Genomic DNA, 220,337 nt, shown 5'->3' with positions numbered 1-220,337 from the left:
GGCAAAAATGAAGAGTGTAAGGAGGATTACTTTTTTTTATGGAAAACTCAATGCTTTTGATATTTATTTTAGCAAGAATAATCAGATGCTAGAAATAATTTCAGAGGGGGAAAATATTTCAGATAATCTTTTCTTATTTCTTCTCCCCCAAAACCTTACACACATGTAAGATGTTTTTATAATATTGAGATTTTGAAGGTGTTGTCTTTTTCTGGTATTCTACTATTACATATAGAAATTGAAGGAGAAGGTATTATTGAAAACTGAAGTAATTGCAGGGACATATTAAACCAAAGGGGTGAACAAAAGAAGTTTAAGGTTTGTATGTTGAAATGAAAAATAAGGATAATGGTAAGACTTTATAGTGGGCATTTTTCTTAAAATACATACCTCTACCCCAAACATTAATTTGGAAGCATGAGATAGGCAGGTCAGCCACCAATTCTATAGTTAAAGGAAATGTGATACTGTGTCCAATAAACTGGTGTTAGGGCCCTAGTGGTGTGTGTGTGTTCAGTGTGTGTGTTTTTGTGTATAGGGGTGTGCTTGTGATGAAAGGCTGTTTTGAGTTGTTGCATAAAGGAATTTGATTTTGTGATTTTTAAAATGAATATTTATTTGGAGACCTCTTAAGGTAATGTAAAAGATGTATAATTTCCTGTGTTTAATGAAATCTATTGTCAATGTACTAAGAAACATTGGTTTACAACATCTTGAATACTTGATCATTGCAAATTCAGAAAAAAAGTTTTAAAAAAAAGAATAAAATGTGTGTTGGATTGAAATTTGTTTGTCTCTTAAGATTTTGGGGGTTTGAAGAGATGAAGTAATGATGTCAATGTTTTCTCCCACTGTAAAGACACAGGGGCCTTCCCTGATCGTCTAGTGGCTGGGACTCCATGCTCCCAATGCAGGGGACCCTAGTTCGATCCCTGGTTGGGGAACTAGATCCTGTGTGCCACAATTAAGACCTGGTGCAGCCAGGAAAAAAAAAAAAAAGACACAGGCATTAGATGAGATGAAATGGGCTTCTGCTTCCTCTGGAAAATGGCATAAATGAACCCCTTACCTAACTGGTAACTTTTCCTTGAAGCCGAATGTCCAATGTGTGAACTATTAGGACTATAGTTTTTAGGAACCTGTGGTAGGGTATTTTCTACTAAGTCACTAAAGAGAATAATTTTAATCTTTTATCTGTTTAGATTCAAACAAAATTTGGGGTTAACAGAACTGTGTGCCTTGAATATGGTTGGTGTTGGTCAGGATAGACTGCTGCTGCTGCTAAGTCGCTTCAGTCGTGTCCGACTCTGTTTGACCCCACAGACGGCAGCCCACCAGGCTCCTCCGTCCATGGGATTTTCCAAGCAAGAATACTGGAGTGGGGTGCCATTGCCTTCTCCGCAGGATAGGCTGTGTTATGCTTAAATAACGTACCAATCCCCAAATCTCAGTGGCTTCATAGCACAAAATTAATTTCTCATTTATAAGACACATCTATGTGGGTCTGTTCTAGAGTCCTATAGGGACCAGCCTGACAGAGGCTCCCTTGTCTTGAAGTTGCACAATTTGGAACTTTCAGAGATGGTTTTTGTCGTAGAGGCAAAGAAAGACGCATAGAGAAAGGCAAAGGGGCTTTTCTCTGTCTCAGACTGGAAGTGACACATTGTGTTAGTCTGAAATAGTGCTGTGTCCCTGCCTAACTGCTGGGATCCTGAAAGTGTTGGGGAGCAGATAGCAGGCATTTGATAGATGTTATTCTTTGCCATGAAGTTGACCATGATAGGTTTAAGGGTCATGAGTCTATTGTTATTTAGTTGCTCAATTGTGTCTAACTGTTTTGTGACCCCAAGAACTGTAGCCTGCCAGGCTCCTCTGTCTGTGGTGTTTTCTAGGCATGAATGCTGGAGTGGGTGGCCATTTACTTCTCCAGGGGATTTTCGAACCCAGCAGTCAAACCTAATGTCTCCTGCATTGCATGTGAATTCTTTACCACTGAGCCACCCAGGAAGCAACTCATGAGTCTAAGAAACTAATAAACCAAAGGAAAGTCTCAAGCATAAAAAAAGAATGATTTCCAAAGGAGTAAATATCAAAACTTGATCACCAAGGCAGTTAAAAGCTCGATTTCCCTAGTCTCTACTGAATAACAAGCTAATCATTGCTTAGGGGGACCAAGAGCTGGCCTGAGCCTAGAGGAAGAATTTGTGGTCAGACTCCAACCCCCATGGGTAAAAAGCACTAGATTTTGAGGCCTTATCTGAAGACCAACAGCATTTTCTAAGTGTACTGGCATCTCAAACTTTTGGGTGAGAGGCAGAAGGAGCTAAATGAGCCTTGGAAATAACAGCGTGACTCATGGACTGAGATGCAAAGTGGCTATATTTAGAACCTAGCTCCGGAGCACTCAGTAGGTGGAAAGCAGGACAATTGATTTCTATTTACCACTCCCTTGCACACCTAAACTAAAAGGTCACAGCGGCCCAAGATACATGGATAGTTGGAGAGAGTCTGTGCTTCTGTACTGATTTCTGGGCAAAACTTTCTTTTCCTCCATGGCTTCATGCATTTAACAAAGGAGCCATTTATGCAAAAACCAAATAGTAACCCATACCCAAGTGTACCGTCTTCTCTTCAGTTATGTGTGTAATTTTTTTTTTATTTTTTTAATTTTTTTTATTAGTTGGAGGCTAATTACTTCACAACATTTCAGTGGGTTTTGTCATACATTGATATGAATCAGCCACAGAGTTACACGTATTCCCCATCCCGATCCCCCCCTCCCACCTCCCTCTCCACCCGATTCCTCTGGGTCTTCCCAGTGCACCAGGCCCGAGCACTTGTCTCATGCATCCCACCTGGGCTGGTGATCTGTTTCACCATAGATAGTATACATGCTGTTCTTTCGAAACATCCCACCCTCACCTTCTCCCACAGAGTTCAAAAGTCTTTAAGCAAAAGGATTTCCCTTGAATCTCTTCAATAGCCCACACCTTCAAGGGAGAAGCAGAGCCATTCTAGATATTGCACCATTTAAAATAAACACAGGAGGAAAACAGTTTCTTTTTAAGGAATGAAGACAGCAGAGATGTTCTGAATGGGACCACTCATCTTCCATGCTTCAGCCCCAGACTTGGTAAAACCACAGCATTTTCAGAGCAGTTAAAAAGCATCCGGTTCCTTTTGGTCTTTTAAAAATTGCCCACTGGGCAGAGATGGCCTCCATAGCTTTGGTTTATGGGAGCCAAAAAACATTTTAAACTGCACAGAGTCATGGGGAAGCAAGGAGATCGATATTCAGGGCTCACTCTTGAATTTAAACATCAAAGTTTGATGCAATCCCTGCTCATATTACCAATATAAATCGGTAGAAAGCTAAACTGTTCTTTGGCCTGCTGGAATGGCTAAGATCCTAGGCACTGAAGAAAGAGCAAGCCTGCCACGAATCAAGTTGTTCTAGATGTTTTCTTAGAGAAATGGTAGAGCTGTTACTTTGGAAATCAATATAAAGGGCAGCTTTGCCAAGGGTCCAGGCCCTGGGACCCAGCAGTCTTTAGTTGCAATAGAGTGACACCTAATGGTTATTATGGAAAACACAAACTATAATCTCAACCCTTTGGATTCCCTGGTTGGACTTGGGTGGCTCTGTTGTTCCGGTGTTGTGTCCAACTTTTTATGACCCCATGGACTGCAGCACGCCAGCCTTCCCTGTCCTTCACTATCTCCCAGAGTTTGCTCAAACTCATGTCCATTGAGTCAGTGATGCTATCTAACCATCTTCATCTTCTGCTGTGCCCTTCTCCTCCTGCCCTCAATCCTTCCCAGCATCAGGGTCTTTTCCAATGAGTCAACTCTTCACGTCAGTTGGTCAAAGTATTTGAGCTTTAGCTTCAGCTTCAGCATCAGTCCTTCCAATCACTATTCAGGGTTGATTTCCTTTAGCATTGACTGGCTTGATTTTCTTGCAGCCCAAGAGACTCTCAAGAGTCTTCTCCAGCACAGAATCTGCCTGCAGTAGGAGACCTGGGTTCAACCCCTGAGTCAGGAAGTTCCCCTTGAGGAGGAAATGGCAACCCATTCCAGTATTCTTGCCTGGGAAATCCCATGGATACACTGAGGATTGTAAGGACACAAATGCTCTGCCTTACTGGAGAACAGAGGAACCAGAAATCAAACTGCCAACATCTGCTGGATCATCAAAACACCAAGAGAGTTTCAGAAAAACATCTGCTTTATTGACTATGCCAAAGCCTTTGACTGTGTGGATCACAACAAACTGTGGAAAATTTTTCAAGAGATGGGAATACCAGACCAGCTGATCTGCCTCCTGAGAAATCTATATGCAGGTCAAGATGCAATAGTTAGAACTGGACATGGAACAACAGATGGGTTATAAATCAGGAAAGGAGTACGTCAAGGCTGTATGTTATCACCCTGCTTATTTAACTTTATGCAGAGTACATCATGAGAAACACTGGGCTGGATGAAGCACAAGCTGGAATCAAGATTGCTAGGAGAAATATCAATAACCTCAGATATGCAGATGACACCACTGTTATGGAAGAAAGCAAAGAAGAACTGAAGAGCCTCTTGACGAAAATGAAAGAGGAGAGTGAAAAAATTGGCTTAAAACTCAAAATTCAGAAAACTAAGATCATGGCATCTGGTCCCATCACTTCATGGCAAATAGATGGGGAAACAGTGGAAACAGTGACAGACTTTATTTTTTTGGGCTCCAAAATCACTGAAGATGGTGACTGTAGCCACGAAATTAAGACAATTGTTCCTTGGAAGAAAAGCTATGACCAACCTAGACAGCATATTAAAAAGAAGAGACATTACTTTGCCAATAAAAGTCTGTCTAGTCAAAGCTATGGTTTTTCCAGTAGTTATGTATAGATGTGAGAGTTGGACTATGAAGAAAGCTGAGCGCCAAAGAATTGATGCTTTTGAACTGTGGTGTTGGAGAAGACTCTTGAGAGTCCCTTGGACTGCAAGGAGATCAATCAAGTCAATCCTAAAGGAAATCAATCCTGACTATTCATTGGAAGGACTGATGCTGAAGCTGAAACTCCAATACTTGGACCACCTGATGTGAAGAACTAACTCATTGAAAAATACCCTGATGCTGGGAAAGATTGAAGGCAGGAGTAGGAGTGGATGACAGAGGAGAGATGGTTGGATGGCACCACCAATGCTATGGACATGAGTTTGAGTAAGCTCTGGGAATTGGTGATGGATGGGGAAGCCTGGCATGCTGCTGTCCATGGGGTCGCAAAGAGGCAGACATGACTGAGGGACTAAACTGACTGGAGAACAGTTTGAGCAAATTCTGGGAGATAGTGAAGGACAGAGAGGCCTGGCATGTCGCAGTCCACGGGGTCACGAAAGAGTTGGACACAACTTAGCACCTGAACAACAGGAACAAGAACAGAGCTACCTGAGTCCAACCCAGGAACCAGAAGGGCCGAGATGTTGGAGAACTGTCCCAGGGAATTAGCACTGTCTTTCTTGGGCATGTTTTGGAAAAGCAGCCTGTCTGCTAAGTGTCTGCCATCCTTGACTCAAACCTATTTTATAGTCAAAGAAGCTGTGTTAGAGTGTTTGTGTGACTTTTCCAAGCTCATGCAGAAAGTAAAAATTAGAGTTTGTGGTGAAGTTGGTCTTCTCTAATTTCATGTCCATCATTCTTTCCACTACTGACCAGATGGGGTCCCCACTGTGGCCTCTCTTTTCACTGATGTGGTGTGTGTGCCCCCATGTGTGTTGAAATGGGGAAAGTGGACAGGGTTGGCCCTCACCTCTCCTAAATCTCTTCCTCTTCTAAATCCGTGGAGGGCACGCAGATGACCATCAGCACACTCATGTGGGCATCAGCTTTGTCACAGATCATAGGAGACCCACCTGCCAGCAAATTTCCAGGGGCCTTTCGAGATCTGAGTAGTTTCCGTCAAGCCCTTTACGCAGAGTAGCTACTTAAACAGAAGTAGAAAGAGTTATTGAACTACAGTGGAATTTCCTCCAGGATAGCAACATTTGGTTTATTCACATCTTACAAGGCAGGAAAGAGGAAGAAGGCACAAGGGTGCGTCTTTGGACAGCACTTATTACCTTGGATTCTTCCCTCTTGAAGTCATGGTGTTAGGGACTGGACAGTGTCCCCTCAAAATTCACATATTGAAGCCCAGATCTCCTGTGTGAAGGTATCTGGAAAGAGGACTTTAAAGAGGTGAAGTTAAATGAGGTCCTAACAGTGGAGCCCTGATCCAGTATGACTAGTGTTTTCATAAGAAAAAGAGCCCCCACCACCGGGAAATAGACACACAGAGAAAAGGACATGAGGATACAGAAGAAAGTGGTCCTCTGCCAGCCGAGGAGAGATGTCTCTGGGGAAACCATACCTTCTGATAGCTTGGTCTTGGACTTCTAGCCTCCGGAAGTGACAAAATAAATTTCTGTTGTGTAAGCCACAGCAGTCTGGTACTCTGTTACAGTAAATAGATAAAGATGGTTTTAGGCTTCCCTGGTGGTTCAGCGGTCAAGAATCCACCTGCCAATGCAGGAGACTTGGGTTCAATCCCTGGAGGAGGGCATGGCATCCCACTCCAGTATTCTTGCCTGAAGAATTCCATGGACAGAGGAGCCTGGTGGGCCACAGTCCATGGGGTCATAAAGAGTTGGACACAACTGAGTGACTGAGCCCTCATGTACAGATGGTTTCCTTCATTATCCAGGGGTTGAACTGGCAGGTCCCACAGTTCTTTGCTTTTTTTTTTCCCCTTTACTATTAACGTTCTGAGCTCTGGACATTTCATAGATTGTTAGCCTCTCTATCTGAAGGGGAGAAAGCTCCTCAGGAGATCTAGAGCAGAAGGAGGTATATGGAACTTGTCAATCAGAAAACTTGAGGTCTTGGAAGGTGGTGAGGAATTCACCAAATTTCATGATCACCAAAGAATTCAAACTTCCTTCTGGGTGGGGGGAGTGGGCTGTCCTCTTGCTTTTGAAAAACTCCATTTCTGATGCCTAAGACTGGCTACATAATTTGCAGGTTCAGTGAAAAATGGGAACATGGGGTCCCTTGTTCAAAGACTATTGAGAATTTCAAGATGGCAACAGTAGAGAATTCAGCCCAGCACTGGCCACTTTGTAGCTGCCCAGGTTGCCTGCCCAGGGAAGCCGCCTTTGACTGCCTCTGCAATACCCCTCTGGACATCAGTGAGGCAAATCCATGTTGAAATCATCAACTGGAGAATGTTCTATAACATACAGTGACTTTGGATCAATTTTCCAAATAAGGATAATGTTCAATCATATTCATTGAGGGACTTCCCTGGTGGCCCAGTGGTTAAGATTCTGTGCTCCCAATGCAGGGGGCACAGGTTCGATCCCTAGTCGGGGAACTAAGATCCCACAGGCCACAACGTGTGGTCAAAAAAAAGTGAAAAAAGAAATTATGTACATTTAGATCAGGACTCCATTTTACTTGCAAGGGATGAGTGTACAACAGAAACTTGGTTAAGTTCATTTCTCTGAAACAGGTAAAGTTTAAACTCCTTTTATTTCAAGAAATAGTGCTTCTAGACTTTCCTGAAGCCAGAATTGTTCTATAAAAGTATCACAGAATATTACACAAGATTTTAAAAAACACAATACGCTTCCTAATAACTTGAAACCTTTTTTACAAAGCATGTCATTCATGACCATAAATATGTTTCATCTGTCATTCAGCCGGTGACACACACATCTGATAAAGAGTTAATTTTAACATATGTACAGAGTCTATGATAAAGACAAAGTTATCAAAGATTCAACTCTAACATATTAGGTTTTCTTTAAAAGAGTTTACCTTAAACACGTAAAGGTAACATAACTTACCTATGCATTTGATTATCTAAAAATAAAATGAAAATTACTGTTAAGCTAAAAAATACCTTCTTGGGAAGTTGGCTAGGATACTGCAAACTCTCAGTGAGGTAATAATCCTTTTGCTGGTACTGAAACATCTAAATAGGACAAATATTTTCAAGAACACAGAATTTCAAAAGCAGTTTTCACTTATGCCTTTAAAAAAATCAGAACCTGGTGAAGGCCTTAAAAGTAACCATACAACACATATGGTGCATTTAAATTATGAAACATTCATGAGTTTGTTTTACTGAAGAAAAATTCCTTATATAAATTCAAAACTAGATATATTTTCTCAACACTTAAGCTTATTAGCCAGGTCAAGAAAACAAAACCAAGATAAAAAAAAGTCTTCAGTCCTTTTATCCTGTTAAGCAAATAATAAAATTTTAGCAGTTTTAAGCAGATGATGAACACTTTGAGGCTAGGCACAGAGAAAGCAGGCAATCTTTGTTTTGTTTATTTGTTTATTTTTACCGCCAACATCCTTAGCCATGCCTTTCTGCTAATCGATTTTAGCAAGTCGAGGTAAAACACATGCATTATTTTCTGGCAAAAGCGTATGCTGAACAATATGTGATGATACTGTCTGTCATCCTTGGGGTCCATTTTCCTTTGTCACACTGAGAGCAAGCAGTGAGACTGTGACAAGCCTGGGGAAAAAAATAAGACTAACCAAATAGACATGGCATTCCCATCTCAAAGTGCAAAAATCACTGCGTGAAAAATGAGGGCATTGAAAAATTCCAGTGGTTAAAAATGAATCGAAACCACATAACGCACGCAGTGGAAAACAGATTGAAATTTCACTGAGGATGTCAAGTTTCAGAAACTCAGAAAGGCACAATTCTAGCCATCTTGACTGGATAACATTTGTATACGCACATCTCTAGAACTTTCAAAGGTTAATACTGTTTTAGTGCCCCCCCCCAAACAAACAAAACCCTACAAATGCACCTTTCTTTCTATTCTTGGCAAATATTCGTGACTTAGAAGACCAAGTCCCTAGGTGCATGCCACTTGTGTCCGCACTGACTTCCACTGCACAGGTGTACCTGGGGCAGTTTGGAATGCTGGTTGTCATGATCGCCTTTATTAGTTTACTAAGAACAATTAAAAAAAAAAATACTGTGTTTAGGGTAAGGTCACATAGCATCTAATCGGAGGAGAGTGGGAAGGAGGCACTGCCTTCTAGACTCTGTAGGCCCACTGTCCTGTGGTTCTTCTCCACTTGGTTTGATGTCCTCTCTGTGATGCTGGAGGAAATAGGCGGCCCCCTGGCAGACTCTCTGATCACCAGGTCAGTGGAGTTAACATCAGGACATGCAGGAAGACGCAGCTGATCTTCGGAAACATCTTCCTTTGGACGATCATCCTGGGGACGGCCCTTCGGCTGCCTGGGTCTAGGCTGCAGCAGCTCTGTCATGCCATCGCCGCTGAAATCAGTTTCAAGGTGATTGATCCCTTCATGCTCCATCCATTTGTCAGTTTTATGATTTCTCCAGTGTTCAGAATCCAAACGATGAACTTCGGGAATGTCGTTGTTCCATTCAAGTTGACTGTCTGGACTGAATGTTGGTCGGCTGGAATGCAGGGTAGGAAGGTCAGCCAGCAAGGTCAAAGGAGGCGCTGCCCTACCCCCACCCCTGGGGTCTTCATCCATCTCTGCTGGGGCCAAGAGGTCAGCAGACACAGCCAGGAACCCATCACTTGGAGCACTTTTAGTCTCATTGGCTTGGTTTTGCTCATGGTGACTGTTCAGCAGTGCAAATACTCTATCTACATCCTTCAAGTAATTAGTCCAGTCAGCCAGACTAAGTCTATAGTTTTGTCTGTCCTTGTAGGCGCTTCCATTCACGCTGTACACATCCTCCGGGCCTTGCCAGTTGCCGTCTGCAGTGAGACTGGGCAGATTAACCTTCCCATCCATCCCATAACTGTCCTCTGTGAAGAGAGATGAAGGTGGATCATTAGTGAGAAAAGATGTTCAACCTATTGAATAAGAAACTTGCATTGTTTTTGTGGCACAAAGCAATTTGAAATAAAACATGGAAAAGTATGTGTCTCTAGTAATTTGTTATCAAGGACTGGCCTTAGGTTACAGGAGTGACTTAATGAGAATGAACTTTGGAAAGAAGGCTGAACGAGTGAGGAATTCTATGACAGGCTTGGTTGGTACCGGGAATACACTGGTATTACCTGTCAGAGGGCTTATGATTTACTCCTGGCTCTACTCAAGTCACCTATATAACCAGGAATTCAAGTTTGTTAGTCCCTCTGAGTCTTGGGCCCTCATCTGCCAAATATAGCTATGTGTTAAAACCTTTATTACATACAGAACCACTAGATGAATGATGTTGCAGAGTAATTTAATGTCATTGACAACACTTTGTAAGATATTTTTATTTTATTATTTTATACTCCCTGACAGTATAAAAGCACATTTGAATGCAATTAAATATTTGCATCTATTTAACTTCAAATTAGATCTGTTTCTTTGATTGTTTTTGTTTTTGTTTTTTTTTCTCTAAAAATTCTATCCTTGAAAGAAACCAACCACTGAGTGGTTTTGCACAGCATTCAGTGAACCCACCGGCTTTCTCGCTCTGATTTTTCTACATCATCAAGATGACTATAGTTCTGCAGAAAACAATGTCTTTTCCCTAGGTGTGCCCAAGTACCACTTAAGAAGAGGTGGCCTAGATGAAGGCAATGAACTACCTAGAAAGCAGTACAGAGAATCCTAGAATCTTCAAATCACCTGTAAGTTAAAAAAAAAAATTAAACCGAATCCCAGTAGAGCTGTGTGTCACACTTTGGGCACCAGCCCTGGGAAGACTGTATAGAAGAGAAAAGAAGGAAGTGAGAATGGGATCAAAGACGGATTTGAAACCCTTGCTGGAAAGAATGTCAACCTGTCGTATAAAACTCTGTCGAGTCTCGGTAAACTGTGGTTGCGACAATGAAGAAAAGACTGAAGGGAGCATGAATGGAGATGACAGTCTTGAAAGGCATCACTTTGGGGGGAAAAAGGATACAAAGGAAGAGAGAAATGGCCTTCAAAAACTGGGTGATAAAGGAAAAAAGAAGCCAAGAGGGTGAGCTTTCAGTCCTGTAATAAAAAAAGAGAAATAGACAAATCGGACGACACACAACCTCTTACAACCCCATCCCCAAAAAATAATACAATAAAAAGTTAAAAAAAAAAAAAGTATGCTTGGTTACACTGACAGAAAAGGATCTTCTTAAACTAGGCATCTTGGAAATACTTGAAGTCCCTGAAATTAATAAAAGCAGTCTAAATATAAACACAACTGTTACAAAAGAAAATAAAAAATAAGTATAAAAAGTCTACCATCTTATGAAAGTGTTCCTGCCAAAATAAACCAGAAAGTGAAGAAAACCACTATATAATGCTGTTAAGTAAATGAAATCTTCTCAATCAAGTATCCGAGGATGTGAAAGCCACCTTAGATCAAACATGAAAGTATGAACCAAGGATTGTATACCCAGCCAAGCTCTCCTTTAAGTATCAAGGCTACAGGAAAACAGTTTCAAACATGGAAGAATGCAAAGAACATGGGACACATCAGCTCATCTTGAACAGTCTCCCAGTGGATGAGTTTCACTCAATCACGAAATCACTGGGGAAACTTCAGCAAAAGGATGAGTGGTGAGCATTTAACACATTTATCAGATCCAGGAGTGAAACAAAATTAGTAAGGCAAAGAACAGAAAAATGACATATCTAATTAATAAATATTGATAATAAATCAAAACCCTGGTTCTTAAAAAAAAAAAAGGATCCAAACAGTAACTAGCTCACCTAATTATGAAAAAAGGGACCAATTTAAAATAGACAAAATAGATAATGACAAGGGAGAAATAACGATTGAAATATACAAAATTTAAAAAGTAAACAAGTACTCTGGAGACATCAACGCAAATCAATGGAAAAAACCTAGATGAAACATAATTGTCTAGGAAAATATGTTTTATTGAAATTGATCCAATAAAGGTAGAAAGTTTAAACAGAACAAGTCCCAAAGAAGGAAAATAAAGGTTTATTAGCTTTATATAATTATATGTTTATAAAAACTACTTAAGAACTTTCTATCAGTGTTATAAGAACTATGCGACAAAGAAGCTTCCCTGGGCTCAGCAATCCAGCTGCCAATGCAGGAGACATGGGTTCAATCCCTGGGTTGGGAAGATCCCCTGGAGGCAGACATGGCAACCCACTCCAGTATTCTTGCCTGGAGAATTCTATGGACAGAGGAGCCTGGTGGGCTACAGTCCACCGGGTTGCAGAGAGTTGGACATGACTTAGCGACTAAAATAACAAACAACAAAGAAGGACAGGTCACTATAGTTTCACAGGAGGATTTTACCAAGCCTTCAAGGAAAAGAACATCTCAATGCTATACTAACTGTTCCAGAGCATAGAAGGTCACAGCAAACTGTGAAGCTCTTTCTACGAAGCAAGTCTAACCTTGTTCGCTGTGGCAGGCAGAAGAGTGTACTCATCTTCCAAAGATGTCCACATCCTAATCCCCAGAAACTAGGTATTGTTGCCTTACCTGCAAAAGGGACTATACAAATTTGAACTAAGTTATGGATTCTGAGGTGGGGAGGTTATCCTAGAGTAGCCAGGTGGGGCCAATGTCATCTCAAAGGTCCTTTTTAGGAAAAGGAGGGCAAGTGAGTCAGAGAAAATGTGACCTTGGAAGCAAAAGGGTGTGTATGTTGGCAGGGGAACAGGTAGGTATTGAGACTTGAAGATGCTGAATTTTCAACTTTGAAGATAGAGGAAAGGGCCGTGAACAAGGAATGCAGGCAGCTTCTAGAAGCTGGAAAAGGCAAGGAAATGGACTCTTCTCTAGAGGCCCTAGAAGGAACACAGGGATTTTAGTCCAGTAAACCATTTCAGACTTCTAACTTCTAGAAATGTCAGAGAATAAGTTTGTGTTGCTTTAAGGCATGGGGTAGGGATCACTTGATGGTATGATGGTAAAGAATCTGCCTGCAGAGCGGAGACCCTGGTTTGATTCCTGGGTCAGGAAGATCCCCTGGAGAAGGGAATGGCAACCCACTCCAGTATTCTTGCCTGGGAAATCCCGTGGACAGAGGAGCCTGGCAGGCAAAGAATCTGACACAACTTGGCAACTAAACAACAACAACAGGCATGGGGGTAATCATTAGTTATGACAGTAATACGAAACCAATACCTAAAAAGATAACATCGCATAAACACAAAGACAGTTTCAGACTGAGTCATTTATAAGATGACACAAAAATCCTAAATAAAATATTAGTGAAGAGAATTCAATATTATATTAAGAAAATAACATATGATGGTCTAGCAAAATTTATTCCAGAAATGTAAGGTTAGTTGGTCCACTCTTAGCAAATGTATTAATATAACATATCGTATTAGTAGATCTAAAGAGAAAAATTATCTGAGTATCTCCATAAATGCTGAAAAGGTTTTTGACAACCTCAACATTCATTAAATACCAAAACCACTAAAAATTACTAAAAAAGAATTGATGGCTATTTCCCTAACATAACAAAAACATATATATCTTAGTCCTAAAGCCTGCTTCTCACTTCACTTCATGGAAAAATCCTGAAATTACTTTCACTAAGAACAGGGACAAGATAACATTGTACTGAAAATATTAGCTTATTCAATCAGATAAATCAATGAGACACATAAATGGGAAAACAAGCAAAACTATCTCTGCAAATGCTTGACAGTATACCTGGGAAATCCAAGAGAATACGTGACAAAGCTGACTGAAAAGAAATTTAAAAGGTAGCAGGTAGTAAAATTAATGTACAGAAACCAACAGCCCTCATATACATAAACAATTATCAAGTAGACGTTTTAATAATGGGTGAAAACTTTGTTTATGTAGTAACAAAAACAATAAGGTGTTTATAAATACACTTAACAAGAAATGTGCAAAACCTTTAAGAAAATACTTTTTTAAAAGCTCCTGAAAGACCCATAAATATAAAGACCCATAAATATACTTGGCCAAATGGAAAAATGTCCTTTGTTTGACAGAGCATCACAAAGATATAAATTCTTTTCAATAATTAATATTTTATAATAACTATAAATATAGTTATAATTTCTAAAAATTGTGAATCACTATAAAGTACACCTGTAACTTATGTAATATTGTACATCAAATATATTTCAATAAAAAAAACCAACTCTTCCTGACAATTCTTTCAGAAACCAGGTGGAAAAATGGTCAAAGGCAAAGCCAGATGATCTACAAAATATGCCAAATTTGCAGTTGGTGTGAGTTAACAATTCTCCAATTCCTCTCTGTGTGCGGCAGCATTGAGAAAAGGACCGAGTCCGCCGAGGATAACAGGAACTGGATCCCAGGGCCCGCCTGTTCCCCCGGGCACTCTTCTGCGCTGGGTGCAGACCGCACAGCGCCACCCAGTGGCCCTGGTCCCGACTCACACTAGCAGCCCTAACGCAGGTCCCCTTCATTGTCTTAGGAAGCCAACCTCACCTCCGACCCTCTAACTTCAAACCCTGGTCTTGACTCGTCTCTTGGTTGAGTGCCTTAAAGAGAAAAGGCCAACCGTACTAGCAAGGCAGCTTGAAAAGAAAATGGAGCCCTGGGATGTGACCGAGAGAAGAGAGCTTTCTCAGGGCAACACAGAAACAGTTGCTCAGTTGTGTCTGACTCCTTGAGAACCCATGGACTGTAGCCCGCCAGGCTCCTCTTTCCATGGGATTCTCCAGGCAAGAATACTGAAGTGGGTCGCCATTTCCTTCTCCAGGGGATCTTCCCAAGTTAGGGATCGAACCCAGGTCTCCTGCATTGACAGGAAGATTCTTTACTGTCTGAGCCACCAGGGGCGCTCAGGACAATATAGAGCAGGGCAGACAAGGCTGCATTTTCTCCTTTTGATCTCAAGAGATTCCGGTGGTTCAGAGAATGCATTTGTGTGCTGAACTCTGGGTTGCCAATGAGTGATGATGGAGATGGTGCTGGCTCTGATAAGATCTCTTTTTGGGTTTCTTATAAAATATAGTAGCATTCTTTTATCATTTACTATCCCCTTTCGCATACCACTTTTCTTCATGTGAATTTTTTGCACCCCATATTATTATACCTGACTAGTAATACCCATCATTCCTGGGGCTTGCTATATGTCAGGCTCTGTTCTCAGTTTCTGACTAGCAAGACTGGGATTTGAACCCAAGGCAGGCTGGCTTCAGCATCCGTGCTCTCACCACAATACTGCACAGCCTGTAACACACAAGTATGTCACCCTTAACTGTCTGCGAGGCATGCGCTGTTGCCACAGGGACAAGTGAATCAAAATGAGCAAAAGGGGGTCCTTAAAAAACTGAAAGTAGAACTACCATATAATCTAGCAATCCCACTCTTGGGCATTTATCCAGAGAAAACTCTAATTTGAAAAAATAAATGCACCCCAATGTTCATAGCAATAATACTCACAATAACCAAGACATGGAATCGATGGAAGTGTATATAGAGGAATGGATAAAGAAGATGTACATATATACAATAGAATAGCACTCAGGCATAAAAAAGAATGAAATAATGTTATTTGCAGCAACATGGATGGACCTAGAGATGATCATACTAAGTGAAATAAATCAGAGAAAGTCAAATATCATATGATATCACTTATATGTGGAATCTAAAAAAGATACCAATAAACTTATTTACAAAAGAGAAACAGACTCACAGACATAGAAGACAAAGTTATGGTTACCAAAGAGGACAGAGAAAGGGGAGGGTAAATTAGGAGTATGGGATGAACAGATGTCTGTATAATATAACATGGATAAACACAGTCTCACTGTATAGCACAGGGAACTATATTCAATATCTTATAATAACCTATATAGGAAATAATCTGAAAAAGAACGGATAAGACATGAAGCATAGCATATAGCATAGCGTGTGTGCTCAGTTGGGTCCAACTCTTTGTGACCCCATGGACTGTAGCCTGTCAGGCTCCTCTGTCCGTGGGATTCTCCTGGAGTGGGTACCATCTCCTTCTCCAAGATATATGTGTAAAACTGAATTGCTCTGGTGTACACCAGAAATGAATACAACATTGTAAACCAACTATACTTCAAGAAAATGAAAAAGTCGACTTTACACGTAAAAAAAAAAGCAAAAGCAATGTGAACAGGAGGTATGGTCACTGAGGGTGGGCCCCGGGTGGCCTGCTGGCGGGCAGGGCTCGGACAGAAGGGTCAGGAAGCAGCCGTGCCAGCATCAGGCTGCCAAGAACTGACCGTCTGGCCCACACAGCCACGGGCACACACCATGACTGCCAGAGAAGCTCAAAGGTCAGCAGCGTCAGTTCTCACAGGCAACGAGAAAAATAAACACCCCATTAACCTGTGGATCCTATTCTATTTTGCAACACAGAAATTATTACTTTCAACTCAAGCCAACAATTATTTCCTGAGTCATGGTGGCCACGTTACTGAACTGTATCCTTACTGTGAGCTTGTCCTAACTGGAAAATGAATAAGCAAAGCATCTCAGCTGCCCCTGCCTTATGCACCTACCATGCCAAAAAGAACAACAGCAACAAAAAAAGAAATTGAACTAGGGAGCAGACTTTTTAAAGACCTTCTAAATATGTCTAAGGATTAACCCACAAAATTGAAGGCGGTATAAAAAATCTTCTGTAGTCAGTCTTGTACAAGATACATCTTCTAAAATATTCTGCTGAATTTTCAAGTTCCAAATTCTTCAGGTGTGTTCATTATCATTTTTATCAAAGGTTTTTGTAATCAAGTTTCACGATTGAAAATGCACTTTAATTAGTTTTCTTCTTTTTTCTTTCTTTCCAGTTTTTGGTGGCACTGCTTGGAATGTGGGATCTTAGTTCCCTGACCAGGGACGGAACCCATGCCCACTGCATTGGAAGTTCAGTGTCTTAACCACTGGACTGCCAGAGAAGTCACCTAATTAATTTTCTTAAAAAAAAAAATCTTAAAGGATCGAAGCTTCCAAAATCCTGGGAGGACTCAGCATGGGTAAACTGGGACAGTAGTTTTTCCGACCTTTCTACATCTGCTGCCTGTCAATCTAACAGAATACAATGAACAGGGGAGGTTACATCAAACACTGCCTTTGAGTGTCCAGTGAGAACACAGGTGTGACAGGTTGATATTTTCCCGTTTCATCATCTCCTGCCTATGGTGAGGATAGCGGCTGAAAGGTAGTTTGCATCATGGATTATGAAGTGGTAGAGTCTGAAAAGCCAGTCATTTTGAGTTAAAGAGGATCCTTAAATTTGTCCATTTGTAAGGAATTTAGAAGGAAAAAAAAAGCAACAAGGTCACCGTGCACAGAGTTTCGTGCCGCGTTACCAGGGAAGGGGTGACATCAACAACTAAAGTCACCAAGGGCATGCCAAAATGACCCCAGAAACGACGGCTTTGGCCCCATTTAGTGCTGGTGGTGATGGTGATCAGGGCAGGGGGAGTCCCGGATGTGCGTGCTGAGTTGCTTCAGTTGCATCTGACTCTTCGTGACCCTATGGGCTGCAGCCTGCCAGGCTCATTTGTCCATGGGTTTCTCCAGGTAAGAATACTGGAGTGGATTGTCGTGCCCTCCTCTAGGGGATCTTCCTGACTCAGGAATCGAACCTTGAGTCTCCTGCGTCTCCTGCACTGCAGTCCTGGAAAGCCCAAATCCCTTTTTTTTTTTTTTTGGTTTCTATAGCTTTATTCTCCCCGCCCCCCCATTTATTTTTATTAGTTGGAGGCTAATTACTTTACAATATTGTAGAGGTTTCTGCCATACATTGACATGAATCAGCCATGGATTTACATGTATTCCCCATCCTGATCCCCCCTCCCACCTCCCTCTCCACCCGATCCCTCTGGGTCTTCCCAGTGCACCAGGCCCGAGCACTTGTCTCATGCATCCAACCTGGGCTGGTGATCTGTTTCACCCTAGATAATATACATGTTTCGATGCTGTTCTCTCGAAACATCCCACCCTCGCCTTCTCCCACAGAGTCCAAAAGTCTGTTCTGTACATCTGTGTCTCTTTTTCTGTTTTGTATATAAGGTTATCATTACCATCTTTCTAAATTCCATATATATGTGTTAGTATACTGTAATGGTCTTTATCTTTCTGGCTTACTTCACTCTGTATAATGGACTCCAGTTTCATCCATCTCATTAGAACTGATTCAAATGAATTCTTTTTAATGGCTGAGTAATATTCCATTGTGTATATGTACCACAGCTTCCTTATCCATTCGTCTTATAGCTTTATTCTTAAAGTCTCAAATAGATGCTAGGTGAAAAATATTACATAGTGACTTTTACAGGCATTATTTTCAAAAATCATTCCTAAGAAAGATAAATTGTATTCAATTAAATTGATTTCAAAAATCCATTACATATTGTTTCTAGCTGGTTCTTCAATAATTACTTAATAGTTTCATTGTCTTCCATGTATGACTTAGATTCATGATCAAAAGTAGTAAATCTCTGCTTTGGTACCATTGTAGTTTTCATTTTTCCAAAAGTTTTTACTTTTGGTGAAGTCCAATTTGTCCAAATATTGAAAAATTTCTCTTTTAGAATTTGTGTTTTTATGTCATATTAAAAAATCCCTTTAATCACGACTGGAATGGAGAGAACATTCTTCATCTCAGAGCTATCGGAGGATGGCTTGTGAAGAAGAACTCTTCCTCAGCTCCAACCAGATTTATGTCTATATCTTTTACTTCTGTCATGAGAGAAATAAAAGAGGGCCAGATGGAACATCCCTTGGCTGTAGAATTGAGTGCCTCATAAAATAACTGTAAAGTCAATGTCTAGTGTGGGGTCTGCTTAAAATGCCCTGTTTGAGAAATGTCTTAAAGGGACCCCCAGGAGGCAGACAGATGAGTCCCAGTGTGTGAGATAGTATTACCTCATTAGCACATGGCCCCGGCGAGAGACCAGCTTAGGAGGGGGTTTTCTGTTCTGTTTTATGCATGCTGGGGGAGGGGACCCAGGGTGGGTGTGGGGGCAGAGTGAGGAAAGGGAAGAAAAAAGACAAGAGGGAAGAGAAAAAGACGACAGAGAGAGATGTTATCACGGATCCTCAAAAGTCCAAGCTCCTTTGTCTTGTTTGATGCTTACACCTTCCCCACCACCACCCAGCTTCTCCCGGCACCAATAAACTGCCCTTAAAAGAAGGCATGTGACAGCTTCCCTAGTGGCTCAGATGGTAAAGAATCCGCCTGCAAAGCGGGAGGCCTGGGTTCGATCCCTGGGTCAGGAAGAGGCCCTGGAGAAGGGGATGGCAACCCACCCAGTATTCTTGCCTGGAGAATCCCATGGAAAGAGAAGCCTGGCGGGCTACAGTCCACAGGGCTGCAAAGAGTCGGACACGACTGAATACAAGCACAAGCAAGCAAATACATATGCAGCTTGCCTGTGCTTAAAAAAAAAAAAGGAATCTGAGACCACAGCTCAGCAGGCTTGAGGGAGGGCAGGGCCACCAGCACATCCTGGAAGGGCAATATTCTTCAGTTTCTCCAAGACAATATCAAAACGTGTAACACCAACGAAGTCCATATTCCTTTGATGGAATCATTTCTCCCAAGAGGATTCAGGAATTAAGCCGTGCCTCAGTTTCCCCGCAGTAAGGTGGTAAGGACAGGTCCCTCCCGCCCCACACAGCATGCTTCTGACAGACCTGCCTGAGGTCTCAGCAGGGAGTAGAAGGTTATGAGCAAGGGCTGACCCAGTCACCGGGAGTTTGGGGTCCTCCTCCCCGACCCCAGAGCACAGGGAGGCAGGAGGGCTACTCGGGTGGGGGCGGCTAGAGGGAAAGAAGAAGACTGGGCCCAGGGCTGGTCTTCAAGCTTTTGTGTGTCAGGCACTATTGTCTCCATGATGTGCTGAGACCTTCCTGCGAGTCTCGACTCTAGGTACATGGACCCCCACTTTCCCCCTTCACACACCACCACTCTACAGAGCTTCTGAGCCCCAGCGTGGCTGCTTTGATCACCACAGCTAATTAAGGACCGCGAACAAGGACGCGCCTTGTCTTTCCTCCAGCGTCAAGCTCTACCATGCCCTTTACATTCCCATGATCCCTTTTGTGATACTGACGTCACGTTTCATGAAATCGCTAACTCGTTGCCATGACGCCTCCCCAGCAAATCGACGTGTAAGAACCACCAGGAAAATAATGCCCTCTGCTTTTTCCCAAGGCTCCCAAAGGTCATTCTGTTTTCTCCCCCTTCCCGCCATTCCATGCTGCCAAGCACCATCCAACAAGCATACAAGCACGAGTGAGGAAAGGCTCTGAGACACATCTGGTGTGACAGTGAGCTGATTTCAAAGCGGAAATGACAGATCTGTTCCCAACGACACAAGACGGTGGAGAGAGCTGTTAGAACATGCATGCACCCCAAGCTATGCTCTGAGCGACAAGGTGAGGGGCGGAAATGAGTTAAAATGGCTCGATCATGCAATTATTGGGAAAGCAGCTGCCAGGGAGAATAAAAAAGTCTGAATACCTGTGCAGGTCATAGCTTCCTCCATCTTTATTTCCTGATATAGGAAAATATAAGAGTAATTTATGTTAGCTTTAGAACTCATAAAACCACCCCCTCTGTCCTGTTTCATGCACAACCTCTAAATCCTAGAAAGAAACATATCGTGTGAAATATAGACAGCGCCGGAGTCCAACAGAGCTTTTCTGTTAGATTCAAAATGAGGATGGAAAGCTATAAATAAAAAAAGGGTTTAAGATAAAACATATTGGAGTTTACATGAAAAACAGGTGGGGGTGAGATAGGAGAGTCCATTTCAAAGTAATAAGACGAGTACTTCCCAAAGTCCAAGTAAGTCTCAGGAATAGTTAACTTTTGGTGACTTTAGACCAAACACTTGGAAAAAAGGGCCAACAATCATCTCTCTTAGGAATCGTCTAGAAGTGGACAGGACGGCTTGACGTGTAACAGCAAAAACAGGCTCCACCTGGCATGTCACTCACCATTCAGAGGCTTGATCAGGTTTCACTAAGCAGAGCTGCCATGTCATCACCAATAAGAGTGCTATGTGCTTCGGGGAAGAGATATCTGGGGGTCATATTTCTAGTGCCTCTAATGGCTGTTCCAGTTTCCAGGCTTTTTTTTTTTTCTTTAGGATTTGAGGAAAAGGTCAACAGATAAACCAGATATCTGAAAAGGTTTAAGTTGAGTGGAGCTACTGACCGAAAGATCTGGACTCTCCTGGCTGGTGATTAATTCCACTAAGGTGTGAATGGAGGGGTGGTGACTGACAGCTGTGAGGGGACCGCCCACAGGATTTAGAATTCTCAGGCTGCGACTTGCAGCTTGAAAGCCTCCGGGACACAACACTGGTGGGGGTGACTGGTGACGATGCTGCCATTTCAGGGTGCACCCGGGCTCCTCATCCCCGTCAGTCACATGGCCCAGGGAGCCGCCTGCTTTTATTGCTAGTGGTGCTGCTGATGCCGGCTTACAGGGGACCCACAGACACAGGCCCCTAAGGGCACTGAGAAAACCCAGCTGCCAACAGAGGGTTCTTGCAAATCGCTCCCCACTGCCTATGGGTCCGGGCTTCCCGGGTGCCACTAATGGTAAAGAACTCCCCTGCCAATGCAGGGCATGTTAAGAGACACAGGTTCCATCCCTGGGTCAGGAAGATCCCCTGGAGAAGGGCACGGTAACCCACTCCAGTATTCTTGCCTGGAGAATCCCATGGACAGAGGAGCCTGGTGGGCTACAGTCCATGGGGTCGCAAAGAGTTGGACACAACTGAGGTGACTTCGCACATAGCACATGCCTATGGGTCAAACTTCTGGCCCCTTTGGGGTTGACATGTTATGCCCTTGGCCAGCTCCAGCGCTTTCTCTTTCCTTCTATGGACAGCTGATGTTTACATTTCTATAGGAATTATGAGAAAATCAGTCTTCTCATTAACTAGGAAAGAGCTGGGGCAGACACTGAAAAGAACTGCTCTCCAGGAGCCAGAGGAGAAATGAGTGAGTTTAGCACTGCAGACCAGGGAGGGAATTTCAGGCTGATTCCATGTCAGCCCTCTTAAACTTTCAGGTCTCAAAACAACATCCTGCTCAAACATCTCTAGTTCCAGACGGGAAATACTGGCAAAAGAAATCTAATTCAGCATGTCATGGGCAGGTATCCAGTTGGGTAAGTTTCAAACTCTGAAAGGCAGAAATAGGGCATTGTGTGTTTCCATCCCAATTCTCTTTAAAAAAAAAAAAAAAAAGAATTTCCCAGCCGACCTAGAGTATCTCTTATGACTGTTGACAGCAATAATAAATAAACTCCCGCCGCTTTCATCCCATCTTCCAATGGATGCTTTCATCAGATATTAAGGTTTACTAAGAGAATGCATCTTTGGGAGAGATGGAATGAAACGCCCACCAAATCTTTGGGGGTATTAAATTTTTCATTAGTCCACCCAGAGCTAAATTTATTGAACAAAGTATGTTTGGTATTGCCTGGAAAGTTTCCTGTAAGGGTCCCAAACGATACGCTTTCACATCTTCTCTCCCCAGCTATATGTTTCCAAGGCAGAAAACTTGACCACAAAAAGAATTTTCCAGGTACTACTATAGGAAGAAAAAATTCTTTTTTTTTTCCTTACCAACTTCAAGGCCCTTGGGTCTTGGGTTGCACTGCTTATACCCTTGACAGCTCCTGAGTTCCATCAGCTGCAGATGTAGCTGATTCAAAACGCCCCGTTCAACTGTGTGCACAGTGTTTGTGAGCTGTGGATGAAGAGGCCAGGACAACAGCTTTAAGCTCGTGTTCTCCTCATTCCATTTTCAATAGCTTCACAGAATGAGAACATATTGACTTACCTGATAAGGATCTGTATTCATGTCAAAGTACTCCAAAAAGCCAGTGGCAAACTCACAGAAGAGAAAATTATGCGTCTCGTTAACTGTCCGCAAACACCAGTAGGTGTTATTGTTAGAGCTCGTGCAAGCACAGAAGGACCCCACTGTTGGTGAGACAGAAAACAAAGGGAAGAGGGTGAGACGAGGTGGCCGCCGAGCTATCTCAACATTTTCTTGTCTTCACATTTTAAAGTTCGTACTTTCTCTCTTGCAAATACTGTGTGGGTGGACATTAAAAGTACTCTATTTCCCCCCCTTCTCTACACAAATTTGCTGTGAGATTAGGTGAAGATGGAAAAAACAGTGGCGACTCATGAAGATGAAGTTTCAAGCCTGTTCGTCTGCTGTCCCCTAAGTTCTGCTGGGTATTGATCTCTAAAACCAAGTGATGAGTGGAGAGAAGGAAGGAAAGTATCAGAACTCCTCTTTATGGTTGTTGTAATTTTTTATAAAAATGAAAAAAAAAAGTTACTTAATAGAAAGATGGACCCAGGGCCTTAGCTTGTTTTGAATGTCAGATGGTTGAGTGTTACAAATGGGCCCTGGAAACAGGGGATTCTGCAGTGTAGACGGGCTTGGAGAAGGCTTGAATTTTGCTCAGAGGATTTAAGGATGTCGAAATTTGTGATGTGATAGACTCTCCACATCACTTGAACATGAGATGGACAGTTACCATGAACATCTTTTGTACCATACAGAGGTTCAGTGGTTAATTGGTAGAACGCATGTGAAAGAGCTGTCAAATTAAAGCTGCTACTGTGTATACACGTCCATCCCAAACTCCCTAACTCCCCCATCCTTCCCCCCCCCCCCCCCCCCCCCCCACCCGGCAACTGTAAGTTCATTCTTTACGTTCTGTGAGTCTGCTTTTGTTTTGTAAGTTGTGCATGCATGCTCAGTCATGACTGACTCTTTACGACCCTGGACTGTAGCCCAGCAAACCCTTATGTCCTTGGATTTCCTGGGCAAGAATACTGGAGTGGGTTGCCATTTCCTACTCCAGCGGATCTTCCTGACCCAGGGATTGAACCCAAGTCTACTGCATCTCCTGTATTGCAGGTGGATTCTTTACCACTAAGCCACCTGGTAAGCCCACCTAAACATAAGTGCAAACACAGACACTGAAATGAAGACACATGTAAAAAGAAAGATAAAACAAAAATGGTCATAAGATAGGCCCTAGGTCTCCCTAAGAGTGGTCTCTGGGTTCCTTCAAGTCTCCAAATTCAGTTTGAGAAGCACTGGCCTGGGAGGCCTATTTGCGATCCTTTCAACTAGATTTGGTGTTTTAGCTACTCTGTGGGCTGGCTGGCCTTCATGCGAAAAGTTGGTACTGAAGGGGACTGAGAATAAATCCGACAGAGTCCCTGCATTCAAGGAGTTTTACTTCCTTTCATGATATGCAGAACGTGTTCTTGAAGAAAGCAGAAATGAAGTATATTTGGGGTAAAAGTGTTCATCCATTTATTCAATTACTTAGTGACGGAGCAGTCTTGCTGGGCCAGAAGTCAGTCAAGGACTGGGGACCGTGTGAAATATCACTGGGAGAAAAACCCATGGAGAGCTTGGCATTTTCAAACAAAAGACCAAAATAAAAATTTCTAAAGAAAACAAGTAATTTAGGGGCAAAAATGATCCTAGTTGTCGGTAGAGAAAAATGATACAATACTTTAATCTAGAATCTTTCTAGATGCCTGGATTCAAGCTGCTGAATTCCTTAGTCTAAGTAACTGGGTGAGCTGCTAGCTGTCCACACAATGGCAGGAAGTGGCATTTTCTTTTCTTTTCTTTTTTTTTTGTCAGCACTGTGCAGCCTGTGGGCTACCCAGGCGGCACTAGTCGTGAAGAACCCGGCTGCCAATGCAGGAGACGTAAGAGACGCAGGTTCGATCCCTGGATTGAGAAGATCCCCTGGAGGAGGGCATGGCCACCCACTCCAGTATTCTTGTCTGGAGAATCCCATGGACAGAGGAGCCTGGAGGGCTACAGTCCATGGGGTCACAAGGAGTCAGACGTGACTGAAGTGACTTAGCAGGCATGCGTGCATGCTCAGCGTGTGGGATCTTAGTTTCCTGACTAGGGATCGAACCCTGGGGCCCTGCATTGGAAGGGCAGAGTCTCAACCACTGGCCCACCAGGGAAGTCCAGGAAGTAGCACTCAGATGGAGCGACTCACGGTTCCAGAACGGGGCCGTCTGCCAGTGGCTGTTGTCGTGTGTGAAGCAGGTGAGGCCGGGGAGGCTGCACTCCTCGCCCTTGCGCTGCCTCTTCTTCTCCTTCCTGGCTTTCTTCCTCCTGCGGTTCTCCTTGTAAAGCTGCAGTTTGCTGTCTACTTCTTGAGCAGCTTCTCTATTTCAACAGAAGGGACATTTAAATGATCAGAAAGCACTTTCTCAAGTAAAAACAGGATTGTTGCTGTGAGTCTCACACACACATTCAGGCACAAGATAACAGACACACAATAATAGATGGCCTTAAGTTTTCAGGGCTTCTCTGGTGGCTCAGACGGTAAAGAATCCTCTTGCGATGTGGGAGACCTGGGTTTGATCCCTGGGTCAGGAAGATCCCCTGGAGAAGGGAATGGCAACCCACTCCAGGATTCTTGCCTGGAGAATTCCGTGGATAGAGGAGCCTGGTGGACTACAGTCCATGAGGTCGCAGAGTCAGACACGACTGAGCGACTTCCATTTTAAGTTTTCAGAGAGCCTCAAAGCACGGAATGTAATCAGTGATACTGAAGACAAACTCATTAAGTGACAGCACCCTTAGAATTTTACTATCTCAACAGGATCAACATTCTCTTCCTTATTGAATGCAAACGTTGATGGAAATAAATGTCAATGTGAATCAGAAGATTCCGCAAGCCATTCCCTTTGGACAAGTTGGCTCAACCTCCTGGCAGCTCAGTGTCTATCAGCTACGAAATGAGTGATTGGTTGGATTAGATAACTTGAATTAGGTTTCTAGAATTCTATTGACAAATCCTACAAATCAGGCTTGGAAAGAATTTTTAAAAAAGTGTTTTCACTTTTTCGATTTTTCCATGAAGGGCTCAAATTTTGTTGAGGCTCAAATATTAAATTCCTCTTATATGCTAATTTTACTATTATTTTAAAAAGATATTGATTTCTTCCAGCTTTCAGAATTCAACATAATTGCAGGCTGCTCTGCAGGACACAGGGACCTAATTCAGTGAGTCCACGTGTCCTGATCACTGCCCACAGAAAGCTGTGCATGGAGGAGAAGCCAGTTAGCAGCCGGTGTATCGTCAGAGGGAACACGTGGAATTAGACTAGAGCCCCATGTGATGCCCCCTCATGGGATTCCAAAAGCAAGGATTGCCTCGGTCCCTTGGCAAGATGTGGGCTTGCTTTCAACTTCTTAATACCCTCCCAGCTGCATCCACTTTTCTCAAGCCGCATCACTCAGAATAGAGTTCCAGTCACCTTTCAGAAATGCCCAGCAAACAGTCCTCCACTCCCAGCAAATGTAGCAAATGGTTACTTACTTGAATGGGTGAAGGTGGCTCTTTAATTTCTCCTGCTTTTTCACACCTTTCTCTTTGTTGTAATAGCTGCAGGCAAGAAGGTTACAAAGTGAGTTTTGATAATCATGCATTTCACCAAATAATTCATTTGTAAAATGGAAGCAAAATGGAAAGTAGGCAGTTATTTTGTTATATGTAACAGTTTTAAGGGGACTTTTTTTTTTTAACCTTCCACTTGGGTTTATGACATATTTAATTTGACTGAAATGGTTTAGATCATTATAATACACATTAGGGAATTCAATTTATTAAACTTTTTATTGGTGAAACAGAGGTGAGCCTCATGTGCTTCACTGTAGCTTGTGTTTTGAAGATGATTCTGTGGTGGGACACGCACACACACCTCTGTTTACTGCAGCCACACTCCTCAGGTTTCCTTCTCTTCAGATGCCCTCTCACTTCTCTCAAATTCTTAATTTTATCTTGCAAAGCTTCAATCTGGAAAACACACACACCAACAGTGACATCGTGAGGTCAAGATTTTCTATATGAGGTAACTTTCCACTCTGTTTTCCATGATCCATAATCATAGCTATTCATCTGAGATAATAGTTTGGAAACAAGCTGAGCACAGACTAGGTCTACCTCTATATATCATCCAATGTGTTATAATAAGTATTAACAGCTGACTCTTTTATAATCGAATCATTTTGCTCACAGAGATTTCAAGAGGTCAGGCTTTTCTCGCTGTCTATTTTGCTTTCTGTCAGGACTATCACTGTATCATTGGAGAAAGACAAGCACCTTGTTCTGTTTTTCACCTAATTATAAAAAAGGATGAGCGTACACAGCAGGGCTGGTGAGCAGAGTTTGCAACTGGAATACACCTGCCAATCACGTGGCTACCTCTCACCTCTTTATCAATGAAGGCCTTGTGGTCCTTCCAGGCTCTGGCTGATTGATAAAGTTCTCTCTCACAATGGATTGTATCATTTGGGAGAATAAAGCACCTGCAAAAACAAGCTACATTAGAAATAGGTTTCTATTGTAGTATCAGAAAACATTAGAGGGACTTCCCTGGTGGTCCAGTGGTTAAGACTCTGCACTCCCAATGCAGGGGGCAGAGGTCTGATCCCTGGTCAGGGAACTAAGATTCCATATGCCACGTGGCCAAAAAGTAAAAAACAAATAAATTTTTAAAAGGCACCTAATGCTGGTTCCGAGGCTCTTTGGAAAACACTTAAAAAAAGGCAAGTAGTTAAAAAAAACATTAGGAATAGCAGAGGGAACTTCATTATCTAAATGTTTAACTTGTATGCTAGCATTAATTTGGAGCTGAGCCATAAACAAGGATAAGTGGGACTATTTCCTGGCAACTGGCAAGGACAGAGGATGATGTCAGAGAGACATCATCACAAAGTCAGAGGCAATATTCAAGCATCACCCCAAACTCCATTCCTGAAAGCCCCACCAAATACTGTAGGAAAAGAATGAGGTTCTCACAGCCGTAATGGAAGTGACTGACTTGAAGAAAAACAGAGTTAGAAGGGGTTTATTCATCCAGCTCATTTTGTTATAAAGAGCCTGACTGAGGGGCCTCTTTCAATGTGAAGGAAGAAGCAGCCCCAGGGATGGAGAGCAGGTGAGATGGGGTCAACCCTGAAAGAGAAACCAAGCTGGGTCTAAATCTTTCAGTTTCCAACCATAACCATCACAGGTGTCTGGAGACCCTTGTCCCAAAGATAAAAGTCCTGCAGGCCTCATGGCACCCTGCCTCCCTAAAGATGAAATGAAAAAAAAACAAAGATATTGCTAATACACTTGGAAAGAAAAGACTTCTCTATCAAGAGCGCACACAGATTTTGGAAAGCACTGAAGAACAGGGCAGTCGGTCAAAGCCGAGAAGGAGTCATCTCCCCAACCCTACCTTGTCTCTGTGATTCTCTGGGATCTGGACAAGTCAGGTGTTTCTGATCTCACATCCATCCCCAAGCTACACCATCTTTCTGGAAGCTTCTCTAGGACCCAGAGTCCTCCCTTGGGCTATATTTCATCTCTGAAGTCCTGAGGGTAAAGCGGTCTGAGCCACGGTGACCAGGCAGCATGGGGCACCTCTGCAGTCTGGGTTTTCTAGACCCCACAAAGGTAACTGCTTCAGAGCAGAACTCCATGCCTGCTAAGTCAAGACGTGACAGCATCACTCTATCTCAGAGCCCAGCTGATCAGTCTTCATGTGATGCTGACCCAAAACAAAAAGTGTCCAACTCGAGACAGTCTGGACTCCTGTTGCTTCTCACTCAGTCGTGCCAGACTCTTTGCAACCCCCAGGGACTATAGCCCACCAGGCTCCTCTGTCCATGAGATTTTCCAGGCAAGACTATTGGAATGGGTTGCCATTTCCTCTTCCAGAGGATCTTCCCAACCCAGGGATCGAACTCTCGTCTCCTTCATCTTCTGCACTGTAGGCGAATTCTTTACCACTGGGTCTCCTGGGAAGCCCCCTTCTTGATTCTTAACCCTCAGTTATCACCTGGGCCAGCACTTGGACACTGCCCTGCTGAGCGATATTACTTTTTGCAATGGGAAAAAATCGTGACGATATGGAGGGATGGCTTTGAACTCAACCCCCGTGACCACAAAGCCTTCTTACTTGTGCGTCACACGGACGGTGGTGGGCAGGACCACAACATTGCCACTGTCCGCCAGCATTGTGTCCCCATCACCACCGCTGGTTGCCTGGCGGCCTTCATCATGACGCTTGGCAATGCTTCTTGGCCGCAAGACCTGCAATTCTTCTTCTTCCAGGTTTATGTCATATATTTCGCCTTCGAATTCGACGGACAAGGAACGTGTCTGCCGGGTATGGACAAATCTGGGCTTGTACTCTGGAAAGAAGGAAAGACAAGTTAACACGGATGTCCGGGTGTAGTTTAGGAGGGATGAAAATGATCGCCAGGCTTGGGGAACATTTTGAGCGAGGTGAGCAACATACACGGCCTTGCCAGCTGGCCCGAGGGAATTCACCAGGGAAGAGGCAGGCTCTGGTCCAGGCTTGAACAGCGCAGGGTGGTGAGCTGGATGGTGTTTTTCTGGAACTTAGGCCCTTCATCCCTCAAGTGAGGGAGTAGGTCAAGGTGATCTCTAGGACTTTCTGCTTATGGTAGGCTGTGAACTTCTATTGTGTTAGTTGCTCAGCTGTGTCTGACTCTTTACGACCCCATGGATCTGCCTGCAACGTGGGAGACTTGGGTTGGATCCCTAGGTTGGAAAGATCACCTGGAGAAGGGAATGGCAACCCATTCCATTATTCTTGCCTGGGAAATTTCATGGACAGAGGAGCCTGGCGGGCTCCATGGGGTCGCAAAGAATTGGACGCGACTGATTGACTAATACTTTCACTTTCAAACGTTCCAGACACCTTCTATTTGCACAAATAATAAAAGACTGCTCTAAGAAAAATGGAACTTTGCAAATGCTTTCATCAGCCAATGGACTAAATACCTGGGAGATGGAGAATAATGCCAGGGGGAGGCCAGTATGCTTTCTGGTCCACATAGACCACTTTCAAAACTCACGGTGGGCTAGGTAAGAGTTTTAACGTGCGAACATGGGCTCCTGCTGATCAGATAGATGCACGCAGGCTCTGTGGGGCGCGCTCAGTGCTCTGATTGGTCAACCCTGCTGCTAACGCAGGAAGAAAGGGCGCACATAGGCTGCAGAATGAGAACCATCTAGCAGGATGATGATCTGAGAGGAAATGCCTCTTTGAGATGGCTCACTGAGAGTGCTCACGAATTCCACCGTGACGGAAAAGAGGAGCATCCAACCCCTGTTCCCCACACAGCTCAAAACAATGGCCCTAGACTTCTCCAGCTTGTGTGCAACACGGAAAAATCAGCGTGCTTTATGGTCAGTGCCTGGGGAGTGACACTGAAGTTCTTGGGAGAGGAGAGGCTGCCTCCACCTTCAAGCTGGACATTGGGGGTGGTTTCTGTTAAGGGTGAGGGTCTGGGTCCTCTCCTTTGTCATTTTCCCATTCGAAATCTTGGTGTGAATTATTAAACCTGGCATTTTCTTTCACTCTCCCAAGTCAATGATTTTCAGCCTTTGGGGTTATCAATTCCTTTAAAGTTTTGCATCCAGAAACGTGCATATATACACAAAGAATATACTCAAAAATTTTGGATAAAATTTTAGAGGGCTCATGATCCTGTAAAGTTCACCTGTGGAGTCTGGGTTTAAAAAGTCTGTTCTAAGGGCTCCCGTTATTCTAGTCAATGATTTGATTTCTTGGTTCAGAATTTAATCTATTTTGCTTTTCAAAATCAGTACATAAAAGGCATTATCACGGAAATGTCACTTTTCATACTAAGCCACTAGATGGCACTAGACTCTCATTCTTTTAGGGAAGGTGCCGCTTCATAGGAATCTGATAGCTGCCTGATAAGAGTTTTTATAAAAATGCTAGGCAGTGCTTTTCATACTGAATTCGACTTGTTAGACCCTACAAGTCAATGAGAGGAATTAGAAAAATATATTGTCCTAAAACAGACAAGCCTTTTAAAAAAAGCATGCATGTTTGTCTTATTAGTTAAATGCATAAGCCCTGAAAGTTTTTAATAATGACTCTAACGAATTTTTTCTTCCAGTATACAAAGAAAGCCAGATAACATTATCATTCCCAGAAAAAGATGTATACAAGTCTGAGAAACTCCTAGTAGTATAGAATCTATGTTTTCTTTCTTACTATTCAGTTGTTCTGATCTGCTGTAGATGTAAAACAGAAGAATGCAATGAATATCTAGGTCCTCATCACTCAGGAAAACAAATTATTAAAATAACTATGCCTCCCATTGTATCATGTTAAATTTAATGTTTTATAGTGAAAGTGAAAGTTGCTCAGTCATGTCTGACTCTTTGCAACCCCATAGACTATAGTCCATGGAATTCTCCAGGCCAGAATACTGGAGTGGGTAACCCTTCCCTTCTCCAGGGGGTCTTCCTAACCCAGGGATCGAACCCAGGTCTCCTACATTGCAGGCAGATTCTTTACCAGTTGAGCCACAAGGGAAGCCCAAGAAAACTGCAGTGGGTGGCCTATCCCTTCTCCAGAGGATCTTCCTGACCCAGGAATCGAACTGGGGGGGTCTTCTGCATTGCAGGTGGATTCTTTACCAACTGAGTTATCAGGGACATGCACATATACATAAATAATCTCATGACATATATTCTTTAGCGACTTATAATATTACTCATCTTCTAGCTAAAACTTTGAATTTTCATTTTCTTTTTTAAGTGTGCATATGTTTTGTGTCTGCCGCTTTTACAGAGTATATTTTCATTCTAAGTTTAATATTCACAAAGCAAAATTTCAAATGACCTCAGCCTTCATATTTTAAACAGAACAACTATTTGCTTTTAGCCCCAAACCTATGCATTGATGATATTTAATATGTAGATGGATCAAGGCTTGTTTGCCTTCCTAACGGCCATGCCTGAAAGCCTAAGCCTGCCACCGAGAGGGTCACAGGCGATGGCTTACTTGGGGTCCCCTGGTTCCGCAGGAACTGCCTCTGATTCTTTCTCTGGCTCCTGCTGGCCCGATACCCGGAATCGCCACAACTGCACTCTTTGTCCTTGTCGTGGAAGCCACGAAAGAGGGGCCGTGTGCTCTGTCGGACGGCGAGCAGGTCACCAGAGCCCTTGCACTTGTGAATCCGAAGCTTGCCAGACGTGTCCTCGACGCACTGCCACTTCTGCAAGAGCCAACGTGAGAGCGAGTTAATGCACCCACATCAGGTGTTTCTGATTAAGGACTGCTGCTTTTGTTTTTAGAACCCTGGCAACACCGTTAAAAAGAGCACATGAAAAAAGGCCAGCTTTCAAGTGACCCTGGAATAAGTTGACTCCTGTTCTGTTAGTTATTTCCTTCACTGCAGGCGAATACAGATGACCACGAAATCACAGGAAATCAGAACTACCTCAATGACACCAGAGCCAAGAATTGATACATAAATCCTCAGCATCCAGACTAAACAAGAGTCTTGAATGAAACATGGAAAAGCCCTTACTTAACTCACCAAGCCACAGCACACAGCTGTCGGGGCTGTTTTCACCAGCCCCGTCTTTTTTCTGGAAAAACAAACTTGGCTGCTTTGTTCTCTGCCCTTGAATTTCTAATTTGAGGCCAGTAAGAGTGGCATATGAGGAAGACAGAAATGAATTTAACCTGAGTCCATCACGGGGGTGAGCCAAATTTCATACACGCCAGACAAGAACATTTGCTTCTCTGGTAGCTCAGGCAGTAAAGAATCTGCCTGCAATGCAGGAGACTTGGGTTCGATCCCTGCATCAGGAAGATCCCCTGGAGAAGGGAATGGCAACCCACTCCAGTATTTTTGCCTGGGAAATCCCATGGACAGAGGAGCCTGGCGGGCTACAGACCATGAGGTGGCAAAGAGTCAGACACGACTGAGCTACTAACATGCACACACACATAGACATAAGCAGATGAACCGGGCTTCCTCTGTGACTTCTTATCCTTCTACAAACAGTGCACACTTGGCTGAACAAGCTGCTCGCTAAAGAGGCAGGGTTCACTTCCTCAAGAGACATGCATGGGGAGCTGCTACTGGGTTTTTTTAAAAAATTAATTTATTTTAATTGGAGGCTAATTACTTTACAATATTGTGGTGATTTTTGCCATACATTCACATGAATCAGCCACGGGTGCACAGGTGTCCCCCATCCTGAACTCCTCTCCTTCCTCCCCCGCCACCCTATCCTCTGGGTTGTCTCAGAGCACCAGTTTTGAATGCCCTGCTTCATGCATTGAACTTGCACTGGTCATCTATTTTACATACGGTAATATACATGTTACCATGCTATTCTCTCAAATCATCCCACCCTTGCCTCTCTCACATAGCCCAAAAGTCTGTTCTTTACGTCTGTGTCTCTTTTGCTGTTTTGCCTACAGGGTCATCGTTACCGTGTTTCTAAATTCTATATATATGCGTTAATATACTGTATTGGTGTATCTCTTTCTGACTTACTTCACTCTGTATAATAGGCTCCAGCTTTATCCACCTCACTAGAACTGACTCAAAATGCATTCTTTTTTAATATCTGAGTAATATTCCATTGTGTATATGTATCACAACTTCCTTATTCATTCGTTTGCTGACGGACATCTAGGTTGCTTCCATGTCCTAGCTATTACTGTAAATAGTGCTGCAATGAACATTGGGGTACATGTGTCTCAGTTCTGGTTTCCTTGATGTGTATGCCTAGCATTGGGATGGCTGGGTTGTATGGCAGTTCTACTTCCAGTTTTTTCAGGAATCTAAACACTGTTCTCCATAGTGGCTGTACCAGTTTGCATTCCCACCAACAGTGTAAGAGGGTTCCCTTGGCACTGGGTTTTCTAGTTTGAGCTTTCTATTAAGACAGCTACAGAGGTGGGACCTCCCTGGTGGTCTAGGGGTTAAGACTCTGTGCTTCCAATGCAGGGGACATGGGTTTGATATCCAGTGGGGGAACTAAGATTCTGCAAGCTGCACAGAGAGGCCAAATATATATATATATAGCTACAGAAATTTCTGGCTTAACTCTGGATGAATATGACACAGCATCACGTCTCAATGCCCCCCGCCCCCATTTTATGGGTATCAAACCTGGCTGAAATAATAGCACTTTGCCTGGGGGTTATTTCATGGGATCCTCTATAACTGACTTAAACATCTGATAATCTTCCTCTTTATTTTCCCTTTTCTCTCCCTAAAACATTAATCTGGCAAATGGGAAGAATAATGACATTCATTTTAAGTTGATCATGGTTGTTACACATGGAACAATATAGAGTTATCAAACTTTTGTGTTTTTTTCCCCATATCCATATATGAGTATCACCTGTGTACAATTTTTTATTGATACTTTTTTTCTTCAAGTGAAGAGTTAGTTGCTCAGTCACATCTGACTCTTTGCTACCCTATGGACCGTAGCCCACCAGGCTCCTCTGTCTATGGAATTCTCTAAGCAAGAACACTAGAGTGGGTAGCCATTCCCTTCTCCAGGGGAATCTTCCCGGCCCAGGGATTCAACCTGGGACTAAAGAGTCAGACATGACTAAAGCGACTGCGCATGCACTCCTGTACTGTAGGCGGCTTCTTCACCATCTGAGCCACCAAGGACGCCCCTTTTCTGTAAATGGGTATATTTCTAAACTGTGGCCAAAGCCATAATACTTGTAAAATTATGTGTTTGTTGCACCAGTTTTATATTTTCAAATATACATGAAAATAAATGAAAAGTGATTAGATAAAAGATGTTTTTTCAGGCCTTCTGTGAAATGATCTCACATATCCCCTTGCTATACCTGTATCTTTGAGGACTATTTTGATGCAAGGTAAAGTTTGGCACTGACACTAGTGTACAAAACGGTGTGCAACCCTTCACAATGGACCATGATGCTGAGCCACAGTTTATTTTCTCTTAACGGAAGTCTCATGCTTTCCCAGATGGCACTAGCAATAAAGAATTCGCCAGTCAATGCAGGAGACAGAAGAGATGCAGGTTTGATCCCTGGGTCAGGAAGATCCCCCTGGAGAAGGGAATGGCAACCCACTCCAGTATTCTCACCTGTAAAATCCCATGGACAGTGGAGCCTGGCGGGCTACAGTCCAGAGGGCCGCAAAGAGTCAGACACAGCTGAGCGACAGAGCACATACATGCCTTCAGCTGTTGAATTATCATAGCAGCCTTTGTGCTTCTACCTGTGCGTGCTAAATCCTTCAGTTGTGTTTGACTGTTTGTAGCCCACCAAGCTCCTCTGTCCATGGGATTCTCCAGGCAAGAACAGTAGAGTGAGTTGCCATGTCCTCCTCCAGGGGATCTTCCCAACCCAGGCGTGGAACCCGAGTTTTTTGTCTCCCGCATTGGCAGGCAAGTTCTTTATCACTAGTGCTACCTGGGAAGCCCTATAATAGAGCTCCCAAATCCCTGTTATCTAGAAAGTGTTCTATAATTTCACTTTAGCCCCTATATACTCTGTGCTGTTGAATTAAACTATTTTAAGACACACCAGCTAACAACCTTCTTTAGTGGTTTGGCCAGAATGTTTTGAATGTAAATCTCTGTCCAGAGAAGCAGAAGCTAAAGAGACAAGGCAAGTAACTACCTATTTACAAAACCAAGAAAAGGCAAGAAGTCAAGGGTAATCTAAGGACTAACTAAATTAGAGACGATTTAACTCGAATCAAACAAAAAAACCCAAATATGAATTCAAATTGATAAGGCACATGGGAGTTATGAATACATCTGATCAGTGGCTCTCACCTTGGCTGGACATTGGGATTTTTCCAAAGCTTCCCTGGTGATTGTAATGTGTAGCTGGGTTAAGGACCACTGCTTTCGATTCACAACTGGTTACTGGACCTCTTTGCAGTGGGATCCCACAGGAGGGCAGAAGGTATACTTTTAGGTATAAGGGGCTCAGATGGATGGTCTTTGAGAGGGATGTGCATATTTTTGAGTGTGAACATAAAAAGAAATTTGTGTGTAGAAATGTACTCATGTGACCTGGTTAGAAAATGGCTCCAGTTTTATAGATGGACACTCCCAGCTCATCTACAATGGCAGAACTATGTGCTTTATGAGTAACCAGTTCTCCTCACTCTCCCCTAACCCTAAGCTTTTGTTGTTGTTCAGTCACTAAGTCGTGTCTGACTCGTTGCGACCCCATGGGCTGTAGCCTGCCAGGCTCCTCTGTCCATGGGATTTCCCAGGCAAGAAGACTGGAGTGGGTTGCCATTTCCTTCTCCAGGGGATCTTCCCACTCCAGGGATTGAACACAAGTCTTCTGCATTGGCAGGTGGATTCTTTACCACTGAGTCACCAGGGAAGCCAACCCTAACCCTTACCCTAACCCTAACCAGAACAGTTAGTTGATAAACGACAATCTTCACACATTCTTAGCTGAAAACCGCATGGAGCTGGTGCTATGCAGTTGTTTTTTTTTTTTTTCCAACATGGAGATCGGTGCTTTCTAGGCGTGGGTTTGCTGCACTGCACTCCTAGATATGTCCAATTGGCTTGAGGAGGTGCCAGGAAACTCTCAGAAGAGTTCTCTGAGGGCTGCTCTGGTGGTCTAGGGGTTAAGAATCCCCCTGCCAATGCCCTGGTGTGGGAAGATTCCACATGCCCAGGAGCAACTAAGCCCTTCAACCGCAATTACTGAGCCCACGTTCCTGGGGCCTGGGCTCCACAGCAAGCGAAGCCACCATAACGAGAAGCCTGTGCACCACAATGAAAAGCAGCCCCCGCGCTCTTCAACTGGAGAAAGCCCATACGCAGCAGCAAAGCCCTAGTGCAGTCAAAAATAAAAAAATAAAATTCTTGCTCATGAAAACTGTCTACGATAAATAATATTTCATAGCTCTAAAATGTTTGGGAATCAGTGGTGCTTGAGTATTTATGTCTTAAATCCAAGTGGTTTAACACACATCCACCCACCTGAAATGCTACCTCATGCATTCAAAAACCAAGTGTTGATTACTTAATGTTTGTAGTAGCAAAAGAAGACATCAGTGGATTCAACTCACAGCCAAGCAGAAACTTAATTTAAGAAATGCTCTATTTTTTTATCAGACAGAAAAATGTGGCTCTCTTTATTCTTGAAAAAATGATGGCTTTATGTCTTTCTGTGTTCCAATTTATATCAACTTCAGTGCAAACACTAATTTGTAAAACACACAACTGTACTGAAAACCTTCCTTAGTTTTATAACCACAATGCATTAAAAAATTTTCTTTTTTTGCCCTGGAAAAGCTGAGGGGACAAGTAGATTCCTGTAGAACGCAAAAATACAGGCAGAACTTTTAGTGACTTATCCTATTTGGATTACAACCTGCATTTTGCCATTATCCAAATTCCTTGTTGATTTCTTATGGGACAAAAATGAAAAAAAAGTGTGTTTCTTTCCTGAAGAGTTGAATTTAACCCCATCTAAGGTCTGGCATGGTCGTTGGCACAGATGACATATCATATAAAATCAAACATACATACATACATGCATGCACATATATATACATATGCATACACATATACCCCCAAACACTACATATATATACATTCTTGCATAATACAGGAGTCACTGACAAAAATGCCAATTATTTCCTGTACCATGGACTCTCTGAACAAGTCATAGACCCTATTAGATAGAGTAATTAGCTAAAGGCTTTGAAAATCTCCTTAGTGGCAAGCATACTAGGAATTTTAATGAAATGTAATTACCACACATGGGCCACAGTCATTTTAGTGTTCTATATCATGACAGCTTTTATGGCTGAGCAATAAAACCTGGAAATAGCAGCAACTCAAATGGTCATCTTACTTGGAGAGTTTATAGACAGAGGTGAAGAAAGAGAATTTTTAAAGGAATAGCTCTGAAACCTGCTGCAGGTCATTTACATGCTCCCAGTAATGAGATGGTTTTCCATTGCAGAACAGTTGTTGGAATCAGATTACAGCCTGAGCTCAGGTAAGGCTAATGGGACCCGAAGTAAGAGCCCCTCCCGAAATACAGATGTCACACTGCCTCGCTTTTATCTACGCTCTTGGACTTTTTCGGCAAATCGGTTAATGGCCAAATCCAGTTTTCTGCGTCTTCTCCAATCACTTACTCCTGCAAATTCCTTTCCTGCTTTCTGGGACAACATCAATTCAACCCTCCTCCTCCCTCTCTGACGTCTTAGTCTGTGTTGATAATTTAGCACATTCATTTCACAAATAGTTCTGCACATCTACTATGTGCAAGGTGCTCGATAAAACTATTTCAATAATTCCAAAGTTATTATTATTTTATGTGAGCCTTTCCAACTATGCTGAAACTTGGGATGAAGGGCAAGGACTAAGTCTCATGCATGAATCATTCCCTGAGTTTAACTCAGCATTGAATCACTTTGTTTAGTAATTGTGTCTAAGTGTTTTGGATAGATTATATTGGGTTGACCAAACATCTTATGGGAAAAAAGGAATTAACTTTTTGCTGAGCCAATATATAACAGAAGAAAAGTCACACCTGAGGAAGAAGAGAAGGTTGGCTCTTTTAGTTCAAGGAGCCATGTATGCAGCTGTTTGGGTGGAATCCAATCTAAGGCGAGATGTCACATTATCATCACCTATTAAACTCTTACTTGATACCAGTACTGGTCTAGGGTGTTTTATATAAAAATTTATTCATTTAATTTCTACAATAACCTAAAGTGCTATACTGTACTTAGTCTCATCCAACTTTTTGTGACCCCATGGACTATAGCCCACCAGGCTCCTCTGTCCATGGGGAGTCTCCAGGCTAGAATACTGGAGTGGTTTGCCATACCAGGGGGTCTTCCAGGGGATCTTCCAGACTCAGGGATCAAACCCAGGTCTTCCACATTGCAGGTGAATTCTTTATCCTCTGAGTCACCAGGGAAGCCCAAGAATACTGGAGTGGGTAGCCTATTCCTTCTCCAGGGGAACTTCCCAACCCAGGAATTGAACCGGGGTCTCCTGCATTGCAAGCAGATTTGTTACCAGCTGAGCTACCTGGGAAGCCCAACCTAAAGTACTACCATAATTCATTTATTAGAGTAGAACTTTGTAGCACTGAATATCACCTATCTTCTGCCCGGGACCTGGGAATGGCATTTCATACTCATATTGATGTGGCTTAGTGGAAAAATCTGGACTTTCAAGCTAGAAAAGCCTGATTTGAATATATTAAATTTATCACATTACTATAGGATGGGCAGCAAGTCAGTTACACCATCTCAATTTTTATAGGGTCATGAGCAGTAGAGGTAACACAGGAAGAACTCAGCACATGGTAGGTACTCAACAAAGGTATCTGCTATTATTATTATTATTTTTGCACACACACACACACACACACTTTTTTATTTACAGAAATTTACCTAATGAAAGCTTCATGAGAGGTAGCCATTTTTAATGGGGATAAGTACTGGGTTAGGGATCTGAGGACCTCAATTTTAATTTTTTTTTTTTGCTGCTAACTCTATGGCCTTGAGCAAACTGCAGCATCTCTTTGTTCTTCCAGATTCCACATCTGGTAAAATAACACTTATTCCTCCTGGCTTCAAGGATCTGTCGTGAGAATAAATTGTTGACCATTTTCAGAGTTCTGAAGAAAAGATGCACTACAGGAATCTGAAGCAGAACTATTATAACTGACATTTAACAATGCCTACCCAGTCCTTGGGCAAGTCACTGTTCCCTGGTTGTAAGCTGTCTTAAATATAGTAATTAGTATTTAGTGGGAAGGTTGCAAACTTCAAATCACACAGATCTTGTTTTGAACACAGACTTGTCACCCTTCTAACTGCAACTTTGGTCAAGTAACTTTCCCAACTGAACCTCATATTTACAATGGGCATAATATCTATTTTTAGAAGAGTTTTCAGGTGAAAAAACGTCCCATGTAAAATGCTTAGGACAGTGACTTCCCTGGCAGCTCAGTGGCTGAGTCTTGCACTTCCAATGCAAGAGGTGTGAGTTCAATCCCTGGTGGGAGAACTATTAATAAGATGCCATACGCCATGAGTTGTGACCAAAAAAAATGTTTAGCATAGTATTAGATGATGATAGAACTCTGGTTACTTCCCTTTCCTGAAGTAACCGCTTGAGGATCATTATAGTTTCTATGTTTTGAATTGTATATATTTCTCAGATTGATTAAGAATGCCCTATAAACTTATTCAGTAAGTGTTGTCTTCCTAAGTATTTAGTAAGACACTTGGTCACGTCTGACTCTTTGCAATGCCATGGACTGTAGCCTCTGTCCATGGAATTCTCCAGGCAAGAGTACTGGGGTGGATTGCCATTCCCTTCTCTAGGGGATCTTCCTGATCCAGGAAATGAACCTGGGTCTCCCGAATTGCAAGCAGATTCTTTACCATCTGAGCCACCAGGGATGAGTATAAATAATCTTATTTATACCACTTATACCCATTTTCATGAGTAAGAAAAAAAATTGGTGACAACTTTTTCAAAGGTACACTGCAATGAAAGCTTAATTTTATACACATATATGCACATGCATTCGTCCTCTGTTATTATACTTCTTATTACATGGATTTGGCTCTAATGCAGGTCAGATTATATTCTCTGAGATGTAACAACAATATAGTAATTTTCTAATAACCTGGTTATCTGTTAGCCCAGTGCCAACATCATGGGAAGCAGTTACCTGCATGAGGACATGTGTTTAGAATTTTCACCTGGGGTTGTTGTTGTTCACTTGCTAAGTTGTGTCTGACTCTTTGTGATCCCATGAACTGCAGGACACCAGGCTTCCCTGTTCTTCACTATCTTCTTGAGTTTGCTCAAACTCATGTAGGGTGATGGTAGGCAAATGGGTAAAGGTGATCAAAATATACAAATTTATAGTTATAAAATAACTCCCTGAGGGTGTAATGTATAGCATGGTAACTACAGTTAATAACAGCCTGGTACATTTTTGAAAGTTGCTAAGAGAGTACATTTAACAAGTTCTCAGTACAAGAAAAACAAATTTTAACTGTGGGGTGATGGATGGTAACTAGACTAATTGTGGTGATCACTTTACAATATATACAAATATTGAATCATTAAATTGTACACCTGATACTAATACAATGTTATATATCAATTATACTTCAGTTAAAAAAAGAATTTTCATCTCAACACTGAGGAATATGGCCATATAAACATCCTTGTTCAAATTGCTACTAGCTCAAGTTATTTTCAGACTTTCTCACTAACATGAAATAGAGTTATTTGTGCTGAAGATATTTTATCTCCTGCTTTCTCTGAGATGGGATGAAACAGGATGGGGCAGGGGTTGGAGGGGGCAGGGAAAACCAAAAGAAAGAGAAAATGTTTTCTCCTTTAGATTTTAATGTGAATAACCATTTGTAAAAGTCAGTGTTGGAATGTTGGAAGAAGTATAGTTCTTGCAAATGAGGGAAAATAAAATTGGTGAACCGACCTTGGTTAACAACCAAGAGCTAGTATTTGTTGGGTGCTTGCTATGTGCTGGGGACTCCTGCGGATACATTTAACTCCTACAGTCTTTTACAGCAGCCCCTGGAGGCAGGTACTATTATTATGCCCATGTCACAGATGAAGAAACAGAGGCAGAGTTAGGTTAAGTAACGTGCATGCAGTCAGATACTAAGCAAACAGCTTGGATGCAATCCTGGTTGGTGAGGACAGGGATACAAAAGAGGAGTGGTTTGGGGCAGAGTGTGAGGCTGCCGATAGGTTGAGGGAACGACACTTGGGAAGGCAGAGGTGACAACTAACATGCAGGAGAGAATGTTATGCTTGAGACATGCAAACACTATTATGCATGAAATAGATAACTAAGGAGAATCTGAAAAGACCCTGATGCTGGAAAAGATTGAAGGCAGGAGGAGAAGGGAACAGAGGATGAGATGGTTGGATGGCATCACTGACTCGGTGGACATGAGTTTGAGCAAGCTCCGGGAGATGGTGAAGGACAGGGAAGCCTGGAGTGCTGCAGTCCATGGAGTCACAAAGAGTTGGACACGACTCAGCAACGGAACAACAACATAGCTGATTCACTTTGCTGTACAGCAGAGACTAACATAACATTGTAAAGCAACTATATTCCAATAAAAATTAGTAAGAAAAAAAAGAGAAACAGAGAGACAGAGGGAAGAGGGGAACCTGACCAGGGTGGGCACAGTGGGAAATGAGAGAGTATGAATTAAATAAGCTGGGACCACATTATGCAATTGATGGAAAAAGCGTCTGTCCTCAACGTTTGTTTCTGAGTTGTTTGGAGCATTACTAAAGAGGGTTTAATGTTTAACCCTGCGATTTGTGTTCTGAAAAATGCAAAGAAGCCAAGCTCCTAGGGAGATGCCCAGCCATTCAGCCTCATCCTTCAGTGCAGGCTGAAGTGAGGAGGAGACTAACCTTCTGTACTGAGGCTAGTTGAGACTCTCCCTGGTGAGACAAGAGTTGAGCCAGAGGATGGCATCTGGAGGCTCCATATTTCTGGCCAATTCCTCTGGAGCCCAGAGAGCCAGGGCAAGGGGAGGTGGGGAGGGGATGGCCACAAGCCATGCTGTGATCTTCACCAGGGCTCAGCGGGTTTCTGGAAACAGGAGGTCCATTTCTGGCACACTAACAATTCTAGCCAGACCTTCCTGGCAAATGCCTTTTTATTCCTGCTCTGCAGCTGGTCACAAAGGGTCAGAGGGACCTCTGCTCAGAGGGATAATTTTTGGATGACAGCATAAATCCTGGCGCTAAACCAGTTTACACTCAACAGGCTACATTTTAATTTTCTTTGCCTGATGCTGAGGTCTTTTCAGAATTTTAACAGATCTTTGATTTTGTATTGATACAACAGTAGAAAGGCAAACTAAATTACAAAGATGCTGGAATTCAATGACTTAACAAAAGGACATGCCATTTGCTCTATAAAAAGAAAACAAGTTGCTTTTTTCCTGTTAAAGAACAGAGAATATATGTATAAAATGTACTTCAAAATGGAATGCCCAGGGAATTTTTCCTTTATGTAATGCCTATTTAAGAAATCAATATCTATACCTAGAAGGGGAACAAAAAATGACCACCCTCCCCCAGCATGAATAGTTTTTAATCTTGGCTGGTCAAAGGAATCACCCAGGAGTTTGAAAAAACAAAACAAAACAAAACACTGCCACCTGGGCCCCATCCTCAGGGATTCTGATTTAATGTGTCTGGGTTGAGATTCGAACATGAGCATTTCCAAAGCTGCTTAAGTGATTCTAATCTGAGGCCATGGTTGAGAGTTGCTACCCTAGATGCTGTGAGGGATTCATGGAGGCAAATGCCATTGACAATTTCAAGCAGAAAATCTACTGTCTTACACTTTTGCAGAGGGAGGATGCTCTGGGGAAGAAAAGATTTGAACATGAAGTGAAGAGATGCAGGTTTTGACATGGGCTTGGTGGCTTAAGTTTTCTGGATCTAAATTTCCTTATTAGGAAAAGGATGCCACTTGATCAGAAGATTTCTAAGCCTCCTTCCAACTTTGACATTCTCAGATTCCAGGTCTGAGAATGGTTTATAATGCTGTTAAAAAACACACATGCTTTGACCATCCTTGCAGACAAGTTCATCTGATTGGTCTGAGGCAAGGCTGGACATCAGTACTTGCAAAAGCTCCTCTTGCAAAAGTGATACTGATGTGCAGAAAAACTGAGCATCACTGATCTATGTTCTCCATTGAACCAATTTCAGACAAAGTTGAGTTTGTACATGATTGTATGCGTGCATGCATGTGTGCGTGTGTGTGTGTGTGTGTATAGTGTGTACATAAATATGCTTGGGGGTGTCACACCAGCTGATGGAGTGATGGGAATTCACACTCAGCCTTGTATTAATTCAGAAACATGGAAGTAATGCGAACACATATGTCCATGCTGTCTTAATTAGTCCCTGCTGGTTGTTTAGTTCACATGATGGAGAAATGATGCCAGATGTCTGGGATTCTGGCCCATTTTAATTCCCTATTGGCTTCATAGGAATGAAAACAACAGGTAAGATGGCCTGCAACAATAATAATGCCCAGCATCCAACAGTCACACACTACTTTAAAGCCCACCTAGAACTTTACATACATGATGGCACTTTATCCTCCCAAGACACAGATCAATTTTCTTTCCAGAGACAGAACATCCAAGGCACAGGAGAAACCGTCTTCTGAAAGAACATACAACTGAAAGGTGGTGGATGCCAATATTCTAGCCCAAACTTCTGAACTTCACATTGCTCTTTCCTTTATTTACTCCACTTCCCGAATCCACATTGACTGTACCAAACCATTCATAGGAGGCCAGACATGGGGTCTGTTGGAGGAGTGGGGGGAAGGCTCTATCTTTTTGGGGATTAGGAGTGAAGAGAATCAGGCTAATGGTGCTGATTTTTCCTCTGCACTCCATGGAGAGTCAAACCAAGGGTGTTCTCTTTGAAGGAAGGCAGCTAACCTTGGTGAGAGGAAGAAAAGCAGGGCGCAGGCCAGGTGTAAAACCCATGTCAAGGAAAGAGAACCCAAGCAAGTCAGTTCAAGACTTAGCTGTCATCTTGATCTTGAACAGTCTCATTATTCTGGACTTTTTCTTCCCTTCTAAAAGTCAATGATATAGTAAATAAAAAGATAATCTTCGGGGACTTCTCTGGTGGTTCACTGGTTAAGAATCCACCTTCCAATGCAGGGGACATGGGTTTGATCCCTGGTCAGGGAGCTAAGATCCTACAACCTCAGAGCGACAATGCCTGCATGCCACAACTACTAAACCCTCGCACCACAACTGCAGAGTCTGTGGCCACAATGAAAGATCCTGCATGGCGCAATGGAGATCTCATATGACGAAACTAAGAGCCAAAGCAGCCAAGCAAATAAATAAAAGATAAGTTTATTTAAATTGTTATCATAAATAAATGAAATAAATGATAATAAATGAAAATTTATCATTTTTTTAAAAAAGGTAATCTTCAAAGTAGAGTCAAAAAGAAAGAGCAAAAAACCGACATACAAAGATTCTATAGAATATAACCAAGTTATGTCAGGTTGGACTTATAGGTTTAATAACTGCCTTGAAGAGGCTCAAAATTTTCTCAAAGTTCTCGGCTTCTAAAGGCATGGTTTGCCACCACCTATAGAAAGAAATCACCATTGTGCTGAGTCTAATTCTTTGCCCATTAATTCAGGCACTTCTCAAAGAGATCACCACTGATGTTCTCATATACTTATGTGAAAGTGAAAGTATTAGTGACTCAGTTGTGTCCAACTCTTTGAGAGCCCATGGAACCTGCCAGGCTCCTCTGTCCATGGGATTCTCCAGGCAAGAATACTGGAGATGATTGCCATTCCCTTCTCCAGGGGATCTTCTCAACTCAGGGACTGAACCCAGGTCTCCTGCAGTGCAGGCAGATTCTTTACCATTGGAGCCATGTGACAGAAACCAAATTCAGACTGATTAACAAAATAAAGCAACAGAGGAAAATTCCAGGGAGCCACACATGAAAGCACTTCATGGGGGCAAAACACGTTTAGAAAACTATAAAAAAAAAGCAAAGTGAAGTTTTTAACATAGTTGGCATTCAGCGTATGAGCGAAGAGCCGGTGTCAGTATTCTAGTTTAGGCTGTGTTTGCCCTTGAGGACATAAATTAAAATTTCAGCATAAGCCATATAGAGAGGTTTGCAAAAGCGTATACTGAGAGGTAGGCCATGTACCTTATCTTCAAAGGGTTATAAGTCTCTCCACTTAGCTGAAATAGCAACAAGATCACTAATGTGCATGAGATATATTTAACACTGAACATTTCCAACTCCTGAACAGAAGTAAAATTAGTCTATTGAGGCTGCCTCATAAAAATCGTTTTAGAGCTACAAAACAATTCTGAGGTTTTAGTCATAATACTACTTGGAGCTTCCACAAGAAGGATTTGGAGACTTCAAATTAAAATATAATGAATAGGTCTAAGCTTCTCCACTAAACACTTGAAAATTAAGGCTTAGCAGAGTGCTATGAAGGCTTGGTTTTATCCCTTAATTCAATAGCCCTCCCTCCTCACCTTTTTCCACTTCAAAGGGATTCCTGTGTACGAAAAGGCACAAGGAAATACAGAGCGGATGAGGGTCAAGTAGTTTATTATGAACATCTATTCAATATGGTTAGATGCCATATAAAAAGCGTATAAGAAACAAGGCCATTTTAATAATAACTGGGCTACCCATTTTATGCGCCTGATACCTTGAACTGGTGTTGGCTAGTTGTGTGACTATCCAGAGGTCAGATTAAAAAAAAAAAGAAAGAAAAGACAGAAAGAAAAGACAGAATTGAATTTCTCTTCTTCTTGTTAAAAATTTACCCTGGAAGGCACAAAGTGGCCTGAGTTTTGGAATTAGACAATTTATGGATTTGCAGATTGTAAAATGAAAATGACTACACCTCTCTCGACAGAGGTGAGGATTAAATTGAGCTAATGTGTATAAAACACTGCATACAGTGCCTTACAGATTGGGAGTTTGGGATTGACATGCACACACTGCTATATATAAAATGTCTTTCCATAAAAAAATAAAGGATGTGTTAGGCTCAGAATATTAAAAAAAAAGACAAAAGCTCAGTAAATGTTATTTTTTCCCTTTCCTCCAATTCTGTTCTAAGTTGTAATGACAGAGGCATAAATTTAGTCCCTATTATCACGATATAGTGTATTTCTCCCAGCTAGCATAGATTTCAAGCAAGAGTGCTTAAATTAGTTTGTGTTCCGATGTTCTCCATTTCCTTAAAAACAGGTCTGTGTTAATTCACCACATGGTAATTCTTCAGTTTTTATTGGTAACAGTTGGTGTTCTGGGTAGCCCTGAGTTCTCTACTTAATATTCTACAAATGAAGAGGATTGATTCTAATGAAATATTTGATGTCAGTAACTCTGTGAGCACAGGTAGAAACAATAAACAAACAGAATATGGTTTCCCTTTTCATCCCTCAACCTTGGTCACAGACTCTGTTCTCCTCTCTGTGTTAGATGACATCTGATCTTGCTCCAGGGTGGGGAAACCCAATCATGGCTCTTGAGGTGGTTTGCTGTCCAGAGGCTCAGTATCTGCCCCAGATCTTGATTAAGCTATCTCTCGACATTTCCTGATGACCATTTAAGAGGGGTGGGCGTTTCTCCTTAAATGCAAACTGTCTCTGAACTTTCTAACACAGGACTATCCATTTCCTAAGTCTGATATCTTGAACTGCTGTTGGCTAACTAGGTGGATATCTAGAAATTTCACTAGAAGCACCATCTTTTTTTTAAATGGAGAAAGCCCAAGCAGTGATGAGGAGACCCAGCTGGGCCCAGCCAGACATTGCTCAGTCAGTGGAAAGGGGCTGCAGTGAGCACTCCATGACTGCTATGAAAAGCTTACTTCAACAGAAACGTACATTATCTGACATGTTGCAAGTCTTTTGCATTAGAGATGGAGAAGCAAACGAGTGGTGCTGTAGAAACGCTGAGTCTCTCACCTGCCCGGGCTGTTCACAGGCTGTTTGGTACCTGGCCTGCTGGCACAGTTCTTTGACCCTCTCATATTTAGGCAAGTGATTGGACTGTTGGATATTCTTGTTTGATTCCTCCTTCTTACGTAGAAATTTCCTTTGACAGAAAGAGAAAAGCTTGTGTGAGAAGTGATCTGAAATGACTTTCACAGTGACCTGCCTGGTTTTTTTTTCTTCCCTGTCACATGACTCCACACTCTCCAAAAAGCAATAAATAGTTATCAAGTCTCTACCCACAGGAACCCAACATTTCATGAGTCCTTTGGGAAAATTACAAGCTGGGAATTACGAAGACGAGAGATCAGGGAAGGAAGAATCACTTCCTTCAAAATCTTCATTTCAAAACTTTGGACATAAACATTTAGCTTTATAGGCTCAAAGTTCATTTTTGTTAAAAAGCAATGATAGTAATGTTTTTCTCTTGCCTAGGGTAAGTATGGAGAAAAACAAAGACAATGGACATTACAAACAGAAAGGAGAAACCCAGAAATGACTCTGGAACAGTTATTAATACAATCTCATCTATTTGTCAATTCAAAACTAGGAAAGGCACATAAGGGAAAGGAGTGGAAGGACATCAGGCAGAACCTGGGAGGGATAATTGAGAAAGTCAATTAACCGGTCCAGTTAGGAACTGAGGTGGAGATAAGCCATGGGAATCCACAGCCTCATAAAGACTGTGGTCCCATCTTTGCAATTCTGACTCAGCTATCATTACTCTGCTAGCCAGAGGAGGATGAGTCTTATGACTAGGTTTATGAAATCCACACGCTTAGTAAACCAAAATAAGGGGAAAAAACATTCCCAGCAGGGAGAGCTGCCCACAAAGACTCGTTCCCAGAAGCACCCCAGGAACCAATAATTACCCTCTTTCCACAAGGAATGTATCACGCCAAATTTTGACCTTCTTGTTTGTTCGAAACCTGGAAGCAAAGTAATAATATTTACTGTTGGCATTGGGACACTTTTCCAAACGGATCTGTGCTAACAGTTTATTTAAAGCAACACCCCTCGCTACCCGCAGACCGGGACAGCATCTCCAACACGCCATTCACAAACAGCTGAGGAGGTGCTCAGCTCAAGGTGATCCCTGGGGGTGGAGGGTATTTTGCCTCCACTTCTGCTGGCTGCTGGCTGGCTCTGGGAGCTGGTGTGCTTGGGGCTGGCTGAGGGGAAGGAAACTGACGCACCTGTTACCTGGCTTTTCCTGGTCCAGAAGTTTGAGTACAGACTTGCCGTCTATGTCAGGAGGCGCGTCGAGCCCCGCGATGTCCAAGATGGTAGGGGCCAGGTCAATGTTTAGAACGATCTGTGGGACTCTGTGAAGGGACAAGATGGTCACGCCTGGGACCCAGCACCAGTGGAGGGCCCCACCAGGGCTGTTTTTTCCCATCCCAGTACTCCCTGGTCTTCACTGCTTCTCAGCCTCTCATCTGGTTGCCTAGGAGTGGTGGTTGATTCTGGGAGGTGCCTGAGTGCTCAGCCACTGGGACCAAGAGAAAGACTGACTGTCACAGGGGTCAGGTTGGAGAGAGGCCTGTCCCCCTGAGCTCTGGCCACACCTTGGACAAATTGTGGCCTAATGTTTGGCTTTTGTAGGCTGTATATTTTCTTCTGAAACCTGAGAGTCTATCCCTCCTCTGTTGAATAAGGGCTTTGAAATCAATCATCTTCAAAAGGCCACAAGGTTTTTATACTTGAATTCAAAGCATGCTGCCTAGCCTTTCAAACATAAAGCCTCCCAACTCTAGATCCAACGCTTCCCCAGGAGTTTCCAGTGACCTGGAGAGAGACAACGCATGTGAGCATGTGTCCCCTCTGCATGTGTCACCCAGTCGTGTCCAGCTCTTTGTGACCCCGTGGCCTGTAGCTCCCCAGGCTCCTCTGTCCATGGGATTTTTTTCAGACAAGAATACTGGAGTGGGTTGCCATTCCCTCTTCCAGGGGATCTTCCCGAACCAGGGATCGAACCCGCATTTCCTGTGTCTCCTGCATTGCAGGTGGATTCTTCACCTGCTGAGCCATCCGGGAAGCCCGGAAAGACACAATAACATTACGCAAAAAGGCCCTTCTTATTGCCATCACTTCCTCCCCAGCAGGCACTGGAATGAGGCAGCAGATAAGCCACGGAGATGAGACTCAGATGATCTGGCATCTGGGCCCCACTGCTGTCACATCCAGGACGGGGGAACTCAGAGAGGCGTGCGCACCCTGTCTGTGCGGCTTCTTCATTGTGAAATCGGGGGTCCAGACTGGGTGCTCTTGAAGGGTCATCCCAGGCTTTCAATTCTACTTGTGCTCTTTTTTTTCACTCTTTCTGTAACTGTTTCATGTACAGGATCTCATTTTATACCGCACATTCTGATGTGCTTGGCGGGGCATACGAAACCCATCTATGATGGGACTACTGACATGCAAAGGGATGCAGTGACTTAAGATGACAGAAATGGTATTCCAGTCCTTCAGGCTTCTTTTCTTAAAATTCATTTAAAGTTCATTGAAATACATTTTAATTAAATAAAATGTATCTAAAGTTATTTAAAGTTCTGAAAATTTAATTTCCTTTAAAAATTCTTCAGTAATAATTTTTTAAAAAAACAACTAAGAGGATGGTACTGGTTATCGTTTTTAAAAAAGATTCAAAGACAGTAAGGATGATATACCTAAAATCACATTCTATGTCTGTGTTCATAGTCTCATGGATTCTGGTCGGTTTGAGAGAGTTAATCACTGATACAGTTATTTTTCCTTTCTCTTGAAAGAGTAGACATTAGTTAATTTAGCATGTGGCGGGGCTGGGGGAGGGGTGGGGCAGGCGAGAGGTTTCGTCTTCTAAATAATGAACCTACACTCACCCTTTTTTGTTTGGACTAAAGGAAACCAGACCCTGAGATTGGTAATTGAATTATCTCAGACGTACACGAGTTATGACAGTTGAATGTTGGAAATAGAGAAATACGTACATGGATCCTGGTTCTACACTTGGCCCACGAATAAAGAAAGGCACGCGGATGTCAAAGTCATATGGCATGGATTTCCCCTTAACCAGTCCAAATTGCCCGATATGGTAACCGTGGTCAGCGGTATAGATGATGTAGGTGTTCTCCAGCTCACCCGTTTCCACAAGCATATTATACAGCTGAAACACAGCACAGACCTCAGTCAGAAACAACTGTGATGGCATAAGATGGCAACAGTGCCACCATGATTCCCCTCAAATCTTTTTTCCATTATTTTTAGAAGGCAAGAGTTGCTTTAATAGGGCTGACAAACATGTATGTTTATACACATTTTTCAAGTAGCCTGCAATCCTGGAGGGAAAAAGTCCAGGAATACAGTTGATTCTTATATAATATATAACTTTTCTTAATCTGGCTTATTTTTGCCTATTTGAAAAAAAAAAACACAAAACAACCTCTACCATCAAACTTTAAGGTTTTACTTTGAAAAATCCATTTTAAAGCAAATTTTACTATCATCCCTCATATTTAGTTACCAAAGATTAAAAACGGGCTACCTCTGAGCCTGATCCAGTTACATCCAGCTTTTAGGTACGTCTTGTTTGGTTTATGTTATCTTTTAAAATTCAGGAAATTTCAAATACATTTTTTGTATTTCTGGCTTCTTTAAAAGTCAGAAGACTTAATACTGGATCCATATTTTCACATGACCAGAATCAGTTGAAGCTGAATAGTTGCTCCTTGCTTTAGATGAGGTAGTTTAGATTTGAGTTCACCATTATCCTCACCATGCCCTATCGCCTTATACTCGATCTGCTTTAGCTATCTACACTATTTGCTTAATCCCTGAAGGTATTTGTGGTGATAACCTTTGAATTATGATGTCATGATTTGTATAATATCTCCTTTTTGCTACTGGCTCCACAAGAACCAACCCTAGAAAGAGAACAAGATGGGGGCGGGGGGATGATGAGTTCACAGAATACCCAGCCCCCCCCACTCTCTTAAAATGAAAAACAACTACTACTATAAAAACAGGGTTGGCAAGAATGCATCTACACAAGGGAAGCTGGACCAAAACCCATCCTTGGGGCAGGTTCATGGGCTTACCCTTTCCACAGAATCATCCACTGACATCAAAGTTTGAAGCCGTTTGCGATGTAGAACGTTTGTGAATTCCATGTGGATGGGCAGCATGGGTCCCGTGTACTGCATAATCCAGTGTTTGTCCATATTGGGCGCATAGTTATAACTAGGAGTTCTGCAAATATCCAGAAAGGAGTCTTACTATATATGCTTTTTAGTCACTTAGAGAAATATCTCATGCTAAAAGTTGTAAAATAACCATTTAGGAAAGAATTTAGACACAGCTAAAGAATTTTTCTCTCCAGTACATCTCTGTGTTTGTAAAGAGATTTCAAGTCTGCACCACCCCAGACCACATGAGTTCTCTGAAGGTGTATGGGTTCAAACTTATAAAACCAAGACTGGCAGTGAAAATCTAATTAGTGCAAGTTCACTGGGGTTCATTGAATAAAATGTAAAAATACCTCGAGACGATTGTGGTCATGTTACAAATTTACAGATAAAACCCAGTAATGTAGAAGGGAATGTTCTCATAGTGATGTTAACTCGTAAAATTTTACTGCTAATTAGGCTATTAAATATAGTCACTAATATGTTACGTGCAATGATGAAGAATCATAATTTCAACACATTTTATCTTAGAATTTACTAGGGTATTATATTGATTACTTACATATCTAGTCTGTGCAAATTTTTCTCATTCCTAACCTCACATATAGATACCATCAATTTATTGGATTTGCTGGAATTACAAGCAAGTCTACTACAATATACATGCTTGTCAGTAAAGCTGTTCATTATAGACAAATCAATATAGGTGCAGGCATAATTTTTGCTAACTATAGGGAACTGAGTCCTATTGTTCTGAGACAGGTGGTTCAAGCCCATATTTGATCTATGGAGATCTAAGTGGTGCCCATACTTCCCTTTGGGGACCCATAAAGTACATCACCTTCTCTTTGAAGTCCTCCCCAACTCCCTGGATCATAAGATGCTGCCACTTCACACTCCCAAAGAACATATCTATGCTAGAATATATCTATGCTTTTCACACTGAGAATTGTTTGTTTTTCATTTGACCTCTCCATCAGACTATAATGTGCTTGAACTTTCTCCTCAGCTGATAAGCCTATGAAAGTCAGTCACTCAGTCATATCTGACTCTTTGAGACCCTATGGACTGTAGCCCACCAGACTCCTCTGTCCATGGAATTCTCCAGGCAAGAATACTGGAGTGGGTTGCCATTTCCTTTTCCAGGGGATCTTCCCAATTCAGGGATTGAATCTGGGTCTCCTGCATTGCAAACAGATTCTTTACCGTCTGAGCCACCAGGGAAGCCTATAAACATTGTTTAATAGTGAAAACTCAGTATTTACCACGGGTCAGGGATTGTGCTAACTGTTTTGTTCACATCTACTCATTTAATTAGCTCAGCTCTTGTCGGAAATAGGTTTATCATTCCCATTTTACAGGTGAGAAAACTGAGGCTTAGCAAAGTTAATTTTCTCAGGTTAACAAAACTAGCAGGGAATTGAACCAGGACTTGGTTCCAAAGCTCATTTGCTTTAACAAAATGAAGGGAAAGTAAAATGACGGGGGCTTCCTGCACCCGAGGTTGCTCTTCGTGTGAACCACAACTGTGCAAATGGCCAGTCTCTCAGAACAAGAGATCGTCTAGGCTGATCGAGGAATCTGATTACCGCTCTCTGTTCTGGGGAGGAGCCTATCAGTGAAAGACGGTGGATAATGATGACTGCAGGAGACCCCATGACATTGTTTACATTATAAAACTAGAGAAACAGTCAGTCACTGTGAGCTGGTGAGTCCAGGAGCCTTAACCATGTTCCACTCGTTCCGTCATGGAGCGAATTTGCTATCGAGGAAACCTGGAGTTTCTGAGCTGCGTGACCGAACACAAGAACATGGGGCTCTCTATATGCCTCCTGTTACCATACATTTTCTTCCACCAGCGGATTTGCAGCGCTTCTCTTTTGTAGTTGAAAATGCTGTTTTGGTACCATTGGCCTTCCTGTGCAGAAAGTTACCCTGATGATCTGTATGGATGCTGGCTGGTTAATGAATGCCAATATAACACCTCCAAACCTGTCTGTCTATCTATCTATCTATCATCTATCTCTTTAAAGTGCCCAGAACAAAGAAGTACCTGAGTTTCCTACATGAGCCAATAAACAAAAGTATTCTATGTAAGGATCTGGGTTGAAAAAAAATCTGTGATATTAAATAAACAAATTTTCAGATATCACTTGCCATTCTGTATCAGAGAAACTGTCAGCATGAACTTTCCTCTGCTCACCAAGCAGACAACTCATGAAACGAATGGTCCCATTTTTGGTCTGAAAGGGTTCTTCGTATCTCAGATTGCACCACAGACCAAATGAGACCCTTGTATTTCAGAAGCCTGGGCAGTAGGAAAGGACTTAAGCCCGGGTTTCTTATTCTTAACGCAGCGTGTAACCTTACAAACAGGATTAGAGGAAGAGACCGAAGAGGAGGAGGAGAGAAGGGGGAGCTTCTAAATCCCAGAGGAAAGAGATTTTCACCGTTGGGGGGAGTTTGAGGTCAGAGAAATAGAGCAAGCTGGTCACGAAAGGTCCTTTACCACTTACTGATACGTGCCCTGAAAAAGAATACGGCTATAAAAGATTACACGGGCTTTCTACATAATACCTCACCAGCCTCCTCTTGCTGCCTTTGATGTTGGCGTGCCTTAATTTTAAAATAAATCTAGTTGACTTTTTTTTTTTAAACCACAAAACCTCAAACACAAATAAAAATTACAATAGGGAACCGAGAGGCAGGCTCATAGTGGGTAAATCGTATCTGCCACCAGTTACCTTCCAGTGTTGGGCATGGCTCCATCCACCTCGCCCTGAGGAACAGGGAAGCTCGAAGCAAATTATAAGCCTCAAATTGGACTCCCGGATTTACAGAATGACATATGTTCAGTTTGGCTTTTATTAAAAGGGAGAGTTTGGGTCTATTGTCAAAGTTGTCCTTCCCCCATCCCATTTTTTTTCTTTTCTCTTGATTTCTGAATGTGGGCGATGACCACCCCCCCTCCAGCTCTGGGGACAAGATCCCAGGTGGGGTCTCAGCAGGATGGGGGGATAACCATTTGCCTTTTAGGGGAAGACAGGTTGCCACTGCTTCCCACAGAACAGCAGCTGTTCAGGGGGCCTGCAGGTGGAAGGTCGGGAGTTGCTGGAATTGACAGTTGTTGAAAATTGATCTTTTGCCAAAGACCTGTGGGTGCCTCCCGCTGGTGTCTGCCAAATTCCTGGAAGATGCATTCTTCTGTCCCTCCACCCTGTGATAATTCATTAGGGCTTGCTACCCTAACTAAGAATCAACTTACAGTGATTCAGACGGAGCTGGGAGCTGCTGGCTGAAAACGCAAGACAGAGAGAAGCAGGTGACTGTTTTAGGGAACGGTGGAAAACCACGTATCTGATTGCTCCAGAATATTCTGGAATCAGACCTGAATTCTCAGCCCAGGACTGTTGCTTACTAGTGTGTGATCTGAAGCAACTGTTTTCTTTTCTTTAAGCCTCTGTTCCCACATATCTGTAATGGGAGCAAGAACTTCAAAGAGTGCTTGTGAGGCTTCACAGAGGCTTCAAGGGACAAAACCTGGGACCACTCATATCCATACTTATAGGAAGCTGGGAGACAGCTTATCACGTCACAGCTCACTGATGCCTGAGGCAGCCCAGAGAGGCCAGGGCCTCTTACTGTAGTTCGTTATTCTGACTTTTTGCGATCTCATGGACTGCAGCACTTCAGGCTTCCCTGTCCTTCACCATCTCCTGGAGTTTGCTCAAACTCATGTCCACTGAGTCGATAATGCCATCCAACCATCTTATCCTCTGTTGCTCCCTTCTCCTCCTGCCTTCAATCTTTCCCAGCATCAGGGTCCTTTCCAATGAGTTGGCTCTTCGCATTAGGTGGACAAAGGATTGGAGCGTCAGCTTTAGCATCAGTACTTCCAATGAACATTCAGGGTTGATTTCCTTTAAGAGTGACTGGTTTGATCTTTCTGCTGTCCAAGAGACTCTCAAGAGTCTTTACCAGCACCACAATTCAGAAGCAACAATATTCAGCAGTCAGCCTTCTTTATGGTCCAACTCTCACATCCATATACAACTACTGGAAAAACCACAGCTTTGACTAGATGGACTTTTGTCAGCAATGTGATGTCTCTTCTTAATATACTATCTAGGTTTGTCATAGCTTTCTTTCCAAGGAGCAAGTGTCTTCTAATTTCATGGCTGCAGTCACCGTCCAGAGTGATTTTGAAGCCCAAGAAAATAAAATACTCCCATTTTACAACCGAGACAGTAAAGCATATGGAGGTGGCTCAGATAGAACAGGCTGGGAACCCTGCTCCTTTCATGATGTCACACTGAACTGTCCTCTCCAAGTATCTCAAACTCCCATCATTAAAAGGAGAAGTGATCCATACATTTCTTCTATCAACAGTAAGTCCTGGGACTTCCCTGGTGGTCCAGTGGTTAAGAAGCCACTTTGCAATGCAGGGGACGACTCAGGTTTGATCCCTGGTAGGGGAACTAAGGTCGCACATGCTGCTGAGCAACTAATCCCACATGCCACAACTAGAGTCTGTGCACCGCAACCAAAGATCCCTTGTGAAGCAACAAAGATCCCATGTGCCACAACTAAAATCTGACACAGCCAAATAAATAAATATTTATAAAGTAAGTCCTAAAGTTCTTAGCTTTTATCCTGATTATCCTGATTTAAAATATTAGCTGCTTCTGTTTCCCATTCAGATGCCTCCCACCAGCTGCTGTGTTCCTATGTTTGTTGCAAACACAGAATCAAGTCTGACCCTCCACGACACCCTGGAGACATATTCAAGAAGGTAGAGAATGCTGACTCTTTGCTTGAAAAGGGAGAGGACAAAGGATCAAATTGTCATAAAAAAGAAAAACAAATCTCAAAAATTCATGTCAGAGTGTCAGCCATGTGTATCTGTTCTGGTGAGGCTTTCTGTGTCTATTCAGATACGTGTTTGGCTCAGAACTGTGCTCTCCAGACCTTATACTCTCAGGGATGCACCTGTAACTCTCAGCAGATGACTCCAATACTTATAAAAGGTGAGCTTTCCCCAGCAAGGCTTCTCTGCACATTGCTTTTCTCTAGTCATCATTTGTTCAGCGTTATTGCTTAGCGCGGGCTTCCCTGGTGGCTTAGTGGTAAAGAATCTGCCTGCCAATGCAGGAGACATGGGTTGACCCTGGTCTGGGAAGATCCCCTGGAGTAGGAAATGGCAACCTACTCAAGAATTCTTACCTGAAGAACCCCATGAACAGAGGAGCCTGGTGGGCTACAGTCCATGAGGTTGCAAAGAGTCTGACGTGACTAAGCAACTGAACCAAAATACAGTTGCTCAGGACAGCAGCTCATGGACAAATCCCTCAGACCACTGCACTTGCATGTTCAACTTTTGCCGTCAATATCAGATTCTCCCCAGGGTTTGCTTTTCTTGCTAACATTGCTTATTGACATAACAAGGATAGGATTTCTCAAGTCAATCATGTCTTCTTTCTTTTTGATGGGTGGACATTTTAGGAGAATAATTCTTAGTAGCACAGAAATAGTTTCAAGAAATGCATGTATTGCATATTAAACCCATCCTCGGGGAAACACAAAGAACTTAGCAGTTCATTTGGTACCACTGATGGCCTCTGCTGTCATCCCAAAGAAAATACATTTCGAGTATTTTATATTTGAACATGTGTTTTCTTCATTTGCTATTAGTCTCATGGTGGTGGTGGTTTAGTTGCTAAGTCGTGTCCAACTTGGAATCCCATGGATTGTAGCCCGCCAGGCTTCTCTGTCCCTGGGACTTCCCAGGCAAGAATACTGGAGTGGATTGCCATTTCCTTCTCCAGGGGTCTTCCTGACCCAGAGATCAAATCACATCTCCACCACTGCAAGTGGTCTCCTGCACTTCAGGCAAATTCTTTACCACTGAGCCACCAGGGAAGCCACCCATTTAGTCTCGTAAAACAACAAAAATCCTAACTCTTAATACCCTTATTGGTAGCAGGATCATCACTCACTGAGAAACAGGTCTCAATTCCCAGAATAAGCTGGTTGTACAGATTCAAGAAGTACACACTCAAACTATTAAAATAGGATATTCTAGACAAGTTCCCAAGCCACACCATCCCAGCCTTCACTAAAATGAAACTTGATGAGACTCTGTGGAGATATTCCCCATTTGAGTTCAAATGTCTTTAGGTCAGTAACAACTGAACACATGCAGGATAACATCAGATTGTCTTGATTACAGGCGCATCTTAAAACTTCACAATAAAAAAAGGTACACGCTAAGTCGCTTCAGTTGTGTCTTACCATTTGTGACCCTATGGACTGTAGCCCTTCAGGCTCCTCTGTCCATGGGACTTCTTAGGCAAGGATACTGGAGAGGGTTGTCATTTCCTTCTCCAGAGGATCTTCCCGACTCAGGGACTGAACCCAAGTCTCTTACATCTCCTGCCGTGGCAGGCAGGTTCTCTACCACTAGTGCCAGCTGGGAAGCCTTACAATAAAATGGCATATCACAAAACTAATTCAAAGAAGCTTCCAACGATGCTATGAACTCCAATTAGAAATTGTGTCAATACATACACAGGGAACACGTCTACTAAAAATTGTGACTGTGACAGATATTGAACAGGCCCGGTGTAATGGAAAGATCTAGGGTCCAGAAGAGTGGAGTTTGGGCTCTAGCTTCATCCCTATCTACTTACGTGACCTGAGCAAAGCCACTGAGTCTTTTTTTTTTTTTAAATAAACTTTGGGTATTCATTTTTTAATCTAAAAATTTATCAATTTATAATTTCACTAGGTACCCTTTAATTCATAAAACCAATTGTTCAACTACTTTCATACTATTTTTAAAAGGGTTTTCATGTCAGCTAATTGGAAGGGTTAACACGTTGATGCATTTGCTAAACAAAAATGTATTATACAACTAAAACAACAGGAGCCGTGCCCACTAGGCAACGGGAGGTAGAGATGGATGGTTATGTCTTGCCTCGGGAAAGAGCTGCCTTGTATAGCAGCAGGGTGTCATTTGTGTGGTGTTGAGTGTGATTATTCTGAAGTTGTGTGACTGGACATCAAAGATCTGAGTAAACAGCCAGTGCAATAGGATACGTAGTAAATGACAGAGAGAAGAATAGAGAGGTAATACGGGAAGTGTGTGTGTGTGTGTGTGAAAGTCGCTCAGTTGTGTCCGACTCTTTGCGACCCCATGGATTGTTCCCTAGGCCAGAATACTGGAGTGGGTAGCCTTTCCCTTCTCCAGGGGACCTTCCCAACCCAGGGATTGAACCCAGGTCTCCCGCAGTACAGGCAGATTCTTTACCAGCTGAGCCACAGGGGAGCAATTAATCCTGCTCAAGTCAGAAATGTTTATGGAGGATTTAAAATTCTCTCCTCTTTGAAAGCATATCCTCTTATGTATTTGTGGAAGAAATGAAGAGAGAATGTGCAAATTCTTTGTAAGGCAAGACATTTCTTTCAAACTTGAATGAATTTAATTGGCCGCACGACTCAGCATGCGGGATCTTATTTCCCTGACCAGGGATCGAACGTGCACCTTCTGAAGTGGAAGCATGGGGTCTTAACCACTGGGTTGCCAGGGAAGTCCCTTCTTTTCAACTTTAAATAACAAAGGTATTTCAGAAATGTTCTGAGGCTTCCTTAGGGTAGTTGTCCCTTTGACATGCTATGTCCATCCCAAACTCCACGATCAGAACAATTTCTTCAAGTTAATTGATGTGGATTGTTCTACCTAAATTTTTATTTCACATGAACCTGTGTGTGTGTGTATGTGTGTGTACAGAGTCAAACGCATTTCCAGGGATAGAAAGAAAGAGCTGTTGAACTGGAATAAAAATTTTCTTTAAGTTCATGGAGGCACAGTTGGTGGAAAACTGAGTCTCAGCATCTCAGAGAATCATCAAGAAGGCTAATGTAATCTCTTTTCTCATCAGCTTTTGTCCACAGGTGAGTATTATCACATCACTGAGGCCAGGAGAGAGAAATGATGCCAAGAAGATGAGGCTTTAGCATTATTATGAGGATACGGGGGAGAGAATTTACTGGAAAGTGCAGTAGAGTCTTAGTCATAGTGAAGGGCTTTGTGATAAGAATGATTATATGTATTATCATGATGGAGAGTCCCTCAGATCTCTCAGAGGCCAGGAGTGGCTGAGCCACTGTCTGATTAAACAGGGTCCCCTGTTCCATGTGGTCGGTAGTCCGTTCTCTTTCTTAGTTGGTTGGCATAACCTCTAGCCTCAATATTGAACTGGCTTCCTTTCTTTGTTGGCCACAACAAACACCATGGAAACCTGATACATTCGCTCCAGGCAGTGGGGGTCAGATAGCTCTAACCCAAGGCGGATGAAAGACATCTGGATAATGCTTGACCACCAAGGAAGGCAACCTCAAGGAAAGTGCTCACATGGCTTGCATCCCCCTCCCCTGCCCCCGACAGGGCAGAACCTACAGCTTCTTGCTGTTTTCACAGGGCCTGCCAAATATCTCTGCAAAGCACTTAACTTCTTGCATCCCTTTGCTTGAATGCCTTGCTCATGTTCTCGCTAAGGAGACTAGCCATTCAGGAGCTCCAAGAGCCACAATGGAAAGCTTGTCTTCAATTTGTCTCACTCCTTTTGTGTGCAGCCTGAACTGTGAACCCGGCAGTCACTCACAGCTCCGAGAGAGATGCACATGGACTCTCTCCAGCCCTTCCCTCCTGCGGCAGCTAGGGAGACCTTGACGACAAAGATGCCCGGAATTCAAGGCTTTCAAGGTCTGTGGGAGACACAGCGGATCTCCTCATTTTAGGGGCTCCAAAGCCCCGGGCTTAGCAGCAAATAGAAGCTGAATCACTCAACCCACTGTGTGAGTTTTCATTTTCTATGGCTAAGGGTGTTCTTCAAACTGCCAATAGCACTGTTTGCACCTGGCAAAGATAACACAGCCCAGGCCGGTGCTTCTCCTGTTTGTTCTTAGAATAGGCAGGATGAGAGCCTCATCAATGCAGGCCTTAGCTCGTCAACAGACTTGTCAGGTCACAATGGACAAGAACCAGCTTGTTCTTCCCTAGCTGCTTCCCCTTGAAAGTTAAGTTGAAATCAAACAAAACAGCACCTTTTTGTAGGTCAAGAAAGATCAAATCCAGAAAAAAGTGTTTTTTTTTTTTTAATGGTTCATCTTAATAGGAAGGATCACGGAGAATTAGCACCTATGAAGTGGCTTCTGTGTTCCAGGTCCAGGGTGGGGTCTCTTTTAATTGTCACTCACGACATCATGCCAAGTTGTTGGTTATTACCCCCATTTTACCGATGAGTCAATGAAGGTTCTGAGAGGTGAAAGGTACTGCCTATAGGTCAGCAGGGACCACTGAGATAGGAACCAGTGCTTATTTGCCTCCGAGGCCTGAGAGCTTTCCACTCTGCCAATGTGTGGATTCAGCTTTATAGAATCACTAGTAAGGCTCACAGGGCTTCCCAGGTGTCACTAGTGGTAAAGAATCCACCTGCCAACGCTGGAGATGCGAGAGACACAGGTTTGATCCCTGGATTGGGAAGATATCCTGGAGAAGGAACAGGCGACCCACTCCTGTATTCTTGCCTGAAAAATTCCATGGACAGAGGAGCCTGGTGGGGTACAGTCCATGGGGCTGCAAAGAGTTGGACACGACTGAGCCCTGAGCATAGTAGGGCATACAGGCGGTTCATCTGAACTAAAAAGGAATAGCGAAAACTGCATATAAAAATGGTCAAGTCACATATGATGTCTACCTTGACTAAACAGTCTCCAGGGACTCTGTTTATAGCTACGTACAAATTCACTCAAGTTCTCAATACCCTGCAGGTTTCTCTCTCTAGCTTCATCCCTTACTGCTTTCCTCACTTCCTTAATCACATCTTAGATGACCTCATGGCGACCACTTTTCCTGAAATCATCTATCCAATCTCTGCCTATCAGCTGCAGAAATGTTGCCCATCCTTTGCAGTCCACTTGGCCTGCCTCCTTGGCCCTGAAGTTCCCCTGGTTCTTCTAAAAGATGTGCATGCTTCCTCCTCCAAACTTTCACAGACCCTGGGCTCCCTGCTCTAGCACTTGCTTCTGAGCCCGCTGTTGACAAGGCTCTTTGATAAGGCTCCTTGTCTGTCTTCCTCCTTGAGCAAGAGCCCAGAACAAACTTATTCTGTAAAGAATCACACAGTAAATAGTTTAGGCACTGCAGGCCGAATGGCATCTGCCACAGCTACCCAATTCCACTGCTGTATTGCAAAAGCAGGCACAGATAATACCTAAATGAATGAGCATGACTGTGTTTCAATAAAACTTTATTTATGAAAACTGGTGGCAAGTCAGAGATGGCCCCCATGTGCTGACCTCTGTCCTAGTTCATTGGTTCTAGAATGAACAATTGTGTCTCTTTGTTAAAAAATGAAGATTATTTTATGTTTATTTGACTGCACCAGGAAGTCTTAGTTGTGGCATGCGAACTCTTAGTTGTTACATGCTGGATCTAGTTCCCTGACCAGGGATTGAACCTAGGCCCCCTGCATTGGGGGGTTAGCCACTGGACCACCAGGGAAGTCCCAGCAATGGTGTCTTCCTTGCGCCTATATCCCTGCTGTGCTGTACAGTGTCAAAGGTGGCACTCATAAATATTTGTGGAATGAAACAGAATTTAATCAGAGATGCTTTTTCTTTTTTTAAAAGCTATTGTTGAAGCCCCGAGAACTCTGCAGATTTCTCTCATCCTGCATTGCTGTCTGTGCACACTGCTGAGCTGTCAGAACCTTTTGACCTGTGGCTGATTTTCCTGTAGGCTCAGGACCTTGCCCTGAAGCTTCAAAGGCAAGCTGACTTCTAAGGAGCCATAAAACACATTTTTGTCAACTCCTTGTCCTCAAACTCCCGGGAAAACAGCAGTGAGGTTTACAGTTGTGGAAAATCACCTTAGGCTGGGATTCTGCTAATGCAACAAAGAAAGCAATTTCTGACTCAAAGAAAAGGGAAAGGTGAGTCCCAGGGCATGGAAGAAGTCAGCAAAGACCTATTTCTTTTTACTGAACCAGCAGGTTACTGAATCTGCAAGTGATGGCTAATGGAGAGTCACTAGCCCCTGGTGGGCTTCATTCATGAATTTAGCTGCATAATTATATGTAGGGTAGAGAGTCTTGAATATTCATTCACAGGGTTCATTCCAAAACACAATGGATCATCCAGACCCTATGCCTCAGTTGCTGGGGCAGCTTTCTTTGTCGACAATATCTTATGCATCAAAACATGTCCATCCTTCAAATTCCTGGGCATGCTCAGTAGGACACTCACCTGGCTTCATTTATGAATTGTTAGTTCCCGTCTTTCCTTCTTTATAAGTCACTTGATATGATAGAGAGGATCTAAGTACCACTGACGAGGAGCCATAAGTTTATTAGTTATAATAAGAAAAAAAAAAAAAGAATAAAAAGCTTTCCAGGGATATGTTATGCCAGCAACTAGAATGCCTTCCATAGTTACTTATAACTTTTCATAAGGAAGTTACTTATCTCTTTTCATAAGGAAGTACATTTAATCTTTATTTTTTTCCCCATCTGGGATCATAGCTTTAAAATCAGTGTGGCTGAAGAGGGATAATATTTAAGCACAAATAGAATCAGAATGAATACTGGAGGTTTAGTGATGAAGGAAATGTATCAGATGCCTGTTTCCTACCCTTCTCATGGTTAAACTTTCAGTCCACTGCTGTGCGTGGAGGACTGCACATCATTGCAATGGATAAGAAGAAAGAGTGAGGAAGGAGTGGAAAAACAAAATCACATTCTTCGCTGCCTAAGTATCCAGATTTACTACACTCGTCTCATGAGAATGGTCAGCTTAATACAGCTCTCTGCTCTCTGTCTCATCTCCGTATGCCATCAGCCTCTCCTCTGGGCCTCCCAACCCCCTCCCCAAGCCTCCTGCCTCTCAAAAAGAAACATCAGGTTATTTTAAAGCCGTGACCTGAGACGGCCTCTCGGGCAAGCCCTCTGCAGCTGCCTCTGCAGCAATTCTAATCAGACATCTGTGGCAAAGCTGCGGACAGCCCGAGCCCAGGAAATTCACCCAGGTCTCTATAACCAGACTGGGGGGGGGGGGTCACCACCACTCTGCTGCTAAAAGAAACATACCATTTGATCATTATTATTATTAAATCATGTTGATGAATATTATTTCAGACAACTGAAGGAAGCCCTTGATCAAAATCACCCCCCAGTCACCCCATGTGTTTCTCTCTCTGTTCATTTTGTTGTTCTTGTTGTTGGTCAGTCACTAACGATGTTGGAGATGTGATTCGTAATCAAACCACCTCAGCAAGCCCCTGAGTTCAGGGCCTGCCTGTTCTGTGGTCTCGGGGCAGAAGCCCTATTCCTGCCCTGTGGAGATACCACGTGGAAAGAAATGGGGTGCAGGGGAGGAGCCGGGTGGGGAGCAAAGGAGAGGCTCGATCTCAGCAGGTCCCAGAGCTGAGGCTGTTACTCACATGTGTTGGGAAGCATTGGGGTACAGTTCTGAAAACTGTGGAGCCGAGTCCTCGGGGCCGTGGGGCGCCGCGTGGCTGATCACCATCATAATGGGCCTATGGGGATACATTCTCTTAGACATTTTGAAGTAATTAATGCTCTCGTTAGTGATTAAGTCTGTGAAGTAGTCCTGAAACATACATTTGACACAAAACAAAAATTACAAAACGTGACATTCATCAGATCACATTTGAATACTGTTTTCCCTCAGAAGCAACTCACTGAATGAGGAGGTAAGATCTTAAGCAGGAAGAGAAACTGTACTTCCCAAGGAGAAAAACATCTTCTGCAAACAGAGATCAGTTGCTAATTACTTTCTAGGGTTGCTAGCATAGTAACACACACAAACATCTTTTTTAAAGTAATGTACAATTTCAGAATTAGGGGAAAAAAATAAAAAGTCAAGTACTGTTTGCCCAAGATAATGATCAGATCTGGCAATACAAATGCTATAGTACATGAAACACCGGATACATATTTCATTCTCAGGTTTCGCTGATGTAATTCGTTGACAAAAAATTTAATTGCTTCAAGGGCAGGAAATACCCACGCCCACTACAAATTCACAGTTGCAGACACACACACACAGACATGCACATGCATATACACATACACGCATAAATGCACGCACACACAAAATCTTTTTGTGAAATTAAAAATTCACCTGTGAGAATTACACAATGATTGCAATGAAAGTCATGACCAAAATCTGGATGCACAGGGAAAAGGGGCAACATTCTATGAATTAGTTTATCTGAAACACTCAATATGGGGAGTAGTTGATTTCCTGCGGATTATACCCTGTTAATTGCACAACTAAAATGATCCAGCTGTTGGGATTAGAGCCTGACTTGTTAATAGAACAATTTAATCTATAATCCAAGGGGCTGATGCAAGACTATAAGGAAAAGCGGGGGAAGAGATGGAATGAAAAAGAAAAGATGAAAACTGAAAACACCTGCTTCCTCTAAGTGTGTATCATTGGCCTGGAACTCCAGTATAAAGTTTATTCAGAAAGCGCTCAGGCAATGTGCACTGTCAGAGGCTTCTAGGCATGACTAATCGCATGTAGATTCAAGGACTAGAACAGCTGCAAAACCCTTGCCCAAGGGACCAAGCCTACGTCACATGTCCTTCTTAGGACAAGCCCACAGGCTATCACCTCCTTTCAAGGAAGTGTCTGTTTCATTCCTTTCCTCTCTCTAAAAAAAAAAAAAAATCTATATTCTTTTCGACACAGTTGTCTTTGACACTTAATCAGCTGTGATAACGGGCAAGATACGCTGATTTAGTCTTTGGAGGGAATCTTGATTACTTTGCTCTCCTTAGGACAACAGGGAAAGAAAGGTTAATAGCTTGAACAAGGAGCATGACAAGTATCCCCACAGATAAAAATGGGAGCAGTGACAATTAGTGTACTTTGTAGGGCACTGCTCAAACCTGCCTCCAAGGTTTCTGCCAACTCTCAACTCTGATGAGTCTGGAAACCTATTAGCAATGTTTGTGAATTCATTTGCATGCATTGTTTTCTGGAGGGTATGAAAGGAGACTTACACTTTATCTCCCCCGCCAAGTCCCTTGAGCTCAAATCAGGCCAAGCATAAGAATAGCAATGTGCCAAAATTAGATCAAGTCCCCTCTTTCTGATTTCTACCAACGTCTTTTTCACAGAGATCTATGCTAGTTGGAGCAGATTCTCAGCTTCTTTTAGATGAATGAGGATGAGATGGACATGGTTAGGAGGGAAGAGGGTATTTTAGGCTAATTAGCAGGCTAAATTTAAAGATGTTTCCCCCTCCACTCCTGTGATCTGGAAATCGTTTTAAGTTGGCAATCACAAAAGCTGTGTGGATTTTAAAAAGTCTAATCTGGGATCCATTTGTTAGAGAACTCTGGGACCTGTTCACTTCAGTTTCTATGAACTGATTTGGAAATACTAGGATTGACTGCCTTACAGACTTTTGTGGACTCTAGCTGCCATGGGCAGGTGTCCTTGTCAATATCAAAGTGTGGTAAAAGCAAAGAATGTGGTTTCCCAACTTTTGAGTTTTGCACTTGTCTTTTCTTATTCTTACATCTAAATCTGAAGCCACAGACAGAATATACTCTCACCCTAATGAAAAGCAAACAGTACAAGATGAACATCTGATTATGTGGGCAAGTCTTCTAGAGGGGGGAGAACCAAGAATTATCACAAGACAGAGTGGAGGCATCCATGATTTTTTTGATAATACTTTCATCAAAGGCTGATTGCCTTTCATCCTAATGAAGGGGAGAAAAAAACCCACTATTCAAAGTCAGTGTTCCCTGAGAGCCTTTTTCTTGCCTGGAGTTTAAAATTATCTTAAAATTTCTCATTCTAAAACTGTGAGAACATAGCCAATCTCGTGGATAGGCTAACATACTGAAAATGACTTTCTCCCATTATGCATGAAGTAAATTGATGCAGTGTAAAAGTGCCTGAAAATTACCTTCGCATAATCAAATCCATGCTTTTCTTTGATGCCATTGCGACAAACAGTGTAATTATAGAAACGAGAATTCTTGATTAATCCAAGCCATTCTCGCCACCCAGGAGGGATGTAGCTGCCATTATATTCGTTGAGGTATTTTCCAAAAAAGGCTGCAAGGGGGAAAGAAGGATTATTTTCTCATATGAAATGATCAGTCATAACTAAATGCATCGACATGAAATTATGTCTTGAAAAAAAGACAGTGAAACAAAAGTTAACCTAGGTAACAGTGGATGCCAAGGTAACATTCACGTAATACTCTGATTCTTTGGTAAAGTGACCCACATACATTTTCCTTTTGAATAAATAAGAATAGTGCCTAGGTACATGGATAGTTTATATAAATATAGTATAGTTTAATAAAATCACCATCAGGTTCATGATACTTTGAATGCATGTATTTTTTGTGGTCCTTCCAGGATAAAGCAGAATGAATCTTTTTTGTTAAATTTATATAATAATCAGAGAAGTAGCTGGTGTGAGATGTGGAGTACTGAAAGTTGTCTTTGGGGTAAGTTTTCCAACATATCTCTTGAAAGTTGTGAATTACAAAAATATTATTGAAAAACTTGTCTTTGTTTTTGGCTATCAGGACAGTACATATTTTCCTAGTCAAAGAACCTTCGTAAACTCAGTTTCTATGGGATGTGGTCAGCGCCTTTATGTCACATGCATGTCATCTTGTTTGCATTGTGTATATTTTACAAATGTGTGCTTATTACTGATAATCAAAAATTCTAGCAACATGGGGTTACAACCTTGATGACTAATTTTCATAGAATTACAGTAAAATAGAAGTGTTGACATACGTGCCACAAAAACACCACTGCTCAACCAGATGCCTTCCCTGTCAAACCCACTTTCTGGCTTCATTACAGACGCCTCTACTTACATACATGAAGAAAGTTCTTGGATGACTGGCTCGGAATGATGAAAACAGATCCTGGAATTCAGGCACTTTACTGGTATTGCTCTTAAAGCACATGTTTCTGAATCTCAAACTTATCCAACATATTTCATTCCTGGGTCTTTACGGAATCTCCATTTAGCTTGATTTCATCTTTGAAATATAACCACCAGTAGAATATCTCCATCTGAATGTTTTTCTTGCTCCTAATGCAATCGTCCAGAATGGAATGAATAACTTTCCCTTGCATATGTACTTCTTTAGAAAGCCTTTAATTCTCAGAGTGGCATCATCACTCACCAGGCATGGCCACCCAGCACTTTCCCTGCCTCACCTACCCCTTTGCTCACCTTGCTATGCAGCAGCTGCTGCCTGTAGGCTCTAAGTGGGTCAGAGCTCTGGGACCTCTCACTCTTTCTCTGACTTGACACCCCTCCTGGGGGCCCACAGATTCCTGACCATCTCTCCTATGCATGCTCCAGGGTCTTTCCACTCTCACCATCAGCTTCCTGAAGACCAGCTCAGGTGATACCTCCTTCTCGAAATCTTGGATGAAGAATCACAGTGAGTTTAACAGCTTGCCATCCAAGGCCTTCCTTTTGTCTGGACAAGATCCCTCTCTTTCCAATCCCATCTTGCACATCTCTGTGATGCCTCTAGGTGTTCTGGTTTCCACCTCTCCTTCTTTGCCTGTGCTGTTCTCTTGGTCTCCCTCTCTATGAATCAGGCCAGAACAGATGCCATTTCACTCCCAGTCTTTGCACTGATTGCACAGGATTTTATCTCTGTGGCTCGATATCACAGTCTCATCCTTCCTTGTGGAACAGTTATGTTCATGTATAAGCATAATCTCCCTTATGTTGTTGTTTAGTCACTAAGTCAAGTCTGAATCTTTTGTGACCCCCTGGATTGTAGCTCACCAGGCTGCTCTGTCCATGGGATTTCCCAGGCAAGAATACTGCAGGGGGGTGCCATTTCCTCCTCCAGGGGATCTTCCCAACTCACAATGCAGGCAGATTATTTCTGCTAAGCCACTGGGGAAGCCAGTATCTCTTATATTGTAAGGTTTTTTTCAGACAAACACTGCCTTAATTTCATCTGTGTGCACGCTCCTCCCATCCTAGCATGTAGTCTAGGGGCTCCATTAATTTTGTTTCTTGAACTGGAGTTCATGGACCCCCACATATTCTGGGAACTCTACAAGTTCTGGACTTTTTAAATTTTGTGTTTTCAATTGAGTTATGATTTTTCAAAAAAGCTAATTTGGTCAAAATATTTTCAGAGTAGAGTTTCATAGGTGCAAAAGTTGGTACTTCTCTTTGGATTTATTTTCTTTGAAGAGTTGACTCAAGTCTGAGGAACACAGCAATGTTTGTTTACTTGCTGAATGAATGTTTATACATTGAATCTGCAAATGACTGAATCAATCAGATGGTCCCTTAGTCAAACATCCACAGCTTGAGGATTCTGCCAGGGCCCCTGAGCAGACAGACAGGCATGGAACAAAGTGTCAGAAGGTCTCACGTCAGCTGTGACTCAGGATTTCCCTCTGAACTTCCTATGAGCTGTAGGAATTCTTCTAATGGGATGTTCTCATCTTCAGAGACTAACCACCTTCTCACACTGAACCACAGATAATTTTCCTTTCTGACAAAATGCAATGGGACTTAAGAGTCCCAGGCAGCAGACCAAGGCCACACCCCACCAGCATGACTTCAGAATGGGACTGTTTCCAGAAGCCTTTCACTTGATAACCCAGAGCCCAGCTCTTTCCCCTGGCCTGCTCCTCATCCTCAGGGTTTTTTTTTTCCCACTTTTCCCTCTTTTTATAAAAGATCATAGTGGTTAGGAATATAAAGCCTGGGGCCAGGCTGCCTGGGTTCAAATCCTGGCTCTGTTACTTTCTAATTACATGTCCAGAGGTGACTTACTTAACCTCTCTCTACTTCTAATTCTCTTCTTGGAAAACCAGGAAGATGATGATGATAATAGTGGAAGGGATACAGTGAGGATGAAGATGAATTAATACATATGTAAAGCACTGAAAACAGTACCTGGCACATAATGAGGGCTTATTAAGTGCTGCCACTGCTGGTACTAGGTTGGCCAAAAAGTTTGTTCAGGTTTTTCTACATCTTATGAAACTTTTGGCCAACCCAACATTATGATTTTTGTTTGTTGTTTAGTCGCTAAGTCGTGTCCAACTCTTTTTGATCCCAGCTACAGGACTGTAGCTGGCTAGGCTTCTCTGTCCATGGAATTCCCCAGGCAAGAATACTGGAGTGGGTTGCCCTTTCCTCCTCCAGGGGAATCCTGACTCAGGGATGGAATCCAGTTCTCCTGCATTGGCAGGCAGATTCTTTACCATTGAGCTACCTGGGTAGTCCCAGTATTATGGTTACCATCACCATGATCATTAGCCTTTCAACTCTGGGTTCTGATTTAAATAACTTACCCTCCTGAAGTGCAAGGAAATTTTGTTCTAGAGTTCTGCCCTTGTGCATCTGAAAACATCGCTGGAGAGGTTACACAGTTTTCTTCCCTAATCTGATTCATTTTTGTAGCAACAAATCCTCTCCCAATTGGCTGACATTTTCTTGCTTAATTAGTTTTTTAGATTTTTTTTTTTCTTGCTACTTTTAGTTTTGTTCTCTGTTCTTTTTTTTCCCCCTCTCAAGGAAGCCAGGCCAAGTCATTCCTGCCCTTTCCTCATTGTTTTACCCGTTAGGTTATTTAGGGCTGTTTTCTACCCATTGCCATGGCTATCTCCCTTTCCCTTAATCCTCCCCTTATAAACAATTCCTTTAAGTCTCTTAATAGTCCCTGTTATTCGCTTCAGAACTCCCTCCAGGTTTTCCGTGTCTTTGTGTTAATGGGGTGTAAAAAATGTACTCACTATTCCAAATGTGTCCTCACCCATCACCCTTGGCTTCAAGGGAGACGGGACCTCGTGCATCATGAGGCAGTACCCAGCGTTGTCAGTGTGGAGTTACTCAGCCTTTAGTGTCGCCTTCGAACACGGAGGCTCATTTATAATTATCCCTGGCCTCTTTCAACAACACTTCCTGGCAGTGCTCTGCAATTGATTATCTGGGATTCTAATTATTTTCCTCCAGATGCACTAAATCTCTTCCTCCCTCTCGAAGGTGAACTTCATTTTCTTGCCCATATTGCCATTATATTACGTGCAGTTTGAAGTTTTTCAATCCCTTAGCTTTGGCAATTCAACTCAACTACTGTCTGAATATGTCACTAGCACACCATCTACCCCTCCTCTCTTCTCTGGGCCATTAAACACTTCCCTTCACAGCTGTTTAGAAGGTGGAAGGTGGGGTTGGGTGACAGGGAGAAAGATCAGAAAGTCCTGATCATAACGACTGTTGACTTCAGTTCACACTACTTCTGTCCAAAACTACCTGTTACACAACACTTAGAAAAATTTCCTTCAACTATTTGAGGTAAAAGCTTTTATTTTTAGATTTGCAATAGTAACTACATATACAAAAGATTTCTGATGCTGTAGAGAAGTCAAATGTTATTTAATATAACAAATAATATACTAATTGAGCTCTGACTGCTTGCAATGATTAGATTTGGGGTGGCAGGATTTCACTAATAGTAACTATAAATTTACATAATTTTGAACCAAGTTAAAATTATGATTTACTCTTATGTCACCTCGTACACACAAGTTTGGTTTCCCCAACTAGACTGGAAGTCTAGCCAAGACAGGAATCTTACTTTATGTCTCTTCATGGATTAAAGTCCACTATAGTTTTAAGCATAATGTGACTCAATTAATAGCATACTATGGTAGGCTACATCTTGTTTTTGGGTACTTATCAAAAATCCATAATACCATCATTCATAAAAATAAGAATATTAGTTTGTTTTACTTTTAGTGAACTCTATTAATAAATTTTTAAAACATCTCATATTAGAGAATAAATATACTTGCCATAAGTAACATGGGGTCTTCCTGGTGGCTCAGGCTGTAAAGAATCTGACTGAAATGCAGAAAACCCAGGATCTACCTCTGGGTCTGGAAGATCCCCTGGAGAAGGGAATGGCAACCCGTTCCAGTATTCCTGCCTGGAGAATTCCATGGACAGAGAAGCCTGGCGGGCTACAGTCTATGGGACTGTGTAGAATCAGACACGACTGAGTGACTTTCATTTCACTTCATAAGTAACATAAATAAATTTTATAATGTAAAAAGACACATAAAAATTGATTAATTTGTCTGTGGTGTTTTGTTACAAAAATAATTCTTTAGATAACAATTTTACTGCAGGTCTCTATTAAATATTGTCCCTTCCACCCCAGTGATATGAAGCAGAATTAGTATGACTAAAATTTAATTCACCTGTGAATTTACAAATCCTGTGTTATGATTATAATTTGAGCACTACCATTTTTAAAGGAATCAGTATGATTACAATGATTATAATAAAATTACAATATAATTTTGGATAGGAAAGAGAACTAAGGAATCCCTCTAGTCCTATCTCTGCATTCTATAGGTTAGAAAACTGGCCTGGAAAAGTTCTCGAAATAAGTTCAAGGCAGAGTAAGGACGTGATTCCAGTTCTTCACCGTTTGGTTCAGGGTTTTTTCCCCTAATACTTGATTCTACCTCTCAATTATGGATTATTACTGTCACTTTAAAATTTATGCCAGGTTTTACATTCATGTCTCTACTTGCAAAAGAAATTTAAACTAAAAAATTTTGAGTGGATAATCAGGTAGAATTTTCCTTTTTATGATAGATAATTCAATATTGTTACCACTTCACTTAGAACATAAAATGCAATAGAAATGTTATTGTATTTTCCTTTCTTAAACATTTAAGCTGTTGTAAAGTCATATTTTCCATGAGTAAAGTTAGAAAAATTTAGGTGTAGTCAGTCCAAAAATATGCCTTGGTTCTGAAAAAAGAAAATAATGTCATACAATGGTAAATACAATACTGGATCAATTCAATTCATTTAAATCCATGTACTCTGGTTACCTTCCAAAATAAGTCTCTCAGTAGTTTGTCTTCTCTGAGTTGTTCTTCGTAAAACTGATTACTGCTTTGTGATTCTCACTAGATGAATATTTATGTATAATACAGCTTCCGTCATTATTTTTTCTATGTTTTCAGCTAAATGTTCTAAATGATGCATTTATTGTTAGGAAAACAATAAAATCTTTATATATTGGCTCCCCCCCCCCCCCAACTAGTTTGGTGGTTCATAAATAATTATGCTGGTTTAAAACCGACACACAAATTTTCTTAACTTCCTGAGATGTCTGTCATCCTGATGTGCTTATTTGTAGATTTTCAAATGAGTCTCTGTCCCTGGTTGGATTGATAATTATTGTCACAGAGACACCTTTACTTCCTAATTGTCTGAGACATATCAATATTTTCCCATTAAAGATGAATTTAAGTTATATAGCTCATTATCACTGCTGTTCTAGCCTTCCAATTTTTACCTTTTCCGACTTACTAGTGGGCACTCTCAAAATTTATTTTCCTGGGTGCATATCATCCATTTTATATTCCTAGCAGAGTGTTTGAAAAAGTCTTAAGCATTTGGAAAGTCCTGTTTTCCTTAAAGAATTCCTTTTACTTTGTAGGATGACTCACTGTAAATTCCATTATTACCTAAGTGTCTAGACCCCAGGGAAGAAGGTTGGCTACACAATGTGAGTTAATTTTCAGAAGCGTATCTCCTCTTCCTGAAGAAGAGAACTGATTGAAGCAGGCCCAACGGACTGCACCACAGGACTGCTAGTTGTCCCCGGGAAAGGCTGATTGTCTGCAGTTTCCTCCTAGACCTAACCCACAAGGCTAGGGTACCATACTGGAAAGAACCCTGAAAACCAAGGTCTTGCTGCTCACTCTTCCTAGTAGAACATCAGATGGGTCATTTTCAGCAAGTCCCCTTATCTTGTGGGTCTAAATTTGTTCATCTGATGGGACTTCCCTGGTGGTCCAGTGGTTAGCACTTTGTGCTTACAATGTAGGGGGCACTGATTCGATCCTTGGTCAGGGAACTAAGATCCTACCTACCTCTTGGGCGGTGTGGCCAAAAAGTAAAATTTAAAAAAAAAGTGGAATATTTAAGTTTGTTTATCTATATATGCTTAGTTGCTCAGTCCTGTATGATTCTTTGTGATCCCATGGACTGTATCCCACCTGGCTGCTTTTTCCATGGGATTCTCCAGGCCAAAATACTAGAGTGGGTTGCCATTCCCTTCTCCAGGGAATCTTTCCAGCCCAGGGATGGAACCCAGGTCTCCTACATTGCAGGCGGATTCTTTACCATTTGAGAATAAGAGAACTGAACGAAATTATCTCTGAGGTTTATTCAAGCTCTTGTAACCCACTGTAGGTTGGATACAGCATAGGATAATTTAAACAAGTACCAGAATACACTCCACTTCTTAGAAGCAACAGATTTGTTTTTTCTTGGTGGCCCAATGAACTTTGTACTGGATGGCGTTTCCATTTTTGCTTTTGACATCTGGAAGTTTAACTTCAAATATGCAGCCTTTCTCCACAATTCTGTGGCATGTCTGTGGTTTGTATATTAACCTTTGCCTTGATTTGAGCTGGTTTTACCCTCCATTTCTACTGGACAGGGTCCTTATTGCTCTGTATCCTATTATGTTTTATGTGTCTCTATCAGGCACTTTGGAATGAGGCATGATAGAAACATATGTCAGGAAATAAGATAATGGGAAGAAGAAAGATGGAGTCAGGTGTGCTAGATTCAGTCTGTCACGGACTAGCTTGTGACCTCAGACCAACTCTCCTGAGTTTCTGTTTCTTCACTGGCAATATGGGCAAATCCTTTCAAGGCTGCAGGAAGAGTTAGGTGAGCAAACTCAGCTAAAATGTCTGGTACAGAGGAAGCAAGCACCAAATATCAATTTCGCATTTTTCCCCTTTCTTTCCGATGGCCCAGCTTTACTGAAGTAAAATTGACAATCAAAAATTGTAAGGTTTATAACCCAAGGGCCCGCTATACAAAAACACTGTGAAACAAGAACCATTGCTAAGTCAATCAACATACTCATCCCTTTACATGTTCAGTAGTTTCCATTATTTTCTGTTGTGATAAGAACACCCAAGATCTATCCTCTTAGCAAATTTCGAGTACACAATGAAACACTGTCAACTATAGCCGTGTTCACGCTCTCTCCAGACTTCTTTTCATTCTTCCCTTTCTTGATTTGACCCTGAAATGTATTAGCAAGCCCTAGTCAACAGCTCTGTCTCAGCAGGGTTCTCTTTGTCACCCACATCTCTGTTTCCTAGGACAGACACCAACCACGTTGGTTTGGATATGATGAGTGTTCTAACTCCCTAGGTTCCAACTATCTCTGTCTCTGCTACTAGGAATTCAATTATAGGGACAATGAGAGTTGAAAGGCACTGACTTCACACAATGCTTCCCATGAATAAAACACAATTTGGTGGTCAAAATCAGGAGTCAGGCATCAGGGGACCATTTCTGATTTTGCTTATGAGCTGGTCATATGGTACTTGAAATCCTCACCTCAGTTATAAAATGAAGCCAAGTACATTTGCTGTTTATAAACCCTACAGGGATGTTGGAGAGATTTGCAAATTGCTTTAGAGCTCTCAGATGAAAGGTGCTGTAAATTTAAACCACTTATGTGGGAAAACACTCAGGATAAGGCTCTCCGAGTAACCTAGTTTCTTTCCGAAGCATAAGCAGACACCTTTAAGGCTCATGGGAGGAGTTCCTTATGTGAGTGGAGACTTTGAGATGTCTGTGGATGACAATGTTATCATCTCCACAGTCAGTGTTTTCATCCATAAATAACAAGTATTAAGTGCCCACAAGGTGCTCTGCACAGAAGTCAATGGCCACTTAGTTCCTAAATCCAGCGGAAAAGATTAATTTCATTTTTAGAAGAGATTTGAGAGAGAATACCTTTATCCAAAATCCTTTCCTTTTAAATCTTCAGAAGAGAGAATCTGCAGACCTGAAAATCATTTCCAACAAGTTTTTAATGATGACACCCTGAATTCTTATAAATAAATCTAGTTGGTTCTGAAAAAATTATTTTCCTTTACAGCCCTCAATCAATATCTGGGTTTCCTTTCCTAAAAAAATGCTCAGACTATGTCTTTCCCACTCCTAATTCTATTAAAATGGTTCCACTGCCCCAAAGATAGTGGAAACTGTGCTAATACAATATGGTAGCTATTGGCCACATGTGGCTAAGTCTAAAATAATAATAAAAAAAAAATTAAAAAAAAGAAATGCTCAGAAAACCTAATGAGAGCATTTAAATGCTTGGAGAATAAAGGCTTGGGGTCAATCATACAGGAAGGTGCCTTGCTTATTTCTTAGAACGATTGACATGATGTTCACGATCTCTCTGGAAGGAGGTCCTTAATATGCAAGACACCAGTTAACAACACCCCTCATCTATGTAGGTTAAACGGTGATAAAAGGTGTACTATGGGATGCCCTCCTTTCCTGGGAAATAAGGGTGAACATTTGAGATCTAAAAGTAATCACAATGAAGCTGAAGAAAAGCAGAATCCTATTAATTATGAGTAAGTAAATAGGTGAATTAATAAGGTACACCTCATTGGATTATTTCTTTCAGCTATTTATGAATTCAGTAAATAATTTTGATAATCTATTGTGTCCCGGATCCTGGGATAGGTGTTCTGCATGTAAGAATGTGCTCAGTTGGCGCCAGGACCTGGAAATTTGGGAGGTTGAGGTAAGCAGGCTCATGGGATAGAAACTCTTCTGTTGCAGGTTGTCTGGAAAATTCCAATTGCTGGGTGCTCTGATGGAACAGAGGACCCTGGCAGGCTACAGTCCACGGGATTGCAAAGAGTACAACATGACTTAGTGACTGAGCACACACACACATGCACGTGCTGATGGGGACAACTTCTTCACGTGTCCACTGAGGATCATTCTGACATTTCTCTAAGGGACCTCTGGCTGGGACATTCATCAGAGACAAAAGTAAGGGATGCGGAGGGAGGCAAGTCTAGATTCCTTCCATTGAGGGACCGATTGGAAGTTCACAGATTTCATCACATAGTGCATTTTTCTGAGATGTGTTACCAGAGTTCATGGAATTGAAGGCCTGGAAGTTTCCCTTTACCTGTTCTGTAGCCGGTGCTGTTCAGATAGACAGCAAACGTCCGAGGCTCGTGCACCGCCTGCCAGGAGGGGGAAGAGCAGTTCTCGTTGTTGGTGTAGATGTTGTGGTTGTGCACGTACTTGCCAGTGAGCATGGAGGAGCGGGAGGGGCAGCACATGGGCGTGGTCACGAAGGCATTGGTGAAGGTGGCCCCCCCACGCTCCATAATCCTTCTGGTTTTGTTCATGACTTGCAGGGACCCTGAAAGGCACAAGGCCAGCACTGCTTAGCAGACAGCACTGCACAATCACCCACTGACATCATGTCCCTCTGTTCCCCTGACTTGTTAATGTCCCTCCCTTGGCTTGAAGGAGTCTGCGACTGGACCAGTTCTCATTTCCAGGACACAATGCAGCTCTGGGGATCCTATCATCTCAAGTATTTTGCAGAATAATAAACACATTTCGGCTTCTCCCTTCTTTAATCACAAAGGAAAAAACTGCAGGCTCATCTGATCATTAAAGCTAGAATTTTAGAGATGGAGTAGATTCAAAGGCCAGCAGCCCTTTGAAGTTGATTAGAGAGCATCAAAACTCCTAGCCCACCAAACTCACACCAGCTACAAACACTGCAGAAAAGACAGATAGAGTACTTTTATCATATCAAACAAAAGAGGGAAAAATTTCTGCAGTTAAGTAAAAGTTCATCCAAAATGCGTGTTTAACTAAAAAAAAAAAAAATCTCCATTGCAACTTGGTATCCCCTAGTAAACTTACCACTTACCTGGCAGTTTTTCTATCAGGATCACACGTTCAGTTTATGTTTTTGCCTGTTTCCACGTCATTTAAAAAGATGGATTGTTTGCTTATGAAAGAGCTATGATTCTATTGCATTCAAAAGTATTTGTATTGGTAGTAAAATATTCCATTTGAACTCTAAAGGATGAAACTGTACATAAGATTGCTGAGAAAGAAAAAAGAAACCTCTTTTGATTACTCAATCCAGCCAAACATGGCAGCTGAATCCCATCCAAATACTGCAGGAAAAAAAAAAAAAAACTCAGGCCAGAATTCAATAGTCTTTTCAGGACTTGTCAAGAAATGCACTACAGAGCACTACAGCCAAGCCCATTGCATTTCAATCCTGGAGCCTCACATTTCCAACAGGTCCTACTTCTTCCAAAGAAAGGGAGAAAGTCTATGTCGTTTTCCAACAAGGAAGGAAATCGTAATGCAAACCAGGCAAGCATTCAGAGCAGAAGAGAAGTGTGCAGCCATCCAAAAAGCCACAGTCGGCCTCATATTTTTTCACATACGCGCTTTTACCGTTTACATGAAAACAGAAAGACGGCTTCTAATTGTGTCTCCTTAGAGCTCTCTACAGTATGCCTCACTGAGGAAGATTCCAAACTGCTTTTTCTGCCCTGGTTGTCTTCAGAAGATCAAGCAACTTATTTTTTTTTTGCCATTGATGAATAACATGTAGTGAGTGCCCACTTCATGCTGAGCATTCATTCTACTGACCTCAACTCTCTGGACTGGTCCCGCAAACACAGCATTAACAAAAGCAATGGGAAGTTCTCTGCTGCCTCCAATCTTCACTAGTAAATTATCTAACAAGAACTTATATATGAAGATTGCTTGGAGATATTTGCAAAGCAAGGTAGTGTGGATACAGCAGCAGCAGGGCATATAAGGACAGTGGCGAACGGAGGCAATATTTAGCAAGAATTCTGCCACAGTGGATGGGGACGACTGGGAGGAAAGGAGGAAGAAGAACTCGGGATGAGCGAAGTGCATCGTCAGGGGCATGTGCGGTGGTACGTGCGGTGCACTGGAGGTGGGATGAGCTAAGTGCAGTGATGAAAATGGCACATGAGTCTTCTGGAATGAAAATGAAAATGAAGACTTCTCTTGATGTAATGGGTGGCAGAGTGGCAAATAGCTTGGCGGCTGGGGAGAGACATTCGGCTTTGACAGAACAGACAAAATGATGGCAGAGTAAGATCTTTGTCAAAGGCATGAAGGACATGTTATGATAAAAGTCTTTGAGAGGCGTTGCTATGACAATAGAGGTATGTACACTGCCGAGGAAACAGGCTGGTCCATCAAAGCTATGGCCAAGAGGTTGCTGAAACCCCCAGGTCGTGGGGTGATAAGAACTTGAACGGCCTTGTGCCTCTACAATAGAATGACTCTTAAGAAGCCGACCTAAGAGCTTCCCTGGTGGTCCAGTGGTAAGAACACAGGGTAGACACCAGTTTTATCCCTGGTCCAGAAAGAGCCCTTATGCCACGGGGCAACTAAGCCCACGTACAACAACTACTGAAGCCCACTCACCATAAAGCCCACGCGCTGCAACAAGGGAAGCCACTGTAACGAGAGGCCGGTGTACCTGCATCTAGAGAGTAGCCCCCACTCTCTGCAACTAGAGAAAGCCCGCACGCAGCCAAAAAAAAAAAAAAAGAATAAATAATTTAAAAAAGATACTTATTTAAAAAAATAGAAGACCCAAGAGATGCTGTAATGTATCAGAAGGCTGTGTGTTGACTAACACTTTTCAGCTTGGGAAGAAAATTGGATAAGTAATGGCTTCACTGTTGCTCAAGAAGTAACTTGACAAGAACTATGCCCTACAGAAGATCAAAGAAGTGCACATTAAAAATGTTGTGTTTTATATTTATGTTAGTTGATCATAAAAGGGATAGAGCCTGGAATAAATACATGCAATGAAACACAGGAGTGGGGAGAGATTTTGAGGTTAATGTTAAAGTCCATTCACTTATCCTTTTCTCCTCTTTAGAAATCTGCAGTGATTACTTACGGTAACAGCTTGAATTTTGAGAAAACTTAGCAAACACTATTGACCAATTTTTATTGCCTAATGGTCTCTTCATGTCAGAGAATGACTTCTCAGAGTTTCCTCATGAACTTAGCTAGACTCAAAAAAAATTTTTTTTTAAAGCAACTGGAGGCTGTCCTCCAAGGTTGCATCACAAAGCAGCAACCTCCAGTTTACAAACTCATTTGGACCACAACACTGGATGGGAGGTGGAAATCTGATCTAAGATCATATGATATGAAAACTAAAGGTGAAAACTCAGCCCCATACAGAAAGAAGTGAAAGTGTTAGTCACTCAGCTGTGACTCTTTGTGACCCCATGGACTGTATGTAGCCTACCAGGCTCCTCTGCCCATGGAATTCTCCAGGAAAGAATACCAGAGTGGGTTGCCATGCCCACTTTGAACCCAGGTCTCCTGCATTGCAGGCATATTCTTTATCATATGTGTCACTAGGGTCAGTTCCATGCATCACTCCTGGAATTGCCGCAGCCAGGACTGTCCTCTCACTCTAAATATTACTCTTGGGACTTCCCTGGTGGTCCAGTGGTTAAGACTTTGCCTTTCAACGCAGAGGGGGCAGGTTTGATTCCTAGTCAGGGAGCTAAGATTTCACGTCTCTTGGCGGACAAACTGAAGCATTAAAGAGAAGCAATATTGTAACAAATTCAACAAATACTTAAAAAATGGTCCACATCAAAAAATCTTTTAAAAATAAATAAATATCATCCTTTTCTTAAACGACTGAGCTGGTTGTGTTGAAGAACTAAAAAAAATCCCTCTAAACCCTCTGCTTTCAAAGGACTTGTCAGTCTAAGTGAACAATGATGTTTGGTCTTTGCTGCTGCTGCTGCTAAGTCGCTTCAGTCATGTCTGACTCTGTGCAACCCTATAGACGGCAGCCCACCAGGCTCTTCCGTCCCTGGGATTCTTTCTCCAGGCAAGAATACTGGAGTGGGTTGCCATTTCCTTCTCCATTGGTCTCTGCAAGTACAGTGGTAAGAGCCCCACGGGTGGGGCTCCTGACTGAATGTGAGCATCTAGCTTGAAGTTTCTCAGTAAAGAGTATTCTGAGACAATGCTACTCCAACGTTAAAAATCACCTGGAGAGCATGTTATGTTATAGAAAAATTTGCATTTCTAACAAGCTCCCTGATGACATCAGTGCTGCCTGCCCACGGTCCACTCCTGGAGATATACCTGAAGCCTGACACAAAACCAGGGAAGCTTTGAGCTGGAAGAGACTTTAGTGGGTGCCTCTCTTTAAGTGATCTAAGTGGTTTAGACCACTTCCAAAGCTGTAAGATAGGCAGCCAGGAAGAGAAAACACTGATTTCATATTTATTCTCATGGATTTTATGACTGCATGTGTGCTAAGTCGTTTCAGTTATGTCTGACTCTGTGCAACCCTGTGAACTGTAGCCCGCTAGGCTCCTCTGTCCATGGGATTCTCCAGGCAAGAATACTGGAGTAGGTTGCCATTTCCTCCTCCAGGGGATCTTCCTGACTCAGGGATAGAACTCACGTCTCATGTCTCCAGCATTGGCAGGTGGGTTCTTTAGCACTAGCGCCACCTGGGACGCCCAAGAAGATTTTATACTTGCTCCCATTTCTAAGTGTTTCATATGTAGCAAATCATTTAATCCTGACAATAACTTTCCACAGTGGGTGTTATTATTTATTATTCCCACATGATAAATTGAGGTACAGAAGGGTTGAGCAACATGCCTAGGACTGCACAGACCCTAAGCAGCAGAGCCCAGATACAAATGCAGGTTGTCTGTTCAGAGATCATGCTCTTAGGCTCCATCTAGGCTGACTACTGGCTGTGACACTGACTTGTGAAGACTGAGAAACAGAAATGATGTCTGCTCATAGTAAGGGTACATCTCATTTACTGTAGTCTCATATTTTGCTTCCCAGGTGGTGTCAGTGGTAAAGAACCCGCTTGCCAATACAAGAGGCATAAGAGACACAGGTTTGATCCCTGGGTCAGGAAGATCCCCTGGAGGAGGGCATGGCAACCCACTCCAGTATTCTTGCCTGGAGAATCCCATGGACAGAGGAGCCTGGCAGGCTACAGTCCATGGGATCACAAAGAATCAGACACAGCTGAGGGCAACTTAGCACATACGTTATTTTGCTTCATCTAGCCTCTTAGGGGAGATACTAACAGACACTAAAGCCTGTCTCCTGCCTTCTTATGGACTGAAGTGATTTCAGTAGCTTGGGTGGGAGAGGGGGCGTGGGCTGCAGATGTGTCTGTCCTTAGAAGCTGAATGTTAAATGCTGCCTCTGATCTTGGAGTCCCTGTGTGGACACAGATGATGGAGTGTAGGAACCATACCTCCTCCCTCTGCTGAGTCAGAGCGCTCCAGCAAGGTAAGTATAAAGCCCCTTCTCGTCTATGGCTGTGTAGTGACTCATGTCAGCCAACAACACTGCCTGATCCTGCACCTATGGCCACTGTGACTGCACCATTGATTTTTCATTGGGAAACTACCCAAAATGATTCTGTATCCATGCAACTAATAATTATGCATTTCCAGCTTGATGGGTGGGACCATGTTTTGTCCTATAGCTAGAAGGACTCGGTTTTGTTTTAAGCCAGAGTTCTTCACCTCTCTGAGTTTTAGGACTTTGGTGCCTAAAACGCAGATTGTGCTGATTCTTAGTTATCAGAGCAATTATTTCATGGGAATGTTATGAAACTTTAAGGCTGAAGATTCACCACAAGATTGCCAAAGCAGGACTTAGGAGGATGAAGATGAGAAAGAGTCCTGGACTTGAACTTGAGGGGAAACATCTTGAGTTTTAGTCACAAATGTGCTTGAACAAATCATTTACCCTCTTTGGATTTGTGTTTCTCAGCTGTAAAATAGAACTAATAATAGCTCCCCGGACCTGTTGGCAGGACTGTTGAGCAAGTGGCATGAGCTGTGATTTACTGTGTGACCATCTTGGCCCCAAGATGTTTCAGTTACTCTTGCCTCTCCCATCTCCCTATCTGTCACCACATCTGAACTCCAAAGCTAAGGTAAGCATACAGAGGTAGCCATAAACTGCATGGTTGTGTTCCTTCAAAATGTATAGGTTGAAACCTAATGTGCTAGTTTATGGTGTTAGAAGGTGGGGCTTTGGCAGGTGATTAGGTCATGAGGGTGGAGCCCTCATGAATGGGTTTAGCGCCCTCATAAAAGAGACCCCAAAGAGCTTCCTGCCTCTTCTGCCATGTGAAGACACAGTGAAAACACAGCATCTATGAACCAGGAAGCAGATTCCCACCAGACACAGAATCTGCTGGAGTCTCGATCTTGGACTTTTCAGCTTCCAGAACCATGAGAAATAAATGTCTGTTGTTTATAAGCCACTAAGTCACCCAGTATTTGGTTATAGCAGTATGGTATTTGGTTATAGCAGTCCTGATGGATTAAGATAGAAGTTTACTTTGTCTATGCTTCAAGACTTAAAATGTTAAAGCTGGTTTAAAGACATCAGTTCCCGTCTACCCATCATGCACCGTTCCCCAAGCCTCTCTTAAGCGAGAAGCCTGGCTTCATTATCATTTAAAACGGTCCTTTGAGGCGGAAGCCTGACAGGGATGCCATGAGGTGACCATGATGAAGCCCAGTAGTTGGCATGGGGGCACTGCTGACTGGGCTGGCTTGAGGACAGGGAAGGTCCGGGCCACAGCTGAGTCTCGAGGTTGCCAAGAAAAGCTGCCCCAGTGCCAGAGCTCTAGGTTGGGACTGGGGATGTCTGCCATCCCTCCTGCAGGGGTAGGGGTGCTTTGACAGTGATCAGCTGTGGACTAGGATGCTGCTGGGTCAGCAGTGACTGAGAGAGGAGAAGCGGCACTCTCTGGGAATCCTGCAAGGTCTGCCAGCTTCGCAATTCTGATGGGGTTAAAAATCAAGGCTCCAGGAACAGTCCTTTGAAGGTAGTGTGTGCTGGGTTACTGGGGCCTGACAGAGTCATAGCCAGGAATTTCAATTGTTCTACAGGCTTCAAGTCATTTATTCTCAAATAGCATGCATGTAAAAGGTCAGAGGGGAGAAAATGTCCCACTCATCCAGATGACTACCAAAATCGCACAGTGAACTTGAATTACTTTACATCCACGTTAAACTTTACACCAAAGATTTGCCTTTTCTGATTCAAATATCTTAGCATTTGATATTTGAAATATTTCAATATTTTGTAATCAAATATTAAACTTTTAATTGAGGCTGTTCATCATGTCCAGAAAAACTCACAAAACTAGAAATTTGATAATAAATTTTGTCATCATCATTCATTAAGGAAGTCCCAGGTATGTGGTATTTATACACACCTGGCTTCATAGGAGACACACCTCTGTGTGAATTACAACTGTTCATGGTTTGATGAGTGATAATGACCAGCAAACACAGCTCTTATCAAACATATAAGGTTGTTTCTAGATGCCATTGTTTTATGATGGTGTAGAGTCAATGCTTGAAATATATAAATGGCCTGTACTAAGCACATCCTGATAATTTCTTATGCCAACAATTAAGTATGGAAATTTAAACAGTGACATTTCTCATACTAAAAATGGCTTTATTGGTCTATTGAAAATTTGAATTCTGAAAGCATTAGAAAAAAAATAACATGATCAAACAGTATACCTTTTTTTTTTTTTACCAAAACTATGGAATTGATAGGGAAAAAACCCACAAAAAACCAGATGTTTCAGCTAAAAATAAGTTGGGGAGGGAAAACAAGTTGGGGAAAGAAGGGACAAAGAAGCAGATAATAAATCTGTCTGGAATGTTTCCAGGTCACTAGGACTCATTATTTTTTCCCCTAAAGAGCTAAAGGCCATTAAAAGTGGAGACTAGCTTTTTTAGGGGAATGGAAGTAAAAATGCCTACAGGGCTAGACAGAGAAGGCAGGCAAGTGAAGCCAGCCAAGTACAAGAAAAATCACAACGCTTTTGTCTTTCCAGTTTTCTACCCTTGATAGAGATGTGGCTATACAGAATTTTCCCCTGACGATAAAAAACAGCAGTGTGGACATGATGGCAAAGACAGGTGCTCCTTGGTCCAGGTGTCAGGGAGCAGTGGGGAGTGGTGGGGATCCCGAGGGCCTAGGGAGGATAGGTCCCACCCAACGGGGCAGATTTGACTCCTCTTCAAGCATTATTTTTTTAAAATTTCAGCTGTGCTGGGTCTTCATTGCTGTGCACAGGCTTTCTCTAGTTGGGCTGAACGGGGGCTACTCTTTCTCTTTTTTAAACTTTTTATTTTGTATTGGGTATAGCCGATTAACAAACAATATTGTGATAGTTTCAGGTCAACAGTGAAGGGACTCAGCCATACATAAACATAAATCCATTCTCTTCCAAACTCCCCTCCCATCGAGGCTGCCATATAGCATTGAGCAGAGTTCCATGTGCTATATACAGTAGGTCCTTGTTGGCTATCCACTCCAAATATAGCAGTGTATACATGTCAATTCCAAACTCCACAACCATCCCTTCTCCACATCCTTTCCCCGACTGGGGGCAACTCTGTGTTGCGATTCATTGCAGTGGCTTCTCCTAGAGCATGGGCTCTAGGCAAGTGGGCTTAGTTGCTCCTTGGCATATGGGATCTTCCCAGACCAGGGATTGAATCCATGTCCCCTGTACTGGTGGGCAGATTCTTTAACCACTGGATGACCAGGGAACTCCCCCTTTAAGCATTTAACTGAAGGCTGCCTCATGGGAATGTAAAGTTTTAAAGAAAAGCCCTTCCCATGGCTGCCTCAAGGGAATGTAAGGTTTTCAATGACTTTTCAAGACAAGTCAGGATCTGGATTTTTTTTTCCCCCCCTATTATACAAAAATCACTTGATTTTTTTAATGCTGCCTTGATTTTGATAAGTATGCTGGTCAAGCAAAACACATCTGTGGAATAGCTCTGGACTGTAGATCCCATTTGTGACCTCTGCTTTAGACAAAGTGTTTCCATGTATTTAAGATTTCTTAATTTTACTTATGGTATAAGTAGATCATAAGTCAGCCTTCCTAAGATGTTAGCACCAGCCCAATTTCCTAAGAATTTAAGAAATGCCATGTTGAATGAGATTAATGGTCTAATCAGCTCACTATTTTGCTTTTCAGAGTGGTAACCAGGGACCACTGGGGAAAGATTTATTCGATTTTTTTTTTTTTTTTTTGATGTGGACCATTTTTGAAGTCTTCATTGAATTTGTTACAGCATTGCTTCTGTTTTATGTTTTGGTCTTTTGGCCATGAGGCGTGTGGAAATCTATCTTAGCTCCTTGACTAGGGATTGAAATTGCATCCCCTGCTCCCCTGCATTGGAAGGCGAAAGTCTTAACCACTGAACTGCCAGAGAAGTCTCATTTGGGAAAGGCTTAGAGCTTAATCTCTTTGACTCTAGTCTCAGAAACTTAGGGGAGTCCCACAAGCATTTTTTATTTTCTTCTTTTTGACTTGTAAAATATTTCAAGTGAGGGAAAAATAGAATAAATAATGTGTCTTTTAGCTTTTTTAAAACTTAACATTTGCTCATAGTTGCTTGAGATATATTTTTATTTTTTTCAGATCTGTTTTTAAAATTTCATAATAAAACGTGGATACTGCTGATGTTCTTGGTTACCATTCCTTTCCTGGGTGATAGCCATCATCCCAAACTCTTTTAATCATGTCCATTTGTGTTTTTTTAGCTTAAAAAATAAAACCATAATTCAAAAAGATACATGCACTCCAATATCCATAGCAGCACTATTTACAGTAGCCAAGATATGGAGGAAGGAACCTAAATGTCCATTGACAGATGAATGTTTAAAGAGATAGGATTTAAATGTTTAAAGAGATAGACCCCATGTATATATATGATGGAATGTCACTCAGCCATAGAAAAGAATGAAATAATGCCATTTGCAGCAAAATGGATGGATCTAGAGATTGTCATCCTAAGTGATATAAACCAGACAAAGACTAATATATGATATAGCTTATATGTGGAACCTAAAAAAAAATGATACACATGAACTTATATACAAAACTCACAGACATAGAAAACAAACTTATGGTTATCAAAGCGGAAAGCTGGGGAGGGACAAATTAGGTGTTTGGGATTGACATACACATACTAGTATATATAAAATAGATGATCAACAAGAACCTACTGTATAGCATAGGGAACTATACTGGACATTTTGTAATAACCCATAAGGGAAAAGAGTCTGAAAAAAAAGAGATATTTTTGTATGTATAACTCACTTTGCTGTATGCCTGAAATGAACAGAACACTGTAAATCAACTATACTTCAGTTTTTTTTTAAAGATATAAATCTTCCACCCATTAGCTTTGCTTAAAAGCCTGAACCATTTACAGATAGAGGCATAACCTGAAAACCACTTCCCAAGTAGTGGAAAAAACAAATCCAGAAGCATGGGGACCATTGGTTAAATTACTTAATCCTTCCACGGACTAAGTTTTCTTCTGGGATAATGATCTTTGAACTACCCACCCAACTTGGATGGAATGACAATAAGATGCAATAATGAGAATAAATGTTCTTAGGAAAAGATAAAGTGTTATTCACATATCAGGGGCTAGCACTTTTATTAATAAATTCCTTCTGTGCCTCACCCCCTTCACAAAGTACTAGTTTATTTTATTTGTCCTCAAAGTTAAGGGAGTGTCCCCCATTCCTACTGAGTAAGAGCTTTTCGTCCCAGCTTGATTTCATAAACTTGGATTACCATTCTTCTTAGTCTTGTCTTTTCAGACAAAAAGATAGGATTGTTTCATTTTTAATTTCTCAAAAGGAAAAGTATTTGATTACAAATTTTGGAATTGTTTTCCTAAGCCTTTTCTAAGTTTGATATCCTTCTGGAGGCACAGAAGCCAAAATGCTTGCAGAATTACAGGCACAAAAATTTTGCTTTTTTAGGCGAAGGTTTGTTTAATATTTGGCAAACAAAATCACATGTAAGCAAAAAACCAAAACAAATCAAACCATATCAAAACCACAATGAGAGACTATCTCACACCCATTAAGATGGTTATTATCAAAAATTCAGCAAATAACAAATGTTGGCAAGAATGTGGAGAAACTGGAACCCTTATGCACTGCTGGTGGGAATGGATAATGGTGCAGTTGCTATGAAAACAGTACTGTGGTTCCTCAAAAAATTAAAAATAGAATTATCTAATGATCCAGTAATTCTATTTCTGGGTATATACCCCAAAGAATTGAAAGCAGAGTCTCAAAGAGATATTTATACACCTATGTTCATTGTAGCATTATTCACAATAAAAGAAAAGCAGAAGCAACACTAATGTCTAACAAGAGATAAATGGATAAACAAAGGGTCGATATACATATAATGGAATATTATTTAACCTTCAAAAGGGAGGAAATTCTGAGACATGCTATAACATAGGTAAACAGTGAACAAGGACTTAATGCTAAGTGAAATAAAGTGAAAGTGAAGTCACTCAGTTGTGTCCAACTCCTTGCAACCCCATGGACTGTAGCCTACCAGCTTCCTCTGTCCATGGGATTTTCCAGGCAAGAATGTTGGAGTGAAATAAGCCAGTCACAAAAAAACAAGTATTGTATGAAACTGTATGATTCCACATATATGAAATACTCAGAGCAGTCAAATTCACAGAGACAGAAAGTAGAATAGCAAATGCCAAGAGCTGGGAGCTAGGGAGTTATTGTTTAATGGATATAGAGCTTTAATTTTATAGGATGAAAAGAGTTTTTGGAGATTTTCAAATGTGAATGTACTTAACACAAACTGTACACTTGAAAATGGTTAAGATGATTAAAAAAAACAACAACAATACCAAAACCCAAAAGTTAACTAAAGACTAGAGCAGAAAATTTCAGAGATTATGAGGACGTTACAATTGGCCAGGCAAAAGTCTCCATGAAACTGTACCCACCACTCAGAACATAATTTTTCTGCTGAGAAAGGCAGTTGGTCTTTTCTAAATTTTTACCCATTGTTCACTCTGGTTCATCATCAACTTGCTCTGTCAATGGGATAATAAGACCCATCTTGTCATTATCTCAGAACCTAGGATAACGTAAATAACATTTACAGGTTATTTTAGGAAGGGCTCAATAAATATTTGTTGAAGGATGGACTGATGGAAGGAATCATGGTTACATGTGTAGCTGTGGAGATTCGGACCTAATACAGGTGCTGTGTTCACCATTTCCTAGCTCATCAGAACCTATGCAAATCTTCTAAGCCTCATTTGTCTTAAGAATAATCTGAATAGAGTAGTAGTAACTACTACATAGACTGACTGTGAAAATTAAATGAGTGAATGCTGAGCCTGGTGTCTGGGAGGAAAGTCAAGGAAAGAAGTAAAGACAAACATTAGGAAACAGTTGGCCACCAACTCTTCACCATTATATTCATGTGCTTCCACTAGAAGACAGTATTTAGTAATTACTTAATAAATATTTGGCTTCTCTGGTGGTTCAGTAATAAAGAATCCTCCTGCCAATGCAGGAAGTGGTAGAATATGTGAGTTTGAACCCTGGGTTGGGAAGATCCCCTGGAGAAGGAGTGGCAACCCATTCCAGTATTCTTGTCTATAGAATTTCATGAATAGAGGAACCTGGTGGGCTACAGTCCACGGGTCACAAAGAGTCGGACACGACTGAGTGATTAACATGCACACACACACACACACACACCCTATCCTCTAGATGCTCTCAATCAAGTGGAAGAGACAGGTATGGAAGCACATGGTGGATTAAGGGTCCTGCTGGAGGCAGGTCCAAGGTGGTACAAAATTCTATCCACCGTGCTGGAGGACAGATGCTTTTGGTGAAGGAGGATCCCTGAGGGCAAGGCACTGAACTGGGTCATGAAAAATAGGTAGGGTTTCTCTAGGTGGAGAAAGGTGGAAAGAGCAGAGGGGATGAGATGTGTAAAGGCACGAAATATAGGTGAGGGAGACGAAACCATGAGACAGTTTCAAACAACTAGTTGTTTCCATGAAGCACAGAGCAAAATTGGGGGAAAGGAAAATAGTCTTAGTGAGATAGGTAGGGGGCAGATGCCCAGAGCTCATCAGCCTGGAGAGAGGAGGGGTTTAATCCTCTTGGCAAGGAATATCTTGGAGGGTTTTAGCAGCAGAGACCCAATCAGATACTTGCATGAAATGAAGACTAGGCCAAGAGGGGCCAAGACTAGAAGGGACAGGTACTGTCAGGAGATCAACCAGTTAGGAAAAACTAGGAAAGCAGAGAATGGCTTCAGTGAAAGGGATGGGTATGAGAGATGTTAAGGAAGGTGAATTCAAATGTCTTTACTTTACTTGTGCTATAGGTGAATGAAAACTTAAACCACCAGCCACATACACACTAAAGTCACACTTTCAAGATTTTTCATTTTGACATGTTGCCTTAAACAATTAAGTGAGAGACAACAGACTGCAAATCACCTCCAACAATTATTACCTCCACGGGGCTTTCAGTGCTTTTGTTTCTAGCTGAAGCCAAAGAGTTAACTTTGTTGAGATTCCATAGTTTGGTTTCAAACTGGAAAACAAGGTGTCCATCCCTGTGGATCAACTTCCAGCCTACAGGGGTTTAATCCTCAAGGAACCTAGCCAGAGGAGCTCTGGAGAGAAGCCCAAGGTATTCTGCCAGCATGAAGCGCAAGACTAGAGATGGTCAAGTTCAGTGTGATAGCTTGAGAGCAAGGAATCTGGGTCAGGAATGGAAAGCAGCGCTGGTGACAACTTGTAAGGGCAAACTTTTCATCTGTCTCAGGTGCCACAGAAGGACTTGATCCTAAGCTTATGGGCAAGACCATAGGGCTGGGCCATGAAAGAAGATGAAAGGGTGAGAAACCCAACCAGGAGATTTAGAAGCTAAGCTGAAACACTGGATGTTGGCAGGCTTTCCAAGCACTCCAGAATTAACCCAGGTGAGTGAATTCTTCTGAAAAGCATCCTGTCTAAGGTGGGTAGCAGTGATCTGCAACAGAAGAAGATATGCAGCATGCTGTCACTTTTAACTTCCTAAAAATTACAAGCCGTGAATAAAGGCTTTACCTTAATAATAATGACAATTGGAAATTCCTTGTGTATCTACCTTTGTTCATACGCACTGCAGGGAATTACAGTCATACTCTCATGTTCTTTGAAACAACTTTGCCCAAATATTTTAAAATGCTCTTGACCAGGAGTTTCCAAGGTGCACAATCCAATCCTTGACTTTTATAGTTTTGTGTTTCCTCTCACCACCCCCATTCTCGTACCCCTCCCCGACATTGCTTCAAAAACTTAAGACCAAAAAAGTCATGTCGAAACACAAACCAGATGCTTTACCATCAATGCAAGTATATCAGGAGGTCAGTCAATCATTTGAGCAAAAGGGACGAACAAGTGAAAAAGCCAGTGTCTCACCCAGCTCCACGTCTTGATCATCGGTGAGCACAAGAATGATGTTGGGTCGTATGTTTTTTCGCTCCTGCTGTATCCGTCCTCTGAATCTTGGGGACCTGATGCTGGAACTGAGGCTCCCCAGCAGCTGCGTGCCCAGGACAGCCAAAACCAGAGTATAGCAAGAATACTTCATTGTGCTTGCTCCAATGTCGCAAAACTGAGAAAATGTCTGTCTACTGATTCCTGCAGGTCTGGGCAGTCAGAGAAAGGGAGAGACGAAAATGAAATCCAAACCCTGAACACGGTTGCAAAAAAAGGACTACAACTCAGTGAGAACTGGCACATAAACTGGCAGAGAAAGGGCTGCCCGTGAGTCAGAAGCAGCAAACCCTCCCAGCGTAGGGTTTTTTTTTTTTTTTTAAGCGCTTGATTATTTTGCAAATTCACTTTTGTCCTTTATTCTCATTCCAAGTTTCCCAATTTCAAAATTCATCGCCAAAATAGAATTTCCAGCACAGAGCTTGGATGTAAAAGCTTTCTGACAAGAGCTAATACCTGGAATTAGGTATCTCAGTTGAAGAATCAATTGCTGTAGTCAGAAATGTTCAGGACATCTGCAGAGGGGGTTCTGGAATGCGGAGAAAAAAATACAAAGGAAATGTCAATCAGAGATTCTGATAGATTTTTGGTCTGAAACAGTCTCTTGAAACAACATAAATATATATATATGTGTGTGTATATACATTATTTATTCACTATATATTTTATAGTATTTATATTAATATTTATGTGTAAATATAATATACAATGTATATAATAATATATACATATATAATTTAAAATCTGTACTCCAAAAGGAAGAAACAGAAGGAAACAACATTCAGAACTGCTTAACACATGACTTGAATAATATCTTCATTGCATAATCATAAACACAGTGATCTGGGTATCATCCCTGCTCATGTTTTAATAGCATTAATACTTTAAACATCCCCAAAGAAAATGAACGACTGATGAGGAAGAGCCAGCAGTGCCCGTGAAACCCCAGTGCCCTGGAGTGTTTGCCTCTGGGAAGCGTTAACTCACCTGCACGCGATACTGAGTTCTCATCAAGCAGAACGAAACGCAAAGCTGTCATTTGTCATCTGCATGATGTCACTCACTACCCAGGAGAGTTCTTTCTGCTGACAAAGACCTCAGAGTAAGTGGCTGGGAGGGCAACCTTTCCCAGCCTCCGAAAAGCTCCTAACTGTCCTCCATCAATCACCAGGGGAAGAGGTGCTTCCTCCGGGCTGGGCTTGTCCCTCGGTCCAGCCCGCATCCCCGGAGCATCAGTGCCGAAGGGGACAGAGCCCTCCTCTGACTGTCAGCACCAGCCTCACTACTGTCCAGACCCGGTGCAGCGCCGCCAGCACCGAGGTTTGGCTTTGCCGCAGCAGATCTCAACCTGCAAAGCAAAATGATTGATGGGCTCTGAGGCTGGAGGTGACTCTTTCACCTTAAAAAAATAATAAATAAAATCTGGAGGGGAGCGTTGCAAAATCTTTGTAAGTCTGCACAGGAGGAGACTTCAGAAAGGGTTGGGAAAATGCCCCTTTCACTTTAGAACACTAACCTGATGGATGCTGTTCTTTAGGACTTCTGAAAGATAGCAAAGGGCTCATTAAAAAAAACAAAAACTGCATCTTTCTCTTGAATGTCATGAGGGAGCATCTGTATGGGAATTTCAACTGCCCTAAAATTAATTAGATAGCAGCTGGTTCCAGCATCCACTCTCTCCCCACACTTCTGAGGGTCTGTATTTTGATCCTCAACAATCAACTGTCATCAGATAAATACTAATCATGAATAAGTGTGAGGAACCAGAAGAAATGGAACTCCGTTGTTCACTTCCATGTCTTAAATTCTGCAGGGTGACACGGGCCAGTGACAGAAGAAAGAAGGGTATACTGTTTCCCCCTGCCATACACATTATTGTGTTTTACACAAACACACACGCCCCCATTATTTTAAACTTTATGAGCTGTTTTGTAAACAGTTCTAATGCTTTTGACTCTGCAGCCTGTAATTATTCCTTGGGAGGGAAGGAGAGAGGTGGGGAGAGAGAGAGAGAGAAAGACTCAATAAGAAGTAGGCTTTCAAACAAAAATCCAGTGTCTGCAGCAAGGCAGTCCTGACCACATTATCTGCAGAGCAACCAGCTAACCACCTCCGATTGATCCCGTGGCTTGAGAAAGTCAATACGCACAGTTTGGCATGTGGGTCTTTTTTTTGTTTTCTGTTTGGTAATAACTTGGGGTTATTTCAGTGATTGCGGTGCCTGCTGAACACTGAAAGCACGCAATTGTTCTGCCCTGACTGGTGGGTTTCTGGGCATTTGGTTCAAATCATGAGAAAACCGATAGGAGCACGAAGGGACAGGAAAGTGAAAGAAGTGAATGAAACAATGGCTGTCTCCCATGGAGCATGCGTCAGTCTAAAGAGTTAAATACAGAAATTTCTTAGAGGGTTGGTTCTTGAAGTAATAGAACTTTGCCCACCACTCAAAGCCATGTATGAAGAGGTGGTCAACAGGGTTTCTTGCATCACCGATCATTTAAACCAACATCTGCAGACAACGGAGACCCAAAAAGTACAGCCAGACTCACACTGTATCGAGTGTGCGCAGTGCTTGGTTTAAATAATCAGTCACACACGCAACTGAAAATTCTTGACAATTAAGATGCTGATAACATTCCTTGGAACCCAATCCATGTTCTGGGTTATTTTTTTCTTTATCTTATTTACTTAACTTCCTCTTTTAGGAAAAAGAAAATTAGCCTTAATGGCACCCTGCATAAACTACATTGAAAATCATTTCCTAATAAAGAAAAGAGACAGCAGAGAAGATGTGAGCTTTACTTGCCCTGCCTTTCTGGAGAATTAAAAGGTGCGAAAGAGACCTACATTTTTTGTTTTTCTTTTTTTTTTCTGCCACAGTTTATTATTGATTCAGGGGATTCATATGTAAAAGCCGAGAAGCTGAGTGGTAAAGAAAATGGAACTTTCAGACAAGTCTGTTCAGCAGGAGCGCTCCCTTGACTAAAACCCACAAAACACGGCACTCTGGGAAAAAAAAAGTGCACACAGACAATTCTTCATTCAAAAATGACCTTTTAGAACCCGTCACCCTCTCACTGCCTGGTTTCTACCTCCAGAAGGAAAAAAGTGAAGAAGAAGAAGAAGGGAAAAAAAAACCTGACAGACAAAGTGCAGACCTTGACAAAGGAGACAAGGATGCAATGTTTGAACTGGATACTTGGTGGCGGACGACAAGTGTCCTTAGAGACTAACAATTTGTCTTGAGAGATTGTTGAAAATGGGAGAAATGTCAAAAGAGGTTTTTCTCACACATGGAAAGTGAACTTGAGGAACGGTGCTGTATTCATGAAGCGGGACCAGAACACAAGCTGCTTTTTCTTTAGGATCTAAAATGAAAACACCAACTGTCACTATGCCCAATTGATGTGGAAAGTTTGCAGCCCTTTGTTTGGGGCAGTCAAGCCAACTATAAATGTGACATTAAAAGTTTCAAGTCACATAAAAAAGAGAGAAAAGACTGGGAAGCCTTCAAGCCAACTGGATAGCAAGCTTGGTTCACATATGCTTATCTAGCAAAGCCCCACACTAAAACAAAGCCCTCATTGCCCTCATGGGTTTAAGGGGGTCTCTGTCTTCAACAAAGCTCCCCTTTGTCTAGACAGCTGGGGTGGAGGTAAAGGGATGGTGGTAATATGCTTGTCCACAGCCCTGGTTGTCAAGGTGTAATCTGGGCTTTGGGGGACCCTGAGATCCTCACAGATGAAATCCAAAAGTCTAGAACTATTTTTTTTTTCAGTAAGACTGGGTCTTTATCTTATGTTTATTTTTAATTATTATTTTTGGCTGTGCTGGGTCTTCACTGAGGCACATGGGGGCTTCTCTAGTTGCAGTGTGTAGGCTTCTCTTGTTGCAGAGCCTGGGCTCTCCATTTGCCATAGTGAGATCAGCAATCCCTGTCATGGGGGATCTTAGTTTCTTGAGCAGGGATGGGACCCACATCCCCTTCATTGGAAGGTGGATTCTCAACCACTGGGCCACCAGGGATGTCCCAGACCAGAGGTATTTTGATAAGAACGCCAACACTTCATCTCTCCTTTTTACTTTGTTGACATTTGCACTGATGGTCTAAGAGCAATGGTTGATACAACTGCTTTAGTACAAATGCAGGGAGCACCACATATAGTTTTTTAAAAAGCCAATTTCACTCAAGATGAAGCAGTAAAATGATTAATTTGATTAAGCCCTGAGTATCGAATACACATAGGCCTCCCAGGTCGCTCAGTGGTAAAGAATCTGCCTGCCAATGCAGGAGACGTGCATTCGATCCTGGGTGGGTAAGATCCTCTGGAGAAGGGAATGGCGACCCACTCCAGTATTCTTGCCTGGAGAATCCCATGGACAGAGGAGCCTGGCAGGTTGTAGTCCACGGGGTCTCAAAGAGTTGGACACGACTGAGCAACTGAGCATGTCCCTGTTGCTCAAATACATGTCTTTTCTTTTACATTTTCTGTTTTATCAGAGAAAAGGGACACATAAAACCTTCTGCTGTGTATGAAGGTGTGAGGCTTGTGAAGGGAAACCACTTGTGTGACTAAGTTGCAAGGTGAACTGGATCCATCTTCTTTCTGTTTCTACTCAAACACTATTTTTACTTGATAGAATTATTTGAATTTGGATTTTTGGAAGACATTTTCTCAAGTCATGAATGAACCAAGACTCACTTCAAGGAAAGCAACTGACAGTGTTTGTCATATTTGTTGCTAATGACAGCAATCTAGTTTTCAAGTCAAAAGCAAAATTTTGGAAAACTTTTATCTGCCACTGTAAGCTTGGTAGCTTCTCAATACATAATACTTTTCTGATGACATTAATGTTGATATTAACACATGTTATTTTGTGATATAAAATGAAATGTGTCAACATTTAGACTATTAGTATAAATCAGTGAACCAATACTTCCGAAATGACCAAATGCAATGTTACAAAATTATACAGAAGTAAAAAACCCCATGTTCACTCAAAGTGCAAAATGACCACTGAATCTTAATAATATAACAAAGTATTAAAAGCTCATTCATGTGGTTTCAGATTTCTTATGACAACTGATCTATAGGAATCACTACTTGTCAAGTTTTGGTATAGTATCAAAGAAGATCTATAAGTATCTGAAAAAGCTTTTGAAATAATTCTCCATTTCCAACTATTTACCCATAGGAGGTTGAATTTTATTCCCACACCTCACCCAAAGCAATACATTTCAACAGATTGAATGCAGAAGCAGATATAAAAATCCAGTTCTCTTTTATTCAGATAAATATCAGATTTGCAAAAATGTGAAACATGCTATTTTAATCACCAATATTCTTTGGCTTGAAAAATAGTTATTTTTCATAAAATATATCATTTAACCTATCTAATGAGATGGATGAAACTGGAGCCCCTTATACAGAGTGAAGTAAGCCAGAAAGATAAAGAACATTACAGCATACTAACACATATTTCTAATTAATAAATATTTTTTAAAATTCTCAGTTTGAATTTTTAAGTATCAATAGCTAAAATCCCCATAAAGTGAAAGCCACTCAGTCATGTCTGACTCTTACAACCTCATGGACAATATAGTCCATGGGATTCTCCAGGCCAAAATACTGGAGTGGGTAGCTGTTCTCTTCTCCTGGGAATCTTCCCAACCCAGGGATCAAACTCAGGTCTCTCGAATTGCAGGCAGATTCTTTACCAGCTGAGCCACCAGGGAAGCCCCAAATCCCCATAAACACAAGCTTAATAAATGATTTATTTTTTTAAATTAATTTACTTTTTGGCTGCCTATGTGGCATGCAAGCTCCTAGTTCCCTGACCAGGGATCAAACCTGTGTCCCTTGCACTGTGAGCATGAAGTCTTAACCACTGGACTGCCAGGGAAGTCCCACAAGTTTAATAATATAAAGGGATAAAAACACAATTTCAATAATATAAAAGGATTTCATGCTCAGAGGGTTTGAGAATTACTGGCCTACAGTATATAGTTAAGCCCAGCCTTTTACCTCTAAGGCTATAGATTTGGCCCTAGTCACAAACTTAGTTCATTCCCCCCTGCCTCTTAAAGCTTTGAAACTTTACTAAGTTCTAAATGCCTGGTATCACTGTTCAGTGATGACATTCTGTGTTTTTTCTTTTTTAATCTGAGGATAACACAAAACTTTATAAACGAATGCGCACACATCTGAAGTATGAGAGAGAGAGGCTCGGAACAACCCACTCAGCACAGAAATCAACCTCTTAAGGATGGGGCAAAGGAATTGTTTCTAGCACTCCAGAGTGAAGACAGAGAAAAAAAGGGACACCATAACCAATCACAGCAGCAGGGGAGATTAGGCCGGCAGCACGCAATTATTCAAAGCTGCCTATTTAGCCAGAACACACTTAGTTTATCATTAGAGTGAAGTGAAATAGGACTATACCAGCAAGAAGGTGGAATTGCCCCTCCCGATTCCCCCAATCAACAGAGTTCTCACATATCCTGGGGTCAGTTTACATGGCCCTCTTCCCTTAATTTTGACTTTCAAGTTTCCCATACATCACGTTTTTTTTTTTTTCCTATAGAAGAAGCCTTCAAGACGTGCTAGCTTCTTTATGATATATGTGAAACTATGAAGGAGCTAATTTCTTCTTTTAAAAACCCCATAGCTGGCGAAGTTCATCTACTGTTAATCCCCAGAAAGCCTGTTCACTGGTCTAATTTATTACAACTCCAAGCAAAGATAGACAACAGTTTCCTTCTGGTGTAGTAACATTTTTATACCCCTCGAATAATAAATCTCTTCCAGCCACCAATGACAGCCGGAAACTATGCATCTCTGACCTGGAGCATCTTTGGGGAAACACTTGGCTAAATGATGAGATCCTCCTTGAACAATGTTTGCTTTTCTTCCCTTTTCCCCCTTTCTGTTCTTTCTCCCCAGAACACTGTGAATAGTGACATTGGAAGGAACCTTGAAAAGTCATCTTTTCACAAAATTGTTAGTGTTGATTATCCCCAGGGTATGGTGAGGCAGAGTAACAGATTCTACTTTTTTATTTCATTTATGTCTAAGTTGGATTTTTCCCCATGATCTGTTGCACAATAAAAATAGAAATAAGTATTTTTAAGCTTTCTAGGCTTTCTCTTTGTCTTCTCATGGAGGAAGAGGATAGAAAGAGATAAGCAGTGATAAGAATGAAGGGAGAGGCTATAGCAAGAAATGTACTTATGAGGGAGGTGGGGGGGTATAAGAGGGAGAGGACATATGTATATCTATGGCCAATTCATGTTGACCATGGCAGAAATGGCAAAAATCATCACAATATTGTAAAGCAATTATCCTACAATTAAAAATAAAATATAAATTAAAAAAAGACGAAATGTACTTATAAGCATTATCCGACAGAGACAGGAATTACCTATATAACAAGGAGCTCACCAAGAACACTTTAGGGAATGCACAGCATCGAAGATGGAGATTTTCCCAGCTTCTTTCAAATAGAAATTAGCAAAGCAAAGGAAAACAAAGTGACCTAAAAATTATGAAAACAAAACAAAACCAGAAGGACCTGTTATTTCTGAAGCAGATGCTACAGAGTGTCTTAGAGGTCTGATAACAGTCACGAGTTTCAATGGTGGCCATGAGCTGTAAGATAAGGGGAATAAAAAGATTGCTGACTTTTAAAAAGGGGGACATTGGAAACTTCAGTTTGGGTCTGACAATAGGAAGCATATTGATAAAAAGAACCACAAATGTGATCTTAGACATCTTAGCTATGTCTTAAACTGTATGCTTTATTATATTAAATTTGCCTTTGGCTTCATATACTTATACTTAACTGTGTTGAAGTATCTTAAAGGTATTGCAGAAGTTAGCAGGAATAGTTTACTGCAATAACAAGGAAAAACAAACAAACAAATAAACATCAATGACTTAACACATACTGCCGGTCACACAAAGAGCGACAGGGAGCTTTGATCTGCTCGATCGTGCATAGATGCAGTCTGATGGGGGCACTGTTGTCTTATTGTTGCCGTAGCTGGACCAAGAAGAGAAAGGAAAAAACTGGAGATTCTTGTGGTAGAGCTTTTCATGGCTCCAACCCAGAAATGACTCCAATCACTTCTAATATTTCATTGGTTGAAACTAGTCACATGATCTCAACCAACTGCAAGAGGGCAGGAAATTGATGGCACAGATGAAGTGTGCTGAGCACGACCCTCTACCACAAGCATCACGTTTCATCAGTATCTTACGTATTTATCTTTTTTCCCTAACCATTTGGGTTCGTCAAAAAGTTTGTTGGGGTCTTTCTGAAAGATGCCATGGAAAAACTGGAAAGAACTTTTTGGCCAAACCAACAGATACACACACAAATGTGCATAGTTAAAATACGCATATAAATATATTCACACATACAGACACATATTAAAGTAATGAGGAAATATAGTCTTCTTTGTATTTTAAAGTTCGAGCATTCCTAAAAATGCACCTTTGAACAAAGTCAGGAATTCTGGGGGCACATTTTGTTTTAATCTGTTTGGCACAATATGAATTTATTTCAAAAGTTCCACAATTCTTGTGATACATTTTAAGCTGAAGAAAATATTTAAAAAATAATCAGGTGCTATATTTAGATTTCAAAAGCATTTCTCAAAATATTTTCTTGTAGTTAACATCTTTGTGAAGAAAGAGGAACACCCGACTTTAAAAATTAAGCCACAGTTAAGAGAGTTTGACCTGGCCTATTTTCTACGTGATAAAGCTCACTACCAACATAACACTCTTTAACATTTCTAAGGGTTTAAATACAACAGCTGAGTGCCGAAGAATTGATACTTTTGAACTGTGGTGTTGGAGAAGACTCTTGAGAGTCCCTTGGACTGCAAGGAGATCCAACTAGTCCATCCTAAAGGAATATTCATTGGAAGGACTGAATATTCATTGGAAGGACTGATGCTGAAGCTGAAACTCCAACACTTTGGCCAACTGATGCGAAGAACTGACTCATTTGAAAAGACTCTGATTCTGGGAAAGATTGAAGGCGGGAGGAGAAGGGGATGACAGAGGATGAGATGGTTGTATGGCATCACCAACTCAATGGACATAAGTTTGAGTAAACTCCGGGAGCTGGTGATGGACAGGGAGGCCTGGCATGCTGCAGTCCATGGGGTCACAAAGAGTCATACACGACTGAGCGACTAAACTGAATTGAATTGAAATACAGCAGAGTGGAGACACAAGTTCCTTCCAAGGGACCCTGCTGGCCTCATATGGAGTCATGATGCAGAAAAGGAGGTCTGGGAACACAGTGTGAAAAATGAATATGCATTTCAAAAGGCAGCAAATTCTAGTTCTTAGCTCAAGATTTAGAGATGAGTTATGGGGAATATAGTGGAAACAGTGTCAGACTTTATTTTTTTGGGCTCCAAAATCACTGCAGATGGTGACTGCAGCCATGAAGTTAAAAGATGCTCACTCCTTGGAAAGAAAGTTATGACCAACCTAGATAGCATATTAAAAAGCAGAGACATTACTTTGCCAACAAAGATCTGTCTAGTCAAGGCTATGGTTTTTCCAGTGGTCATGTATGGATGTGAGAGTTGGACTGTGAAGAAAGCTGAGCACTGAAAAATTGATGCTTTTGAACTGTGGTGTTGGAGAAGACTCTTGAGAGTCCCTTGGACTGCAAGGAGATCCAACCAGTCCATCCTAAAGGAGATCAGTCCTGGGTGTTCATTGGAAGGACTGATGCTGAAGCTGAAACTCCAGTACTTGGGCCACCTCATGCAAACAGTTGACTCATTGGAGAAGACCCTGATGCTGGGAGGGATTGGGGGCAGGAGGAGAAGGGGACGACAGAGGATGAGATGGCTGGATGGCATCACCGACTCGATGGACATGAGTTTGAGTAAACTCCGGGAGTTGGTGATGACAGGGAGGCCTGGCGCGCTGCGATTCATGGGGTCGCAAAGAGTCAGACACGACTGAGCGACTGAACTGAACTGAACTATGGGCAATTCATAGTGGTGATAGAACCCGCCTGCCATAGGTAAAGAACTCGCCTGCCAATCCAGGAGACATAAGAGACAAGGGGTTCGATCCTTGGGTCGGAAAGGTCCTCTGGAGGAGGGCATGCAACCCACTCCAGTATTCCTGCCTGGAGAATCCCACGGACAGAGGAGCCTAGTGGAGTCCATAAGGTCACAGAGTTGGACATGACTGAAGTGACTTAGCATGCACACATGCATGTATGGGGAATAGCTCTGCTTTTTAATTTTTCTTCCACAATGTATTCCTTACAGGAAAGCCTTTGAAGAAAATCAAACATCCATATTTCAGTCAACTGCAGTTCTCAGAGATCCATTTTCAAAAGAAACCCTAAAATTCAGATTTTGATGTCATTCAGTTGCTAACTTGTGTCTGACTCTTTGCAACCCCATGGACTGCCCTGTACCATCTCCTGGAGGTTGTTCAAACTCATGTCCATTAAGTCGATGATGCCATCCAATCATCTCATCCTCTGTCATCGCCTTCTCCTCCAGCCTTCAATCTTTCAGATTAGTTCATGTATTATTTCAAAAATACTTCCTTCACAAGTTGTACTGGGAAATGCTGGTTTGAGTTTTGGGGAGGGAGGTTAAATATATCATTCTAAGTCTTTATATGACAAAAATCACCTTCAATACCCTATTCTGTTCAGATTGTCATCATTCCTTCAGTTGTATACTTATCTCCAGTGACTACCAAGCAAAGATCTACATTTATCAAGTAAAAAAAGCAACTCTACTTAAGTTTCATGTGAGATTCAGGTTGGTAATCATGGAAAATATAATTACAGTAGAACAAACCAAATAACTAGCAGGTCTCATTAGGAAAATTAATTTACTGATTATAACCCCAAAGCACACATAAAGCATATACAACAAAGATAAATTTTCTACCCATTTTTATTGACATCCATCTGATTTATGGCATTCTTGCCCAATCAAATTCATCTGCTAACTCTTAAAATAGTATTTGGATGTGGAGATATTTACCACAGTCTTCAGGTGAATTAGCACCTGAAGAGACCCAGTATGACATTTTTAAAACCATAAATTCACTACCACTGATTCGAATGACGGTGCTTACATTGAAGGCCTGTAGTAACCTGAAACTTAAAATGCAACTTCTGTCTTAGCTTTTTGTCTGAGCAGAAGCTGGGAAATATTTTAGCTAATGAAAACCCATATTTTACTCTATTGTTACAAAAAAGTGAACTTTATGAAATTTTTTTATTTTATTTACTTTTTATTTTTATTGGTTGTGCTGGGTCTTCATTGCTGTGCATGGACTTTAGTAGTTGCAGCACATGGGCTTAGTTGCTCCAAGGCATGTGGAATCTTCCCGGACTGGGGATTGAACTCTGATCCCCTACATTGGCAGGCGGATTCTTATCCATTGTATCACCAGGGAAGCCGTATGAACTTTTAAGCAGAGGAATTTATAGAATGAAAAAAGAGCTGTATTATCACCCTAAACTATTATCATATCTGTAAAATAATTTTCCTGAAAAGGCTCAGATTATGATGTATGTCTATGGATACTTGGGGCAAATGTATGTTTATTGTCACTAGAATATCTTTATAAATAGATGTTTGCAGCTGGCCAAGTCCCTAAATATCATCTACTACACCTCTATACTACAAACACTCAACATTGCTCTACTTCTAGAATTTATTTTTTCACTAACAACTCTACTTTGTTTTAAACCTTCATTTCTCAGCACACACAACACCAGCACTTGTCACACAAAGGAGCTGATATAATTAAACCAGATGATGTGCCCCACAAGGAAAATCAGCCATTCATGAAAGCTGGTCACCAGAGGCCATTTCAAACAATGCATATTTCAAAGTAATCTAAAGTAATCCCTTCTCTCCAGATTTGGTTTCCATGAAGTCTTAAGCACATGTGTGCTACAAAAAGGAGGCTTATTAAAACCTGATGTGATATCAGAGATTATAATGCAACACGGTTGGGCTCATTTTAATATGAGTCTTCAAGAAGAAAGCGATTTTCAATTATATTTGTAGGCTTACTAAAACATTATGCATATAAAGGTATGTGATGTTTACTTATTAAGGAAAAAATGAAGAATGCTCTCCTGTTATCTGAATCAGGCTTGTATATAAAATTTGCATATAAAAGTGGAGGAGAAACTAAAACAGCTTTTACTGATGGGCAGATTAGCTAAGTGCAGCATGTATTTATACCTCTAAAGAGTGAGGAGTTTTGGTTGTTTAGAAAATTCCTTATAAAGTTGTGAATCTCTAGTAGACCATTCTTTTGGCTCGCTATGGTGAAACACTATCAAAATGTGTCATGGCAGTGGCATGGCATGGCACTTCAAAACAGCATGGCGGCTTCAAAACACGAGTTGTCATCATTAGTAGAACTGGCTTTGGGTAAGTCTGGCTGCCTATGAAGTTTTTACCAAGACTTCCAGTCCTGGTGAATCTCTGGAAGCTTTGTTTGTTTGTTTTTCCTAACCCTTTTTCTACTTGCTGGTTGTAGTTAGTTTCAATTGCAGATGAAAAATACGAAGAATTAGATTTGATATGCTTCTGGTCCCTCCATTCCAGGATCTCCTGACTACAGCTTTGTATCCTTGAAACTCAGACAAAAGGAAAGTTGTACGTGATCCTGAATGGGTTCACAAAATGAGCAGAGAGCAACACCCTAACACAGAAAATCTGCTGTTCCCCATTGGAACATGGCTTCACAAACCTGATTATATATAAGAAAGGAGGGAAGTTACCTCCTTTGCTCTAGAGAGCTAATGTGAAGGAGGCAGTCTTGAAAATATGGTATATTAATATTAACAGCATCTCTGAGTTTGAAGGTGTTACAGAGTAAATTTTTATGTCCCCTACTGCATTCATATGTTGAAATCCTAACTTCCAGTGAGATGGTATTAGGAGGCAGAGTCTTCAGAAAAGTGATTAGGTCATGAGGCTGGAACCCTCAGGAGTGGAATTAATGCCCTCATAAAATGGACCACAGAGAGCTCTCCCCGCCCCACCTTCTACCATATGAGGACACTGAGAAGATGGTCATCTATGAACCAGGTAGTGGACTCTCACCAGATACCCCATCTACTAGCACCCTGATCTTGGATTTTCAGCTTTCAGAACAATACAAAATCAATGTTTGCTATTTAAGTCACCCAATCTATGGTGTTTCTGTTATAGCAGCCCAGATGGACTATGACAAGGGATCTTAAAGTTCACCTAGATTATTTTTTAACTAATGAATAAAACTTCTTTGACTGTGTGGATCACAACAAACTGTGGAAAATTCTTAAAGAGATGGGAATACAGGACCACCTGACCTGCCTCCTGAGAAATCTGTATGCAGGTCAGGAAGCAACAGTTAGAACTGGACATGGAACAACAGACTGGTTCCAAATTGGGAAAGGAGTGCATCAAGGCTGTATATTGTCATCCTGCTTATTTAACTTATATGCAGAGTACATCATGAGAAATGCTGGGCTGGATGAAGCACAAGCTGGAATCAAGATTGTGGGGAGAAACATCAATAACCTCAGGTATGCAGATGACACCACCCTTATGGCAGAAAGTTAAGTAGAACTAAAAAGCCTCTTGACGAAAGTGAGAGGAGAGTGAAAAAGTTGGCTTAAAACTCAACATTTAGAAAACTAAGATCATGGCATCCAGTCCCATCACTTCATGGCAAATAAATGGGGAAACAATGGAAACTGTGGGAGACTTTATTATTTTGGGCTCCAAAATCACTGCAGATGGTGACTGCAGCCATGAAATTAAAAGACACTTGCTCCTTGGAAGAAAAGCTATGACCAACCTAGACAGTATATTAAAACACAGAGACATTACTTTACCAACAAAGTAAAAGCTATGGTTTAGCTTTTAGCATTTAGTCAAAGCTATGGTTTTTCCAGTAGTCATGTATGGATGTGAGAGTTGGACTATAAAGAAAGGTGAGCAACAGAGAATTGATGTTTTTGAACTATGGTGTTGGAGAAGACTTTTTTTTTTTTAAAAAAAACCATGTTTCAGTCTCTTTATTCTTAAGTCTGCACTTTACAAAACCACAAGGGAGAAGTCCTTGAGGGTGAAAGGGGTGGGGAGGGAAGGGGGTGAGGAATACCCAGAAATGAAGCCCCCCTCTCATTTGGGGGACCAAGCAGAGACTGGGCCCCAGGCCAGCCCAGCAGGGCCTCTCATGTTCTGGCTGAATAGAGTTAGGCCAGAAGATGTCAGGGAAGGGCCCAGCCTCTAGAGACTGCTGCCATTTGACATTAGCTAGGCAGCCACAGGCCGAAGCTTCTGGAAGCCCAAAGGAAGTGGGCCTCCCCTTCCCAGGCCGGGGGAAGGCGGCCTGAGCAGGGGTGACAGCTACCTGTCCAGCAGCTTCAGGATGCTCTCACGCTTCTTCAGAGTCTTCCAAGCTTGGTCTTTCTCCTTCTTAGTGGGGGTCCGTTTCTTCTGCCAGGCAGCCATGATCTTGCGGAAGGCATCCATGACCTCATTGTCTGCCATGCGGACCCGCTGCCTCAGCTCCTGCCGGCTCACTTCCTCCTTCCCCAGCCTCAGCAGGTGGTGCTTCTTGGTGCGGTTGTGGGCACTGAGCGCCTTCAGCTCAGCCTGCCAGTTGCGCAGCTCCGCCAGAACCTCGTCCTCCGAGTCCTCTGTGGGGCGGTCCTCAGATTCCAGCAGGCCCTGGGCGATCAGCTCCTCCTTGATGCGGCTCTCCAAGGACTTAGTATGCGGCACGCTGAAGGGCTTGTTCTGATTGCGGGGAGAGGTGCTTGCCCCATCCGCCCCCGATTCTTTCCCAGACATGTCTGGAATAGAAGAGTCCTCCATGGGGGAAAAAATATTTTCCTCCACCAAGGCCTGCAGCAGGCGCTGTGTCAGGGCACCAAAGGGACACCCGTCTTCTGGCTGCTCATGCTGGGCCTCAGACTTCTTCAGCAGGGCATCCACATCTTTAGTGTCCAGTTCGGTCAGGGGCCCCATGAGGCCTTTCTTCTTGTCAGCCACGGCTGCTGCCCGGGCCCCGTCCTTCTGCTCCTCCAGCACGTCCTCCTGTGCCCAGCGCTGGGAGTAGTGCTTCCCCAGGGGCGGAATCTTGTAATGTTCAGCCTCATCTTCTGGGGGTTTCAGTAGCTCCTCTAGCGTGCGCACTTCCTCATTGGTGCTATCAGCACAGTATGGCTCCACCGAAGCCCAGAATCTGTTGGGGGCGTCATTCTTGGCGATACATGGCACATCAATTGGGTCATCAGTGAATTCATATTCCTGGATCTTGGGCTAAAGGTTTTTGGATTTGGGTTGCCCAGGGCCAGGGCCAGGCCCATGTCCCGCCTTCCCTTCCAGTTCCTGCTTCTTGGGCTTCCCATGTTTGGGGGGAGCTCCAAGCTCATGGTCTCGACCCAGCTTCAGGAATCGTCGGTCACCTTTCTTATCCTGCCAGTCAGTGAGGATCTGGGTTTCAGCCTCAAGCACCCGCAGGCGCCGGCTGGCAGAGGAGAGCAGGGTCTCAAGCTCCAGCTGCAGGGTGTCCAGCTCCTCAATGCCGATGCCGTCATCCTCAGGGTGCGCCAACACCGCTGTGTAGCGGGGACAGACCTTCAGGTGGTCCACAGACTTGAAGTCGTGGAACTGCAAGGGGCAGTCCTTCAGCTCACTCATGGCTCAGGACAGGGGACCCTCCCTGGGATGTTCTGAGGATTTAGAGTTGATGCCAGTCAAGAGCTCAGTTCAGTGCCTCCTCCTTGCTGCCTCCAGCGGCCCCGGGGCCCTGGAGAAGACTCTTGAGAGTCCCTTGGACTGCAAGGAGATCCAACCAGTCCATCCTAAAGGAGATCAGTCCTGGGTGTTCATTGGAAGGACTGATGCTGAAGCTGAAACTCCAATACTTTGGCCAACTGATGCGAAGAACTGACTCATCTGAAAAGACCTTGATGCTGGGAAATATTGAAGGTGGGAGGAAAGGGGATGACAGATGATGAGATGGTTGGATGGCATCACTGACTCAATGGACGTGAGTTTGAGTAGGCTTCGGGAGTTGCTGATGGATAGGGAAGCCTGGCGTGCTGAAGTCCATGGGGTCGCAAAGAGTCGGACACAACTAAGGGACTGAACTGAACTGAGGGCACCAATAGAAAACGTCCCTGGTGGATAACACAGAACTCATCAGGCCACCTGTTTAGTTTGGGGTAGAATTACGATTAAAAATCTTTCCCTTTATTTGAACAAAAATCTGTCCTCCTATCTTTCAGGTATTTAATCATGCTCATTTTACTGAACCACACAAAATAATTCTATATTCTTCTCAATACTAAATGCTTTACATATTTGAATATTTTTTTCCATCTAACTCCTGAATCTTTTCCTGTTAATAAACAAACTTATGACGTAAATTATGGGAGAGCAGTGGAAGGGGTAATTTTGAATTGGTTCATTGGGTGGTTAAGTATTATCTCAATAGAACCAACAAAGCTGTAGTTACACAGATAGGAAGCCAGTATATTTAATGTCCATATGACTCAAAGGAATTGCATTTCAAGTTCACCAAGAAAAATTCCTTATACACCACTACTTTCGTGTTTGGGTTAAATTCAACTCAGAAATCATTCAAAATTTCCATAAGTAATTCATTAATCAGTTTTTTTGACAGGTTTGATAAAACTTTATTTGTAAGTACTGAAATTTAAATTTCATATAAATGATATGTCACACACTATTATTCCTTTTGATTATTTTACTTTTTTTCCATTGGAATATACTTGCTTTACAATGTTGTGGTTACTTTTTGCTGTACAACGAAGTGACTCAGCTATATGTGTGTACCCCTCCCTCACGAGCCTCCATCCCACCCCTTTAGGTCATCACAGAGCAAGAAGCTGAGCTCCCTGCGCTATACAGCAGGTTAACCCACTAAATATCTATTTTACCATTAATCGATTTTATTGGAGCATAAAGCCAGACAAGAAAGATGAAGGTCTAGGCTAAGAATCCTAATCCAAGAACTAGATATTTTTCCTTCCAATTTAGGTCACTGATTTCTCTCTTGATTTTGAGAAAGTTGTCCTTCTAAGAAAAACATCTTCTTTACCACATTTGGCATCTGTTTCAGAATGTGTGTGTGCATGCTCAGTCATGTCCGACTCCTTGAGACCCCATGGACTGTAGCCCCCAAGGCTCCTATGTCCATGGAATTTCCTAGGCAAGAATACTGGAGTGGGTAGCCATTTCCTACTCCAGGGGATCTTGCTGGCCCTGGGATCAAACCCAAGTCTTTGTTTGACATCTCCTGCATTGGGAGGCAGGTTCTTTACCACTAGTGCCACCTGGTAAGCCCAGTTTCAGAATACTGGATGCTTTAAAAGAGCCATGAAGAGAAGAACCGTTTTACTATTAAACAAAGGCCCCAAGCTCAAGTACTTACATCATATAGTGAGCAGGGGCTCACTATAATCAATGGAAATCTTGTTAATTATTCCAGAGCTCCTGATTTACCTGGAAGGCCCAAGATACTGCAAGTGTAACAAGTTCCTGGGGTATGCTGATGCTGGTAGTACTGGTCCAGGGTAGAGCAATCAACTTGCTCACTTTAGCAGAAGGAAAGGCAGGTGGAACCGGGCCTGGGGCAGGTACTTTACGTCTTTTCCTGAGCATTGATCTCTCAGGCCTTGGCATTGGCTGAGACAGCTGATCATTCACAAAACGGGACTCTTGAGATTGCCAATTATTTCATAGCTGATAGGATCATTCTCTAAGATCATCTTTTGCAGAGTTGCTGAAAAGGCAAGCTTTCAGCACACCCCATAGGAACTGAAAGAGTTTTCTGCTGGAGAGCAAATATCCAAAAGTGTTCTTTGGAGCAGTTTTCAAAGGACCCTCTCATATTCTTTTCTATATATTCTCTTTCAATGTCTGAAGGAACTAGGTTCCACAAATCCTTGCATACGTGAATTAGCGAAGTCTTACAGTGGCACGGTGTGATGACAAAGTCTGTTACATTTATTAAATGATGGTTTCGAACTAAGACAGGTTTATCAATCACCACCATTGGTCTTCCACCTTTAGGTAAAAACGTTACTAGAGATTAAGGCAGCAGAGTGAGTTACTGCTTCTGTTTTGAGGAAGCCCATCTTCAGTTTGCTACTTCTGTCCAGCTGTCTCTGCCGATCTCCCACTCTGGGTCTTTTACTCTCATTTATCACCTCCTCTTTGAGACACTAGCAGACAAATACAGATGCAGTAAGAAAACAAACTGACTCAATGACACAGCATGATCCCAGGAGATATCAACCCACTGCAGTGCGCAACAGGCATTCGGTACTCTGGGAACCCCTGAGCTGAATTCTCCTTCTGATGCTGAGCAAGAGGAGGAAAAGGGACGAGGCCACGCAAAAGTAATCTGGGAAATAGGACAGAACTTCCTGAAATAGTGTGGTGGGTGGAAACAGAAGGAAGGTCAAGTTTGCAACCTTCCAAACTTTCTTTGTGTATCTTTAACTCTTGTAGCAGTTACTTCTTAGGAAACTGAGTCATCCTGGTTGAGGAGAGATAGGAATTCTGGAATCAGGTTTTACCAGTTGCCTGACTTTGGGGCATGTATTCCAGCACACTGCGACAGCTGTGGGGACCTGGGCACTTCTCAGAAGTGGCACATCTTGAATTTGTGGCCTTCCCCTCCACCCCTCCATTTTCTTGTCTATTTCCCCTTCATTCCTCACATACAACTGCCCCCATATGCTCCTTGACTATGTCAAGTCCTCCATCACTCCCTCCTTCCTTCTGCTTTCGTGGGTCTCCAACCTTTTATTTCCAACATGTGGATCAACATTTACCCTTTTATCAAGAAGTAACAGGGACTTCCCCGGTGGTGCAGTGGTTGAGAATCTGCCTGCCAATGCAGGGGATGTGGGTTTGATTCCCGGTCAGGGAACTAAAATCCCACATGCCACAGGGTAACTAAGCTTGTGTGCCACAATGAGAGAAGCCCATGTGCCATTACTAGAAAAAGACTGCTCACCGCAATGAAGACCCAATGCAGCCAAAAATTTAAAAACAAATAAAATAAAACACAGAATATAAAAAGAAGTAACAATTTTCACTAGTATCCGTTGAGCACTTGAAAAGTGAAAGTGTTAGTTGCTCAGTCATGTCCTACTCTTTGTGACCCCATGGACTATACCCTACCAGGCTCCTCTGTCTTATGAGATTTTCCAAGAATACTGGAGTGGGTTGCCATTCCCTTCTCCAGGGGATCTTCCCAACCCAAGGACCCAACCCAGGTCTCCTGCATTGCAGGCAAATTCTTTACCATCTGAGCCATCAGGGAAGCGTATATCATGTACTAAACTTGTCTTCAGCCCATTTTATCCCCACCGTGTACAATGAAGCAGGCACTATTATTGCTTTTTTTTTTTTTTAAATGAGGAAACTGAGACTCAGAGAAGTTAAGGAATCCATCCAAGGTTACACAGCAGCAGGCAGAACTGGGGCTACCCCACACCAGAAACTTCGTTCCTAACTCTTCTGTTTCTCTATTTTCTTCTAAAGCACATTTTCACTTGAAAAGATCTTGGAGACCTAGTGAATTCTGAATTGGCCAAATTAATAGGGAGAAATCTGGGAGTGAAAATGGGTGTCAGGTGTTGCTGAAGTTTCTAGGCAGCGGCCACCGCACCTTAGAGCATCTCCCCCAGGAACACGCAACAGGGCATCCGCAGAGGAGCCACACATCACGTACAGGCCCCCTTTCACTTTCCAAACAGAAGGGGACCCTTCTGAGCTCAGTAAAACAAAGAGTCGTTGCTGGGTGAGAGAGTGGACTGGCGTTGGTTGAACATGAATATTCAAGACCACGAGTCACAGCTCCATGAATTCGGGGGTCTCCTCTATTTGTATTTAGCATTGTGCAGTCGCGAGACAACTTGCAATGATTAATTAATCCTGGGTGCCGAGGCAGAAGATGTAATAATTTGTGCATAGTCACGAAGTTGGTCATTCTCAGGCTCAGAGTTAGTGCCGGAGGGCTTCATTTTCCAGAGACAGAAAGAAGACTGGACGTGGCTTTCTGCTTTATGCCTATGATCCCAGAGATCTATACTCACGACCCCTAAAATTTTCTAAAAGGAGGGCAGGTGGCTGCCAGCTGTCCTTAACCCACACCCTTATGACATCATCCTCCATATCACTAGTCCATGGAGACTCCATCCACTGAGAGCTCCCCAGCTCCATCAGGCCTTGTTCCTTGGCCCGTGACTTGCTGGGTGAAGGCGGGGGACAATCTAGTTTATATATTGTACGTGGCTCCTTGTGGCTGTTTTCCCACCATCTCTTCATGTGCAATTTCAATTGACGTTAGGGGTTTTCCTGGTGGGTCCGTAGTAAAGAACCCACCTGCCAATGCAGGAGACATGGGTAGATCCCTGAGTAGAAAAGATGCCCTGGAGGAGGAAATGGCAGCCCACACCAGTATTCTTGCCTGGGAAATTCCATGAATAGCAGAACCTGGCAGGCTACAGTCCACAGGGTTGCAAAAAAGTTAGATACAATTTCGTGGCTAAACAACAACAATTGAGGAAACTGAAACTCAGAGAAGTTAGTAATTCACAGTAATATCTCAATAATCTATTAGAGTTGGGGGGAAGTAAAAGTGTTAGTTGCTTACTCGTGTCTGACTCTTTGTGACCCCATGGCCTGTCAGGCTCCTCTGTCCCTGGAATTCTCCAGGCAAGAATACTGGAGTGGGTTTCATTTTCCTTCTCCAGGGAATCTTCCAACCCAGGGATCAAGCCCAGGTCTCCTGCATTGCAGGTGGATTCTCTATCATCTGAGTCAGAGAAGCCAAGAGTTGGGGGAAGGGTTTCTAGATATGTGAACTTCCATGAAATCTTATTTAAATTATTTAAAGACAGGAGCTTAAAACAAATGAACAGGAACCATTATGAAACATACTGAATGTGAAAAAAAAAAAAAAAAAAAAAAACCTCCCGAAGCTCAGAGACATAACAAGAAAGGGAGGGTTATGTCTCCCTGTGTTACATGGAGGCCACAGGGGTGGTGGCTCTCTGAGTCGTCCCAGGCCAGGCCTCAGGCCGAGGAAGCAGCCCCAGTGTGAGTCACGCCGGACTCATGACAGACACCAGGTGCAGGAGAGTTCGTGGAAATCTGGAATGCCACTCCTACTCAATGGCTTGGACACGGCATCTGATGCCCCTGCTTACTTGCCTCTGGCCAAAGCAGTGCATGTGGTGGAGCCCAGGGTGGGGTGGGGGTAGGGTCTGCTCCCAGGGAGGCTCTGCAAGTCCCAAGCAGTGGGCAGGGACGTTGAACTCTGGTCACATCTCTGGTGGAGGAGGGGTGGTGATAATCGGGATTATGATTTAATCTGCGACATGCACTTTCAAAAGTGAATCATATATTTCCTAGTTCTCAAAAAATACTGGGAATGATGTCACTGTTGTGTTTGTTTTATGGCTTTGGGTCATCATTGTTAACATAAATACTGCTTTTAAGCTATAATTCAGACTTTTTCCTACTGGGATGTGGAAAGCTGTTTGCCCAACACATAAATGACGAGGGACCGATACTGTTTGGAGTTCCTCATGAATACCTTTCACAAGGTTGTTTTCATCTTCTTCGCTATCCATTATCACTTGTAGTTATTGTAAGTGTATTTACCTCTCGCAACTCCACCCTCCCTCTGCCTAACAAGCTTGGGAGACACTGAAGAGATGGCTTGTTAGATCTACATGCAAAATAAGAGGGAAGACATGACTCTTTCAAGTGCAATACATCTGGGGGGGGGGAGGTTTGATGCATAGCCTCTGGACAAATGTTTGGGTGTGGGTACTTCATGGCTTATTAGATTCCTTCTTGTTCTAGTGTGTCTGGCTTGTTGAGAGTGCCTAATAAGCCAAGTCAGGGAAGACTAAGTGTGGAACTGAGTTCCATGTAGCACCCTTGCTTTGCCATTTTCTATATTCTTCCCTAGAAAGTTGACTAAGCACTAAAATTACCTGTCATTTCTCGCTCAATTCCATTTACCTTAATCACTGCATACATTTTATTTTTATTTATTTATTTATTTTTTATTTTCACTGCATACACTTAATTCACCAATCTTGTAGAGCTTCTGGGTAAAGCATGATTGGAGATACTGGGTGAATAGAAAAGAGCCCTACTATCAAATGGGGAGTTATATCCAGGGCTAGGTATAATACAGATCCAGAATGTGCTGGCAACTGCTCTCTTTCTAAAGGTTGGACAGACAGCATACTTTGAAAGCCCCCAGCATATATTCAGGAAAGATGAAACCTCTAACTTGAAAAGATATATGCACCCTAATGTTCCTACCAGCACTATTTACAATAGCCAAGGCATGGAAGCAACCTAACGTCCATTGACAGATAAATGGATAAAGAAGATGTGGAGATGTGGTATATATATACAATAGAATACCACTCAGCCATAAAAAAGAATGAAATAATGCCATTTGTATCAACATGGATGGACCTAGGGATTATCATGTGTAGAGAAAGACAAATATCACATGATATTGCTTACATGTAGAATCTAAAATATGATAAAATGATTTTATTTATAAAACAGAAGTAGACTCACAGACATAGAAAACAAACTGTGGTTACCAAAGGGGAAAGGATAAATTGGAAATTTGGGATTAGTGGATACACACTACCATATACAAAATATATAAACAATAAGGATCTACTGTATAGCACAGGGAACTATACTCAATATCTTGTAATGACCTATATGGAAAAGAATCTGAAAAAGAATATATATATATATATATATATATATAACTGAATCACTTTGCTGTACACTTGAAATACTGTAAAACAACCACACTTCAATAAAAAATATTTAAAAAAAGAAAGGCTCCCTAGAATGTGCACAATATTCACTCTGGGTTAATATCACCCTGAACACCATAGTGGAATCTGACGTTCATTTTTTTTCAAATTAAAAAAACCACAAAGAGCTACATTAGCCAGTCAAGGTAAGATGAAAGTCAGGAGTTTCCACCTTGGTTAGTACACAACTATTTCTTAGCTGGCACTTTCCTCGACATACATTTAATTATCCTCTGAAAGTCTGACCTTAAGTTGATAGTAACTGAACTGTGAACAAGATTTTTCATACACTTAGGTATTTTCTCATATTTCAAATCCCATTAATACCTTAATTGTTCTTTGGATAAAATAAATCCCTCTATGTTCACAATGCATCACAACTAAAGAAAGACTTTGGCATGGATTATTATTTGTTCTTCACAGTAACCTCTGTAGGAAGCTAGAGAATGCATTATTATTCCTTCTCTAATCCACTGTCATCCCCTACAGGAGGTTCAGAATGCTGAAACTCACATTCCGGTTCTGACTCTGAACCTGGTAACTTTTCCCCCAAACAAATCAGTTCTTTTCCACTTTCCCCCATTATTTTGCTAACAATCACCAACTTAATCATCCTGTACATAAATGTTAAAAATATAGACTAATGCAATGCATGTGCACTAAGTTGCTACAGCTGTCTCCAACTCTTTGTGACCCTGTGGACCATAGCCTGCCAGGCTCCTCTGTCCATGGGGTTCTCCAGGCAAGAATACTGGAGTGGGTTGCTATCCCCTCCTCTATGGAATCTTCCTGACCCAGGGATTGAGCCCACATCAATAGCTGATAATCAGTCAAGTCTAAGAAGCACAGAGAGTCCCATATAGGATAAAGCCAAGGAGAAACACATTGAATATGTGCTCCACGCAAACTGAAACACATATTAATCAAACCAACAAAAAAGAAAAAAAGAAACAAATGAAAAGCAACAAGGGAAAAGCAATAAGTAACAGAAAGGAATCTCCATAAGGTTAAGAGCTGATCTTTCAGCAGAAACTCTGCAGATCAGAAGGGAGTGGCAGGATATGTTTAAAGTAATGAAAGGGAAAAACCTACAACCAAGATTATTATACACAGCAAGGATCTCATTCAAAATCAATGGAGAAATGAAAAGCTTTACAGATAAGCAAAAGTTAAGAGAATTCAGCATCACCAAACTAGTTTTACAACAAATGCTAAAGGGACTTCTCTATGCAGGAAACATAAGAAAAGGGGAAGACCTACAAAAACAAACCCAAAACAATTAAGAAAATGCCAGTAGGAATGTATATATCAATAATTACTTTAAATGTAAATGGATGAAATGTACCAATCAAAAGACATAGACTGGTTGAATGGATACAAAAGCAAGACCAGTATATATACTGTCTACAAGAGTGTTTTTTGCTATGACCAGTGCGTTCTCTTGTCAAAACTCTGTTAGCCTTTGACCTGCTTCATTTTGTACTCCAAGGCCAAATTTGCCTGTTACTTCTGGTAGCTCTTGACTTCCTACTTCTGCATTCCAGTCCCCTATAACGAGGAAGACGTCTTTTAAGGGATGTTAGTTCTAGAAGGTCTTGTAGGTCATCATAGAACTGTTCAACTTCATCTTCTTCAGCATTAATGGTCAGGGCATAGACTTGGATTACTGTGATATTGAATGGTTTGTCTTGGAAACAGAGATCATTCTGTCGTTTTTGAGGTTGCATCCAAGTACTGCATTTTGGAATCTTCTGTTGACTATAATGGCTACTCCATTTCTTCTAAGGGAGTAGTACATATAATGGTCATCTGAGTTAAATTCACCCATTCCAGTCCATTTTAGTTCACTGATTCCTACAATGTCGATGTTCACTCTTGCCATCTCCTGTTTGACCACTTCCAATTTGCCTTGATTCATGGACCTAACATTCCAGGTTCCTATGCAATACTGCTCTTTATAGTATCAGACCTTACTTCCATCACCAGTCACATCCACAACTGGGTGTTGTTTTTGCTTTTGCTCCATCTCTTCATTCTTTCTGGAGTTATTTCTCCACTCTTCTCCAGTAGCATATTAGGCATAGTATGAAAAGGCAAAAAGGTATGACACTAAAAAGTAAACTCTCCAGGTTGGTAGGTGCCCAATATGCTACTGGAGATCAGTGGAGAAATAACTCCAGAAAGAATGAAGAGATGGAGCCAAAGCAAAAACAACACCCAGTTGTAGATGTGATGGGTGATGGAAGTAAAGTCCAATGCTCTAAAGAGCAATACTGCATAGGAACCTGGAATGATAGGTCCACAAATCAAGGCAAATTGGAAGTGGTGCAACAGGAGATGGCAAGAGTGAACATCAACATTTTAGGAATCAGTGAACTAAAATGGACTGGAATGGGTTTATTTAACTCAGATGACCGTTATATCTACTCCTTTGGGGAAGAATCCCTAAGAAAAAATGGAGTAGCCATCTTAGTCAACAAAAGAGTACAAAATGCAGTACTTGGATGCAATCTCAAAAATGACAGAATGGTCTCTGTCATTTGTTCCAAGGCAAACTGTTGTTCCAAGACAAACCTTTGTTCCAAGGCAAGTCATTCAATATCACAGTAATCCAAGTCCATGCCCTGACCAGTACTACTGAAGAAGATGAAGTTGAATGGTTCTATGAAGACCTACAATACCTTCTAGAACTAACACCCCCAAAAAGATGTCCTTTTCATTATAGGGGACCGGAATGCAAAAGTAGGAAGTCAAGAGCTACCAGAAGTAACAGGCAAATTTGGCCTTGGAGTACAAAACAAAGCAGGTCAAAGGCTAACAAAGTTTTGTCAAGAGAACGCACTGGTCATAGCAAACACCCTCTTCCAACAGCACAAGAGAAGACTCTACACATGGATATCACCAGATGGTCAACACCGAAATCAGACTGATTATATTCTTTGCAGGCAAAGATGGAGAAGCTCTATATAGTCAGCAAAGACAAGACTGGAAGCTGACTGTGGCTCAGATCATGAACTCCTTATTGTCAAATTCAGACTTAAATTGAAGAAAGTAGGGAAAACCACTAGACCATTCAAGTATGACCTAAATCAAATCCCTTACGATTATACAGTAGAAGTAACAAGTAGATTCAAGGGATTATATCTGATAGACAGAGTACCTGAAGAACTATGGATGGAGGTTCATGACATCATACAGGAGGCAGTGATCAAGACCATCCCCAAGAGAAAGAAATGCAAAAATCAAAATGGTTGTCTGACAAGGACTTTCAAATAGCTGAGAAAAGAAGAGAAGCTAAAGGCAAAAGAAAAAAGGAAAGGTACACCCATTTGAATGCAGAGTTCCAAAGAACAGCAAGGAGAGATCAGAAAGGCTTCTCAGTGATCAATACAAAGAAATAGAGGAAAACAATAGAATGGAAAAGATTAGAGATTTCGTCAAGAAAATTAGAGATACCAAGGGAACATTTCATGCAAAGATGGGCACAATAAAGGACAGAAATGGTATGGACGTAACAGAAGCAGGAGATAGTAAAAAGAGGTGGCAAGATACACAGAAGAATTATACAAAAAAGATCTTCATGACCCAGATAACTACAATGGTGTGATCACTCACCTAGAGCCAGACATCCTGGAATGCAAAGTCAAGTGGGCCTTAGGAAGAACCACTACGAACAAAGCTAGTGGAGGTGATGGAATTCCAGTTGAGCTATTTCAAATCCTACAAGATGATGCTGTGAAAGTGCTGCACTCAATATGCCAGCAAATATGGAAAACTCAGCACACAGGACTGGAAAAGGTCGATTTTCATTCCAATCCTAAAGAAAGGCAATGCCAAAGAATGTACAAACTACTGCACAATTGCACTCATCTCACATGCTAGCAAAGTGATGCTCTAAATTCGCCAAGCCAGGCTTCAACAGTACATGAACTGTGAACTTCCAGGTGTTCAAGCTGGATTTAGACAAGGCAGAGGAACCAGAGATCAAACTGCTAAGATCCAGTGGATCATTGAAAAAGCAAGAGAGTTCCAGAAAAACATCTACTTCTGCTTTATTGACTATGCCAAAGCCTTTGACTGTGTGGATCACAACAAACTGTGGAAATTCTTAAAGAGGTGGGAATACCACGCCACCTGACCTGCCTCCTGAGAAATCTGTATGCAGGTTAGGAAGCAACAGTTAGAACTGGACATGGAACAACAGACTGGTTCCAAATCAGGAAAGGAGTACGTCAAGGCTATATATTGTCACCCTGGTTATTTAACTTAGTTGCAGGTTACATCATGCAAAATGCTGGGCTGGATGAAGCACAAGCTGGAATCAAGATTGCCAGAAGAAATATCAATAACCTCAGATATGCAGATGACACCACTCTTATGGCAGAAAATGAAGAACTAAAGAGCCTCTTGATGAGAGTGAAAGAGGAGAGTGAAAAAGTTGGCTTAAAACTCAACATTTAGAAAACTAAGATCATGGCATGGTCCCATCACTTCATAGCAAATAAATGGGGAAACAATGGAAACAGTGAGAGACTTTATTTTGGGGGGCTCCAAAATCACTGCAGATGGTGACTGCAGCCATGAAATTAAGAGACACTTGCTCCTTGGAAAAAAAGCTATGACCAACTTAGACAGCATACTAAAAAGCAGAGACGTTACTTTACCAACAAAGGTCCGTCTAGTGAAAGCTATGGTTTTTCCAGTAGTCATGTATGGATGTGAGAGCTAGACTATAGAGAAAGCTGAGCAACAGAGAATTGATGCTTTTGAACTGTGGTGTTGGAGAAGACTCTTGAGAGTCCCTTGGACTGCAAGGAGATCCAACCAGTCAATTCTAAAGGAAATCAGTCCTGAATATTCATTGGAAGGACTGATGCTGAAGCTGAAACTCCAATACTTTGGCCACCTGATGTGAAGAACCGACTCCTTGGAAAAGACCCTGATGCTGGGAAAGATTGAAGGCGGGAGGAAAAGGTGACAACAGAGGATGAGAAGGTTGGATGGCATCACCAACTCCATGGACATGAGTTTGAGTAGGCTCTGGGGGTTGGTGATGGACAGGGAGGCCTGGTGTGCTGCAGTCCATGTGGTCGCAAAGAGTCAGACACAACTGAGAGATTGAACTGAGCTAAACAATTGATTTACAATGCTTCAGGTGTATGGCAAAGTGATTCAGTTTTATATATCTATAGACATAGATATGAACAGACATACATATTCTTTTTCAGATTCTTTGCCATTATAGGTTATTACAAGATATTCCTCAGTGATCCTTACTTTCTTTCCCCTTTGGTAATCCTAAATTTGTTTTCCATGTCTGTGAGTCCAGTTTTGCTTTGTAAATAAGTTCATTTGTATTATTTTTTTTAGATCCCTCATATAAATTATATATGATATTTGTCTTTGTCTGACTTACTTCACTTAGTATGGTAACCTCTAGGTTCATCCATGTTGCTACAAATGGCATTATTTCATTCTTTTTTATGGTTGAATAATATCCCATTTTTGGGACGGGATGAGTGTCATTTCTGACTCTTTGCCACCCCATGGACTGTGGCACACCAGGCACCTCTCTCCAAGGGATTTTCGAGGCAAGAATACTGGAGTGGGTTGTCTTTTCCTCCTTCAGGGGATATGCTGACCCAGGGACCAAATCCACAGCTCCTGTGTCTCCTGCATTGGCAGGCAGATTCTTTACCACTGAGTCACCTGGGGATATATATGCCACATCTTCTTCACCCATTCATCTGCTGATAGACATTTAGGTTCCTTCCATGTCTTGTCCACTAAAAATAGTTCAACAGTCATTTTGAACCATAATATACACTCACTGATGGAATGTTCCATGGTGGAGCAGAGAGGGAAAAGCATCTGGGTCCCTAGTGACTATTATCCCGGCTGTGACAATCCGACTCTGGATGTATTTTACTTGCGAGAACAAAACCTTTTGTGATTAAGGCACTATTTTGATTTCTGCTATGTGGAGTCAAAACGTCCAATGACATCTCCTTACTACACTACTGTTTTTTTTCCCCCTGATTCTACCACCATCCTGTACTTAACATATTAGGAAAACATGGGCTTTTAAATCAAATCAGAAGAGCTTAATTTCTATTCAAAATAAGAAAAAACAAAACCTGTGGTTAATGAGAGATTTAAAGACATAAGGAACTACACAAATAAATGCATAATTACAAGTTATGTTAACTGGGATAAAATCGTAGGGGCAAGTGGCAACATGAAATTCTCTCAGCAGGCTTTAAGCCCCAAACTAATATTTACCTAATGTTTAAGGCAGTTTAAGGTTTCTGGGTCAATTAAAGAATGTTAGAAATCTCTCATTAACTCCAGAGATGAGATTCTTTTATCTTTTGGTGATTTCCCAGGCTTCAAGTGGATTTTATTAAGGTATGAATTGACCTTTAGCATCTTAAAAAAAAAAATGCCTGAAGATTTTCTGTAGACAATAATCAGTACTCTATATGAGTTTTCTTAAAAGAGGTTAAATTGTAACCCCCCCATGAAAAATTTCATATTTTACAACCAAAGGAGGAATTTTAATATTTTTAAAAGATTTACTTAAGATATTTTATTATTGTCTTACCTAAACGCAAAATTTTATTGGATAAAAAGATGGCAACAAAACAACCTCTGTGAAGAAATGTTAACATGTGTTTATTCATGAGAAAAACTTAATTATCTGTCTTCATCTGCAGACCTTTTCATTTTTCACCTTCCCACTCTTGCAAATACAACTTTTGTTTTTGGTTGAAAATAGGGATTCTGCCTTAATTTGAATAGCAAGGATTTTCTAAAAAATTCAAACTTCTGAATTCAAAACCCAAGGTCTCTATGCTTTAAAGGAATTTTATAAAGGGTTTGTTCTTCATATATATCTCAGTTATGTGTCAGATATGCCTCAAGTTAGCATTTATGAAATTCAGAGTAATGCATAAGTGGCACACTAGTCTTAGACTGGTGAGACTGATTTCAAACAATTACTAATGGTTAATCCAACATTACTGTTAAGAAACTAGCAAAGCTGAGGAGGAAAAAATATGAATACACAAACCAAAATACCTTATTCAATTTACATTTTGTGGTTGTTCAGTCAGCCAGTCATGTCTGACTCATTGCGACCCCAGGGACTGCAACATGCCAGGCTTCCCTGTCCTTCACCATCTCGCAGACCTTTTGCTCAAACTCATGTCCATGGAGTCAGTGACGCCGTCCAACCATCTTGTCCTCTGTCATCCCCTTCTCCTGTCTTCAGTCTTTCCCAGCATCAGGGTCTTTCTAATGAGTCAGCTCTTAGCATCAGGTCGCCAAAGTATTGGAACTTCAGCATCAGTCCTTCCAGTGAATATTCAGGATTGATTTCCTTTGGGATTGACTGGTTTGACCTCCGTGCAGTCTAAAGGACTCTCAGAAGTCTTCTCCAACACCACAGTTCAAAAGCATCATTTCTTTGGTGCTCAGCCTTCTTTATGGTCCAACTCTCACATCCACAAACGACTACTGGAAAAACTATAGCTTCGACTATACAGGCTTTGTTGGCAAAGTAATGTCTCTGCTTTTCAATGTGTTTACCATGAAAGGAAAATTATCTGGTAAATCTGATTAGTGCATATTGTGTTGCCCAAACTGTTTCATGTCATGCACACACGGAAAATAATAACATCAATTCTGTATAGCACGGCTGCCAATGCTGGAGATGCGGGTTTGATTCCTGGGTCAGGAAGATCCCCTGGAGGAGGAAATGGCAACCCATTTCAGTATTCTTACCTGGAGAATCCCCATGGACAGAGGAGCCTGGCGGGCTACAGTTCATAGTGTCGCAAAGAGTCAGACATGACTGAACGACTGAGCACATGAACAGTACACTGGAATAAGCAGACAAGGGGACTCTGGCCAGTCTCGCCCTTCCCAGCCATCTTGAACTGAGGACATGGGTATCTTGATACACTTGTCATCTCTTTGTGGCCTGCTGCCAACACAGAGGGATTACTAAGGTGCTGGGTTCTAAAGAATTGAATTGGGCTATGAGGTTTTTAAACCAATGTGGTTTTTTTTTTGTCTAAAAAACATTATGTAGAGGCAGTGAAAATAGAAGATTAAAAAAATCAGAGTCTTAATTTCTATATTTGTAATGTAGTGTATACAGTGGTGCTTTTAGAGTAAAAAAAAAAGCAGAAGTAGTCTGATTTGACCAATAAAAGGAATCAATTGGACAATCAACTTAAATCTCCACTCCACAAAAGCAGACCCATAGAAGTCACATAGACTCATATAGTCAAGACTGGACTTTAGAAATCATCTTATTTAACTTATTTTGGAATTGTGAGAATGGAAGACTTCAGTAATCAGTGATACCTCAAGTAATCAAATGTATACTGTCCAAAGATTTCACAGACCATTTCTAATTGGAATTATCCAATAACCTGCAACAGCATGCTCTAATTTTGTAGGGATGGAGCTAGATTCAGACAGGCTAAATGACTGACCCCAAACTGCTATTTCTGAAGGCAGAGAAGGAACATCTCATACTTTCCTTCCACATAACAGAACCTTCCATCCTGATCACATTGGAGCTACACATTGCACTTAACACAAAACTAATTTAAGGCAGTCACCTTTGAGTTCCATGAATATTTTCACTGAAGTCAGTTCTGTCTCAGATTAAGGAAGCAGATCAAATGAGTACGTTGCATGTGTAGCATGAAGAAATGTCATCTGCCCCCAGCCCACCCACATGTCTGAAATGTGTGAAATCCTCTCCAATGTTTTTCAGGGTATGTGGGACTCCTAGGGTTTCAGAGTGGTGACTCCCAGGAGAAGCTATGCCACTGAAGAAGGTATTGGAGGGTATCCATCAGGGATATTTCCTTGGAAATTTATCATTAGTCTTTCATTTTGGATTCTATCTGGCAAAGGGAAAAAATGCATAATACATATCTATCTATAGTAGAGGGCTTCCCTGGTGGCTCAGCGGTAAAGAATCTGTCTATAATGCAGGAGATGTGGGTCCAATCCCTGGGTCAGGAAGATCCTGTGGAGGAGGAAATGGCAACTCTCCAGTATTCTTGCCTGGAAAATCTCATGGAGTTAAGAGCCTGGCAGGTTATAGTCCATGGGGTCGCAAAGAGTTGGACACGGCTGAAGTGACTGAGCACGCATGCATGCATCTATCCTAGAGTTCTTGGGTGTCATCCAACAAGACGAGCATGCACTCTTAATCATGGTCAGCAACACATACAACTGGGCAAGGACACCTGGGCAGGAAACACCATCCCCAAGACAGACAGTTCGTGCCTCTGCCCTGGCATAGAGACAGCCTCTCGAAACAGCTGTAGTTCTGCTGGAGCAGAGGGACAGACAGATTTGGAAGAAAGTTCTGCTGTCTCACTTACTAGCTGTGTGATCCTGAGGAGGCTGACCTCCTCTCTGAGACAGTAGTTACTCATTTCTAAAACGCAATAGCTCTCCCTGTCTTCCAAATGACTGAAAATTCATGGAGCACTAGATAAACACGAAATGCCTTGTGACTATTGGGCACTCTAGTGCTTTGGTCTCTGTTTACAGAAAATAATCCATGTTATTATGGTTTTGGGTCTTACAGTGTCTCTGTCTCAGTGGCATGACTATCATTCCATGAGTGATAAATGGAACTAGAGTCCACTTGGATCCTTTTACTCCATCTCTTCTGGCATCTTCCCCACTCATCAGAGCTGATCAATCACTTCTCCTGCTGATCTTGTCATTTAAATGCTTCTCAATGCTGTTCTCTTTTCTCTATTTCCTTCTTCACTACCACAGTTTATGCCTTCTCTTCCCCCTCCCACCCCAGATCACTAATAGCTTCTAATGGTCTGTCTCCTGTCTATATGCTGTGCTAAGACACCTGTCATGTCTGCCTTTCTAGGACTCTATGGACTATAGCACGCCAGGGTCCTCTGTCCATGGGATTCTCCAGGCAAGAATGCTAGAATGGGTTGCCATGTTCTCCTCCAGGGGATCGTCCCGACCCAGGGATTAAACCCATTGTCTCTTACATCTCCTGCATTGGCAAGCAGGTTCTTTACCACTCAAGCCACCTGGGGAGCCCTATTTCCTTTTAAATTCACCTTCAACTCTCCAGGGCACCAGAGCAATCTTCTTAGATGCTAGCCTAACTATGTCTCTTCTTTGCTCAAAATTCGACATCTTCCCAAACATGGCATTAGTGTTGAAAAGTTCTTCTAGATTCAAGTACCAGCATGACATCTGTCCTACCAGCTCTACTCCTATCAAAATGGTGGATCCCTTTTTAATTCACTTAAGAAAGTTCAGACATCAATGAAGCCTTGTGTGACCTCCCCCTGCCATTCATACACTCAGGAATTCTATCATTGTCCCTTGAGAGCACCCTCAAAATTCAGCATACCACAGGGGCTTGGTAAATGCTTGTGGAAGAAAAGAACGGATGTCTAGGCGATGCTTCTTCAACTCAAATGTAAAAACATTTTTTTAAATCAATTGACTGCCCCAACTTCTGGTATTTTCAACTCTATCTAAGTATCTGGTGAGCAGCTGCCTGGGACAAAATCTTTTCATATTTGCATATCATAGTGCAATATAAGAAAAATTAGGACATTTAAATGCCTTTTTCAAATAGCACATGATCTTTCATCTTTAAAAGCCTTTCCTTTTTCAATGAGCTTTAATTTCTCTAAAAGATCATTTTCATTCAGGAGACTCAAAGAATGAAAAGCTGTGAATGGCTGACTTTACTCCCAATCAGTCTGAAAGCCACTGCTTAGTTCTTAAGTCCTCCTTTCCGAGAACAAAGGCTCAGGTATTTGGATTGTGAAGCATCTCCAGCAGCCTTTCAGCCTGTGAGGTGACAGCGAGGTGAGTGTGTGAGCAGAGAGGAATTCACGGACACACGTGCCCCTGTTCCTTTCAAAGACAGCCCTGAACACTAGCCGGTATCCCACTGCAGGGCTCAATCCTGACTTATCTCGCTTGGTTTTGGAAATAAACTGCAGGTTGCAAACCGAGAGACTAGAGCGTGGGAAGGCTTAGCCAGGACAGGGTAGTCTGTTTTCTCTCACTGTCTCATTTTTGCTCAGGGCTTTGTTTCCAACCTTCTCTGCATAGAAATCATCACTAACTATTCTTCTCTCACCTTCTAGACAAGTGCTTTCAAAACCTACTAAACTTCCTGCCAGCATGGGACAGATTCTGAATATTTAAGAAAGGGGCTCTGGCCTTAGCATGTGATGACACAGCCTAGAAATTTCAAACCAAATTTCTAGACATCAACTGTAGTAAACGGTTATGGCACCTGAAGTTGTTTAGCTTCTAGGACTTGTGTAGGAGATCAGGGGTGAGAAGCATGTGCCTAGAAAAAGAGCTCAATTGCTCAAAAAAAAAGGTAAAACAAACTAAGAAATCAACACACAAACCAACAAAACAAAAGGCATGTTGATTACTTCTCCCCTCCTGCACCCCCTTCTCCCCGAAAGTCATTTTCTCAGGTTGCATAATATTTCTATCCCAGTGTGCGTGTGTTAATCATTTCAATTCAGTTCAGTTGCTCAGTCCTGTCTGACTCTTTGACCACATGGACTGCGACATGCCAGGCCTCCCTGTCCATCACCAACCCCCAGAGCCTACTCAAACTCATGTCCATGGAGTTGGTGATGCCATCTAACCATCTCATCCTCTCTTGTCCCCTTTTCCTCCCGCTTTCAATCTTTCCCAGCATCAGGGTCTTTTAGAAAGAGTCAGTTCTTCACATCAGGTGGCCAAAGTATTGGAGTTTCAGCTTCAGCATCAGTCCTTCCAATGAATATTCAGGACTGATTTCCTTTAGAATTGACTGGTTGGATCTCCTTGCAGTCCAAGGGACTCTCAAGAGTTTTCTCCAACACCACAGTTCAAAAGCATCAGTTCTTTGGCGCTCAGCTTTCTTTATAGTCCAGTTCTCACATCCATACATGACTACTGAAAAAACCATAGTTTTGACTAGATGGACCTTTATTGGCAAAGTAATATCTCTGTTTTTTATTATGCTGTCTACGTTGGCCATAACTTTTCTTGCAAGGAGCAAGCGTCTTTTAATTTCATGGCTGCAGTCACCATCTGCAGTGATTTTGGAGCCCCCCAAAATAAAGTCTCTTACTGTTTCTACTGTTTCCCATCTATTTGCCATGAAGTGATGGGACTGAATGCCATGATCTTAGTTTTCTGAATGTTGAGTTTTAAGCCAACTTTTTCACTCTCCTCTTTCACTTTCTTTTTTTTTTTTTTTTTAATTTTTTTATTAGTTGGAGGCTAATTACTTCACAACATTTCAGTGGGTTTTGTCATACATTGATATGAATCAGCCATAGATTTACACTTATTCCCCATCCCGATCCCCCCTCCCATCTCCCTCTCCACCCGATTCCTCTGGGTCTTCCCAGTGCACCAGGCCCGAGCACTTGTCTCATGCATCCCACCTGGATCTGTTTCACCATAGATGGTATACATGCTGTTCTTTTGAAACATCCCACCCTCACCTTCTCCCACAGAGTTCAAAAGTCTGTTCTGTATTTCTGTGTCTCTTTTTCTGTTTTGCATATAGGGTTATCGTTACCATCTTTCTAAATTCCATATATATGTGTTAGTATGCTGTAATGTTCTTTATCTTTCTGGCTTACTTCACTCTGTATAAGGGGCTCCAGTTTCATCCATCTCATTAGGACTGGTTCAAATGAATTCTTTTTGACGGCTGAGTAAAATTCCATGGTGTATATGTACCACAGCTTCCTTATCCATTCATCTGCTGATGGGCATCTAGGTTGCTTCCATGTCCTGGCTATTATAAACAGTGCTGCGATGAACATTGGGGTGCATGTGTCTCTTTCAGATCTGGTTTCCTCAGTGTGTATGCCCAGAAGTGGGATTGCTGGGTCATATGGCAGTTCTATTTCCAGTTTTTTAAGAAATCTCCACACTGTTTTCCATAGCGGCTGTACTAGTTTGCATTCCCACCAACAGTGTAAGAGGGTTCCCTTTTCTCCACACCCTCTCCAGCATTTATTGCTTGTAGACTTTTGGATAGCAGCCATCCTCACTGGCGTGTAATGGTACCTCATTGTGGTTTTGATTTGCATTTCTCTAATAATGAGTGATGTTGAGCACCTTTTCATGTGTTTGTTAGCCATCTGTATGTCTTCTTTGGAGAAATGTCTGTTTAGTTCTTTGGCCCACTTTTTGATTGGGTCATTTATTTTTCTGGAATTGAGCTTCAGGAGTTGCTTGTATATTTTTGAGATTAATCCTTTGTCTGTTTCTTCATTTGCTATTATTTTCTCCCAATCTGACGGCTGTCTTTTCACCTTACTTATAGTTTCTTTTGTAGTGCAAAAGCTTTTAAGTTTCATTAGATCCCATTTGTTTAGTTTTGCTTTTATTTCCAATATTCTGGGAGGTGGGTCATAGAGGATCTTGCTGTGATTTATGTCGGAGAGTGTTTTGCCTATGTTCTCCTCTAGGAGTTTTATAGTTTCTGGTCTTACATTTAGATCTTTAATCCATTTTGAGTTTATTTTTGTGTATGGTGTTAGAAAGTGTTCTAGTTTCATTCTTTTGCAAGTGGTTGACCAGTTTTCCCAGCACCACTTGTTAAAGAGGTTGTCTTTTTTCCATTGTATATCCTTGCCTCCTTTGTCAAAGATAAGGTGTCCATAGGTTCGTGGATTTATCTCTGGGCTTTCTATTCTGTTCCATTGGTCTATATTTCTGTCTTTGTGCCAGTACCACACTGTCTTGATGACTGTGGCTTTGTAGTAGAGTCTGAAGTCAGGCAGGTTGATTCCTCCAGTTCCATTCTTCTTTTTCAAGATTACTTTGGCTATTCGAGGTTTTTTGTATTTCCATACAAATTGTGAAATTCTTTGGTCTAGTTCTGTGAAAAATACCGTTGGTAGCTTGATAGGGATTGCATTGAATCTATAGATTGCTTTGGGTAGAATAGCCATTTTGACAATATTGATTCTTCCAATCCATGAACACGGTATGTTTCTCCATCTGTTTGTGTCCTCTTTGATTTCTTTCATCAGTGTTTTATAGTTTTCTATGTATAGGTCTTTTGTTTCTTTAGGTAGATATACTCCTAAGTATTTTATTCTTTTTGTTGCAATGGTGAATGGTATTGTTTCCTTAATTTCTCTTTCTGTTTTTTCATTGTTAGTATATAGGAATGCAAGGGATTTCTGTGTGTTAATTTTATATCCTGCAACTTTACTATATTCATTGATTAGTTCTAGTAATTTTCTGGTAGAGTCTTTAGGGTTTTCTATATAGAGGATCATGTCATCTGCAAACAGTGAGAGTTTCACTTCTTCTTTTCCTATCTGGATTCCTTTTACTTCTTTTTCTGCTCTGATTGCTGTGGCCAATCCTCTTTCACTTTCATCAAGAGGCTTTTTAGTTCTTCGCTTTCTGCCACAAGGTTGGTGTCATCTGCATACCTGAGGTTATTGATATTTTTCCTGGCAATATTGATTCCAGCTTGTGCTTCATCCAGCCCAGCATTTTGCATGATGTAGCCTGCAAATAAGTTAAATAACCAGGGTGACAATATACAGCCTTGATGTACTCCTTTCCTGATTTGGAACCATTCTGTTGTTCCATGTCCAGTTCTAACTGTTGCTTCCTGACCTGCATACAGATTTCTCAGGAGGCAGGTCAGGTGGTCTGGTATTCCCACCTCTTTCAGAATTTTCCACAGTTTGTGGTGATCCACACAGTCAAAGGCTTTGGCATAGTCAATAAAGCAGAAGTAGATGTTTTTCTGGAACTCTCTTGCTTTTTCAATGATCCACTGGATCTTGGCAGTTTGATCTCTGGTTCCTCTGCCTTTTCTAAATCCAGCTTGAACATCTGGAAGTTCACAGTTCATGTACTGTTGAAGCCTGGCTTGGAGAATTTTGAGCATCATGTTCTAGCATGTGAGATGAGTGCAATTGTGCAGTAGTTTGAACATTCTTTGGCATTGCCTTTCTTTGGGTTTGGAATGAAAACTGACCTTTTCCAGTCCTGTGGCCACTGCTGAGTTTTCCATATTTGCTGGCATATTGAGTGCAGCACTTTCACAGCATCATCTTGTAGGATTTGAAATAGCTCAACTGGAATTCCATCACCTCCACTAGCTTTGTTTGCAGTGATGCTTCCTAAGGCCCACTTGACTTCACATTCCAGGATGTGTGGCACTAGGTGAGTGATCACACCATCGTGATTATCTGGGTCGTGAAGATCTTTTTTGTATAATTCTTCTGTGTATTCTTTCCACCTCTTCTTAATATCTTCTGCTTCTGGTAGGTCCATACCACTTTTGTCCTTTATATAGTTGTTTAGTCATGTCCAACTCTGCAACCCCATGGACTGTAGCCCACCAGGTTCCTCTTGTCATGGGATTCTCCAGGCAAGAATACGGGAGTGGGTTGTCACACCCTCTTTCAGAGCATCTTCCTGACCCAGGGATCAAACACACATCTCTTCTGTCCCCAGCACTGCAGACAGATTCTTTACCACTGAGCCACCAGCAGCGTACACAGGGCAGTAACTGCCCCCAAGACCAAGGCAGTGAGACAATTTCCCCCATTTTCAGCTGAAGAACTGAGATACAGTCAGGTTAAACAACTTTCCAATGTTACACGGCTACCCGGGAGAGCCACTTTGGGCAGAAACGTGGTTTTTCTACCATCATCCCAGACTTCCTGGCACTTTGCACCCTGTAACATGTTTCCCTAGCTTATTCTTCTGAAACACTGGCATAAAAATTGGAGAATACATCTGCCACACTGCTCTAAAAATTTTACCAAGTGAATCAAATCAAGCACTGCCAGAAAAAGGAAATATCCTCCAGGATCTGGGTTCTGGGACTCCAGCCTTAGTAGTTTTGCTTGCCAAATGATTATCTTAAAATGCAGCTCACCTGAGCCTGGAGAATGTGGCTAACAGGTTCCAGTCTGCCACTCCACCCTGGCCAAAGGTACTACTTGAGTAGTGGGATGTCCTGCTTACCACAGACATTCATAAACGTAAGTAGCCGGCTGCTAAGGCAGTCTGAATGTCCTTAATATGTAGTAGTAATGGTAGGACAAAAGCTATTTTTTAAAAAAATTTACTTTATTGAAGTATAGTATATTTACAATGTGTTAATTTCTGCTATAAAGTCATTCACATATATATTCTTTTTCATATTCTTTTCCATTATAATTTATCACAGGATACCGAATATAGTTTCCTGTGCTATACAGGAAGACCTTGTAACTCCCAGTCATTCTCTCCCACCCACCGCTGGCAACCACAGGCTTGTTCTCTATGTCTGTGAGTCTGTTCCTATTTCTCAGATAAGTTCATTTGTATCATACTTTAGATTTCACATATAAGTGATATCACATGGGATTTCTCTTTCTCTTTCTGACTTACTTCATTCAGTATGATAATCTCTAGGCACATCTATGTTGCTGCAAATGGCATTATTTCCTCTTTTTTTTATAGCTGAGTAATATTCCACTGCATATATACTACATTTTCTTTATCCATTCATCTGCCAATGGACCTTTAGTTTGTTTCCAGACATCAGTTATTTTTCATTTAAGTTGAAAATGACACTCAGGATCATGGAGTCTGTACAAAGCACAGACAGAATAAATTTCTGCAGTACATCAGATGGAGGGGAACAACATTCACTTTCTGTTCCTCTAAACAATTTTATTTGAATTGGAACTCGACGCTGCTTTCTTCTGAGCTGAAAGATGAATTTATGTACATAAGCACACACACAGGGCTTCGAGGCTCCCACATACACAGCTGTTTGTGCTCAACACCAAACAGAAAACCAGAAAGATTAGGTGGAGGAGAGATGATGAGTGTATAACACCTGGGCACATGTAGTATAAAAAGATCATGATCAAGCCAGATCAGTGGAGGTTTCTAGTATCTAAGCTATTTTCACCATCAAGTGTGGGGTGCTAGTGATGGCAGACAGGGCTTTCACGGTTTCCCCTTGGACAAGGGTGGTTGTGTTGTTCTCTGATAGGTGGCATGTGGTTTCCCAATTGGAACCATCATCTTATCTAAGTCAGTTTCATGGATTTTATATTAATGGTATGCAAGATTAGAGCTTCATTTCATATATCATGGCACCAGAGGGGCTATTTGCCATCTTCATACCCAGCAACTGCCCTCTGGTTTTGTAAATGGCTCTGATTTTTGACTTTGGGGGAGTCATTTCTCACCCTTTTGGTGTCCTGTGGATTTTTAGGAATATTTACATCTCCCACCCATCCCGTATTACAGAATGCATTCTTCTTTCCTCTCCTAAGCAAGAGTGATGGTTTCAAAGATGAAGCCTTGGCCAAAGCCAAGTCATTCATAGGCAGTGAGGCTCACTTTAGAAGCTGTGTCTTGTCTAACCTGTGGATGAAGGCAGTGTGCTGTCATCCATTGACTTAAGACTGTGGGAATGAAAAGCTGGAGTGGCAGCAGCCACATTGTAAACATGAGGGCATAAACATCTCTAAACATAGAGCTCTCTGTAGCGGGCAGAGCCAAGAGAGGTAGGGAAGGAAATGGTGTAGGAGACTTTAACTGACCTCTAGTAATGGCTGCAGTGAGCAGTGGTCCCTGGAATTATCATTTGTAAGCCAAAACACTTTTGTTGCCTAAACCAGTTTAAGCTGATTCTTTTTCTATTTCAACCCAAAGCATTCTGAATTACACACACACACAATGTAAAACTTTAATTTAAAAAACAGCTTGCTTTTATGATTAAAATAATCCTCATAAAGTCTACTATCATTTCCCTTCCAATCACATTCCTGTCTGAATTATTCACAACTTTTTCCACTTAAGAATTAATTATGAATGGTGACTTTTGTGTTTAGGACAATTTAAAGATACTGTTCTCATTAAATATGTACGACATCAACTGTATCAGTGTACAATTCATTTCACAGGACTGGGGAATTTGTAATCTTTCCAACCTCCTCAAATTGCCTGTAAGTATTGCTATCTTGTCTCATTTCTCTTAAGTCTCAAAAGAGTGGGGGAAATAAAGTCTTAGAATTCATTCATTTGTCAAGGAAATACAATCCAAGACATATGGAAGATCAAGCTGACTTCATCAAAGTTAAGGTTGAATTAGGAATAAAACCAATATAAGTAAAAGGAACGCAATATTCCTGCTTTTCTGGCAATTGTTCTTATGTATTATAAAACTTCAAACGACCAGTGATGTTTCTAGAAATATATCCCTATTCTTCAGAGTTGGTATCTTCAGATGCACTAGTTTCTTATTTCTTATGGTATAAAAAGAATTCCTTTAAAACCTAAGCTAACAGTAAGTCACCCAAAATTGACCATGAACGATTTAGTGAAAATAACCCTTGTGTATCTCTTAATTTAGGAGTTTCTCAAAGAGCCATTTGGCTCAAAAGATGTAATATGATATTATAGACACTTAAATGAAGCATTTGTAAATGTTTCCTGAATTTTTCAATTTTCATCTGGTCCTTGAAGACTGCCTATTTAATTAGTAGTTACTTCTTGCATCAATTGCAAAGTAAGCGAACCTAAGGGTTCAATAACGTGAAACGTAAATTATCAAATATATTTTACCACAAGATGAACTTGGATCATGTGGGTCTCACTAAAGTCATTAAGGGAAGATTTTCCTAAACCATTGAGAGTTTCCTTATCATTTCCATTCCATGTCACGATTTCTGTCATTATCATAACCACTAAGAATAAAACTCCCTTAAGCTGGGAAAAATAGTTGACTTTACAACTGAACCTTGCAAATATTTTTTCTTGGTCTATCTGCCTTTCAACTTTGTTTATGGAGTTTTCAGCTACTGCCAACCAGCCTTTGATTTTAATATCACAATCATGTCAGATTAGGGGTAAAAATAACCACATTCTTTCCAACTTCTTTGGTTTTGGAACAAATGGCCCATGGGCTTTTACAATTAGGTTTTACCACTCCCCACAGCCCAGTACAATCCTAGCCTCACTAAGATTGTACCATCAGGGATCAGGTTTTGTTTTGTTTTTAGAAGAGCTTTTGCATAAAACCAAGCATGTAGAAGACTCTACTAGAAACAGTAAGAGTCAAATAAGTGTTTTTAATCAAGGTCAATCAAAGTTCTAATCTGTGATTTTCTTATATTAGTACATTCAGATTAATCAATATTCACAAGTATTGTGAATTCATTTTCATAAATTCATCTAAATTTTATTGGTACTCACAATTATTCTAATCAGTAATAAATCTATGATATCTATGGGATTTCCAGGTAGCTCAGTTGGTAAAAAATCTACCTGCAATGCAGGAGGCACATGAGACATGGGTTTGATCCCTGGAGAATGTGGGAAGATCCCCTGGAGGAGGGCATGGCAACCCACTCCAGCGTTCTTGCCTGGAGAATCCTGTGGACAGAGGAGCCTGGTGGGTTACCATCCACGGGGTCACAGAGAGTCAGACGATGATTGAGGCAGCTGTGACAGCACAGCACGCACGTGATATCTACAGGCCAAGTGGGTAGCTGCCCAATTTCCTCTCTGTCCTTTTCCCATTTTCTTACTGGAGGATGCCTTTAAAGACCATACAAAGAATTCCCTTCTTTCAGAGCTTAGTGAAAGCACTAGTTCCTTTCTGTGTATGAGCTGACTTTTCTAACAGTTAATAACAGTGGTGAAGTATCTGTCGCAGTTTTGGAAAAAAAGGAGCTAGTGACCTGTTTTTTCACAGTGCTCATGAATCTATTCTATTTGTATTGTGGCCCAGTGTTTTGTTTGTGTTTTGTTTTTTAAGAATTGGAGATTTTTCTTCCTAAAAATTGAAAATTCCTTTAAGGTTCAATGAAGCTTGAAGCTTTCTCATGGGTCTGCTTTGAAACACTTATTTTAAGACACAGAATGACTCATTTCCTTACAAGATCCTTGGGAAAAAAATACTTTTAAATGAAATACATAAAATTTGAGGTTCTATGATGACCTGGAGAACAACGTCGTTGTCTAAATGGATTGCTTGTTGCTTCATCTAAGGACTTGAGTCTCAAAGTTATTGAATGGAGAGAAGTGACTTCATTAAAACTCATGCTTCCTATCCCAACTTATACTCCTCTTGGAGTGTCAGTAAAGCTAGAAAGATGCTTCCCTGGCAGCTCAGACAGTAAAGAATCTGCTTGCAATGCAGGATACCTTGGGTTGATCCCTGGCTTGGGAAGATCCCCTGGAGAATGGAATGGCAACCCATTCCAGTATTCTTGCCTGGAAAATTCCATGGACAGAGGTGCCTAGTTGGCTACAGTCTGTGGGGTCCCAAAGAGTCGGACATAACTGAGTGACTAACACTTTCACTTTCATCCTGTCATACAGGTTATCAGCTGGTGAGTGAGTCTCAGGTCTGCACTGCCGTTAAGGATGTGAATTCCTGAACTCAGCAGCAAAGCGTCCCCTCCACAGAGGATGGCAGTGCATTGAATCAGCTGAGCTTCTCTTGTCTATGGTGACCCTGAGCTGTGGAGCCACCACACAAGAAGAGACAAAGAAAAAAAAGTCTTCTTGGGAATTATAAAGAAAGAGAAATAGAAATAAAAAGTATTATAAAGTATCTACATTTAAAAAATGATTCCAGAATAGAAAATACTTCTAAGATCTAGGGTCTCAGTAGGGAACTCTCTCAGCCACAATAAAATCAACTTTTCAGCTTCCACATTAATTACTGTAATTGTAAAAAAAAAAATTACTGTAATTGTAACTGTAAAGCAGACAAATGCATTGACTAAGAGACATTTTTTAAGGGTTATAATCTACACAAGTTTGGGGGAAAAACAGCATGATTTTAAACAATGAGAAATCACTTTTTCCTCCACCAGTAGAAGAGGACACTTGGTAGCTTGGGATGGAGATACAGGAGGCTGGTTGTGGCTTGGGTAAAAACTTGCCATGAGAACAAAAGCTATCTCCAGAGATCCCTGTGGGCAGAGCGCTCTACTGGTGGGGAAAAGGGAAATTTAAAAGGAATACTGTTATTAAGGAGATAACTGTATATTTGGAAACTCTTCATTTATATACATACACAAATCTAACAGCTCTTACAAAACAACATGGACAATCTAAGGAGAGGATGGGAGTGAGCTAGGCCTGGTCATTGAGGAGTTAGTTACAGTGGTGTCTGGACAACATGGTGAGTCAGAATCCGGGCTCAGGAAGACCTGAACTTAAGCCCCAAACCTGCTTCTTGCTCCCTGAGCGTTCTTGGGCAAGTGGTTTACCTTCTTCGTTTTCGCTTCTGTAAAGTGGGATAAGAATCAGGCCTATTACATCATACCACTCTTGTGGGGATTAAAGAGTTGCCATGGGAGTGGAAATGCCAGCACTGTCTTGGCACACAGGAGGTCCACAACAAGTATCTTAGCTTGCTCTCTTTCCCCTCTACCCTTTATCAGTACCTCCTTATGTAGAATACCAACAGCTTGAACCCCTTTGGAAAGGACAGTTGTTTGATTTGATATATTGGTCAAAAGGTATGCTGTTGTTGTCGTTTAGTCGTTAAGTCATGTCCAACTCTTTGCAATCCCCATGGACTATAACCTGCCAGGCTCCCCTGTCCATGAGATTTCCCAGGCAGGAATACTGGAGTGGGCTGCCATTTCCTTCTCCTTGGGATTTTCCCACTCCAGGAATAGAACCAGAATCTAGATTCTTTACCACCAAGCCACCAGGGAAGCCCTGATCAAAAGGCATAAAGTGTTAATTTTGGTATGAGTCAATGCCAGGATTGAGGGTTAGTCATATTTTCCTCTTTCTAAAATAAAGGAACCAGATTATGTGTCCATAAACAACGTAAGCCTGTTATGTGAACTCTAAAAAGAGATACAGACAGTTTCAGGCCTGTCACCCATTATCAGTTTATTCATTGTACTATCAAGGTGATTTAGGTTCACTTTTATGCTTCAGGGCAAGACCAACAGAGAGATTTCATAAATGATGAAATAAAAGATGAAAAACAGTTGGGCAGTCATTTGTAGAGGTTCTCTGTGGATTTCAGTAATCAGTTGAACCATTGCTGTTTTGACTGAGATTTCACGAATGAAAAGTCAGGGAAGAACAGACACAACAATGTGAAAATAAGCAAGTTTTGGTTTCTGGAGAATACAATTTTCTCATTTGTAAGAAGAGGTGGTGGCAATATTGAATTATCTCTAAGGTTTATTTTAGCAATAAATCTCTAAGGATAATAAACTGAGCCTTCCTAGTGGTTCACTGTGTCAAAGAGTCTGCAAAGACTGTAGTTCTGGCCACTGATAGGTATCCAATAAATATTTGTCAAATTAATGAATGAATATGGAGAGTAGTCTTAAACATGTCTACTTTTTCTGTCTGGTCAAAGTGTTTGACGGTTGAATGTCTTGATGAGCCTTATACTCAGACACTGTTCTACACAAGATGTCAGCAGTAGGATGAGAGGATGATGAGTTGCTAGTTCAGCATGAGTCCTCAAATGCTAGGTCTCCTGGGACAGATGGAGGGCAGATTGCCTGCTCCTGCTGCCCTCTTACCTCTTTGAATGTATTTACCAGTTTTATTTGATTTCTCTGTTGGTCTTGCCCTGAAGCAGAAAAAAATGAACTCAAATCACCAAAGGGTACCATTAGTTACCTGATAATGTGTGGCAGCCAGCCTCCAACACAGCGCCCCATGACTCTCACCTCCTGGTAGACACACCTTTGTATAATTCCCTCACATGCTTGGTAGGGCTGACTTGGCATATTGCATAAATGATGGAGTGTGATTTCCATCATGAGGTCAAGTCATAGAAATCACTGCTGCTCTGACTCAATGCCTTGGATCACCTTCTCTGGGGAAAGCAGGCTGCCACATTTTGAGGACACTCAAGCAGCTCCATGAAGAGAGGTCTACTTGGCAAGGAACTGAAGCCTCCTGTTAACATCCAGCACTCATCTGAGTGAACCACCTTGGAAGAGGATCCACCAAACCCAGTCAGTATCTAAGATGACTGCAGGCCTGGGTTAAGGTCTTGGACTGCCATGTCACGAATGACTCTGAATCAGAACTTTCCGAAAGTTCCTGAGCCTTCCAAGTTATATGAGATAAGTGTTGATTGTAGCTTTAAGCAACAAACATTCAGAGTCATTTTTAATGCAATGATAGATAACGAATATAATAGGATTCTAAAGAAAACTCATCTCATAAGTGACTGAAGTCACCTTTCAGTTTTGTAGTAAGAGCCACTGTTAACTGCTAATAACTGATGAGTCTAGAGAGTACAAGTGTCCTGAAAGTCTAACAGCTCTATCAGTGATGGTTCAAAGGAATTTTCTAATGGCTTTTTCAGAAGATCCTTAATTGTTTTCCCTTTCTTATGTACAAGCACTCTTTCCTCATCTATCACAGTCAGTTCAGTTTGGTTGCTCAGTCATGTCCGACTCTGCGACCCCAGGGACTGCAGCATGCCAGGCTTCTCTGTCCATCACCAACTCCCCAAGCTTGCTCAAACTCATGTCCATTGAATCAGTGATGCCGTTCAACCAACTCATCCTCTGTCGTCCCCTTCTCCTCCTGCCTTTAATCTTTCCCAGCATCAGGGTCTTTTCCGATGAGTCACTTCTTTGCAATGAGTCAGTTCACAGCAGTTTCTAATAACTATGAATTTGGGAATCTAACAAGCTGGGAGTTTTGATTTGGGCTCTGCTGTATGCTAGCTGTGAGAACTTGCACAAGTTAAACTCTGGACCGAAGTTTCCCCATCAATAAAGATGATAGTGTCCACCTCATAGATCTTCTAAGGGTTAAATCACCTAATATATGTGAAGTTCTTAAGACCATAGCTAGTACACAGAAAGCTCCTTGTAAATATTACCATTTTTGTTACCCATTTATTTTCACAACCTAAACATATTACCCCCATCACAGTTTCTACTCATTTTTTAAACCACAATCCCCCACCTTACCCAGGAAGACTATGTTTCACCAGTACAGATACCCCAAAGGCATGCTTGGCGATCTCATTTCAGCCCCATCATTGATATGACTCTGTCTTCTAAGATTTGTATATCTGACAATTGGATTTTTCAAAGAGAATTTTAGGTAATCAAATATTCCAGTTTTCTAGTCAGGGTTTACCAGTACATCATTAAAGAAAAAAAAAGTATTGCAAGGAAAAAAAAAACCAGTTGACTCAATCTCAAAGTACAATATTAAACTGATTCATCTTTTGAGAATTGGATCTAAAGTTTTCTGTGTGAGAGAAGACATCAGAATTCCCTTCTGTCTATAAGATTTTTCATTCTTATTCCTATTTGAGTAGTGGTGAGAGAATTAAGAGATCCAACCAACGATGACAACTGTCTGATCTCACAGGAAGGGCTGACTTGAGGATGTAGGAGGGTTCAGAAAATTAGCGTATTTATACAGTCTGCCAATTCTATTGGAATTCACTGGTGGGAGAAAGAGTAGAGGAGGACAGCAGGTGGTTTCATCAAAATCTCCCTGAAACTCTAAACTCTTCATTTTAAGGTTAGGAGGCAATGTGCCAAAGGTCACGTGGGGGCAAAGGGCCAGAAGACTGAAAAGGATTAGAAAAGGATAGAGACTGTGGGCTTAGACATAAAAAGAGTTACGGGGAAAGGAAGAAACTGGGTGAATGGATCACATTTTTGTTGTTTGGCTTAAATTCTTTAGCAAAACTAGCCTTCTTTTAGTTTATTGCATGATCCTGGGTTGGGGAAGTAGTGGATCAAACTAATTACAAATTCCTTCTTTCTCATTTCCCTCATCATTGTCTCTCTCTGCCCCACCCCAGTGAAACACACATGGACTTTGTAATCCAAGCATCATTTTTTCATCTTGTGTTTTTGCTGCAGTTCTAAAGAAAAAGAAACACACATAAGCACATGTGCGTGCGTGCACACATGTGTCCACACTACATGGACAGAAACCACACAATGAGAATCTCATTCATTTTTAAGCCTTTAAATCTGTATGGATAAGGGTTGTTTATTTTTCATTTAATCTATCTATCTAGGTTTTGGTCTATCTTCTATTTACTCAGGAACATGTGGAAAAACACATCCTTTGGAGATACCCAGAATTCTGGTTTTTACATAACATGTATTTTAAGCAAACCAAAACTCTGTGCCTGCCTAGTCCCTAAGCTGCCCAGGAATCCCCCAATGACACCGGCTGTCCTCCAGCTTGGGGCATCTGGACTGAGGTCTTTGGTCCTCTCCACAGAGCCCTTTGTGCTTCTGACCTCTGGTTCTTTCCTCTTTCTCTGCTGGTCATTCACCTTGTCTTTTCACTTGCCCCCAATGACATGGCTATTGTAAGGTTTTTGTATTATTTTCATTTCTACTACAAGGCTTTCTATGGAACAATCTGCGAGCTGGTGGGTATTTATCTCCCTATTATTTTCTCTTTTCTGTGTATAGACAATTTACAGATGGAGAATATGGCCATAAACTGTTAAAATGAAGCTCTGAAGATGAACTACTTTTGCATCCACAGCATCTGTCCTGAAGAGCACTTATATATTTTGTCTGCGTGCATGCGTGCTAAGTCACTCCAGTCCTGTCCAACTCCTTGTGACCCTATGGAATGTAGCCTGCCAAGTTCCCTTGTCCATGGGATTCTCCAGGCAAGAATACTGGAGTCAGTTGCCATACCCTCCTCCAGGGAATTTTCCCAACCCAGGGATCAAAACCATGTCTCTTACATCTCCTGCATTGGCAGAGGGGTTTTTTGCCACTAATACCACCTGGGAAGCCGGTATTCTGCCCACAGGGGCATCCTCTCAGGGAGGCAGAGTCTTCAGCAAACAAGGGAGAATTCTCAAGACCATCCTCAAGTTACCAGCTAATACCAAATGAGAACCATTCACACTGACATCTTATTATTTGTATTTCTAGAGTGTTCAAAATAATTTTGGATTAGTCTTATCTTTCAGACACTTATAAGAGATGGTTATTGATTTTTTTTGGGTGGGGGCTATCTTTCTCATGAAGCAAATCCCATTACTTGAGTGGAACTCAGGTCACCTCTCTCTATAAGCTTCAGGAAACAAGTATTTTGAAATAGAAGCATTTAAAAATATTGACCAATAAAAGAAATCATTTTGGCAGACTGACTAATCAAATACAAATTTAAGAAAAGACAGGCTGATCTTTGGGAAGAAACGTCCAGGCATTTAAATTCTCCTTTGCACTAAAACACAGACGATTGCCCAGGGAGGAAGCCCTTTCTGTTTAAAGAATGAAAAAAGAGACCTCTCTGCCTGGATATTAACTGCACTCCCAATATGAGAAAAGGGATTTTGTTGCACTCAGAAAAAGTTACTGGGAGATACTTCCTGTCACAGTCCTGAGCATTCCTAAGCTGGAAAGTGTAAGCAGAAATCTGGCATTTGGTTATGTTAGCAATTTGGTACTTATAAACTTTACAGTTCTTGGGACGATCTGGCCAATTTTCATTATTAACTTCTTTTTTAAAAAATTTATTTTGTTGAAGTGTAATTGACTTACAATGTTGTGTTAATTTCTGCTATAAAGTGATTCGGTTATACATATGTATATGTATATGTATATATATGTGTGTATATATGTATATGTGTGTGTCTCAGCTGGTAAAGAATCCACCTGACCCTGTTTTGATTCCTGGGTCAGGAAGATCTGCTGAAGCGTGAAGGGATAGGCTACCTACTCCAGTATTCTTGGGCTTCCCTGGTGGCTTGGATGGTAAAAAATCTGCCTGCAGTGCAGGAGACTGGGTTTGATCCTTGGGTCAGGAAGATCCCCTGGAGGAGGGCATGGCAACCCACTCCAGTACTGTCACCTGGAGAATTCCATGGACAGAGGAGCCTGGTGGGCTACAGTCCATGGGGTCACAAAGAGTTGGACATGATAGAACAACTAACACTTCCACTTTTTTTTCATACACACACACACACACACACATTTGTATTTCATATTCTTTCCCACTATGGTTTATCACAGGATATTGATGATAGTTTCCTGCACTCTGCAGTAGGATCTTGCTGTTTACATCATTAACCTCTAATCATTTTCCTGAAATCTATTCTAACAAACAACAGAGCTGGAATTATCAACCACTGAAGAGTTCTAAGATATATGTACCAGGAGCTAAAGACGGCTCATTGACCCTTTAAAGATGTAGTTTCTTTTGATCACACCAGCAGGGATCTTCAATTCACACCACACAGTCAGGGTCATGGGAGAATGTAAACTTCTGGGAACAGAGCCTGCAGTCACACCCGACAGCACATTTCACAATAACCTGCACGTGTAAGGTATGCAATGACGTTTATCAAATGAATGAATGATCGAGATCTGCCATTTCAAGTGAAGTCCACAGAATTCACTTCACATAAAAGTGGCCATGTGGAAAACTCATTGCAATTTATAATTGCTATCTACAGTAAAGTATTAGCAAGATCCTCATTTATTAAAAGAAAACCCTCTACTTAATGTTCTTTCCCCATCTCTTTCTTCCTACTTGATTTCCTAGAAAAGTGCAAGGAAGACGGTTTCCTCTGCTTTGGTTGTGTAGTCGCTACGTCATGTCTGACTCTGGGCAACCCCATGGACTGTAGCCTGCCAGGCTCCTCTGTCCATGGGATTCTCCAGGCAAGAATACTGGAGTGGGTTGCATTTCCTTCTCCAGGGGATCTTCCCGACCCACAGATAGAACCTGGATCTCCTGCACTGTAGGTGGATTCTTTGCCACTAAGCGCCACCAGGGAAGCCTGTCCTCTGCTTTACTAATTTTTAAAAATGAGTCACCTGGTGTCATCCTTGCCCTTACGCACCACAGGCAAAGTTATGGCTCATAAACATGAGAAGGACAATCACTCCAGGGAACTTCTACCCGACCATTTTTCTTGATTTCACTCCAGAGAAAACAGAATTTGTTTCCACTATAAAATGGAACTTCAAACAGGATTAACAGTCAGGGACTCAGTCCCACTGAGCACTTGTTGCGAATCAGTGGGCTCAAATTTGTGCAGAATCTGACCAGGGTGTCATTCCTGACTTCCAGGAAATTTTTTCCAAATATTCCTATGTCATCAAGAATGGAGTATGGCGTAATGCTGAAAATAGAAAAATCTGATGGTCTTCTCTGAGCCATCACCAGGATAAACACTGTGAATTACTTTCACAGGCATAAAACCTTATGGATATCATCAAAACAAATTCACATCTGAATGATCTTTTGTTAGAATAAGGAGAAAATGCAAAGCAACAAAAGGGGGGTGATAAAGCCACCACTATACATATAAAGCACCATCCCCTGTTCTTCAGAGATTTCAACTCTTTTTCCCAGAGAAGATACTTGGTTTATTATTGCCATAAAGCAAGCCTTTATGGAGAAGGAAACAGCAGCCCACTCCAGTATTCTTGCCTGGACAAACCCGTGGACAGAGGAGAAAGGTGAGCTACAGTCCGTGGGGTCACAAAAGAGCTGGACATGACTTAGTGACTAAAACAACAGCAGCAACAAAACAAGCCTAGATCGATGCTTAAATTGGATTCCTTTTATGTACTTCTTTTGTTTGACACCTTTCTAAGGACTTTTCTGTTTATTTCACTGTAAAACAAGAAGCAGCAAGTTCCTGGGCATCTTGATAATTTCTAGCAGAGGAAAGTGAAAAAATTCCTTCCGGCAAAAAGTTACTATGTATGAAATGCAATGATTTATCCAGGTTTGTGGCTAACTATGCTATCTTTTAATAATCAGAAAGTTGAAAATTAGAAAACTGAATGCAAATTTGGGTATATCCACTGACTGTTACATTAAAATCTTTCTTAACATCTGCCAGCCCACCACCAGCTGGCCTGCATCTCTCTCTTCCTCCTTATATCTGTGTGCTTTCCCATTTCTCATCTTATGGACTTCCCAGGTGGTGCTAGTGGTAAAGAATCTGCTGCCAATGCATGAAACTTAAAAGACATGGGTTCAATCCTGGGGTCGGGAAGATCCCCTGGAGGAGGGCATGGCAACCCATTCCAGTATTCTTGCCTGGAGAATCCCATGGACAGAAAAGCCTGGTAGGCTACAGCCCATGGGGTCGTAAAGAGTTGGACACACATGCATGGAAAATTTTAGCTTATGTTATTAGATTACATAGCTTATTACTTACATAGATTGAGCCCAGGACATTCCTCCTCATTTCTAAGTGATTTTTAGCTTCTGCTTCACTCTCACCTCCCCCTGCTCCACTCTTATACCGTCTGAACTCTCGGAAATTTCAGTTTGTGATGTGAGCTTATCAGCTCCATAGTCTCTACCTTTCTGGACCACCTTTCCTCTACCCTAGCTACTCCTGGGGCCAATGCAGTCAATCCCCAGCCCTTAGTAGTACTGGACTAGTACTGTACCCTTCCTGTCATCTCAATTTCACACCTCCTGCCCTTGGACATCTGTCATCTTTCCACAATTCCAACCCCAACAATTCTCTGATCCAGTGGCTGGGCTATTCAGTCCTTTGATCCAACCACTTTGGACCAGCCCTTCCTCTCTTGACATCCTCACTTCCCTCCTGACCAGGCCAAGGTCATTTTACGCAGTCACGATGTTGAGTCTTTGTGAAGACTCTTGACCCACTTCCTCCTCCCTCACTCTGCCATCCTTGTTGGTGCACCATGACCCTAGGGCACCAACTCCCTGCCCACTCCTCAACTGCACCCGTGTCAGTAAACGAAGCACGGGCCTCAGTGCGGTCGGGCAACCACACTGGACCCTCCTAGTCCAACCACCCTGCCACTCTCTAAGATGTCACCTTGCCTCTCCTCACATCCTCAACACTCCTCCGCCATCACCCGAGCAGATACCCTTGGTTCAAACTTCACTGAAGAAATAGAAGCAACTGGAAGAGAACTTCCACAGGTTTCCTCCCATTCCACTCCCCAAGTCGGCTCACGTACCAGTTTCTCTGCTCCAATATCCTGCCTTATCATCTACTAGATGAGTCATCTGTGCTTTCACTGTCTGAAGCCAATTCAGTACCTGCCTACTGGCTTCTACTTCTTTTCGCCTATTCAAAAAATCTTAGCTCCCGCAACCCTCCTCTCTTTCATTAAGATCATCAATATTCCTTCCCAAATCCCATCCTTCCCATCAGCATAGAAACACGCTCTTTTTTCTCCCGTCTTTTACAAACCTTCTTGATCTCTTGATCTGGCATTGGCTGATGCCCGACATTTCTTTGCTCTGCTTGCAGCAAACTCCTTGGAAAAGGCGCCATATTTCTGTCTTAATTTCACTTCTCCATTCTTTCTTATGTCCACTGCCATCAGACTTTCTCTCCCTCTATTTCACCAAAGTTGCTCTCAGACTTGTCACTGATGACCGCCCAGGAGACAAATCCAACCATCAGTTCTCAACCGTCATCATGCTGGATCTACCAGACATAGTTACTCACTCTCCTTCTTGAAACACTATCTTCATTCAGTTTCCAAAAAACTGAAAACTCCTCCATCCTTTTTCTTCCCTCATTTCCCTGGGTTCCTCTTCAGTATCTTCTGTTAATCTCTCCTCTTCTCTTTGACCTCTTAACGTTGGAATACTACAGAAGCTAGTCTTTCCTTCTTTCCTCGGCTATACTCACATCTTTGTTGACATGATGCTAATGATTTCCAAATGCAAACCTCTATTCCCAAATACAGACTCATAAATCCAAATGCCTGCTGACTCAAAAATATCTCCACTTGGAGGTCTAATAGACACTTTGAACTTGATTTCCAAAAGTGAACCCTGATCTTCCTCCCCAGAACTCTTCTGACTGTAGCCTTTCTAATTTCAATGAACAACTCCATCCTTTCAGTTGCTTCAGCCAAAACTTTTGAAGCATCCTTGATTCTTTTTTTTTCTTCCCGGCCCACCCCAAAGATAGCTAGCATCTGATTACTTTTTACTACTTCCCTTGCTATCATCAAATCAGAAGCACTCTTACCTCCTTAAGTAGCCTTGTAATCAGTCTCTTTTTACCTTTGCCCATCTGTAGGCTATTCTCAACAAGACAGAGAGAAAGTTTTTAAATAGAAATCAGAATGTACTATCCCTTTGTACAAAATCCTGCAGTGACTTCCCTTTCATCCTGGGAAATAGCCAAAATCCTTCTCATGGCTCACAGGTCACATGGTGGCCTATTGTGACTGGTTGACCTCATTTTTTTTTTTTTTTAAACCACTCTGTTTCCTCACTCTATTTCTGTCATTGTGTGATTCCTCTAATGTGTACATATCTTGGGACTTCTGCTGTAGCTATTTTCTCTGTATGGAATTCTCTTCCTCAACATATTTGGTTGCTGGGACTTACTTAGTGGTCCAGTGATTATGACTCTGCAATTCCAATGCAGGGGTCACAAGTTCAATCCCTGGTCAGGGAACTAAGACCCCACATGCTGCGTGGTGTAGCCAAATGAAAAAAAAAAAAAAGAAGATACCTGGCTGCTACTTCCTCACCACTTTCAAGTCTTATTCTAATCTTGCATCTCAATAAGGTTTTCCTTATGAACCCTCCTTAACATTGTTACCAACTCCGACTATAATTCTTACTCAACTTCTCTTTTGTTTCATAGTACTCACTACTTTCTAATATACTGTATATATTTGGTCTATATATTATGCTTCATTTTATTTTCTCTATTCTGTCACTAAAACTTGAGATCCACAAAGGAGAGGCTCTCTAAATACTTCGTTGGCTCACTAAGAATCCCAAGTACTTAGAACAAGGCTTGGCATGTTGTGGGGCAGGTGTTGATGAATACTTGAAGAATGAATGAATGCACAAGTGGAGGAAGGAACAACAAAAAGAAAAAGTGAATTAACCTGGTCAAACTGAGCTATTTACGTGAAAACCCTTTTGTTGAGACTTTGGAAAAAATTCTTTCCCTAAAGTGTTATGCCTGACAGTAAGAGCTTCTGTTACAGAGTTTAACTGGTTTTTCAATCAGAGTGGGTTCTAAGTAGCTGAGAAATTCTCGCCATGTTATACCAGGACAAAATGTAACTGTGCTTCAATCACTAGGAACTACCATACAGACTCTGGGGACATTATAATAAGAGCTTTTCGGAAGATGGAACAAGGTGAGTGGACTTATTTCAGGGTCTGATGTAAAAATCAAAACTCCAAACAGGTTTATCAAAAGCCTGGCCAAGTTTCCTGTAAGCCTGGCTCATAGAGAAAGAGAAACTAAGCTGATACATCATTTCAAATGGAAACTATGCAAAATTCAGTGGCTTCATGTGGTTTCAACCCCAAACCAGGTGGAACCTGAGGCTTTGGCAAAGGTTCACATTAAATTCTTAACTGGGGAATGTAAATCAAGGAGGGAAATGTTGGAGAAAAACTAAGTGAAAGAAAATCTTCAGTTTTGAACAGTTCTGGAACCACAAACTTAAATCACTGCTCTGTAAACATCATCTCACTCTGGCTTTAAACAAGTACAATCATTTTGAAAAAAACGTCCCTCAACAATGAACCAGCTTCTGTTATTGTATCTTAGAATTTAAGGGCTCCTTCACATTCACTCTGTTGTTCAGTCACTAAGTCGTGTCTGACTCTTTGCAACCCCATGGACTGCAGCGCGCCAAGGTTCTCTGTCCTTCACTATCTCCCAGAGTTTGCTCAAATTCAGGTCCACTGAATGGGTGATGCTTTCTAACCATCTCATCCTCTGATGCCTCCTTCTACTTTTGCCTTCAATCTGTCCCAGCATTGGGGTTTTTCAGATCAAATTATTACGTCCATCTGGTAGGCTGTGTAATCAAAGCACAAAGATGAAAATGTAGACTTGCAGAAGGTAACTGAAAGAATGAACCAACGTCGTATTCATAGCTGAGTTTCTTGACCTACAAAACTGCAGCCTTTCATTGAAGGGAACCAGACATACAGTCAGAAACAAAAGGGATTTTAAGAATCCTGTGGCTAAAATGTGATTAAGCATTAAAAGTCTGTGTTTTGATAACAGCAATATTGTATGAACCCTGAGTTGACCCATAGAGTAGGAATAAGTTATCAGTGTTGTGGTTTGTATACATGTTGTGTGTGTGTGTGTGTGTGTGTGTTTAGGACTGGAATACTTCTTAATTGTAGTTGTTTTTCAGTTGCTCAGTTGTGACTGACTCTTTGTGACCCCATGGACTGCAGCATGCCAGGCTTCCCTGTTCTTCACCATTTCCCAAAGCTTGCTCAAACTCATGTCCATTGAGTTGGTGATGCCATCCAACCATCTCGTCCTCTGTTGTCCCCTTCTCCTCCTGCCTTCAATGTTTTCCGGGATCAGGGTCTTTTCAAATGAGTCAGTTCTTCACATCAGGTGGCCAAAGTATTGGAGCTTCAGCTTCAGCATCAGTCCTTCCAATGAATATTCAAGATTGATTTCCTTTAGGATTGACTGGTTTGATCTCCTTGCTGTCCAAGGGACTCTGAAGATACTTCTCCAATACCACAGTTCAAAAGTATCAATTCTTCATAGTTGGCCCTCTTTATGTGCCAACTCTAACATCCATACATAACTACTGGAAAAACCATAGTTTTGACTAGATGGACCTTTATTGGCAAAGTAAAATCTCTGCTTTTTATTATGCTGTCTACGTTGGCCATAACTTTTCTTGCAAGGAGCAAGCGTCTTTTAATTTCATGGCTGTAGTCACCATCTGCAGTGATTTTGGAGCCCAAGAAAGTAAAGTCTGTCACTGTTTCCATTGTTCACCATCTATTTGCCATGAAGTGATGGGACCAGATGCCATGATCTTTGTTTTTTAAATATTGAATTTTAGGCCAGCTTTTTCACTCACCTCATTCATTTTCATCAAGAGGCTCTTTAGTTCCTCTTTGCTTTTTGCCATAAGAGTGGTGTCATCTGCATATCTGAGGTTATTGATGTTTCTCCCAGCAATCTTTATTCCAGCTTGTGCTTCATCCAGCCTGGCATTTCTCATGATGTACTCTGCATATAAGTTAAATAAGCAGAGTGACAATACAATATACGGCCTTGAAGTACTCCTTTCCCAATTTGGAACCAGTCTGTTGTTTATGTCCAGTTCTAACTGTTGCTTCTTAACCTGCATACAGGTTTCATACGAGGCAGTTAAGGTAGTTTGGTATTCCCCCTTCAGGATTTTCCACAGTTGTTGTGATCCATACAGTCAAAGACTTTAGCGTAGTCAATGAAGCAGAAGTAGATGTTTTTCTGGAATTCTCTTGCTTTTTCTAGGATCCAACGGATGTTGGCAATTTGATCTCTGGTTCCTCTGCCTGGTTTTAGGGACATTTTAACTAATTAGGTAACATTATTCTAATTATGGGCTTCTCCAGTGGCTCAGCAGTAAAGAATCTGCCTGCAATGTGGGAGATGTGGGTTCGATCCCTGGGTCAGGAAGATCTCCTGGAGGCGGAAATGGCAACACACTTCAGTATTCTTGCCTGGAAAATCCCACAGACAGAGGAGACTGGCGGGCCTCCTGTCTATGGAGTTGTAAAGAGTCAGACATGAGTTAGTGACTAAACAACAACAATTCTAATTATAGAAAATTTCCCATGTCCAGAAATTTTAAGCATCATAGATTTTTGCTGCTGCTGCTGCTAAGTCGTGTCATAGACTTTTAAGAGACATCTATAAATCCTATATTCTTCCAGATACAGGTATTTCTCATGTACAATCTCTGGTACAGGTGTTGTACTAAGGTTTCAGAGAGAAATCTTTAATGAGACTTCCACACACCTTCTGAGTGTATATTCTGACATCCAGACACAAGTTGTACCATACAAAGCCTGTCTTAGTATTTCCCTAGTTAGAGAGAAAGTCCTTTAAACTAAGATGGATTTCCAATTAGAAATGTAAGTTACATTCCTTTCCTTTCACTTAGAAGTGACATTTCAGCCCTTATAAACTACTAAACTGACACTGTACTGACATTTGAAAGAAATTCCTCTGTAAGTCAATGCTTGGGGTGGAAAAGCAACCAGAAAATGGAGTATTTCCCTAAGAGAAAGGCGGTCTGTGACAAGCACTGACAAAGGGCAGAAGGATGTAATTTTTTCTCTCTGGCCTCTGTCTAGGGGATGCAGATGATGGCAATTTCTTAATCCACTTTCATGCAAAAGTAGCCAGTCAACAAGATATTGCAAGCAACAGCCCCCATTCCTGGTTAGTTAACCTTGCGTATCTTTTTCCTAATCATAAAGGTTACTTGGAATCAATCATTACCTGATTTCCAACAGCTCAAGTGTATAATATAGTAGGAGTTAATTTTTTCCCTCCTATTTTTAATGCTTCAACCAGTAAAGATATTTCATTTTGAAGCATTTCTTTTAAATGCACTGAATATAAAAAAATAAATAAATAAATGCACTGAATATGTAGTTGTAATCTGTGTGATTCTATAGCCTCCTGTGTATGCAAAGCATTTTTGAATTTTTGCCAGCCATCAAAATACACATTGGAATTAGTTTACTGGAAGAGATATAAAACTAAAAGAATAAGGGGGGAGAAATAAGGTGCTGGGAAAGAACAGTCTGATGGGAACTAATGAATACCACGCAATATCTTAGCCTTTTAATCCAACAGTAATAGGTCATGTTTGAGTGGCTCCAAACATCTGTTCCCTCCAAAGGTACTTTTACATCTTTTATATTTTACAACAGCCCAGTGAGGGAAGGGAGACAAGCATATTCTAATTGTGTAGAAAATTACAGAATAAACAAAAATTGCAATCCACCCTCAGTGTAGGCCAGGATTCTTTGGATATCCATAGACTATCCATACCCCTTCCAGGACAACACTGATACGCTAACTGGCTGCTAGTGCTCCCGTGGCTCCTGTCCATTTCCAAGTACCATCATGTCTGTCCAGATCAGATGCCTATGAATAGTGTAGGATGGATTTAACCCTGTTAGGGCATTCTTACCTCATGTAACTCAATACCAAGAAAATACTCCAATCAAAAAATGGGCAGAAGACCTAGACAGACATTTCTCCAAAGAGCAATACAGATGGCCAAAAGGCACATGAACAGATGTTCAACATCACAAATTATAAGAAAAATGCAAATCAAAACTACAATGAAGTACCATTCCATACCAATCAGAACGGCCATCATCAAAAAGTCTACAAACAGTAAATGCTGGAGAGGGTGTGGAGAAAAGGGACCCCTCCTATACTGTTAATAGGAACGTAAATTGATACAGGAACTATGGAGAGCAATATGGAGGTTTCCTAAAAAACTAAAAACAGAACTACCACATGAGCCAACAATCCCACTCCTGGGCATATACTCAGAGAAAACCGTAATTCTAAAAGATATACCAATGTTCACTGCAGCACTGTTTACAATAGCCAGGACATAGAAGCAACCTAAATATCCATCAACACAGGCATGGATAAAGATGTGGTACATATATACAATGGAATACTACTCACTCATAAGGAGGAATGAAATAGTGCCCTTTACAGAGATGAAGGTGGACCCAGAGACAGTCATACAGAGTAGAATAAACAAATAAATTTTAATGCAGAAAATGCATCCAATCTTTTCTTGGTAAAACTATAAAAGTAAATAAATTTGAAATTAATTTTATGGTAAATTTCATTATAAGTAGCTACACCTAGTTGATTTTCTTTGTAAGCAGTGGATTTGCTTAAACACTTGCCTTATTTAGCTGCCATTTTCAACTTTTGATCATGGTCTCAGATTTTTTTAAAGCCAACTAGAAAAAAAATAAAATAAAACACTGTCTTGAAAACTTAGGAACTCCTGATGGTGCTAAAAATATTTTTTTGGGAAATATTTTGGTTATTTTTAAAATCTTTAAATAATTATTTTCCCTCAAAAGTCCTATAGCCTAATGGCACTCAGTTGCTTAGTCATGTCTGACTCTTTGTGTCCCCATGAACTGTAGCATGCCAGGCTCCTCTGTCCATGAGATTTTCAGGGAAGAATACTGGAGTGGGTTGCTATTTCCTCCTCCAAGGGATCTTCCTGACCCAAGGATCAAAACCTCATCTCCTGGGTCTCCTGCATTGCAGGTGGATTCTTAATGGCTGAGCTATCAGGGAAGCCCCATAGCCTAATTACCTGGCACTCAAAAATAAGGTTAGCAGAAATCACTGCAGTTCATGTAAAAATCTGCTCAAAATAGGGTTCTTTCAAAATGTGCCTCTTCGCATGTTGATAGTCACAATCTGCAACAGTTTTCACACACTTTTGTGACATGTACATCATCACCGCCCCTCTGCCCTAACTTACCGCACAAGTTCTCCAGTCATCAGTGAGCGAAGTCATAAGACAAATTCAAATTCCCACTTTAACCCAATTTTACTTTTACATCTCTGTATACTCTATAAGAGAGAGAAAGACCTTGTCCCTAGATACAAACAAGCACCCGAATGAATACCAGTGGTTTACCAAAATCGAACCTTCAGTTTTACAAATACTCTAAAGCACAGATGACAGTGTAAAAAGGCTGCAAGGTTTCAGTTCTATTGCAAAGACTCACACAGCAAAAATATCCTTTAAAAAATGTCTCAGACAATGACTTATTTGTATGAAGCCTATTAATGCAATACAACAGAATCTTAATAACAGGATTTGAACCTATCATGTAACTATTCTAGGGCTAACTTCTTAGAAAATCTAACCTTCATTTGTAATTGTGATGCACTCTTGTGAAATGTAAGCAGATGAATGAGGTGAAATCAGGACACCATTGAGAGAAGGAACTTAAAATTGAATATATCCACCATCAGGGGTACTAGGAACTCGAGATCGACACAGATCAAATGCTTCCTCTGCAAGCAGAATTAATCAGTCCTAAAAATGTCTTACCATGGTACAAGGCAGTATTTCTTTTCAGGAAGTGCCAACTTTCTACTGAGAAATATATTCTGCTTTAACTTCAGAATTATCCTACCAAAAAGGGCACCAGTTTAAGATCTCTGGCCTGATACCAAAGCCGTGTCGTTTCACTCTGCTTCTTGAAATTCACTATAAGAATTCGGACACTGTGTCCTAAACTCAGTGATCTTAAAAAATGTTGTAAACCTAGTGTGGGCCATTTTTCAGCATTGGATGAAATGGTTCTGCCCTTCTTATCCATTTTAAAGATGTCTTGGGGAAGATCTTAACGTGAACAGGGTCCTTAGACCCCTCCTAAGAAGCGTGACCACAAAGTAATCTCTTGTTAACACAATGCGTCCGGGCAGAGAACAAGATCATTGTGTGTGACCTGATTTCATTTCAGTGAATGTCCCCGTAAAGAATGACATCATCCCATTCTTTTTCTTGATCTCTACTTGTGACTGTTCCCTGCCCCCAGTCCCCAGGCTCATCATAATTAAGCTGTTTGCCCCCTCCCATTCCCCATTCCTCATCTTCACTGGAATTGTCATTTTCCTCTGAACTTCCTGCCGGAATGTATCATTAGGGCAAGAGCAAAGGCTTTCCTTTGGTGGGTCAACACTGCCAGAGTTTGCTCTTGGTTACAGGAGACAAAGCCCTAGTCTGATGGCAGTCAGAGTAGGCTGGGTCCTAGTCAGATGAGAACAGAGAGGAGCCAGATGAAGGGGGCACAGCCTGATGGGCGCGATCTCTTGTCCCACTGGAGTTGTTGTTACTACTTGTTGTTTATTAGTTGTTAAGTCGTGTCTGACTCTGCGTTGGGTTTTCTTTAAACACAAGTTCATTGACATGGAGGGTATATTGTCTAAACAGATCCATTTAACTACACACATGGTAATGTGTGCACGTTTGTATACTTGCATGAACTAACACTTCCTTTATCACTGAGATTTGTATTGAAAGATTTGTATTGAAAGTATTTTAATTCAGATGGATGGATGGATGATGAGGGAGAAGATCCTGTTTTATTTATTTTTTTCATTTATTTTAATTAGTTGGAGGCTAATTACTTTACAATATTGTAGTGGTTTTTGCCATACATTGACATGAATCAGCCATGGATTTACATGTGTTCCCCATCCCGATCCCCCCTCCCACCTCCCTCCCCATCCCATCCCTCTGGGTCTTCCCAGCGTACCAGCCCTGAGCACTTGTCTCATGCATCCAACCTGGGTTGGTGATCTGTTTCACCCTTGATAGTATACTTGTTTCAATGCTGTTCTCTCTGAACATCCCACCCTTCCCTTCTCCCACAGAGTCCAAAAGTCTGTTCTATACATCTGTGTCTCTTTTTCTGTTTTGCATATAGGGTTAGTGTTACCATCTTTTTAAATTCCATATATATGCATTAGTATACTGTATTGGTCTTTATCTTTCTGGCCTACTTCACTCTGTATAATGGGTTCCAGTTTCATCCATCTCATTAGAACTGATTCAAATGAATTCTTTTTAATGGCTGAGTGATATTCCATTGTGTATAGGTACCACAGCTTCCTTATCCATTCGTCTGCTGCATGAGGAGGGCTTTGCTGATGGCTCATTGGTAAAGAAATTACCTGCCAATGCAGGAGACACGGGTTTGATCCCTGGTCTGGGAAGATTCCACGTGTGGTAGAGCAACTAAGCCCATGCACCACAACTACCCTAGAGCCCAGGAGCCACAACTACTGCTCCCAGGAGCCCTAGAGTCCATGCTCCACAACAAGAGAAGCCGCCGCAAAAAGTCTGTGCACAGCAATAAAGACCCAGCACAGACAAAACCAAACAGAAAAAAGAGCACAAGAAGGCAAACAAACTGAATGGCCATGTGAGAGAAGGTACTGATTGTGATGTTTTGAGTATTTTCTTTGATAAGGAAAAAGAAAAAACAACTTATTTCCCACATCCATGTAATGGAAGATGATACACAAATTTAAACTATGAAAAATGAAGACAATGCAGAAATTGGACACTGTTTTGATAGAAAGGCTAGGCGAAAAAAAATCCGAGTAAAATTGCCCATCCTCCAAGTTTCCAACTATGTAAACTACTAGGTAGTACCATACAAAATGACTGCTTTTGTAGGTAAAAAATAGCCAATTAGCTGCAATTTTCTAGGATTCCACCTAGCATATATTCATATAGAAAAGATTTATGGGCTTGGGTTAAGCATGTGTGCTTCTTAACTTAAAAAAAAAGTTCCCATTAGGTAGCAATTATATTGTTTTTACAACAAATACACGATTTTAACTGACATTAAGATTTTGAGTAATAAATTGCCCTCTTTCATGAGAAATGTTAAGGGTAAGGGTGGTCACAAGAGTCTGTTTCTTAGCATGTGCCGTCAGCTCTATATACTGTGCAGCAAGATTTACATGCCCTCGGATACCGAGATGAGAATAATGTTAGTGGTTTTTAGGGTCCACATATGAAATTGATTCTTTGAAAAGATGTTGTTTACTATTACTACAGATGATTTTTTAAAAATACTCAAATTTAAATTAAGGTATTTGAGTATAACTTAAATAATTAAGGTAATTAAAAGTAAATAAAGTGCCAGGGCAACACAGCTAAGGCATGCTCATAACATTTTCCATCCCCAAAAAGCATCCACAGGGCTAGGAAAGGTCTTAATTTCCTTACAAACAACATAGTCGCTGTTTTAAACTATCCCATCTGTGCGCACCAAACCTCGTCTGACAGTGCAGTTTTTGAGTCCAGAAGGTACAATAGCAGCCATTCAGATTTTGGCAGGTGCACCTCAAGCTGAATACCAGGCTCCACAAAACAGAACAGCCTGTTCCACAGGTGTGAACATTTTTGACAAGAGCTCTCAAAAATCTCCCCCAAGCTGTGAAATTTAATTGTCCTTTCCATGTCTTATTATACCTATCTCTCCTTGGAACAAGAGAGAACCTTCTGGCAAACAAACAGCCAGGGGATGCTTGGCCAGCTCCTGAGATTTGCTTTATGACATCTCCTGGTTTTGTTTCTTATACTACGTGTTTTGGAGGTGATGCCAAGTTCAACGAGCTTCAGGTAAGCAGTTCTTAAAGCTGGAAAAATAGCAAATGAAAGGACTTTATACCCCAATGACATGAGCAGAAAGCCAGTCAAAATGCACAGGGCAGCATTTTGAAAACTTAAGACTCATTAAAATGGTCCCTATACAGAAAGAACCCATTTCTTTCTACAAAATTTGCCAGCTGGGAGGACTACAGCTATGTGAATCCAGATGTGGCAGTGGGAGGGGTCTTAGCTACCTATCAAATCCAGCTCAAATGATGGAGGAAGAGGGGCAGAGATCTCTGAAGCTGGCAGCTGGTCAGACACCGAATTTTCCAGTCCAAAGATGAAAACAGCAGTCTAGAGTTGGCTCTAACAGGGTTCCGCAGATTTTTAGGAAATAAGTGTCATGTGTGTTAGATTTGAGCAAGTGATTCTGATTTCATCCAGTATTAGAGTAAATGCATTCTATTTTCTCATCATAAGGACAGGCTGAGAAATGAAAGGATATAATACTTACAGTGGTGAAATGACTCATTAAAGGGAGAAATGTGTGAAAGAATATTGTGCTTAGTATGCAGTTATGTCCAACTCTTTGCGACCCCATGGACTGTAGCCTGCCAAGTTCCTCTGTCCATGGGATTCTCCAGGCAAGAATATTGGAGTGGGTTGCCATGTGCTTCTCCAAGGGATTTTCCCAACCCAGGGATCGAACCCAGGATCGAATCCCGCTTTGTAGGCAGATTCTTTACTGTCAGAAACACCAGGGAAGCCCCGAAAGAATATTGGCCAGATAATAAACAACATGGCATCCCAGCAAAGTGGTCTCTTCATAGCCCAAGAGAAACTAAGAAAGATGCTTTGGGAAAGCAGGTCTTGAGTGACCTCTTGGGATGATATAGGGTGAACTCCAGTATTAAGGGTTTTCCGGCCTGTTCGATAGTTAATTTTGAATGACATGATACCCAAGGACAACTTCTTTCTTTCCTACAGAAAAATGGGTGCATTGAATGAGAGGTTCACAAGAAATAGGTCTGGGAAACTGACTCAAAATGATGAAGCAGATTTAAGAAGTCACAGTTGTACTGTCTATTGAGCTTATTCCTAAACAGGTATCTTTTTCAGTTTGCTTTGCAATGCTTTCCTCTCTCATTTGGAGTTTCAAAGTAAAGACGACCTAAATTTCAGCTTGTCTTCTCCTACTGTCGATTTAGCTTGTGAATAACAGGAATCTAATACATTACTGGTGAGACCCCAGGCCACCTGCAGACAACTCTGAGAATTAGAGAACTGCCAGTGCTCATGACTATGTCAAAGAAGCAACCTGGTCCCCCATATGTTTCCAGCTATTTCCCTTCTTTCCTTGCTATCTGTAGTATGAGGACAAAATGCTGAATTCCAAAAGTATTAGAAAAGCTGGAGACATCAACCCTCAAAAGACAAACCAGAAATTTAGGTCAGACTTGTAAATTTTTGTTTTGGTTTGCCTATATGAAGTTCATGAGCTTTTCAGTGATTAAAGGACTTATTCCAGGTCAACCTGGGTTAACATAAGAATTAGAATGAAAATCAAGCAAAGGGCAATGATTTTGACAAGCTGCAAAAACCAAGAGGAGCTCAACAGTTTCCATGGTGTCAGTTTTCACTGTGGGTGGAAACAACTTTCAATGTTGACATTTGAGAAAAACTCATGGGGAGGGGGTGTGGTATAAACTCATATGAGTCAACACCCCTAAGAATGTTTTTACAACCGAGGTTGTATTGCTGAGGTGGGTCTCCGTGGCTCACCCTGGCCCCACAACACTCTTGGCACCAAAGCATCTGACCGAGGAGAGAAACTATGAGGTTAAGCTGTGAACAACATGGATGACACCTATAGTCTTCATGCCGAAATTGTGGATGACTGGGCATAACTGACCTGCCATGAACAACCCCTTGCAATTCCCCTGAGCTTCTGGAATAGCTCATAAAATGTTAATAAACCAACATGATTCTTCAGATGGTTCTTTTGCCATTCTTGAAGACAAACATCATGCAGTGACTCTGCCGTTTAGCTTTTTCAGCCAAGAAGGAAGAGAGTGCTATAGGGAAGAGCAGAATTATCAACTCCTCATTTTCTGATAATTCCCCATCTGTGAAATGCTACCCTCTCCAAGTAACATGGAGTACTCAGGTATTGCTAGTGTCTTGGCTTAATTAACAAAGAAATCAATATTTGGGACTTCCCTGAGGGCTTCCCAGGTGGCGCAGTGGTAAAGAATCTGCCTGCCAATGCAGGAGAGGCAAGAGACTTAGGTTTGATCCCTGGGTTGGAAAGATCCCCTGGAATGGGAAATGACAACCCATTTCAGTATTCTTGCCTGGAAAATTCCATGGACAGAGGGACCTGGCAGGTCTATGAGGTCACAAAGAGTCAGACATGACTGAGTATGCACTCGCCTGGTGGTCCAGCGGTTAAGATTCTGTGCTTCCAAAAAGGGGACGTGAGTTTGGTCCCTGGTCAGGGAACTAAGATTCCACATGCCAGGCAGTGCAGTCAAAGCAAACAAACCTCAGTTAATAAAAAAAAGAGAGAGAGATCAATATCTGATATTGAGTACCTTTGACGATTTTCTGTGATTACTCTGTCTTGGAGAACCTGCATGTCATTCGCCAAATTCACCTTCTCCAGATGATGGGGCTGGCCGTCAGCACCTACAACAGAGGAAAACAAGCGCCATCAGTTGCATTTCATCAGCGATTTATCTTTCAGATGTTGCCTTTCACACCTTCATAGGAGGATATCATTAGGAACAGCATTCTCCAAATTTCATTCAGACTGAGTTTCTTACAGTCACTCCAAGAGACTTTGAAGTATTGTGGGTCATTCGGTCCTTTTATAGAAGTTTCCATTTGACTTTCTATTCACCTAGGGAAAGACTTTCCATTATATTCATTTCATATTATTCTCTGACTGGATTTCATACAGTCAATAAAGAAGAGTTTCTTTTGAAAGGTTTACAAAGTGTTCCAAGTTTAAAAGTTGAATGACGTCTAATTTCAACTGCTAAGACCTATTTTAAAGGAATATGTGCAGAATCATAAAATCTAAAGTGACTGCAAGTGGTTATCTGATGAGTAGCAAAGTAAGCATTTCCAAGTGGTAAATTTGTTTCTATTCTGCATTTACCAGAGGTGAAAAATATAAGTGACTAAAATTAACTTGGATACTTAGAATAAGAGGAAATACCCAGTTTAATGCATTCAGTATTGGATGAAACAATCTTGCTGCCTTGAAGAGCACATTTTAACATAAATATGCTCTAAATAAATGCAGATATGATACATAAAAGACAATAAAAAAAGATAACTAATGAGAACCTACTGTATAGCACAGGGAACTTTACTCAGTGCTCTGTGGCAGCCTAAATGGGAAGGAAATCCAAAAAAGAGAGGATATAAAGAGCTGCCTGCTGATGCAGGAGACGCAGTTTCGATCCCCGAGTTGGGAAGATCTCCTGGAGGAGGAAATGGCAAAACCCACTTCAGTCTCCATGCCTGGGAAGTTCCATGGAGAGACGAGCCTGGCGGGCTGCAGACCATGAGGACGCAGAATCAGATGTGACTGACAGACTGCGCGTGCACGCACATGGAAACACAGAGCTAACTCACTTCACTGCACAGGGGAAACCAATGCAACATTGTGAAGCAACTATACTCCAATCAAAAAGGATAAACTCTTAACTGGCCAAAATTATATTAAAGTTCATTCTCATTTGTAAAACAAATAAAAAGGAGGAAGAAAGGGAAGAAATATTGTATATACATCTCATAAAGAAATATAAGCTCTCAGATATATAAGCTTTAAGAAAAGGAGAACAACACACAGTATTTCACCACTCCAAATTTCCTCTACATTTTAAAAAATATTTCTCTTACAGCAAATTCCCATCAGCTAGCTATTTTATATACAGAATACTCAAGGAACCCAAACTGAGGCTCTGTAACAACCTAGAGGAGTGGGATGGTGAGGGAGGGGACATATGTATACCTATGGCTTCTTCATGTTGATGTTTGGCAGAAACCAACACAATACTGTAAAGCAATTATCCTTCAATTATAAATAAATGAAGTTTAAAAATTAATGCTATTTCTACATAATAACAATAAATAATTGGAAATTGAAAAAATATTTCTCTTGCTCATATAATAATATTAAGACATTTCCTTTGGAGCTCTCTGACCTCTTTCCTAATGAATATTCTCAGAGTTAATGGGTGTAGATTATTTCAATACAGTAGACCTGGAATCTCTTCTTGTTCTGAACTGACTCTGATGATTCAGGTTAAGTATGGACAGTCCCAGGTCCTCTGCTCTGTTCTGGAAGCTTCACTCTTAGAGAAATTGTGGTGGCAGGACCTCCCTGCAGGCGGCTTCCTGCTGCTGGACTCTTCCTTCCAGCCACCCTTTCCCTTCTGTCTCTTTCCATTCCTGGCAGATCAATTCCTCCACCCCCTTCCGCTACCCTGTCATCTGTCACACCAGCCCAGTCAGTCTTTCAACCCTGCCCCTGTGCTTCTCAGCCTGTGAGTTGGTGAAGTTCCAGGGGAACTTTTATACTCTCTAACATTATAAATTATTATAAGCATCATGGAGATCTCTTATTTTTTTTAAATATGTTCCCGGAAGACATATAAATGCTTATGTTTGTAATTATGCATGATACCCTGTGATCTTCCAAAATAAAAATTTACGTTTGACTTTGAGGCTTCCAGTGTCTGGCTGTGGTCATGCTGGATCATAGCCTAATGTCAAACAACAACATCCTTTCTGTGGTTTTTCGGAATCTACTACTGGGAGCGGCAGGAATTAGATGTGAATTCCAGGTTACAGCATCCATTGGCTAGGTGACCCTGAGAGAGTTACTTCATTTCTTTATGCCTCAGTCTCCTCCTCAGAAAAATGAGGATTAAAAATAGCATCTAATTCCATAGGGTTGATATGAGGATGACAGGCAAACATCCTCATATGAAATTTAGAATAAGTGGCCAACAAACATTGGTGATCATTATTACTGGCACTGAATTGTTTTCTAAGCTAATTAAGAAAGATACAACTTCCCAAGGTATAATTTGCAGTCAAAGATATTTTCATGGGGTGAGACTAGAGTTTTCATTCATTTTATAAATGGAGGCTTTGCTTTGTCATCACTGGGATGATAATATGTAGGAAAATAGTGCAATCATTGAAAGATATAGGTGATTAAAGAAAAAATGGAGGCAGATATTTATACCTGCTTAATATGTGTATGCATGTGAGAGTCAAACACTTCTGTGCTAAACGAAGTTTCATTTGCCAAGAGAGTGTAAGGTGATAGGATGACTGAGCCACCATAGTTTTTATTTTTATTTATTTATTTTTTCCACTATAGTTTTTAGTTCCATAATCTCAACACCAACAGATGGAATGCCTGGATCCTTTCTTCCTTTATATGTGCCAATTTGTAAGAATTCACTATAAATAGTCAGAGTATGAAATGTGCAATGGAAATTTTTAATTAAAATATTTCTCTCTCCTTTCTTGGCAATATTATTAATGAACACCGGTTAAAACAAATTTATTCTTTAGTTTCAGCAAAACAGCATCATTTGGCAAATAAAACCAATATGACTAATTTTAACCAATTAATTTGATGCCAACAACAGAATATTGTTGGTTTATAGTTTTGTTTATATTTAGTTAGCTATTTTGCACTTTCAATACTGTAAGTATAATTATATCATTGTAGATTTACAGTTATATGAGTGCATGTGTGCGTGCATGCATGCTAAGTCACTTCAGTCATGTTTGACTGTAGCCTCAAGGATCAGCTGACAGCTTCAGTTTTCATTTATCTATCTCCCCAGAATTCCTACAGCACTTAAAATCTGTGCCACACAATGTAGCATTTAGTTAGAGGGTCTCTTTTGCTGTCTAGACAGGGGAAGGCCTCATCTCTCTGGTCAGGTTTTCAGATTCTGAAGCGTGAAGGTTGTGCCTTGGGCTATTGTCTACATTTTAAGCTCTAATCATCTCTTCCCAGAACTTCATGCAACTGATTGAGTATCACTGTATCATCAGGATCTGAGTCACACATCGACCCTTGGTCTGTCTGGCGTTTATTCGAGTGTCGGTCAAGTATATCTAGTCTGAGAACCTGAATTGCTCCTCAAGCAAGAAAACAAGAGCAGCTCACAGCCCTAAAGCTGGGCTACACAAACTTGAATGGAAAAGGAACCACCGGTCCAGCTTTGGGTAATTTTATTCTTTGTTTTCTTTAAGCCGGACCTATCATATTTTCTGCAAGCAATGACTCGACCTAAGACTCAGAAGTACACATGTGTGCGTTTGAAGTGAGCTCATAGAAGTCTCAGTCTCTCTGCTCATAAAATAACAGGTTAGATTGGAAGACCTCCAAAATCACTTCCTGCTCTAAAATTCTAAAAAATGTTGGCACATGTGCCCATTAATTTGACATTGAAAAGTACTGAAAGTGTCAGTTGTGTCTGACTCTCTGCAATTCCATAGACGATAGCCCAACAAGGCTCCTCTCTCCACGGAATTCTCCTGGCAAAGGTACCGGAGTGGGTTGCCATTTCCTTCTTCAGGTGATCTTCTCAACCCAGGGATCGAACCTGGTTCTCGTGCATTGCAGGCTGATAGATTCTTCACTGATTGAGCCACCAGGAAGCCCAACTAACCTGACATTAAACATCCACAAACAAGTGTGGGTGTGTGCCAGAATTTCACCTGCTGATAATATGTCCGGGAGTTAAGCTTGATGGTTTAAGAGCTTTGGTTTGAAAGTTTGGTTTGGCTTCTCTCTCCGTATTGGTGTGCTACTGCACTTGGCACCTAGGAAGCCATGCTGGAGAGCTAGCGGATGACTGACCTGGGCTGTCTGGGCTTTCGCTGTTGTTCAGAAACTGAACTGCATTTCCTGGCTCTCAAACTTCGTAAACTCATCAGATTTTGCTGCAGAGAAATGTCATTCAAATAACAGTCCCTGGTGGAAAACACTAGCACCATTCGTAGTCAGTGAAATGCTGAAACAGTAACTAATATTTTAAAACTGTGGATTGAAGGCATTTCTGTATATTCTACACATACATGCGTTTAGATAGATGTGTGAAAGAAATGTTTCTTTTCCTTAAGCTGTTGTCCTTTAATCATCTCCTAAAAGCGGCTTTAGTCCTGTTGCAGAAATGCACTCTGTCTCTGCTCCCTTCACCTTGGAAAGTAATAAATGGTTCCAAACCGCCTTCCCGAAGGAGTTGTTGGAAGGTCCAAAATGTCCTCATTAGGAAGCCTACGCTGAGCCACACAAATCTTGCCATTGTGGATGGTGTACGCATGTGGGACCATTACTTCATGCACAATGACATGAGACCAGAAAACATGTGAACAGGAAGCCAAACCCAAGAGAGAGTTGGGGCACTTCCAGCTTTGCATGGAGCCCAGAAATGAAGCAAAATTCAGCAGTATTCTGGACTCAGGTGTCTGGGGGCCAGCACAGCTGCACCCCAGCCCTTCTCAAACACTGCGTGGGAGAGCACAGTGGCTCCAGCAGCACCCAGCCTGGACTCAATCATTATGTCAGCAAACCCCAAAAGATCATGAAGACAAAGTCCTTGTTTAGGAAGCCAGACTTTAAATGGCTTGAGTAACCTAAAAGCGGAATGGCCAGCACCATTTATGGAAGCTCAGTATATTCCTCATGCTTTCAAGCATGCTAATGGGAATTCCCCCCAATATATCTTGCTCCTTCTTTAAATAATAAACTTTCCCATGATGCAAGCTCATCCTATTCTAAAGTATATATTTGGTGATTATTTTATATAACAGATAGTGACAGTTCCTTTCCTTCCTTCCTTACTTTCTTTTTAAACTGTTTTAAAACCTTTTACATCATCTCAGAAACCAAAGATAATCTCTGAAGTTTGGGGAATTTGAAGTGAGCTCCCAGAAGCTGGATGGAATTCATATAATAACCAAATACTATCTTTCTGATGAGTGATAAAACTCTATATTTGGAGGTGACAAGAGTTTCTTAAATCTCCTTTTAAATATGTTGATACAGTTTACCTACCAGGAAGAAATATTATACTTGACTTTGTGAGACCAGCCATGAAGGCTGGGGCTAAGCCCTTTTCGTAATAAACGGTCTTTGCACTGAAGTGTTCAGGTGTGGGTAAGAGCTCTAAAATTCAGGAAATCCAATAGAGGCTTTGCCATAAAAGATTAGAAAGGGTAAAAGGCTATAAGAAAACTAAGGTTATCAAGTAATCAGACCTCAAAGACTTAAAAAGTCACAGCTTCCTGTCTGCTAATCAGATTGTTTTCTGTTCATTCTAAATGTTAAAATTCTTCCCCTCGTTATCGTTAAAAAATTTACAAACGTGACACACCTCTCCTTTCCAGGTACCCACCATTCAAGTCAATGGGAAGAACTTCCTGCTCACCCTGAAGGAGGAAATGTTTGTGGGACAAGTCCCGGCCAAGTAAGAAATCACCTTCTTTGCTTTAGTCTTACAAGTTTCCTCTTTTACTGTAGTCTCTGAGTGGGTCCTCAATTCCAGGGAAGTAAAATAAAAAACCCTGCTAAGGAAAGAGCTACTTCGTGATGAGTAAGTATAAATTCTTCATGAATATGTGCTCTTTATGAATAAGTATTCTACTCGCCTACGGCTCTTTTTCCAAGTCTCTGCTTGTTTCTGAAGGTTTAGAGGAAGTACAGATTTCTGTTTTTGAGGGTATACAAAGTTATTGGCAAGACTACTCTGGACATGGCCTTCCTGTTGAAACTGAGTGGGACACAACCCACTCAACAGCAGAGGTACAAGATGAAAGCTCAGAGCCCCAATGAGCTCAGAGACTGACATTTTTTCAGGGGGACTGAGCATAAGGGGGAAGAGCCCAGTTTCTCTGTTTCTTCTCTAAATTTCTAAGACAAATTTGGCAGTTTTATACTTTTTAAAAAGCTACCTTTTACATATAAGCAATATCTTTTGTATCACTTTTTTAGATTCTACATATCAGTGATATCATGTGGAGTTTTTATAAATGATGCAAATGAATTTACTTACAAAACAGAAACATACTCACAAACATAGAGAACAAATTTATGGTTACCAAAGGGGCAAGGGGTGGGGGAGGGACAAATTAGGATTTGAGATTAAAGTATATACGACTATGCACATAATAGATAACCAACAAGGACCTACTGTATAGCACAGGAAACTAGTCAATATCTTTTAATAGCCAATTATGGAAAAGAATAAAAAAAATTGATTCAGTCATATATGTATATGTGTGTATATATACATATATACTTTGCCGTACACCTGAAACTAATACAACACTGTAAAGGAAACAAAAAGCAGTATCATTTATATATATAACAAAATTAAACAAAAACTGACTTCTTATATTATTTAATGTTGTAGGTTAGCCTCGCAACCCAACATTCAGTTCAGTTCAGTCGCTCAGTTGTGTCCGACTCTTTGCAACCCCATGGACTGCAGCATGCCAGGCCTCCCTGTCCATCACCAACTCCCAGAGTCCACCCAAACCCATGTCCATTGAGTCAGTGATACCATCCAGCCATCTCATCCTCTGTCGTCCCCTTTCCTCCCGCCTTTAATCTTTCCCAGCATCAGGGTCTTTTCAAATGAGTCAGCTCTTCACATGAGGTGGCCAAAGTACTGGAGTTTCACCTTTAGCATCAGTCCTTCCAATGAATATTCAGGACTGATTTCCTTTAGGATAGACTGGTTGAATCTCCTTGCAGTCCAAGGGACTCTCAAGAGTCTTCTCCAACACCACAGTTCAAAAGCATCAATTCTTCAGTGTTCAGCTTTCTTCATAGTCCAACTTTCACATTCATACATGACCACTGGAAAAACCATAGCTTTGACTAAATGGAGCTTTGTTGGCAGTGATGTCTCTGCTTTCTAATATGCTGTGTAAGTTGGTCATAGCTTTTCTTCCAAGGAGCAAGCGTCTTTTAATTTCATGACTGAGGTCACCATATGCAGTGATTTTGGAGCCCAAAGTCTGTCACTGTTTCTGTTTCCCCATCTGTTTGCCATGAAGTGATGGGACTGGATGCCATGATCTTAGTTTTCTGAATGTTGAGTTTTAAGGCAACTTTTTCACTCTCCTCTTTCACTTTCATCAAGAGGCTCTTTAGTTCTTCTTCACTTTCTGCCATAAGGGTGATGTCATCTGCATATCTGAGGTTATTGATATTTCTCCTGGCAATCTTGATTCCAGCTTGTGTTTCATCCAGTCCAGCATTTCTCATGATGTACCCTGCATACAAGTTAAATAAGCAGCCCCAGCTAACTCAACTTCCTTCTATTAACTTGTACCCCTTCTTGTTTTATGGTATTCTATTATAGCTACCCATTTGTGCAAGCTTAAAGCTAATATTATAGGTGTTTCCCTTTTTCTTCATTCCTTCATTCAGTCCCCAAGTTGAGAATGTTCCACCTTCTCAATATCTCAGCAATCTGTGCCCTATTGTCCACCTACACTGCTCAGGCCTTCAGCAATTCTCACTTGTTTACAACAGTCTTTCAATTGATCTCATAGTTTACAGCACTATCACTCCCTAAGCCTTTGCCCACCCTACATTCCACACTGGATAGTAGATGATCTATATAAAATCTTCCTAAAACATAAATCACATCTACTTTCTGCCTTCTCACCCCCAAGCAAAGTCCTTCCTTGACTCTCCATTGACTCAACAGTAATCTTAAAAGTACCAATAATCAAATAAAAGCAAAACTAAACAAATGGGACCTAATGAAACTTAAAAGCTTTTGTACTACAAAGGAAACTATAAGTAAGGTGAAAAGACAGCCCTCAGATTGGGAGAAAATAATAGCAAATGAAGAAACAGACAAAGGATTAATCTCAAAAATATACAAGCAACTCCTGCAGCTCAATTCCAGAAAAATAAATGACCCAATCAAAAAATGGGCCAAAGAACTAAACAGACATTTCTCCAAAGAAGACATACAGATGGCTAACAAACACATGAAAAGATGCTCAACATCACTCATTATTAGAGAAATGCAAATCAAAACCACAATGAGGTACCATTACACGCCAGTGAGGATGGCTGCTATCCAAAAGTCTACAAGCAATAAATGCTGGAGAGGGTGTGGAGAAAAGGGAACCCTCTTACACTGTTGGTGGGAATGCAAACTAGTACAGCCGCTATGGAAAACAGTGTGGAGATTCCTTAAAAAACTGGAAATAGAACTGCCATATGACCCAGCAATCCCACTTCTGGGCATACACACTGAGGAAACCAGATCTGAAAGAGACACATGCACCCCAATGTTCATCGCAGCACTGTTTATAATAGCCAGGACATGGAAGCAACCTAGATGCCCATCAGCAGATGAATGGATAAGGAAGCTGTGGTACATATACACCATGGAATATTACTCAGCCATTAAAAAGAATTCATTTGAACCAGTTCTAATGAGATGGATGAAACTGGAGCCCATTATATAGAGTGAAGTAAGCCAGAAAGATAAAGAACATTACAGCATACTAACACATATATATGGAATTTAGAAAGATGGTAATGATAACCCTATATGCAAAACAGAAAAAGAGACACAGAAATACAGAACAGACTTTTGAACTCTGTGGGAGAAGGTGAGGGTGGGATGTTTCAAAAGAACAGCATGTATACTATCTATGGTGAAACAGATCACCAGCCCAGGTGGGATGCATGAGACAAGTGCTCGGGCCTGGTGCACTGGGAAGACCTGGAGGAATTGGGAAGGGAGGGATGTGGGAGGGGGGATCGGGATGGGGAATACGTGTAAATCTATGGCTGATTCATATCAATGTATGACAAAACCCACTGAAATGTTGTGAAGTAATTAGCCTCCAACTAAAAAAAAAAAAAAAAAAGTACCAATAATCTTAAAAGTAATCTCAGTGAGGTAAGGAACTTGTGCTACAATGCTTCCATCACTGAGTTGGGTTTGCTACAAACAAAAAAAGCAAATAAACAAAATGGTCTATTGAACCAACTAATGTCTTAGTGATACAGGTAACACGTGCCAGCCCAAGCTTTTTACGTGAATGTGAACCTACAAAAGACATTTCCTTGGATCATGAGCTCGTCCAAAAAGACTCATGAGCATGAGTTTGAGTTTTACTACAGTGATGACTGCAAACACCTACCTGAGCATGAGACACTGCCATAATCATGACTGGGCCCCTGATTCAATCTCCAGGACCCCCAGATTCAACAGTTTCAGCACCAACTGAAACCAGTTCCCAGTCTCCCCCCCAAGCCCTGTTCCCCATCCCTGCCATCCCCCCCATCTTGGCCTTCTTATTTATTCTGTTCTCCAAGGCCCTTCCTTTATGGAATGTCCTTCCACACCACCAGCTGATCCTTTAAAACTCATACAATCAACATCATCTTTGTAAAAGCTGCTTTGAATTTCACTGGAGAGAATTACTCTGCCCTCAGTTCTGTCATTTAATCATAACAGACTTCTGTTTTTTTGCAGGTGTTATACTGTTAAGAAAATTTTGGTGGTTTTTTTTTTTTTTTGGTTTGTTTCCTCGGAGTAGGAGCTCCCCCAGGGCAGGATATGACTCCTCTTGTTCATTTTGGCATCACTAGTGCTTAGTATAGCAGGCAATACATAGTAGATGCTCAAAAAACCAAGGCACTGAATCACAGATGAAAAAATTGTGTAAATGGAAAAGCCCTAAAATTGACTGAAACACTTCTACATTCAGACACTGTACTACATACTTTACATGTTTTATTTCCTTTTAATCCTTTCAACAATCTACCCCTTGGGATAAGTATTGGGTTGGCCAATCCCATAGTATTTGTCTCCTTTCACAGAGGTGAAACTTGAGATTGAAAATCTGCACGATCTTGCTGCTGGTCACATAACCATGTAATGGCAAAACCAAGCCTCACAGCCAGATCGAATCATAGTTTGTGTTCCGCCCACCACAGTCAAGCATGTCTCTGAGGAACCCTGAGATTATGTGGCTGATCTTTGCAACTAAACTAGCTATAGTATAGAATTTTAGTGTTGACAGCTCACTTTTAAATTTGGGGGGAAAGCAAGTAGAATCCAGTCTTATTTTCAAATTTAATTATGCCTTAAATTATGCCTTCTTGGAAGCCACAGAGAATTTTAAGTGGAAATGTCATTTAAAGGGACTCTTAAAAAAAAAAATCTAATTTTACAATGTCTTCCATGTTTGTTGAATAAATAATGAATAAATAGATCTATTGCATTCTGAAATTTGACATGAAATCTTTCCACTTGATCTATTTTGGGTATGATAGCATCAAGTAATGACACTGAACACTGGATAGTTACAACAAATATAAGAGATGATTAAATATATATATTTAATTAAACATATACATACATAGATATCTTCAATTCTTTTACATATACACACACACACACACTGATACACACACATTATATGTGGTTTTCATAGCTGTTTAAAGTAATCAAGCTCAGTGAATTAATCATAGCACTATGACACTAACAGGGCTTCCCCAGTGGCTAAGTAGTAAAGAATCTGCCCGAGATGCAGAAGATGCAAGAGACACGGATTCGATCCCTGGATCAGGAAGATCCTCTGGAGGAGGGCATGACAACCCACTCCCAGTATTCTTGCCTGGAGAATCCCATGGACAGATGAGCCTGGAGGGTTACAGTCCACAGGGTCGCAAAGTGTCAGACGCGACTGAAGTGACTAGCACACACAGGACACTAAAAGTGCTCTCTACAATTTATATTTCTTAGTTTTCTTAATTGAATAAAGACAGTAATTTTCTATATCTCAGAGTACACCAACTTATAATCATGGTTTCATAAAAGCGAATTGAACAACTACCCAAGATAGAATTTTGTGTTCTTGGCTTATTCAATTAGCAAATCATACTTCCTAGGTTCAGAAATTATATCTTTCTTCTACAGTTTTAAATTCACCTTTTGTTGAAAGACAATTTCCCAAAGCCTTGAGCATCATCCCTGAGAACAAAACTAGCTCAGCGTCCTTTACAGACACATAGTTGAACAACAGAGCTTTGGGTTTTGCCAGTGCTTAAGAAGTTCACTCTCTGTACTATTTAGATCTTTCAGCTATACACTGAAAAACTTAGTAAGAATTCGCCTGTCCACTCTAGCGACAGTGTTTTGCAAAGTTTAAACACGCCAGTATAAGCTTCAAGACTACACTGAAAAATGGGATTTATCATAGTGTGAAAGAGACTTCCCACAACTATATTTGCCTGAAAGCAGAGAAACTTAAGCCCAAAGTTGCAACATTATTCCTGGATGCCTAACAAGCAAGGTGAATAACCAGGGTTCCTTTGTAGGGTGAGATGTGTTTGTGGAGACCAGTCAGCTACCACCAGGACCAGGACATGGGGAAACGAGGGGGACAATATTGTGAATAAATAATCAACAGAAACCTCTTTCCCTCTTACTGTTTTTAAGAGGGACCCAATTTGGGTGGAAGATTTTGGCCAGAAACACATTTCCAATCAGGGTAGCATCTGAGCTCCAGGAAATCTATTCTCGGGAATAAATAAGATGAAATGGACAAGGGCAGTGAGGAAACTTTGGTTCTTTACTTAAGAAAGAAAAAGCAGAGCATCATACTTACAAAAGCCGCCTTCCAAGTCCTCTCTAGAGAACCAGCTCTGGGAACTGGGAGAACGCACAGGAGCAGAGATAAGGCGGCAGCAGGGCTTCCTTCCTCCTCCCGGGGGCGAGAGTCATTGTTCCTTATCTCCCTGACCTCCGGGGGCTCCGGGGGCCGGGAAGGGCCGGCCTCTGACCCCCTCTGCCCTCCTTCCTGGCCTCCGCGCCTCGGGTCGGGGTTTCCTATTAGCCGCTCCAGTCGCCCGGCCTGAGACGGGCCGGGGGAGGCAAGAGGGCCGGTCTGCGAAGCGCTTGCGAGATGCAGAGGGTTATATAAGCCCGCGTATTATTATCATCACACACACCCCCATAGAACCAAGGCTGCCAGACAAACAAAAGGCAGTTCCAAGAAGGGGAGGAGCAGGGGCAGAAGTTACACTGGGGGTGAATTTCGGGACACTGCTGAACTGGCTGGGAAAAAAAGGCAACTCAGTATGTGCATGCAAACCTCGGCAAACAGAGCCGCAGCTGGCCGAGGGGCCGGCCACGCGGGAAGGCTCCTCGGAGGAGGGGAGGGAGGGGGTCAGGGGAGGCAGGGCTCTCCGGCTGCGGTCCTTCCCGCCCCCAGGCAGCCGACACAGTAGCCGCCCGTGGTGGGATGGAGTGGATGAGGAAGATGTGGTATTTGGAGAGGCAGGCATTCCAGAGACCGAGTGCTTAGTAAACACGGGTGTTTCTTAGACTCACACCAGGTGCTTCTCCTGCTTCGCTTTCGTCCTGGTCTCCCGTTTTGCTAATGAGAGTTTGCAGGGAGTTCCAGGGATCAGAGCCCTACCCTATCTGTCCATCCTCTGTTTTAAATCTCCGTGGGTCTCTGTTCTGTTCTTTGTGGGAGCGAAAACCTCCCAGCCAAAGGGTTCTTTAGGCCAGAGCTGGGGCTGAGAAAGTTTTCACTTCGTCCTCTCTGCTACCTTCCCTCCCCCATGCTGCTACCCTCGGTTTTCTTTAGATGATTCTTTTCCTGCGCTGTTTCTGGCTCTGCTGCCCAACCCCTGAGGAGCTTCCTCCTCCAGGCATTCACGCCTTACTCGTGTCACCGCACTAATTCCTCTCTTCCCAGCCCAACGCCCCTCACCTACTCCGGCTCCTGAGACTATGAATCATGTTCTAAAGATGGCCTTTCCGGTTCTTCCCTGCCCAGCCCCAGCCTGCCTTACATCCTCCACATCAGCCTGGAATGTCTTCCCTCCCATTTCCTTCAAAGTGCAGTTCAAATCCCATCTTCCCCCCAAATTCTCCCAATTTCCCTTCTTTTCTTCTCCTTGACCTGGCTTCTCTGATGTAATTCTGCACGTACATCTGGCTTCCTAAGTCTGGGATCTGGTGTGATTCTTGGAGGTGGCCTACGAAAGGCACTTCATTGAGTGTTTTGACTGAATGTAGCTGACAGCCAACCCGATGTCACCTGGGTCAGCAGTCTTGGAGTGGAGGGGCCCCAGGTAACCTCCAGGTGCTCAGATGAAAGTCTGCATTGATGGACTGTTGAAATTGTGCAGTGGGCCAGGGGGGTTTGTGATACCTTTTACTTTTGGATATGTTTGGAAATTTTTATAAATTAACAACAAAAAGAAAAATATATTAACGCATATATATGGAATCTGGAAAAATGGTACTGATGAACCAAGACGGCTCTTGGTGACATTCCCCTGTTAGTTCCTGCAGGGCAAGAATAGTCAGAAATAGAGAATAGGCTTATGGACACGCAGCTGGAGAGGGTGGGACAAATTGAGAGAGTAACATTGAAATATTTACATTACCACGTGTGAAATAGATAGCTAAAGGGAAGTTTCTGTATAGTGCGGGGAGCTCAGCCTGGGGATCCGTGACAGCCTAGAGGGGTGGAATGGGGTGGAAGGGAGGTTCAAGAGGGAGGGGACATATGTATGCCGTATTGTGCTAAGTCTCTTTAGTCGCGTCTGACTCTGTGCAGCCCCATGGACTATAGCACACCAGGTTCCTCTGTCCGGGATTCTCAAGACAAGAATGCTGGAGTGGATTGCCATGCCCTCCTCCAGGGGCTCTTCCCAACCCAGGGACTGAACCTGCGTTTCTTATGTCTCTTGGAGTGGCAGGTGGGTTCCTTACCTCTAGCGCCACCTGGGAAGCCTGGACATATGTATATCTATGGCTAATTCATGTTGATATATGGTAAAAAACCAACACAACATTGTTAAGCAATTATCTTCCAATTAAGAATAAATTTTAAAAATTAGAAAGCTTGGTAAAATTTGGAGAGGGGCGTCTGGCCTTCTGTCACATTCCTTAGGACGCGCGCTCGTGAGGGCACCAGGAATGCCGGCCTCTACTGAGCTCCTGCTATTGCTCATCAGGAGACCTCCGGAGTGTAGCTGACTTCCTAGAAGGCCAGGAAAGTTCCTGAAAGGTGAGATTTTCCGAAATCACAGACTTCTTGGATGCATTTTATGAGAGAACTCCTCCACCGTGGAAAGAATGCAGACTATCACAACAGCAGCTCAATGTGAGAATAATAGCTCTCTGGTGATGTGTTTTATGATATGGAGTGAAGTACAGAATGTGAGCTGTCAGGTGTTGAATTTCTGTGGCTTAGCGTTCACGCGTTCTTGGTGACATTCCCCTGTTAGTCTTTGGTGAAAGCAGTAAGCTGTCCGTGCTGTCTGTGGTGGCTGGATGTACAGTGGTGTCATTTTAGAGACTTCGGGGGGGTGTCGACGGGCTCTCCCAGGCATGCAGAATGTTCAGTGAATTAGAAAAACTTTCCCGCCTCCACTAATTTAGAACAATAAAAAACCGATTTAGATTCTAAAGAGGAATTTTGGCCTTCAGTTCTTGAGGTATGGGCTTCAGGAAGGACTGAGATCTCATTACAGTTTAGTAGTTCAAGATCTCCCCTCTTTTTGTCCAGCTCAAGTCAGAGCCATCGCCTTTGTTTTCACTACCATGTATGAGTCTTGACTGGGTGTCAGGCACTTTAATGTGCCTTATGTTCTTTATGTGCATTCTAACATAGTGATTGATCTAGTTTAACACTTGATCTAGTTTAACTTCCTCGTTAAAAAGGTATAGAACTTGAGGTCTAAAGAAATTAAATGCCTTGCCCCAGATATTTTGTTACTATTTTTTTTTTTTTTTTATGTGGACCATTTAAAAAGTCTTTATTGAATTTGTTACAACATTGCTTCTTATCTCCTGAAGCAGGGATCAAACTCCCACCCCTTGCATTGGAAGGTGAAGTCTTAACATTGAACTGCCAGGGAAGTCCCCTGCCTGAGATTTTATGACAGGCCCAGCATTAACTTCCCACGTGGCACAGTGGCAAAGAATTCGCCTGCCAATGCAGGAGATGCAGGTTTGATCCCTGGGTTGGGAAGATCCCCTGGAGAAGGAAATGGCAACCCACTCCAGTATTCTTGCCTGGAGAATCCCATGGACAGAGGAGCCTGGCAGGCTACAGTCCATGGGGTCGCAAAGAGTTGGACATGACTAAGCACACCCACCCACACACATACACACACACCCCATTAAACTTCAGAGATCCAAGCTCTGCCTGGAACCCCAGGTCTCCCTGAGTCCATTATATCCTCCGCAGTTAAATTGCAGGGAAAGTGAGAGAACACAGACATACTCTTCACTTCGGTTTACTTGTCTCTTTTGCTGGAAGTAGAAACTGGTCAACATTCACCTCGTGGCAAATGAAAATCAAGTGAGGAATAAATATGTAATTTGTCTGAATGATGCAGGGCTCGCCTTCTCTTTTCATTCAAATCAAAGCAAGTAGCAGAGAATACTTCTGCATGAATCATCGAGCTACTTATATAGACTTGGCCTGAGAGCACTCTTGCAAGAAAACTGCTTATGCCCCAAGGTTATCAATCCAGTCAAGGTGACTTTTTTCACAGGAGACACAATAATTATGGCAAAGACATCTTTCTTAGAGGGGTTGGTATAGCCCAGGGGAAGTAAGCATCCCATATGTCGACATAGCTTGTATGAACCACTGGCTTAGAAGGGCTAAGATTTCACATGCTGCCCTGACATCTTTGAGCTTCATGGGGCTCCAAAAAGCTGTGTGTTACCCTACTTTTACCTGATATGCTCCCCACCATTTGGGAAAGACTCTCCCACTGGCTAGTTCCCCTACAGTGGGACAGCAGCAGTCTACCTGTTCTGCATCCTACTGGGTTTACTTCCCTGCCAGCCCAGTCATTGAAACCAGCCAATCACATCCTTCCCCGGGATCCTGGGTACCTCTCACTCTCCCGTTACTACAGAGCCTGCTCCTTATAGCCTCTTCTTCTTCCTTCTGTTCCTAAATGCAGCTTCTGTGTTGCCCCATGTGACCCAGAGTGTCCACTTCCCCCTGGACTCTTAGTATATGTGACTAATAAATTACTTTTGATCTCCTGTGTCCCGAGTCAGACGTCCTATTTGGTCATCTGAGAACCCTAGGACAGGACTCCTTCTCTCCACCATGGGGTGAAGAGGAGGCGAACAAAACAATGACCAGACATTCATGCTAATACTAAATGGAATTCTCATAGAACTAGTGCCAAATATCACATCCTTTGGTGTTTCACTAAGTGAAGCATCAGGCTACTGGCAAATAGATATGGATTTGAACTGAAATTAGCTGAAACTGACCTTTATTAACTTCAAGGTCCCTGAGCTTTCCCTTGCGCTCTTTTTAATTTTTATTATTCTCACCTGGAGATTTTTGCAAGAAACAGCATTGTTCTCTTTCCTGAGGTGGCTTAACTGTAGCCCTGCCCAAAGGCAAAGAAATCAAAAGATGACCCTTTCATTCCTGTCATTTAAATCTTTACTAACTGCATTCTTTCAGGACAGTGTAGCAGAAAGAATTTTTCTCATCTCCAAAGACAAGAGATTATAATAAGCAGATGTTTTTAATATTTTTTTTTTACCATCCAAAGCATCCCAATATTAATGTATTTCCAAATTCTCAGCCCAAGAAACAGTCTTCGATGTAATTTCTTTCCCTATTCATGAGATTTACAATAGGAAGGTCGTGTTTGTACTAGATTTTTGACTTGAAATAAATCTTCTTTTCTCCTCGGCATTTCTATAGAATCCAAGCACTTCATTATTTAGTCTTTTCCAAATATTAAATGCTTGTCATTCTTGAAGAACGAGCTAATCTTCCCTTTATGGGTGGAGAAACTGGGATGTGGAACTTGCAATCATCTCCAGAACACAGATCATCCTAAAGGTTGTGGATACCCATTGAAATGCTATCCTCTGCACATCTTAGACATGAAATAAAATGGTAAATTGTCTCATAAGCAGCAAGTATGACATCCTCCAACTATTAGAAAGTATTTGTTAAAATTCATTTGCATTTTGCTTAATGTGAGAAGCTTTATGGAATAAATAAATATAGTCAAGCCCCACCACCAACCTCAACACAGGCTCTGGCCGATCTATTCACTGCCCCTCTTTCTAGACTGTGCCTCATACAGATCAAAATATATTCTGAGTTCAGCTGGACAAGGCTTCGTTTAAACCACATCTGGTGCTCATCAAACCTCTATTTTAAGAGTGGGGAATTCTTTTTCAGAGATAGATTCTGTCTGGAAGGTCTATGGCAGCAAACAGTCCTCATTAAATTTCACAACATTTTACCAATGTCTATACAGTACCCGCTTTTCCAGATTACGGAATCCAGACCAAAACCCTGACCCCCCACTTCAAAGAATTCCTCACTTGACTAATTCTAAAGACTAAATTGATTTTCTCATCATTTGTTGTGTTTGACAATAGAAAGGCTGATGCAGCAACATTGCTAAAATGACAGCTCCTTTCTATGCGAGGGGAAGGAATTCGTGTTAATATTCTTAATGACTGGCATCTTTATGAGAATGTGAAATCGTTTATCCTCAGCAATAACCTGCCTAAGATTAAAAAGTACTTGGTACTTAGAACGGAAGTCATCTGTCAGGAAAAATTATTTAGACGGATGCAAATGAACTGAATGAATTGGCTTCCTAATTATGGTGTGTATAGTCAAGTTTGTTAAAATCGGTTTGAGTTGAAGCATTTGGAGAGGATCTTTCAAGAACTGATCTGACATTCTGCTGGAGGAAAAGACAACACGTCTGTCTGATAAACTCCTTTCACATTTCCTAAGCACTGCTGGAAATGATTTAAGAAGGAAGGGCATGTAAATTGAGGGAAAACGCATTAAGTGCACGTTATGTCTTGCTAATTTGTAACAACAGTAATAATGCCTCACGAACACAGCGAACAGCGAACAGCGTGTTCATCGCAATGCCCTAGATTCTACATAACCGATATTATTTTCCATGGGGGTTTGTTTAAGCCCTCTTGGGGCTGACTTGGGCTTGAGCCCACAGGGACAAGTCTACGCCAGCCCTTAACAAACGATGTAGAGACCAGTCTGTATTCTCTAAGAGTTGTTCCGCTCTTAATGGACATGGTTTTGCACACCAGTTAGCAAGTTTTGACTTGAATCTCAGCCTTCTCTTCCTCACCACCTTGACAGCAAACTTCCATTTAGCTTTTTACAAAAAAAGCCTAGTAAATTGTGGGAAGAAGCACTTTACTAGCATTGGCAATTAAATTAGTCTGGGGAAAAGGTAAATTGCAGGCAAATGTAAATTCCTTCCATGTAATTAATGATGGGGTTTTACCTTTTAGGATTTATGCAGAACTTTCTTTTGAAAGTCAGTACTGACTTTTGAAGACAAAATAACTTGGGTCCAAATCCTAGCTCTACAGGTGTGTAATTTTTTTTGTCTAGTCCTTCTAAGTAGAATGACTAGTACAGAAATAACTAAGTTTATCGCAGTGTCCAGCATGTTGTCAGTAGTCAGTTATCATTTAGTTTCTCCTTTTTCTGACTCTTTTAGGGCATTCGTGTCCTAATCACTAGTTTAGTATTATTTGCCCTGAGTGAGTAAAAAACATTCCTTTTTTCAGTGAGTACATATTGAGCGGTGACCCTGGCAACAGCTGCTTAGGTTTCTGTATTTAAATATAAATATTAAATGATATTGGAGACGGAAATGGTAACCCATTCCAGCATTCTTGCCTGGGAAATCCCATGGACAGAGAAGCCTGGTAGGCTATAGTCCATGGGGTTGCAAAAGAGTCTGACATGACTTCCCAACTAAACAACAGCATTAAATGATACAAAGAGATAACAGTAAGGCTCTTTTAAAAAAGAGAATGATTGACAATTATTAATAATAACCCAAGTGTTATAGCTGTGACTTCAGCCCTGGGAGCAAAATTATTCAGAGCATCAGATAAATTCAAGCTGTTAGGGCTGGTGTCAGAAATCCAAAGAGAGCTTTTGCTAGAAAATAGTGGATTAGAGAGACATAGAAAAAAAGAACCCAGGGAACATGATCCAAGAAATTCAACAGGACCAAATCCAGTTTGCTCCCTCTAGGGGTGTGTGTGTGTGTGTGTGTGTGTGTGTGTGTGTGTGTGTGAGACAGAGAGAGAGAGAAAGAGAGAGAGAGAAAGTAGAGGGGAAAAAAGACCCAGATGCTGGGAAAGATTGAAGGCAGAAAGAGAACAGGACGTCAGAGGATTAGATGGTTGGATGGCATCACCGATTCAATGGACATATGAACTTGGGCAAACTCTGGGAGATGGTGAGGGACAGGGAGGCTTGGTGTGCTGTAGTCCACGGGATCGCACAGAGTCGGACACAACTTGGCGACTGAACAAGAGGGGAAAATGGCAAATGCAAAAGCATATGCCAGAGAGCAGGGACTGGGCAAAGCACAGGAGCACAGAGTGGGAAGAGGAGATGAAGAGGTGCGGAGGTGAAGGAGATGAAGGGAAGCGGAGGCATGGGGGTCGTACAGTCGTGCAGTCTTTGAGAGATGCCGGTGGAGGATGTGTTGAGCTGGAGACAGGAAAAAGCCTCATTCTGCAGAATCTACAGATACCCATGTCTGGGGCTGGCAGGCGTATTAGTAAGAACCAGAGGTCAAGAGCCTGAGGCGAGGGTGATGGACAGTAAGAGAAGTGATAACGGGCAGAGCCTGAAAGGAGTTGCTTTGCTGCTGTAAACCGGTGCCAAGTGGAGAAACCTGAGACCGACACGTGATTGACTTACCTAGAACGCACTTTTTACCCTGAAATTCACTAACCCTGCAGTCAAGTTAAGCTGTGCACTTAAAGTGTCTGTGCGCTGGGTGGGGTAGGACAAAGGTCATAGTACCAGGCAGGAAAGATGTAGCGGAATGCAATGCGGTCTTCTTAGCTCACCTAACTATTCGTGTTTGAGGAAAGACGGATACAAGCAAATATCAGAAACTTTGGAGCTGTCCACAAAAGGGATGGCTGCAATCATGGGTAGGAAGAAAGGAGGTGGAAAAGTGTACCCTTTGTATCCTGCCACTTACCTGGACTTCACGTCTTCCCTAACTGATCCTTTACTGCATCATTGCTCAGCCGGCGTCTGCGAGGGCATCTTACATAGGAAGTCACCTGTGTTTACTTTTTATCCTGACTGGTTGTAGCAAAGGGAAAAATTATGGACTTCCACCAGCGGTGAGACAGCATTACTTTTGTCATAGAAATAGGAGGTTATCCAAAAAAGGTTATTCAGACAGTCCAAATCTGTCAGATTATTGACAGAGCAGTTCAGGTTTCCAAGAACTGGCTTAAAAAATATTCTTAAGTGAAATTTGTTCACTTTATCATTTTTTTTTTCTGGCTTTGAAACTATGTGTTTTGCAGCAAAGCTGAGATTTGGCAAATTGAACCGACTCATAAATCCTGTATTTAAGTATCGGGACTTCCCTGGTGGTTTAGTGGCAAAGAATCTGCCTGTTAATGCAGGAGACACAGGTTCGATCCCTGGGTTGGGAAGATCCCCTGGAGAAAGAAATGGCAACCCTCTCCAGTATTCTTGCCTGGTTACTCCCATAGACAGAGGAGCCTGGCAAGCTATAGTCCATGGGGTTGCAAAAGAGTCAGACACGACTTAGTGACTAAACAACAACCATTTAAATATTTAGATCATGACATCTTAAAAGCTTTTTAAGAGAGAACTCCAAACATCCTTTACATTTAGCAAACACTTACTGGATGTTTAATATATGCCAGAGACTGCTGCCAATGCAAATAGGATATGGTACCTGCTTTTTCAAGCATGTGCTTTTCCATACAAACTGTGTTCCTGGAAAGAATTCTCTCAATTGCAAAATTTAAAGATCATTGAATATGTGAAAAAGAACTTGGCTGAAATATCAACTGAGCTTAAAGGAAAAAGGGAAAATGTGGAATAGGACAATGTAATTAATGGAGGGAGGTTCACAGGTCCTGCCTTAGCCCTGATAGTTCTGCACTTCAGTCAAGTTAGACTCGCAGACATGCTTCCTTGTTTGTATGATGGGGACTATGAGAATTACATGTCATAGAGATGTGGAAAAGTTAAATTAGATAATATATATTTAAGCACTTCCTTGCAGATAGCAATATACTCAATATACTTAGCTGTTATGTATAATAGTAAGTAAAACATAGGCATCTTTTTCAGTCATTCGGTTTTGTTCTTGAAGTAACTGTTATTTTTGTCTATTACTAAAGCATGAGCCCTCGAAGTTTTAGATACAGTCATTAGGAGTATGAAAAGGCACCGGACTGTCAAGAGGATACCTTGGAATGAGTACTGTTCTGAAATTTTCGGACTTGTGTATCTGTCTCCAGGATATGACTGCCAGTTAGTTTCACAGTCTGTTTCTTGATCTGTAAAATGGGTCCAATAATGCCTGTGGAATCTACTTTATTCAAAAAGTTATGAGGATCAAATAAAATAGGATTATAAAAATGATTTTAAATGGGTAATATGATATATAAACAAACATTATAGCTAAATAATAATTATGTTTTCCTTGAGCTATGGTACTGATGACTGATTGGTAAAAAGTGTAATTGTGGTTTATAAATATTTTAAGTGGAAATTACTGTTCATTTTTTACAGAAATAGAGTATAGATTTAGAGGAAGTGTGGAAAAATAAGAATACTTGGATTCTAATCAGCTCTATTAGCATATACAAATAATTTAACTCTCCTGTGTCTATCTTTTATAAAAATATTTGTATTTGAAAATAATTACCAAAAAAATCTGAGGTTTGGAAAACTGGCCAATGTATAGGCTTAGTTCAAAGAACAAATTATTTTTATGGACTAAAGATATAATTTTTCATAGAATTCTTTTTTCAGCACTTGCTGTAATTAAAGTTTAGCTATATGAAAAACAGGGAATTATTCTGCCAAATTATCTCTACATTCACAACAGAATTCTCCCTTTTACCAGCAGATGTAATACTGGTAAGCCTGATTTCTTTATAATTCTAACCAGGTTTTCAATCACACTCTCAGTGAATTGAAATATAGATGATAACAATCTGAATGCACATACTCTTTTTCCTGTGACATATTCCTTTCATTGCTCTGCAAATCAGTGACTTTTTAAATAACAAATAGAAATATAAGATATGTTTTAAAAGCAAAGCTATTTTTTCCAAAAAAATCAAAACCACAATTAAAAATTCTAAGTTAATCTTTTTTGGAATTATTAAATTGTTATTCTTGATAGTGCAAGATGAAAAATGTAAATTAATGACTTTGAAAGACATTTATAATCCAATAATGTCTCATTTTACTTCCTGTACAAATACATCTGTTTTAGACATAAATTATGTAGGTACATACTGGTTTATACACTCACATAATTTAGAAAACTCTGAAGAATATGGCTCTTATACTTCTCTTGGGGAAATTCCAGTACCTGAGGACGTATGTCCAATGTTTATTTCTCAGTGAGGTGACGTCACTGAAGGGCAGTTCAACTCCAGGGATTAAACCCAGGTCTCCTGCATTGCAGGCAGATTCTTTACCGTCTGAGCCATCAGGGAAGCCCATGGAAGGCAACAGGTTTCCCTAATATATTACATGTATAATAATATATGTATTTGGAATCACTGGAAGCACGAAGCAGTGAAGTAGGTGTTAGAAGACATGAGTTCCAATGTGGATTACTCCACTCACTAGCTCTCTAGACCCCTCTCTCAGATGCTGTTTTCTGGTGTGCAGAAATGACGTATTTGCTTTGCCTACCCAAAGACTGCAAGTTCCAGTGATTTGACTCAAGGGAAAATGTTTTGAGGGTGTGATGGTTAATATTATTATCATCACTTGGGTAGCATTCTGTTGGCAAAGGTTAAAAGGTGCCTTTACAAACAAGGCTCTTTATAACAAAGCTTCAAACTTTCAGATCAGCGCTTGGGTATTTCTGGTAGAATGGATTTTCCACAAAGAATACACCGAAATAGTACATGCTTCTGCTGGTATTTGTTCCAGCCCTGAGACTTCTCTGCAGTCCCTGATTATTCATCATGGCACTAGTAAGAGGGGCCGTGGGAGAGCTGGCCTCATACCCTCATGTTTTCCTCAGTTCTAGAGGACAACTGACACATGAAATCCAGTTAGTCCTGGTAGAATTTTACTGCCTTATACGTTTTGATAAAGCCTGGCCTAGAACTATCTCTGGGAAATATGGGTTTTAAGATTTTTTTTAGGCAGGCTTCAGTTTCCTCAGGTGGTGCTAGTGGTAAAGAATCCGTCTGCCAATGCAGGAGATACAAGAGATGCCGGTTCGATCCCAGGGTCGGGAAGATCCCCTGGAGAAGGAAATGGCAACCCACTCCAGTAATTCTTGCCTGGAGAATTGCATGGACAGAGGAGCCTGGCAGGCTACAGTCCATGGTGTCCTAAAGAGTTGGACACGACTGAGCATACACACTTTCATACTTTTTTTCAGTTTCCTCAGATGTAAAATGGGGGATTTTTACCTAGATGATCTCTGAGGTGTATCTCTTATAGTCTATGCTTCTATGATATTTTCCATGCCTTTCTTGGAAAATCTAGCCTTAATTGTGATTATTTCAGAAAACTACAAGAAATAAGATCTAGTAGATTCAATAGAATGTGTGATAATTTCCTCTTTCTTCTAAGTGATTTAAAACCTCTCATCTCACTGGCAAATTGTCCTACAATTGAGAATGTGATTTCAAGCCAATGAATTTTTATAGTCAAATCCAACTACAGCAACAAAAAAATATGCTTTACTGTGGGGTTTTCAGGGCATTTTAATTTATGATATGCAGCAGATAGTGGATACTTTCATCCAGGTGGGATGGGTCTGTCTGTCTGGCACAGTCCCTAAAATTCTGGTCTAGCCATACTTTTACATGCCCTTAAAAGTGGAACTGTCACAATCTCCTCAGTTCAGCTCTCAAGAGAAATTAATTGATAGCATAGACTCCTGAGTGGCTGGCATGTGAGTGACACCCAGCTCTGTAATTTCACATCTAATCAAGGAGGATGGGAATTCTAGTTGGCCTATTGTCTATTTAAATCTGTTTCTGGATGGAATTCAGCTGGCCCAAATGTAGCACTGAGAGAGTGATGTACGGAAGATGGAAAAAAATCAAGCCAGAAAACTGGTGCATGAGATAGTGCTTTCCACAGTGTCAAAAGAATTGCCTGGTGTGGTTGTGGATTTACTTTTGATTAGTTTCCTCAAATTTCTCAGTAACTAAAATGCAGTTTTCTATCCCAATTATCCTTGACCAATCTGGCTATGAATATATAATGAAGATCTATGGCCTATATCAAATATACCGTCTTGAAGCTATGCTTAATAGAGGCAGATGTTTAAAACTCAACATCTATCTTCATATTTCTGATAATAAAGAGAGGGAGCAATATTAAAAATCTACGAATAATAGTAATAAATGCAAAATTGTACCTAATCAAGAGCTAAAATTAGATGGCATCCTGTTAAGTGGTAAGCGATCACCTATGAGAAGGAACTTTATTAATAGTTGGTATAGCCAACAAAAGAAAGTTCCATGTAAGTAATGGGGTAATTTTTCTTCAAGGATGGGTGAGATGTGAACATCACAACTCTGATGGGAGGACAGCCTGAGCCAGAAAACACTATGAGCAAATCCTTAGCGGTAAAAGTAAATGATGGAAATTTAGGAAATGCTGAACCAACTTAGTAAAGAACAGAAAATACATCAGGGAAGGGATATGGTTCAAGTGGAAAACATGATGCAGGTCCTTAAAGGCTGGTGTTTTATTTATTAACAAGCTGGCTGCTATAGAAAATTGACTATTTTAGAATAATGGAAGAGCATGATGAAAATGATGCTAAAAGAAGATTAGTTTAATAGTGATATATAAAATGAGTGGGAAAAAGAGCAAGAGATGGTGCAAAACTGGATTAAAGTCCTTCCCTGTTCCTCCCACCATGCTTTTTAATTTCAAAGGAGAATATCTTATTTATTTAGACTGGTCTTGGGGAAAGAGCAGAGCTTGCCAGTTAAGGAGAATAAATTAACCTAGATGGAGGGAACAGTAGAATAAAGGTTTAAGAGGTAGTGGGAGGCATGCTCCTGAAAGGTTAATTAATTTGCTCAATATCTCATTATTAATGGTAGCCAAGCTCTAGAATCCAGGTTGCCGATGTTTTCCCACTGTACCACTCTGTTTCTTTTTCCCAGCTATAACACAACTGCCACTGTTCAGCAAATTTTCTCATTGCTAGTAACATTTTAATCTGTTACTTGCCCAGCATGAAATAAGCTTTACCTGAAGCCAATGAGGCAGTCCAGTGGGGTTTTCTAAACTTCTAAAGGGCTTAGAATAGTGGCAGAAGCAATTAGAAGAGTACTTCCAATTCCACTTCTGAGATGAAGGCAGTGGTTGCCCAGAAGGGTGGCTCAATGGATTTCTGGTTTTATCTACTTTTTATTAAAAACGTTTTTATTTATTTATTTTTGGCCGTGCCACGTGGCATTTGGGATCTTAGTTCCCCGACCAGGGATTGACTCCACAGTCCCTACATTAGAAACACAGAATCTTAACCACTGGGCCACCAGGGAAGTCCTTGGATCTCCAATTTTAGAGCAAAACACTAATGAGAATAACAACCGCTACACATGAAGTGTTTCATAAAGCTTATTTCCTCTGTTTTCTGTCCTTATTTTTGTGTCAAAAAAACATGACTCTAAAATAGGGTATGTTTGACTGGTATTTTTCCCCCTTCCTCTGCACTTACTCATTTTTCTTTTCTTACAAGGACTATGCTTCTCCTTGTCAAGAAGTCTTTGTACCTCTGAGACAGGTCGATAAGTTGAACATGTAGGAATAGAATCCTGAATTGAAATCTGACTTTAGACAGTCTGGATGAAGGAGTTTTAGAATATCAGCCTATACTCCATACCTTCATCTCCACATATGCAGGCTCATGAGCCTGTTGACTTAAGTGGACGCCAACAGAAAAGACCTAGTGTTAAACTTCACAGTTAAGCCCAACTTTTGTGCTTGCTGCAGATGACATTTATTGCTCTAATGATGGAATGAGTGTATTCTGTCTTTTTTCCTTGGTTCCTTGCACTGGATGTCTTGAGAATGACCAAGTCAGTCATTAGCCATTAATAGCTTCCAAGTATAAACTAACTCATGCCAATTTGACCCCCATGGGTGGCAACCCTAACTGAGAACTAGATTTACAGGTGTGGATACTTAGGCTGGCATTTTTCCCATAGGAACCAGGGAACATGGTTCAGCAAGCTCAGTTGAGTAAAATAAAACGGGCCAAAATCTTCATTAAAAATTTGAACAGAACCCAAGTCTCTTTTGAGGAACCAAAATGCTGTCAGGTCTCCCCAGGTCAATATTATTCCCACAAATTTCTAGCAATTTAAATCCCAAATCTGGCAGACTCAAGCAGTGTATTCTTTCAATCATGCTGCCCCGCTCCTCACCCCCCACGGCCCCTGCCCCACATCTGGTGCAAGAGTGTGAAGTGGTAAATATAATCTTCTACCTCTAATAAAATTATACCTAATCCTGAAAATTATCCATTGATTTAGTATCAAGAATGGCTCTCCTGTTTTTGGAGAGAAGCTTAAAATGAAATGTGACAAATAAAAGAGTAGAACAAGAGGAGACAGAAAGAAAAGCAGGAGGGCAGGAAAATCTTTCTCAAAGGTTTAAATTAAGAATGATTTGTCGTTGTAGTGAGTGAAAAAGGGAGTGTCTACATCACTTGTAAAATAAGTCATTCACACATTCTGTAAAAGGATGTCAACCAAGTTAGAAGCTGAAAGTTTATGAGCAGAAGCAACTTAAATATTTCATCTCTTCTTGCCTCTTTACTCTTTAAATTATATGTCCCTCTCCACTAACATTTTCTTAGCTGAAAGGAGAGAATTATAGATATTGTGCAGAAGTAGTTTGTTGTTCTGACTTGAAAATCCCTTACTTCCCTAAAGTTTAAAAACACTAGAAGAGTTATTGAGCCAATTATTTTCTGAATCTGAGAAAAGATCCTTTTCATCTAAGGAGGAATATGTCATAAACAACATCACAGTAGTATATTCTGTCTGATGCCCATGGATGATCAGAAAGTTCAATTTTATCGGTTCAAAATTATATTATTAAACATTTAGATGCACATGTATTTACCTGTTGGAGTAGGGAGTGGCAGCCCACTCTAGTATTCTTGCCTGGAAAATTCCATGAACAGAGAAGCATGGCAGGCTACAGTCTATGGGGTCACAGAGAGTCGGACACGACTGAGCACACAGCACACGTGTTTACCTGTGTTGCAGTATACAGTTATCCCAGCCATAGCTGGGGATATGTATAGTGTTACAAAATGAAATTCTACTTCCAGCATCCTTATTTTCCTTAAGGAGTGTCACCACTCCCTGATTTCCTGGGCTTCATGCCTGTGTCTTCTTTGTCACTTGTCTTTCCTTTGTCTTTTATTTGACTAATTACCAAGCTTTTCACAATGTTTCTTACCCCCATCCTTTCCTCACTGTCAGTGTTACTGATGAGAACAGCAACTTATTTTTCATTTTCTTTTTTGGACTCCCAATTGAGTGTTCCCCCCGCACTCATCTCTTTCTCTCTTTCTCTCTCCCCATTCCTGAAAGGCCTACTGCTTAAACATCCTAAGGCATCTATTTCAAAAATAGATACAACCTCGCGAGCTGAAGTCCCGATGTGTCATGACACTCTGGAATCTGGCCTAATTCAGCTGACATGATGTGCTTAAAATAGAAAAAGGGGGACGTCCCTGGTGGTCCAGTGGCTAAGACTCCAAGCCCCAGTGCAGAGGGCACAGGTTTGATCCCTGGTGGGAACTAAGACCCTGCATGCCACACAGCACAGCCAAAAAAAAAAAAAAAAAGACTAAAATAAAAAAGGGTACAAAGTAGAGGCAACCAAGGACTGTACTCTTTCTCCTTCTTCTTTCTCATCTTTTTCTCTCTCTTCCTCCATCACTTTTCTTTCCTTCCTCTTCTCTCTCCTCTGCCAAATACCTCCCTTTATCATATTCCCAAACTGCATCTATGCACATTCTCTGACTCAGAAATACTATGTCTTGGCTTGCGAATGACATGCACAATTTAACTCCAAGCCTTAACTCAGGTGGTCCCTTCTGCCATCTTGGAAAAAGCAGCCAACTCTTTGAATTCTTACTAAGTTCTAGGTGCTGTGTACAACATCTTACTTTTATTATCTCACTGAACCTTCTACATTTTGTGATCATCATATCTCCATTTGACAGAGAAGGAAACTGAGGAAAAGAGGGTAAATGAATTGTCTCCATAGACGTTGCAAAGACTGGAGGTGAATCACTGCTCTGATTCATCTGCTTAATGACGTGGAGAAAAGTCTTGCCTGGCTCGGATTCCAGCTCCTCCAGTAGGGGGCTCTGTGGACATCCTTTTTATTTAATTAGTAGTAATAGTTGATACTTGACCACAAAACTCTTTGCATTACTACTAAAAAAAATTTGGGGAGGGAGGAGCTTGTCTTCCACTCACAGCTAAACTAGATATTCCTAAAGGGAAAGAATAGTGTCCTATGTTATTTTGTAATCCTCTGAGCACTAGGATAGAAGTACATACACAAGTTGTTGAGTACACATGCTCAGTTGCTCAGTCGCATCTGACTCTTTGCGACCCCATGGACTGTAGACCGCCAGGCTCCTCTGTCCATGGGACTTCCCAGGCAAGAATACTGGAGTGGGTTGCCATTTCCTGCTCCAGGGGATCTTCCTGACCCAGGGATCAAACCCTGGTCTCCTGCATCTCCTGCATTGGCAGGAGGATTCTTTACCACTGCACCACCTATTAGCACATTAATACAGCTTTCAGTCTGTTCTTTTGGCTTTATTTGGAAGTTACCTATGGCTGTTTCTTAGGATAACAGATCAACTGCCAAAAAATAGTTTAAGCTGTTTGATATTGAGTCTGTCCCTCAAGTCTCTTTTACTAAATATAGATACCATATATGACATGAATGGGATAACACATGTGAAACCTTGGGAAATAAAAAAGTATTATACACCCCTTGCTTTTATTCATTTGCTGTATTTCTTTTTTCTTGCCAGTGTGAAAGCTCTCAAGAGGCAGGAAGGAGCACAGGACTTTAGAGGCCATTTTGGGGGGGGAAGATGCACTTCTCGTAGATGAAAGTTAAAAGCTGAAGTGTCCAGAATTTATGGATGCAACACCAAGCACGTGTGTGTACTAGGATATTCTACTCAGGGGAAGACTGATTACTGGCAGGTGGAGGTTAAGGAGGAAGCTTGAAACTGGCAGGAAGTCTGTTCAGAGGACCTGTGATGTTATAGAAAGGTGATTTTGATGCTAAGCCGAATTCGCAATAGGAGTTTGAGGCTAATAACCACAGGTGCATGCTTTTATGTTAACTTACCAAGAAATGCAGAGTCTTGTATGCATTTCATCTGTTATCATCATGACCTTGGTAGAGCTAATGTCTCATAACAGTCTGATCTTCAGTTTTAAGTTAATATAGCAGGTGTCGCCTATAACACCGTACCACAAAACTGGTCAATAAACAGAACCCCCTGAAATTCAGATTTTTGCTTTGTCTGTTAAGAATGTGCTCTTATTGCTCAGAAGAATGAAAAGATGCTTAGATTGGTGTATTTGGAGCCTCTATCAAGGAAATGACTACAGGAGAATTTTCCTGAGTTCTTGAAATAAATTTACTTCAGGCCTATTATGTATTCCATGAAGTGGAAAAGCTGCATATATTAGTAGCTCTATTTGCAGATGAGAAAAAACAGAACAAAGTAATAACAAAAACTAGTTCAGGGTTTCAGTTCATTGTAGCAATAGACCTTTCTAGCAAGTTTGTAGCTGAGCTGAAGATTTGGACAATGCCAACACCAGAACAACAAATGAAGTGAAACGAAAATGAAATGAAAAGATGCTTGCTCCATGGATAGAAAGCTGTGACAAACCTAGACAGCATATTAAAAAGCAGAGATATCACTTTGCTGACCAAGGTCTGTATAGTCAAAACTCTGGTTTTTCCAGTAGTCATATACGGATGTGAGAGTTGGATCATAAAGAAGGCTGAGCACCAAAGAATTGATGCTTTCAAATTGTGGTGCTAGAGAAGACTCTCGAGTGTCCCTTGGACAGCAAGGAGATCAAATCAGTCAATCCTAAAGGAAATCAACCCTGTATATTCATTGGAAGAACTGATGCTAAAGCAGAAACTCCAATACTTTGCCTACCCAATGTGAAAAGTTGACTTATTGGAAAAGACCCTGATGCTGGGAAAGATTAAAAGCAAAAAGAGGAGAGGTGGCAGAAGATGAGATGGTTGGATGGCATCACTGACTCAATGAACAGGAATTTGAGCAAACTCCAGGAGATAGCGAAGAACAGGGGAAACTGGCGTGCTGCAGTCCATGGGGTCACAGAGAATCAGACATGACTTAACGACTGAACAACAACAGAACAGAGATGAAGACTGAGGAGAGTAAAAAAACTGAAGAGAATAAAACAAAAGCAAAAATACACGAAGGTGGATGAATGTGTACTTCAGAGTCAATTGCTTTGAAAGAGAAAATTCAATTATTGTACTTTTATAACATAATTGGATATGAGATTAAAACAAGTCCCCTTCTTACTACGGTTCTTCTCCTACACAAGTGTCCAGTCTTGCTCATGAGTTTATCAGCCAAATAAACTCTTGAATTTTTATTTTATGTTAGACCAGAGCCAACGGGGCTCTTAACCTGTTGCCAAATGCTGTGCCCACTGTCAACCATCTAACTGTCTTGTGTGAAAATTTATCACTACCTGAAATTTGTAGATTAACTTGGGTAGACGCTACCTTCTCACCCAGAAACACATTGTGTCTGCTCAGTTCTTCAGCATAGCTATTCAATATTGATTTCACCCTCTCTAGTTAATCAACAGTGGCATGGCTCAGAGTTTCTTAGATCCATAATTTCAAATATGCAGAAATATTTTCTTACAGACCTGTGGTTGTGGAGTAAAAAGGAGATCAAAGTATAATAAAAGATTTGCTTTTGAAGATCAAGTGTAGAGCTACATTTTTAATTAACAATGGTTTAATGCACCATTGTGCAGTAGTACATGGATCCCATATTTTGAGCATCTGGTGTATCTGCTCCAGCTAAAGATGAGGTCCAGCCAGGTAACTGTTAATGCTTCATTTTGAAAGTTGCATAGTTGTCTCTGCTAGTAAGAGAGAGACATCTCCAGAAATCCTGCCTTGCCCTTCATTTATAGGACTCCCATTTTCTTTCCTTTCCCTGGTCTGGGGCAGGTGCAGACCAGATGATCAGGAGTGCAAAGAATATTCTTTGATCTATCCCAAGATCCTGAAAACTGAATGATCAGGGTCCTAGGACGTATTTGCTAGGTGGCATTTAGTGCTTTGTGAGATCATTTCTCGGTTGGTCCACTGCCCTTCTGGGGGAAGGGTACAGATAGACAGCTCAGTGTTCGATGGTGGGTGCAGAGTTTGGGAACAGGCCAGAACTAAAGCTGATTGTGTTCAGCTCTTTGTTCAATTTGGTTTAAAGGTGAAGGACAGCAAAGGTCCAAGCGCCTTGCTTTGTCTAAATGGTATCTTGCTTTACCAATTACTTCTGGAAGCTTGACCTGACTCTCTACAATGTTTTGCCAAGTTATTATTTCTTTCCAAACAGTGAGGCAGGGGGAAGGAAGAGAAGCACATGACCCTTTGGTGAATTCAGCTCCCTGCTGGGGTCCACCGCCCAGGCCCTTTGTTCCCCTAGCCCTGCAGCCCAGCGTCTGCTCTTTATTATCCTTTAATGCAGGACCCAGGACTCCCTCCTCCCTCCAAAGGGTATTCAGCTGTCACCATTGTCCCTATGGGTCCATTAACTCAGTTGCTCCAAATCCCCTAAATGCTAAAAGCAGCTCTTCCTGCTCCCTGTCTCCTCCCCAACTCCCACCCGGCTAACACCTTTGGTGGCAGAGAAAAAGGCTAAAAGAAGACACACTCTAAATAGACAAGAGTGAGTGATTGACATGACCAAGATGAACACAGTCACGCATCCTAGACCTACATCTGCTTATGTATCTACCAACCTTCTTTCTCCCCCGTTTATTGCACATGCACTGAGCTAGGTGCTTTGTAGGTTTCTTCACAACATTCCCAAAGAATGTATTCCTCTCTTCCTTTTACAGAAGGAGCTGAACAGTTAAGTCATCTGTTCAAAGCCACACAGTTTGTGAGAAGTAGCACCTGAATTACAACACAAGTGTGTCTGAACCCAAAGACTGTTCTGCCTCCTAAATCATATTTGAAATCTCACATCATAGCAAAATTTCCTGCCACTGTTATAGAAAACTGAAATAGGTGGGGGTGGGGGGCTCAGATAAGAGTCAAGCTTAATTTGGGGCAATCATTTCACAAGTGGCATTTTCCTAAGCTGTATTTCCCAAATATAACCCATTAAGTTTTACCATTTTATCCTTTTTCTTTTATGAATGGAGAAGAGGCTATCAGAGCCAACAAATGACTCTAAAGTGGGATAATTAGAGAAAAGAGTGCCCTGCATATCTGAGCGACCCTGTGAGCTAGTTGACACACATCTTTTAATGAGACACAAAGTGGACCAGGCTAGTTCCTGTCTTAGGAGACTTCACCCTACCTGAGCAGTCAAGTGATAAAAAGGCAAGGGTAAAGAAACAGGTAATTGTGTTAATGGTCAGCCCCAAGGGATGGGAAACCTCAGTGGGATATATGGTAGTCAGGGAAAGCTTCCTAGAGGAGGTGGAACTTAGAGAAGCTGAGGATGTCCTACACACAGGCTTATAAACATAGAACCAGAAGGAATACACGTAATGATAAACTGTCATTTTGCAGACAATAAGATGGAAAACTGGAGTGGTTAGGGGTAAGAGAAGAGACCAGGAAGTGGGGGACATTGACCTGGCCACTTGAGTCACAGGGAAGGGTGGACTTCTGTTGCTGTAGGGATTTACAGTTGGAAGTGAAGTGAAGCAAAAGTTGCTCAGTTGTTTCCGACTCTTTGTGACCCCATGAACTGTAGCCCGCTAGCCCCCTCTGTCCATGGAATTCTCTAGGCCAGAATACTGGAGTGGGTAGCCATTCCCTTCTCCAGGAGATCTTCCCAACCCAGGGATCGAACCCAGCTGTCCCGCATTGCAGGCAGATTCTTTCCTGTCTGAGCCACAGTTGGAAAGTTGGGGCCAAAAACAAAGGGCCGGCATGTTGTACTGAGAAATTCAAACTTCGTCTTCTGGACAGTGACAGTCCATGTGGTAAGTCACAGCTGAGAAATGTTTTGATGGAAGCTGTGTTTTTTTTTAGGAAGCTCAGCAACAACTGGTGGACAGGAGGGAAGTGGAGGCAAGAGGACTCGTTGGGAGGTTGTTGTAATGACCCACGTGTGAGGGGATCATTGCACTGGAGCAGTAGCTGTGGGCCAGATGTGAGTGATGCTTTACAGGAAGGACTCACAGGATTTGATGGCAGTTTGGCTGTGGGGATGAGAGGAATATTAGAGCGGGAAAAAAAAAAAAAAAAAAGCTAACAGACGAATAGCCTTCCTCCCCAGCATATTGAAATAGAACTGAAAATATTTTAAATGAGAAACATATTTCAGGACAAACCTTTCCCATAAAATATCTTTTTTCAAATCTTTCTCCCCGGCATGGATCTAAGCTAAAGGAAAGGTAAATTTGCCATATCACTATAGACTTAATTTCATCCATGAGCCTCTTTTTCTTCAAAGTCAATAATGATGATTAAAAATAATAATCTATTTAGAGTCAGTTCCTTAAACATTTTAACCCCCTTAAATTTACTACATGTTCTCCCCACACACAAAAATATTGCACGGGGGAAAAAGAACCAGATGTCCCGACCTGACCCATCGGCTGGCCTCATCCACATGGCAACAGTTGGTGAAATCTCAGTACTCAGTATCAGAATTCCTGCTCTCTGGATTCCTAAAGAATAAACCATTTAAAATCAAAAACACAAAAGAACCAAGCCCCATATCCATTCCCATATGGGTATTTACGTAAGACAGGAAATGCAAAGTGTCATACATGCCACTTTTCTGTACCATTACAATGGAAATGACCACAGCAATCTGCTTGAAGTCACATGAATTTCCTTAGGAGGAGAGCACAGAGCCCTTTTAGTTCTTTGATGAAGGCTCTCGCTCATCATCTACCACAAGTTCAGTGACTGCCTGGATTCATAGATTTTAGTTTTCCACAACACTGTCAAAGTGGGTTTTGTAAGCTAATGGATCAAGCTTTCAGATCGCTTTTTGCCTCAGATTTGTCACCTTCCTGCGTGCCTAGATCAGAGGCTGCAGCCACAGGGCAAGTTGAGATTCCCCCCTTCACGCCCCCCAGGGATTTTCCACCTCTCTGGGAGAAATAGCCTGTGCTCAAACACTTTCACAGCTGTTAGAACACTGATGGGGACTTTACGTGTGTTACCCGCACAAGTGCTGTCAGGAAGAAACCAAGTGTCAAACAGAGGTATGTGGAAGTCACTGTCAATACGCTTCTGAATGTTTTCCATCTGGAACAGTGGATTTCAATTTTAACAAGAAATGGGAATTGCCCTGCGGGCACTGTCTTGAAACAGACACTTTTGGTTCATTAAATAACTTCATGTTACCTTAGCCTTGTTAGAGGGAGGAACATACAACTTTGCCTTCTCAAGGTGTGAATTTATTATTTCTCAACACTTCCTTTCTTGTTTCCATCCTGCCTAAATCCTGCGGACAACTGACTTTGTCGGGGGACAGGGGAATTCTCCGATTTTGCCCAAATCCTGGGCAGGCAGCTTGGTGGTCAGTCTATAGTGTTAGCACCTTATGCTTGTTGCGAGGATGGCGGAGGGAGGCGTCCCGTGGCTAATCAGCGGCTTGCCTTTGTTAGAGGCCACAAATCATATCTCCCTGAGAAAGAGCTATCGGTGAGGAGGACCTTGACTTTCTCCTGAAATCTCTCTGTGATCGTGGAAAGTGGCATTGGTAGCCAGCACCGTACCTGCTCCAGGCTGTGCCTGTTGTCTTAATCCTGACCCCACTCCAGATATTACTTTGCTTTTCTGTCTTTATTTTGTTAAACCCCAGTTCCATTGTAAAGCTAAAATGGAATGACTGGAATTCCAAAAGACTTCAGCTTATGAACTTAGTCCTCTTTGGGTTATGTAATATTGGGAATCGGATCTTACCCAGTCCTCATAACTGCCTGGTTATTTCTGAGGATGTTTCCTCACTGAAGAAGACTTTTGAAACAGTTTCAGAGAACACTCTGTTTAACAACTAGACACAATGGTAATGCATTCTTTTAATTTTAAAAAAGAGGATTAATAAACCATAATGGAAAAGAAAAATAAACAAATACAAAGAGGATTAAAAAATAAACTCTCTTGTTGCCAAAAATATGTATGCAATGTAACTTGAAACATAATTTTTTCAAGCATCTTTCTGCACCCAAATACAAATATCACAGAGCATTAGCCATAAATCCTGTTACTCAACCTACAAAACAGCTCTTATTTCAGAATAGCTTATATACAGTATTATTCATAGAATCTCTCACCTGCCAAGGGTGAGGACAGTGTTGGGTTTCTCTACTCAGTTTGAAAGTCCAATAGGAGCAGGAATTCTTAAGCACCACAGGTATCTGAACACTGATGTGGGAGGGCAAGTCAGTTAGGGTGCAAAGGAAGTAACACATGGATTCACCTCGCTGGATCACAAACTTGAAAAATGGAAAAAAATTATTTTTTGATCCCTGTAAAAAAACAGGGCATCAACTTGAAAGGCCTTTGTTAGACCACAACTTAAACATCAGATCTAAGCCCCACTTGCCCCATCCATTTCAATTTAATTTTGGTGATGCTTTCCACAGTGGTTACATTAATGGCTACTCACATATACCATGAGAACTCATTTTGTATTATCAGATGACCATTCATTTCCAATGACTAACTTGTAATTAAAACCTTTTTTTTTAAGTTTGTTTATAACCAAGCCAGAAAACCTATTTACATTTAATTAACACTTCAGATAGCCTGTTTAAAAACCCATAAATGTAGGGACTTTAACGATCCATTAGAGATGCTTCTTTACTTTTCAGTGACTTGTAAAACTTTCACAAACAGATCTGCAAATGAATTACCTCCATCTGCTCCCCTGCAGCTGCAAAAGGGCCATGTTAAAAAAGCATTTTCTTACTTCCTCCTTTTCTGCTTTTCTTCCAGCTCTAAAGCATTTTGGTTTTAAAGCCGCTCTCAGCTGCTCTGAAGGCAGCCCCTCAAGGAGTTTCCAAGTTTAGAGTCCATCTCCAAATGGTTTTGAAAACACTTTGGTCCACCACAAATCAGTGCAAAAAAATCGGGGAAGAAAGCTTTTCCATCTCTGCCAGCAACTAGACTCAGTAATAGACTCTTCAAAGAACCTTGAGCCATTGGGTGGTAAAATGCAACAGTTTAAAAGTGACTGGTGAATTTCAAAAGCTGAGAGACATGCTTTCTTGGACTTCTCCATCCCTTCTGAACAACGTCTAGCTCCTGTTTGGAATATGCAACGGGGATATGAAAGGGTGGGGGACAAACAGGCTTCCAAAGACATTTTCTTAGCTACACCTTGGAGAGCAAGGCTTGAGGAGGGTTAGTTCTGTAAAGACAGCCAAGCACCAAGCTATGTCAGCCCTGCAGCAGCCGCTTTGAGAGGAGGGCAACAACTGGGTTTGACAAGTGTGCTGTGCTAGCATTCCATTCAAAAGTACGTTGAGAGAGAGAGAGAGGCGCGTTCAATGTCTTTTACTTTACCTGAAAACACTGCTTTTCTCGTGGCTGCGGAAAACGAATCCCTCCTCTTCTCCCCGGAGCGAAGGAGTTCTCTTGCCCGCAATTCTCCCTTGGAGAAGACCACACAGCTCCGGCAAGGCAGCCTTCCTACTCCTAATCCCCACTCGAACGTGATGACACACGCTAACCCCAACCATCTGGTGAAACACGTCTTCAAGCACTCAGCACAGTGGTGTGGCAAGGCGGGCTGCCCAATCCGATCGCTGGGGCTGGGTGTCTCTCTCAACGACTGGAGGCTGAGGGCAGGGCTGAAGCTGGAGGTCTGAGAACTCCCAGTCAAGTAACCTGAGATTTTTCGAGAGAAAGAAACTGCTATAAAAAGAGAAGAAGTGGGAGGCGCTAAAGAGAAGGTGGAGGGGATGAACTATTCCGGTGGCCAGTTGTGCGGTACTTTCCACAACTCCTTGTGCGCCCCGCGGGGATGATGGGGACCCTCCGTAGGATGCACAGAAACGCTAAAAAAAAAAAAAAAAAAAAAAAAAAAATCTTTTCCTGCCAAGCTAGGGAGCGCAATCTTCTCAGCGAGGTCCCGCCCCCCTCCCATCTCCCTCTCCACCAGGAGATAAAAAATTCATCTTGACATACTGATAAAGTGTTCATGTAGGAGTCGTTTACACTGAAATGTGACATCTACGTTTTGAAATCTAAACTCCTACCTTCCCTTGATGAGATCGCGGCTGCCTCCAACATTCCTGGGAGGAAGGGGGTGGGGGCGCAGCTAAGAGCAGAAACTTCTCTCTTCCCACAGACAGCTCTTCACCGTTTGCCACGGGCTGAACTTCAGAAACACTCAATGAAAATCATTTTCCTTTCTACTCGTGTAAATTAGCACGCGCGCCCATAGATAAAGGTGGCTTTTTTGAATCACTCGCCGCCTTCACAGACATCTCTTTGTGAAAAGCGCTGGGTACCAGGGGGCTGCACTCTGTCATTTATTGATTATTTTTATTGGCTTCTAGTTAATTGCACATATAATGTCCATATAGCTCAAACAGCTCATTAACAATTTTGCTTTGAAATGTTTTCAATTTGGGGTCATTTCAGTACCTCCTTCTTCTGTTCTTCTGTGCATTTCTTTTCTTTCTTTTTTTAATTTTGAGTTCTCTGAACTGTTTTATAGAACTAATTACTTTGATAGCAGTTTAAAGCAGAAAGTGGCTATAGTTGTTATAATACTTTTAAAGAGCTATCTGGAGATAAAGTAATCGCTGAAAATCTTATACCAACTTAAAAAAATTCCATCAGACTTCTAAGGAATTTTGATAATCTGAAATGCAAAATAGGATTTTGAAATATTAGCAACTCCCTGTCTGCAGGATGCCAACATTTTAAATATTGCACTTTTTGAATTTCTTTGAACTGAGAGAGGGATCACTGGGGGAAAAAAAGACCCCAAACCCATTTAAACTTGCTTAAAGTATGAAAACCTAGATGACAAATACATATCTAATACAAGAGAATTATTTCAATATATAGCAAAATTGACTACCTTTTTTTCAGGACTTTTTGTGTGATATTATACTAATGGACTTAAAAATGACAGCTGGTACAGTTTTATGAAGCACAAGTTTAGAGAACTATTATTTTTAGACAATGAATTTTTCCTGCAATTGGGCTGTAGGGAAGAAGGAAGAAGAAAAAAAAAGCACCAAAAACCAGTATTAGAAGTTGCAGTCCTGATTCACTGACTCAGTTTCTTCCCAGAAGTGATTATGAGGTGTCCATTTCACCATATCCAGGAGATTCACTAAACCACTACTCCTAATCAGTTAAACCCAGATACATAATCAACACTGAAACTTTCAACAATGGCAAGTGGCCCCACCGGGCTAAAGCTTCCCTCTGGCATCATAAAATTTTTAATAGTGCCAATTATTGCAAGGCAATTTTTTTCATTAAATTTTTTTTTTTCCTCTTGGTTAATCCAACCAGACTCATGTCTGGAAATCTGGATTACTTCAACTGCATAGATTTTGAAGACCCTGGAGACGTTATTAAGGTAGTTTACCTTCTCTTAAACTGAATTGAGTTACAGAAGTAAAACCTAAGAAATTGTAAAGGTGTTGAATCACATGCTATCCACCTTGGGCTGGCAACACACCTTCTGTGAGACATTTCCCCAGTGAGCCTGGGCTCTGAGCCACACAATTGTAGAAAGAGCTTTTGAACTCGAGTATTTCTCTTCTCTTCTCAATGGTCAATCTTTTCCTGAAGTCTCAGTCACTGCCTCTCTTTTATGGATAGCGTCAGTTGTTATACTACTTAAAACTTGCTCTAAAATGAAAAATACCAGTGGAGCAACAGATCCTGCCCTTTGGCTATGATCTTAATTCTTGCCCTGTTTTGTGTCTGCAAACATTACCTTTCAAAAGGATTGTAAAATGAGCCCACGACACACATTTTGGGCTGGATATTCTGAAATGCTTTTGTTAGGGAAAATCAACTCAAACAAAGACCTGAAGCTGGTGCTACAGGATAAGATCCGGGCTCCCCTTGTCTCTGTAACCAGCTCCAGTGCTCAGCAGTGTCAGTTTAAAAGTTAAGAATTTTCCATTACCTCCTTTCCTTCCCCCTTGCCATCTGCAAACAGTTTATTTTTTAAGGGGGAAAAAAAGTGAAATTGACTCTCTCTTGAAAGATCGAAACCGAAAATATGACACGTTCTAAAAGATGATATTCGGCTTTTGAATGTCATGTTGATTCAGGGAGAGGTTGTGTGCAGAGGGTATAGCGTCATCATAAGAATGAAGTAGGGACACTCCTAAAATGATAGACTAATTGTAGGTAACGATGATATTGAAAAATTTCCCCTCCTCTTCTGTTCCCACAGTTAAAATGTCCCTTCACTTATTAGCTCCAATTAGTTTCCATGGTAACCGACCAGCCCTTGTAAACCCGTACTCTGAGCTTCACTCATCTTTGTCTAGACTGAGCTCGCTACCCTTCTTCCTCCACATTTGGCAGTTCAGCTGAGTCTACATCTATATCCATATCTTTTGCACACATGTAACTGACACCTAAGTGCCCACATCCACATTATTACTAGTACAATGGTGGCCGAGGGAGAATGGGAGTGGCATTTAATCCCTGAGTGCAACGCGTGCATCTGCTGCCACACTAATTTTTCCCTCTCTTGGTTATTGTATCTTCCAGCCTTGTTCTATTATCATCTGTTTGCTGCTTGTAATTTCTTTTCAGGGAAGCCAATACAGTATAATAAAAACCTCATTAAACAGAAACACCTATCAGCCTTGGTGAAAGCCCTAAATGACTCCTTTTTGTCTAAAGAATCATTAAAGTGAGAAAGAAAAACCACTTGTTTGTCATGCTTGGAAAAAAAGAGAACAAAGTCAGCAGAAGGGTTTACCAAGCCAGAGGTCTAGTATGAAGATTTAATGCACTTAAGACACCATGGTTCTTTTCCCCCTTGTGCTGCCCGTTGGCTGAGAATCCCAACTTGGGCTCAGTAAACAAAAAATGGGGGAGGGTGAGTAAGTCTGCCCTCCAGAACCTTGGTGGAGATGGGAGGACCTGAATCTGCAGCAGCCTGGTTGTCATAGGCTACACTGTACCCTGGGGCCACCGGCAGGTGATGCTGCTGGGGTCCCCGGATGTTAGTGTGAGAAGCATCCTGTGGAAAGTGGGGGAGGACTTTCAGCAAAACCTTGAAATCGTGAGAACTTAGTAAAACAAGGGCTCTCATAATGTGTACTGACTTTACTTATTTGGACACAATTCTTATTTTATTCTATTCTATTTTTCTTTTAAATTGGGATATAGTTGCTCTTGGGGGGCTTCCCTGGTAGCTCAGCTGGTAAGGAATCTGCCTGCAATGCAGGAGACCCGGATTCAATTCCTGGGTCTGGAAGATCCCCTGGAGAAGGGATAGGCTACCCACTCCAGTATTCATGGGCTTCCCTGTTGGCTCAGATGGTAAAGAATCTGCCTGCAATGCGGGAGACCTGGGTTTGATTCCCTAGGTTGGGAAGATTCCCCTGGAGAAGGGCATGGCAACCCACTCCAGTATTCTTGCCTGGAGAATCCCATGGACAGAGGAACCTGGTGGGCTGCAGTCCATGGAAAGAGTTGGACACAACTGAGTGACTAAGCAGAGCATGTAGCTGCTTTAAATGTGTTTGTTTCTGCTGTACAACAAAATGAGTCCGCTAGATGTACACATATATCCCCTCCCCCTTGGACCTCCCTCTCACTCAGCCCTCCATCCCGTTTCTCTAAGTCATCACCGAGCTGAGCACCCTATGCTATACGGCATCTCCCCACCAGGTATCTATCTGACACATGGCAGTGTACAGACTTAATTCCAGTCTCCCAAATCTTCAGCATCTCCCCACTACGTCCGTTCTCTATGTCTGCGTCTCTATTTCTGCCCTGCAAGTAGGTTCATTTGTGCCATTTTTCTAGATTCCATATACATGTGCATCCAGCATGGCAGTCATTAAATACCACTTTAATCCATTGTTTCCCACTCTTAATTAAACCCAGGGGAATTTTGATAGACATTATTTTCTCAGGACAATCCCATGCGAGTTTCTAATGCTTCATTTGGCCCAGAAGTAAGATCTGACGAACATGACTGAAGTGACTTAGCATGCACACACGTTGGTGATTCGTTGCTCAGTCGTGTCTGACTCTTTGCGACTCCATGGACTGTAGCCCACGGGGCTCCTCTATCCATGGGATTCTCCAGGCAAGAACACTGTAGTTGGTAGCCTTTCACTTCTCCGGGGGATCTTCCCAACCCAGGGATTGAACCCACATCTCCTGCATTGCAAGCAGATTCTTTGTTGTCTGAGCCACCAGGGAAGTCCTGCTGTTCTCTGGTATTCATGGTATCATGTCATCATGAATATTAGACACCAAGTTTGAATTTTCAAGATACTGTCCTCATGGTTTGCAGTAGTTGCATGGGAAAGAAAGGAAGGAAAAAGGAAACTCATCAGGGTCCTGTGTCTGCTGTTTGAGCCTCATTAAAATGAGCTCAGTATAATATTAATATCAAGCTCAACATAGAAGCCCTGCCTTCTAGGAGATGGGAAGAGGATTGCTTACACAATCCTTAACATAGGAATCTTGGGGATCTAAAATGGTTCGATGCTTTTCCTCATTTTGAAATTCTCGTAACTCATATAGCCCAGAGAATTACTGCAAAAGCCTTGTGTGTGTGTGCTAAGTTGCTTCAGTCGTGTCCAGCTCTTTGCAACCCTATCGACCATAAACCGTCAGGCTCACCTGTCCTTGAGATTTTCCAGGCAAGAATACTGGAGTAGGTTGTCATTTCCTTCTCCCCGGGATCTTCCTGACCCAGGGATGGAACCTGCTTCTCTATGCCTCCTGCACTGGCAGATGGGCTCTTTACCATTAGTACCACCTCGGAAGCTTTGTATTATATATATCCTGAGAGCTATAATGTGGAAATTAAAGGAAACTAGTCCTCACAGAAAATTCTTAGCCCTGTTGACCTCTCTCATGTCTGAAATTCTTCAGATGGAGATTTATCTGGTTTAATAGGTGTAGTTTTAAAAACAAAAACCATCTGCCCTTAATTCTTCAGAGAAGAAATTTGCCAACTCATGATGAGGATATTGGACTTGGCATGGGAGGAAGATGTGGGAGGGATGGCAGGGAAGAGAGAAAGAGGGGTGGGATGACATCGAATAAAACCTGTGCCTAGAATTGACCTTTCACTAAACTAGGGAGTGAGATTCCTCTGTGCTGCATGATTTAGTTGAACTGTAGATCAATTAGGCTTCTGACCCTTGACTCTAAGATAACCACATTTATAGCACCAAGTCATCAGGAAAATTTTTTCTAAGGTTTCCAGACACCAGGAATCCAAAGTGAATTGAACACTGTATTTTCTGTATTATTTATATGAAGTTTAGAAATGTGAATTAATCTAAAGCTGAAGTTAGCAGTACACTTATATTGTAAGCATCCAGGCAGCCCTCCAACTTCTTCATATATACCTTTGGAAATGAATGTATTCTCCCATCTTCTTTCTTTCACCCTCACTTCTGAAGTGGCTTTTGGGGACCAAATTTTGCAGATTCCTGCTAGTGATAATATTGTCTAGGAGAATATAAGTTTGGAGGAAATTTTCTAGCATATTTTTTAAAAAGTGAGACTATTATAACTTCATACATCCTTGTGGTATACATTAAGTGTGGTATATATTTATATTGGAAACTATATGCTTGTAACCCACAAATACATAATGCAATATAATTGTGCCATTCATAACTGGGATTATAAGATATATCAAATATAGTAATTCCTTGTACACAACAGAGAACACAGGCTGGAAACAAGACACACATTAAAGTTGAATGAAAAACATCTTTTTCCAATCCTTTTAGAGTACTTCTGGGTCTATAAACATAATCAAATTTGGAGATACTATCAAAAGTCTGAATTTGGGTTTCTTTGTGGATGCTCAGTGCAACCAAGGCCATATGCAGTCAAAGAAAAGGACATATGAGAAGAGTCAAGATAAAAAGGAAAGGTTAGGGAGTGGAGTCAGGATGCAGAAAAGGAAGGGTAAGGGAAGCGGGGGGGAGAGAGAGAGAGACCAGAGTTTGAAGACCACTCATTGGGCTTCTCTGGTAGTTCAGACAGTAAAGAATCTGCCTGCAATGCGGGAGACCTGTTTTTGATCCCTGGGTTGGGAAGATCCCCTGGAAAAGGGAATGGCAGATTCCCAGGGAATTCTTGCCTGGAGAATCCCATGAACAGAGGAGCCTGGTGGAGCCCATGGGGTCAGAAAGAGTTGGACTCGACTGAGTGACTAACACTTTTGCTTTCAGAATTTAAGTGGATTGGCAAGAAGTCAGGCGTCATGGCTGTGGAGAGGTTAGGTGTACGCAGTTGTCGTACAGAGGCTTGTGTTGGATCTAGGATTTCATGACAATCAAGAGAAAAAAATAAATTTCAGGCCAGGAGAACAGAAAACCATTGCAGAATCTGGAAAAGGTGTGTACATTTGCCTAATTAGTATATTACGGTTGCTAACCCAGAGACTTTCTGTTCTCTGCCCTGATAATAAACACTTTCTTTGAAGTAACAGATGAGGACTAAGAGGATCGGGAATTTTTGTACAGACTGAAACCATTTTCCTGGAGCTTGTGATGAGAATAGCAAGCACTGTTCTCCAGTGAATCCAACTAGAAGAGCCAGGAGTGAGGTCCAAAATCAAAATGCTGGCATGTAGCCAGAACATATATACTGTCCTGTTGCCTGGCTGTACAACTTCTATTTGTCTTGGAAAGTCCTGCTCAGGTGTCACTCCTGTGAATATTTTCTGCCTTCGTAGACAGAGACAACCATGCCTTCCTTTGTACTCCTTTCCCACTTCATCCGTAACTCTGTGATCATACATAATGAGACACTAATGTAAAGATCTGCAGGCATCACTGTCTCCTTTGCTAAAATGGTGAGCTCAAGATGGATTTTACTTTTCTGGCTTCTTGGTGCACAAGGCCGCAAATATCCACAAGACCTCTCTCCTACTCCCATGAGAATACCCGTGGGGCCCTCTGAGGATCGTGAGATTAAAAGCGTGGCAGCCCCTGGACAGTTGTCTCACCTCTGCGGTTGGCAGGGGTGGAGCTTGTGGAAGGCAGAATGCTGTGATCGATGTTGCTGCTTTAATAGTTTTCAAATGTTATCCTATTAGGAGTACTTCGCTATTTAGGGGAGGCTGATATCAAAGAATTGAACACAACTGAGTGACTAAGCATGCACGCATGATGTCAGTCATAAAGGAAAGAAATAAAGAAATCGAGCACTAATTTGGGAGGCAGATCGTCCTTGTTCCATTTGGGCTCTGCTCCGCATTGTTGTTTAGTTGCTCAGTAGTGCCTGACTCTTTTGCGACCCTGTGGACTGTAGCCCACCAGGCTCCTCAGTCCATGGGATTTCCCAGGGAAGAATACTGGAGTGGGTTGCCTTTTCCTTCTCCAGGGGATCTTCCCAACCCAGGGATCAAACTCACATCTCCTGCATTGTGACTCAGTGGTAAAGAATACACCTGACAAGCAGGAGACAGACGAAGGTTTGATCCCAGGGTCAGGAAGATCCCCTGAAGGAGGAGATGGCAACCCACTCCAGTATTCTTGCCTGGGAAATTCATGGACAGAGGAGCCTGACAGGCTATAGCCTATGGGGTCTCAAGGAGTCAGACAAGACTCGGTGACTAAAACAAGAAGAACAACCCCATTGACTGGGGTTGAGCAATTCCCGAAGCATCACAGTGCACTCTTGGGATGTGGTTCTCCCATCCATGAAATGAGAATGTTGAAAGGCTCTAAGTTCACTTTAAAGTCTTCTATTACCCCCGTGCTCCTCCAGGACCCTCCTCTAAGCAGCCATATCCCATCAAATGTGGCTCCCCAATTCCCCCCAAACAATCCTAGGATACTTCACTTTGGGTCACATCCCATATTTCCCTTGTTTTGATGTTGCAGAACATCAGACCCACCAGGTCGGAGGAGGAAGGGTAGTACCAGGATTGTGCACTTCTTCAAACCCCAGTCGGAGCGTGCTTGTTCAGTGTGAGTGTAAGAGCATCCACCCTTTTTAGTCTCTTCATACAGTAGAATGGCCCTGCTGACAGTCTGAAGGAGGGACTGCATGATTATCTTGAAGGGCATCCTATATTGCTTTCCTCATGGACCTCAGGATCTAGAGGCTCGTGCTGGCTCACACATTGTTTACTGCCACTGATTTGATGACCTCCCCAAACCTTTCTGTGCAAATTTTCTGTAGAATCAGGCATCTCCCTAAGCCACTGGGCAGGATGGGTTTGTAGAGACCTGCCTGGAGGTTACCACAGGATTTGGGCGAGAGGTGTTGAAAAGCTGAATCTGGGGGGTTGGCAGAGGGGGTGGAAGGGTGCAGGTGGATACAAAGACCATTTGAAGGAAAGGTCAACACAACTTACTGACTAATGGGAGATCCTGGATGAAGGAAAATAGTGAGTGAAAGAAGACTGTAGCCTTTCAGAGTCGTGACTCACTCACTTCTCTTGGGTTTGGATTCTGTAAATTCAGAGGATTAGCCAAGAGGGTACAGGAGAAAAGCAGGAGATGGAGGATGTAGTCAGGGTGGAATTATGAATATGTTAAATATGAGATGATGGGGAGAGAGCTGGAAATATCCGTCCCTGAGCTCAGGAGAAAAGTGAGAACTAAAAATACAAACTCCTCCTGGATCATCGTATCTGGAAAGTTGAAGCTTGGGAGGGAGAAAGGATATAAACCTCAGGTCTGTGCCCAGGGACTAAGTTTGAAAGAAGCACTTTTTTTTTTTTTGACAGCAGAGAATTCTGAGAATTTTAAGATCTGATTACCAAATATTAAACATTGTCCAAAAATGAGGATGATTGGGTTTCACAGTAAATAAACAATATTTTTGGGCTTCCCAGGTAGCTCAGTAGTAAAGAATCTGCCTGCCACTGTAGGAGCCACAGGAGACACGGGTTCGATCCATGGGTCAGGAAGATCCCCTGGAAGAGGAAATGACAACCCACTCAGTATTCTTGCCTGGAGAGCTCCATGAACAGAGGAGCCTGGAGGGCTACAGTCCATGGGGTTGCAAAGAGTTGGACACGACAGAGTAATGGAGCACACATGCACGCAAGTAATCCTCTTCTGTCTTGGTCTCTTTGTCTTCATCTCTGTTTTTTAAAAATATGTATTTTCTTTTTACTTATTTATTTGACTGAGTAGGTTTTAGTTTCAACATGAAAACTCATTAGATGTGGGATCTAGTTCCCTGGGCAGGGATCAAACCCAGGGCCCCTGCATTGGGAGCACAGAGTCTTAGCCATGGGACCACCAGGGAAGTCCCATTCACCTCTTTGTTTTTATTTGTCCCCCAGCTTGAATCTTTTTTCCCTTCCACTTCTTCCTCTTCTTTAAATGTTTATTTTAGCATACTAACCATAAAAAAGGCTACCCTGGTGGCTCAGTGGTAAAAAATCCACCTGCCAATGCAAGAGATGGTGTTAGACCCCTGGGTTGGGAAGATAACCTGGAAAAGGAAATGACAAGCCACTCCAATATTCTTGCCTGAGAAATTGCATGGACAGAGGAGTCTGGTGGGCTACAGTCCATGGGGTCACAAAGAATTGGACTTGACTTAGCAACTGAGCCTGCATGCACGCATCCATAAAAAAATCACTTTAATCATCCTAAATTGTACAATTCAGTGATACTGACTACACTTATAATATTCTGCAACCATCACCATCTAATTGTGAAATATTCTTATCATCCCAAAAGGTAACCCCACACCCAAGAAGCAAACTATGTGAAGCAGTCACTCTGCAGGGTTCCTTCTCCATTGCTTCTGGCAGTCACTGATTTGCTTTCTCTCTCTAAAGATTTGCCTACCCTGGATATTTCATATAAATGGAATCACATAGTATACGTGTTCTTTCATGTTTGGCTTATTTTACTTAAAATAATGTTGTCATACTGCAGTCTATATCAGTACTACATTCCTGTTTGTGGTCAACTAATATTACATTGTATGGCTATACCACATTTAAATTAGTCATAAATTGGTGGACCTTTAGATTGTTTCTACCTTTTAGTTATTATGCGTAATGCTGCTCTGAATGCTTGTGTAAAGTTTTTGTGTGGACATAAGTATTTATTTCTCTTGAGAGTGGAATTGGGGAGTGGGTTGTATGGTAACTCTATGTATAATTTATTGAATGACCATCAAACTGATTTTCTGCAGTGTTTGTACCCTGTTATATTCTTGCCAGCAATGTATGAGGGTTCTAGTTTCTCTCCATCCTCACCAACGCTTGGTGTCTATCTGCCTACCTACCTACCTTTCTATCCCACCATCCTAGTGAATGTGAAGCAGTGTGTCGTTATAATTTTGATTTTCATTTCCTTGATAACTAATGATGTTGAGCAACTTTCCATGTATTTGTTGGACAATTGTCTATCTTCTTGGAAAAATGTCTATCCCTGTCCTTTTGTTCATTTAAAATTGGTTTCTTTTGTTGTTGCTATTGATTTACAAGAGTTCTTTATATATTCAGGATACTAGACAGGCTTCCCCCTCAACCCCCATTTTAAACTGCATTCTGTAGGGAAAGTGGGAGTTGTGTTGGTAAACAGTCATGGGAAGATCTTCCTGGGCAGAGAGCACAGTGCATACCTGTTGTTTCAATCTGCTCAGGCTGCATGGACTGATACCATGGACTAGGTGGCTTAAACAACAGAAATGTATTTTCTTACAATTTTGGAGGGCTGGAAGACCATACCTGACCTGGTATGGTCAGGGCTGGTGAGTGCTGTCCTCCTAGCTTCTAAAAAGCTTCCTTCTCTTTGTGTTTTCAGAGAGAGGGAGAAGAAGAGGGAGAGGGAGAAAGAATGCTTTCTGTTATCTCCCCTTATAAAAGCACTAATCTCATCATGAAGGTTCCAACCTCAAGACTTCACCTGAACCTAATTATCTCCCAAAGGCCCCCATCTCCAAATACCATCACATGGAGGTGGGGAGGTGTTTTGCCAGAAGTTTTACTTTCATTTTAGGTTCGAAGGATTTGTTAACAGAAGAAACCACTCATCACAGACAATGAACAAGTTCAGTATTTAATAGAGGATTATTTGACTTAATTTTAATATGCAGTCCTTAAAAGAGAAATAGAAACAATAGAAAAGAGTAAGAGCACATATGTCTTCAAATTGGACCGACCAACATCCAGATTAAACAGTCCTGAGAAGTCCCTTGTTAGCAGCAATCTGGAGTCCCTATTGAGAAAATGTCCTAGGTGGTATCTTTATTCCATGAGTGGGACTTCAAATTGCAGTTTAGGGGGCTCCCACTTATGATCCCAGGCTGCAAACTGATATCGTTATCAGTTTGTGAGGGAAAATGCAGCTCTGGTTTTATTTTAACCTTTTTATAATACTGTTTGTTTCACCTTGTAAGTCATAGGATTTTGTTAGACCCCGGGGGGTTGGCGAGACCCTCATGGGCTCAAGAATTCCAAGACTCACTACCTTTCTTATCTATGGTGCCACCTGATTTGCTGCCCTTCAAGGAAGGCATGGAATCAGGGCAGTGTCCAGGTAGGTCAGAGGCCTGCTCTTCAGAAGCTGACAGCCTCTGAAGCCTGAGTAAGACTTGCTTCATTTTAATTTCCGTAACAGGAGAACTTTAGAGCTTCAAATATGAATCTTGGGGCACACAAACATTTGGTCTGTATTACCCACAAAGGCTCTGGGAAAGGGTGTGATGGGTGAGGGGCTGAGGGTACGTTTCTGCTGATGGATCACTGGGAGCCCTGAGGAAGCTGGTCCTCAGTGAGGCTAGTGAAGTGACAGGAGAGTCAGACCATGAAGACCAACCCTTCTTAATTCTAATGTGCTCAGCTATCACCTGGGATCTTGTAAAAACGCAGACTCTGATTTGGTAATTCTGGGAAGATTTGAAAATTCTGAATTTCAAAGTTCCCAGGCGATAGTGATGCAGAAGCAAGGACTTAAAACCCCCCCAAAGCCTGCTAAGGATAGTGATCTTTTCTATGAGTAATGATAAGTTGTGCAATTTAAAAAGGAGAGTAAGAAGGTCAACTCTGAGTTCTTAAATGCTCACTCTTAGTTGCCCATTGAAAAATATATTGGAATACAACAAAGGAATGGAGAAAGGGCTGTTGAATTAAACATAGTTAAGTGAATTAAGGACTGATTGCATACAACAGAAAGTTCTACAAACATTAACATCAGTGGTTATGAAGATATTTCCATGACATGGAAAAATAGGATATAAAATTAAATAAAAAGGTAGAAATCAAAATTATGTATACAAGTCAGTTTCAGATTTGTAAAACAATGTGTGTAAGAGGATGCAAATATGCTCAATTGTTAACAGGGCATTTTGAGAAGCTGAATGATGGGTGATTTTTTTTTTTAATGTTTTCTTCTCTATCATTTTTTCTCACCCTGATATTTTATTTGTTTACATTTCTTTCTAAACAAACAACCAGATATTACTGAAGTTATCAAAGACCCAGGAATTTATCTCTGTGAATTTTGAATAAGCCTCCACAGAACTGCAGTTCTAGTGTAGTAAATAGGAACGTGGGTAGAATTCATTTCCTGGCCCTTCTTAAGGTGCCATGCTGTTGCTGCTTGTCAATTTCACACATGCTATTTCTATCCATTCAGAGTTGACAGCTTGGATTTCCCCCTCCATTGTAATAGCTGTTCTCTCTTCTGGCTTCCCCAGGCTTGCATTTGGTAACCTTTGCCCTTTTATTTGGTACAAGCCAAAATGCCATCTTTGGACAACTAATGTACCAGAGAAAATGGTAGCAAGAAGCCACATAACCTACTGTTCTTTTCCTTTCTGCTTGTAAAGGTTATTATTAGACCTCATTTTGGAGAATTTCAGATCCTTTCAAAGTATCGTGGATTTAAATTTTTCTAACAAAAGCAAAGCTTTTGATGTTTGGGTTTAGAAAGCTGCCCAGCCTCTTTAGAGTTCAAATGTTCATACATTGGCACAATTGATCAAAGACTTTAAGATACAGAGAAAAGGCAGTTTACCTATAGTTGTTTTGTATCCTCAGCGTTGTTATTATACTTTTTTTTAAAACCATCTCCTTGTTTGAAGATCTACTTTTTTACTAATGTATATTGGCTTCACCTTGTTTTTGATCGCTTGAGAAACCATCTGAAAAGAATTGAGAGTGACGTCACAAATCTACCATTCAGATTTCAACGTAGGAACAAAGAGGAGAAGGAAAGAAATCCAGGAGTGGAAAAGCTTGATTTAACCTTTTAGCACAAATATCTAACAGGGTAGGAAGAGGCAGGAAAATATGATAAACTGAAAGGATTATTCATGGGCATTAAAGAAGGGCAGTTGGTTTACCTTGAGGTTCAGCTTAGTTAATGTACTAGCACCCACATTTTATATTTATTGTGGGAAAAAAGAGAAAAATGATCATCCAGGGTAAGTCCGAAAAACGATGCCAAAGTTAAAAGACTTTGTCCTGTTGGGTTTGGCTAAGCGTCCTGAAGCTAAATGTGGAAGACTACGGAAAAAGACTGGGGCTAAAGGTCGTGAGCAAGGATAATAGAGCTGGGATTTGGAGGAATTCATACTCTACTAGAGAATTCCTAGACCACTCATGAAAATAACAGATTGCCTGGTCAGCAGGGAAAATGAAAATGAAAACCAAAGTTAAAATGAAACCACCCTTAAAGAGTAATTAGGAGGGGGAATTTCAAGAATATGAAAGGGGAAGAACCTCCCATTTTGATGGGGATGACCCTGAGATTACAGCTAATATAGGAAGTAACATCCTTATATCTACCCCTAGAAACCGAACCCTCAGAACCGGGCTCAGTTTGCTCTTAAGACTATCAGCTCATTCTGGAGAGAAATGTATGTTTCTAGCTGGCCAGAACAACTGATCTCCTACTTATGGATATCAGCCAGAATCTAAAGGAGGTGAAGGATTCGGGAGATGATGGGTCTGGCAAGGTGGAAGGACTTTTCTTTGGAGCATTCAAGGAGCAGCAGCTCCAAAATCTTTCCCTGCTATATAAATCAATAGTCTGGCATTGTCCAAAATCATTCCCAAATAGAATGTATTTGTATATCTTTTAAATATCACTTTAAATATAAAGGTGATTTATACTTAAAACCTCCTTAAATGCTGTTTACTTTTAAAATCTCTGCAAAATATCTCTACACTATTAAATATAGTCATTTATTTAAAACATCATTGTGGAATTGTATGTTCTAATTTATGTTTAGAAAATATGATCACTGTACTAGTTCATACACCTTTTTTGGCCACCAAACTTGCCCTCAAAGATCTTCATCTAAAATGGTTATTGTTACTCTTATCACCATAGAAGTTATCCAACTATTCTATTGAAGGCATTTTAATTTAATATAACATTTGCCATTGTATTTATTTACCCTTGTTGTTCTTTATTGAAATACAACATCCCTTAAATAAAGCACTCATTTCATTTATTTTATAAATAAAAAAATAGAATCTTATTTTTTAAAGAAAAAAAACCAAAACAAGTGGTCATACCTATGGAAAAAACATTTAGAAGGAACACATAGAAACACATTCTACTCTCTTTAATTTGATGTGAGAATTTTTTAAACACTCAGGAAAGGCAAAAAACATATCTTTCATGCCCTGTTCCTATACCATTAGAAGTTCATAGATAGATTACTGCTGTCTTCTTATGAATCTTGTCAAGGCTTCACAGTAGTCTGTGGAATATTGAACACAATATTCCAGGAGCCCCTAACAATTAATTAAAGTTTGCATTTGCCTCTCTGGCTTTAGACGATGAACATTTCAAGTCTGTTGATAATTTTGGAGAAGCATATATATGACTTTATTTAGAAGTGAAATGATTTCATATCTTTGCTTACGTGCAATTATAAATGTACAGATAAGACATTCCCAATTCACAAATGTTTCATCCGTGATTGTTTAAAACTCATAACCTATGAAAACAGCAGTTGGGAGTAGGAGGACCCGGAAATGAGACAGAGTAAGTTTTCCCTATTTCTATCAGTACAGCAGAATGCTTCAGAATTGAGCCTTACAGGGTGAGATGCTCCTGGCTTCAACCTTCTTCTCATCTCTGTTACATTGTGTAAATTCTTGTCTTTAAGTTTAGTTCCCTTGTTTGTAAAATGGGTTGTTTTTCAAATTAAATGTGGTAGCTCAAAAAGCACTTAGCTTGCTATGTGGTGCATAGTCAACCCTCCAAGAGTTTTATCTTTGATTAACAGAGAAAATAGATGTCTCTTCTCAGTAAAATGAAGACAATCCTAGTCAATTCTCATTGGAAAAGACCCTGATGCTGGGAAAGATTGAAGGAAGGAGGAGAAGGGGATGACAGAGGAGGAAATGGTTGGATGGCATCACCAATTCAACGGACATGAGTTTGAGCAAGCTCCAGGAGATTGTGGACAGGGAATCCTGGTGTGCTGCAGTCCATGGGGTTGCAAAGAGTCAAATATGACTGAGTGACTTAACAACAAAGTCAATTCTAAACTTTTGTTTTAATAGAGTCCCTGGATACTAACATGACACAGTTGATGCAAAAGGCATTGTCCTGAGAACTATAAACCATAGGCCCTGGGTCCTGCTCGGTCTTCAGCAATTGTTGAGCAAGTTATTTAACTTTACTAGGCTCTCCATTTCTCACATAAAGTTGTGATTCTCAGAGGCTATGATGTTAGGTGGTATTATCTTAGAATTGTTGCTATTGTTCAGTCATATACATAATTTTGATTTCTGCCTTTTTATTTAGTGTTGCAAGTACACGTGCATATGTGCTCAGTTGTGTCCGACTCTTTGCAACCCCATGGACTGTAGGCCACCCGCTCCTCTGTCTATGGGATTTCCCAGGCAAGAGTACCAGAGTGTTTTGCATTTCCTCTTCCAGAGTATCTTCCCAACCCAGGATTGAACCCGAGTCCCCTGCGGCTCCTGCATTGGCAGGTGGATTCTTCACCACTGAGCCACCTGGAAAGCACACTCACCATACTGAATTTTTTAGAAAACCTGCAAAATAAATTAAAATCCTACATCATCTCCCCTTTCAGACCTAGCTAAAATACCTCTGGGAAGCTTTCTGAGACACTTCTAGGCAGATCTATTCCTATCCTCTGATAGCTCTGTTTATGCAATTTTTCTACAGCAGCCAAGAATTTTTGGAATAATGTTCCCCTGAGGAATTGTGAGGTCCTTTGAGACAGAGATGCCTTAATAGATATTGACTGAATAAATAAGTGGATGAATTCTACTAATTCTAATTTTTCTTTTATGAAGATAAGATAGACTCCATGAATAATAAAAGGATTTGATAATGAAATAAAATATGGAAGTAAGCTTTGAAGATGTGTCCATTCTCATTTAGGAATTCACAATTTTAAAAGTAGCCTAGTAATCTTATTTTCATAAAACTGATTTTTAGTTTCTTTTACTTTCAGCACCATTGTGTATACCTGTAGTTGAAAGAGCTTGAGGGTTGTACAAATTATATTATGAAACATACCAATTCTCTCTGTCTTACCCTAGATTCCTCTTCCCGGAGACAAACACTTTATATTATCATGACAACATAAATGTAGATGCTATCACAGTAGAGCCCTGTACTAAGTAATTCTTACTTTATCTATCAGCGTGCTTTGTTTTCTTTGAAGATAATTGCCTTTAAAAAAAAATCGACGCACATGCTATATTATTGTTTTATGTAGTTGTAAAAAAAAGTTAATTCTGACTAACATTTCAAATTTCAATCCTCCTTGACTTGTGGGCCAGGTCAGAGCTGCCATCTTGGGTCACCCTCTTGATCTTTTTGCCATTCCTCATCTCTCTTCTGAGTGGGATCTCCTGTTTCCTGTGTTCTATTTGGTCCTTTTTCTTAGTTTGTGACCTCATTTTTCAGGAGGGTATTTTCCAGCAGTCTTCAGGAAAAGGGTTCAAGGAAGGTAAGATTTTTGAGATTTTGTCTGAAAATGTCTTTATTAGTTCTCTGATTTGATCTGTAGTTTGGCTGGGTTTGAAGTTCGGGGTAGGAAGTACTTTTCATTCAAAGTTTGAAGGAATTGCTCCATTGCAATTTTTTGTTTGCTGCCCACAGAAATGCATTTTTCTCCTTTACTGATACATGATTGACAAATAAATTTGTAATAATGCATATGACATGATGATTTGATATATGTATATATTGTGAAAGGATTTTTGCCACTGAGTTAATTATTAATACATCCATTAACTAAATATTTACTTCTTTTTTCTTGATAATAACTCTTTGGTTTTATTAGCAAATTTCAACTGTAGAATACAGTATTATCTGAGAAAGACAAATATTGCACAATGTCACTTGTATGTGTACCCTAAAAAAACTGAACTCATAGATGCAAAGAACAAAAAGGATGTTGCTAGAGGTGAGGGGTGGGGGTGAGAAAAATGGGTGAAGGTGGTCAAAAGAAACAAACTTCCAGGTAGAAGATATACACAAGTGCTGGGGATGTAATTTATGACATGGTAACTATTGAATTCAGAATGTTAATATTTGTTGTTCAAGATTTTTGCATTTATGTTTATTAGGGATATTGACCTATAATTTCTATTTTTTTGTAATTTCCTTATCTGGTTTTGGTATCAAATCATATTTGAAAGTACCTGATACCATTCCATGATAAAAATCCCTGCACAAATTTGTATGAATTTAAGGTTGAACGAGAAAGAATGGAGGTGGTGGTGATAAAAATAGAAACTTACATAATTAAGAACTCTAATGTTAAAAGAGAAAGTCAAATAGTAGGAATGTGTGAAGAGCAAGTTTAAATTAATAGCCAGTTAGCATTTACTTAAGGGTTTCTTTGGTGGCTCAAATGGTAAAGAATCTGCCTGAAATGTGGGAGACCTGGGTTTGTTCCCTGGGTTGGGAAGATCCCTTGGAGAACGGAATGGCAACCTACTCCAGTATTCTTGCCTGGAGGATTCCATGGACAGAGGAGCCTATCCATAGAATTTTATTTTTTTTCCCCAGGCTTTCTTGAGATATAATCAACATTTAACATTGTGTAAGCTTAAGGTATACAACATTAATGGCTATGGGCTACAATCCACAGGGTCACGAAGAGTTGGATATGACTGAATGACTGACACTTTCACTTTCACACTTCAACATTTACTTAATATTTATTTAATATTTGACATGTACTTAATATTTATTGTGTATCTTATACTCTTCTAAGAATAGCACATTTGATAACTTTGTTGTTTAGTAGTTAAGTCATATCTGGCTCTTTATGCAACCATGGACTATAACCCACCAGGTTCCTCTGCACATTTGTTAACTTATGTAATGCTTAAAAAACTCAATGAGAGAAGTGCTAATATTATTTCTAATTTATAAATGAAGAAACTGAGACACAAATTGGTAAAGTATCTTACCTATGTTCATAGTTAAGTTGCAGCTCTGAGGTTAGAAATGGGCCCCAAAAGGAAAACAAAAACAAGGCTAGTGATGAGCAGTTATATTTCTACTACAAATAACACCAACATTTATGCTGAAGATTTTTGTTTGCTTTGTATCTTTCAAATTTTATTTTCTTTTTTTTTCATGCTTTCTTGAGATGTAATTAACATGTAACATTGTGTAAGCTTAAGGTATACAACATTAATGGCTATTAATATCACAGAAAGAGAACACCAGATGTCTGCTTTTTGGGGAAATATACAACTCTACTTAGGAAGCATCCTAGCCAAAAATCCAGATTGTGGGATTGTGAGGAACTCTGTGACCAACAATCTGCCTCCCCTCTCCCACCCCAAATATAAGTTACAGCGACAGAGAGAGGGGAAGGAAGAGAGAAGGGAAGCTATAAATTAAAAGAGATGTAAGGGAGATAGTGGAGGACAGAAGAGCCTGGTGTGTTTTAGTCCATGGGGTCACAAAGAGTCACACATGACTTAGCGACTGAACAGCAGCAACAACAAAGGATGTATTGATTTATTGCAATGTTTGGGTCTTATTTGGATCCTAATTCAAACAAAGAAATTAATAAAAGAGAGCAGGAATGAATTTATGAGAAAACAGTAGAAATTTGGATAATGATTAAATATTAATTTTTGAGATTGTTTAGAACTATTATGTTCACATTCAAAATTTTTCATCATTTAGAGATATATCTTCAGTTCAGTTCAGTTCAGTTACTCAGTCGTGTCCGACTCTTTGTGACCCCATGAATCACAGCACGCCAGGCCTCCCTGTCCATCACCAACTCCCAGAGTTTATCCAAACTCATGTCCATTGAGTCGGTGATGCCATCCAGCCATCTCATCCTCTGTTGTCCCCTTCTCCTCCTGCCCCCAATCCTTGCCAGCATCAGGGTGTTTTCCAACAAGTCAACTCTTTGCCAAAGTATCGGAGTTTCAGCTTCAGCATCAGTCCTTCCAATGAACACCCAGAACTGATCTCCTTTAGGATGGACTGGTTGGATCTTCTTGCAGTCCAAGGGACTCTCAAGAGTCTTCTCCAACACCACAGTTCAAAAGCATCAATTCTTCAGTGCTCAGCTTTCTTCACAGTCCAACTCTCACATCCATACATGACCACTGGAAAAACCATAGCCTTGACTAGACGGACCTTTGTTGGCAAAGTAATGTCTCTGCTTTTTAATAGGCTGTCTAGGTTGGTCATAACTTTCCTTCCAAGGAGTAAGCGTCTTTTAATTTCATGGCTGCAATCACCATCTGCAGTGATTTTGGAGCCCAAAAAATTAAAGTCTGACACTGTTTCCCCATCTATTTCCCATGAAGTGATGGGACTAACACATTTTGCATTTATATTATTTATTTTTTATTTTCGGTTGTGCTTTGTTGTAGCCCACGGACTCAGTAGTAATGACGCATGGGCTTAGTTGCCCCGACGCACATGGGATCTTCTTGGATCAGGAATCGAACCTGTGTCCGCTGTGTTGACAGACAGATTCTTAACCACTGAACCATTAGGAAATCCCCATCTTAGACATTTATGGATGAATCCATATTATGTTTAATTTGATTCAAAATTATAGAGTAAGGAGAGTGAGATAAAAAAATATTAAACCTAATTTGCTTATTGTTTAAGCTGGGAGATTAGTCCATGGGTATTCATTATATTAATCTGTCTGCTTCTGTGTATGTTTGAACTTTGTATAACAAAAGTTAAAATATGTATAACTAAAATCTTATATGAATTTCTGTGATGTATTTTCAAAAAATGAAAAGACCAATTCACAAAAGATATATAATTATTTTTCATTAAAAACACCACCCCAACCTCTGTATACATGCTCATATAAAATAAATGAATTTAGCAGCACAAATGGATATGTCCAGGGTGTTATATTGATTAAGTCAGTGGGGTCAGATGGTGGTAGGTAGATGAGGTGGGGGAAGAGAGTGTATAGGAAATGATTATTTTTGCATGACTACATATTTATTGGGCTTTCCAGGTGGCTCAGTGGTAAAGGATCTGCCTGCCAATATAAGACACGTGGGTTTGGTCCTTGGGTCAGGAAGATCCCCTGGAGAAGGAAATGGCATCCCATTCCAGTATTCTTGCCTGGGAAATGCCATGGACAGGGGAGCCTGGCAGGCTACAGTCCATAGAGTCACGAGTCAGACAGGACTTAGCAACCAAACAACAGTAACATAGTTATTATATTATTTTAATTGGCTACAACAATAGTATAATACCATTACCATCTGACAAATATCAAGTAAAGAACTTTTTAAGAAGAAAAAGATTACATATATAAAGAGCATAGCTCCTCTTTTTTAATCTTTTAAATGAATAATTTATATATTTATTGAATAATTCATGGCTTTTTAAGAATTAAAAACCCCTATATATCTTTCAAGTGAGATTTTCTAGAACAATGAAACATCAACAATCTGAATTTAGAGAGTGAAATGAAAAGAAAGACATAATACATATATATGTATGTATGTATGTATGTTTTTTAACAAGTGTAAATATATATGATGAAGCTATGCCACTAAAGAAGAAATAGAGAAAAGTGCATTAAAAAAATTTCCAAGTAAAAATCAACAGTGAATTTAGCAACAGGTACTCAGTGTCATTGATTCTCAAGTCCCTCCTTTTGAAAAGTCACTTTAATGAGTACAAAACCAACCATTTTCATTTTCTCTGGCGTATCCACATGGTTGATGGAATGGTGATTAGGAAAATTTCCCTTTTCCCTTCACTTTCTTTTATCACCAAACACCCTGAAAATGATAAGAGAGCAGTATATCCAGAAACATGGGCCTCTCCCATCACCCTGAAGTTATTTCTATTTTATCTGTGTGTGTGTGTGTGTGTGTGTGTGTGTGTGTTTTAAAACTCCTCTTACAAAAGAACAATAGAGGCACCTAAATTTCTGTCTTAGCACTGAATGCATCTCAGTGCTGCGGAAACATTTCATTTTCCAGAGATTTCAGGGTCTGTATATTCCCTGCTGTTATAGTCTTTATTAAAAGAAAAAGAAAGGAGAAAAGAACAGAAGAAAGAAAAAGAAGAAACTCTACAGGACAAGAACATTAAACCCCAAGGGTGGTTCATTTCAATTTTGAAGTCTTTCTTCACTACTCCAGGGACACTATGTCAATGTCTTAATAAGGGAAGTAAAGCAGTTTATACGCCTCAGAGCATGTGTGTTCAAACCAGAAAATTAGCCTGAAGGGGGAGAAAGCCAGCCCTGCCTTGGACCAATGCAGCCGCATAGTAAAGGGGCTCTTCTGGGGGGTGGGGGACCAAATGACACAGTCTGCAGGGGGCAGGCTTTATGTTGTCACATATTAGGGCTGGAAGGAAATTTTTGAAGAAACATTAGTTTTACCCCATTACTCCTAAATCTTGAAGTTACTTCATACATATATTGGAAATAACTCTATCCAAATGCCATTAAATTATATTTTTATGATGTTGAAGTAACTTTGTATACTGCAAATCAAAATACTCTATCAGGATTATATTTCAATTTTGATATCATGAAATATTTCTATATATAAATTCATAAGATAGAGTATGATGTAACAATGGCTTGGTTCCATTTGTATTTTGATAAACATAAAAGCAAATGGAAAACTGAGAGCTATCATTTTATTGGAATTTTTCAATATCCTATAAGTAATATTTAATGAGTGAATTTGTGTTACTCTTTCTTGCTTTATATTATTTAGGCTTCAGGGTTCTCAGTTGCAACTTGCAAAAACAAAGCAAAAGTGTGAAAATAAAATAGAAAGATTTATCCAAATATTTTAAAGTATATATTTCCTATAAAGATCTCTTTTTTCCTGTTTCTTTTTACTACAAAATCTGCCTTTTCCCATTATAGGTTATAATTGTAGGGCTCAATAATTAGTGACGATTTCTTTAAAAAATATCAATTTACATATCTTTGGATTGACAGAAGATCTTCAACAGTCAAGTTCAGATACAATTTTGAAACCAGTTTTATAAGTTTTAATGAATGTCAACTTAGATTAGCCTGCATTCTTTCAGAAGCAAGTGATAGATGCAAATCCAAACTGACATTAGTATGAAAAGGAAGAACATTTGTTTCTTTTCATAACTATGAGGTCCAGAGGTTCATATATTGACTTCCTGTATTACAGGCTGTAGAAGCTTTCTTTCTCCCACTTTTTCTTTTTTTTTGTTATGTGTACTGGTTTTAATCTTAGACTTTTCCCCGTGATGGCAGAAAAGACCATCAGCAACTCTGGTTCCATGTGTTAAAATCTTAGCAATCTCAGGAGAAAGCCTCTTTGCCCACATTTCCAGCCACTTCTTTTTGATTTGTGTGATTTAGAACATAAGACAATCCCTGAATCAATCACCATGGCCAGAGAAATGGAATATTCTCATTGGCCAACATGTGTTCATCTGAGCATGTGCTCACCTCCGAAGCTGGGACATAGGCTCAGCTCCATCTGAACCATGAAGATTGGGATAGATGAGAAAAAAATTCTAATTAGAAAAAATTCTAATTTTGGCCTTCCAAAGTTGAAATCATAACCTCCTATATGACTGTGTTTAGAGATGGAGCATATAAAGAAATAATTAAAATTAAGTAGGGTTGTAAAGTGGGGCCCTAATCTGGTAGGATTAGTGCCCTTCTAAGAATAGACATCAGAGAGTTCTAAAAACTCTTTCTCTCCACCGTGAGAGGACATGGCAGGAAGGTAGCTATCTGCAACCTAGAAGAGAACCTCCCTCGTAGTGCAATGGTAAAGAGCCTGCCTGCCAATGCAGGAGACGCACGTTTGATTCTTGGGTTGGGAAGATCCCCTGGAGTAGAAAATGGCAACCCACTCCAGTATTCTTGGCTGGGAAATTCCCTGGACAGAGGAGCCTGGTGGGCTACCATCCATGAGCTTCAAGGAGATAGAACTGAGCGTGTGCGCATGTGCACACATACACACACACACAAAAGCATAGAGAACCTCAGTAGAAATTGACCTGCTGGTATCCTGATCTTGGACTTTTAGCCTCCAGACCGTGAGAAATAAATTTCTCTTATTTAATTAACCACACAGTCTATGGTATTTTGTTATGGCAGCCTGAGCAGACAGACACAAAGCACTTTATACATTTTTTGAAACCTCTATGGGTTCTATACAGAACAACACATGGAGAGAGCCTTCATGTAAACTGTGGACTTTAGTTAATCACAAGGTGTTGACACTGATTCATCAGTTGTAAGACATGTATCACATTAATGCAAGACCTTAATAATATGGAACACCACGTATGTGGAGAGCATGGATATGGGGACGCTCTGCTTAATCTTTCTATAAACCCAACTGCTCTAAAACTTGTCTATTAAGAAAGTAAGTTAAAATTTTAAATTAGTGTAAGAAAGGAAAAATGAATACCTTCCCTGCTTACCTCACCTCCTAGATGTATTGTGAATCTAAACTGAAATCATGTGTGTAAAGTAATTGCAAAAGATACAGGGCTTTTTCATGCAATCTGAATGTGTTATTGAAATAGTTGAATTGCCCAGAATTGAAAGAGACACATGTACACCAATGTTCATCACAGCACTGTTTATAATAGCCAGGACATGAAAGTAACCTAGATGCCCTTCAGCAGACGAATGGATAAGAAAGTTATGGTACATATACACAATGGAATATTACTCAGCCATTAAAAAGGATACATTTGAATCAGTTCTAATGAGATGGATGAAACTGGAGCCCATTATACAGAGTGAAGTAAGCCAGAAAGGTAAATAGCAAGACAGTATACTAACGCATATATATGGAATTTAGAAAGATGGTAATGATAACCCTATATGCAAGACAGAAAAAGAGACACAGATGTATAGAACAGACTTTTGGACTCTATGGGAGAAGGGAAGGGTGGGATGTTCTGAGAGAATAGCATTGAAACATGTATATTATAAAGTGTGACAGATCGCCAGTCCAGGTTGGATGCATGAGACAAGTGCTCAGGGCTGGTGCACTGGGAAGGCCCAGAGGGATGGGATGGAGAGGGAGGTGGGAGGGGGGTTCAGGATGGGGAGCACATGTAAATCCATGGCTGATTCATGTCAATGTATGGCAAAAACCACTACAATATTGTAAAGTAACTAGCCTCCAACTAATAAAAATAAATTAAAAAAAAGAAAGAAATTGGTATCTTAAAACCTAAGGAAAAAAAAAGAAATAGTTGAATTGCTAAAAGCAAATCAGTATCGATGAGGAGAAGGCAACCCAACTCTGGCATTAGTTTAAATAGCATCTGATCAGGGTACTAGGAAGGAAAATAGGAGAATGCAATGGCTGAAGTAGAAATGAA

At 41.3% G+C, this 220,337-nt stretch overlaps 2 protein-coding genes across 7 annotated transcripts; both read right to left on the bottom strand.

The window, feature by feature from the left end:
- Nucleotides 1-7,539: 7,539 nt before the first annotated feature.
- Nucleotides 7,540-195,226, bottom strand: SULF1 (sulfatase 1). Of its 6 annotated transcripts, none has more exons than XM_043880390.1 (23): nucleotides 194,899-195,226; nucleotides 157,533-157,626; nucleotides 92,024-92,121; nucleotides 91,493-91,565; nucleotides 90,959-91,188; nucleotides 76,717-76,956; nucleotides 66,612-66,763; nucleotides 64,101-64,270; nucleotides 51,515-51,665; nucleotides 50,408-50,583; nucleotides 48,635-48,763; nucleotides 48,311-48,367; nucleotides 47,412-47,541; nucleotides 31,874-32,087; nucleotides 28,982-29,216; nucleotides 27,245-27,341; nucleotides 26,735-26,829; nucleotides 26,353-26,418; nucleotides 25,021-25,193; nucleotides 22,806-22,948; nucleotides 22,589-22,712; nucleotides 20,467-20,500; nucleotides 7,540-9,849 (listed from the first exon to the last, which is right to left on the bottom strand). In XM_043880390.1, exons 5-23 carry the CDS (start codon nucleotides 91,128-91,130, stop codon nucleotides 9,819-9,821), a joined length of 2,589 nt encoding a protein of 862 aa, XP_043736325.1. In that variant the 5' UTR covers nucleotides 91,131-91,188; nucleotides 91,493-91,565; nucleotides 92,024-92,121; nucleotides 157,533-157,626; nucleotides 194,899-195,226; the 3' UTR covers nucleotides 7,540-9,818. The 6 variants fall into 6 exon arrangements, with proteins under 6 accessions (XP_043736325.1, XP_043736324.1, XP_043736327.1 ...); XM_043880389.1 differs by having other exon boundaries at nucleotides 92,024-92,118; XM_043880392.1 differs by lacking the exon at nucleotides 194,899-195,226 and adding an exon at nucleotides 169,639-170,388.
- LOC122679573 (transcriptional adapter 3-like) lies at nucleotides 105,105-106,978 on the bottom strand. The gene is given in 1 exon segment (XM_043880394.1): nucleotides 105,105-106,978. A coding segment is annotated over 1 exon segment (1,299 nt). The 5' UTR covers nucleotides 106,761-106,978; the 3' UTR covers nucleotides 105,105-105,461.
- Nucleotides 195,227-220,337: the final 25,111 nt, after the last annotated feature.

This window comes from Cervus elaphus, chromosome 21, assembly GCF_910594005.1.
Source record: "Cervus elaphus chromosome 21, mCerEla1.1, whole genome shotgun sequence".
NCBI classification, from domain to species: Eukaryota; Metazoa; Chordata; class Mammalia; order Artiodactyla; family Cervidae; genus Cervus; species Cervus elaphus.
The sequence above is the reverse complement of the archived record's forward strand: the minus strand, read 5'-3'. Positions and strand labels throughout refer to the sequence as shown.

Bases quoted from the DNA above. Each gene is read 5' to 3' on its own strand.
- SULF1 (XM_043880390.1), bottom strand. From the start codon at position 91,130: ATGAAGTATTCTTGCTATACTCTGGTTTTGGCTGTCCTGGGCACGCAG. The intron at 66,764-76,716 runs GTAAAGGGAAAC...TCCCCCTTGCAG, and splicing joins CAGCACCGGCTACAGAACAG to CCTTTTTTGGAAAATACCTC. The intron at 29,217-31,873 runs GTAAGCCATCGC...CCTTCTTTCCAG, and splicing joins GCGGAACCAGGGGACCCCAA to AGTACAAGCCCAGATTTGTC.